Source organism: Tyto alba, unplaced genomic scaffold (assembly GCF_018691265.1).
Source record: "Tyto alba isolate M040663 unplaced genomic scaffold, T.alba_DEE_v4.0 Super-Scaffold_38, whole genome shotgun sequence".
Classification (NCBI taxonomy): Eukaryota; Metazoa; Chordata; class Aves; order Strigiformes; family Tytonidae; genus Tyto; species Tyto alba.
In genome coordinates this window covers 37556822-37845179 of record NW_024881313.1, presented here as the reverse complement: position 1 = coordinate 37845179, position 288358 = coordinate 37556822, and the positions used below count along the sequence as shown (strand labels likewise).

Genomic DNA, 288358 nt, shown 5'->3' with positions numbered 1-288358 from the left:
AGCAGAATATCTGTGGCTTTTTAGTGAGAGATATACCATTTTCAAGGACATTCAGGCATACCTACACCCATCTCAGCACTGTATTCTAACAGCTCTGGGTTAGGTTGTCTCCTTAAAATTGTCCATATAATGAGGAATTAACACAAATCCCTGCTCTTGACAAGGGAGAGAAACAGCTTCTTCTGAAGGACTTCAGAGTAGATGATCTGTATTGCTTTTGTCTTGCCCTTCCCTTCTTGTCCTAATTTTGAAAAGAAATTGAGTCAAAATCAAGTAGAATCAACATACTAAATAAATAATGCTTTGGCTTTATATAGCTTTTACATTACAACAGCTTCACAGAGTCCTTGCGATAGTGTTATTTCAGGCATTTTGCATCTTATGTAACATAGATATCCTACCACTGACTTTGAAATTGATTGTTTTTGATCTCCAAGTAATATACTAACAGTGTACACTGCAGATCCTCAACTGTTTCTTCCAGTAAGATTTAATGTTTACGTGCAGTCCAGTTTTAAATGTGTAAAGGAAAAGGTGCAGTCCTGTTTCTTACAGGTGAGTATTCAGCTGACAGATGCATTTTAACAGCAGAAAAAATTGGAAATACAGACCTTTCCCCCCACCCACATATTATCTTCCTCCCACATCATCGATTATAGTTGTGTGAAATATCCTGTGCAACATGAGGGAAAAGAAATTAAATTCACAGTTTTGTGCATATATAGGTTGTGATTTCTTCCTTAGGGGTTGGATTTAGAACACAGGTGTCTGAAATTAGCTATCCAACTTATCTAGTCACCTCAGCCACCCTTTATTGTTGAAGGAGACAATAAAGCACCTCCAGAGAATAATTTATATTACCTGAAAAGGGGCATCTAAGAGAGGTTGAGTGGAAAACCTTCTGGAGATGATTGTTTCTATAGGTAATATGCTGTGTCTATTGCATCTATCAAGTGAAACATTGTTAAGCTTAATTCTATGGACAAGAGCTTTCCTTCTGAATAAAAATTTTAAGTTTTAGACATAAAGATATTTCTCAGCCCAAATCTGATCCAAAAGGTGGCATTTTCCTGGTTCTCATTTGTGAAATCTTAAAAAACCCATGCATATTAACCTAAATATTTTTCTTTGATAATTTCAATTGTTTCAGAAATTGTATTTCAATTTCTTTTCTTTTTAAAATAAAAGAGCTCAGTTTAATTCTAAATATAAACCTGACCATAAGTAGTCCAGAAATCTTGAAAGTGCTTGCTTAAAGAGAAATTTGCTTTTACCGCTTAATTTTTTTACATTGCAGGGCCTTTTTACATGCCTCAGGAAAGAACATAATGTTCATCTGAAACCAGGATAGCCTGTGCCTGATTAAATCAAGATATTTAAATAGTAATTCTTATTATAGTGCAAAATATTGCATGCATTTATTCATTTTTTATTATTATTATTCCGAGCTGAGATAATCTACTGTACTTACTGACAATGTGCTATACATCATTCTGCTGTACATCCCAATATGTCAAAATAAAACATACTGAGTGATAATTAAAAAGCATCCATTTAGCTCAAGGACATTTTTACCGATGTTCTTCATAAATACTATATTGCAAATACATAATTATAAAGGATATCTATCCTGAAAAATAAAAAATTTTGCAAGGTCATTTAAAGAGATATCTCAAGACAATTTATTGTACTTGCAAACCCACAAGTGACCATTACAATCATATAGTCTAAACACTGGCTGAGACCAAACTGAAGTATTTCATATAGTAACTACTGGGATGGGCAGAATTAGCATTCTCTGTCATGTGAAAACAAGTATGTCTAAGAAATACAGCACAAAAACATTTGTGAGCTGGTATAGACTAATTAGGAAATCAACTATAAGTAACATGATTGATGGAGGCAAAACAAAAACATCTGTATGACATACTGGAAAAGATTGGTCTGACCATATTTTTACATGGACAGAATGGTGAACACTGATGGAAATTTATTTATTTACCATACTAATTCTAAACTGGCTAACTAAATGGGGCTAGGCTTTAGGGTTAGGCTTCAGGGTTAGCCTTGAGCATGGCCATATAATAGACAATGATATTAATTTCTTATCCCTCTTCCTGGGATGGTTGTCCTGTACAAACCAACTTACTTCCAGGCTATACCCGGTCATGACCTAAGGAGTAGCACAGTCCTGGAGCTGTTCCCAGCAGGCAGGATGGATGATCAACCACATTCATTTCAGGGGAAATACTTAATTCGGTTATCTATATGTGAGCTGTGATATGTTACTTATTTTCAAGGGCAGAGAAAAGTTCCTGGACTATTTTACTATTTACTTCTGTAGTTATAGTCTATGGATCCTTCTCTCACATCCAGCTGTGAGTGATTTTGTGTGTTATTGTAAGGTCGGTGTCATGGCATTGTTAACTAAATCTCACAAAATTTTAGTTGCGCTATTTCTACCCTTTCTTCTAAGTGCATTAATTTCAGTTTAAGCTATGGGGTGTTTGACATTTATAACTTTGCAGGCATTCTGGATATTTATTATGTCCCCAGGCTGTCCAAGAGGATATGTTCAAGAAGCCTGGCCCTGTCATTATACATGGACTAAAGACGTGGATTTGTATGACAGTGAATGGTGGAACAGCTTATTTACTGCAGACATCTGAGACCACAAACAGAAGTCAAAAAAAGTATAATCTCTCACAGTGTCCACAGCCATGATCTGTTGCTTTTGCCAGCATCATGAAGAGAATCTCATATAATCTCTAAAATAAGTGTGGCAAAATGAAGTAGTTGGCAATGAGAGTAGAAGCATCTTTGTGTTTGTGATTTTGTGTTTCTCAGTGAAAGCAAGCTCTTCTTCAAAAGCTCTCCCCAGTAAAACGACTTCCAGAAGCCCTGCTTAGAGAGGTGCTCCCTCTACATCGTTACGTCTTTTAAATACCTGAAAATGTGTTCACCATCCCTCAGGAGTTTTCCCCAGAGCAGCAACCTCTCTGATCACTCCTATAGCTACATCTCTGGCTGTAAGGTGCCAGTTAGGGGAAGAAAGGTCACATCTGCTTACGTGCTTTTAAAGTTTTTCAAAACTCTCACCACTGTGGGAGCCATCCAAGAAACATTTCATTCAGCTTGTCTGGCCTCTTACCATGCACCACTTCAGTCTCTCTCATTTCTTTGGTATATGTTATGTGTATCGAGTTAGATTACAACACTGACATTTTTTATGAATGCTTTATCAGTTCCTTGCATCCAGGATTCAGACTACCCCTCCCTGTCTTCCTCTGCTGCATGGAAAGCTGCATTTCCCTTCCTTTGCTGGATAGAGAAGATAAAGTAATTAAAAACTGGGCAGTGTTTGTTGGGGCTAACAAGATGTCCTGCAGAGAATCTAGCTCCTAAACATGGACAAATATATGGATTTGTCTGCTTTTCTCGTCTTTTAGTCATAGATTTAATGGAGAAGATAGTCACCTGGGAACAACCATGGTTCATTACTCCAACAGTGGATTTCAAAGTGTTATCATTATCTGTTGTGCAGCACACTTACATCCTTGAGTTGTAGTTGACTGCTCAATCCCTTTCCTCACCACTTCTCTTTTCTTTTCCAGGCCCAGTTCACTCCATGTCTTGAGAAGCATGTGGGCAAAGAGAGGGAGAAAAGGGAGAAATGGTGAGAATGGAGTTGGAGAAAGGCTGCAAGGCAAGGTGGTGCAAGTGATGTGCTTTGAATTCAAAACGAAAGGTGAAAGAAAGAAGCGTGAATGAAATCAAATCCATCACAGTGATGTTTGATCATCTCCATGGGTAGCTTGTCAAGCCAGAGGGTGAGAAACGATACTTCAGTGTTTTATTACAGGTAAAGCTCTCTGAAAGTGCTGTGAGACCTATGAAGTTAAAGAGCATTAAAGTTTGAAACAGTAGTGATGAGAGACAACAAACATCTTGTCCTGGTTTCAGTTGGGATAGAGTTAATTTTCTTCCTAATTGTTGGTATATTGTTGTGGTTTGGATTTAGTGTGAGAATAATGGTGATAACACACAGATGTTTTTTTATTTGTTGTTAAGTAGTGTTTATACTAGATCAAGGGTTTTTTAGTTTTTCATGGCCTGCTAACAGGAAGGCTAGAGGGGAACCAGAAGCTGGGAGGAGACACAACCAGGACAGCTGACCCAAACTGGCCAAAGGAATATTCCTTACCATATGATGTTATGCCCAGTATATAAACTGGAGAGAGTTGGCTAAGGGGGGTGGATTGCTGTTTGGCGACAGGTTGAGCATCAGTCAGCAGGTGGTGGGCAATTGCATTGTGCATCATTTGTCTTTTCTTGGGTTTTATTTCACTCTCTTTTTGTTATCTTCCTTTTCATTACTACTATTATTATTAATAATTATTGTAATTTATTTTTTATTTCGATTATTAAACTGTTCTTATCTCAACCCATGAGTTTTACTTGGTTTTGGTTCTCCTCCCCATCCTGCTGAGGGTAGTGGGGAGGAGTGAGTGAGTGACTGCATGGGACTTAGTTGCTGTCTAAGGTTAAACCATGACACATCCACATCTGAACTTAGTGGAGCTGTAGAGATGGATGGAATTTAGAAATTTTTGAGGTGAGGAAAAGCAACTGCATTTGGCAAGCAGCCCTGTGAAATGGCAGACCAATGGAGGAGAGGTTGATCTTGACAGAGTCTGTGTGACAAAGTCGAGGACAAAACCAGGAGGGATTAGACAAGATTATTTTTAACTGTGACAGTCATCCTAAACCATGAAGGAGTTCAGCTTGTCTCTGTTAGATGAATTGTGAATCCTGATAAACCCATGTGCATACTTCAAGCAGTTTGAAAACTAGTGTAACTAAAACTGCATTGGATTGCAAATTGATGCAAGGGTATTCTAGTTAAACGACAGAATTCAGAGGTGAAATACTAACGCATTAGCAAAATGAGTCAAAAACAAGAGAAGACATATTTTGCATTTGAAAAGCCTCCCATAGATGGGTATATTGCAAATGCCAAATCAGCCTCATGAAACTGTTGCCAGGAGGGTGAACACGGATTTTTCTGTTCAGATTGGAAAGCTGGAGCACAGAGAAGTCAAATCATTCTGTAAGAAAACACTGGCAGAAATCAGAAAGCCTAGTTGAACTATTTGTTCTTACTACTACACCATTTCTTCCTTATTCTCAAGAGTAAACTGAGATTTTAAAATATTTATGGTTTTATTTTTAATTTGTACATTGCATCTGTGTATAAGATACCTTTTTTTTCATTGTGGATGCATTGAAAGGGCCAACTGTTAGTATGTTTAATGATATGTTCCTCAGACCATTTAAGCACCTGTTTTTTTCACTCAAAAGTACTATTTATTCCCCCTTATAATGATCTTAGGGATATGGTAGCATATAAAATATTATTCTGATGCATTATGTCTCTCTGTGGTTCTTTTGAGAAGGTCGAGATGTTAATAGGGAAAAATATATAACTAACAAGAACGGTAAATGGAGAATATTTGCTTTGTTTCTTCCCCACTAGAAAGTTGTGCATAATTTCTTTCCTTAAATGGGAACAGAGATTGAGAACTCTGCCAAAAATCCAAGCTTAAAGCTAAATATTAGTGTCAGAGTACAAGTAAAGATAATACCTTTTAGTTTTATCGTACCTTTCATCCAAGTGTTTCAAAACAACTCATAGATATTGATCAAGGCTTTCAAATATATTTTTTATAGATAAACCATGTCAGTACAATTTTGCCATCATGATGTAAGTGGTGAAAAGCAGCTAGAATAAAAAGAATGTTTTCTGCATTTTGTTTCTAACTGCTGAAAAAAATAAATCAAAATAAAACATTTTAATAAGTATTTTTTGAAATAATACATTCTTTTATGTTTATGCATCTGTTTAAGGGGATATTTGGTTAGAGATACTTAAAGAAGAAGTACCTTGAATTAAAATTACCACGTTTTATGTCATCCATTTAAAATAAAATTGGTGGGTTTTCACTTGTATTAATTTACAGTCTATTTTATAGACCCTTGAATTAGCAGAAGATCAAATGATGCTAGAATCAGATATGATGAATCTCATTCATGTTCTTTTCCCGTCCTGATTCCAGGTGTTACTTGGCCCCTGTGGCCAAAAGTTTTTGTCCTTACCCTTGCTTGTACAAATTGTTCCTTAACCAGTTTTATTCACATTGATGTAATTAATATTAATGGTTTCTATAAGATGTCTTTTCCAACCTGATTTCTTTTGACTGTGGAGGGCTGAACATGATTATACAAACAGTTACTCTGATAGGTATGTAGGTACAGTACTCTCTGGAGTAAACTAGAAGTAGAATGGAGTTATGTTTGCAATTCAGTCAATCAAAACAAACCAGAAATTCACATGACCTAATACCATTTGTATATTCCTTGTAATTAGCTATACATTTTTATTTTGTTGTATGAGCTCAGTAGCCAAAGGGATTTTTCCAAGTTTTCATAAACAGAAGCCAGATTTAAGGAGAGCAGTATAAAAGCCAAGAGAGCTTTAAAGCAGAAAGATTTCTTTCTACTGCAAAACTTAAAACAAAACAAACCAAAGTGCAGGAAGGCAGAAAGAAATCTTTAGTATTCAAGAATGTATAACACTAGATAGTGTTATTACTCTGACAATTGGAAAGAGAGTTCCAATAAAGCTTTGTGAACTAAGGCATTTTCTTTCTGTATTTCAATTGAATTCTTGGAGAACAAACTTATGGGAATCATATGCAAATGAAACTTGAAAAGTTGTCCTCTTTTTTTCCCCAAAACCAGTTTCTAGAAAGCATCAAAAGTGACATAGATATTGTTTAGAAAAGCTAAGGTATAATTATCTGAGATCTGGAAGAGTTACTAATGATTCTCAGAGAAAATGAGAAGTAATTTTGTCGTGCTATGTTAATGTGTAAAATGATTTATAAGGGGAGCAGTAATGAATGTTGTCACTTCTAAACAAAACAAAGCACTTGAGAATATTGATCAGTTTTTTTTTTTTTTTTTTCATTTGTTTGTTTGGTTGGTTTTTTTCATTGTTGTTGTTTTGGTTTCATTTGGTTTGGGTTTTTTTTTGTTTTTCCCCGCCAGGACTTAGATGAAGATTGCAATATCAACAACTTCAACTAAGCTGACTTAACGCTCTGTGTTACAAACTCTTCTTCATAGATATTTTTCTGACTCCTACATAAACTAGCAATTCTCCTTTTTCCTTCATAATCTAAGTTTGATCTCCCCTCAGCCCCACAGGTAAGTGCACATCCAAATAAAGCAAAGGAAACTAGGAATTACCAACATTAATACCATCTTTCTCAAGGTGACAACTAGATGCTAATTTTGTTTTATTCCTTTTTGTTATAAAGAACACCATGCCTCTTGTCTATATGCAAATTAATAAAAGTTTATTCCTACAAGCCCTGCAATCTAAAACAAAGTATTCTGCAGTCATTTCTCTGTTACTTGTGGGTTAGTTATACAGTTGGTAGCTTAATATGGCAAAAACCTGCCCAGGAACTTCTGTAGTGCTTCTCTCAGTGTAATCCACTATTTATTTGTTGTTAATGTTTCTTTTTCATCAGAGTAGTTTGAATAATGGAAACAACAGTAATTTTAATAAATGTGGTATCCCTGACAAAAAAATGGTAGAATGAATTTTGGGGTATTGCAACAATAAGCAATGAACAAATGCTTTCCTGAGACAGGGAAGTTAAATTAATTTAGAAAATTAAATACATTATTGTATAAAATATATCTACAATTTTGTCTATTAGGGAATGTCAAACTTAATGACATTTGCATACTTTAATTTTTCAATTAAACACAGTCAAAATATACTAGACCAATATCCTACTTCCTATCTTGATCTCACAGAGAAAATAAGTTATTTGATTGCTACTAGAATCAAGGGAAAAAACAAACTTGACTTTATCAGGAAAATGATTCAGGTGTCTGGGAAGTCTGTGAGGATAAAGCAGCAGAGTTTGTCTGCAGGTTGCAGCTGAATATAATCAAGTATGTGTGGACACCTAGGCATTATTTTGTCTAAATATTCATCTCTCCTCCACCTCCCTGTGGTGAAATCCAACTACCATTTTGTCTTGGACATTGGTGGATGCAGAAGAAAAATCATCCCAAGGAATGTGGTAACATGTAAATGGTGTAAATTATGACACACTAGGTCTTGATCCCGTGGCATGGCTCAATTTGAATAGCTAGGAACTATTCCACTTCCAAAGAACTTCATATTTTTATCCAAGTAAAGAGTACAGAAACATTTTTCTAGAAAACTGAGTGTTATCCAGTGTAAAAGTGAACAAACGGCAGTAATTTCTCTAGCTGTTAAAAGGCACTTGACAGAATTAGCCAGAATTAGAGTGCACATGTCCAATTTTGAGTGAATGTGGCTTTAGTTCTTATTTTGCTTTCATAATTGGATCAAGACATGGTGAAATTATCTGGATGCCTCTGTGACAGAAATAAATTAGTTCCCCTTCATAGTCTCTTAAGAAGAGGGCCTTACTAAATCTTCATGCCATTCTCCAGTTCTATTTACTTACTGAGGGTCTGCAGTTATAACAAGGGAAATATGACTTGCTGAACAATAAAAATACAAAAGGTGATTGAAAACTATGTGCCCTTAGGCACATGTAATAATTCTGCTGCACCTGTCAATTTATATTTCATCAGGTTAAATCATTAGAGCTCTACCAGGACATAAATAAATACGGTTTGGACTGAAACTAGTGCTGCTGCCATGAGGTGACAGTTCCAGAGCCTCAGCTAGTAGAGAGCAGCGATCACTGGAGATGACCTAAATCTGCTCAAGGTCCTCCCCAGGGTGATGACAAGCCCTGGATTGGCAGAACTGCTCAGGAATTCTTCTCCAACCAAGGCTGAAAGAGGCCTCAGACTTGATGAAGATTGATCAATACAAAAGAAGTGATTGAAACATGGATGAGATGTAATAAGTAGTTCAGTGCTTCACAGCTGGCTCAAATCCAGATGCAGCAGACTGATCGTTAGCTCTTCAGGAACACATAAAAGATCCGGGAGCTTTAACCAACTCTACCTCCACCTGCTTCTCTCTATCTTAAAATCAAAACTCGTCATACCGGTCTTGTCATACGGTCTTTATGGAGACATCCTTCCCTCAGCAGATCCATCTTGCCTTACCCAGGTTTTCAAACCTTTTTCCTAAGGCTTCTTTTTCTCTTTTTCTTTCATATTTGTATCTTTCCCTCACCTCAAAATCTGAAGGATAATATATTATCTTCCAGTAGTTCCAATATTTTTTCCTCTCTCTCTCCCCTCAACCCCACTGACCTCTCATCTCACTTCACTAAGTCTGTGTTGGCCTATTTCTATGCAAATCCATTTCCCCTGCATCCCATTCCCCTATTTTTTTTTTTCTGCTTTTCTGGGTTTCCCATCCAATAGACACCAAAAAGATATGCAAAGTTTTACAAATTCCTACCAATATATCTAACACCACCATAACCTGAACTGATAATAAGAAATAAGTATTGTGACATCCAAAGGCATGAAATAAACTTTCTACTGAGGAGCTTTAATTAGAAGCTGACTATGCTCACCTTGGTTTCCTGAAATGCATCTTAATTTATGACCACAAGATTTACCACCCATTGTGAAATGGGTATAACACACAGCAAGATTTCCTTATGACTTCTCATACCCTTCACAGTCTTTTTTTTTTTTTTTTTTTTTTCCAAAAGAACCCAAGTTTTTATTTGTTTGTTTATTTGTTTTTTCCTTTGTTCATTTGTCTTGAAGGAAAGGAACAGATAATACTCCTTGCACTGTGAAGGTACAAACTGTTCCAGGCAGCCTCTTGAGTATTCATATTTTTCAGATACAAAAATAATTTTTCACATAGTTAATAAAAAAAAAGGAAATAAGAGGTCAACAGCCAGGTATCTATTGATGTTTTAACATTCTGTTTCTTTATTGCCTTTGTCTGCAGAGAGAGAACAAAATTACAATGACTGTTTTTTTTAATCCAATTTGATTACAGTGTTGGCAGATTGATGACTCCTGACACTCAAAGTCCTTGAACAAGCCCTCAAAAAAATAAATGCTAGGAGGAGATCCTCTTCTATTAAAGTAAAACAAAATTTTACTGATGAATTCACAAGTCCAGAATTTCAGTGAGTATTATTAGTGCTCTTCAAACAGACATGATAATGTACTTCAAGCCTTGACTTCTACAGAAAGAAAGAAGAGCCTATCATGTGCCCCTGTTTTCTCCATGACTCCGGAGTTTTTTATGGTGATGTGTTTTCCTTCTCACTTGTCTTCCCTCAAAATCTGCAGAGTCCAGTCCCAGAAACTCTGTCAAAGTTTTGATTTTCTTCCTCACTACCTTCCACCATCCTTACAATTCGTTCTTATAAGACAGTACTGGGGTTTCCACTGTGAAGGGGGAAGAAAGGGTAGCTTATTCCCTTCAAGACTTAATTACTTATCATCACCACTGGGAGAGACAAATATAGAAGATAACTACCATCATAATGTTGTTAAATTAACATGGACTCTTTCATTTCATAGGTCTTTTTCCCCAGTGTGTCATTGAACAGGTTCCCAATGACCTCATGGGTTCTCTCCACAGAATTCACCAAACTAAATCTTGGCTGCGGAGCTACATTATTCACAACAGTAGGTCAGATTTTAATTATTTCCTAGAACTTCATTCCTTATCAGTTCCCAGGGAGGCACAGTCATTCAGAGGAACATTCCTTTTCCAGGAAAAAACTTCTAGGACTTCCTTTTCAAAAATCCAACATCTCCAGTACAGCTCCAAAAGCATTTCCTGAGTCTATTCAGTGCTCTGCATTTCCAGGAAAGTCACTAAACAGGAAAGTTTTGTATAAGTTGCTAATAAATCTTGAGTTCTGCACTGCTGTGTCTTGTAAGTAAAATCAAAGAGAAATAAGGATCCTCTTGTCATGACTTAATATAGAACACTGTCACACTGCAGTAAATCATTTATATGTGCAGTGATTAGAACTGTGATTTAGATTCATTTCAGACATCTACAGTAAATAACAGGGCTCTTCAGTGGTTATTATGTCAGCATACATCCTACAGCCTTCCCATTCAATTCCCTTCCCAGGATTGTTTTTAGGGACCTACAGAAAATTATGTGGATTTGCTGACACTTCCCTTTTGCCTTGTTTCCTCTGGGTCTGAGTCACAGGCTGATCTACATGGCATACAGGCTCCTGGGCTTCCTGCCTGAATAAGCCAGCAAGTTCCCTTCAGGAAAACATCCAGAAGCTATTGGCAACATAAACCTGATTCCAGACAACTGATTCCAGATAGTTATGGATGTGAACCATGTCTAATTTTGCTCCCCTTCATCCGAAGTAGTCTTTCAACTCTATCTGAACAAGTTTTGTACATTCAAATGATTCTTTTCCCACCCACAAACATGCCTGCCATGAATCAAGGAATGAAATGTGGCCTCATCGCCATGCTATAAAACCAGAACTCTGATGAATTACAACACTATGATCTGACATCAGGGAAAGACCTACAAAGAAACCCAGTAATTCCAGTTCAGTGCCTCTCCAAACCATCTCTATCCCTGCCTCTCCCAACTTCATTTGTCCCTTAAACATCTGATAATGCCTTGCACAATCCCAAGTTACTCTTTCCCTGAATCCCATAACAAGCCCCATACCCACACCCCAGTTGCCCCTTCTCAGTCTGTGGGGTGCCCCAGGGAGCCTCCTGGGTGACTCATGGTGGTGGGGGTCACTCTGGACCACGGGCTGACTGTCACCCAACAGCCCCGGTACCAGCCAGGGCAGGGGGTCTCGGCTCTGGCTGGGTGATTGATGCTCCTCTGCCTGTTGTTTGCCTCTGTGCTCCTCTGTGATCAAGGGGATAAGCAATTATATCATCAGCTTGTCAGTCACAAAGAAAGAAGTGAGAAACTTTTAACCTAAAGATGATGTTTTTTTCTGAACACATACAAGTTCAGAGTTAACAAATTCCTTACTCTGCTACCACAAACTTCACAACTTCTGTGTAGAAAACCAAAAGTGACAAGAACAATTTGTCTGAGATTGATTCCCTGCTTTGTGGCAGCTATCCTAATAAAGCAAACTTGATGTATTTACCCTGGAAGTTGTAATCATGAAAATAAAAATCTAAACACAGGCTGTGTTTTTTAGAGACATTTTTCTCTTTGTTCTTCATCAACTGTTGAAAAAGTGCAGGTAGAACTGCTTAACTGCTTTTTTTTTTTTTTTTTTTTTTTTTTTTTTGTATTGCTGTATTGTGGAATGGAAACTATTTAAAAATTTATATTAAATAAGCAAGAGTTTCAGCTGCCAAAGTGGTAGCTGGTAGATAGGGGAAGGGAAAGGTAGGTGTTGAAATAATAACAGAAGAAATATTTTAGATCTCTTCTTTGGCTTTTTGGGGTTGAATAAGCATAAATCTCAAATCTCTCTACTTAGAATGCTATACTTTATGAGTGCTTATACCTCCATCCAACACTGCATGACTCTGCTTTGTCATCTGTGACAGCCCAAGTACACGAGCTGTCCCCTGGCCATGCTATGGTATGACAGAGCCTGTCACCCAGGGTCATTACATGATACCTGATGCTCTTCTTGACAAAACTGAAGGGAGACAGACTTTTTGTCCCAAACAAGGAAAAGAAAATAAGCAACTGAACAAGAGCAGATAAAAACAGGAATCAAAAATAAACATATTTTTTTTCAAACAGAAGTTTCTACATTTTGTTCGGCTCTGAAAAAAGTCCCTTCTTTTTCAGGGAGTAAAGGAAAGCAAGTATCTTAGAGAAACAAAGGTAAGACTGTGAGGTAACTAAATGTATTTTCAGGTTGAAATGTCTTCAGCCTGTCTTCTATCACAGCTGTTTTTAGTGCTAGCTAGGGATGTGGAAATGTCTCTGTGGCTGCTAAAAATAAAGACTACTCCGGCAGTAATGGAATGAAATGCCATGTAATCCATTTTTGTCTGTGTTTTAAAGTGCTCTGTACTTAGCACTCATAAGTCATAGTTGAGTTTTTACATAAGAACTAGGTGGAAACAGAAACCTCTTTTCTTTGGAATTTCTATGAGCAAAATGGTTTTTTTGAACAAGAAAAAGAAGACTATTTCAGATTTTAAATACAACAAAAATTCTGTAACATTTCCATCCAGAACTATTCTAATGTCCAAAACATTATTTATATTAATATAAGATGTTAAATAATATACAATGTGTATAAAATGTATACAGTATATAAGTTTATATTAAAAAAAAGAACCAAAAGGTAACAGTTAAAATATAAATATTTTGACATTGTAGAAACAGTTGTTACAAAATGATTGTCTTTACCATTTTCTCTTTGCATTCCACTTTTTGTCAAGCCTGTGTAGTTCCATGAAATGTTTGGATTTGAATCAGATTTTCTCCTTTGATGAAAAGTGTTTTATTGGATGCTTTCCAGGGATGTCAGACACTTCCTTTCGATGGAAAAAGTAAGGATTGTCCATTAATTGACTATTTATTTATTCAGGACTGTATCTGAAGAAAGTTCCACCTGGTCCCTGCTCAGAGATCCCAGTGTCCTTTGTGCCCCTCCTACCATCTGCTCTCTCTTCTCTCACATAATGTACTGCCCTGTAGATGGTCTGTACAGCAGATCACAGTTTTTCAGAAAATAACAGATTTGGTGCTTTTGTTATACTTCCCCAAATCCCTATGAATCCCAATTTTCTGAATTATTGATTAAAAATTTTGAATAACTACTAAAATGACTGAAAAAGTAACAGAAAATGTTTTGTCCCTGAAAATGGATTATCTTATCTTAGCAAGGGGTGTCTCTTTTCTCTGTTTACATAGGAAGAGTAGATGATTTAAAATGGCCAAGACATGCAATTTTCAGATGACTGAAGTAAGATGAAATCAATTTCATCCCTACAATTCAGTTCCTAAGTATTTCCATTGCTGCAAGGATGTTAAATTCAATTTTTTTTTTTTTTTTTTTTTTTTTTTAATGGGGGAAGTTATCTGTTTTGCGGGGGTTTTTGTTGTTTTGGGGTTTTTAATTTTTTTTTTTTTTTTTTTAAGGTGAGATGCAATTTTTCTTCACTTATGAAGATTCATTTTTTTCTGGAATGTAAATCTTCAAGAACAATACATTGCATGAAAAATGGTGTGGTAGTGTTGACAGACAGCCAAGGGAAATGCAGAGAGGAGTACTTTATTTCTTAACTTTCCAGTTTTATGTTAGATTGTTGAAGTTATCAGTATGATATATTTTAGTATTTCCTGTGTGTTTCTATGCTGAAAGAGTATATTGTGAGCTGCTGAGAGCAAAGGAAATAAAGTGAATGGCTTTCATCTTATACCTAATAGTGAAATTCAGTTTCAGTGGATGGGAAACAATACTTTGTTTTGATCTGAAGAACAGGAGTGACCAAGAGGTGTCTGCTGAGCTTTATAAGAGTTCTTTTAAAATTTTCCATTCCAATTTCTTACATGTCTTTTCCTAGAATGTATCTTTCCAGCATTTTTTTCCCAATGGCCTGAGATATAATAATGGTTATGTCAGCAGCCGTGGCTCTGCCCCTGAAGAATGAGGACAAAGTGACATGAGCCTACTCCTGTTTGAGGTGTCTGCAGGTCTGATGCTGAGGACTGGAGAGAGTCATCACACTCTAATCCAGATTATGTCAGACCTGTGAATCTACAGCAACTTCGGTTTGAACAAATTGTAAGATTTTTAAATAAATTTAGGTTGAAAGAACTTTGTTTCATTCTCCCCTGTTTACTTGAGTGGAAAGGGATCAAAAGTACTCCAGCAGTTTGAATTTTTAATAATCACATATAGCTCTTCAAAATTAGAGCAGAAAACTAAAGAAGTCAACTCTGTCAACAAGAATTTATCCTTATCGAAGGACAAATTCAGTAATTTTGCAAGATACTTTCTTGCATTTTAAGCTTGTCACAGACATTGTGGTTTACTTTTGAATACTTTATTGTCTGAAAATATTAAAGTGAATAACTGAGAACATTTTGAAACTTTTTCCTCCAGAGACGATTATACATTTTTGCAGTAATATAATATAAAAAAAGTATCTACTTATACATTTTTTACTTTAAAGAAAACTCTTATTCATTGTTGGATTACAGTCATAGGTAACCAAATAAATACGTAGAATACTTGAAAATTTAGCATATGATAAGCAGTGCTTTCCAAACTGGACATGTCATTCTCATTGTTAATTTTGTTTGTTAGTGTCCCCCCACTGTATTTTATTCTTTGTTTAGAAAACAAGTCCTGTTGGAGGGAATTCTTCTCATTATTGTTGAGTGGGATTCATCTCACTCAGCTATAGAGACCTTAAGGTCTGTGGATGTTGGAAAGTTGGGCTTTTCCAGAATGGTGATTCAAGTATAATTTTAAAGAGCATCACAGAGAACTGAAGGGTTTGACAGGGATCTCTGGAGATCATTTAGTCCTTGCCCCCTGGTCTGCTTTGTCCAGAGGATCAACTAGAGTAGACCCATGTCCAGTTTGGTTCTGAACAGCTCCAAGGATGGAGACTCCACAACATCCTTGGGCAACCTGTTCTACTGTTCAAACACTCTCACACTGCAGAAGATTTTTCTTATGATTAAACTGAATTTCCTGTATTTCAGTTTCTGCCCCTTAGTTTTCATGCTGTCACTAGGCACCGCTCAGAAGACACTCTGTCTTTACTCCACCCATCAGGTATTTATACACATTGTTAGAACACCCTGAGCCTTCTCTTCTCCAGACTGAACTGTTCCAGCTCTCTCAGCCTGTCCCTGTAGGTCAGATGTTCCCATCCCTTTATCATCTTTGTGCTCCTTCACTGGACTAACTGCAGTATGTCCCTGTCTTTCTTGTACTGGGTGTCCAGCACAGGACCCAGTACTCAGATGTGTCTCACCAGAGCTGAGCTGAGGGCAAAGATCACCTTCCTTGACCTGCTGGCCACACTTCTCCTAGTGCAACCCAAGATGTTTGGGGCTTTGTCTTGCCATGATGTTACAGTGCAGGCTCATGGTCAGCTCATCATTCACCAGGATTCCGAGGGACTTTTCTGCCAAGCTGCTTTCTAACCTGTTGGCCCCTGGCCCGTCCTTCTGTGTGGAGTTATTTCTTGTCAAGGATTAACAGGAAATATAAAATGCTCACTTAGATTTAATGCTGAAATTTTAAAACACTGTTAGAGGAATCACTCTCATGACAAAGTACCTGCATAGCACCTTAAAACTGGTGCCCTCAGTGACACAACTTAATGTTCAGGACAAAGTATTGATAGAAGTTGAATCGTCTTCAAAAGCCCTTGTTCTTTCTTTCTATTTTTTTTTTTTTTATTATTATTATTATTATTTTTTATTTTTTATTCCTCAGGAAAATGACATGTTTCTATTTGCAGGAAAAATTATGTTGGAGTGAAGTCACATCTATTATTTTGTGTCCTCTACAACTCAGTTTGACTCTGAGCCACGTGAAGTGTCTCTATAATACCTATGTTCCTTAAGATATGGCTCATCCTCACACAGGCAAATGGCATCAAATGGTAAAACATCTGAAATGTTCTTCCCCTTATTCTCTTGTGGGCGTGCCTGGGATTTAATTTATCAAGAATTATAAACTAGCCAGTAGGAGAATATACTGATTTTATTTTTTTTTTTAAAGAAAATAAGTGTGGGGAATGGGATGACACCTTCTCAAAAATTACACAAAAGCAGGAAAAAAAAACCAAACCAACTAATAAAACAAACCCAAACCAAAAATGTTCTCTAAAATTCAGAGAAATAGAATGTTGCAAAAGTAAACTTTCCTGAGGCAAAAACATGAATATATTCCACTGTTTTTAGAATTTAACCTATTCATCTGAAGAAAATGAATAGAATGAAAGGATTATGCAAGGCTGTGTTCATGCAGGTGTCATGACACAGTCCTGCTATAGACATCGCTTACTTTTAAGATCAAATTACTGAAATCAAGTTTGTGGAGGACAGCAACTTGAGAGGGTGCAGTCAAGATGCTTAAGAGCAAGGCTCTCCTTCAAAGGAATATGGCTAAGCTAGAGGAATTGATTGACAGGAACCTCATGAAATTCAAGAGGATGAAATGCATTCAAAAATACATACATTAAAACAGGAGAATTTCCAACGGGGTATAAGAAGGAACTTTTCCTCCTTGAGGACAGTCAAGAAGGAGAACAGTCTGCCCAGAGAGGTTTTTCAGTCTCCAGCCTTGAAGGTTTTCAGGACTGGACTGGACAAAGCCCTGAGAAGCCTGAACAGACCTTGTAGTTAATTCTACCTTGATCAGGAGTTTGGACTAGAGTCTTACAGAGGTCACTCCCTGCGAATTATTTTATGATTCTAAATATTGACATTCGTACAATTCTTAATGGTGAAATTACAGTATTTTAAATGTGTACAACCCAAATATGTAATATGTAAGAATAACTATAATTTATGAGCAAAGTGGTTTATATAACTGCATTCATATATATGAACACAAACATACACACACATAATATATGTAAAATTTATACACATATATATAGATAGATATACACACAGACACAAACAGACATATGTGTGAATATACAGACCTAATTTTCCTAGGCAACCTACATCTGTTTCCTCAAATCTTGACTTCTCTTTTCCAACAGCTCTGTTTCTGATTTACACCACCTCTATATTACTTTTGTAGATAATCATCTGAGGGTGCTGTATCTGAGTACTATGTAAGATGAGTACTATGTAAGAACTTTTATTAAAATAAGGGTGCTTTTAAACAATTGTGACTTATCTGAAGAGGAAGGTAACCCCTTTTGAAAAGGGTAGGCCCTCACTGTTGTCTCCAGGCAAAATCATGAAATAGAAAATACTGATTCCAAACACAGCCTGATGGGCATCCTATTATCCCTTGAACTTTGTTTTGTGGAATCCACATATCTTTCTGTAAGTCATTTGCCCATTGACCTAGTACTCTGTAAAATCTGACTTCCTACAAGACCCCAGAGTATCACAGTCTATGGCATGCCTCAGTGGGGTACAAATACAGGCTGGGTGATGAGTGGATTGAGAGCAGCTCTGCAGAGAAGGACTTGGGGGTATTAGTGGAGAGAAAACTTACTGTGAGCCAGAAATGTGTGCCTGCAGCCCAGAACCCACCCGTGCCCTGGGCTGCAGCCAGAGCAGGGGGGGCAGCAGGGTGAGGGAGGAGATTCTCCCCCTCTGCTTCGCTCTGGGGAGACCCCCCTGCAGTGCTGGGGCCAGCTCGGGGGCCCCCAACAGCAGAAGGACACGGAGCTGCTTGAGCAGGGTCAGAGGGGGCCATGAAGATGCTTGGGGGCTGGAGCAGCTCCCCTTGGAGGCCGGGCTGAGAGAGTTGGGGGGGTTCAGCCTGGAGAAGAGAAGGCTCCGGGGAGCCCTTAAAGCGGCCTCCCAGGGCTTAAAGGGGGAACAGGAGAGGTGGGGGGGGGACTCTTGATCAGGAGGGTGGGGATAGGAGGAGGGGTAAAGGTTTTAAACTGAAAGAGGGTAGATTTAGATTAGACATAAAGATGAATTTTTTTCCTGTGAAGATAGTGAGACACAGGAACATGTTTCCCAGAGAAGTTGTAGCTGTCCCCTACCTGGAAGGGTTTGAGGCCAGGTTGGATGGGTCTTTGAGAAACCTGGTCTAGTGGAAGGTGTCCCTGCCCATGGCAGGAGGGCTGCCAAATTATTCTATGATGATTTTATGATCTTTCTGTTCAGGGACAGAAAAGATTCAGGTCTTCAAGATAATTTCTGCATCTAATATCTTTTGGCTTTAATGTATTCCAACATGAAGAAAGTGTTTACACATGTTTCAGGGACTGGAACTAAGCCGTCTGCTATATATCAGAAAGAATATGTATGAAGGTAAGGAAATGGTCATTGATCCTCCCCACAGCAATTAGATTGTCCTTTTCCTCAGAATTACCTGAGCCTTAAGAGTATCCTGGTCCAGTCCATTTTACATTATACCAGACTCACTTTTGATACTACCATTTGCTTCAAGCTCTTTTAATCTTTGAAGAAAATTGTTCCTGTCTGAAAATTGAATGGAACATCACTGAATTGAAATCTAAGGAGGCACATGAAGCACTGGTGGACTGACTCCCCCTCCCACTGCCTTCATTTTTTAATGCAACTTTTAAAAATTAACTTAAACTTATAAGAGATTACAGGCCTCCTCAGTGCCTTAAATAGAAGGAGCTGTTCTGTTTCTAGGTTAGTTTTTTGATCAGAATTGTTCATTCTGTAAGAGCATGTGTGAGCTTAAGCCATTTTGTTTTTCAAAGTGCAGAGACACACCTCTTTATTTTATTCTACATGCCTGAATGGGTTTCAGCTTCAGCATGAACTTTCATGCCTTCTTTCACTTGATTCAAAGAAAAGCAGAGCACTGTTACTAGCATCACATAATGAACCAATGTTACATAAAAGTAGAAGGTATTGCAACAGACTGAGACAGAGACTGCCAGATAATGGTTCTCCTTGTTTTCAGGTGTTTTCTTTGTAGGGTCTGAGCCAGCATTTGACACTTTTGGCAAACTGAGTGACAACTTACTCCTTGAGTGATCCCACATAAACCAAAGGAACTCTCTGTGGAAAAGATTCTGATGAAAGAATGTAGAGGCAAAGGTATTCTGACCTGTGAAATTGTGTAAGAGTGTGTCCTAATGGACAGGATTTGGGTAGACAGATGGCTTAAGAAGATCATGGTAGACTGAGGAACAGATCCTTCATCTGCCACTGTTGGGGACTAGTTATCATCTTTGAGAGTTTACGTGTATTCCCATTCAGTGACCTCTAGATGTGACCATGAAATGCTGTATCTGATACGTGTTCACCCATGTGTGGAGGCGATGCCATTCCTCTCTTTCATGTATGATTGTGCATACCTCTCTGTGCCGCAGACAGGGAATTATTTTTCACATTTGAGGCTGGATTGCACCTTTGTCTTGTAGGTTAGTCTATTATTACTGTTTTGTCCAATTTTTTTGTAGGAAACCTTCATCCTGGGCTATACAAGGAACCGCACTGGGTCTTGGCTGGGTTTTGAGTGCAGTGCTGGACCAAATCATCTTCAGAGGTCCCTTTAAACCTAAATCAGTCTATATTTATGACTTGAAGCCAAGTCAGGAATATAAAAGATGTAAATCTAGACAATAATTTGTACCAGGAATTCCTATGATGGTGTTGTGTGGGTGCTAAGGTTTTAATATTTAGACCAAAGTAAGTAATGAGTCTATCCCCCAACATGTAGGACATGAATGCAGACATAATGGGAGGGCAAAGGGAAAAGAAGAGAGTGGTACAATCTCTGGATGCAAGTTTTCATACCTTCCCTAGTAAAGCATCCCTTAGATAAATTCATTTCTGTGAGACTGGGGCCTAAAGCTGGTGCTTGCCATCTGGAAATGCTGCTTATTTGTTGACCACATGTATGCTTTGCCATGGTTTTGATCACCACAAAACAACACAGATGGTTCAGACTCATTTGCCATTTTGCATCTATGGTCGGTTACCCCAGTAAGCTTTTTCATATTAAAACCAGCCTGATTTCTTTTGATGTGAGATCCAAACTAAAATAGATTTATATGATTATACCAGGCCTACCTGGCACTAATGAAATCAAAATAACAGTTAATACCAGAATAGACTCACTTTGTAAGGCCTTGTTAGCAATCATCAACAGAATGATGACCCTCAATATAGTCTTGAAAATATCAGAATATGTTCTACTATCCTTAGCGATTTGAAATACATCACCTGGCACCAACGTCTGTATGTCAGCATCTGTGCCTGTACTAGCAAAGGTGCACATAAGAGATAGAGGAAAGTTTTCTTACTACAGGCGATGAAGCAAACAAATATAGAAAACACCTTGTTGCTTCCCTTCTCAATATGTTTTGATCCAAGCTGCCCTACTTCATGTATTAAGCATCTTTTCCTGATCACTGTCAGAACAGGGTATTGTTTTAGGTGGACTCTCAGTTCTTATGCACAGAAGAGAATACAGAGATTTACTTTGCAAGATTTCTTGTCAATTCCTGACCCCATTAAACTCTACAAATCTAAAGTAACTCTAATTTCTGTGCAGTGGCACTGCTCTCATAGTGGCAAACAGTGTACAAAGATGGAAAATTATGTACTGTTTGGGTCTCAGATAGGACTCAAAATTGTGCTACCACAAATTCAATCTTCTTTATGCACCAATTCCTAAATTCTTACTATGAAAGGTAGGTGATATAGTGATATAAATGTGGAATAAAAAGGAAAAACCACAAAGAACTGTATTTGCTCTTCTGTGACCATTCTTCTTGCATCCCCTGATTTTCTGCTGGTTTTGTGTCTATTTTATCTTCTTATGAGAAGGGAGTAGAACTTGAGGCAATGATGGTGAGAATCAGTACACAAATTGTAAAAAAAGAATTCAGCCAGGGAAACTATAAACTCAGGAGATAGGATCTATTTTTGAGTTCATCAGCTTCAGGCACTGCCTCTGCAAAGAAAGATAAATTGTCTAATCTGGCTCTACCTCACTTTAGACACATTCAAAATAGGGAGTGGAATATTAATTTCTCAGGAATGTGTGAAGCCCTGATTAAAATGGGGAAAAAGTCAATCATAGAGTTAAAAAAAGGTGCTTAACACCAATATATTATTGACAATGACAAAAGGGATAATTCTCAGATTCTCTGTTTTATCTCTTCGTACATTATATGGTAAACTCACTTGAATCATGATCTTTGAAGTGTAGCCGTGAAAATGCGTGAGGAAGAATTGTGGGTGATGACCCTCGGAATAAAACCATGGCTCTGAATGTCCTTGGTGTGACACAGTACAACAGAGGATGATGCATTTTAGGTTTTAAATAAGGTGTTTAAGATTGACGAGGGGAACATAAGAAAAAACCCAGCATGTGTGTGTGCATGTGCCTGCTCTTATAACAAGCTGCAGCCACCTCAAAATAAAATGGAACCTTGATCTCCAGAGTTCATAGTAACTTCAGATGTTTAATATGCAGAAAACAAATGTTTGACAACTTCAAACCCTGTGGATCAGAGCTATAATGAATATTGTTTTACAGTGATATTTTTAGTCTAAACTAAAATAGCTGAAAGTCAGTGCTGGCAGCAGAATGTTTTCTTGCAAAAGTGATTGATATAGTAGGGATTGTTACTGTCTTTAATTAAAATAGATACTCCTATGCAACTCCCTCATCTCCCATCAAAACTCCTCTTGAAATTACAATATATTCATTCTTTTTAAATAGCCAGAGGTTTTTGTAGTTCATTCTTGGCCTGATCAACAGTAGATTTGACCTTTACTTTGAAGGAAGCAGGATTTAGTGCTAACAATTTTTATGATTTTCCATTCCATTTCTTCCCACACATAAGTTTAATGAGTTTTTCCTTTCTATTTTTCTTCAGTTGTCCATGCAATATCTTGTTTAATTTTGTTTTGTTCTATTTTCTTTTCTCCCCAATTTTTTTCAGCGTCTTCTTTCATTTAATATATGCTCTTTGTCAGTGTTTGCTCCATAGCTGAATATTTTACATTTATCTGAATTAGATCCCATTTCTACCTATAGCATTGATCTTGTATTTAAATTGTTCCTGTTTTTCTTCATTTGGATACTCCTAATTTCTGAAGCTTTCATCTATTAGTTTGTAATACACAATTTTCAATACTCTAGTCATATTTTTTTATAAAAATAGCAAAATCTTGCAGACAGAGAATAGATCTTTCCACAAATCAGTGACCCAGATTTGCTCTGAGCTGTTTTCAGTTGGAGTACATCTACTGTGACAACCTTTAATTTATATTGGGAAAGATGAAAATTTAACAAGAAATTATATTGGAAGAATTTATAATATTTAAACCTTTTTCCCTAGTGTTTAGAAGAGTCTTCCACACAGAACCAAAAAGAAAACTCATTTGTAGGACCATAAAAAAAAACCCTTCAACTGAAATTGTGCACGAGAAACAAAACTAGGACTTCTAATTAAATCAAAATCATAAATATCCATATTCTTAAAAATCACTCCTTCACACTCAATAAATTTGGAAAGCCTAGATCCATCACCTCAAGATTCCTTTCTCTACTAAAATTTATTATGTTCCTTAATTTTTTCTTCCCTTAATGCATCGTGACTGCCAAGATTTTCCCTGTATTATGGCATTTCCAAGACTAAGGACTTTAATGGGATAGTTTGGCCTATCAAGAAGAATGGGGATATGGCAATTCCCAGTCGATGCTGTTCTAAACTGAAATATTTCCATTTCCTGTAAACAGCAGGATGTTTCTAATAATTGTATTTTTACTGTAATTTGGCTACGGGAAACCAGCTCTCCCTATTTCATCTGTTGCTCATTTGTGAAGTATGAATTTGCAACCCTGTGGCATGTTCTGCTGGGCACAAACTCATGCTGGGTTTTTCATCAGTGAGATTTTAGCTGCTCAGAGGTTAAAGCTGGATTCAGTAACAGTGCTGTGGTTGATCTTGTCTCATTTTTGTGACTCAGTTCATATTTAAACAGTATGGACATACAGATGAAACCCCACATTTTAAGAACAGGACAGAAATATTTCCCCACCTAAGACACATGGTCAGTCTCAATTAATTGTCTATAAAAGTTCTTCAGTTGTTAGATGAGAAGTGTTATGTCAAAGTAACATACCACTGTTATCAAACATTATTTTGCAGTAGATAGCTAATATTGCTCTAGAAATTTCAAGCTGGAACGTGCCAAAGGATTATTAAAACATATATGTCTGAAGGTTTCTTGAGGGCTACATTTAGGACCTATCTTGCCTTAAAATCACCTTTTTTGTCTCTAATTCACCTCTGTTTTTATATATTCACAATTCAATGCCTATTATAGGTCCCAATGTTTTGCTTTAAATCTGAATAACAGGTCCTTAAAAATCTCCATAACAAAAATGTGGCCAATATCAGTACCCTTCTTCTGAGAAAATTTTGAAGAATTCTCATTGATTTAAATGCCCTTTGCTCTCTGACATCTTTCTATTTGATAGTTTGTGAATATGAACTGTATACTCATGTTCACTAAGAAGCACACATAATTCTTTGATATATGATATGGTTGAGTAACAGCTAACATTTCCACTGTGATTAGGGTAAATCTCTTTTTTTTTTTTTTTTTTTAAGACAAAACAAAACAAACCAACCAAGACATAAGTGAAGCACAGTAATATATATAAGTTTATCCACAAAGTCCAGTTGCTTATTCCCAATTAGATAATTCTGGGATGCCCTGATTTGAAGACTTGGAAAGACAAGAATAGGATATGTCAATAATCCAGTTCAAACTCTGTTTGTCAGAGCCTTGATATTATATAATTACCTTTAAAAACCTGTTGTGTTCTGTTTTGAATGTAGTTGGCCTTTGTTCCTTCTCCTCTTCTTGAGAGGCTATTACAAAACCTGGTTGCTCTCAAAACCGAAAACCTTGTAATTTCCATTTTACGTGAATTTATGTTCCGTTTCTACCTGGTTTATCCCACCCCTTGTTGACTTTTCATTTAAATCTCACTCCTGCTTTCACCCAGCCTGTTCCCTCTTAGTCTTCATTTTGCAAGGCTGAACAGACCGGCTGTTACACTCTCTCTCTTGAGTAGCTTCCCATTCCTCCAAACAACCTGGACGTCTCTGCTATTGGTTGTTCCAGCTTGGCTTGAATCTTCAGGCTCAGTTGAAAAGTCCAGAACAGCAAATAAATACCCCTGATTACTGGAATTTCATGGCAATGGTTCTATTTCACTATGCTTTTAGCTCCAAACTGTGAGTTTACTTTCCATTATCATGAGAATACTGGGCTAAGAATGCTGAGCTAGATTTAGGGATTGGGTCTGGATTGACCACTGATGTGTGACAAAGTTTAACAATTGTTAAAAAAGGACATTTAACATTGTTTTGTTATTTTCATTAAATTATTTGATGAAGTTATGCCAGCCCCATTCTCAATATTAAGGATTTTAAGGAGGTAAAAGACAGTAAATGCTGCCAAACCCAGAGATCTTTTACCATCATTTGTTCAGATCTTAGATCCAGGAACGTGAATTGGCATTCCCAGTTGCAGAGGCATTCAGAGGTACGGCAACTAAAATCTGTCCTGCTTGCTTTCTGGACACCTGTGTAATATTCATAATAATTACAAGAAACATGTTTACTTATTGCAAATATAATACTGGCATGTACTAAAATGTTTTTCTTATCTAGGCATTTGATTATTTTATACAAAAGAATCTTTCTACTATGATGATATTGGGGAAACATTTTTTTGTTGGCCTCTAGAACTGCACATAGAACCTGAAAAACACCTCCCTTAAAACCAAATCAATAATCAAGCAAATAAAACAAAAAACATTGAAAAGTCAACACCTAATGTACTGAAATAATTTCTTACTCTCAACAGGCTTGCATCTATATAACACGGTTTGTAATTCAGAGATTATAGACTAAAGGAGGCAGAGAAAAAGAGGGAGACAGAGAAATTCAGACAGAAAAGCTCCAAGAATCTCCCATGAACTGAAACAATTACCTGGGTGTAAGGAAAAAAGTATTATTATTTCAAGCCGAGATGTTAATGTTCAACTGATAAGCAACAAAGAATTTTCTACCCATGCTGAAGATGTAAAAATTATAGGATTTGTAAATCACAGGCAAATAATCATAGAATCATATACTCATTTAGGTTGGAAAAGACTCTTAAGATCATCAAGTCCAACCATTAACCCAACACTCGAAAGTCCACCAGTGTATATAAATAAAAAGTATAACATACTCTCTATCTTTTTTTATTTAATTATCTTCTTGTCTCTGTTGCTGTCATCCAGAATTGGAGAGTGTTAGTACGAGATGGGCAACAAATTGTTAAAAAGTAAGTGTTAAGATGTTAAATTTTGTATGTAACTGTTGTGGCCGCAGAAACTGCTATCTAGCAAGCCAGTCTGGGCACAGTTTGAATGTAGGTGGGGTTGCATGTTGAATTATTACATTATTAAATTGGGTGTGACTTTTTTTTCATCCAGTGCTAGACAATTCCAGTCTGCACACCTGGTTCCTCAGGTGTCCCTTTGTAATTAATGAACAAACCCAGTCTTCTGGATGCTTTCAGGAGAGTTTTATGTGTTGCTTTAGGACAAGATGAATTGGTCCGTATCCTTCACTATTGACTGAAAATAATGGGGACCAAAACTAACCAGTTTCATTTACATAATTCACATTTTTAATTTTTCTCCTTGAACTGAATTCCAATGATAAAAAAAAAAAAAAAAATACCTTCATTTAACTTTCTCAATTGATATTTGCCAAGATTTCTTGACAAGATTTCTTGTTCTGTATCTGTAGCATCCAAGATGTTGAAATAGTCTCCTCTCTGGGTGTTACCTGAGCCTAGATTAAGTAGTTTTGGAAAGGAGAATAAAAAGATGTGTGACATACACTATAGTACAAAAAATATACTTGTGCAGATTTCTAAAATTTATCTAAGGATATTTTCCCATGTTACAGGATACTACATACCACTTGAATTTATGACACCATAAAATGTTAGATCTGTGATCCAACTTTCATTTTGAATGTCTGCAGGGCAGAAACCATATTCATGGAGAGATTTTTTAAAAAAACTGTCTCTCTTCTAGTACAACACACCTCATGGAGATTACTGGTTGTCCTGGTTTGGGCTGGAATAGAGCTCCTGTTCTTTTTAGTAGCGGGAGGAGTGCTGCAGCACCCTGAGACCCCAGGGGCTCTCCAGGTCCGAGTGCCCTCACCTGTGTGCGGGGGCGGGGGGAGCACAGCTGGAGGGCTGGGCCCGGATTGGCCGATATTCCATGTCATGTGACATTGTGCTCACAATATAAAGGCAGGAGTGGGGCAGGAGGGGCTCTCACTTCTAGGATTGTGGCTGTGGTGCCTTTGTGTTTGGGATTGCCAACTGGGAGCAGGTGGGTGTCTGTTGGTGAGTGGTGAGCAGCTGTATTGTACATTACCCGTTGATACTGCTGTCAGTGTATTATTCTGTTACTGTTATTAAACTGTTTTTATCTCAACCTGTGAGTCTCCCTTTGCCCCTCCGATTCCCTCCCCATTCCCAAGTGGGGGGAGGGTGGGTGAGTGACTGTGTGGCATTTAGCTGCTGGGTAGGCTCAAATCACAACACTGGTCTTTGAATAACTTTTTTATTTCCCTTTTTTTTTCCCCCTAAACAAAGAATCTTAGCAAATGCTAGTTGTATCACATTAAGTAATACCATTATTTTTTAACAGCTTTATGATCCCATTCTGCTAATGCATTCACTAAAAGATCATCTTTTTCTAGTCAACAGTTAACTAATGTAAACCTTATCTGAATCACTGGTACATTTGGTAGCTCATCTCTAATGAAAGTGAATAGAGATTTACTGATAAGTATGACAAATGTATTAAAGAAAGAAAAATGAGCAAAATCAGGAGTTAATGTGAGTGACATTTTGCAGAGAGAAAACTAGTCTTTTACAACTGTGCAACGTCTCAGTCAAAACTTTTCTGAGGTTTGAACTTGAGCTGTAATTGCTCTTTTTAAAAGTTTGAAGGCATACATATTTTGGTGTAATAGTAAAAATATAGTTTGAAACACAGTTCTGAATAAATAAAATGAGCAACAAATAGCAAATAAAGACATGATTTTTTTCTGGTACAACAAAACATAGTAAGAACTTTTTAATTTGCTAAAATGCGGAGTATATAAATTTAATGCTAATGTAAGAGTCATGGCAAAGATGAGAGCACACCTTGACACCTGTAAAAGGAATAATATAAGCAGCAGGATGGCTGTGAAGTTTGATGAGAATCTGATAATGAAACGAAAACCGAGAACTACCAGTGTATTAGCAGAGGAAAAGGAAAGGGGCGGGGGGGAAGGGAAATTAATGCTGTTGTATTAGAATCAAATTATGATTAGGAGGAAGAAACCCAGTATAAAAATAATCACATAATTAATCTGCAGACATTGTGGATAAATTTGTTGGTGTTTTGCAAAATAATAAATTAATCAAAAATTGTCAATGCTTCTTTTCTTCTCAGACTCTAGGAACCACTGAAGATGAGAAATTGGCATGATCTTTACCTTCTCCCTTGCTCCTTTTTTTTTTTTTTTTTTTTTTTTTTTCATTTTTTTGGGACATGGTGAAGACTCATTTGATCAATTTGAGAATAATTTGAGTTCTCTTTCAAAAAGTTCTAACAAACAGTTAAAGTAAACACCTTCCAAAAGGCAACTTGCACAAAAGATGAAGTGAGCAGGCTAAATGTATCCTTGAGTCATCAGTGATGCTGTGTGTGGTTGTCTTTGTCATGGAAACAGCTCGTCAGAAATTTCCTTGGGAAAGAAATCACTGACTTCTTAATCAAATATTGAATTAAAATATTTTCCAAAAGCCAAAACATCATTTAAAGTAGCACTTCTAACGTGCTGCATTAAATAATTCTGCCTATTACATCTTCCGTGATTTTACCTTCTTACACAGTGGGGATGCAGAAAAACTGTTTCTGACCATGATGAATCAAAGGACTTGGAGTATCACCATAATGATATTATACATGCTGCTGAGAAACAGCAAATGTTAGTTCAGCTGAAGCCCAGATAATAAGACTACCTGGCTTTAGGACCAAAGATGAATCAGTTCAGGCTCCCTCAGAGTAAAACTAATTTCTATTTTGCTTTGCCCAGGAACTACCAAAACAATTTTTTTTCTTTTTGCAAGAAGTGTGAAGTGTTATTATTGAAGGCAGACATGTATTCCTTTTTCTTTTTTTTCGAGTGATACTGTTTCACTGAAAAAAACAATTTTCCACAGTACAATTTCAACAAAGGATTTTCAGCCAGCTCCAGTCACTTGATACCTCTGTTCCATGACTGGGTAAGTTTAATGTCCATAAAAAAGGGATGGGCATGATTGGAAGTAGTTTCATTTAACACTTTGAGGATCTTATTTTCCTATAGTATAACTTGCCTTTATTACATCACATTTGTGTTTGCACTAGAAGAGAAATTGTGAATGAGATACCAAGTATATGAGTTTTGTCACCCCATGGACTGCCAAATGAAAACCCACTCCACATGATGTACATTGTCTTTGCAGTCAAAGGGCAAGTTGTGTTATGGAGGAGGTTAAGTCTTACATCATTTCTTTCAGAGAAATAGCTCACTTCATGTTGTCTGCTTAAAATAAGTTTACTCAAATACACACAATGTAGTACAGAAGTAATACCCTGGAAAGTGGAAAGGTCCACCCTCCACATGAGCTGACACAGTGACATTATGACAGAGTAAAAAATTTTACTACAAAAGCAGAAAAAACATGCTGTGGCAATGCTTACCTTGATACTAGCATTAGAGATATTAACACTTCTCCTGATCTGCTCTTTTCACAAGCATTACTCATGATTCTGTAGGAATCATTATCCAGTGAAAGGCAATCCTCTCAAGCCTTTCTCTCTTTTCTTCCCTTTTTCAAAAATTGGGTGTTGAGGAAAAACAAACCCTGCAGATACTCTGAGTCAAAAGTTGTAGGAATACATGAAATACGTGCCCTACTTTTCTTGATTATGTCACTCTTCTTTGGAGGTTCAGAAAATTTTCTGGTAATTCATAGATACAAAATATCTCTTCTGCATTTCTTACAATCTGAATGTTGTTTGATGACTCTAGTTTATGGGTGGAACAAACTAAAGAAGAATAAATCCAAAAAAAAAAAAAAAAGAAACCAAACACACACATGAAGGCCACCTCATTCATACCTGAGTGACTTTTTTGTTAAAAACAAGAAAGAAAATCCAGGAATAGGGTTTATGTGAAGGTTGGTATCTGGATGGACTTCAGTGAGGACACTTATTCACCTTCAGATGCATTTCCTGTGGCCTTCTATAAGGGTCAGCTCTCTGCAAACCTTCCGTTTTCCTCATTTTCAAGCTTCTTTCATACCCTAATAAAAGTAAGCAAAGCCAAAACCTAGTGAAGGATTCTTCAGTGAGGTCTGAAAACATTGTACCAACAGTATGGAAGCCTGGACCCCAGTGGATTGCTACAGAACCAGTTAAAATGTTAATTTAGAGCTGATGAACTGCTTGGCAATAAGGATCTGTTTACTTTCAAATGTATTTGGGTTGGACTGGGAAGTAACTTTTCTCTCTTTGTCCAAGAGGAAAAAACATCACATTTAATGTCAGATAAAGAGTGTGTGCACCAAAATCAGCCTGCAGACAATGACATACTAAAAATCCATACCTAAAACCAGCATATTTAGCTGTCTGTCCTTTATGACATATATTTAATATTACATTTCACATTTTCAATGTGTTGCTCCTAAATTGACTTTGAGGAAGGTGACTGTTACCATAGTTGTGTTACTGATAGGTGCAAATTCTTCTCTGATACACTTGGAGAAGCTCTTGATGTCAGCGAACTTGTGACATTTTCCAGATAACAATCAATCTGCACCTGTCATTATTTTTGGATCCTTAGAGTTTCCAGTTATCCTCCTTTCTCAGTAGACTTTGGCCAACTATGTGTTATAAATGTTAAATTATATATTAAAATCTGTATTCATGCCTAATAAAGGACTTATAAAGGAAGAAAAATTTATTTCTTTTTAAAGATACAGTGAGAACCCTGAGAGTTCTTTACTGTGTCAACTAGAAATAGGTAACCTTAATTAATTAACTTTGTTAATGCTTTGAATTTTAGTGTCTTCCTTAAACCCGAGTCATGCAAATCTAGTGGATATGAAATACTTGCACATAATGTGGATCAAATATTCCTCTAATGCCTCCTGGATGAAACAAAGATTCATTGACTCTGTTACTCTCAGCAAGGTGTTGGCATTGTGGCTTAGCCAATTGGAGATCTGAACTGGCGAATCCAGGCATAATACATCTTAACATTTCTTCCCTTGACGTGAATTAAAATGATAAATGGAACCCCAGAGAGAATGAGATCATCTTAATATTTCATTGCCATCATCAAAGACTAAGACTGGACATTCTGTGATCAGTACTTTTATAATCCTTTGCCTTTATCAAACTTTTGATGCTCTTTAGTCTTCTATACTTCTGTTTTCCTGTTGGAACCCTAGGGCAAAACAATAAAAGTAAATTATTAAAAAAGAAACAAAACCCAATAATACAGTAGATCTTTCCTTGGATGTCATGTAACACATGAGTGACAAGGGAGAGAAAAAACAGAGTATGAGAAAGTGCTTTCCTTCCACTATATTGTAGAAGATTATTTATCATTGATCTCTCTAGGGGGTGGATGCCTGGACAGAGTCAGAGACAGCAAACATCCATCATGTTAAAACTGTTTTCTAATAACTGAGAACATATATATCAGAATGCTATGAAGACTTCTGATAAAACGTTACTTGTACAATAGAGAGTTTAAGGGGATAACTCAGGGGGTTTATCAGTCTAGGGATACTGAAGTTGTTCCAAATATTGAATTGTAATCTTTCAGTTCATGCCTCTGTCTTCTTTCTTGCTACCTGCTTCATCTCTGAGTATTCCAAATGCCTTTGTAATTCTACTTCTTGTAGTCAACTTCTGAACAACAATTAAGACTATTAGAGTTTTTATTTCCCTTTTTCTTCTTTCTCTTTTCCCAAGACTTCCCCAGTATGGTACTCCCTGAAGTATTTTGTCTTCTCAAGTGGAGATCTTATGAAAACATTATTTTCTTTTCCCATTACAGAATAAAATGAGCAAATTAAAACAAAATTAAGCATGTAATTAAATCAGAAATCTACCCTGGATCACTTTGAGACTCTTCAGAAGTTCAGATTTTAATGGATACTTTCAATTTCTGTAACAGAAGTCATGAAGTTAAAGAACAGGTTTTTGGTTTATATCAATGGAAAACTGGAAAGGACTAGCAGGGATGGATGAGTCTACACCAGTATGCTGCAAGTGCCTGACAAAAGTCCTTGGGTAGCAGGGTCACTTGGCACAGCACTGAGTGCATCTACACTGGGTGATTCCCTTGACTTCCAAACTAGAATGATTTCTTCCAAAATGCTTTTTGACAATAGTCACTGGAACTCTACAGATGGCTCTGGCATTTAGTTGAGAAGTGAATCTCTTGATCACCCCCATGGCTGTGCTTTGTTTTACACTGTGGAGTGGTCTTGAGAACTGTGAGCTGTGTTCCTTGATGATGAAACTAAACTGGAAGACTCTGAGAGCGCAACTAATGTGCTCCCATCACCCAAGGGCAATCCCCTGCATGGGACCAGACCAGACCTAATCTGATGTAATATGCCTTCTCCCCCTCACCTCCCCATGTAGAGTTTAGCTGTCAAATTCCCGTCACAACTATTTCTGTTCACATAGCCTCTTCTACTGAGCTCAACATCTTGCTAATACAGCTACAGACATTGATTCTTGATTCTTATGCCTGGGAACTGTTTGAGAGAGTGCTGTTTGGCCCAGGAGGAAGGCATGCCAAGACTCATTCTAGCAGTCTAGCAACACTGATAATCATGTCCCAGCACCTCAAAACACTTTTTGCTTGGAGTGATGTAATTATCACATTCAGACTCCCACTACACATGCAGCCATACCTTAAAAATGAATAAAAGTTCATCCCAGAATAAGAATGATAATTCAGTCATCTTTTTAGCTTGCACTGCTCTGATCAGAAAGCTGTTCCAGCAATTTTATTTTGTGTTTGTTCAAAACATTCACACTTTCATCTTAATTTCCAGTTGATGCTAACATATGGTTCAGAGTTGTCATAAGATAACAGAGTCATGCCTGAAAGTCACAGTGTCTGGGATTCAGACTACATAGAGACATACATAGTAGAAGTATCTGCAGCTAAGCAGTTATTCTGGACTCCCTAGAATAAGTGGTAAGAAAGGAGCCCTTTCTGGAAGCAATTCATCTGCCAGCATTTTGGTCATGTGGCAAGAGCTATGGGATTTCACTTATAAATAACTTGTAGGTGTGAAAATAAAATTTGTTCTTTAGTTACTGTTGTAGTGTAGTAGGGTATCAGAATTGTACCTGTTCTTGCACAGTGCATTTAAGGCATTAATTCCCTGGGTGTTTCAGGGACTGCCCAACTAGTTGTCTGCATAGATGAGATAGTGGACTGATGTGAGGCATTGGACAGAACTGAAACCAGTGCACTGACTGAATGATCAACCATTTAACTGAGTGTTACAGGAGGTCCCCTGGTGGGAACTTCATACAGTTCTGGAAATTCCCCCAGGCACATCCTGCTCAGCCCAGTCCAATCTGTATGCTTAAATATGTTGATTAACATCCTGCATAAAGTGACTCAATGTCTTGCTGCCGAAGTTATTGATATTTATAAACAAATAATACAGACTTTCCAGTAGATGTAGAAATAATCGTGTGGGACAGTCTTTTATAAGTGGCTAAGAGTTTTAGGAGATGTTTTGTATGTGGCTAATATTATTGATAAAGGTGGATTATAGATGAGATGGATTGTTCACACAGGACCACAGGCCAGCTAGATTGTAAGAAGTGAACAGAAGAGTGATTTGGGAAGCCTCATCAGACTCAAATGAAAGTACTGCTGCAAGGTTTCTTACAAGAGACACCTGTGACCATAGAACAGCAACCAATTGTCCAGTCTGAGTGATTTAATTTGACGTGCAAATATTTTCCTATGAGAAGATCCTAACAAATAATTTTTTTCCATTTTAATAGGCATTCAGCCTTTGAGCATCTGTGCAAAATACCTACTTTAGGATGAAGGGAGTTTCACTAAATATTCATTATAATGGTTTGATCTTGGTTGACCACAGAGAGTGAAGTGGGTAGAAAATACTACCATTACTATGACACACCAAGACACAGTACAAGCCACATGTGAGCAGATGAATTCCATCCATGTTAAAATTTTTTAAATTACCATTTCAAGAAACAGTGAAAGAGCTGATGGAGTTGTCCATATGGGCTTCATGGCCATGTAGGATACATAAGTTCATCCTTAACTTTTGAGTATGCTATATTTCACTTTTGCTATTTGCTTATCAAGCCTATTTTTGGTTCCTTACACCATGGCATATAAAACATAATTTAGCATGGCCTGGAGGGTTTCTATTAATGTCAATATGTAAGCTGAAAAATCACACTGCATTCAGTACTATTTAAAACCGAAAAGCCTTTATACAGTGATTGTAATTCTACTTGGTGGTATTGGTCTTGTTGATTAACTGATCTTATTAAATGAAAAAGTAGAGGTGCACCATAATTTTTCAAATACAAAACATTATATTTTAATATTTTTAGCTCACTGCATCATTTATCCAGTTATGAATTTCAATATAGTAGGATTAAATTGAATTTTAAAAACAATATACATTTATATCTTCAGTTCTGACATTTTTTATTCTATACCTAAAATAGTATAATTAATATGCACCAAGCTGCTTCTGGTGATGCAAATCTTTCTGTCAATGTTTTTCTGTGCTTTTTTCCAATGACAAATAGCAACAGTAAATGAGCATAAATACATCTCACATCATCCTAGGTCTGAAAATTTAGTTTGCTTCTCCAGGCTACATAAATACCTGATAAAGGAAGATACTGAATGCTTGGAAAATCAGCCCTGAACTGTCTGAAGGCCTAATGTGTCAGCAGTTATATTTCTTAAACATGTATAAAATTCCCTGTATGCATCTTTCCCCTCCACCTGCTCATTGAAACCATAAAGATCAATCTCCAAGTCAGCTAGATCTTGGCAATAATGTGCTTTAAAATTGTTCTAAATTTAAGACAGTGTAAGTTCCCTCAAGTGTATTATTATAAACTTAGATTTTTTGAAGGTTTGGGGAACTTTATGTAGTAAAGAAGCTTTCATGAAAATACACTCATGTTAGGTTTCAGGGTTTGCATCATTTAATTCTCTATTCTTTTAGTGGGATAACCTGTGGTACTGGAAAAAGTATTATGCAGAGGGCTAAGATCTTTCCTTGCAGTGATGTGAACATTTCCACAGCATTATGCTTTAACTTAGTGATTAATGAATTGTTGAAGTTGAAGTGGGAAAGAAATCACAGAACTGGATTTGTTGTATGGCTCCTCACTGGAAGATGAGATAAATTGGGAAGGGACTGTTGTTCTCTGTGAACACAAGCTGATACCATGGGGGGCCCACTGAAGCCAAGGATCAAGGGAAGTCCACAGGACATCCCTGAATCACTTCTCTGCTGCAAACCCATTCTGTGAACCATTGGACTAGGCTTTGCATCACTGACATCTGCCTCTCCCGTCATTAGGGGTCTTTGCTCATTTTCTGGGTGTTGTGAAGCAAAGTCTGCAATCTTGGTACCATGGAATTGAACACAGCACAAGAGATCAAGTAGAGCAGAGCATGACACACTTCTGCTTTTGTGATGAAATCAAAAGATTTCCTCAAGGCTTGAGAGCTATTGGTGTTTCTTGAAGCACTGGTTTCTGAAATCATAAAATAATGTGAAACAGTAACATTTCCATGGGAAAAATGAAAACAAACAAACAAACAAACAAAACTAAACAACAACACTTTCAACTTTTACTATTGTAGAGACAAGCTTGGTAAGTATTAGAGTGTAATAAAAACCTCAAGCGTTAACATGGGAGTATTAAGCACAAAACCTCCATGATTTATTTAAATATCTCCCCCAAAATCATTGTTCTTCAAACACGATACATTTTCAGTGGTTATCACTGACAAAATGGAAACTGTTGATAATGAAGTAATGTTTCTGAAGTTGATAGGGTGCTTCCTATAACTCTGTGCAAAGATGAGGAAACCCTAACAATTACAGTCACATTTGTTATAAGGACAAAATATCTCAGCACCGCATAAGGAATTAATCACTATTTAAAGTTGCAGATTCTGGTTTTAGAGTGAAAAGTCATATGAAAAGTAAGTTCCAAGGTTTGGCTATATGTTTGTTTGTTTGTTTGTTTGTTTGTTTTGTTTGTTTGGTTTTGAATGCGAGGAGATATTCTGCTCAGGGAACTTTCCTCCATAGGCAGATCTTCATGTGAAATCCATTGTCTCTGTATCCTTCCTAGGGAACCTGAAAAGCAGTCAAAAAGCAGGTATGGCAGAAGGTGACCAGTAGCAAACTGAGCTAAGACAACTTCTCGGCTTTAGGTCAGGAACTTCTGTGATGCTGTCCTGGCAAACAGCAGAACAGGGACTGTAAGAAGTGCAGGAGCTTAGAAAACACAAGGAAAATATTCACCTACTCTGTCACAATAGACCCTGATGATTCCTGCTACGGTCCATGAAGTCTGAAGAAGGATGCTTGATGAAGACTACTGTCAACTGACATGAGTAAGCTGGGACTTAAACTTTGTTGATAATTTCCATGAGTGCTACTAAAACGCAGTATTTACATGGGAATCCCCTACTGAATAGACTAGATTATGGGTAATTTTTAAAAAAAACATTTGCTGAATACACTGGTAGAAATACTGCTTTGGAAACTGTAGACTAGGTTTCTGTGTCTCAGTTCATCAGCTTATAACCACATTATTCACCTTATAGCAATATAATACTATCAAGGAGTGCATGTGTGAAGGAAAATTACTTCTGAAACACAGGGAATGAACCACATTTACTGTGCATAAGCCTGTAAATGTTTCCTCTAGCTCAAATTGTAAATGCCTGTGATCTTTTACCGCTAAAAAAAGTAATAATAATAACAGGGTTCTCATCATGGTTCCTGGTCCCTCGTTCCCATATGGCTTACAGATTTATTGCCTCTTGCTTTCTGCAGCATCTGAATTTTGCTACATTGTTCAAGAATACTCTCATCTAGGATTTTGTCACTTCTGCGGCTTTTCTTTCTCCTGTCTCAGTAAAGTGCAAATTAATGCAAAGCAGCACAACATGTTATAAAGGGATGGATTTGAGAACATGATTGAGAAGTGCTTCCCTGGACTGCCAGTTGTTTACCTTTGTTAGTACAACTTGCATTTACAATTATATTGAAGATCCAAATGGGATACATTGTCCCAAAACTGCTGATCACAACAGTATTCAAACCATACAAAATCTCTTCCAATATTAATTTTCATTCTGGATTTATATGAGTCTATTTAGCTTTTGGCAGAACTAATTTAGAAAAGGTAATTCATTTTGGAGCAATCACACCAGGGTTGTTTAGATGGGGGCAGTTTAATGAAACTTATCATTGTAATTATGAAATGACCTTTCACTATTTATTGGAACATGAATTTTATGAGTGTTTCCCCAAGAAAAAAAGTACCAGGTGGCACAGAAGAAAGATAAAAGAATATATTAAGAATTCATTTAAATTTCTATTTATTTCAGTATTCTTATTCTTCAAATTTAACATTCTGGTCCAGCTGAGGACTTGCTTCTGCTATGCCCCACTGTTATATATAATAGGCTACTGTGGACAATTCCAGAAATACAATTGACTGCAACTCTATTCCCTGTCAGGGAGCTGATAAATTTGGTGGTTTATAGAGGTAAAGCTGCTTCAGCCCCATACTCCCACGTCTGGACAGTAACAAGCCTGCATGTGTATTTCCACGAGGCATGCACATGTATAAACCATATGGAATCCATACAGATCAACATGGAGAGAAAACACAGCACTCATGCGAGCACAAACAGTACCAATAGCATCATCTTGTTCCGCTCTGGCTGACCAAGAGGAAGGCCAGTTAGCGGGAAATATATACTTACATAGACTGTGGATCCTTCCCATAACTGGCCTTAGATGTTCTGTCTATCAAACCCAAGCCCTGGACTCCTGGACTGCCCAACTGTTGGCACATGGGTGTACGAGCTCTCAAAGCCTAAAGACCCACTCCAGTTGCTGGAATCCCTTTGCACATACACACACACATACACTCACACTATGGATCCCTCCAGTTACTGGCCTTAGACAGTCTACCTAGTACCTGGCCCTGGATCCCCTAATCTCCTCACACAAATAGGTGGGCTCAGGTGATCTCCCAAACCCCATGGTCTCTCCAGTAGCTGGCTTGGACTCCCTCAACCCTCTAGCAACCAACTCACCATCCTCTCTTCTTTATTTGATTCAGACTTCTGTCCATCCCAATACTTGGCTACCAAGCCACGTATCTCCTTCACCAGCTAGACTGGCTTTATGGTCAGCAAGGTTCACACACAGAAACACCCTTGCACAACATGTACATGCTCCCATCTCTCCAGCTGCCAGCACCATAGACTCATGGGACCTTCAACTCATGGTGTGACTCTGGTTGCTGCACTCAGAGCTGAAAAGACAAATGTGCACATAGAATAGAGACCCCCTCACCTACAAAAATGATTATAAATGCAGTTTAATGAGGAGACAGGTCAGACTCCATTAATCAGACATAGCATGCTGACCATCCACTGTTTACGTGTCACTGGCTGCTTTTATCCCCTTATCTCTCTGATTTCCCATACTTTTTCCTCCCCCTAGCCACCTCAATCCCTACCTTTCCCTGCCTTTGGTCCTTCCCCTAGCCATAAGTTTTTTACCACCCCAGGATGGTTTTCCCTTACATCCCTTCCTGAGTCCCATACCCCAAAGCAATAAACCCCCTTTCAGTCTGTAAGGCAATCCAGGGCCCTCTCCCATTAACTCATTGTGATGGGTCTCACCCACGGTCCATGGATCCAAGGCTCTCCTTGGACAACTCTGGGAGCAGCTGAGGCTCATTTCTCTGATCAGATTACTGGGATTCCTCTGCCTGCTACTGTTTCTCTGCATTTGTGGAAATGAGCCTTTTTTCTCATAACTGAACACTACCTACTTTGCACAAAATCCTTCAACTATCAGCAGGTGATGCTGCCACATCGAAAAGTCTCCTTAGCCACTGCTAAGGTGTAGCATGACTGAGACACTGTCCCCAGAGGCAAAGAAAGCTCTGTCTTAAAAGTATCATAAGCATGGCCTAAATCTGTCTGTCTTGGAGCGAGATGAGACTTGAGCTTTTATCTTTCCCATTCTTAATAATTTTTGCTAGCCATCAAGCTGTAAGCACATATGCTAGCCTGAGTGCGTTTAAAAATAAATTTGCCATAAATTAGTCTGCAGGCAGTCCAATTCTGAAATATCTGGTTTAGATATGCTTTACTCATAACAAGAGGATTAGGATATTGCTTCAGTTGAGGCGCAGGGACAAGGAGATTTGGAACCCCTTTGTACTGAGGTAGAGGTGGTGCAAGCACTGGGATGTTCACCCAGAAGCTGAGTACTAGATATTTTAGAGTCAAACAAGGTGTCTAGTAGGTTTAGATCCCTCCAGTGTAATAAGTGGAATTCCTTTTGCATAACTGCCCTGGTATTTTCTTCTTCTCTTCCTATAGTTCTATGATGTTATGGTAGACCACTAATTTTTGTACAAACATTAGAAAGGTGACATTCTTTAATGATATTTGTGAAGTGCCATGGCCTGAAAAGACTCCCCAGAATAACTGTTGTCATTTCCCACAGTCCATGCAAACAGGGAAAGGGAAAAATAAAAGTGCATTGTCTACCAGTGAAAAGGATTACAGCAGTAACAAAAATTACAGCTGGGAATTCTGAAGAGGAATTAACAGAGCAAAACTGCAGCAGTTGTTTTAACAGCAACGATTCATATATGACAAGGTGACTTGGAAGCTTCTGTCCTCTGAGGAGGGAAAATAAACCATCCAGTGTAACAGCAACTGTGAAGAAGAGATAGGGATTTATATCTTTACTGAGGGTTGGAGAACATGTCTTGTAATCTAATAATGCACATTTTTCTCAACTTTATTCTTAAGATATTTTTAGTTGCTCACCATGAACATTTTTGTTTCACTATCTAATGTGAAACGAGATTGAGATCTCAGTGAGGAAGTGATTCAGTATGTGGGTGTGTGTGTGTGTGAAATTAAACATTGGAAAAAGAACCAACTTTTAACGTAGTATTTACCAATTAGCTGAATTCATCTGGTTTATTCTTGTGACTTAAGAATCCATTTCAGAAGCTGAGTGACAGTGGGGGTCAGATGTACTCTCAATACAATGCCACACAAAGTGTGCATATCTGGGAAGCTTAGATGCCAGCAACCACCATCATAAGAGGTCCTGAAGCTTCACACCTGCCTTGGAGTAGTGTATCCTGAACCAGCCAAACTTCAGGATGCTTACTCATCCTTTTGGGACCAGCTGAAGAGACACAGTCTGTCAGTAATTTTTACTGACTTCTATGACTTCCATATAGCTTGTCTGACAAAAGATTAGAAGCATATCAAGGCTGAAGAACAAAGTCTAAATGCAATTTCTTTTCTTGCTCTATATCATTCTAAATGCTTATTATTATTGTCTTAGAGCAGATGCCAAAAATGGGAGAACGAGTCTGAAAAGTTAATGCCAAGGAAGCTGAAACACGCAGTTTGAATTACTCAGGGCAGTGATGTAATTTTTAATCTTGTAAACTACAGAAAATGCAAAAATCTGAATAAAAGTAATTGCAGCAGATAAGGAATATGCAGAAATGTTGCAGAGTCCTTCAGTGCTGTAAGCACACAGTAAATAGCTTGCAGTCATTTTTATCTTGAAGAAATACAGAATTAATTAATGATGATCTATTTCTCTAAGTAAAATAATTCATATGAAAGTAGGTTACATTGATTACTGCATGTTAAAATAATTAATTAAAACTTTTATGAGTTTTCAGTTTGATTTTAGTGTCACAACATTATAAATTAGGCACAACCCCATTAACACTGATAGATTGGCATTGGTTTAAATTGGCATGATGAGGGGGTACAGAAATTTAAAGGCTTAGGGGAAAAGTAGTCACGTCTTTAACTGACACAAATCTGGAGACCTCTTTATTGGAGTGACTGTATTTATTTGCACCAGTAGGGAAATGCAATTCCAGTTTGGAAATATGACCCAATATGGAATTAAATGGTAGCCCAGGAAAAGGGCCACATTTTATCCGTCTTGAGACACAAAATATGGCTGCAGTTGTATTGCTGACTCTACAAGTAAAAAACATTTGCGTCAGCTGGGTGTAAAATTAAACCCTTGTCTAGGCTGGGGTTGTCAGAATAGGAGTCTCCATCTGAACCAGTCACCTTAGCCTATGTGCATAATATTGAATAAAACACTCTAGATAATCTTTAGTACCTGTAGAGAATCAAACTGAAGTTGTCGGATCAAATGTTAAAAATTAAAATTTTTCAACCTTTAGGGAGACTACTAAACTCAACATTATTAAAGTAATAGCCTATCTGTAATAATTCTTTCTCCACAATAATGTCCCAACAAGCTATTTTAAAATAACATTGCACTGGTGTCATTGCTGACATAAACCCCTCCCCATCTTTGCAGACCAATGCTAATAAATCTTAGAGGTTTTCTTCCTGCACACAGCCCTTGCTGGCTCCTAATAAACTCCCAACCATGCTCTTTCTCCATCTTTTATTCTCCAAGCCTTTCACCAGTTTTGAGGGCCAAGTGTTACAGCCAAGACATTTTTACAGATGAGGCATAAAAAGGATAAGACAGATTTTCCTGTGGCCTTCTTGTGTTGGAGGCTGACTCAACAATAGATCTAATATGTAGATCTATTATTTGGAGCAGATAGCCATCTGCTAAGCCCAATGCTTAAAGGTAAAGCAAACCTTAAGATCTACAAATGGGGAGCTTACAAGGAGTACTATTCTGTTATCTAGTGCAATAAGAGACAAGTAAGGGAAAAAAACAATGGCCAGATCTAAAATATATTTGTCTATATCTTCAGTGTTACTAGTTTTGAAAGGTATTTCCATTAAAATGAGCTAATTATTACACAATTACAATAACATTGAGAAGTTCAGAGCAGTTATCACCATATACATGTGAATGAGATGACGTTACTCATGCCTTATAAGGCATAGAGATGTTAAGGTTAGAGCCACAGTTTGTAAGATATGGAATGAAAACAGATGGGTTTGTGTAAGCAGCTTTTTCAAGATAAGTAGAAGGGAAAAAAAAAAAAAAAAAAAAAAAGAAAAAAAAAGCAGTTTAAGGATAAACTGTGACACGAGAAATGGTTTAATTATTTGTCTAATACCAGATATATTAATAGTTAGCAAAGTTTCTGAACCACAGAGAGAGGTCCATCTAAGGGATGTTGAGCAGAGAAAGGGAATGGCATGAAACAGCGTTAAGTGGGAGAAAGGGGTAATGTGAAGCATGGCCAACAGGAAGAGCTGGAGGAGTGTGAAAAGCTTATGGAAACAACACGAAAACATCTGTACCACTGAAGTTTTTAACATACAACAAGTTATAGAATCCTAAATTGTGAGTCCAGGCTGCTGCAAGAAGTAGAAAATAAATTTCTGAGGTCAGTGTGTGAGGGCTAACACCTGTATTTTAAATTGGGATCCAATCCCTGCTGCTGATTTCCTAAGAGAAAGGTCACATATGGGACCACTGGACAAGGACAATGCCTTTAGCTACAGCAAAGCCTGCCTTTGCAAATGCAGAAGGAAGCTGAAAACCCAACCTGGTTGTTTCACTAGGTCAGTGGGAGTTCTGTGGTGGGAAGCCTGGCAGCAGCCCAAGAGTTAATATAATCTCTTCAGGTCCTTGCTGGAGTGACAAGTCTATAATGCAGGCTCTAGCCAGCGGTGAAAGGGATAATAGTGTGTAGGCTGATAAAGTAAGAGCTCTGCAAGGATTAAATTGGCTACACAGCTTCATTCCCACATCCCGTAAGTGAGGGTGTTTCATTGTTTAGAAAATTATACTGTCTTTTCCCTGACAGCACTGACTTTAGCAATCTGGCTTTAATGTAAAGCAATTTTCAAGTTTGTTTCTATCATGGGGCAGCTGGGAGAAATCAGGAGGTAGCTTATCCCTAATGGACTTTTTTTCTCTACAGGTTGATTGTACAGCAGAATGGAAATGGTTCATTTGGCGCACTACAAGCACATGGCCAAAGGAGCCAAGAGTCCTGACATCCTCTCTAATGTGTTTTTAAACCACTTTCCCTCAAATGAGCAGGTGAGTTGAATAGCTATGGAGCAAACCTTCAATTATAAAGAAAAATGACCACTGTTTGGGATTCCCAGGTGTATTATTGCCTCACATTCTGAGGACTTCTGAGAGACAGTTAATTATAGCTTACAGCCATTTGGCCACATTGGCTTAGGGAGAGCTGTGGACCCCTTAAGCTGTCTCATGACATCCTATTTTCTTTTTGCTCTGGGCAGTACAGTGGCAGCAGTTATAGTCAGCTGCCTGCAAGGTTGAGCGTCGGGAGGTAAATATATAACTCTATCCTTTTTCATCCCAGTATGCATATATAGAAGCAGTGTGTGAAATGTAACACTCTCTGTGCTTATTCATTATGACACATCCTATAAGATGGGTAAGCATGATAACAGTATAGATTATGGCTCATTACACACAATTAGGGCACAGATATACTTTATAAGAAGTTGTGTTAAATTTTTGGCCAAGTTTCCAAAAACCTCAGTTCTATTCTTGATATTAACAATGATGCAAAAACCATATCAGATGGAACCATGCATATCTTCTTTAAGATTACTGTCATCATATCTTCTGGGAAAATTTCTAGTCCCAGGTACTCAGAAACTTGTCGCTCTTATGTTTCTAGTGTCTAGTACTCACTTAAGAGCAGAAACTGGAAACAGATGAATTGCCACACCTTACTCAGTTCAGTAAAATTAAGCTGTAAACTGGATAAGAAATAAGAAATGTCTTATACCTTCTGGCCCCTTGTCTTTCTGTTCTAAAACACTGAATTATTAATAATCAGGCTTGGTTAGATCATCCAAAAAGTCAACCTGTTACTAATTATATTACTTATTGGGATTAATTTTGGGTTACTTATAGGGATTTAAGTGAGGTTTCAGTTAGTTAATTGAGCAGTCATTGCCTGAGATCTAGGAAAGCAACATTTTCAAAGATGCTTAAGGAATAAACAGATTTCTTGAATCTCCATCTATAATATTTGTAAGAATTAATTTGGTTTTCCAAGGAAACACAGTCATATCTATTCTCCTGTGACAAACTTTTCTAAGACAGGTCTGGTGGATGAAATATGTGATGGAGAAGAGACTACATGAGGCTGTTTTTATTTCTTCAAATATGCCAAATATCACTATAAAAAAACATTGAAAAACTTCTGTTAAGCAAACATTCCAGATATAAATTAAACCTGGTTGCCTCAGTGGTGCTAAGAAAACATTAGTTTAAGCAGTAACTGATGCAGGAAAGAATTGATTAACACTAGACCAGATTCAGTCATCATGTCATTTTGCAAAGAGAAATGAGAATGAAATAGATATGCTAATTTGTACTTACTAAAGGTCTGGGTCTAAGTTTCCTACAGAGCAAATATCAGCTAAACAAATATCAACAGTTATTACTGGGGGTTTCTATCCATCATTTAGACTTTACTGGAATTTTCTATAGGTGAACTAGAATAAGATAATACAAAGTAATCTGGAAGAAAACTGCAAGCATGATAACAGAAACTGATAGGCTCGGATGAGCATATTTTTTCTTCACAAATATTCATTATTTCTGTGCTATAAAACAATAAACATCAAGCTTTCTAATAGCTCGTTGCCTGAGTCACTTCCAAGACTGAAGTAAAATGTAACTCTTGAATGGATCAACTACAGGATTTTTTTTGGCTATTGTTCCCAAATATATACAGTGTTAATGCATAGATAAATACTCAGAATATCTGTATTGGGAATTTTATAAAAGTGAGTACTGAGCAAGTCCCCCCTATCCACTTCACAGACATCTTTTTTGGTAAAGGTAGACTTAAATGGAACTAATTCTATGCCAAAGAATTTTTTTGTAAAGATAGTTTTTGAGATGTAGTTTGGCATTTTCTCTTCAAAAGTTCACCCTTAAGAATAGTTCTACAGCCTAGTAATCATAGCCTTCAACTGTAAGGCAAAACTGAAGTAAAATTCTGAGTGAAACAAGCTAAAATTGTGTCCCCTGAATTCAGAAGTGGTTGAACCATCATGCCCATGAATACTGAAACAGTAGCATCTTCCTTTCTCACGTATATGTTCTACTTTTTAATAGATACAAAGAATTAAAAGGTTAATTTTTGACCCTGGGCTGTCTTCAGGGGAGATCTAATTAACATCATCAATGAAGTCCATGGCACAATTCACCATACACATCTAAAAAGGCATGATCAATCTCTCTGGAAGTGTTTCTTTCTGCTGACTGTGAGTTTCCCAGGGGGAATAGCTGAGCTATCAACAGCAGATGTCTAAAGCTAAATCAGATGAATCTTACCCACAACATTTAAATCTCATAATTTACTTTACCAAAGAACTTTCCTCACTAGATCTATACATTATGGGCGTTTATATAGCACACTACAGCCTCCAACTAACATATCCTAAAATGACTAGAACTTGAACAAGAATAAGTTTACCAGCAGTAATTAAGCAGTTCATGAACATTTGCTGGGATTTACTGATGACAACATGTCTCAAGGAGAAGTGAGAACCTTAATTCTGACTTTGGGTAAGCTTGGAAAAAAGCATAGGTTTCCTCACTCATGTCTGGAACTAGCTTGCACTGGCATGGATCCTAGGAAGCAGATAGGGGGTTACTGTGATCCAGTTCCCAATACAGGTTTGTAGCATTACAGCCCATTTGAAGACACCTGCATGCTCTATGGTGGAGGTAACCATACAGTTTTTCTTGAAATGACCCATTTGGACCACTCAAGTCATATGCAGTTTGGTATCTTATAATAGTGACCATGCTATTTGAATCTTGGATTTGTAATCTACAAGATTGTCAGATTGCCAGATAAATTGGTATAATGAAATGATTTCTCTGCAGGGGCCAGTTTTCTATGAATGCAGATGGGTCACAATTATTGGACAACCCACATCTGTTTGCCTACTTTGCAATAAAAATGACTGTGGAAAACAATCCTTTGTTACTAGCTTAATTTTCAAGTTTTATCTTTATGTTAAACAAGCTGTTATCTGTGTCAGATGTCTTGATTGAAGCTCCATTGTTTGAAGTTACACTTGCACGTTATTTCTAAGTAACGTCCTCAGGCTAGACTTTGGAAAAGCCTTAGCAGGCAGGAGCAGAGGGATGTGAGCTCCTCTGCTTACACTTCTGGGCTGGTCAGACATGAACCAGATCTATTCTGGAAGCTGGAGAGCTGAAACATCATAGCCCAGTAACCAGATTGATATACTCTGTTGATCATGAAGTGTCACTAGCTTGGGCATATCAGCAAACCACCAAAGTTCAGAAGGTAAAGACAAAGCAAATTGCTGCCTAAGTTCAGAAAGTGTCAATAAAATGCTCAGGACCCTGTTACCAGTTTTACTTGTGGAAAGGCAAAATGAGGTGACTGCCATTGCCAAGATATATATTGGGGCAAATGCAGTGGCAGTATTTCCCAGCAGTCAGCCATCACTCTCAGCTGTCCCAGCTTTGGGACACACCATTTCAGCCAACCTAAGTGGCCACATTCAGTCCCTGCTGACTGGTTACCAAGAAGAGTTGTAAACCACCTGTGTTCGACAGCATGCTTCCTGCTTAAATCTTGCTTCCTTCCATATTGATAGAAAAATCTGCTCCAAGAAGAATCACTTTTCTTCTTACTCCCTCTTTGCAATATTAACTTGTGTTTCAGGATTCCTACAGATGCCTCTGTAAGAGCAACAGGAGAGACTATATGCATCACTACTTACAAGTTTTAGTGAACAATCCAGCCTGAATATCTTGCCTTTATGGGTACCTGCAGAGATCAGAAGTGCATAGATGATTAAAAACACAGGTTCTTCTGTCTTAATTAAACTTTCCCAACTGTTTATCCTGATCTACAGTTGGATGTGCAATGGGATGGAGACCTTTATGAAACTTTTTGATGCATTTATTATGAAGTTTGTATCCTTGTTAAGGTAAGAGGAACATAGAGGAACTGAAGTGGTCTTTGTGTTAAAAGACTTTCCTGATGAAGAAGGTATAAAAATAGAAGGAAAACTGTGAGTCAGGCTTACAAGGTTGGTAATATGTCAAGTGTCACAGGACATAAACTAAGATAAACTGGGAAAAATGAATGTGAAACTCCTTAAGTGTCCTGAACTATTAATTTAGGGAATTAAATTCCTTTCTCCACAGAAACAGGGCCAACAAATTTTGCTTTTTAGAAGCATCTGGCTTTTTATATGATTGACTGAATTTGAGATGAATGTGAGATTCAGAGTTTTTTTCACAGATTTGTCATGTTTTATCATTAATATACAATATTAATTGTAAGCAGAAACTCTACATTTTCATACTTTTTTCTTGGACCAAGGAGGGAAAAGTTCTACATATAAAATGATTATGACATTTGTTTACATTGGGGACCAGTATAATGTTACCAAATCAAAATCACAGCAGAATTATTATTCTTTTATACCTTTAATATTTTGAGAAGGGTTAAATGCCATCAAAGAAAGTGAAAAAGCAAATAGAAGAGATTATGTAGAGATGACAAATAGTACAATGAGAAGTGTCATGAGAAGTTGCAGAACTCTCATACCTTGTGGTTTTAAAAAAGATGCCAAGAAATTGATTGATACAACATTAGATATTGGATTTAAGGTTTTGGCATTTTGCAGGAATTTCAAAGGGAGCAACCTAAGGAAATTTTAAACAGGTGGTGAACATCTGAAAAGGACAGAGGAATAATGCAATTACCTATAAGTTATTACATGTAGAGATGACTAATAACCACAGTGTAAGTTTGAATCCAATATCAATGTATTCTGCAAGAATTTTTTTTTCCTTTCATGGGATTTGTTGATGAATTTCCTTCACTCTGGTGGTCTGGGATACAGTGTTGTGTATGTTTTATAACAGTGATAGCAGAGATCCAGAAGGAATAAAATATTTAAGCCTGTCTCTAAACTAAATGCACAGTCTCAGATATTCCTTTTTTAACAAAAGTGGGTGTCCTTACTTTTTCCAAATCCAAACCAAGGTATTTTTTGAATGAAGCAGCTAACCCATTACCTTTAAAGAAACACCTTCCTGAAAGTCTATGGATCCAATTCCAAAAAGAAAGCAGCGTGAGGGACAGTCATCCCACTTACTTCCCAAATAGTGTTGAGAAACAAATTTTTTGGGTGCAATCTGTGTCATTCAAACAACTACAGATCCTTGTTAGGGAGTTAAGTATACCACTACAGGATCTCTGGTGGGTCCCTTCCAACTCTGATGTCCAAGCTCTAAATCTGTGCACATGTGGTTTTTCTCATCCTAGGGTAGAAGTCTAAAATAACTCAAGCAAAGCATGGCCTAAAAATGCCCATTTCTCTTCATTGTCTATGAAGTCAACAAAGCTAGCCTTAGTGGAGATACCTATGATTGTCTAAAAGCAAGAGAAAGGAATCCTGTCCGTTAAGTACCTCAGTCCTAAAATTTCTCATCTTTCCTTGAGATCTGTTGAGACTGTGTTGAGCTACCGTATTTTAGATCACAAGGCTCCATCTGTACTGTACCTAAAATAGGGCAGGAGCTGTTGTCCTTCAACCTGCTGGCACAACATGGCTCACAGACATTCAGTTAAATCCTTTCCATCCCCTCAGGACACATGGCCTCATCCAAACTGCTTCTTGAAAATAACCAATGACTTGTGCTATTAAATATGAACAAATCTAGGAATTACTTCGAATGCATGGACAGAACCATGCCAGAAACCATAATAAATCAACTGCATGGGTAATCAAACCTGCCAGTGTTTGGACTCTACCCTGGCCCTGGATAGTTTACTAGGCAGAAATTGTGACATCTGATTTAGAAACTATTGGATGTTTCTGATCCTAGACCAAGTGAAAACCAGGCAGTTCAATAAAATCATCATTCATTGGATGAAGCCCTGTGCATTTATCTCAGCATAGTATCAATTACAGAAATCCAGACTGGAAATCACAAAAGGCTAGAGGGAAAAAAATTTAAAACAAAGCAAAAAACAAAAAAGCTTGGAAAAGCTTCAGGGTGGGAAAAGGACATTGCAAATTTCTGAATCTTTGTTTAGTGCAGCTACCCAATCAGTCATAGATGTTAAGAGGTGTGTTAAGAAGTATGTTAATTCAATTACCAGATTGCTTAACGAAAAATCTACAATGGTTCCAACCTGCAATTAAACACCTATCTTTGTCCAGAAAGAACAACTTTCTTTAGAAAGTGCTGCCTGAATGTAACCATTTCATCCATCATTACAAATGAAAACTCCTAGTGACATGTCAAAAAAAAAAAAAAAAAAGAAGAAAAAAACTAGGATGGATCCAGGCTCAGCTTGTTCTGTAACAACATAATTGACATAACCCCGAGGAAAAGTATTTGTCAGACATTGTCAGCTCCAGCAGCTGCGTAGTCTCATTTTTCTCAAAATTATAGGGTTGGGTTTAAGTACTTTTTGTAATAGAGTGAAAAAAGTAACATGTAGAAAACAAAGTTTCTTATCAGAAATAAATGTCCAGTAAAACCTCCACTTTTAACCCCACAATGATGATGATGTGCGGGAGGTGTCTGAACTTGATTTGAACACCACTGTGCAAGTACTGCAAACATGCAATAAGAAGTGTGTCTTAGAGCAAAAGTTTGCAACCTAAAGACACTAGTTGAGGCAAGATATTAGATAAAAAGTTGTACTGACCATGGTCAGGTCAACAGCAAACAGCTTTACATGGTTAATAGCTACTGTTTCAGTGAGACAGTCAGACATAGCTGTAAATCCTGTTCTTGTTTTATCAAAGGACTGAGCAGCCATTGTTGCATTGGGGTGTAGCATGGCAAAGAGAGTAAAGTTTGATGTCCATATCAAAAGAGAAGTAGTAATGAAGACTTCCTTCTGAGCCACGTTTGTTACTCTCTTCATTGATGTTTTCCACAAAATTACACAGCTTGGGAGAACAAGTCAAGACAGTGGCCTCTTTTTTTTTTTTTTTTTTTTTTTTTTTTATTTTTTTTATTTAAATAGTTTGTTTATTCAGGAGATGGAGTCCAATCTCTATATTTCAGGTGTTCTGATCATCTTGCTTAATCTTTATGAAACAAAAATTGAAGTTTCAGCAGAAGTTGTGAGAGAAAAGAAACCTACACTACTACCAGTATGGATTGTTTTAATTACTGTGGATGCCTGTGTACAATAATTGTCTCAATTTTTTGTTAGGACAGGGTTTGAGATGTCACCTAAAAGATAAAAGCTAAATCAGTTGTCTACAATGAAGGTAGGGAGACATTCTTAACTGGGATCAATCACCCTCTGAAGTTCTCCATCAAAATTGGAAGGGTCCTCAATAATCAGCTTAGATTAGAAACCCAGGTTCTAAATGACTACATGAGACATAAACTCTTGGTACATAGGCTACCTTTTGCCTTGATCCTGACAAAACTTTTCAATGGATGCTCAACGTAATTACTAGGTTTTTTAAGGAATACTTTTATATTTCTGTCCCCATGGCCTCACCAATTGCAAAGGATAATGGTCTTCAAAAGCCTGCGGTACTAACTTACTAACAGTACTCTCATGGAAGAGAACAGCTCCTGTCTTCTGTGTGAAAGGTGTTAGAAAAAATACAAGTTGAAGACCAAAAATGACTGGGAATACTCCATGTTCCCAAACTGCATCACTTCTTTGCATGAGAACCTAGATCTGGAGACAAAAGGACAGCAGTGAAAGTTTCTCCAGCCCACGCAACATTCTAAAGAAGGAAGTGAGTAGTTGTGACCAGAAGAACTCCTCCTGATGACATGAACTGGAAAATAGGAGAGCTTGATACATTTCGCCATGTTCTTTGTTTTTGAAGTGGGACAGCTGTACCATATTGGTGCAGTGTTTAGAACTGATCACCCAGGGCAATTTAATAAATGCATATGAGTAGAGGCTGGGACAGTGGTTAGTATGAAAGTTCAGATCCATTTATTTTTAATGGAATTACCAACAATAGTCTGTGCAAACCAGTTGGGACCAGGTTCTTAAAAGAATATGCAGTGCTTCCTCATACAGTATTGTAAGTGTTGAGTAATAGTCAATGCTAAATCTCATTTCTGAAATATACCTTACTTTTTCTTTTTTTTTTTTTTTTTTTTTTTTTTTAATGATCACTAGAGCATTATTTTCAATAGATTTCATATAAATATTTCACTATTATATCTTTTGTAAATCTACTTACCTTTAAGAATCTGCTTCTTAATTGTACTGTGGTCCCTACATGAGTGAATAGCTGAGTCAAAGAAACACAGTAAATTAAACGTTGCTTGAAATAAATTAATAAATACAGGCATTATTTTATGGATTTCAGACAACTGTAAAAGAGAGACTATATTATGACCCTATCTCTTAAGAGAGGTGCTAAGATAAAAAAAGCCTGAAATGCTCATATCGCTCAATAATGGGGTCGTGTAAGTGTTAAAATTAGATAAGAAGAACTGACAACATTGATAAACGATATAAAGATTGTATGGATAGTCCAGTATGTCTCTACAGATCCATCTAAGCTATACAAATGTTTCCCTAGTGTTACTCTCAGTAAATAGAAAAACCAAACTAGCAAAATCAAACTGAGTTTAGATTACATGGATAAATACCAATATCAGTAGCAATATTACAATGAAAGACAAAACAGAATAGAAAAAGGACATGCAACTTCTACTTCCTAACATTAAATAGTTCATAAAAGGTACAAAAACCTAAATTTTATATAAAAAGACTGGCCTGAAGATCTGACAACTTAAGTTTCCTTGCTTTTTGCAAAGCAAGGTGGATCTGAAACAGAAGTAACATATTTCAAGCCTAATAGATATTAAGAGTGCAATTGTGCAATCTGTGTGCAATTTAGCTATGATAGCTAGTTGCGTCAAAAGAAAAGGTGTTTGACACCTGTGGGGGTGTAGTAATATAAGACACTCTTGAGTTGGTAGCTGCGGTGGAGGGGGCAGGGAACAGCATAGTGATAGCAATAAACTAAGTTCTGCAAAAACAGGAACTGCACTCAGATTTTTGAGCCTTTTGTACTGTCAAGTTCGTTCAATTCATCTTTACTGACAGCAGCTTCACCTGGGACAGTCAGTATTTTGACATACATTATCAAAAAGATTCAACAATATGTAAATATTTCTGTCAAATTCTAGAAGGGAAAAAAAAAAAAAAAAAAGCCAACTGTGTTGTAGTAATGATAATAGTTGTACCAACTGTATGTGAGAGCCTCTGTTTATCAGCTAGACTGAAAACCCGGAATTCCTTACTGAAGTAGTAGTGGAAACCAGCAATACCTTTTCCAAAAACTCTTTTAGACCATATCAGCTTCTATACACCTCAACCAACATCCAAAAGGGGAATGTATAGATTAAATTATACATAAAATATAAAGGCTGGAGTACATCTTTTAGGCCAACAATTATTACAAACCACTTTCATAAACCTGAAATAATATACTGCCAGTTCTCAAGAACCACTAAATCCACTTAGTCAGTACTCATAAATCTTACCTTATTGTAGTCTTAGATATAAGGAAAAAGTCTAAGTAAAGAACAAAGATTCCATTGTTTAGGGAGAAAATTATTTTAGGCTAACGTGGAAAGTGTCTTGAAAGACAGGAGTCAAAAAGGTTATTAAAAGACAAAATAAATTTCTTATTCAGGATTTAGCCTCACGGCAAAAACAGGGGTATCCCTTCAAGTAAAAAGCAGAAGAGCTACAAGTTACAGGGCTATAGCCAAAGGTATTTCAGGGCTGAAACTTTTGGCATATATTAAGGCAGTTTAAAAACTTCACTGCAGGTTTACACAGACTAGCAGAGCCACACAGCAATACAGTACTGTCTTTAGTACTAGTGAAAAATGTGAGAGATATTTGCACAGCAAAATAACACAAGCTTCTTCAGCTCATATCCTCATGGCTGCAGTGTTTTCCACGGATATGAGAGAAAATTCACCAAGGCACAGGAGGGAACCAAACACAGTGTGCCTGTACGAACTCTTTCATAATCAGGGGAAAAAAGAGGACATTCGTCTAGTTATAGCCCTGTTAGAAGAACATGGAACTGACACACCATTTTACATGGAGGATAATCCAGGAAGCATCTGATGAGTATTTCCAGCAAGTGTTCATCAGATGAAGCTTGTCAGGAGGAAAAATGAGGCATAAGACAGGCACTATTCTCCTTAGCAAGACTGAGATGTTCAGAAACAGACAGCCCATAAATATAGGTGCCTGAGGCATTTCATCATTGCAAAGCAGATTAAGGTTAGGTGGCAGATGTGTAGGTGTTTTCAGGATGGCAGTTTTAAACCTAAGCACCCAGATGGTGCTCAGGTCCCATCTCGCAGCTGTCCCTTGGGTCTTAACTTTGTCAAAGGGCTAAAGCACATTAGTAGACCTTATGGATCACATCCGTGAAATTAATCATAGGTATCATCCACATGAGCACGAATGATTTATATTCCACTTTATTTCTGCAAGGACTTAACCCTCTATAGAATCATAGAATCATTTAGGTTGGAAAAGACCTTTAAGATCATTAAGTTCAACAATTAATCTAGCAAAGCCAAGTCCACCACTAAACCATACCACTAAGTGACACATCTACATATCTTTTAAACACCTCCAGGGATGGTGACCCCACCATTTCCCTGGGCAGACTGTTCCAGTACTTGATAACGTTTTCACTGAACAAATTATTCCTAATATCCAATCTAAACCTCCCCCGGCACAACTTGAGGCAGTTTCCTCTTGTCCTATCACTTGTTACTTGGGAGAAGAGACTGACCCCCGCCTCGCTACAACATCAGCCTCCTTCTCTCCAGGCTGAACCCCCCCAGTCCCCTCAGCTGCTCCTCACAGGACTTGTGCTCCAGACCCTTCACCACCTTCGTTGTCCTTCTCTGGACACACTCCAGCACCTCAATGTCTTTCTTGTAGTGAGGGGCCCAGAAATGAACCCAGTATTTGAGGTGTGGACTCACCAGTGCCCAGTACAGGGGGACAATCACCAACCACAAGGTTTCTGACACAAGCCACAATGCTCTGGGCCTCCTTGGCCACCTGGGCACACTGCTGGCTCATATTCAGCTGGATGTCAAACAGCACCCCCGGGTCTTTTTCCTCCAGGCAGCTTTCCAGCCACTCTGCCCCAAGCCTGTAACGTTGCGTGGGGTTGTTGTGACCCAAGTGCAGGACCCAGCCCTGAGCCTTGTTGAACCTCATACAATTGGCCTTGGCCCATTGATCCAGCCGGTCCAGATCCCCCTGCAGAGCCTTTCTACCCTCAACCAGATCAACACTCCCTCCCAACTTGGTGTCAAACTCACTGAGGGTACACTCGATTCCCTCATCCAGGTCACTGATAAAGATATTAAACAGAACCATCACCAGTACTGAGCCCTGGGGAACACCACTCGTGACTGGCTGCCAACTGGATTTAACTCCATTCACCGCAGCTCTTTTGGCCTGGCCATCCAGCCAGTTTTTTACCCAGCAGAGCATGCCCATTCAAGCCACTAGCAGCCAGTTTCTCCAGGAGAATTTTGTGGGAAATGGTGTCAAAAGCTTTACTAAAGGCTAAGTAGAAAACATCCACAGCCTTTCCCTCATCCGCTAAGCGGGTCACCCTGCCATGGAAGGAGATTGGGTTAGTCAAGCAGGACCTGCCTTTCACACACCCATGGTGAGTGGGCCTGATCACCTGGTTGCTCTGTATGTTCTCTGTGATTGCACTCAGGATGATCTGTCCTGTAACCTTTTCTGGTACTGAGTTTGGACTGACAGGCCTCTATGGAATTGACCTTTCTTACCTTTCATAGAAGAAAGTGCACAGCAATGTTTTTATGGAGATCACAATTATTTATCTGTCTCCTCTCTCTCTAAGTCTCCTTTGGGCAACATCCCGTCACCCCTCAGACATCAACCACTCTCTCCTTTCAAAATGTCTCATTGACCAACCTACTTGTTTTAAACTCAGAGCAACTGTCCTTAGTTTGAAGTTTGCTGCTCAGACCCAGAGAAAAGCAGAAGTGTCAAAAACCTCATCTGTACTCTCCATCTATCTCAGATGATCTGATAAAAACCTAATACATATCCATCTAAACCTTTCCTTGCATAAGATAGCATAATATTCCTCCTGTGAATGTGGCTGGAGTAGAAATACTGGATTTATTCAAGGCAGGCAGCTCAAGTTTCTGAAATGTCCTTTGATCTTTACAGTTACGTCTAGGAACACAATCAGTCCTGTTGTCTTTAATTTGCATCAGTGAGGGGTGATGTGGCTCTTTTACAGGCACGTTCATTTTTCTGCTGTGCTCCTTCTCTCAGGGGCAGGAAAACTGTACATATACACAAGGCTACTGATGTTTTCCAGGAAGCACTAATTAGCGATGGCTGACTAGATATAAATCACCAGAGGGAAGGAATATAATTGTTTTACAGATTCTGATGACTGCTTAGGGGCAAACAAATCAAAAGGCATGTTAATTGCTCATACCACAGATTCTTTCACACAAGTAAAGTTTCTTTTTTTCTGTTACCTTACCTTTCAGAGTTTTCTGACAGACCTACTATGCTTGGTTTAAATCCCATCTTTACATCTTCACCAATACAAGAAAGAAGATATTTAATAAATATTTCTAAACATAATAGAATCAGTAAGACTTGGGAACTTGGATCAAATTTAGAGCTGGTGTTCTTGCTGCATAACTCTTATACTTGGATGCAGTGGGAGAGGAGTCCCTATGTAAAATTACTGAGCACATGGAGATCCAAGTAAGTCTTCTGGGTCAGGGCACGTCAGTTTGTATTAAAAAATGAACCCTTGTGTCCCAGTTCCTGAGTTGATGCATAAAATACTTTTGCACCTGTAATTATGCAGAAGATGTCCTCTTCCAGTCTTTCTTTGATGGCATAAACCAGTTTGACATTGGATAATAAGAATAGAATAGAATAGAATAGAATAAAAAGAATAGAATAGAATAGAATAGAATAGAATAGAATAGAATAGAATAGAATAGAATAGAATAGAATAGAATAGAATAGAATAGAATAGAATAGAATAGAATAGAATAGAATAGAATAGAATAGAATAGAATAATAAAAAGCTTTTCATGATTATGTCAAGGAGGGAGAAACTATGACTTCTAATATAAGAAAAGTTTGTAGATAAAGCTAATATCTTCTTTTATTAGAGCAAAGCATACTGAAGTCCTGAAGAGTTTCTCTATTTTTCCTTATTATACTGTCCAATCTAATAAAAATTTACTACTACCCTTTGCCTACAACCCTATTGCTTCTCTCTGTAGAACACCATAGCTATAAGATGTTGCCACTATTACTTCTAGATATGTTTTTTATATTTTCTGATCATTAATGATGTGATTTTGAAGCTGGTCACTGAATACTATAGTTTCAAAAGCACTTATGTGCCTAATCATGCACATAAACATGTAGTGAGATCATCATTAAGTAGATCTCATCTTCCATACACACTTAAAGTTGGTCTCCCATTGATTCTCGGAGTACTTAGGCACCTAAATCCTTTATGCATCTCCCTGTATGTGGTTAATTCTTTGTATGAATTTGGTGGCTGGGAGGGTTTTATAAAAGTATCTTGTATTATTAAATATGTGTCTGATTTTAAATGTGATTCTGTGAAGATCAGCAGATAAAGATTAGTATTGTCACTATCCATTTTAGCACTCTTGTATGGATCACCCAAGACAGATCAGTTTCTAAACAAACAAGTAGATTATTAAATGTTTGATTATTAAAATGTTAAAAACCTGTAGATTTCACCATTAATGAAACATAGGGAATAGTTGTTTTCACTTCTCAAGTGGAAACCACTGGAGAAAGGCAAAGATGGAGTAAGCGTGGGTTATAATTGATTTTTAAGCACATTGTACACCACTCCACTGAACAACCTTTACCTCCTTTCTCCCTCCTTCCATGCAACACACAACAGATGAAGAACTCTGCTCTTCATCTTGATCAGAATTTGCTTGCATCTTGTTTGTGTTTGGACAAGGGTGAAAGAAGTCTGCTGGGACATTATCATAGAATATCAGGCGTTCAATTCTATTGTCATATGCATTGATATTTAATGGATTTTCTGTCAACATTTTCTTTCCAGTGTAATTAAACAGTCAATCAAGCTATAACTACATGTAACAATGATTTTCAACCTGTGGTCTACATATCTGTGAAAATCATAATTTATTTGTAAAGGCTGCACTAGAAGCCAAGCATATTGTAAGCTACCTCAAATTCATTAATGAATCTGAACACTAAGGGACATCAAATTAGAAGCAAACAAAAAACAAATGCTTAACATGGTCTTGCAGCCCATTCCCAAGCAGATCACCATCTCAGTAGAGAAACCAAAGTGTAGAATAGAATTCAGAAAGACAAAATAAAAGATAACAGAAATATAAAGAAACAAAATAAATAAAATTCAGAGGAGCTATTTTAGAGGCAAGCCACAAAGATTAGTAGACCAAGTGAGGCCTTCACTTAGAGGCCAAATTAGAGTGCAAGGAAAGTCATTTAATGTACCAGTGGGCAGGGAAATGTGCCTTTAATTCCAGTGAATTCAGTGCTAGCTCTCTATTCCTTACTAATTGGTGCTAGCTTCAGAAAAGCTTTCTTCAGTCTTATTTTTCTCTACAGAGGCTGACAGTACAACATCATTTGCTGAAAATAACACACTGCTCAGTCTTTCTTCTGTGTGCCCTATGACACTGGTTAGAACACTTTATCTGGAATAGTTTCCATTATCAACATTTAAATCCTGCAATTACTATCATTTTTATTCCAGAAAAGTAAGTGCTCTTCTCCAGGAGAACAAAAAAGTCTTGTATAAGGTAACTGAACATTGTGCTGTGAACTTACCAGGTACCTGGATCAAGAAAAGTCCTTTAAGAGGGATGGTAAAGTTAAGTCAAATCCATAGACTCTTTCCTCTTACTCTTACCTGGTCAAGGTCAGAGTCCTCTGTATCTTTAGGGATCTTCCTGAGAATCATGCAGGGTTTTAACCTCATACTCAGTATTCATAATAACAGATACTCCTGGGGGATGAAAGAAAAAAAAAAAAAAAAAAGCAGCAAACACAAAAATCTTGACTGCAGCAAATGTTTGCCTGTAAACAAGTACTTCGTATCTTTATATTATTTTTCAAGAATAAAGGAGGAAATACAATAATTAGCTCATTACTTTGCCTGAAATGTGCTAAGTAGCTTTGAAACATGTCCAAATCTGGAAAGAAACTAGTTCAACCTCTGGCTAGGGCAGAATATAAACTTTTGAGATCTGAAAGGAGAGCTGCAAGTGAAAGATTCCTGGGTCAGAGATGCAAATGTAACTTATAATTGAGAGGGAAAAAATTATAAAAAGCTGGAAATGGAACAAGTTAATGAAAAAAAAAGAAGAGCAGATATTAAATGTTATTAAGGTCCCCTGGACAGCAAAGATAACTTCATTGCCTAAAAAAGCCAGCTAAGGAACTCATGAGCATGACAATATGCAGCTGATGGGTCCTCCTCCTCTCCACTCCACCATAAAACCCTAAGGAAAGATTTTGTATGTTGATAGCCATAATTAGAGCTATCTCCTAGCTCTGCAAGTGCCTCCTCTTCCTAAAATATTGAATGCCTTAAACCAGTATGACCAAAATGCTGGAGACAATTCACTAAATAGAGCAGATCCTGTAGCAGAGGGAGCATCACTAAAAGAAGCCTAATGACCTGATAAATCAGCCTTTCTCTCCCCCCATAGCCAAAACTTCCATTAGCATATGCAAGTGGGTGGCCAGTAGGAGACAAGAAGAATGGTGGAGTTAGAGAAATATTGATGGCAGCACACAGCAGGAGCAGACTGGGATTTAAGTGCCAAAGATGGTTGTGGGGGGGCTGAATTTCAGCACGTAATAGAATAGTCTGCTTAAGTCTGCTTGTTTTGAAGCTATCTACTGAAATTAAAAAAAGAGTGTCCACATTGCAATGGTAGGGTGTAAATCATTACTGTCCCTCCCTCAGTCTCACTAGGAGATAAGCACAAACTATCAGGCCTAATCATTCCTTAATATCATTATTTTGATTATAAAACACTGTGAACATTAGTGCCAAACACTTTTCCTGCACTGGCAGACTACAAGGAGGCTCAATAAGTCCTGGTAAGCCTTCATTTCTCCTTTGAGTGGCTCCTCTACAGGATTCCTTGTTAATTTTGTCTCAGAAGCCATAAGGCTCTAAAAGTAGTCATAAGTTGACCACGCTACTTCTTTTCTTGTGTGTCTCTGACAGCTCCCAAGCGACGTGTGCTGGAGGGCTGGCTGTGCTAACCCATCCTTGAACCCAGGGATTCGGAGCCCCATGGCTATCCCCTTACAGTAACAGGTTTTTTCATGCTGGTGTATTTGAACCTGAGGGAGGTGTTTAGCTTTTAGAAAAGGTTCAGCCAGTGACCCAGCTGAGACAGATCCATGCAGTTTTTTTACAAAAGAACTGAATATAAATTAAGTGGTGGATGAGTGTAGAGTCTTCTTGCATCATTACATCCCTGATGGTTATTCCTCATTTTTACTACCCTGGTTAAATAGAAAGGATAATTCTGAAATAGGCTACTGGATTTAATCTGGGGAAAAAAAGTGTGTCTAGTCCTAGAAAGTTACTGCAACCCTCAGCAAAAACCTACTCTTTGTGTGTGGAAGAAGAGACAATGCCCTTAGCATAACCAGATATTTTAGGCAAGTGAGACAGAAGCAAGATAAGTCTGGGAGAAAGCCAGCTAATCTGGGTCACCAGATGGGATGCTGTAAAGCAAAAGGCACAGTAGCAGTAACTATATAAATGACAGCAAAACAAAAGTTCGTAGCTATTATCAGTAGCTCTAATGTTTTTTAACTAGCAGGGATAGCAACAGAAAAATCTGTAGTAGACTTGTGTGTGCTTATAAAGCAACAGACGTTTAAGAGAACAACATTGTACAAAACAGAAACAGTGTAGGCTATTTATTATCAAGGCAATAGTAACAAGACAGGAATATTTAGTTATTAGAAGTTGTATGCCAGAAAAAAACAAACAAACAAACAAACAAACAAAACAAACAACTCTACTTTTTAAAGGATCTTCTAATTTTCTCCACATGTGCTGTTTGGCACTCAGGCCAAGCTGACATATGTCCATCTCTGAAAATTTAGGGTTAGCCAGAAAAATCCCCACTGTGGATTTCTGTGCAGCCACGTAACATGAGGGCTCTAATGAATCTGCTGAATGTCCTTTTCAGCCCCAGAAGTTCTTATTCAACTGTCTTCAAAATGAGGGTTGAACACACACAATTAAACAATAAATTCTGCTCTTATCTTGTGAACAGGTAACGGGGCTTGGACCTTCTGACATCCTCCAGAGGCGCTTTAAATTTCATGCTCAATCTGAGCTTTTGGAAGCCTGTCTTTGAGGCTAACCAGGAAAATACCTCTGTAATGGCTGCCAAAGAGTCAAAGGATACATTTAGTTCTGGTGTGCTGAGTTACTGGTCTTGACTGGAGGAAGTGTGTTGTCTGGGCTAGAGCAAGAGGAAACCAGCACTCAGAAAGATTTTTTTGAGTGGATAAATAGATTTTATGGACATGGACCTCAACATCCTCCAGCAAAGACAGAATGACTGCTGCATCAATCGTCTCCAGACACTTGTACTTTGATTTTCCATGGCAATGAGAAGGTTCTCAACACTTTGGTTTCAAAAGGGATATATGTAAATGTGTTTAGCACATGACAGAACTTGAATTTATTTGAAACACAGTGGTCTAACTGGTTATTGTAGACATATACATTCTTTCAAGTATGCCTGGATTTGTCCATATATAAAATAAGTACAAGGAGGACCATAAGAATATAAATTCTCAGACCAAGAGTTCATTTAATACAGTACTCTGTTTCCAATACATAGGGAAAAGGACACAAGAATTAGACAAGATTCGTACCAGCATTCAGTATCTGCAGGTGAAACACATGGAAAAAATGGACAGCTGCCATCTATCTTCATCACAGCTGGGATGATAAATACTACTATTTTTCCCTAAAGACCTTGCATCCAGATATTATCCTTGCTACAAATCAGTTATTATCGTATAAAAGAAAAAGAGCTGAAATAAGTCCTTCAATATTCCTCATTCATTCCATTCATGGGAGAGGATGACATTAATGCCTGGTGATTTTTTATGGTAGATGTCTATTTTCTCCACAACTTTATTTTTCAAAAATGATATTTAAACATATCAATATCTTACAGAAATAATTAAAAAAAAAAAAAAAAAAAAAAAAGTCAATTGGGCCTGATTTCCCCCACTCAGTTTTACTGTGTGGGAAATATCTGTGTTATTTTAATAATAAATCTGATGCAGCTTTCTCTCTTTCTTTGACGGTCAATCCCCAGGACTGAAAGAATTCATATCTTGTTTTGGAACAGAAGCTAACAGCTACTTGATGGTCACTTCACATGATGGGCTCAAGGTCTGATAACATCTGAATCGTGTTAGGCTGGAGATATAATAACTGTCAACAACAGAGACAATACAGATGAAAGTAGCATCAAAGCACTGAGAAAGACAAATGTACTGCCTGGGGCTAAGGAGAAGATGAACCCCCATACCTGTCAGTAGGGGCTGCCATATACATTAATTCTGCTTTTCCATTCTACCACTCAAAATCCAAAAATATGTGGGCTTGTTTTGGAAAAAAAAAAAAGAAAAAAAATGCCCAGTTATGGGCTGGTTGGATAGATTTAGGTATCTTTGACTTCAGTTCAGTAAGAAATAAAGAGGTGGAAGACAAGTCTGGACTTGGGACTCTCCCTTCTATATCAATAGGAGCCTAAGGTCTGGCAGTATATAGGCAACACCTTGAAGGAGACTTTGCTAAGGAAGGAAATACACTGTGACAATCCACTTTTGCAGTATAATTCTATAGCTATGACTGCATTGGGATATGACAGAAAGACTTTTTTCCTTCTGTGTCAACATACACAGTAAAAAATGTTATGTCTCCATAAAAAGATCAACTTCCTGAAAACACAGGGCAGATGTGAAGGGAAAAAATAATCAGCAAGATTGTAAAATTGTTTAGACATAAAAAACCCTATAAAAAAAATAATGGCTGAATAGAAACATTTCATATCAAGTTCTACAAATTAAAAAAAAAAAATAAAAATCAAGGCCTCAGAGGTCTTGTTTTAATCAACTATGCTAGTTTATGAATTTAGCTCATCAGCCTGATCTCTTTCTTAGTCCCTTCTTCTGCCAAACTGCCTTTAATCACCAACAGGCTAGCTGAAAACGTAAATGATCTCTCAGAGACTTGCTTGCAAGTAAGATCAGTGTCTGCCACAGCATGAGATTCTTGTAATTAGGGCCTTAATTCCACTCCTTCTGCCATCAGTGGTCATCCTAGATTAAATCATAAATGACTTTTTAATGAAAGGAAAGACTCTTAAACCAAGATATTTTCCTACTTCACCAGCAAGCAGGTATATAAAAGACATTCAAAGCAATCAGACGGAGGCTTAAAAGAGGGAGTCAGTTCACACAGCACTCAGGGCAGAAATGCACCCACTAGTTATAACAAACCAAGACAGGTTCCCTGATGCATAACATCTCTGACGGACTCTTCTCCCCAAAGTGCCCAGCATCCTTTTGTTTTGAGTATATCCTGTGTAAACTTATTAAATTGTTCCTCTAATTAACTTGATAGTGTGAACTCACAGTTGGACTTACTGGTCAGAGATGCATTTTGTTGTTTAATGTTCAGACAGTTACAAGAAAAAAGCTGCTCACGGGGGAAACAGTTCCCTGATGTTTAAGGAACAACAGTCTCCAAATATTAGCCAAGCTTATTACGTAAAAGGCATAGGTGAAATATCCCGAAGACAAACAATGTCCCCATACACACACACACACAAAAAAATAAAACCTACGTCTTTGCTATCTGCTTAGCCCCAGAAGGGCAGGAGCTGGAAACACAGGATCAACCCTACTGCGGGGAGAGAACATGTTTCTGTAGCCCTCAGTACATCACCTCACAAGCACATTTCCTATTCTCCAGGAGCAATAGGAATACAGAAACTTGGTTTTCTGAATCTCCCCACCACCACTGTTTGATTCTTGGGTCTCTCATGCCACGTTCCATTTGAGGGAGTGATCAGGCTTCAGTACTTCACGAATGGGGCAAACCACCCAATTTTGGTTGTACGGCTGAGGTGCCTCCAGCAACACACGTGACTTTTTAACGATACAATGGAGCAGTAGAGAAGTGGAAGACTGTAAGCCAGCCTGATAGCTTGTTAGACTCCCTGATAAAAGGCATCTCCCTCTTTTCTTTTTCTTCTTTTCCCTTTCTCTAGAGGAACTTTGTTTCTATGACTCATTATTTCCTTGTCCAAAGGACTTTACATAATGGAAAGGTAAATATGATTTGGATTGGTACAAACCAGCCCTGCTGGCCTGGCCTGGGGACCAAAGTTGGGTTGATTTAAAAAGATTAATGACATCATCTTTTCCAAATAGACAACAGAAATGAACACACTTTAGGAAAAAACTTTCCAGGCACCTAATTTACCAGAGAGTGAATAAAGAAATGCTTAGAGATTTACACAGAGAATCATTATTTTCCCTTTTTTCCAGTGCCTGCTTCTGCTTACGTTAAAGCTCATTAGCACAACTAAGTTAAACATGGAACAATTGTCCCCAAGCTCTGTTTAGGCTGAACATTGTTGCTACTGCTGTTTCAGACTCGAAGAAAAGAGATCGTGCTCAAAACCTTTGCTTCTTCCCATTGTGTCTGCCATTCTAATGAAAGATATCACCTCTGTTTCCAGGCTTTGCTTCATTAAAACTGAAAACAATATTGTTGTTGAACAAGGTCAGATTTTTAATGTTGCCATCATACACAAGTCAGATAATGGACGTGTGAGTCAAAGTTACTCACAAACATGCCCTTTTCAAAGTGAAGCCTATTGGATCTCATTAAGGCAGAGACCTGTTGCATATGAAATCAGTGGAAATAAATGTCTTGAGTACTACAAAAGGAGGATCCCTACACATTATTCCAGAATTTAAATTGGAATCATATTACAAAAAAGAGCAAAAGGAAAAACAAGTCTTCCCCAACAGCTGTCATGTTTGCCTGGGTTTATTATGATAGACAGAGCAGTAAAGAGTCAATTAATTCTCTTCCACAAACATACCCTCTAATTAGTGACTGCTGTTTCTAGATGAATAAGCAGTAAACATGGCAGTTTATTTTCAGTTGAAGGTAAATAAGTACAATTGTGTATATACTTTGATAAAACACACACTTATATTTTATATAGCTTATATACTAGATAACTACACAATGTATATGGCTTACTAGAGTCACCTGGTATTAAGTCTTTCCATGGTGCTTTTGGGATCTGGTAAGGAGATAGTGCATCTGCCTACTTTACATTGGAGATGGGAAATAAACTTTAAACATTGCTGTAGAATTGCCATTTTGTGTATTATTAGCTTCACGCAGGATGTTATTAGGAAGGTACCTGGAAGTTTTGATCACCTTGTGGTCTCCTTGTTAAAGCTGCTCCATCTTTTATCACGTTCCCCTAACTACATGGTAGGAGGACTAGAAATAGAGCTGAGTGATAAGCAGCCGCAGTCAGGTAAATGTATTTCCTTTTGAAATGGGGAAGTTCTGGGATGGCTCAGTATTTGGCTGGGAGAGTACCTGTGATTTCTGGAGACCTTGTGCACAGGTGAAGGAGCTGAGCATGACTATTAGACCACATAGTTGCATGAGTCGGCTCTGTCGTTTGGTGAAAGGTGTGAAAGAAAAGAGAGAGGATGGAATATCAGAGGCATCAGGATGGCAGTTCAGGGCTGACCCCCAGCTGCGTTGGTGGTGAGAAACAAGGAGGAGGGATCCAGCTGTCTCCTGTGCTTCTGCGAAGGTGCAGCCTCTCAAAAGCCCTGTTTTACCAATCCCGTCTTTGCTTTCCCATCTTGCATTCTTAAGCTCGGGAAAGCATCTCAAAACTGTGCTTATCACAAATACATTGCACTCATGCACGCTTTTTGGTGCATCTCTTGATGGTGCCCATCTCCGCCTACTTCCAAAAATCCAGATTTCAGTTTGGAAAATTCCCCCCCGAGACCGCCGTCGTTCAGAGGGACTGATTAAAACTTGCTGCCTGTCGGACCTCTCCAAATCCCTGACTAATGCCTCACAGGATTGAATTAACCTTTTCTTGATTCCCCTTCGGACTGGATGACCGCACCTGCGAAGAGCTCGGTTGCCCTCTGCGGGCAGGAGGAGAGGAGGGAGCCCGGTGCCTTCAGCAGATCCGCAGCCCCATCTAGTGTCACCGAGCCAAACAGCGAGGGGGTGGCGAAGAGCCAGAAACGGAGGAAACACCCCAAGGGAACTATTTGGTGTGGGAAGCACTTCTTAGCAAGAATAGAAAGGGGTTTGCTCTTTCGGAAAGACTTGGATGGCAGCTACAGGTCTTTTTTTTTTTTTTTTTTTTTTTAATTTTATTTTATTTTTTTGTTTTGTTTGTTTTTTTGTTTTGTTTTGTTTTGATTTTGTTGTTGTTTTTCTTTTTGTTTTGTTTTGTTTTTTTTTTTTCCTCCGAGCTTTCCGAGGGATAATTGATGTCTCCAAGGAGTAGAGATACTGAGTGGTTCTCAGGAGCGCTTCACTGTTGAGCTGAGGGCAGAGTTTTGGTCCTTTAGTGGAAAGCACAACAGAGATGTTAATGGGAGCAAGGCCAAGTACTTGAGCTTTCCTCGTCAGAGTTGAGTATTTAGGTATGTTCCATAGCATTATGTTTCAAATAAAAGCCATTAAAATGTAAGTACCAAAGTCCAAATCATAGTTCTAAGAAATCTCTGCACAGAATGAGCCAGAACTCCATAAACACTTTTTTTTTTTTTTTTTTTTTTTCCCTGCTTTTAATTGTTACTTTGGTTCCTGGAAGCACTCAGCCGATGGTGAGGGATTTTAGCCTTCCACATGGTAATGTCCAAAGCTAACACTCCCTCCCCCTCCTCCAAACTTGACAGTTCTTTGACACTGGAATTTCTTTGCCATCTTCTTAAAGGCTTCTAGGGGGCTTGCAGAAGTTCTCTCAGGTCAATTAATGAAGCAGGATGCAGAGGGCTTGTAGGGGTGCTGTTCTCCTGTCAAAAAGATATATATTTAGAGCACTTACACATCTTGGGATATGACCCAGAGTAGCCATGTCCTCAGTCTGTCTGGACTCAAATTGACTTTTCCCAGTAAAGGAGGTTTGCCCCATGCTGTGTGCTGCCCTGTGTTGGGGGCACTTTCCCTTCATTCTCCTCTGAAGTAGTAACATGATGTAGAGAAGACCAAGCCACTGAGCTCAATGTGACCCAAATCATTCCCAAATCTGTGGTTACTTCAAGTGATAACAAGGATGTACAAGCATTTCTGTGTGAGATCCCTATAGGCAGGTGGAGGTCAGGTGTACTGTACTTAGGACTTGAGAAGAAAAATTGATTTTATGCCCAAAGGTATTTGTTCAGTGTGTGCAAATACAGCCACGTAAGTAACTGACTTTGTGTTTAATTTTCATTACTGAGAAATTAGGAAAAGTGTTGATTTTGAAGTCAAATGTGAAAGAACCTGATATTTTTTTCCACATTTGAAAGGTTGTATGATGTTTCATTTAGAGTTGAAACTCTTCTTGGTCTCTTCAGATCTAAAAGTTTGAAAGTCCTCAAAGATTATAAAAGATAAAGAGAAAAAAAATTTTTTTTGGAGTAATTACTCTAAAATAAAAAAAAATCTTTTTGATTTTAGAATGTTGAAGCCTACTATTCTTTACTCTTAATATGTATGTTTATTCAGATGAAAGAAAATTATTAAATCAACATTATTTCATCAAATTGTTCAGTTAATCCAAATCTCCATTTTTCAAAGAATAACCATTCAACTCAAAGAATACCACACCTTAGTATAAAGACAGTAATAACTTTTTTCTCCCCTAATTAATGGCTTAAAAATTACTCATTTTGTCTTTTTCCCTATTCTCCTCCCGACCACTCCCAACAAACTAGGTAGAGGAAACAACAGTGCCTCAGTGAAAACATAAATAAAATAATTTCCACCATTTTTGAGTAACCAAATATTTCATGAATAACAAGGTTGCCTTTGCAGACAAAGCTTTATTTGCTGACATATATGATACTGCTATGTGATCTTTTTTTTTGCCAGCAGCACTTCCTGGCCAAAACTAATCACCCTTTACTCAGTGTTTAGATATTTTAGAACATAAATAACACAGGTAGTTCTGTGATTAGTGGAAACAACAAAGGATTTTTAATTTTTTTAATGAAAATTAACTCGATAATTTGAACTCTCATGTGATTTCTGTGTTTTTTAAGTTTAGGTCTCATGCACTGTTCTTTCCCTCAATAAGGAGTGCTAAAGAAGTCATGCTCCAATATAAGATTCCTTATTTGCATTAAACTGGACAAAAAGCAATTCTATTCAGCCTCTGTTGTTTTGTCAAGAGTGGTTGGAACGGGACACTGGATTTAAAAATTTTTGGGGAAAACAGGTAAGAGCACGCAAGTAGACAGGGATCATGCATTTCATATTCCATGAAACCACTGAAGCATCCACAGAGCAATTTAATTTTAAGATGCTCTATACCAATAATTTCAGCACTACATTTTGCTGTCACCTCATGGATTTTGTTCCAGTGCCTGGGAGTTATTAGAAGGTCTGATTTCTACTTCCCCAAAGATTATGTTGTTGTTGTTGTTTTATTTTTTTTTTGTGTGTTTTTTGTTTGTTTGTTTGTTTTTTTATCTCGATTATAGTTAATCAAAACCATTTTTCTTGACTTTTTTTTCACAGTAAGGGAACAACTCAGGTGTGAAAAAATGGATATGGAATCTCACTGCCAATGTTCAGGGGTAACTCAGAGATCTCCACAAGGCAGAGGGATACAGCACCACAGTTAAGAGACATTCAGAATGATGGTGTTTGTCTTCCCAAGTCCACATTATGCATGATGGAGCCCTGCTGTCCTGGTGTTACATCCTGGACTGGGATCCCAGGGAGTTACAAAGCTTCTGTGATCCTCTCAGATTAAATTAAGGTGAAATGACACCAAACAAGCGGTTAAAATATTTTGCTTGTTGAAGAAACAACTTAGACCTGGAAAAGGATAGTAAGCAATGTGGTCTTTTATTGTTAAATCTATAAAAAAATAAAAGAAAGGAAAAAAAAGAAAAGGAAAGAAGAGCAGAAGCATCCACTTACCACCTGTGGCTCCAGCGATGACTCGGGTCTGGGAATCTTGAATGGTGGTTGCACACATAGTGATGTTTTCTGTCGACTTTTAAGTTCATCTTATGAACTGATCAGCATACTGGACAAAGAGAGGCAGGTATTCCACGAACTCATCTCCATGAGAGATGAGGTGGTTGTGCTCCCCCCTACCACCTTTACTTCTTCCTCAGTTTTTTTCTTCTTGGGTAATTGCCCAGCCTTTACCTTATCAGTCTTTTTGGACTGAACATATAATTTCCTTTGAGCCGTTCATCCTTCAATACACTCCACACTTCCCTGGTCAGCATTCCTTAGACTAATCACAAAGGCCACAACTTGTCCTTGAGGATTTCTGTGCTGAGAAATGTTTGAGGCATCAATTCCTTCAGTTCCTTACAACTAGGGATGGCTGAGCCCCTGCCTGCCCATGGGAAGTGGTGAATGAATTCCTTGGTTTGCTTTGCTTGCACAAGCAGCTTTTACTTTCCCTATTAAACAGTCTTTATCTCAACCCATGAGTTTTTTACACTTTCACCCTTCTGATTCTCTCCTCAGTCCCACCAGGGGTTGAGGGGAAGAGGTTAGTGAGCAGCTGTGTGGGGTTGAGCTCCTTACTGGGGTTCAACCTCAACAGAGATTCTGTGTCCTTCTGGAGCAACAGCTGGAGGCCAGGCAGAATGTCCTCAAGTGTAACAAATGGGGCCTGATGTCTACTTTTAGACGTTTGAATTACTCTTTATGTAGGTGCCTGGGGAAAAAAAAAAAATAAAAATTTTGTTTTGTTAGATTTGTTGTGGGAATATGTCCTTTTTGTTTTGACTTGGAGGGTTTCAATTAAATATTTAAACTTTTTCCTAAGAAAAAACCTCACATAACCCCCACACATGAAAAAGTTACAGTATTTTGGGGAGAAAAAAAAAAAAAAAAAAGAAAATATGCATCTAGTTGGAAAATTTATAATCTAATTTTAAAATTTTAAAACACAGTTCTTGGATTGGGGTTGTTTTGGAAGTGGGGTAAGGAAGAAGAGACACTAAATTTAGGTTATAGACTGCCTTCCTTTGGTGACATTCTTCTGAATTCAGTGAAAAAATAACTAATTTCTACTGCCTTCAGATCTAGCTTTGGATATTGCATTAGAATGGAGTTCATACTTGGAGGTACAGTTATGAGCAAGACACAGTCCAGAGGGTGTCTCCCCAAATATCACCTTGCTTGTCTGGTTGCAGATGTAGGATTCAAAGTATGAGTGAACACCTTCCATGCATGGGATGCCTATACCCTTTCTCAAAAGCTCAGACAACAATAAAATCTGAAGATTATTTTTTGTTATCAGGCTAATTGACCCTGCTCAAAAAAAAAACATTGTGTAAGATTCTTTTACCTATGACTTAATTTTGTCTGTTCTTTTTTCCTTTGTCACCAGTTTGTCATTGATATTTAGGCACCAGCAGATCTTTAGAGTTGGCCTTGTACAAACATTTACCAAGTTTATAAATGTGCATTACATAGATGTTTTTTGGTGTACCTAAATTTCTGTTCCACAATAAAGATGATTGATTATCAGTTTTAAAATTAGTCCATGTGATTTCTGCTAACAAGTGCATTCTAATAAACCATCTAACTATTTTCATGAACTTTTCTGAGCTCAGAAAAACCTTTCCAAGTGCTTGACTTGTCTCAGTTATACACATTAATGTAGCCTTTACATTCTAACACTTTGTAATATTGGGTCCCTACTTTCTTGTTCTAGCTTTGCATAGATATGAGGAGATAAACTAAGGTGATAAATATATCAAAGAGGATTTTTGCATGTTCTTCCATTTACAGTATGTTGATATTTATCATGCAACATTTGGCATGCTGTGATTTTCTATGAACTTAAAAAAACAGAGAATTAATAAAACAGAAGAAAACTATTCTTACTTTTTCTGAACTGGTTTGTTTGTTTGGTTGGTTGGTTTTTTTTTAGTTCACTGGTGTACTTGAAGAGCAAAACACAGTCAGGTCATAGTGAACATTTTTTCCTTTATAAGAATTAACAGCAAGCTGAAAAATCAGTTATTCCTGCGCCTTCAATTCAAAAATCTCAGTTCAATAGTGCCCTGATTTGCACACCCTTTTTCTTTTCCTTATTAATCAACAGCACTTGCTCACTTAGAGTATGAAATAAAGGTGTCAGCTCCCTGTCAGAGGTAAGTCCTTTGTCTCTGCACAGGCAGATGAGTGCAAAACATCACGAAGCTGTTAATGAGAGGTGATGCTAACCCAGCTGCCTGTCAGGGCTCATTGCAGAAGGCAAGTTATAGCGGAGAAAGTACCTTGAGTAGCATTAAGGGAATCTGTATAGGTTGTCTGCATTATCAGCATCTTTAAAGGTCTCTTCTTTTTCTCCGTAAATCCTTAAATTCTTTGCTGTGTAAATCTCCTTTTGTTTAATTCACCACTGCAGCCGGTACACCACCACAAACAACACTTGGGCACATACCACCAGCTCCTCAGACTCTCTAGGCCACTAAGTAGCTTCACATTTAAACAACACAGAAGAGGACAGTCTTCCTCTTGCTGCTTCGTGTTTCATGAAATGTCTTTTTAATTACGGTGATTCTATCTTGGTAGCTTTTCCACTATATTAAACCTGTCACTGTCAGGAGGAAAAACAATAATAACAACAAAACCCGCATTAGGAGAAAACGTTTAAGTCCTTGATACAAAGCTCACTGCCATCTATTAATTAACAGAGGCCACAGGAGCTGTTTTTGTTGTTCTCAGTAGAGAATTGTATTTACAACTGATAGTTATATCCCTGTAATAGGACGCTACAGAAATAACCTACTAATCATCCAATCATTTCAACCTAAATTAAGGTGGTGATGTTTCCAAGAAAAGATCTGAGGATGTGTACTCAGGCCAGACCTGTATTCAAGGATGTACTTATAGATCTTTTCCGGATTCATATGCCTGCCTTAAAAGCAATTCCAAGAACAGCCTAACAACACACAAAAGCCTGCATTACTTTATATATTCACCTCCACCTACCTTCTATTTAATTTTATTTGCTGGTTAGTATTTGCATCAAGAGTTGTAGATTTAGCAGCAAGTGTAAATGGGAGTGGTGGTGTTTTATTATTTCCTAAATAATATCTCAGAGAAAATTCAGGGCCTCTTAATGGTAAACATTATAATAAAACATTATTACTCAAAGACCTTTTATTAAAATAGTGGAATCAGTCCTGAAATATTCAAAATGGGAAAATACATTGGATTGTTTGTTGTTTGGTTGGGTTGTTTTTGTTTTGTTTTTTTTTTTTTTTAAAAAAAAGCTTAATAACATGATAAACAATGGTACAGTTCAGCACAAAGGCATTAATAGTTGATTCTTCTCTCAGTGGCTGTATCAGAAAGAGCAGTAAAGGTGTAAGAGCACAACAGCTATGCAGTGAATCTTCCAAGAATACCTGGCCAAATTCCAGCAATCTGCAGCTCAGCAACTTCTGAAAAATGTTCTGGGACAAATTAGTCAATGGCTTAATTATTTGTTAAAGAAATCAGTCACTTTAAGCACAATATATTAAGCTCAGCTGGTCACACTTGAATGCCTGTTGACACATTTGGCCCTAAAAATTGACAATTGGCTGTTATTAAAAGTAAATATTTGTTAAGGATTATGTGTGATTTCAGTTTTTTTCATCAGTTTGCATCACCTTCACCACCATCATCTCTGGTGTTTTATCTGGCCTGTGTGTAAATCTTGACTCTCCTTATGGATTAGAGCAATATTAGAGAATTTTTTCACCAACACTGTTGTAAGTATTTTGTGATGGGCTTGTTTTCTATTTTAATTTTTACTCAATTATTTTCCCTAGGGGAGAAAGAGAAAGTAGGGAAACAATCACCCTCATAATGTCTTCAGGTGAGTATTGTATATTACACACACAAATATATTTACCACTCCATCACCCTAAATTGAAATAAACACTGTAATTTCTGCTCCAGGAAACTAAGACCAGAAGCTTAGTCAGAGTGATCAGGGAATGTAAAGGTAGCATGAGCCTGAAACTTCCAGGCAAAGTTATTTTGTCAGTATGCAAGAATTATTCACCAGTTTTCAAAATTATTACTCTGGGAGAATTAAAACCTGTTTATAAAAAGTTAAGCAACAGGAAAAGGGGGTCAGTGAACATGTCTAAATGACAAAATGTTCACCATGTTCAGCACAAAAAAATAGCTATTATAAATATAAATGAAATTATCCTTGTTTAAGAGAAACAATATGGTTTTATGTCTCTGACCTGACACCTATAAATCCAGAGATTTTTTACTAGTTTTGAAATATTATTAGGGAAAGCAGAGGAAGGAAATCACAATTGTCTTTAAAGGAAAAGAAATTTTTGACAAATAAACAAGTTCATACAAGAGGATCTTTGAAAAGATAAAACCTCACAATCTCAAACTTACAGTTTGTCCAATTTCTGTGCTTCATGGCACACTTACATTGCTTATTCCTGCTCTCCTGGGTGTAAATAAATTGTAATGATGAGTTAGTTTTTCTGTAATTTCTATTAATGAGTTCCTGGGTTAGAGCAAACCTAATGTTGACTTGGTTTTCATGCAGCTGTTTTCCATGGGTATCTACATAAGAATTTTCTCATATTATTCATCTAATGCTGTAGGAAATAGAGTAATTGTCTTAATGTAATTGTGCACTAAACTCACTATTGTACAGTTCTCTCAAAAAAAAACAAAACAAAACAAAACAAGCAACCTTATAGTTGAATTACATTAAATTTTTAGTGAAGAGAAAATGGTTTCAATGCCTTTTCTCATCCAGCTTTATTTTTGTAATTTGTAATGGTCCCTAGAAAAATAAGGGTAACAATGGGAAAGTTCTATATAACTAAAGTTCTATATAACTAAATATAGGGAAATATAACTAAAACCCAACATCTTCCTCGTGTACTTGCATAATATGGTTAGATTCTGATAATCTCAAATTACTAAATCAAGTAACACTCCATTTGTTAGATAGGATGCAAATGTCACTTGAGTTGCAGAATTAGCTTACATGACATTCTGCTTCCACTACTACTTTCTTCTTAAAATATGGATGTTTGTGCAGCACTCAAAAGCACATCCAGTTACCCAGTTCCCAATCATATTATTAAGTTACTACAAAAAAAATTTAATGCCAAAAAAAGTAGCAGATACATCAATAAAATATACAATCTGTTCTTCTGAAATGTTAAATTTCCTTCAAAGAGAATCTCATTTATGCAATGACTACAGCCTTAATTTTGACCCCAGATGTTTTTTTGACTTACTGATTTGCCAAAAATTTAAACAATATTCTCACTGTTAGTCAAATCAAGATTTCTTTTTAATTCCATATAAATACCATGATAGTGGTGAATGTAATTTTTTTACAGTTTTCCTGCACATCAGTTAAACTGTTGCAAGTTCTAAAATCTTGCAGTTTTTGGATAAAAACTCTTCTTTGTTTCATTAGTCTGTTCCTTGGGGAGATCTATAGATTTTTCTACCTGTGCTTATGAATAAGAGGGTAAGGTGATAATTATCTGGTGTCACCACAGTTGTGATAAGATGAAATAAAAACCTAGATCTAAAAAAATATAAGAGTCCATATTGGTTTTGTCATGGACTTTTCATGAAGAGATGTTCTGCCACTAACAAGTGGACCTGCTCATTGTTTATTAGTTTAGAATGTGATTTAGCTAGATATGATATTTGAAATAGAGCTTTCATCAAATCTAAAAGCAGTCATTTGAAAACCCTTTGACAACCATAATATTATTTTTTTTATGTATTTAATCTCTTTTGGAGAGGGGAAATCTTTTCTATTAGAAACGGAAAGAGAAAGAAGAGTAGGGAGAGAAGTGGGAATAAAGAAGAGAAAAGGTCTCCTTGTAGTAGTTTTCATAGCCAAAGTTGATGGTATTTTTTTTAATATACTTTATGTTTTATATTTTATCCTTTCTTATTATTAACCTATCAAATACTATTTGTGAAACAGGAAACACTTCAGCTCCTGAGAGTCTGAAGGGACTGCTCTTTTTCAGATGTCTGGTAACTTAGATTGTGCAGTTACTTGCGCATGCTCCTCAGGGTAGCATTTAGGTAATACACTTTGCAGCATCCACTTTGTCAAACTTCAGGTATGTTACATAAGGGGATGGTCTCCATAGGTACCCCATAGTCAGTAGAAAAGGAGAGATGCTCTTCCACAAAGTAGTTCAGAGCAGAAGCCTAATTTAGGCATTCCTGGAAACTGAGTCTCTCTTATAAGGCTTTCATCCAAGATTAATTTAAATAGAAGCATTCTTCAATTCTCCTTACATAAGCCAAATATGTACGTTGAAGGGAGTAGTCTGGTGTAGATGTGTCTTACATAGATACCAAAAGATTTCTTTGTTTAATCGTAGAGATTGATGGCCCTCCTGTTTTACTGAGGTAGTTACTTTTTAGGGTAAATACTAGTGCTCTGATGACTACAACTTCAGCTGGAAGACCTGCAAAAAATTTCAACCCTATAAGACTGGATTCTGTCCCATTTGAGGGTTGTGACTCAGAAATTTTTAGCTACAGTATTTTGCACTCCCAGAAATTGAGTCAACTATTTGCCCCCTACGCATAGCTTGCAGTGTTTGGCCTTGAGCACACAATGTTTCCCTCACAGGAAAGATTTTGTTTCCTGTTATGATTTCATTCTTCTTTAGTTCTTTTCCAAAATGCCAGCACTCAGAATAATGGGCCTCCAGGAGGTAGATCACATAAAGAATTTATATGTTGGATTAATTTAATCAGTATAGATAATGGCATACAGGATCCAGTTGGCCTAATGTTAAAATAAAAATATAAGAAGAAAATTGGAAAAAAAGATGTTTAATCATGTCTGCCTTTCTTTCATTACTAATAAAGCTATGGCATGAGAAGTTCAGCTGTACACAACTACGGCATAAAAACCTAAAGAAGGTGAGAACTTCATACTTTCTAGGATCAGGGATTAATTCATCACCTAGGGATGGTATCTGAATATATATCAGAGTTGTGTCTTTGTATTTATTGCTACTTAGATATTTTTTATTATTTTTCTAATAACCAATCATCAAAAATAATCAATGTGTTTACATACTGCAATTTTGTTCTTTATGTAATTCTTAGCTAATCAAAAGGTAATCAATTATTAGCTAATCATCCTCCTAGATGGTTCTTCTTTACACTGTCCTATAACTATTAAGAAGTTGACCAACTCATGAAACTCATACATAACATGTTTGCGTCACATCCATGTATCATCTTCTGTACACTGTTTCTCCCAGAAGTAACGCTTCTTCTAGACAGTAAAAACTTCTGTGAATATATTTGCACCCTTACCATCTCCTGAAAACACATGGGTATGTTTGTCTGAGTTAATCGGCTGGGTAGTAGCAGCACACACATTTGTTGTAATGCTCACTGTGTTCCTCTGTCTTCATCCATGGGCTTTGAAGGATATAACAATTCTGCATTTGATTCAGATTCACTTTATTGACTCTTTTCCCTCATTTCTGCCAGTGTCAGACTGGGGAGGCATTTTCTTCAGCGCAGGGCTATCTGTGTGACATGAAAACAAGAAAATAAGGAGGGCCAGGCATAGACAGAATCATTCATATGTTTGTGGCATCTAAGTTGCTTCAGTGTTAGCATACTGTCTGGCATGGTTTGGCCTAACACTCTTTCAGTTCATGCCTGGGCACAACCCAAGTGATAGCACAGTCTCAAGACTGTTTCCAATGGACGGTAAGGGTGAGGCTGGGCTCTTTCTGAGGGAAAGAGAAGCCATATAGACAGGAACCATCAATACCATTTGCTCTTGCAGCCACAGAATGTGCCCTTGCCCATTTTGATTTGCTAGAGCAGATTTAAGCTTTGGACCTCATCCAACGCTCAGAAAGCCCTTCCCATGGGTTTGGGTTTTGGGTTGAACTGAGTGCAATACGATTTTTTCACAAAGCTAGGAAGAGATGTTAAGAAGATTGTGTTGAATGTCAGGAAGAACTGGGACACATCAAGAATATTTTGTTGTTTAGAAAAATTAGTGGTGGAAAGACAGTCTTCTATTAGTTTTTCAGAGTGAGGTTTGTCTCTTGAAGTATATCCATAACAGAGCTGACCACATTTCCTCTTGTTTAACACTGGAAGGCACGGCAGCAACTGTTCTACCATAATTTTTGACACCAGAGCACTCTGGCTTGCCACTGACAGAAACATTCTCTATATCCCACAGATCTGATACAGTTCTTGTGACATCTACCCTTCCAAAGCTTGTATCAAAGAGCCTCAATGCATTGTGTTAACACTGGGATCATTAGAAGTATGCAGTAATGTCTTCCATTGAAAGAACAGAAATGAATGATATCAATAATAGTTATTGAACTATTAGTGTTTGTATTAACATCCATACATCTTTAAAATCATCACAGAAGCTACATTCTGTTATAAGTGGGTATTTTACCACAACTAGGAAGCTGAAGAAGAAAATGAACTTTGAGACACTTTACATGTTCTCAGCTCTTTAGTATATATGAAGGGTCTAACAAAGTGCTTGTAAAATCATGGAATAAAGTCATCCCTTTTTTACTGGGACTCTAACTGTGAATTGTACAATATTTAGTTATGTGGTTCCTTGTAATATGCATAAATACAACAAGCAAGAAACAAAAATCTAATGACAGTTTTCCCTCAGCAAAAGACCAGATAAATATTTTTAGGTGAGATTAAAGAGGCTGCTTTAAATAAAGGAAGTGAAATCATTGATGAAGTGTCGTACAACCAGATGATACAATCACTCAAGAATCTTAACATCCTACAGACAAACAGTTTGTGATGGCATGAAAAACAGGATTAGGTTAAGGAGTGTAGCCAGGCATTGTTGTAATTCAAATAATCTTTGAGAAACCCATAACATGGGATTCATCTTACTGAGGATGAATGTTAAAAGTCAACCTAAATCAGATGTTGAGTTTGTCTGGGATTTATCTTATTTGATTTCAAGGCTTGATTCATTTGCCTACACAAAGGAATCTAGTTCTATTTACCCAGGTAGTTTCAACCTGCCATGCCGTCAATGCCTGTGTTTCATATCTTACAGCTTCTTGAGAATGTTAAATATACTAAGGCTTCTCAGCTGGCACTGGTCACCTACCATTAGGCAACTTAAAGGAGCCTTGAAGTGTATAAAATTATATGAGATCTTAATCAAAACAGTCAGTGGAGACTAAAGAACCATTCAACAGACTAAATGAAGGTGCCATTTTAGATGATTGTTAACCCCAAAGACTGTTGCATCCAGTTTGCATCTAGACATCTACAACTGATATCTAAATTTATCAATGTCTTTAAAAAACTCCACCTCTCATCTCCCTTTGAAATCTTTTAAATGAGACAGAATGACTTAGGACTCAGTACCTCCCACTAGAATATAGTACAAATGAGTTTGTAGAGGAACTTTTTATGTCGTTCCCATAACTGTAAAGGAAACCTAGCTAATTAGCTTAGACTGGCTATTAACCACAGCGGGAGCTCACTTTTCCATCTTACACATCCAGATAGATATGTAGATTAAATATTCATACCAGTGTGTGTAATTTCACCCCTAAAGTAAACATCTACATCTGAACAATCATCCTATCCTCCTTTTAGAGACAGTGGAGAGGAATACGCCCTAAGGAGCTGATTATCTTGTCCTCTGTAGACATCTAAATTACGTCAGGCAAATTGCATTCAATGGTATCTGTGACTGTAAAAATAATCTGGAAGTAATCAGTTCATATTTACACTCTTAATGTCTGAAATTAGACGAGACAAGTACTACTGTAGGGGTGTGAGATGAGCCAGCTGCCTGAGCTCCCTCTACAGTCGGTGGAGAAAGTGACATAATCATAGAGAAAAGTCTGGACAAAAGATTTCTCTTCTTTCTGTTAAACATAAAAGAAGCAGATACCAGTGTACACTAGTTACTGAACTTCTATATTGTTTTAAATAGGTTACTCATGTCTACTTCTCTTCTATTTTGTAGACTCAACCTATACAAAATGCAGATGGATCTTTTCTTGGCCCTTATGAGGGGAGCAAGTTTTGTCTTAAAATCAAATTTTAGTAAACAAAAATCAGTGTTGTTCTACTCATTGTGAAAAACAAACAGAAATGAATTTGAGTGGAAACGGCCAGAGGAAAACAAGAAAACAAATGAATAATATAATGCATAAAACTATTTCTGAGGACAGGAACAGCTGGTTTGTCAACTCTTTAGAGACTACTAATAGGAATGAAGATTTCATTGTGTGCCACTGGGAAAAGTAACTTCCCTTAGGTTTGAAAAAATTACTTTCTAATTCAACAAATAAGATACAATAGAAATAGAGAAGGGATCATTGACAGATTATTTTCTTTAAGGAGAAATACTGAAAAGATTAAAAGAGTTTATTTTTAGAAGAATCTAAATAGCAAATTTGTTGTAGATAACCACAGATAAGATATACTTTTCAAATTCAGAAAGCATCTTAGATGTTTGGGCGGATTTACAGATTAAAACATGTGGGACAGAATCCACATGAGCCAAGTGTCCATGATTGCTTGATGAAACTCTGCCTGTATGTCTGTGGTGTCCTTGAAGTCAGGCCATGTAACAGTAACAGAATATGGGTGCATATGGAGTCAGAGCCTCAGGATGCAGCAGGAGTCTATTTTACCCAAGAAAAATAGTAAGCAGATATCACAGCCAGTGTATACAAAGAAAATTAATTGGATAAACTATCATCATGAAGATAGAATTACTTGTTTTCTGATGTTAATAGTGCCTTATCTCTTTAGTATCTCAAAACCAATCCAGCTCTTCAGTTGTTTTCTCTTCCTGCTTTCACCCCACTCTCTCAAACATCACACAGAGATCACTTTCAGGAAAAAAAAAGGTTCTGCCCTTTCTTATATACCCTCCTTTTTTTAAAAACAGTGGAGTTTTAATTATAGTTGTAATATGTTTCTCAGTAATGTCATGTTCTATCTAACCACTGGACTGTGTGCTTTCAGTAATTGCAGCCTTCCCATAATCCCAGGGTTTTTGTTTTGCATCTTTAGTCAGATTTATCAAAAGATTGTTTAGAAATGTCAATAGATTCACACTTATTCTCTGGTTGATGGCTGCAATGTGGTGCTGGTGCACTATTCTTTTGTTGTCTAAGGAGGTGCTTGTATATGCACACAGAGGAAACAGTTGAATTTCGGAAAGATTTTTATAATGGAAAAGCCTTAATCAGGTAGCATATGCTATCGAAAAAACATTCTCCAGCTTTAACAAAGGTCCTAAGCAGTTCAGTAAATGTCAAGTCATTTTCATTAAATGGCAACAATTGATTCAGAATATCCATGATGAGGATTAGGAAGAATCTCAGGTCTATTGCTTCATTGATTAAGTTTCATACCATCATGATGGCTAGATTGCTTGTTGATGTTAACAAGAGGACATTTTTATGCACGAGAGTTATATTCTAAGCTCAGGTTGGTGTTGTAGATCAGTAGGAAAACAAAGCTGGTCCTTATCTTAGATTAGTTATCCTATAATTGCTGAAGAAAAATAAAAAATTGCTTATCTGTAGCCAGCTTATCAGGCAAGGAACTATTTTGTGATAAAAAGTAGCAAAATGCATCAGCGCATAGAAGAGAATATGGTTACTTTCCTGCATTAGTTCATTATTCTTTGGGTACATACAGAGAAATAACAAAGAGTAGAATGAATAAAGTAAATGAATATGATAAACAGAAATTAGATTTTAGCCTGAATAAGGTTTCAGCCTTCAAAAGGTCCTGTTTAAAGTAATAAAGGGATATCATAAACTAAGGGACTCAGAGACTTTAATGTATGAAACGTTTATAGCATTAACTACAGTGAGATGTTACAAAAACCCAACAAAAGCAGGCTTGGTTTTCTTTATTAGCATGGACAAAATCTCTTACAAGAGTTTCCAGGTAATAAAGTTAAAGCTCAAGGATTGGAATGTGGCCTGATTTTTTAGATCAGCTGGAGATCAGATAGGAAAAGCAGGTGGAGGAAAGAAAATATGTAAGGAGGGAAGCACTGAGAGATTACGTCAGCTAGAAGCAGCAATGTCTTCTCCTAAGGACCGCTTATGAACACCCATGTCAAGAAACTACACAAAAAACTATCCCAAAAAATGGTTTTTGCTTGGTTTTGCTCCAACCTGGGAGACTGGTTATGACGACTTAAAAGGCTTCATCAAAGTGACATGAGAGGCCTTAAATAATGGAATCCAATTGAAATACCATAGATTGGAATGTCATGATGATATTAATTTAACTACATTTTTGTGTTTACAGTGTGACTCCTGAGAGAAATGTTTTTTTGAAACACAGCAACAAAATCCCTGGGCAACACGACCTCACTTTGAAACTTGATTTATTCTGAGGGGAAGAGATGTTTGTGGCCAAATTTCTATAGGTCCTTTCCAACCTAAATTATTCTATGACCTTTTATACTCAAGTTGGTGGAATACTGTTCGGTAGGTGTTATAATGTGCTCCTATCTTGAGGGTTTTTGATAGGCATCTACTTTGCATTTTCCTTTGCATTAGAATTGGGAATGCCTGATACCATGCAGTGCCTGCCTTGTAGTGGGATCCTAAAAATTATTCCAGTGTGATGAGATCCACCTTATTGACTAGTGAGAGTTGGCCACAGCTTTAACTCATCCATTACATATGGAGAAAAACAGTCAAAATCAGACGTTTATGTTTTAATCTCTTTATTTTATAACAAACTTGATTTTTGAAGTAACATTTGAAGCTTATCTGTGCAGATAAGTGATCAGATGCCTTTATGCACTAATGAAAGACAAATATATAGAAAAGAAGTGATAAATGAGAGTTAGGTTACAAATGTTACCTCACAAACCTATGCCTTCATCCTCATTATTCAGCACAGTTTGTAGAACTGTCTCTGTATCACGAGACTGGGATAATATTTGATTTTAGACACAAATTCCTTTGGTTTACAAGACTAAGATGGGCTACATCCTGATACAAAACACCCACATTTCAGGATTTTAATATAGTTGTCCACACAGGTACAAATTGTCTATATTTCCGTTAAAACAGAGTGATTTGGTCAGGACTATCAGGGTGCAAAGAAAGAAATTAATAGATTCCACTGACATGACTCAGTTTCTTAAACAAATGTAAGGAATGTCACTCAAGGTGCCCTTGTATATCTGAAATAATCTAGGTAGAGCCAGTAAGCATGATATAGGACTTATAGGACATCTATACACTTGTAAAGACAGCTGCAGAAATTTATATTCTCTGTAATGGTGTTAGACATCTATTTTGAGGTAACTTAGGTAAACCATGAATCTTTTCTGACTATACAGAACTTTAACACCATTGGGAAATAATGAATGATAAACAGGATATGAAATAGCACTTAAATCTTATCAAGAAAACTGCTTTTGCCATGCCCACAATTCCAGCTCTCCCAGGCTCTGAAAATAGCTCGGTGTAATATTTACTGTGGCAAACCCCAGAACTGGTTTCTAGGTCCTATGAACCCTGATATTCAAAAGTGTAATATATAATTTTTTTTTTTCCTTTTTTTTTTTTTTTTAACCAACAAAATCCAAGCCACAGGCAAGAAGGACTTTAGCTTTTACTTATTGCACCAAGAATTAAAGCTACATTCAAGTCATCTTTGTAACATAAGAGCCAGAAAGACCTTATGTGGATTGCGGGGGAAATCCTCTGTCACTGCTCAAAATTTTCCCTTGAAGAGGAAGGGGGATGCCAAAACCCAGCAACTCCATTTCTGAGAGGCCCTAGGGAATACCACGCTGTCAGACCCACTGAACACCTTTGAAAACCACAAGCAGGGTCCCATTAGCAGAAGGAGGGGGTGAATCCAGCACCCCTTCTTGCACAGAGAACATCTGCTTCCAAGTAAACCCCAAAAGCCCAGGGGGTGCTCCAGCTGTGCAGGCGGGCGACCAGAGGACCGGTTCATAGAGGCGGGTCCAAACTCCCAGGGGGGGATGCTGGCAGATCTTCCCTCTGCTGCGAACCTGGTCCTTCGGGCTCGAAGGTGGCCGGGGGGAGGGGGGGGTCCCCCAGGAGGGACCCGGGGGGGCCGGGAAGGGAGGTGCAAGGCTCTCCGGGGCGGGTCTTGGTGGGGGCGGGCTGAGCATCGGCTTTTGGCAGCTTCACCACAGGCAGAGGGAGCGGGGAGGACCCGGCGGCTGCTGCCGAGGATGCGAAGTTTGTGCTGGTTGCTGCTCCCCTTGGTGAGTGCCCGGCCGTGGGCTTTCGGGGGTAGGGGGGGATGCGAGGGTGTGTGTGTGTGTGTGGGGGTGTGTGTGTGTGGAAGAGGTGGGACACCGCACAGCTGGCTCCCGAGGCTGTTGAGCACAGCTGGGTGGCTCTGCAGCTGCCCTGCAGGATCCAGGGGGGTGGGGGAGATGTTCGCAGAGGCAGGGTAACTTTTCTCGTAACAGGGAGCAGGTAGAAAGAAAGAAAAATAAGGAAAGGATTAAAAAAAGAAAAAAAAAATACAAAAAAAACAACCCACAATAACAACAACAACAAAAACAGGACAAGGATGTAGAAGGCAAGAAAATAAAAGGACATTCCTGAGTTAGAGGTTTGACCCGGCTCTTTTCTTTAAAATTTTATGGCCCTATTTACACCTAGTAATAAAAGTCTTTGAATTTCCATTCACTAGAATTACAGTTTCCAAAGAGCAGAAGAGCATCCCTAAATGAGAATAGCTGTAGCGTGGCTTTAGAGGGACAGAAGGGGACAGCTTGCTGTCCCACTTGTCCTGACAAAAGCAACTTTGTTGAAGAAGGAGAATAAATAAAAAGTAATAGTTCCTTTTGATGGATTTGGGACCTTTACTTCTTAGAGAGGGCACTGATGTTTTTACCGCTGAAGGTATCTGCTTTATAGTATCACCAAGAAGGAACATAAACTATCTTGTCTGCTGTGCACTGGATGCAGCGGGTGAGATTGTAACATTAAACATCAGGTAGGAGACACAATTTAGGGAGGTACACCCCTCCCTGTCCTGGTTCGGGCTGGAATAGAGTTCCTGTTCGTTTTAGTAGCTGGAGGAGTGCTGCAGCACATTGAGACCCCAGGAGCTCCCCAGGTGCTAGTGCCCTCACCTGTGTGCGGGGGCGGGGGGGGAGTGCTGGGCCCGGATTGGCCGATATTCCATGTCATGTGACATTGTGCTCACTATATAAAGGCAGGAGTGGGGCAGGAGGGGCTCTCACTTCTAGGATTGTGGCTGTGGTGCCTTTGTGTTTGGGATCACCAGCTGGGAGCAGGTGGGTGTTGGTGGGAGGTGAGCAGCTGTATTGTGCATTACCTGGTGATACTGCTGTCAGTGTATTGTTCTGTTACTGTTATTAAACTGTTTTTATCTCAACCCGTGAGTCTCCCTTTGCCCCTCTGATTCCCTCCTCATTCCCAAGTGGGGGGAGGGTGGGTGAGCGACTGTGTGGCATTTAGCTGCTGACCAGGCTCAAACCACAACACTCCCTAAGCCCCATGCTCTACTGCTGGCTTTGCCTGGGCTGGTTAGGAAGAGCTCACGTAAGTGCAAGTACAGTCATATATCCTCTTCCCCCTCAATCTTCAGCCTCAGAGAAGTGTTTGGAAATCTTCCTATGGGTGTGATTCCCAGGGACTCATTAGTTCTAACTTTAGCCATTTCACAGTTAAATGGTTAGTGTAGGCTGGGATTCCCACTGTAGTCAAGGGAGAGACAGTCATTTTACCGGGAGGCATTTCATCTTCTCCTGAGAAAGACAGATGGGTGAATGTTCCTCCAGGGCTTGGCTTCTTGCACTAATAATAGCGAGAGCCTAGGTGGTTACAGACTGGTCTTGACCATTCAGTTTTAAAAGGTGAAGTTGGGATGTAAATTTTCACACTTGCACCTCACATTCTCTGGAGCTTGTTTTTCCTCTGCATTTACACAGCTTTATGTACAAGTGATAGTATATAGGTCCTTGCTATGTAAACATTGTCATGTATAGTTATTATCATGTTTAATACCCTTCTTTCAGGGAAAACTAGTCAGCTGAAAGTGTTACAATGCTACAGGTGGAGTGACTTTGGTATCTGGACTAGTCTTTTTGCACGTAACAGAGGCACAACTTACTCTTGCAGCTGTCAGCAGAGTGGTGCTAACCTGAAGTGATGTATCATGCACATCTGTGGGCTGCCATGTATCATCTTAATGTTTTAGCATATTGCAGAATACTGTTCCCATAATAAAAGAAATTCTATAAACTACATGCTCTATGTATATTTTGGCCTCAAACTATTGCTCATATGTGAACTCCAGCTACATATCTGGTAAGAGGCAGTGCTCTAAATGTCAGATTTCATGTGTCAAACTAGCACTCATGCGAAGATTTGTACCCTAAGTTAGACAGAGAAAGCCAGAGACCCATAGGATGTCTTGAGTAAGCAGTCCTTTCATATTTCAAAGGATCATGTCAGAGGAGAGAAATAATTCTAGTGTGTATTCAGCAAATAATTCATCAGTCAGATATGAAAATAAACCAGAGAAGTAATCCTGAAAACTTCCTCTGTGAAACTAGGTACTTTTGCCTTCTATCAACTCCACAGGGAGCTGTATGTTGCAGGATATACTTTGTGCCTTGCAGAATAGAGTCCTTGACATTAAAAATTACCATTTGCTTCTAACTGACGAGGAACAGAGAGCAGTGGGTGCTGAAATGCATAAAAAGTACTTTTCCTGTCTTAAAGAGTTCAGAGTCTCAGGAAACAGAAGATGGGGAACAGAAAATACTCTGCATTCACCGCCCTTCCTGCTGAGCTAAACTTCTGTCTTCTTCAAACACGTAACAGCTTTTCACACCTCTGATGGGTTATCGTTGAGCTATACATTTACTTTAACAAAGAATTTCCTGTGGTAATAGGCATGCGGATACAAATCTGTGGCAAGATTCAGCATTCCCAATAAAAGTGACGGGTGCCGAAATTTCTCATATCACTACTATTGACTAATTTGTGTTGGAGCGACATACATGCTTCTTCTAGGGATCTGGTCCCTGCGGACCTTAAATTTCCCTCCACATGGAACTGGAGGTGTGGAAGAATCAGTCTGTTTAGGCATTTCGTTAGCCTGGAGGGAGTTAGTGGAGGGAGACAGGCTCCTGTGCAGTGAGTCACACTGTTCTCAAATAGGTGTCTGAGAGAGGTAGGAGGAATCCTTCCCTGGAACTGTTTGTCTGCCTTTATTGATCATTAAAGGAGGCTTGTGTGAGGAGTTTAGATTAATAATCTAAAATTTTCTATCTAAAATGAGGGATCTTGTCTAAAGCTACTCATTTAGCCTCCTTCAGTATTACTGGGAAGAGGTAGAAACTCCAAGAAGTTATGGTGGCTTTGATTGAGTGAATGTGCTGATGGACTTTGACATCTAGGTTTCAGTTCTTTGGGATTAGGTGACATGAACCCCACCTTTAGGCAAACATACTATACTTGCAGAAAGGGAGAAATTTCTCTTTAATTTGGAGGAATACTTGCAGTAGCACAAAACAAGGATCCTCAGTTATTAGTGTTCTGTAATTCTTTGTGTCAGTGATAATTAAATGCTCTACCAAATTTAGCATAGAGCTAATAAATTAGATTTCACTTTTCTCAAGATAATAATTACATAGTGCTTATAAAAAAAATTAATTAGTATGTATTGTCACATATCAAATAGCTATGAGTAAATACATACAGTGATATACATGGATATGTATGTATAGCAAGTACTGTTCTGTATAAGGCTATGCAGTTAAACACAGTCAGATAAATACAATCCAATACACAGAGGGGCATTCAAGCATTACTGCAATGTCTTAAAAACAATCTTGAAAAGATATTCCTCTAAATGACTGTGAGGCAATCAGTGTCTCAGCTTCTCTTGTTCCATAGGTAATCAAGTTAGAAAGAGAAAACAAACACTGAAAATGTCCTCTAGGTAGTCATTTTCAGCCAAAAAGACTCCTGACATAATCTATTTAACTGACTGAAGAGAAAGACTGGAAATAGGTCTTTACCTTTGGGGTTGAAAGCTTCTGGGATCAAGACAGTGTCAGTGCTTGCAAGTTGTGGGCAGGACTTTCTATGATAACTAAATACATTGCTGGTGACTGGAGTCATGTCACTCATGTCACTGCTGTGGTGACCTCACGCTTTACAGTCAGTCAAAATCGAGTGGTAAACATGGCTTGGGTATGATAGAAACAAACTGGATGCTCATCTATTTTTACAAGCACATTTGAGCAACAAACTTTTTTGCTGTGTAAGAAATACTTGGTTATTTTTTATTGTTTGTCGTAGCTTTCTGGCAGAACATAATACTACATATATTGCATTACTAATATCCCAGGATGACTTATAAGGCATAGTAGATAGGAAGACCCTTACTGTGGTGATTGTGACAGTAGTTGTACTGAAATGCACAAAAGCGTATGGAGCTCGAGGCTGGTCTCAGCTCCCGTCAAAGTACATGTGAAAATTGACACTGATTTTGGTGATCTGTGCTTCCCGGTCTCAAAGTTTTCTAATAGCATCTTGCTATTTGCAAAAGGAGTTAAGCAGATGTAAGAGTTTGATGACATATATTCAATGGTCTGAGAAGTTTATGAAAAAACATGAGGATTTCTTTGTCTTCTTCAGCTATTCAACCTGTATTCAACATTTTCCATAAGCCCCCTTCCATCCTGCAAGTCCTTCCTTTTCATCAGAATTTCAGCTGAAATAAAGTTACGTGTTTCAGAGCATATCCTTGTTCTCTGGACTGTGCCTTTGACTTCACTGGCCAACTTTCAGGACTGACTTAACACTTAATTCCACAGTTAAAAATGGGTGGGGGATGTAGGATTTTTTAATGCCTTTCCTGTGCCTTTCTGTATCCTAAAATACCAGGTGAGTTTTAATCCTCCAACCTGGGAGTCGGTGTGTTTTGAATGGCAGACAACTCTAGTTTTGTATAAGGCAGAGCTAAAATGTTCAGGCATCAGAGTCATATCAGAACAGGGGAAGCACAGACAGGGAGAACAGGGAGTACAGAGATGATTTCAGAGCAGATCTGAGATGAAATCTGAGACATGAATGCAAGCTGTAGAACAGAGACAAAAAGAATAGAGATTAATATTCTTAGTAAATTATTTATGCACTTGACACAAAAACTATTCATAAGGTTTTAAGATTACATAGCCTTGGAAACTAAACCAGATCACTGGAAGGACTCTTCAAGTTCTTGAAACATTCCCACCTTGCCAATGAATTCAGCTACTTCTTTGATTTTTGATTCATTTTCAAAAAGACTAAGTGTTACCAATTTACTTCTGGCTCTTTGATCCCCCTGAATTGCTTTTTCAAAAGTGACTAATATACTCAGTCCCCAGCTTTGAAGGACTTCCCTTGTTTTCAGAGCATAGAAAATGTCCCTACTTTTCCCCAAATGTGCTAATGGACTTCTTAATGAGTGAAGAACTTTCTTTTATGTGACATCTAAATTATAGTTTTTCTGCCACCCCAACATCCTAGGGGCACCATCTTTGTATGGACTCTCAGGAAAGATGGCTTTTAACGAAGTTGCACTAAGTATGGCATGAGGATGTTGCCAGAAAGGCTATTCCCAGTGCTTGTTAAGTCTGATGTCCAACATGAGCAAATCAAAGCCAAAAGTGCTATTATGTTGATTTTTTTTTTTCTGTTCAAATTTGGGCAAATAAATAAACTGTCATATAACAGAGGAAATACAAACCAATGTTATACTTACTAACAGTGAATATACCACTTAAGGTTTCAATGCAATGGCATTACAGATGTTAAGAAAGGAAGTCTAAAACTAAGCACAAGCACCAAATCTGGCTCTCTAAATTGTCTCATGTTTTTAGCATGCCAGTGCCGGTTTCAGGTAATTTTTTAATGTTCACTATGTGATTGCTTTGTTCCAGGCAAGATTGTTTTGGTGGTTAGGACTTAGAGTTAAAACGCCCGTCTGAATTTTGGCTGGTCACTAATGTCCAAGCCAGCAAAAAGATATTTGTGTTATGATGCTCAGAAATGCAAAGCTCCATTCCTTGAGAGCTGTCTACAACACTGCATGAAACCTTTATGTGTTCAGTATAAGCTTTAGGGTGAAGACACCCCACTGTGATTTTCAGTAACATTCATACTAGGTTACTGCATGTTGATCTGAGAAGTAGCATTTTAAATCAGCCTCTTACACTTACTACTGTGGCAGGGAAGACTCTGCCAGATTGGACATCCCAGCCTCAGGAATCTCTGCTTCATTTTCGTTCCTAAATTATTCTTTTCTAAGGTGAACAGGAACTACTCTTTCCCTAGAAGAGCTCAGTCATTACAGCAGATGTGTCCCAAATAGCAATACTATGTCCCTGCAACAACTGCAGAACCCCTGTTTTCTAGAAAGCCCCATCACCTAACCATCACAGGCAGATTAGAGCAACAACATCCACTTTTCTCTCAAGGCATTGTGAGATTAATAACAAAAAATAAGCAAGCCATATCCAACAAATCACAAGTAATGTTCTGCCCAGAAGGCTTTTCTTTAACTATAAAATGGTTTAATGTCTTCCTTTTTCTTAAAGCCTGAGGAAAACCAACAAATTGAAGCATCATCACTGTTCTCGATTTCTTGTATACATGTCATTTTTTCTTTCCTTTTTTTTCTTATTGTGTTGTAACAGTGAGATTGCTTTTAGTAAGACTGCATGACTGTAAGTTAACAACACCAGCCTCATTTTTGCTTCTTGCAGGATAGTCTGAAGGTTGCATCTGCAATGACACTTGATGTTGATTTTCAAACACTGAAGTGTCAATAATATTTAGCCTTTGCATTGGCCTATAACAAAAACTCTGTGATCTGGTGGCTGCAACCACACACCCCACACACAAATCCAGTAATCCAAAAGCAAACGAAATGTGAGCATAATTAATTATTTACCTGTCAGTGGTAATGGGGTTGCCTACAGTTTCACCACTGGTGAGTATCACCAACAGTTGGTCAGTATTTCTAGAAAAAATAAAATCATGGTTTCTGGTGACTCATCACAGCTTTCAGAGGCAGGAGGCTGGAATACATGTTCTAGGGATCTGTTCTGTTACAGCAATTCCTCTGTCCTGTGTAAAACCAATGCAGTACAACTTCCCTACGGGCAGGGTATGGGTTTCCCCAGCCACTGTAAATGAGCAGCACTCCACAGATTTCAGTACAACTCTGCTGAATTATGGTGACTGAAGGTCTGGTTCAGTAGATGTAGATTTACCAAAGGGAAGAATAAAGGCGATGCAACCTACTTGGAGCAGCAGGCAGTGTGGCGCATATCTTCAGTGTTTGATGTACTGTTTGAGAGAGCTCAACTGCTTAGTTCCTCATTTATGTTTCACCTGCAACAGCTACATATGTTGCTTAAGTTGACTTTTGGAGAAATATAACCCTTCCTCCTCTGAAACTTTTTCATGACTAATTATGTGTCTGTTTCCACCACTCCCAGCATCTCTGGCGTGAGGTGGGAGTTAAATTAACCCATCTCTACCAAGTGCTTGTTTCTCAAAGATATATCAAATCCGTTTTCATGATTTTGATTTTATTTTGAGTCATGACTGGCTGTTGCTTTCAAGTCTTTTACTAGAGGACTCAATATAGATGGTAAGTTGTATAGGATCATGTCAAGTTGTCATGACCATTAAACATTAAGTCTAAGAATATTCCAAATACAAAGATTCTCAGCAGTAAGAGTCCAGAAATTCCAAAAAGTAGAGAAATTACTTCATTCCTGTCCATCGTTATAAGCAGAAATAGTGAGATATTTATGTAGCAATCATTTTGTTATTACTACTCAAATCATTTATTTGTTATGTAGGCTGAATGCAAAGTGAAATGTATGTCAAAATATAAAGCAATGTGCAGGGATCCGATTAATACCTGAAAATTTTCATTTCAGAATTGTGTTACTATAGTTGAACAGCAAGAAGTACTATTTTAAGAGTCACACATGCTGATTTATAAAATGTGTTTCAAATTACCCACTGGAGGAATATTATGTATGAAAAAAGCCATGTCTTAATTTTCTTTTCAAACAGTGTCCTTAGTCCTCTCTCTGTTCTAATATTAGGATGTATGAACCATCTCTAGGGCCTCATAATTAAATAGTAGCCTGTCTATGCTACTTTAAAACCCAAATGTAAGCAGAATTTTTTAAGGTTTTTAAAGATAAAGTTGTGTTCTATTTTTTCCCTAAGCAGATATTATTGCTAAGATGTAATAGTCTACATGACTTCCAGTAAAGTTTCTGTAGAGGATAAAATAAGTCCTACTTGTACTACTGACTGAAAACATTCTGAAGGCCAATAAATCAACTTCCTGAGACTGAAAAGGCAGTCTAGCAGTGATGTTTTCATACGTACTGCATTTTCAAAGTCATTAGAAGTTTAGAATGGCCTATAGTCTTCCTCAGAAATGTCTCAGACAGCCTTCAATCCATATTTTCAAGGCCCTGGTTTTGTCTTGAATAGCATAACTTGCAGAGGAGCAAACCCTCTGTTCTATTCGATATAAGACTCCCTATGTCCTGAAAATCCCAATATGCCAGAGGAGGCTTTAGTGCAATATTCAGTCATCTGAATACAGTTCCAGTTGATTTCTAGACTGTTAACCCTATTGACACTATTGACTCTGGGTTTAATTCAGTTACCTAAACATGGGTGTATAGAAATATTTGAGACATCAAATAATGCATTTGAGAGTTCTATGTGGGGCTGGCAAAATTAATGCAGAATCTACACAAGAGGGCTGAGATACTCTATAGCATCCCAGACAGCACTAAACATTCCTGGGTGAGACATCCTTTGAATTTCCATGGACTACAAAAGAAGCTCAGATAAAAAGATCACATGCAGACACCGACATTGTAGATTCTTTCTCATACTTTAATTGCCTTTCCAGAGGCAAATATTTGGGTTGTTCTAAGGTATGAAGAACATCTTCACAATTACAGCAGATATGATGCAGGACTACAGGGGACATGAAACTTTCTGCAGTGGGAGATGGAGGCCAAGATAAATACATGAAAGCGCCTAAAAGACACTAAGTATCTCTATTTAAGAAGATTAATGTAGGCCCTATTCAACAACTAGTGTCTAGAAATCCGTTTAGCTGTTTAAATGTAGGTATCTTAATCTGTAAGATAAGTATCATTCTTTAAGTCCCTAAAACAATACATTATTTTTTTTTCTCTTTTCTCATCTCATGAAATGGAAACAGTGCCTCTGGAAGGAGTGTGTTGAAGCCTCAGATAATATGTTAATAAAATTTTATCATCACTCAGATTAAACTATGGCCAAAAATGCCATTTTCTATTTTCTCTAACTTCTTGAACTTTAATATTTCTTATTTAACCCCCAATGAACATAAAACTTATGCTCCTATTTAATGTTTTTATTTCTATAATTATAACAGCTGTGTTCAGAAGGCAAGATTTTACATCATGATCTCTTAGTAGAGTGATCTGTATGGCACTATAATCTCAAGGTTTCAAAGAACTCCAGGAGCCCGTTCTATTACTATCAACATCAAAGCAGAGTAGACATGCCTTCTTGAAGAGTAGTTAAGACTATTGTCACACTTAGGTGCTAATTTCTCCAATAAAGAAAACTTGATTCTTGGGAGCTCCTAAGAATGAAAATAAGAATGTTTTGCCAATAGGTAGTTCTGAACATCCAAAATAATTAACTAAAAAAACTTAACCCCAACATGTATATTTAAAGAAATTTATATATTTTTATTTGTTTTGTGGGGAAAGAATATATATGGTCAAAGTGCATGTATGTTTGGGGAACTCAGTGTGAATATTCCCATAGCTGATGCATTCATCTAATTTTGACCAGCTGACAAAGAGGTGGAAATCCAAAGGTTGTGAAATCCATTTAAGTTTTGTGAAAAACAGAGGTGTAAAGGAGAGGTGGTATAAATGTCCAGATTGGAGAAAAGGTGCTACATGAGTTTGACTATTAGCATACACTGAAAAATCCATATGAGTATGCATATCCAGACAAGTACACAAATCGATAAATGTATGACATTCCTGACTCCTTCTGCTGTTCACATGTCTTATTTGCAGCAAAATCCTCAGCTGGACCTTTCACATTTTCAACCACAAGGTACAAACTGGAGAGAAACCTGGCTCTTCTCATTTCAGTAATCACGGAACTTTTTTTTTGTTTGTTTTTCTCTCACCAAGGTTGTGGGAATACATCCAGAATGCAAGATATTCCAGCAGGTGGTCAAAGAGGAAGCTCTCTGTTTAGAAAAGAATGAATCTGTTTCATTTGATCTTAAAGGTAACAGTCCTGATTGTCAAGCTCTGATATGAATATCCCTTGTATATCATTTCAAGGGCACAATGTCAAGATATCTTTTGTTCTCCTAAGTCAAGATCTGATTCCTATTTTATGTGGTTTCTTAATAGTTTGAATTGCTTTTTCTATAGGCTGGGATTTTACCTCATCTCATTTTAGACATCTTTAAAAGCTCAATGTCTAAATCAGGAATTGTATTCTCAGATACTCTTAAAGTAACTGGAGAAAGATGGGTGTCCCTAGAGCATGTTTCATTGCCTCTGGTTTAAATGATTGCTTTGGAATAAGATGAATCATTCTCTAGAGTAGTATTTCTCTTTACTAACTACAGAATGAGACTAGGATGATTAATTCAGACCCTGACAAGTTTAGATGCTTAGTTAGGAAAAGAAAAAGCTACTTAGACTGTATTAAATTCCTAAAGTAGTTGGTGTGTCCTTATATCCAAAACTGCAAAGAAACTTACACACAAGACACTGAAAATCATGCTGAAATTATATTGTGTTGGGAATCATTCCAATCTTGTGAAAATCTTATTTGGAAAACAAATAAAACAAACCAACCAAACCAAACCAAAACACAAAACCCCCAACTTCTTCAAAATATTCTATTTCTACATTTTTTTGGAGGTTCTTTGTTTGAAAAGATTTATTGTAGCGGTGTTTTGAAATCTATTGCATGCTTAAATAAAAATTATGAAAATTAAAGCAAATGTTTCAGAGAGCCTGTAAGGTATTTTTTTAATGCCACATAGGGGGTTCTCTTTGCTGGGGTTTTGACATTGTGAAGACATGTTTTGAATTCATTCAAAGTGATCTTTCAAAATGTTCAAACTATTTCAAAAGTTTAGTTATATTTTTTCTGGCCAACTTTGTTTAGAAAAATATGAATCTGCCTCAGTGATACTTTTTCAGTTACATGAATTATCATATGTTCATTTTCTACAGAGACAAAGATGTCTCGCACACTTGATGTGAATAGAAATGTTGCAACCTCCTGGTAGTCTGCCTTTAGTAGCCTATTGAAATTTAGAGACTAACCCCCAGGATATTTCCTTTAACATCTTATTTATTCTTCTGCAGCACTTCTAATCAATCTGATGTCTGATATCCTTCTTGTACTTGTCTACTCTATTTTAGTGGTATTTTCCCCCACCTTTAATCAAGTCCAGAATACTGCCTGGACACATTTTGCACTTGGAACACCCAGTAACACACCGAAAAGATCAGACAAAAATCAAGTATTTTTGATAATGATTTCTTACTTTCATTACAGTATGACGTTTTTCTCTTTACCAGAAAAATAATGACATGATTTTGGGATCCTCTTTGTAGCAAAGGCTACTAATAAAAAATAAAAATCCCTTAAATTTCTGTTAAATTATTTAAAAATATTAAACCTTGTCAATTTTGATCTTCTCAAAGCTCTTCTTTCCATCTTTTATTCTCTGGAGATGGAAAGACTAATAAAAATCTATTTGGTTATTTCAGCCTTTCTCAATGTATTTTAAAATGAAACATTAGATCAAAAAAAAAACAACTAATCCCCAGTATTTTATCTGGAATATTTTAAAACTAGACTAAGATTGACAAAAGTCGCTAGCTTGCATTTCAATTTTTGGAACTGAATGAGACAAACAAGGATCACAATTTGTACAGTGGTACTTCTCAGTAGTCACAGAGAATCTGTGCTGGAACTAGTCTATGTTGCAGACTTTTTAATCTGAAGTAGTTCCACATTATTCTTGTACAGAGCAATATCTAATGAGTATCATCAATACAGTCCAGGGTACAATTCTTCTCATCTTGAAGTAGATGTATAAAATAGGTCAATTGAATCAAGCTCTAAAAATGCTTGGTTTTCTCCATTGTCTAAAAAAAAAGAAAAAAAAAACGAGCCCTGAATTATTGAAAAAGACTTAAATATCTATCATGTCAACATTACTTGATACAATTCCAACTGCAGTTGTCTTTACGGGGTCTCAGGTGACTTGAATGATCACTAGTGTCTTGAAAATCTTGGCATGTAGAATGTTCTTTCTGCCTCTGCACTCAGTGGTTTCTTTGATATAAACTGTAAAAGTCACTGGAAATGAAGCCATAGCTAAGACTTAAGACATAGAGGTTCCAGTCCTACATAAGGTCAACCGATTCTTGTTTTTAACTCCACATTGACAAATACAATAGATTTTTAGACCCAGCTTCTCAAAGGTACTATAGTCCCTCTAAGATGGATCCTTTAAGTCCTTAAGTCTAAGTGTGTGGGCTTCTGCATGTCTAAGTGGGACTCATTACCTGACTTTATTAATTTGAAAATTATCAGCCTAGTTTAGGCTATAATCATCAGAGAGACCTAGGTATTTGCAGAAGTGATTCATCCTGTCCTCAGAATGGAACCGCCAATATATGGGATGAATCATGCTCTGGAAGTCCCTGTCTCTTAGCTATTAGGAACATTAGCTAAGATTAGCTAACGTATTTTAGACAATTAAAATTAGAGATAATGAATCAGGCCTTCTATTTTCCCATCTGGCAAATTGGGGGTACCAGGACTTTCATTCTCCCAAGGGTGATGTGAGGATAATGCTGTGGGAGATTCTCAAGACTATCATTTTGGAAGCTGGAGAGTAACTTTGCTCTGCTACAAGCAAGTAATATTGCTTCCACATTTCAGCTCTTGACAATTTTAGATTTGCCTTGTCATCAGTCACAGAGGAAACAGAAAAGAATCAGTGAAAGAAAATAACACCTCCCAAATGAAACTTATGCACTGCTTTATATCCACCTTACGACTACCTAGAGATTGGTTTCAGTTACAGCACGGTGCTTTTTTTATTGGTCCATGCACCTTTGCATACTGATAATTTTTCTCTGCTGCACCCACACCTACTTGCCAACACATGCTGCATGACCACAGCTTGAGTCTCAATGTGATGTATACGTGACAAAAATGTGATTAAATATAAGTTCTGAATCCCTTTTTTATCGCGCTCCCAGGTATTAGCATGCCCTATGTGATCAGCTAGCAATCTCTGGTTTAGGGAACCTCGTGAATGATGATGATTATTTTATATGATATCGGGAGATACTGTTCTAGTTTGGGATGAATCTAATCCATATTGAAGTCCATTGAAAAAATTTGACTGATTGCCTAAGACCAGGACTTCAGCTCTTATTTCCTTTAAATCAGATGATATTGGTAGAGTTTAAGCATGGAATCAAGAGATTAAGGATGAATTTTCAGGTCTGGTGTTTTTCAGTTAAAGTCTGAAATCAGTAATGAGAAATCTCAAGTGATAATAATTAATCAATATTTTTATTTTGGTGACTTTTGTTTTGACAATAGAAAGACTTTCAGATTGTGTCTCCTTGAATTTCAGGTACATTCTTTCATGAGATAAGGTGGGGGAAGGACCAGCTGGAATTCCAAGTGCATATGTGATCAACGATACATTCAAGGAGAAGAGGAAAACAATGCAACCCTTCATTTGCAGAGCTGCATGTTCTGTTGTGGCTCTTGCATATGAATTAGTGGGAAAGCCACAGACAATCTCATTATGGAAAATCAGCAGTGTGATATTCTGTGTGTTTCTTTATTTAGAGTCACTTTTCTTTCAGGATGCTCCAGAGATTGGGATGGTTTAACCTGCTGGCCCAGAGCTACTTTTGGGGAAGTGGTTAAAGTTCCCTGTCCAAGATTTTTTGAAGAAATCACTAATATCCAAGGCAAGACTTTTTTCCTATTCTTTTTATCCCTATATATTTGTTTTAAATAAATTCTAATAGTTAAAGATTCAGTAACTTTCATATTTTCCTGATTCACAATGTTCTTATGCTAGTTGGCATACAGTAATTATCCAGATACACATCTTGGTTTATGGTCAATATTTGGCACTCTTGTGTTACGCTGTACTAAATTTTCTAATTTCTTTGGTGGTCTAAAAAATATGGGTAACCACACTATGTTGTTAAGTTTATAAAGGAATACAAGTATCTCATAGATTCACTGATTTATAAAGTCGTAGAATAATTAATGTTAGAAAGGACCTCTTGATGTTACTTAGGCCATTCCTCAAGTAGGAACAGGACAGAGTTCAAAAATTTTATCTAACTTCAAAGCTATATCAGGTGGCTCCAGGCTTTGTCCACAAGCACAAATTACGTTGTTAATGTAGGATAGGCTGCCTAATTTGATTACCTCTGTGTAAGGATTGAATTTAGAGAATGAATTTTCCATATGAAATGTAGAAATTCCACTGCATCTCAAAATGAATGGGAACATCTGTCTCAGCGTTTCAAACAATAGATATATAGAATATTACAACTCTATAGTTAATTTTGCTGAACATGACTAGACCTTTAAGTATCTAATTTAAGAATCAAATTAGGAATAAAACTTTGTTGTTTCTCATTGAAACTTAAAGACATCCCCTCTCCACCCTGATTCATTCTCTGATATATTTTACCATGAAAGGCTTTCTTCAGAGAAACTGTACACAGGATGCATATTGGTCAGAACCATTCCCACCATACACTGTTGCCTGTGGATTTGATGAAGGTTCCAGTAAAGGGCCTGAGGATCAGGTGAGTTTTTTATTTCTTGCATGCAGACATCTCCAGAGCACCCTCTTCTGTGTGCTGAGTAATTGGATATTCCCACACATGTGATCCCTGTCAGAATCCAGTAATTACCAGTCTTCAGTGACAAACTCAAATCTTTTAGGTATATTTGGAGCCTGTTTAACAAAGTAAGCTTAATATAAAGCAAGGGAGTAGCAGGTAGCACTTTCCTCTCCACCTAAATATCTCCTGTTGGTGTTAATAAGTAGACTCATGATTAGTTCATTTTTCCTACCTAATAAAGTCTTTGGCTCTCTGACAAAGTTGATTTGAGTCTTCATCATGCACCCAGCTCCCAGAGGAGCCTTACCAACCTGAGTGGAATTTTTCAGGGAAAATTCTTCTGGATCTCTTTTGTTGATTTTTTTCCAGTTGTTCTTTGAGTCAGAGGAAAAGATTCTATAACTTTATTGCACGGTGGTCAACTCAGGTCTTGAGGAGGGAACCCTTGGATGTCATTGAGTATTTTCACACTTTATTTTAGGTGTTCAGTGGAGTAGGAAGTGAACCTCTATTTTTCTTATCTGATGATCTTCATTGGTACCCAGTTAGGCTCCAGAAGCATTTATTTTTCACCCATATCTTCATATGATTTAAATTTCCATGTTCCTCATCATTGTACTTGGCCCCAGAATAGTAATGCCTCACACTTCATTGGTGGTGGTAGTGTCTCAGTGGTGAACTTTGCTTCGTGGCTGAAAGTTGTTGATTAACGGAGACATGCTCGCTGCCTCTGACTTTGAGTTCTGACCTTTGCTAAAATGGACAGTTCCAGCAAGAGAGAATAGGAGTGTCTCCATCCCCTCATCTCCGGTCTGTATTGGACAAGGCTCATACTTCTTGCACAAATGCAAGAAGGGGTATGTCAGTGCCTCCTCCTCCTATTGTGGTATCTTGATAGAAGCAATGGATTCCCTCCGACCTATGAAAGAAAAGACTAAATCATATAGCACGTTGTGAGTGTGCAGTCATGACTGAACAGTGGAAAATGTCATTTGTCACAGGCCAAAGCAAGACACAGAAAAGTGAAGAGGGTTGTCATCACTAACACTGAGTGATATCTGGAGTAAACCATTTGATTCTCCAGGCGTGCAAGCCCAAGCACAGAAGCACTAGCTTAGGTATCTGAATCTTTAGGAAGTGTAGACACAATTGGCTTCATCCATTTGGCTCCATGAAATCAGAAACTCAAGCACGGCTGTAACAGTCAGAATAGGTATGTGGAGCTCAATTCCCCACATGTAAACTAATAATATTTGTACTTCTTTACACTGTGGGGAAGCTAGAAAGATAAATGCCTAAAAAACTTCTGGAAAGGTGCTGAAAATCATGCAAACAGTTCACAAGGGATGTAAGTCGTAAAGTGGCATGTATTCTGGAGCACAGCTCTCCAGCCCTGGGGCCAGCTGCCATGGCATGGCTCTCACCCACAGAGCTAAACTCTCTTACTCTCCAGGGTGGCTTTCTCCAAGCAGTCCCTGGCTTGTATTAAACCAGGCATAGTTTGTAGCTGGCCTAGGCTGAAATCAAGCAAGGGACTATATTTACATTTTAATATTATGGAAGATTTCAGGGCAGAGCACATGTCTGTACTGCAACTGTGTTTAGTCTGCTATTCTAGTCAAACTCACAAGGTGTTTAAAAGGAAGATAAGATCAGTTAGCTCTACTACATTGTAAACATAGGGAAATAAGTAAGAAGAATCCCCCTCATATTCTAAAAGAACCACTTGTTTTGTATTTTGTATCTGCAGTGAGGACTTATCATGTCTTCTGCATATGGTGTTGCTTTTTTAGTTACCTTACAAAAACAGATAAAACACATCAAAGTACTTCATTTTCAATTGAAGAACTTATGTTCTGATTTTTAACTGTGTTTTGAAAACACTATATAAAAGATTACGACAATTTCAGAAACACCAGGATGATTCCTAAATTGTCAGGGTTACATGATTTATTTATGGATCTACTTAAAATTGCTAATTGGTTGTCTCAACCTAGAATTGTTGCCTTTTGGACAGAGTTTATATCAATTAGAGAACAAAGTGTCCACTGCATGTGCGAGGAGGAAATTTGCTTGGATTCAGAGAATTTGGTTTCTTGGGATTTTAAATAATTAGGTGATCTTGTAGTAAATCAGAATAAAATTTACATAGATAAAGCAACGTAAACATGTTTCATTTTTCTTAGGACACAGGGTGTTTAAGTGCAAAATAAATGAACAAATAAACTATAAAGAATTTATAGCATTACAGTATATGACAACTGAATGAATTGTTTGTCCAAAGAATTAGACTGTGAGGTTATTTTCTTGGCTTTAACTGTTTAACCTCCACAATACAATGTGGCTGTTTCACAGTGTTTCTGTTTCCTTACCTGCAAAATGCAAGTTTTATTTCTCTTTTAGCTGTAGCTGTTTATGAAAACCAATACTTATCAAATATGGTCCAGGTTTAAAGTGATGGATTCACAAATCACCCATCAGCAGGTTTCAGCCCCCTAGAATATTTAGGTACATACAGGAAAAAAATGTAATTACTTAACAATGTTAACATTTTCTTGCTGAACATGGAGATGAGCCTGTGGGCTGTGAAATTTATCTCATGTGTAAGGTTAAGTAGGGATCAAAAGAAAAAAAAAGTGTTTTAGCAATGGAGGGAAACACTGAAGCAGATCTCAAGTATGCAAAGCAGTGCATAACTGATGGGTCTGACAGGTAAGGAAATATGTATCTTGGAGAAATCAGCACACCAGCATGCATGCTGCATAACCATCAGCATTGGTCTATGTTCTTTTTTTCTCACAGAAATCATATTATTCTGCATTTTGGCGTGTCTACACTGCTGGCTATGCAGCATCAGTGACTTCACTCATTACAGCTCTAATTGTCTTTGCTGCTTTCAGGTAAAAACAAATGGTCTCTTTTTCAGGATGTCTTAAGACAGCCTCATCCTAATTCCTCTAAAACCCTCTGTGTTTTTGTTTTGTGGTATTCTTTTATTCTTTTTTTTTTAAAATCCTTCTCAAATATAACACCATTGATGGCAATGAGTCTTTCTCTATTCACGTTGTTGCATTTCCCTGCAGATGTTAAAACAACAAAGCTGGCTGGGCAGTATGTCTTACTCTTTTTAATGACACCACACAGTGGAAATGCTCCAACCTGTTATCACTATTAACATAACTATTCCTCCAGTGAATAACAGGATATACTTTGCAGAAATTGAGTGTCTCATGCCTCTGAACAAGCAGTAATTCTAAACTGTCTAATCCCTCTGTGAAACACCATTGATTCCATAACTGGGAGCTATAGAAAGAGATTTAAAGAAATTTAAATGTCATATTTGTTGATGTTGGTTATTAGGAAATGAATCCTGGTTTTGCTTGGTTCCAATGTACTTGGACAAAAGCCTTAAGCTTACTCTGCATACAGGAGTGCAGAGCACAGAAACAGCGTCCTTACTGGAGTGGATTTGCAGTCTGAAAGGTCATATCACTTCTAGAGATACCCAGACCCAAGATGTTGATATGTCCAAGCCTTGAAGGAGTTTCCTTCAGCTCAAGGTCAAATCGTGGACAGGGCAACGTAGGGAAATACAGTCCAGGGTAAGGTATCTACTTCTCTGGCAGCCATCCCACAACATGTGACTGACACCCACTCAATATTCTGTCTCCTCTGGCCAGAAAGGGGCTGAAGAGACTGTCTGCAAGCTTGTTCAGCAAAAAATGCTATTTAGAATAATTAAAAGGCATTACTGCAACACAGCCTAAGAGTCTCAGAGTTACTCTCTGATTCTAGCGTCTCCTTTAAGTGTGTGGAGATTCAAGAACAATTAAACTAGTACCTTCATTAGCTTAAACATGTAATAACTGTTATTCTACCTTGTGTCTAGTTCCCTCTCAGATAGTGACAGATCATTTATTTGCTTTGGAAGGTGTTTGAAGTCAGCCTGTATTCCTTTCTGAGTTTTGATGAGACCACGAGAAACTTCTCCTGAATAAGAATTTTTATTTTCTCTTTCCATGTCAGAAAATTCCACTGTACACGGAATTACATCCATATGCACCTGTTTGTCTCCTTTATCCTGAGAGCAATTGCTGTTTTCACCAAAGATGCTGTTTTGTTTGCAGATGAAACCATGGACCACTGCCTAATGTCAACGGTACTAAACTTCCCCTATTCCTTATCCTCGCTTTAACATTTAATTCTTAACCTGAAGAGAACATGGAGATTTCTTAATCCCATTTCTCTTTAATTTGCCAGAACTGAAATCTTAAAAGAAACAACACTACACAAACCAAAAGACCAAGTGCTATGTCTACATCCAACTTTGATATGTACAAGTCTGTTGACTCTAATGAAGCTGTAACAGTTTCTATCAGTAGAGAATTTCATCTGTAAGAAGGGGTCAATGTTTCCCTTTCCAAAAACTGAAGTAAAGTCAATTGAAACGATGGAATGACAAACCTACTGAAATCTTGTAATAATTTCTTCATTCCTCTGTGGTAATACTGAATTTTGCTTATAATTGTAGAGAAACCAGACACAATGGAGAGTAGACTTAATAGTGTTTTTGTTGTTTTGTTTTGTTTTGTTTTTTTTTTTTTTTTTCCCCTCTGCATTTCCAGGTTTCTTGTAAGGCTGCTGTGGCATTCTTCCAGTTCAGTATTTTAGCCAATTTCTTCTGGCTTCTTATAGAAGGGATATACCTCCAAACACTGCTTTTGCTGACTTTTGTTTCGGACAAGCAGTATGTATGGTGGTTCATATTTACTGGCTGGGGTTAGTACTCTTTTCCTTTTTGTGTTATCTAGTATTTACATTTACTTTCAGAACTAGATAAAATGTTTGTTCTGAGATAAAAGGTGCCTATCAAAGTTGCCACCTTTCTGTTGAAAGCTGACCATTCATGCAGTACTACTACATCAAAATCATACCACTATTTTTTTTTTCTTCTTTTGTTATATATTTAACTGTTCAAAAATTTGAAGGACAGGATAGGGTGGATTACTAGAAGCACTATGAATAGACTACTTGAGAGACAGCAGCACTCTTCTTTACGATTGAAATTAATTTTATGCAACTACAGTAATTTAAACGTTAGCCATCTAATCTAAACTATGTCACCAGATTTCTCCTTCAGTTGGTAGAATGAGGTATGCATGCCATAATGGTGATTAATCCTCAAGAAGTTGAGTAATGTGGCTGGTTAACATCCTGGAAATCTGTAGCCTTCCCTAACTAAAGAAGTTTGGGTGACTAACTAAATGGACATTTTTTTTTTAATAAACAGAATTAGAGAGATTTATCTTAAATCATGTGAGTTCATACCTAGGAATCAAACAATTCTATTTTTTTTTTTGACACATTACAGCTTTAAGGAATCTTTTGAGTTTATACAACAATTAAAATTGTCTCTGATTGTCAGAATGTGTGTACATAATGCATAAAATTACTTTCACTGCAGAGAATTTTTTATTGTGACTCTTAGATATTCTTGTACCTCATCTTTGCTATTCTAAAATAGAGACACCCAAATTGAGTGGCTACACTGACATTTTTGTCTTAAGAGTGAAAAGCAAATTCTCCTGAAGTAAATAGTATTTTATCCTTCATCTTAAGGTTCTCAGACATTTTTGTTATGTAATTAAGTTTTACAAGTCTGAATTTTAGAAAGTGGATCTTAATTTGTAGCTATTTCAGTTATGACTTTCTGAAACTAGATGCTTAGACCTTGACTAATCATAGCTAACTTGAGATAACAAAGGAAATACCTTTGTTAATAATGTAGCAATCCTCATCTCTTCCTATAATCAATGGAAAGTGAGAGACATCTCAGCGTCAACTCAGATGTTAGGTGATATGGATGTAAATATTTCTCTTCATTAATTAAAAAGACAACTGGAACTGAATATGGTCCCAGATTAAAGGCCTTGAATAAAGGTCTAAAATTAGGATGGACAACTTCTGGGCCTTTCCTACAAATTTCAAATGAGGCTTAAAAAGATATTACATATATTTCTATAGATTTATCAGTGAAAATGTCACCTGCTACAGATTAGAGTCCCTTTGTGGCAGCTTTGAAAGTCACTTAGTCTTTGGAAATTCAATTCCACAGAAGGAGAGCAAAAGCAATTGCTGGTTTATAGGCCTCCTTGGGAAAAAAAAAAAATATAAAGAAATAACCATTCAGTCATAAATGTAGAAGGATAAGCAATGATAAAGTGAAGCTAGAAATCACCAGTTCCAGGATTTAGATAAATTTTCAGGGAATGCTGATCAGCTGATGTGTCTAGAGTGATTAGCAGAGGCCTCTCAGGAGGCCTCTTCTAGCTAGTGTACAAGGATTTGTATGCTGGTCACAATTTACATGAGAAAAGAGCTCTAGCTAAATAAGTGATTCCTCTAGCTTCACAAGTGCTAGTAATTCATATCCACACCTTCAAGTAATTCTTAGCTGTTATTTTTGAAAGCAGTTTCACAACGTTCCTTATTCTCCTTTGTTTTGATTTCATTCTCCTGTCTTCTTTATATTGTCTTTTTTCTTTCCCTGAACTGCAAGTTAAGTTATTTCAGAAAGATATTTAAAATTGTCTGACCCATTGTTTGATCTTTAATGTACATCCAACCTACTACACTATGAACCTTCTTGGAATAAAGTTTCCATGGGACATAGTATTCAAAATAATTATATTGTTTTCCATATTGATTTGTCCAGGAGCTCCTGCTGCTGTGATGTTTGCTTGGGTTCTCACAAGAATCCATCAACAAAATACTGGGTAAGTCAGAGCTTGGATAAGGAAGCCAAGAGCATCCTATTTTGTATTATATTTTGTTTTTCTGGTGGGGAAAATTAGATATAAAAGACAGAACACCAAAAAAATTCTTCCAGAGTTGTGCCTCTAATCTTTACACTTCATATACAAGCAAGAGTTTTAAGTCTTCTGATGTGCATATATGGAGTAAGAAATCCTGGAAATATCACAGTAAGTTTTAAAATTTCATTTAGTTTCCTAATGCCCAGTCCTTGAAATAATTATATTTTAAGAAAATCACTGCTTCTGAATAAAATCACCCATAAATTACTAACCCTAATCTCTTCAAATAAGTACCTCCCAAACAAATGCATTATTTCCTGATAAGTAGTTTCTTTAATTTTAATTCAGTTGATTCTTTTATTTTTAATTTTTTTTTTTATTTATAGCTTCTAATATGAGAGCCAGGTATAAAGCAGATGATTGTTTATTAAAAGCTGCCCTGAAGACCTTCAGGACGTTTTACATGGATGATCCATTGGAAAAGATTATTTTACACTTAACTTCTCAGGACTCTGATTAATGATGTAGAAGCAGTAAGTTCTATTGTCCACCACATTTGGCACATCCTATTTTCTTTTCTTCAGATTACTGGAGAAAGTCTGCAGAAGTAGTTCTGCACTGTAATGTTTCATAAGTGGAAGTGGTCTCCTTTTCCACATCTTGTGCTTCCTTTTTGTAACGAGGAAAGATGCAAGGAAGATTTCATTTTTCCTTCATTCCCACTGCTCCTCATCCAAGGAATTTCTAGGTTTATCTGTTGCATCTGTAGCAAAAGAATCTGGCATAAAATACTCCAGTTACAAAGAGAGTTCAGAGAAAGGTGGAGAGCAGGAACAAGAGCTCTGACAAGTTCTCACAGGCTTAAAAAGGGGCTGAAAAGTGTCTGAACTGGTGCTCTTCCAGCAAAGTGCCTACCTGTTCAGTTCCCTTCTCTGTTGTATTTTAGATGTCCACTCTAAAATGAGATTGTATCTGCTTTACTGATCTCTTTTGACTGCAAAGGAAATGTAGTTGAATAAATCTGATGAAGACATCTACACAGTTAGATGTCTCATTGCAGATCCTCCATACATTTGGTTGCTCTTCTAATATTAGATATATAAACAAACTGAAGTAACAGAGCCACTCATCTTTTACCTGATAGTCTAGCAAACAGAAAACCCAAGTTCTTCAGATACAGCTGGTCTGAACTCACGTTGCTCACATTGCAAAGATACACCTTATGGTCAGATATGCTGGGATAAACCACCATCTGTAAGATTTATAGTTATGCAGCCAAACATCTTGTGTCACAGAACTGAAAGGGGAAATACAGGAAGAGGGGGACATGATATAACCTAGGATTCATGGCACTTGACTGGAGGGAGTTAAACTAGGGTGTTATTGGTGTAAAATATGTGAACAGCCTCAAAACATGGGCCAAAATCTCGTTCTTCTCTCTCCCTTCAGCACCTTTACTGGGGATCTAGGTTTTTCTTGCCTATTTCCTTATGACCCCAAATTCATTACATTCATGGTTGCACAGTATTCAGGTTCTGATCTGTACTCTGTAATACAGTCACTTTTTCAACAGAAGGGCAAGAAAGAAGCTTGAAAATCTAAGTGTCCATTTCCTGACTTTAATTTGGTTCTTCAACCCCTACCTCTTACTGAATAAAATTCCTTTAGATTGGGCTTCACAGGAACTTTTAGCGATGTATCAAGGTACCAGTACTGTCAGGGGCCTTTAAACAATGATTTAAAACTTAGTGCCGTTCACTTTACTATTCTGTGGCTGATATACTTTAATGTATTGTGGAAAGTTCACATGGGACAGATAAAATGACTGGTTTTGTTTGCTTTTTCAGATGTTGGGATGATGATGAAAATGGAGTGGTGTTATGGATCATCAAAGGCCCCATTCTGTTAACTGTATTAGTATGTTTTTTCATTTTGTCTTGAGTATCTTTTTAAATGTGAAAACTAAATTAGTGTTTCCTTCCAATAAGCTGGAAGAAAACCAATAGCACATGCTATAATACTGAATTTGAAATAGCTGGTAATTATTGTATAATGTGGTTTTGTTGTTATTTTTATTGGTTTTGTTGTGGTTTTCCCCCCAAAACACTCTAAATCACAACCAAAAGGGTAAGTCCTATATTATCTAGAGTCATTCTAGGACATAACGGAATCATCTTGATACCTGTATTCCACATATCCCAGTCACATCTGTGTCTTTGTAAGTCATTTCTGAAGAAAGGCAATACATACTGACCAGATTCTTAGATAAAAGGAAGCTGGTTTAATATAAGAAATGCACATAGATAATTTTATCTTGTATATTTTTAAAAGGGGTTTTTAGGATGTAAACTTAAGACAAAAAATCTCCCTTATGCACACATTTATTCCATCTAAAGTTAGGGAGGAAATGGTATGTCATTTAGGTCTTTATCTGTTATGATCCCTGTCATAAAGATTGAAGGGAACATGGGGGATTATTTAGACCATGTAAGATCTGCTAGATCCTGACAGCACATACAAGGAGTTAATATCAGACATAAAATAATATTGAGATACATAGGTCTATATTAATTCAACATAAATTCCAGCATATCTTTATGTATAACTATATATTGGTGGGAAAAATGAATAGTGTTTCTAATGCTGTTGATTTGATCTAAGACCAGATCTGTACTAGTTTATAGCAATGCAATTCCTATGACTGGGGATTTTTAGTTAATTTATATCAACTGAAGATACGCCCTGATTTATAGTAAGTTTACAGATTTTGTCTTGTCTTTTCAGATTAACTTTGTTATATTTATTAATGTGATCAGAATTCTAGTCCATAAATTGAAATCTCAAGAGGGAAGAGGGAGCCATTCAAGCCACTTTGTGTAAGTATTTCTGGGTCTCTTGGTATTGACCCATTTCAGCTGCTATAGGAAATGTTTTATGGACAGGTACAGAATATGTTCTACTCCTTACTAACAGAAGGAGAAATCACCAGAAGAAATAACCATGTAAACTTTCCTTTTCATCCCAAATGGCTGTTACTTATGGCACAGGACATAGTGTAGACCTGTGCCTTTCTGGAGTGAGCTGAAGGCCAAGCAGACAACCTTAGAACATCACCAGTGGCTCTCACACCACTGTTTAAACAACTAAATCAAGTCCTATGGACAGTGATGATTTGATCTCCATTCATAATTTTGAAAGTTGAGACACTTCTGTGGGAGATAGATACCTACATTTAATTGAAATTAGTCTCTGGAGAGTAGACCAGAGTACTTAGTTTGGTGCCCGTGTTTTTGCATGTATAGCAGGGAGAAGAACCCTTAAAGTCAATCCAGAAAACTTGCATGCTGATTTGTTCATCTTTGTTCACCAGGTGTTGATGATGAGAGTGGCAGAAAGTAATCTTTCCATAGCTTTGTTAGATGTGATTGCCTCCATTGTGGAGTTAGCCTCTGTATTAAAATTTGTTCCAATATATAATCGCTATCATTAGTTCCATATTTCTAACAGTGCACTGTTCTTTAATTCTTGGTTTCCCAGGAGACTTGCTAAATCCACATTACTCTTAATCCCCCTCTTTGGAGTGCACTACATTGTATTTGCATTTTTCCCAGAAAGTACTGGTCTGGAAGCTCGCCTTTATATTGAGCTGGGCTTGGGCTCTTTTCAGGTAAGCTGGACAAAATGGTTATCAGTTTTAAGAGGCTTTGTCTGAAACACCACATTCTCAGAATTTTTACATTTTAGGTTGGTTATTAGAGTAGGTGTCAATAATATGTCTTAATTCAACACACTTGTTCCATCCTACTCCTTCGCAACTCTGTTGTTTGTTCCATTACCTTATTATTTGAAATCTCACATTATTTTTGAGTTCTGACTCAGACTTCATTAATAAAAAATGAAAAAAAAATAAAATATCTACCTTTATTGAATAACAATGACAAAGTGCCATGAAGACCAGTTTATGGACTAAGGTGAACTGAATGAAACTAATTCCACATATAATAAAGGTGATGGTAAAAGGAATGAAAAAATAATTATAATAGAACAACCTCTTCTGCCCTTACTCCTTAACAATAGTGAATCTATCATGTCAATACTTCTTTGTTTCTTTTATTTTGCTATATCACTGTTCAGAACAGTATCTTGGATTTCAGAGTGCCAGGGCCTGGCTATGGTACAGTTTGTAATTAATAGCTGAGGTATTCTTCCTTACCCTTTCACCTGCACCCCACAACAGCTTGTCCATGTTGATATGTGATGAACATGATCCATCTTCCATACTTACCTCTCGACCATGACCAAACTCTGTGTGAAAACATTTGCTGGCCCAAGACAAAGCTGTGTCATGGGCTGTGTTGACATTTTAACAACACATAGAAGCAAAAGCCAGTATTCAGGCCTGTTCCTTGTTCACTTTACTTATACAGATGTAGTCCAGCCCTATCCAGTGTTTTCCTGTTAGCATGGCCTGTAAAATGGCTTTGCTCCTGGCTGACTAACACTCCCCCCAACAACACCTGACTGTAGTTCTAGGTGAATGTGAACCCAAGACCTTTCCCAATAGGTTGTTGACTGAACACAGCCATCTTCTTCTAACTGAAAGAAGACAGTTTAGCAGTAAAGATGCAAAACAAGAGCAGTTCCTCACCCAGTTTATTCACTATAGTAAATATAGACTAGATCAAGAGAGAGGTCCCTACTACCTTATCTGAGGGAGAACTTGTTTGTAGGATACAGTGAACAGTAAGTTAGTCCTTAGCATCTTCAAACAAGGAAAATAATATACATATAGTGTTGCCAGTTTATTAATATTTTTATGAAAATCCAATAAATAGGCACATCACTTAAATTTCAATAGAACAGTGGAAAATATGGGTTTTTTTACTGTCTTACTCAAATTTTGAATGAAACCTGGTGTCTTTCTCTGATTCTATACTTTAAATCCTGATGATTGGCTTTTTTCTCCCCACCTTCCTTGTCCTAGGGTTTTGTTGTCGCTCTTCTATATTGCTTCTCAAATGCAGAGGTGAGTAGCAAGTATATAAGATTATCAGAACCTTTTAAACTCATGGGATTCTCTTTTTTTTCATTTTTTTTTCTTATTTCCAGAACAGATCTGTGCTTTGATCTGCTCCTGAAAGCATGAAATACCCATATTTTGTTTTCCCTTCTTACCTTTGTTAACTTTATTTGTATTCATGTAGTTCTGACAGAAGGACACAAAATAAGTTTTGAAGCAACGACCCTTTACAAATGGTCAGTGATTTTACTGTCAGGGGACATTTTTTCTGCTTTATGTCTCATAGCTATCATGACGATGTCTCTATGGAAAGTTTGTAACATTCCTTACTTTCTTTAGGTTTATTTTCTCCTAGTGGGTTTCTTCGCTCTCCCCTTCCCTTTTCCATGGAAGCTTGTATATTTTCAGTAGTTTTGTTCAAACACATTCTTTCCTGGTTTTGTAACATTGTTAAAATTTAGATAAATTCCTTGTAGTGCATTTTAGAAAGTCTATCATTTTAAAAAATAACTAAATTTACTTGCATTTTCCCCAAAAGAGCAGAATGAGTAAAAAGCCATGAGAAAATGTAGAAACGCACCTCATTCTCAGAAAAATGTATAGGCTAGATGAGAAGAATGACCCACTACCAGTGCCTCAGTCTCCTCACTAGCTTAGGCTGGACATTTCTCATAGGGATAGCTAAACATAGGTGAAATTAATCCCACCCGAGGATTAACAATGCCTAAAATATGTTTGTTACTTAGGAAAACCATTTATAATGGCCATTCTAGTGCTGTTCTGAGAGAGTGCCTTCAAGACTAACTGTAAATACAGAATGCTCTACTTCCCACCTTCCTTCTGTTTGCATAGACTCCTTGCCAACAGCCTTTAAATAGTTTGCATATTGTATCTCACAACACACCAATCTATGAGGTGTTAAAAAAGGGACAGGCAGAAAGTGATCTCTGGCCCCAAAATTAAGTGGTATGTGTTGGCTTGTGTCCATGCTGCTTAGGGCTAACTGCTTCTGAAGCAGATTGGCCACTCATTACAACTTGTCAGTGCATCTGTTATGGTTCCCTGAAATCATAAAAATAATTATTTTCTATGTGTGTTTCTTCAGTTTTAAGTATTTACAACAATGTGAGAGACTGTGCTGCTGCCAAGCAACGTGGTATCTCTGTGAGGTGAAAGTAAGGGCTGATATTGTACACAGGATTGTTGAAGAGTCTTGAGCTTGATGAGATAGCACTGGAGTACTGGGTTGGTGGAGGAAGACCCTATTTTCTTTATTAGTCTTGAAAGATCCATAGGGTATGTTCTGTCCGTACTTGAATTTGCGCACAGGGGCTGACATACCTGTGTGGTTAACAGAGACAATAAGAGCAGAATAGATAATAAGCAATGATAAATATTGTCAGTGAATTTCAGGGAGCCCTGATGTCCAAGATGTACTTCTGCATGTCTCACCCTCTTTTCTGTATGTCGCTGTAGAGACCATACCTAATAGAGGATCAGATAACAGAATTACTAGATTAATTCCTAAATTCAGAGTACTTAAATCACATTTGTCCATACATGCATCGCCTGTAAGAATTAATCTTTTCACTTAACATTAACTACATTTAATTTGGAGTGGATTTGTGCTAATGGTGCTATAACTATAATGCTGTCATAGATTTTCAGCACTAATGACAGCCACAGAAAATGGCAGCTATATGGTTAGAAACATTTGACATATCTTCTCAGTTTATGTTGTCATTTATAAGTCACTTTATATACATTCAGGAGAGCCACCCCCCTTGTAGAAGAAGCAGATAGAGATGAAGCAGATTTCTCATGCGAATGGTAGCAAGAACTGTGCGTTTCTTGCACCTACTTGCACTCCCTCTGCTACAGCTTTGAGTGTGAGTTTCTTTCTGTAGGGCAACAGAGCCTGTTTTCCCCCTGTCTCCTCACCCCAGTCCCAGTAGTGTTAGCAGTAGGCTGTGAACCTCCAGGGTTGTTCAACCTACCTGTTAGTTGTGTGTCAGTTGATAGAAAAATCAGTTTTGCCTATGTTTTTGAGGATTCCTGAGACTTCTCTCAAATGTAGTATGTATTCACGTTGATTCACTATCTTTAAGATTCAGTAAGGGATCTTTAAGAGGGAATTCAATCTGGTTAAAGTGAAAGCCTGGAGAAGGACCCTTACTGTGCATATTAAGTCATAGCAAGGAGACTGTGTATGAGGAAAAATAGAAATTATACAAAAAGGTAGAAATATTTATGAATCAGACCTATAACAATAAACAAAGAAACTGCAGTCAAAAACTTCCCTGTCATCCTCTGAATTTTGGAAAATAAATCTGTTTATTTTCAAAAGTGAATAAGGACATAGCTTAAATTCTTCTAAAAATGTGCTAAGGCTTGATGCTGACTGATTTGGGTGTCTTTATGCATCTGGGCTAAGTAGTCAGGCTGACATTTTGGCATATTTTACCTTTAATGTTCACTAAGTCTTATTTTTCTGATTCTTGTTTTTAAATTCCTTTTCTATAGGTTCAAAGTGAACTGAAGAAACAACTGTGCAAATGGCAGTATCAAGAATACCTGAACTTCATACACAAACACGGGACTGTGTCCAGAGAAAACAGTCCAGTCAACTATGTCACTCAGTTATCACTGCTTGAAAAAATCAGTCCAAAAAGGAAAACATCTGTGTACCAGAATGGTGTAACTTCTGTCTGAGTTTTTCTAGCAGGATGGGTTGCTGTGATGTTGTAACAAACTACCTAGGAGATGGACAGCTTGGATCCTTTATGGCTTTCCATAGTGCCAAGAGCTTTCTGTGGATTTCTTGTCCTGAATATGAGCTGCTTTTACCACTGGTACAGATCAGTATCACAACACTGGTTCTCTATCTCTCTTTAAGAATATAAAATCCACTTGTTTTGTCATTAAATGCTTAAGCTAATGTGAATCAACAAGTTAACACCCCCCCACCCCCCCCAAAAAAAAAAGTAAATACATTAATTCCTTTCAGACCCAACATGTTTGTCATGTCTTAGTTAATGTTGCTGGAGTTTTCAATAGCACTATTCCTGATCTTCATCTGAAACAGTTATGTGGTGGCAAAGGTTTGCCATACTGATTAGTGATGTTTTACTAGCTCTTTTGAGACCAATTTAATGAGACCAACTTCAGCCAAATTAATAGAAATTACGTGCAGAAACTTGCTAAGGACCTACCTATGGATCAGCAATCTCCTTTAAAAGGAATCTCAAGGTGTCTCAAGAGTGACACAAAGAAAAGAATGAGTTATGATATCTGCTTGGGTTTTTTCTTTCATGCCTGTTTAACAGAGAGATTAAATTAGGCCAGAGGACCCCAAGCCCTTTCTTGACCATGGGAAAACATAGAGTAGCTGGACATTAGGTAGATTTTGTGCATACGAAGGAAGAACATAGAGCAAATCAAATGCAGTATGTCATTTGGGCTACCTTGAGCTCAGAATAACTTGCAGACCTAGTCTTAGTGCCTGGATGCTGGTGTCTGTGAATCTGGAACAGACCTTCTACCACCATAACCTTGACGATTGTCTGGATCCATCAATTAAATACACAATTAAACTGTGGTTTTGTGCATTTTTTGGGACCTCCCTTTGAGAACTAATCTGCTGTGATTGTTGTGATTCTCAGTCCTGCCTATCATTTCTCAGGTCACTATCACCCCACTTAATGATGCTTTCAGGAGTCAGAATTATCAACACAGCAGTGTGGTCTAGTGAAGCAAAGTATGGTCTAGTAAAACATAATGAGACAATGTTGTGCTTACATCACTTCTTTGGGTGACCTTCCTCTTTCTTCAGGGATGAGCTGGACTCTACCTCAGACTCTCCAAAAGTAAAGAAAGGGCATATAAAGCATACTAGACACAGCTATAGTTCCTTTCAAGATAGGACCATTCCCAGGAGAACCTGCATTCAGGCTTGAAAGCACTGCTAGAGACCATGGCCATTGAAGTACATGATGGGTTTCTGTGAAGAGCAATATCTGTTTAGCTTTAAAAAGCAGTGCTCCAGTACCTCATTTTGGTTTACTTTTGGTTAATTATTTAGGCCAGGAGATATTTGGCTTTGTGGAAACCTCTGTTGATTTTAAGTGCTTTATCTCTAGTTCCATTATCACAGCAGAGATGAATTTTCCAGATTTTTATAAATATGATTCAGATCAGTCCTTTATTAATTAGGCATTTAACCCATCTGTTCCAATGAATCAAATGTCCTCTAAAAGCTGTCATTTTGTCTATTCTGACCTCCTTAACAGTTTTCCTTGTAAAAGTAATCTTTGCTCCTGTGTTGTTTAAGTATGCTGCCTAGCATAGTGATGTGAACATATGTATATGATGTACATATATAAAATGCAAGTGATGATTACAGCTGTTGTGAGTTTGTAAATTTTAATGATGTCAATTTGGATATTTCATGTGAGATTTTATTAAAAAAAGACAGTCTTATAATTGTGTTGGATACAGATTTGAAGCCAATTAATATATACAATTTTGACCTTTTCAGCCAAGAAAAGACTCACATTACATGATCATGCAGCCTGAGTTAATACCTGTTGTGGTTTGAGCTCAGAAGGAAACTGTGCACTACACAGCCGCTCACTCCTCCCTTCCCTCCCAGCAATGAGAAGGGACAAATAAGCCAGGCTTGGTATTTGCGATAGGACCGGGAGGGGCAAATCAAACATTATGGTCACGGGCAAAAGGCAGACTCGTTAGGGGAAGAAAAAGAGAACACAGATTTATTACGGACACTAACAACAATACTTAACAGAGTAGGACAGTGAGAAGTATTTCCATATCTTGAGAACACTTTCCCCCACCCCTCCCTTCTTCCCGGGCTCAGCTCTGCTCCCGATATCTCTACCTCCTCCCTCAGCAGGGGGCAGGGAATGAGGGTTGCAGTCAGTGCTGCTGCTTCTTCCATCTTTGGTGGTGGGGAAGTTCTAGAACTTCTTCCCTCTGCTCCATCGTGGTCCCCCTCTCACAGGAGACAGTCCCCCACAAACTTTCTCCGATGTGAGTTCCTCCCACGGGCCGCAGCATTTCGCTACACTGCTCCAATGTGGGACACCAAATTTCTCCAACTAGAGTCCCTCTCATGGGCTGCAGCCCTTCCCGAGCTGCTCCAGCGTGGGACACTCCCGAATGCTGCAATCCTTCCAGTGTCGAACTAAAACAGCTCGCGTTGCTTCTTCCCACAGGATCCTGGTCTTCTTTGGGCACAGTCACTTTTGTCATTCATGTGAAACACCTCACAGGTCATAAATCAATGACTGCTCCACTGTAGATCTTCATGGGTGGCAGGGGGTGACGGCCATGCCGTCTCACCACAGGATACAGGGGGGTCTCTGCTCTGGCACACCTCCCCCCTCCTTTCTTCCTCCGTTCCTCCACTGACCTTGGTGTTCGCGCAGCTGTCACAACTCCGCCTCACAAGTCTGACTCCTCCTCACCACGTCCCTTCTTAAATATGCTATTGCAGAAGTGCAGCTGATTGGCTCAGTTTTAGTGCAGAGGTGGGGCTGACTTGCAGCCAAGGGAGCTTCGAGAAGCTTCTCACAGGGGGTAACTGCTGAAGCCCCCCTCCTCTGCTACCAAAACCAACCCCACCACAAACTCAAAACCAGGACAATACCCCACTCCCATCACTAAGACATAGGTCTGTTGTATCCTGCTTCTATCCATTTCTGAGATAATACTGTTAGTTCAAGTACCTGACTACTTCTGAATGTTTTCTTGAGGAAATAGTTGTGGTAAGCATTAATGAATTGTTTGTATGAAGGAATTGACCCATATCTCTTCATCTGCCTTTGGGAAGGCACAAAGTTGGAGTGAATTATGCTTCTGCTTTTAGCTGACGTGGGAACATTTTTTTTGGAAAAAAAATCTGGCCTGAGGCTTTATGTTATGGAGACTCGTCATCCCAATACAATCTCACCATACTTTCTCTCCCAACTTCATAATTTCTTTGGTGCATGTACCAGACATCTTGTGTCACACATCAATTCCCACTTCCAAGCTGAGCTCCCAGGATGGACTGCATTTGACTTTAAGACCACCTATCTCACTGTATGTCTTTTTCCTTTATTGCTAGGAAGCTTCTTTACTGGACCAGTGATCCAGAGGTAGAAGGAAAGATGGCAAAGAGAGGTGATAGGTCCCTGTACACCATGAAGGATCTTTCCATCAGTCATTCAGCATTCAGTCTCCTCATCAAAATTCAACAGCTTTAGCAATCCCACCATTCCTACCAGACCCCACAACCTAGTTTGTACCCATATACCATCACCACGCACATTCAGCTTGCATTTTCCTGAGTGAGATTTGAATGATTACCAAAGGACAGCTGCAATATACATTAAGTTATATCAACTGAGAAAAGCTGCTTTCTTTTCCTTTAATACCCTGACATATTTTACACATTTTAACTCTTCAAGTATTCTTTCAAAATTCCTTTCAAAACCACATGACAAACTGGAAAGATTAGAAACAAGTTTCAGATCTTCTTGGTGATGCAAATCCCCAGATATCTCCTCATGTCTCAATCGCTTTCCAGTCACCCTCACAGCTCATCTCAAAGATCCAACTCAATGACTCAAAAGTTCTCCAGCAAACTCACCAATTCACCAGCCTCCTGCTCTTCCCATCATTTGTCCAAAATGTCACTGCATCCCTCCCAATGCTATTAACATTTCCAAGCCTTTCACTTTTCAAACATTTTGGACCTGGATGTGTAAGCCATAAGCTAGTATCAAAGGCTATACTCGATTCTGTGTATATGTGGATATTCTGTGTATATACAAAGCCACTATTCACATAATTTGAATAAAGGGCACACCTGGAACACACTGGTGATGAGGGTAATAATCCAGGGGAGTGCAAAATTTTCTTGGAAAATGGTTTTATTTGGGCTGTGAAAAGGCTGCTGATCTCTTCTTGGTGTCGCATATGAGGACATGATGGTGTATGCAGGAGTAGGGAACACTTCAGGGATTCATTACTTTGCAGCAGGCCTTCAAATGGAACAAAGGGGTTATCACAAGCTGAGTCTAATGGTGAGGAGAATCACAGACTCCAGCAACTCTATAAGAATCAGAAATCTAAATCCCTTTATTGCTAATACAAGTGCATTTATAAATCTTCCTAGCAACTAATCACACATAAACAGAAGGCTTGATTGGTTACATGCATTCTTCACACACTGTTCACATGCCTAAGACTAACATTTGATTGGTTATTACCCCCTGTCCATAATACACCAGACAATTCATTGTCTGCAAGTTAGTTACTGCTATCCTAAAGCCTATTGGTTAATTAACTCTTACAAGCACAAACACAATGTTCTATACACTTTTAGCTCAAGATAGAAAACTTTTCACTGTTTAAGAAATGACCAGATGTTTCCCATCAACCATAGCCTGACATGTTTTCTTCAGGCAGAGCTCAGCATCCTTATCTTGTTTTTCTATATTCCTGTTTGCTACTTCCAAGGCTTCTGGCCAACAAACGTCTAGATGTTCTCATCATTTACCAGTTGTACAGCACTCTCAGTTCTTCTTCCTCTTTTCTCGTCCCTTTTGTGATGTAGCCAGTCTTGCTATTGTCAGACGGGGCCATTGTCCTCCAAAAATGATCCCACATAGTAGTGCTGTGCAGTCTGCGTGGAGGCACTGCCATCTCCTGGCGCACGCTGCTGGCCTGCCTGGATGTGTGCAGTCCACAAAACTGCACGGAAACGTTGACCCCTGCTCACAGCCAGTTCACCTAATGTGAACCTGAGATACACCTTCTCTTTAGAAAGATTTGAATGATTACCAAAGGACAGCTGCAATATACATTAAGTTATATCAACTAAGATCTACTTTCTTTTCCTTTAATACCCTGACATATTTTACACAGTTTAACTCTTCAAGTATTCTTCCAAAATCCTTTCCAAAACTACATGACAACCTGGAAAGATTAAAAACAACAGTTTCTGCTATTTTTCTTGGTGTTGCAGCACAGACAGGTTGTTAAGGTGACTGAAATTTCTCGATTTTTAACTCTTACACTGTCAACATTCTTTCTGCTAAAAGCTTAGTTGTGTGGAATCCAGATTAAAATAAATCCTTCCAGCAGGCAGATTTGCCAATGTGGAGCTTCCTCAAGGTTCCCTTATCTACCCAGAGATGGATTTTCAGTGCAGAGCAGAGGGATGGTAGAAGACATTGGAAAAAACAGGCCTGAAAAACATGAAGGATTTCAGTGCATCTCAAACTAAGGGAAGAAACAGTTAATCAATTTAAATAAAAGTGTATTTCATGACAGAGAATGATGCTCAGGAAGAATTAAATATTGTGATAAGAAATACCCAATGCAATACACTTTCTGTAAGGTGGTGTTCAGCTCAGTTTATGATAGTTAAATTTAGGCATCAGTATATTGCATCTTATATATGATTTGGATGTTGTGTTGGGTATGTGTGTGTGTGTGTGGTGGGTTGTTTTGGTAATAGAGGTGGGGGATACAGCTGTGGCCCCTGTGAGAAGCTTCTTGAAGTTCCTCTGGCTCCAAGTCAGACCCAATTCTGGCCAAGGACGAGCGAATTAGTGATCATGGCCATGCATCTGTGATAACATAGTTAAGAAGGGGAACCTGGGAAGAGGTGGGAGAGTTGTGAGGAGTTGCAAGGAGGACATCTACACAAATACTGAGGTCAGTGGAAGAAAGGAGGAGAAGGAGGTGAGCTGGAGCAGAGACTCCCCCACAGCACGTAGTGAGTGGGCAGGGCCACCCCACCCCTGTCACCCATGGATGTCACTGGTGGAGAAGATGCCCAGCTGCAGTTCATGGAGGACCACACACTGGAGCAGATGGCTGTGCCCAGAGAAGGCTGGGAATCTGAGGGAAACCTGCACTGTTGTAGTTCATCGCTGGGAGGACTACAACACACAGGAGGGACCCATGCTGGAACAGCTTGAGAAGATCTGTAGCTTGTGGGAAGGACTCATGTCGGAGGAATTTTGTGGATGACTCTCTCCTGTGAAAGGGACCCCATGCTAGAGCAGGGAAAGAGTGTGAGAAGTCTTCCCCCTGAAGAGAAAGGAGCAGCAGAAACAATGTGTGATGAAATGACCACAACCCCCTTTCCCTGCTCCCTACACTGGTGAGAGGGAGGAAGTAGAGAAATCTAAAACAAAGCTGAGCCCAGGAAGAAAGGAGGGGTGGGGAAGGTGTTTTTAATATGTGGTTGTATTTCTCACTGTCCTACTCTGTCTGTTAAGTGTTGGTGGTGTTTGAATTAAACAGATGTTCTTTTTCTTCCCCTAACAAGTCTGTATTTTTCCCATGACTGTAATTGGTGTGTCATCCCTCCCTGTCATTATCTCAATTCCAAGATTTTTCTTTTAATTTTTTTCCTTCCCATTCCTGAGTGGTTGTGTGGTGTTCAGTTGCCCTCTGGGCTCAAAATACAACAGATATCTAAGCCAGTAGAAGTATTAGCAATACAATTAGTGAAATCCATGAACCACTCAGCTTCTCCCTAAGGTAAGCACCTACATTTGGCCAACTGTATAGTTGTCTAGGCATCACTGATTATTCACCTGGAGTTGGATTTATTTGCATAAACATAGTTACTGAGTGCCATTTGAGATATCGTCCTGGGTTGAGTGAGTGGTGGAGACACAATACAGAAAATCCACCCATAGTCCCTTCACCACACCAGGAAAAAAAACTTCCCCACAGTTACAACTAGAGACATTGTAAAGATCATTCCACTAATAGAGTTCAGTCTGTATTTTGCTCGTTACCTCTCCCAATTAATATCCTTATCAAATCACAACCCTCTGCCCCACATTGGGTGCCAAAAAGGCTGTCGTGGTTTGGGCCTGGTCAGCAGCCAACCACCATGAAACAATTCTCTCTCCCTTCTCTTCTGGCAGTAAGAAGGGACAGACAGCCAGGCTTGGGGTTCAAGATAAGGACTGGGATGGGGAAAAAATCCCCCTTTATGGTCACGAGCAAAAGGCAGACTCATTAGGGGAAGGAAAAAAAGAATATACATTTATTACAGACACTAACAACACGTAACAGAGTAGGACAGTGAGAAGCATTGCCACATCTTGAGAACACCTTCCCCTGCACACCTCCCTTCTTCCCGGGCTCAGCTCTGCTCCCGATATCTCTACCTCCTCCCCCAGCAGCGCAGGGGCAGGGAATGGGGGGTGCAGTCAGTGCTGCCACTTACTCCATCTTCAGTGGGGGGAGCTTCTGGAACTTCTTCCCCCTGCTCCATTGTGGTCCCCCTCTCACAGGAGACAGTCCTCCACAAAATTCCTCCGACATGAGTTCCTCCCACAGGCCGCAGCATTCCCCACACTACTCTGTCGTGGGTCATGAATTTTCTCTGACTGGATTCCTTCCCACAGCTGTAGCCCTTCCCGAGCTGCTCCGGCGTGGGACTCCCCCGCATGCTGCAATCCTCCCAGTGATGAATTACAGCAGCGGGGCTGCCTTTTCCCATGAGACCCCGGCCTTCTTCGGGCACAGAACCTTGGTCATCCAGGGGGAAGCCACAGGCCATAAATCAATGTCTGTTCCACCGTAGATCTTCATGGGTGGCGGGGGGGGCCGCCCTGCCGTCTCACCACAGGATACAGGAGGGTCTCTGCTCCGGCACACCTCCCCCCTCCTTTCTTCCTCTGTTCCTCCACTGACCTTGGTGTTCATGCAGCTGCAGCAACTCCTCCTCACAAGTCCCATTGCTCATCACCACGTCCCTTCTTAAATACGTTATTGCAGAGGCGCAGCTGATTGGCTCAGTTTCCAAACAGAAGTGGAGCTGACTTGGAGCTGGGGGAGCTTTGAGAAGCTTCTCAGAGGGGGCTGCCTCTATAGACCCCTCCCCTGCCACCAAAAAACTCCACCACTCACTCAACCCAGGACAGATATCTTGGGGCATCCAGGACATCTGCGCTGTTCTGGAGAAGTGACTCAGATTTTTGGACACTTATACTTTTCTGAAAGAGTAGCTGAAGGCCAGACAGGACACCACACAGCTCCCAGATTCACACTAGCTACTTGTTTTTAAGCATCCAATTTCTGCTCTTGGTGTATATTATCTGTAATTAAAGCTTGGCCACCTAGTCCGTGTGTACGTGCCTTCCTGTTTCCTCAATCCTACGCCATGAGATAAACTCCACTCTCTATACAAAAGGTATTAAAGGAGGGTCATAGCTTGATTTATTTGTATTCAGGGGACCTGTGTGGTTATATCACAAGTACAGTATGACTTTCTTGTCCTCTACTAAACTGCTACGCAGAAACGACTCCAGCAAACTCAGTCTCAAGTCAAGTTGTGTGAGTGGGCAAAGTTGATAGAATCCACACCCAAGATTAAAAAATTACTTTATAGGAGCCACACCCGACCAATGGGTAAGTGACTAAATCCTGAAATGCAGAGAAGGGTCCAAATTTTTTGGAAATTCAGTGGTTACTAATTGATCAACTACTGGAACACATTACAGAACCTCCCAGGTACAGTTTGATGGCTGTGTTTCATTAGATAGTGTCCTGGTTCAGGCTGGAATAGAGTTCCTGTTTGTTTTAGTAGCTGGAGGAGTGCTGCAGCACACTGAGACCCCAGGGGCTCTCCAGCTCCATGTGCCCTCACCTGTGTGCGGGGGCAGGGGGAGCACAGCTGGAGGGCTGAGCCAGGATTGGCCGATAGTCCATGTCATGTGACATTATGCTCACTATATAAAGGCAGGAGTGGGTCAGGAGGGGCTGCCACTTCTGGGAGTGTGGCTGTGGTGCCTTTGTGTTTGGGATCACTGGCTGGGAGCAGGTGGGTGTCGGTCGGTCGGTCGATGGTGAGCAGCTGTATTGTACGTTACTTGTTGATACTGCTGTCAGTGTATTATTCTGTTACTGTTATTAAACTGTTTTTATCTCAACCCACGAGTCTCCCTTTGCCCCTCTGATTCCCTCCCCATTCCCAAGTGGGGGGAGGGTGGGTGAGCGACTGTGTGGCATTTAGCTGCTGAGTAGGCTCAAACCACAATAAATAGAGTTTGCTAGAAATACTCCTTTGGTAAAGTCAAAGATCTAACATATAAGTCTTGATGATGTGGTGTTAAAAAGTGGTTTAAAATTATTTTAAACTATAGATAGGGAGATTTTTTTTTTTTTTTTTTTTTAATATCTGAATAAGAATTTTTCAGTTTTAGAAAATACAGCTGGATCCAAGGCAGTACTCTCCTCGTTGTGTTGACAGATCTATTAAATGTGGTTTTCCTGGTGTCTGGTTCTTGGAGCAAACGTTCTACAGTGTGGTACTGTTTCTTGAAAATTGTGGATACTTATACAGGACTTTTAGAGTAGACCGAAACATTTTTGGAGGTTCCTTTTCTTTCTCTACCTCTTAACTATAAAAGGGGCCTAAAAAAAATCTCTTAGACTAGATGTAACCTTTGGAAATAAGGTCTTTTTCGGATTCCCTGTTCCAGATTTGCTTATCTCCCTGTTTATTAAAATAGTGACTGATGCAACTCTTCTGCATATGGTGGAAAGGGAGACACATCCTGTGCTGTGTCATCCAGCACTCAAAGAAGGGGCTGAGGCTGCCTCAAATCATCTAGTAAATCCATGTAAATGGATTACCATAGGGTATTTACAGTGGTTTGAAATATAGCAAAAATTAAAATCCATATATCTGCCCTGTCCCGCTCAACTTGTAACATCTTCATGGGCCAAAGACCTCATTTCAACCCCAGACCTACCTCAGCAACACTGTAGGATGCTGACCTCCTGCTTTGAAACAACCCTGCCCCACCAAGGGCTCCGCTGATTTGGGACAGATCCATAGGCTGATGTCTTGGACCTGTGTTGGACCTTCATTGCCATCATGAACTTGTCTGATGACCTGGAATCTTGGTTGAACGTGGTCCTTGTCTCCAAGCCTCTCTTGCTTTCTCATTGGGTCTGTGATTGGCCCTACTGCCCATGCAATGCCCCTTGACTCCCAGTCCCTGTCCCTCAGGATCAGCTGGCCCTGGCTGCTCCCTGACATCTCTCTAACCTCAGTTTCAGTAGATACATGTCCACTTCCCCATCAAAGGACAAGGCTCCAAATATTTGTACTTTGGCTAAACAATGAGGGAGAATGGTGATTGAAAGATGTAACCTTGTGAAGGATTCATAGATGCACGAGGGACAGACAAAGACTTATGGTAGTTGAAGTTCAGGAAAAAGATGGGAGAAATATCAGAAATAGGTCATCTGCTGAGGAATCCTCTGTTTCTGATCTTTTAAAAATTAACCTGATGATAAAACTCTTGAGGTTTGCTTTGATTATAAAAGAAATGAAGCCTTGAAGCATATCAGGGGTTTATAGAGACCAATCTTTTTCTACTTTTGCCAGCAGGCAGTGCCTTTGTTTGAGGACAACAGAGTTTCTATTCCTGTTTATACCCTTTAGAAATAATACGTAGGCCCAAAAGGACATGTGAATCAAAGATCAAAGCCACAGGAGCTATAAATTGCAATGGAGACTGTGTTGCATTTGTATTGGCAGTATTAGGCTGTAGTCATGCTTGATACTGATGCAGTGTGCTAAACACCTTCCTCATGTAACTCCACTGATTGATTGTGAAGAAAGAGGGTGCATGGCCAACTAATGGCAAAGAGTTCATGTCTGGTTGGTCCAGGACTAACTTTGCCCAACAGAACCCAGAGACTCCTTCCCATGAGGAAGGAAGCTAATCCTATTAGCCCCAAGAGCCTCCATCCTGCTGCTTCAGGAAGAAATACACTACCTTGTAACTTCACAGACAAGAAATTCTCTTTGGTGCAATTTTATATCAGAACAGACTTATACAAAATGATAATACATTTATTGTGTCATCTACAGCAGTATATATGTTAAAAACAATTTCTCAAAACACAAAAAAGGTTAGAAAGCAGCAATTGATATCTGTGTTTCCACCTCATAACAAAGCTGAATAACCCCAGATCCCATTACCAATTAAACCAATTTTGACCAAAAAAGGTCAATATTAGACCCAACAGGCCAATAAGTTTGTACCTTGACACAGTCAAAAGCCAAAATGCAGCATTCCATCCAATAACTTGGTACTTCTCTTCTCAGAGCTATAGCATGTTACATTGCCACTAAATTGACAAGAAGGGAAAGAGAATGAACACACCAGATATTTGTTTTTACAGATTGTACTGGTACACAAAGGCCTCTTGAAACTTCTCTACAAGCACAAAGTCCTTTGGAAAAGGCATATCCAGAAGCCTAAGTCATTTCAGACACTGAAGAGAGTGTCATATCACACAATGTCATATCACACAGTAATTCTTTACATGGATGAATTCCCCAAAAGAAAGCCCATGGGAAATTGCAATTTTAATCATAAGAAGGTGAAAGACCACGTGGTTCATAACATTGTTCAAGCTCTGCTGGTGTGTTTTCATACACAAAGTACAATGTGTATTTAGCTGAACTTAGCTCTTTAGTACAAATATGCACAGAGATTAACATCAGAGCATCATTAACTACTACTGCTTACTCCATATCTTCCTAACGTTACTCTTAAATGCAATTCTGAACTGGTTGCATGTGCCTGACTGCTAAAAGCAGAAGGTAAAATCCTAACTTTTTTTTCACTGCATGTACACTATATACCATGGTTTGTTTCTGGACACAGAAGTGCTGGTCATATGGACACAATCTGACTGAGAACAAGAATTCCTGAAAACTGCTCTTGGTGAGAGCTACTAAGTCTTTATCAGGCATGCACCTCTTCCTGATCTGGTTAGTAATACCCAACAGAAGACACCCCAAAGCTTTTAAAGACGACTATTTCTCAACATGCATGAAACAGAACAATAGTGACCAGGCAAAGTTACCAGGGGAAAAGTCACCTACATGTAGACTCCCACAGTGTCAACCTCTGATCTGGTCATCTAGAATTCTTGGTAGAAAGAAACAGATATTTGCAAAGTATGAATCATGTCACTGTTGATTAAGCATCAAAAATATGTTTGATTCTTGTACTCTAAAATTGCTCATTTCTCTCTTGTGACTACAAAGACAAAGTGGAGAAACTAGATCAAAGGAAAATATCTTCACTATTGATGTCTAAAGTTAAGTGATGTGGATATCTCCTCAGCTACCTGCTTAGTGACATAGGATATTTTTCAGGATGTCACCTATGAGCCTAATGCTCAAAGTGCTGGATGTTGAAAGGGGGACATATTTAGTATAGCCCTTAATATTTAACTTGTTAAGAAAGAAAATCAGGTAAAACCAGATATTTGATTGTATCTTTGCATTATGTACATTTCTACAGTTGTAGGCTCAGGAATCCAACAGACACTTCATTCACATAGATATCAAAGTCTAGATATCTGAGTTTGAAGCTGAATCCCACCCAGAGAGTTTATCTCAGTTTCCTAGATAGCCATGTAGAGCATATAGATATGACATAGGAACTATAGGATACACTAATTTTGTCTGGCAGCTGGAGATCAAAAAGGACGCAATGTGGTATCTCATATATCCTGCTCTATCTGTTCTTTTTTCCCTTTTTTTTTTGTTTTTTTTTTTTTTTTTTTTTTTCCCTTTAGACCTTCCATGCTGTAACAACTTTATTGTGATCATATTTATTGCTCTGCAGTGTCATGTAGCAGATGATTTTGAGCATTCTACATTTCTCTGGAAGCCTTGCTCAAATGAGAAAATCTCAGAACAAAAATGAAAATCTTGATATTATGAAATCACATAACCAAACCAAGGAGGAAAAGCTTAATTTGTTGAACTTTATAAGTATATCCATTGAGTGTGGAAACTATGAGGATTACCTTTGGCGTTTGGATCCTGTACTTTGTGATGTAAGAAGGTTTCATAGGACTTTACGACAGCTGTGAAATCACAGCGTGCATGTTTCTGTTGATGTTGAGGACACAAATGAGTAAGGACAGTAGCTTCATCCAGGGTCCAGCATCTGTTCTACCTGTATTTTCTCAAACCAATCATTCACTGTGAAAAGGCTACAAAGGGTCCTGGTTACATTGGTCTTTCATCCTGTCCCTCCTGTAATATTGGGATATAGATACTGGCTAACAGTGGTCATGCTTTCCTCACCGTCTCCTCTCTATCATTATTAGTGAAAGTGGATGTTGAGTGGGAGGCACTGAAAGGTTCATCAAAGGCTGGATGACACTATGCAGAAAAAGCTGAAAAAACAGTCATCTAGATTGCCCTGGGAAAATAACTGGTAGTAACTCATCCTCAGATGTTTTCAGCTGTACTTTTCAACCTTTTTTTTTGATCTGTAGAAAGCCTTCACATAATTAGAGGTAAGACAAAAACGTTCCAGGAGCCTTTCAAGCATATATTGCTATATGCAAAGAATGACCTTATTTTCCTTAATCATCTTCCATCGATGATTCAGAAATAGTTTATGGGCTCTGAAGTCTCTACAGAGCACAAGCTGAAAACCTCTGCCATAAGCAATTGTTTCTGAAACACTATTGAAAAACATTTTAAAATAACAAGGCAAAAAAAAAACAATCCCACATTTAAATGAATGTTTTTTACATTTCTTTTATTCCCACTGTTCACTAAAGTCACTCTGGACATCCTTTTTTTTTTCTATACTCTATAAAATTTTTGTATATAATTTCTGGCAGGGCTGGTCTGGAAAGATAATGTGAAGCTAGTTATCTGCATGGTTCACAGGACAGATTTAGTAGGGATTTAGTAGCAGTTTCAGACACATGAGCACTGAAACCTCACAAGCTGACACAATCAGATTATTTTTGCACATTTGAATGTTGATTTCCTCCACTATGTCAACTAAATGAGTGTCCTATCCCTTTGAATGGAAACAGTAGCAGTACAGATTCTCTTGCAAGTTTATAACTAAGAAAAGAAGATGATTGGGATAATTTCTGCCTTTAGATCTGAGTGAATGATGGCTGCTCAAAAATGAAATCTCGTTTACATGTTTTCAAGAACTGGAAAACTTTCTCTTAACTTTTATTGTTACTTTTTCTTTTTCTTTTTTTTTTTTTTTTTTTTTTTTTCCCTCAGGGTGTTTGGCATACTGCTTCCAGTTAATTTTCCTGCTGTTCCCACTGGATTTGCATATGTCTATATTTGCTTCTTTGCATTGTTTTTGATGCCTAAATTGAGATTAGAGATAAACCCAATGCATCTTAATAACATTATTTTTAGGCTTATCTTTCAGCTGCATAATCAAAGATAAACTGTAGCCTTTATCTGAAATAAAGCTGTTCGTATTTCAGGAAGGGAGAAAGGAGCTGAAGGCAAGATTAGTATGACTAGAAGCATAAGCAAGCCAGGAGTTATCTTGATTTGGAATTCAGAAAAAGGCTTCTAACTGCCAGAAGAGTGAAGCTTCACAGTAACTTTCTGGTCGGAAGAGAAGGTGAGAAAAAGAAAAGCCTTCTGAATTTTAAAAGGGGAGTTGATCTGTTTAGGAGCAGGAGTAATATGCAGTGAAAATAATGGAAATTACAGAGTTTTCTTCAGATTAAGTGCGTTTATGGCATTGTAATGCTCTGGAACACTGGAGGATCAGAGAGCAACAGCTCTAACTCTGCTAAATATGTTTTGTCATATTGATAATCTTGGCTTTGTATATTTTTATTTACTGTTTTATTTTCTCCATGGGATTTGTGAAAAAAACCCTGAATCTTTGAGCTAACCAGAGGTCTCACATAGCCCTTCATATGCGAGCACAGAAGCTATCATGCTATGTATAAGCAGAATTTCATCCATCATCGAGATGACAATATTATGAAAAGCCACAATTTTACAAAATTGCATGGACAAAGTAATTATGGCAACTAATCCTTTCATCACTGCTGAAGAGGATCAGATTCTCTCTAGTCAGGTTTTGAGCAAGAGTCTAACACTTTATTGCGTCCAGTTCTGGTCCCCACAATTCAAGACAGATGTGGCCAGATTGAAGATGTTCAAAAGCAGGGCCATGAAGATGATCAAAGGGATGGACAACCTGCTTGATGAGGAAAGACTGCAGGAGTTAGATCTTTTCTCCCTGGAGAGGAGAAGGCTCTGGGGGCATGTCATCACAGTATTCCAGTACTAAAAAAGTGGCTACAGAGGATGGAGGCTGTCTTTTCACAAGGACCCACACGGAGAAGACAAGGAGAACAGGTACAGGTTGAACCAGGAGATGTTTCATTCCAATATAAGAAAGAAATTTTTTACAGTGAGAACAATCATTCACTGGAACAACTTAACCAGGGACATGGTAGAATTCTCATCCTTGGAGGTTTTCAAGATGTGACTCAGCAAGGTAATAAATAATGTCATTTAGGCTCCCTTTTTCATGAAACGTTGAACCAGACGATTATTCAAGGTCCCTTCCAACCTGGGCTGTTGATTTTACCATTCTATAATTCTATGAACTACTCTGCATTCACATCTGGAAGGTATCTCACACTTGCCACTGATGATGGAGAAAGTCTAGAGGGAGACATCTTTGCAAACATAACCTCAAATTATCAGCACAGTCAGTTCCTGACCACTTCTCGTTGTTTTTTTTAGCCCTGTAGGTGCAAGACACAGTTCTTTAGTTGCAATGATGGACAGCTGCTGAAAAGGAGGAGCTAGACATCAAATAGAGTGTGTGAATTTAACTTCCAAACTGCACCTTTTTTGCATTTCACTCTGGACTCACCTGTCTTATTGCCTCTCCCTTCTCATACCATCTCATTTTAACACTTGATTTTCAAATACAAATACTTAAATGAGGCAGAAGAACTTAGGTATTTTTCCTCTATGAAATAAAAACTCCCACAACTAAGCATGTCATTATCTGGGCTCTGAGTTCCAGATGTACTAAATGTATGTGAAGGTAAAAGGAGGTGAGGTCACCATGCAGCAACGAAACAAGACATCTTCTTTGAATTATAGGTTGTAGTTTTCATTTTGGGATGATAATTGTCCTGTCGTACCCGCACTCCACATCAAAAAGACAATAATCAAACAGTGGTTAAATACACTAAATAGTCACAAAAGCTGAAGCACAGAAACTTTTTGTACATTTAAAAAAGCAAAATAATAAAATCAGACAAGAAATACAATATGGACATGGTAGAAAAAATGGCTCAAGGAGCCTTGCACACTTGCTTTTCTTTTAATTATGCATTGTCTTTAATAAGATAGGCTTTCTATCTCCAAAATAAATTTCACAGTGAAAAATCAAAGCACTGCTACACTCAATTGATATTTACACACACTTAGAAGCAAACCACCTGTTGGTTCCTTCCATCCTGAAACAAATAGAAATGACAGCCACTGTGAATGGTGGCCATGCATGTCTAACATCATCTTACATTCAACATAAAGATTTCTTGAGAGCGAATTTGTATGATGACATCAGAGTCTGGTTTAGATAACTATATAAACCTGAAGTATCATCTTTCCAGTAACACTGAGAAAGTTCAAGTGACTAAAGATAGCCACATTTGCAAGTGCATCAACACTATCAATAAAAAAATTTCAATAGAAGGGGGTTGCCTGTATAATACATTGTATATTAAATATGTCAAGAGATATAACTTCTTCTAGTAAATTCAGTGCTGGTGAAAGGTACTGGAGACTTCAATTTGTCCACTGAACAAGAAACACAGGAACTGCAACAGCAGAAATTTCCCTCCACTCTCCTTCAACTTCTCTTGCTTCTTAGTGTTGGCTCTAGGAATTTAAGGGACAAGTCTAAATTTTCATGAATATTCAGTCCTTGGCCACTCTTGCTGAGACTGACAAAAAATAATAGTAATGTACTGAGGCCAAATCCCACGGCAAAGTGAAGTGGCTTTTTTCTAACAATAACTTTTCTGTAGTGAGTTTAATATATATCTGAGGATCTAGTCTCCAGTGTGCGTGACTGGAGGTTAATTTTGGTGTTGTGGACATTTTCCCATGAGGCACTGGACTGAGATCCATCAAATCAAGTTGCTGAGCACTACAGAACAGCCAGGAGAACAACAGAATCCAAAAGTAAGCTCAGAAAAAACCTCAACAAACATCTTCTTGCTCTGGACTGAAAAAAGTCTCCAGCTAGAGGCAATTATTCAACACTTTTTTTCCAAAAGTTCTAATTGATTAATGGCTTGAAAATTGGCTACTAGCCATTCATGCAAAACATTCTTTTTGATTTTTTTAAGTAATATACTTACAGTATTTTCAATATAATACCTTGTGAAAACCCATACTACAGAAAATACAAAACTGAATGTTATCTGTTCATCTAACATTAGATAGTTTAATTTAAAAAATGTCTAAGTGTGCATTTACCTGATAGACCTGACTTTCCCCATCTCCCATGTCTTTCTGGACTGCAAAGTGCATGGTTCCTCAGGAAACTTTCTAGAATAGTTTTTAACAGTATATAATGAGAGAGGAAGCTCCAACCTATCAGTTAAAAATACTTCAGTGACTTTCGCAGAGAGTTTGGTAAAAGGGGACAAATTCTTCTCTTGGAGCAGCAAGCCAGTGCTGAAGACTTGAAAAAAAAAAGGTGCCTGGATCATTTAACTCCCACTTAAGATACGGGAATATACTGTAAGCGATTTAAGCCCATTTGCTTGCCTTCTGTGCAAGGGTAAATTTCCCCTGAAAGGGGTGTAAACATCTTATCAGAACATGATCTTGTACAACTCTGAAGTCAATCTGAACATTTCTGTCTGTTTCAAATTATTTTTACATTCACACTGCTACAACTGAGACCAAAATATCTCACATAAAGCACTATGTAAGTGTCAAGTATTATAATTAATACTTCTTTCACAACTTTGAGACCTTTTTTTTCTCCTTTTAAAATAAGGAAACTAGAATTATTTTAAAAAACTAACGTTTAAAATTACATTAAAACTTTTTTTTTTTTTTTTACCTAAACTAACAAAAACCAGTGAAATTAAAAGCTCATTCTCAGCTGACACTAAAATTCTTAGTCTTTCACTTTTCTTTAGTTCGTGATCATGTCAACTAACAGCAAAGAACAAGTCTGAATTTCGAATTTCCTGGTTACTATTAGTTTCAGTTCAAAACTTCACATTTAAAATGTCAGTTCCATTTTTGTTTTTAAATATATGAATATACTTACACACACACACACACATATATATATATATATAAATATTTTATATATATATATATATACACACATATCAGTTCATAAATCCAAAATTAAGTGAATACTAGGATGGTCCTCAAAGCTTTTATGCACTGTATTAAGACTTTTAAGAATTGACATCATCAACATTTGATTAAAGTAGACAGGTACCAGTCGTGGCTTTAATTAAAAGGCAAAAGTTGAAAGAACATTTCCGTTCTTCTCAAAGTAAAACAGTAAGACCATTGGTGGTTAAACAATAACTAAAAAGGGGGAAAACTGCCAGGTGTTGGAAGTCATCCAAAGTCCTTATCTTTTCCTTCTACATCATCTTATTGTTCAATTTAGTTTCTCACCAAATGAAGATGACTTCTACCTTCCAAGATGATCCTGCCAGATCCTTCTTGTGCCTATTGCTCTGGCAGGAGAGGGTCAACACAGAGAAGCCAACCAGGCTTCAAAGGCACCACACTCTGTTTGACAGAACTACCCAAAACCATGCCATGTTTGGACACAGATGCAGAGGGTTCAAGGTTATCTGGAGGGAAAGATCATCCTGGAACTGACTTTTTCTCTTAAGGTGTGAGGGAAGGGACAGTTATTTTTATTATTCAAAGAATCAAATCAATCAATCTACTAATCAATCAGTCAACGCCAAAAATATAAATATATCTCAACTACATGGCCCTTCTAGAAAATTCACAGCTTAGCTAGAACATAAAGCATCCTCGGAAGTGTCCCTGGGTATGGAAAAAGCCAGCTGATCCCACCTCTCTCGCCTGGAGTCCCTGCACTGATTGATGGTAGCTATGCAGTTTCACATTGGCACAGCAGTTTCTTTAAGTCTGCTGGGAACATCTGACTCAATCCAGCCATGAACATTTTCTGGAGTTCTTCCTGAATTGGCTAGTTTTATTAAATCAAGCATATTAGCTCCATCCTAAGACTCAAAAGAGAAACACTGCAGAAATTCACATGCCAGAAGACAGAGACAGGCTAAGATATGTTTGACTAGTAAGAAAAAAAAAAGGCAAACCAAACCAAAATGGAAACCAATTCTAAAAATAAAAATGGTCATCTCCATTCACAGATTAATATCAGTCTGGCAACCAAGGATCACAACTGCACAGCAATCACTTGTTACTTTTGACTGACAATGGATTACTTCAGATGCTCTGAAATGTAAATCATTGAGTGGGTGGGCTTGGCCTGTTGTTTATCTTTTAAACATTTTTCCATTAATGGCCTTGAGTACAGTTGGGTATTTACAGTGATTGTTAAAAAGATATATATACACATTTCCTTTGTTTTTTCACCTTTTTTTCTAAGGGGAAGGGAAGGGAAGGGAAGGGAAGGGAAGGGAAGGGAAGGGAAGGGAAGGGAAGGGAAGGGAAGGGAAGGGAAGGGAAGGGAAGGGAAGGGAAGGGAAGGGAAGGGAAGGGAAGGGAAGGGAAGGGAAGGGAAGGGAAGGGAAGGGAAGGGAAGGGAAGGGAAGGGAAGGGAAGGGAAGGGAAGGGAAGGGAAGGGAAGGGAAGGGAAGGGACCTACATCACCACCAAAACTACTATTTTTTTTTTCTTTTTAAAGAGATGGTTTTTGGTTTGTTTATTTATTGTTTTGTTTTCCTTAGCTGCTCATGTCGCTAGGTTCTCTGCATTTATGCTGGACATCCGAATCTGAGAGCTGCTCTTGCTCAGAATGGAGAGTTGTGTCCCCCCGTTCACTCCGCTGCTCGCTAGAGAAGGATGACGATGTTTGAAATCCACAGCAAAATACCGGTTGACTTTCCAGCTCCTCCATTTTCTCTTTATTTCTGATTGCACCTTTAGGGAGAAACTTCAAAAGGTCATTTTTTATGTACTTAGCCGCTCGAGGACATGCTGATAAATTATCAAGATTAGAAAAAAAACACCACAGTTTGACAGAACTAATTTTTAAGATTATTGTTAAATTCCTTGCTTCAGCAAAATCTGAAGTGACTTCTTCATGTCTGAAAGAGGTCCAGGCATGCAGTGGGAACAGCAGCCCAGGTTCTGTGTCTCCGACTTCAGATAGTTTATGATCAGTCCAGAGGTGCATAGAAGACCTATTCAACACTAACTCCAACAAAGTTCTGAGCTAACTTCTTGGAAAAGATATCATGTTTTCATCAGTGGCCAGTATCAAATACATAACAAGGATCCAAAGACACCAGCAATCAAAAAGTACTACACAGTAATGAAGTAACCTGTCTACACAGGCAACTTCTCTCTCATGTGTCATTAATGGATGCACGTCTACCGAAAACTTTGCCTCCTGTTTTCAGATCACCTCTAAGCTGACAACAGCTCTTGGATTAATATGTATCTGTGACACCCTCCTTTCCCTTGAGATTTTTTCATGGGCACCCACAGTAAATCACCAAGAGTAAAATGATCCATGGTCAGAAGTTCAATTAGAAAAGAAGCAAATAATTCTATACCTCTTCTACTTTTTATTCATCACTAATTTCCTGGCAATCTTGTTAGGTGTGCATGTGTGTACATATATACATAAGATTGTAAGGATTTAATACAAGAAATATCACACTAGTTCAGACCAACTTTTACTCAGTCCATTACTTATTCCTGACAGTAGCTTGTAGCATATTTCTGAATAAAATAGTGTAAGGACAAGGAAATATGTAGACATATTTTCCCAATATATTTTTCCATTCTCCAATGAGCTGCTCTGTCAAGGATGTTGTTCTTGTCCTTAACAGTCATTGTTAGACTTTCCTAGACTAATACAACTGTCAAAATTGATCAGCATATGCCAAAATGCTAAACAACTGCTTTAACTGTATGGACATGAATTATAGGGAGGAAAAATCCAACTGGAAAACCTACATTCTCCTTCTGTTACCTCTAAACTTGTATTTGGATTAATGTATAGATAAGTGTAGATTAGAGAGTATAGAGGTATATTACTGCTGTAAAAAGAAAATAGTGTTTGTATCTGTAACAATGTAATATCCCAGACATGAACCCTTTCTTACTCTAAGTAATTTAGTGAAGGCACAAGATATTCTCTAATGTCCTGAGAGGTAAAATCATTTTAGTTAATTTGGTTGTGTTAGTTTGTCTAAGAACCACCACCCCACTCCCTCCAAGGGATTACAGGAAATCTGGCACACTGTGCATGTTACTTGGGAAGGTGCTTATCTCCAGATAAGTTTTAGACAAGACCTTCTGGCTATTCTTTTAGCACTCATGGAAGATAATAGATGAAATAACAGTTGTAGGTGGGGGAGGTAGATATCCAGTAACGCCAGCTGGAGAAGAATGAATGCAGCCACTAATTCCAGCAAGGCATGATCCAGAACTCACCTTCTGAGCTACTTGGGACTGAGCTATGAATAAAGCCTTAACAGACCTGTGGGGCCTATAACAGTCACTTTGACTAAGCTCATGAGCAAAGGTGACCTGCAAGTTTGTTTGATGAAGTTGGAGATTGTTAAGGTTATCTGAGAAGGAATCACTTGGATCAATGAGTTAGAGACCTTTTGTATTAGACACAAACTATTGCATGTTATATGTGAACAACCATAGAAAACCTACTACACTAAAACTGGTAGAATTAAATGGATTTATCCTCCTTGAAAAGAAAAAAAGATTGTAATTTTAGGAGAATTTTTCTCCTGATGGACTGCACAATAGATGTATATCAGTGGAGGAGAGAACGGATGAACTGTAGACATTCCTCTTAAGGCAGCCTTGAGCAGGAAGCCTTTTTCCATTAATGCAGAAAATAATTATCTCAGATATTCAGTCTGATAAACAAAGTCAGGAAAAATTCAATTTGCAGACCAGAATGGGTAAATCAGGAAAAAAACAAATGTGGGAAGCTGACACTAGCAGCAGCAGCATCAGCAGTTGTCATGTGCTGAGAGGAGTGTGAGGCTCTCAAGGTACCTGTGGGTGTCTGAGGGGTTTTCTGAGCATCCAACACCCTTGGGCTCTGTGAGTGGCAGATGGCAGGTCTCACAAGAGGACTGGGCAACAGTTGGGTCATGCCTGGTGTCCCCATGGCCTGGTCAAACCATTGGAAGATGCATTTAACTAAGTCTTAGGGAGCACCAGCAATCAGGAGCACAAACGGGGCATGGTGTCTGTTGGGAGCAGCATCAGCAACAGGACATGGCATCTTCTTGGAGCAGCATCAGCAGTTTTTGAAGTATTTCATGTAGGAAGGGCTGCACACACTGCCAGTTGTTGGGCTGCTGCCTGCTCTGCTCACCTGCAGGCTTAGGCTGCAGTCTCAATGGTCACCTAAGCTAGCTGGTGGCTTTGCGAGACCACCAAGCAGCTTGAGATCTTCAGGGAAGTAGCAGGGTTTATCAGGAAGTGCTTTGAGGTTGTTGGAAGCACAGAATACTATCCCCTACTTCTCTTCCATGTGAGCACCAGTGACATGGTAAAGCAAAGCCTGGGCAAGATCGAGCAGGACTTCAGAGCCTTGGAAGCACAAGTGAAATGGACCAAGTAAGCTTTCCTTTGTCTTGCCAGTCAGGGATAGGGGTGCAGGTGGAAGTTGATGAATTGTGCAGATCTATACCTGGCTTCACGGCTGGTGTCATTACAAGGGCTTTGCTTTCTAAAATCACAGGACATTCTTCAACGAATACAAGTTATTGGGAAGAGATGGGATACACCTACCTAGAAGATTCAGGAGAATCTTCACTAGCATATAAGATGACTTAGAGAATTGTGATTTAAACTAATGAATTTGGGGGGTATTTCCCAAAGCTGTGACATCTGCATATTCATAAGCAGCAGGTTCGATGAGTTAATCTACCACAGTAGTGAGGAATACTCCCCCAGCCCTCTCCAAAGGCAAGAACCCTAGGTCCAGTCACCTTAAGTTTGTGTATGCCAATGCATGTAGCCTGAGCAGCAAACAGGAGAAACTGAAGTTCTGTGCCCCGACAGAGATTTATGATAGAAAAATATAGAAAATATAGAAAAAATAGAAAATATAGAAATTCAGTGAGAAAACTCATGTGACTAGAAGACCACAATGGATGGCTACAAATTCTTTTGTGAAGGTAGGAAGGGAAGAAGAAGAGGTAGAGTTGCACCTTATGTAAAGCAGAAATTTAAGCATATAGAATTAAGTTATAGAGACCACAAAAGTTCTAGTGAATACTTATGGATCAAGATTAGAGGAACTGTCAGCAAGAGGGATCTTTTGTTAGGCATCTGCTACCAACCTCCCAGTCAGGACGAGGATGACAAAACTTTACTTCAGGTGCTTAAGGAAGTCTCAGGTCAACAGAAACTGGTTCTCATGGGTGACTTAAGTTACCAAGACATTTCTTGGGAAAACAACACAGTGGTACACAAGTCCTCCATCATGTTTCTGGAGTGTATTGAAAATTGTTTCCTGCTACAGATGCTGGACATGCCGAGTAGGAACAGCTCATTGCTATTCACCTGAAAGGAGGTTGTAGCAAGGTGGATGTCAGTCAGTTCTCCCAAGCAGCAGGTGATAGGACAAGAGGAAATGACCTCCGGTTGCAGCAGGGGACTTTTAGATTGTATATTAGGAGAAATTTCTTCACTGAAATGGTTGTCAAACATTGGAACAGGCAAGTGCTTGAGTCATCATCCCAAGAGGTATTTAAAAGAGGTACTGACATGGTGCTTAGGGACATGGTTTAGTGGTGGATTTGGCAGTGTTAGGGTAATGGTTGGACTCAATGATCTTAAAGGTCTTTTTCAACCTAAATTATTCCACGGTTCTATGGCTGCTAGATTTACTGCTCACAAACCAAGAAGACTTACTTCACAACATAACTAACTACCAAAAGTAGCCTTGGATACAGTAATCATAACATTGTGGAGTTTAAGGTACTTCTGAGTACACTGAAGACCCTGGATTTTAGAAGAGCCAATGTGCTGAGACGAGCTGTGAGGGATTCCATGAGAAGCATCCATGGAAGGCAAAGAAGCTTGTGAGTGTTGGGAAGAATGTTGAAGAGGAACCTTCTGGAAGCACAAGAACAATCCATCCTCTACAAAGGGAAAGGAAGAAGGTAGAACAAAAGCCCAGCTGTCTTAACAGTAAGTTTTTTGATTAAAATAAAAAAAAAAAAAAAAAAAAAAAAGCAGCATACCAGCTATGGAATGACAGAAAAATACCCATAAAGGACTACAAGAACCTTGCTAGGGCATGTAGAGATGCAGTCAGGAAGATGAAGGCTCAGCTAGAATTTAAAATGGCAAAAGAAGTCAAGAACAACAAGAAAGGGTTCTTCAGATACAGTGAGCAGTAAGCAGAAGCACAGGGAAGACATAAGCCAATTGCTAAACAGAACAGGGAAACTAGTCACTAATAATGTTGACAAGGCAGAGGTTCTCAATATCTTCTTTGTCTCTGTCATTACTGGTGCAGCTAGATCCCAGGTCAAAGGATCAAGTAGCTACGACAACATCTTCTAGAAACTATCACAAATCAAATGAAGGAGGTGATTGGGAAAAGCTAGCAAAGATTTACAAACGCCAAATCATTCCCGATTAACCTGATCATCTTCTACAACAATGTAATGTTTTCTGTTGATGTGGGGAGAGCAGTGGTTGTTGTTTACCTGGACTCCAGCAAAACATTTGGCATTGTTTCCCACAGCCTGCTCCTAGGCAAGCTGTCAAGATAAGGATTGGGTGGGTGGTCTGCTAGAGGGTAAGAAATTGGCTAACAGGTCACACTCAGAGGGTGGTGAACAATGTTTTTTACTTAGGCTGGCAGCCTGTCACTAGTGGGGTCCTCCATGGATTGAAACAGGACCTCACACCATTCAATGTCTTCATAAATGATCTGGATGATGGGATTGAAAGAACCCTCACCAAGTTGGCTGACGACACCAATCTGGGTGGTAAGGTGGAAAAGTCAGAAGCTAAAGATATTTTGCAGACAGAATTGAGCAGGCTGGACGAGTGGGGTAGCAAGAATGGTATGAAGTTTAACAGAGACAAGTGCAAAGTTCTGCATCTGGGATGACATAACCAAAGAGACCAGTAGAGTCCCTACCTCTGTTAGGGCACACTGATCTGAGCCATCATCTCTGGCAAGGCCAATGCTTTGGTTTAATAGACATCACACATCCTCTTTCTTTTGCTGAGACTTTATGAGATTCGGCCTAATGTGTTAGGGAATATGGTAGATGATGAGTTATAGTGAAGGTTTAGAATAGCAGTTACTCCCACAAGGAAATAGGATGGGGATGGTTGGTGGGAGAGGTTAAATATTAAAAGTCTTACCTCCCCATTCAAGAAACAATAGAGAACAGCAACAACAAAACCCTAGGTAAATGGGAGAGAAGAAAAAAATGTAATTCATATCCTTCAAATAGCTGGACTTCAAACAAACAAAGTAAAACAAAATACTAGTATACGAAACATATACATAAGTGAACAAACACACAGTCTGAGAACTGTGCATGCAAAGTAGTTATAATGAATAGAGATTTCTTTTTAACAAAAGCAGAATTCACTGTATAATCACCTGGAAAGATCCCAGTCCCAATTCAAACACTAGTCTCTCCCGCTTACTGACATTTTCAGGAGAAAAAGCAAACACCGTGTAGTGAATTCCAAACAAGGGGATAAGCAGTAGTGTAGAGCGAGCCAGTCTCCTGTTATAACAGAGTGAAAAAACTTTTATGCAGCCTTGTAATAAACAACTTGTGCTTTAATTAAAGAAGAAAACACATAAAATATTTTGCTGCCTGCCTTTTGGGAAATACATACATTGCGTAATTTTACAAAATAAATATACAACATTCCCATTTGTTCCCAAACAGTGATTTCACACACACTGTAGTTTCCTCCCACTTTTTCACACTGCTATAATAATAGCACATTAATGATGCTTAATACCCTGTACTGTTATTTTAATTTGCATTATTATAAGCAGGGATTTTTTTCTACTGTGCCAAATATGAGGAAGGTAATCTTGCTAATGGATTCAGACTGCTACCATAACACAATAATAAACCTCTTGCCCAATTGCTTAATCCCAGTGGAGTGTTTGAAATCACTTTTTTTTTTTTTTTTTTTTTTTGATGCTGGAGGGGTGCATTTATTTATTCATAGCAAAAAAATCCAGAACAGCAAGGCAAATAGAGCTAAAAAACCCCTTGTATGTTCTTATACTCATGAGTATTCCTCAAGGTCTTGATTTTGGTCTCATTTGTATTGTTGGAAACCTAAGTATAATTCCGTGGTGTAACTAATTTCCATTATATCAAAATAAAGAGGTTTTAGAGGGAAATCAAACTCAGTAGGTTTAAACAAAAGGACTGGAAATGAATGTGTGTACCTGTAAGCACTTAACTGAGTATGGATGAAATGCCCCAAAAAGCAGGGTTCCAGCCAAGATTTATACACGTTTTGGTCAGTGTCATTTGCTGATTGAGCAGCAAAAAAGACCCAAGAGAAAGCAAATGTTGATCTGAAAATAAGGCAAGTGCTTTATTATAAACAAAGTGTCCTAAAGTACCCTCCAGTACATTTTCAAAGGGGAAGAAATATGATTGATTTCCTTCAAGCAAGTTAAGGAGATAGGTGGAGGACAAAGGAAGATAAAAAAACAAAGATTTTTGGAAGAGCTGCATACTTTTTAAAGTTCAAATGTTCACTCTGCTTATATCTATATGGTATATTGCAGACACGTTTGAACTTGCTAACACATGTTCAACAATATCCCAGAAATTATATGTTTGTCTTACTGAAAGTGAAGACTTAATTAATACATCTCCAAGAACCCTGTGAACATAAGCTCTTATATCCAATACTGAACTCGAAATGGGACATTAGTTCCTTGCTGGTGTCCCTCAGTCATACTCTGTACACTAATGGTGATAAATACATCACAATCCTTGCCTTGAGACTGTACTAAACGCACATGATTCATTAGTCCAATACACACCAAATCTCAAGTCCTGGTGAAAGACCCCACAAACCAGAGAACACAGTTCTTGTAAATTGTCAGGTTAGACATTGATCAAAAATTTTAATAAGAATGGAACAACCTTGGAACAGGTTGATGAAGAGCATACAGAGTCTCCAAAATGAGTGAGCATAAGTGTCTTAAACTAGACATGGAATTAAAAGAAATCAAATTAAGGTAGCAAACTGAACAAAGAGGTATCATCACTCAAAATCTGTTACACTTTATACTCAGAATTAATGACAACTACAACAAAAAGGTAAATGTTATTTTGATTTAAAAGTTAGAATAGAAGTATCTATTAATGTGTTGTATCTCATCACAGTCATAAGACATTAATTTTGTTAAAGATGTGGAAAAAGACTTTTCTTATTGTTGGGTTTCTGCCATTAATTATATCTGATTAATCATACAATTAGTTTATAAGATCTTGAAGTATAATGTCATCATCAACTTAATTGAGATGCTGACTTCAGCATTGTCATAAAAGTCAGGAAGAAAACACATGGAATGTAAGAAATAACACATTTTGAAGTTTATAGATTATTAAGATATATAAAGAGGAAAAAGAGATTTTAATTATAAGAAAAACTTGAGAAATTTTAATGACCGTGTGGATGATAATGAACTGTGTTTTTGCAAGAGCATTAGGAAGAAAGAAGACTTAAAGCAACACCTGTGGGACATGCAAGTTTATATTCAATGGTTGAATGAAGATGTTCAAGGATACAGAGAAATTCTCAGGAGTGTAACTGCCAAAGATATTCATCTTCTTTTCTTCCCACACTCTTTCAGACAAACAAGAAACTCGGGGGATGAATCCAACAGTTTTGAGGACAGTAATCACTCAGTTAGGCTTAAACTAGCTATTTAGAAGAGATATGTTCTCCAAATTTTCTAGCAAAAACCTTGTTTACATTCTAGAAGGTAAAGAAATGTCTTAAGGTTACTTTTTTAAAAAAAGCAAGTTGTATGTCAATTTTTGTTAAGGCTGACATTCTATTTTTCAGCTGTTATTTTCCTGAAAAACAGTTTAAATGTAAGATTTTCTCCAATAACATGTCTATGATTGTGTCCTTTCCATAGTGTTACTAAAAAAAGACACAGATAATGGTATCCTTTGTTTTTCCTCACTCTTCTATTGAATTATGGAAAAATACCTTCATAGTAAAAGGAATAGAAAGTAGAAAGGTTGTCTAACTTTGACCAGTATCTGAAGGAGCTATGTCTTTTTTTTCCATTGCACATCCACATTATTAAGTATACTGCTGAAGTATCTATAGATATTACATAGGACATAACTGGATTGGAAATGAAAATAAACATCACATTGCATTGTTAAATAGAATTTCCAGTGATTTTTACTGAATAGGCAAGAGTGTTCCTGTTTAAAACAGGTTTTTAGAAGATAAATTAATTCTGTGAGCGAAACAAACACAGTAACTGTACATTAGATGAAAAAAAAAAAAATATTTTGAGCAACTGTGCAATAGGGAACAAGGACCAATGGATTCTAAATGGTCTAAATAGATTCTTCCACCTTCTGTGAATGGGACATAACAAAGACATATCTCTAGATTCAGAGTCTGCTAATGCAATCATAAGAACTGCTGAGCTGGGTACGTGATGATGTCATTTAGAATGAATGAAAGAGGCCATCAGAAAACATGGATCTTCTACATTAGGGGACCTGAAGCTCCAGAAGCAACTGTGTAAGGAAATTTGTGGTTGTAATTCTTTCTTCTGTCTCTGAGAGAGAAGTGAAAATTGTAGCTTAGAGCTTACTCTCCCATAAGTTCCAGTATCTCCACTGCACTGAAGATGTGTTTTGTGTCATTTTTGCTGGGACTATAGTTGCTTCTATTGGCCTAATTGCAAAGTCATGTAGTTCAAAAAAGACATTGCTACTTACATGAGATTTTACAGATGACACTGTGTGCTATTCAGCTAAAGATAAAATACAGTATAACTTTTGCTCTGGCAGAGAGTTTGCTGCCTTGGTCTTAGAGGCTCTTACCGCCCAACTTTATTAAGACAAAATATCACAGACAAAAGAAGTAAAAGAGGCAAAGTGTCATAGAAAAAAGAAGCAAAAGATCCTCAAACAGTAGCCTTTTAAGAAAGACTATGTAGTTGTTGTTTTGATATTTAGTCCTTCTGCTTCAAAATAAGAGAATTGTTTAAGTTTAAATACTGAGTCATAAGTGAAATTAATTTGATTAAATATAAACTTTTGCAGTGAAGACATCAAGGTCTGTGGTAGTTATGTAGATCAACATTCATCTCACCAAAGTCTGGACATACATAATGTAGATATCTATTGAAATTATTACTTTATAGACAATGCAGAAAAAAATGCACTTTTCAGGTATAGTTCTAGCTTGCTATAGATGTCTCTTTAAGAATAGGTGACTCCTGTTGTAAACCCCATGGATATGTACTGAATGCATCCATTGATATATATATTGACTAGCTTAAACTTATGAGATATCTGCAATGCTGACATCTATTTTTAATTAAATTAATTCCACATATAAATTGCCTTTATTGTCAATGAAGATTAACGGGCACTTACGTGCAAGGATGAATAATTTGTCCCTAAGGAAGGCCTTACCACACCCTAAATCAACAAAGGGAAACTGGACTGGGTTTGTCATAAAAATGGCTGCACTGTAAGCTTGTAAAGTTTAGATTAGAGGAATCCCGTCTCTTCAGCCATAACTCAGTGATGAATATGTATGAAAAATAATCATGACAATAATTCAGATAGAAGGATAAAGAGCAAACCATGAGGATACAGGATGTCATTAGTAATTAAATGTTTAATATAGCTCATATTTAATGAAACAAAGTATTTTATCACAAAGATGCTAAACATGTGACTTTCAGGAACCTCAGTAATCTCCCTGACAAATATATGTCTTTCCTCAAAGCTTAATTAGGTCTGTAGGAACACTTTCAAAGACCTCATGTAACACCTAAACACAGTAATTGCTTACAGCTCTGTAATTTTCCCATGCATAAATCACATCTTCAGACTAAGGACTTGAAAACCAGTGGAAGCTTACTGAGACTTTCATATTTTAACACAAGGTTTAGTTTGGTTTATTGGAAGTATACGGAGTTTTTCTGGGTTCCTGTTTAGGGTGAACTCTTCTTGCCATTGACTAGGTATAGGATTTCACCTTAGAGAACTGTCAGTCTGCCATCATTCTGAAACTATACATTTAATGTGAAATTTCTCTGCAAAGGCCCAACACGAAGTTTATGTTGCATCAGGTTGTAGATTAAGTAGTGGACTTTATATTTCAAACTATCTGCTCCTAAATGTAGGTCCTAGTTTTACCTAACTGTGTTTAGACTTCAAGCTTCTCTCTATGTAGAATATGGATCTGCTGACTGTTCTTCTATTCTCTATTTCTTTTATCTGCTTTTGCACAGTGTCAGTCAGTTGACTGAATCTTTTGAGCATCTTCATTGGTCTATTTCTTAAATACCTTGAGGAGATGTAAAATCACAAAGAAAATTTTTTTTTTTTTTTTTTTTTTTCCCTAGCTAACACAAATAACAAAATAGGCAGCTACAAGTTACAAAACAACCTTTTCTCCTTAATGGTATCAAAGAAAACTCCTAAGCATTCTTCAGCAAAATGCTGGACTGTTGAATCTGTGTGGGAGGACATGTCTGAGAGTGTTGATTTGCACTCATAAGGCTGCTGTAAAATTCAGGGAAAATTTCATCAGGAAACATATTGTACAATAGATTTCTGAAAGGTACGCCTCATCTCAATGAATCCCTTGGGCTTCTTGTACAAGTAACAGAGAGTGAGGTGCACTATGAGAAAGTGATTAATTCAAATGTCTCTAGACTAAATGGCATTTATTCACTTTTCTAGATACCTCACTCTCCATAGGCAAATCTTTGACAATGACTTCTGACTAGACACAGAATATTTTGATATTAAGTTAACCTTAGCCTTTCCTCCCCCCTGGGGACTTACTAAGACTCACTTCAATGAATGTAAGATGTTTTACACCAGCTGAGAGTCTGATTCACTCAATCTTTCCCTATCCCTGTTGTTCTAGCAAAATTGCAGGTGAAACATTTACTCTCAGTATGACCAGTGCTCACCTCTTTGCTGTATAATGAAGAGCAACTATTAATAGTTTCTATACAGACACTACCCAAAATCATAAATAGCATCAGCCATAATTACAAAATTAAAAAAAAAAAAAAAACAACAAACTACCTTAAAATTCTTGATTGTTGTGCATCAGCAAAAGCACAGAACAACAACAAAAAATTCTACATGCAACAAGAACTAAATGAATGCTTGCTCTCTGGTTACTACCCCTCTGCTTATATTCATTCATTTACTTGCAACATGCGTCATACAATCACAGTAATGTCACAGGATTGCGTACACTTACAGGGTAATGGTTGATAGTTCTGACATCTTGCAAGAGTGCTGGTTAGCCCTCTTAGGCTTACAGTAGCATTTCTGAACGCAGCTGCTAAATATGACAAGATTAGCATTTTTTTCAGCATATTGTGAACAGGCCAAGGTAGGTCACTTTCAACACATTTCATGAGACACATCACAAAGATGGAAAGCAGACATGACAGAATGAAATTACAGCACAAACCAGATGCTTGACTGAAGCAAAAATAAACAAAAAAACTAAAATGCACCGCTGTCGCTGGCAATTGTGATGTGTTGATTCACAGACAAAGCAAAGATTAAACAACCTGGAGGCAGGCGAGCAGCATTATGCATCCAAAGTGCACACGACCTTTGCAGTCTGGTATTGTACAGAGGGTAACAGAACAATATATTAAATGGAAGTTGACTGCACACTTGTGGAGAACAATTAGATAGTAACATCAACTTGTAGGATGGAGATTAATCTAAGATAAATTTGGATCAGATGTTCCTCATTTTCAAGTGTAAGCACTCAAAGTAGTGTGGATCCCTTCTTTTTAGCGAAGAGTACTAGTAAAGACCCATAAGCACTTTTTTTCCCAGCTTCCTTGATGTCTGGGGAGGGGAGTTGAGTATGGAAACTGCATGTCTGACTGGCAATTCAGAGGTACCGCTTATTTTTTGTCACACACACTAAGACGAGTGTGGTCATAAAAACAGCAGGCACATATACTACGGACCAGGACCATGATCTCCACATGTTGTATTCTAGAAAGAGCTGCTATGGAGAATGAGATGTTCACATTTACGAGCCAGAGAGGCTAATTTAAATTAGTTGTCAGGAAGGGCAATTTAAACTAATGCGGGACGGCATTCTGAGGGATCTTGTAAGAGATTTTGTATCTGTTACAGTGGGCTGAAAAACATGAGAATTGAAAATATAATTTCTTGTCAACTTTTGAGGGGAAATTTTTTGTTTTGCTTTGTTTTCTACACATGGTTGTTTTGATGGGATTCACCTCAGGGAAGGTTGGATATTTACAGTATAGAAGTCTAAGTAAAATGGACATCCTTGGTCCCTTGAGAATCATCAGAGAGAATAAGTAGACAAGAGAGAAATACACACTTATTGGTCAGGGTATGTCTGACCTATTTTAGATGCCCACTTCCGGATGGGTTTAACAGCACACCAAACACCACTGACTACCATGACTGAATCTCCATCGACTATAAAGGATAATATGATGATTTTTTTTAAAGCAATTGCCTACAAGGTAAACATCTAACTTTATTCAAACAAATAAAAATCTGGTTTTGTTGCTCTGTTAATATTCAGGGTCAAAGATTTGTGTTCACAGAAGCATAGATAGAAAATGCAGTTTATAAACTCAATAGTAAAATAAGTTGTAAACAGATTAAATTTCTCCCTACTGTTAACTCCTTTAAGCCAATCTCATTTATTAGAGTTTAATTTTGATTTGTTTTGTTTCCTTTTCAGTAATCAAAACCTGACAACTGCATTGTTATTAAAGATGATAGCACAAGAGCTGGAAAGAATACAGTATCATAGCATTCACACATACAGAAAATAGAGTGATCATGTTTCAACTTGAAAAATGAATCTAATTTCTTGGAAGATGTTAAGGAAGTAAATATGAAAACGACTGTTCCTTTTACAGTATCACTTCTGTGACAAAATTTTACATGGCCTCTGTTTTTCACAGAGCTGAGTTGTGCATTAATTGTCAGCTAAGACTGATCAAAAAAAAAAGGAGGGGAGTTTTAGAGATAGTTCCTTTTTACTATGACTGAAGCTTTCAGAAGTGACTATGGATTCTGAGTGTCTCACTCATTTTTTTATCACCTGATCTGGAACATTTTATCAGACCAGTTTTTACCACAAGAGGGCTGCTCAGCATTTGTTGACAAGTAGTACTCATGAAGGCATTTTAAGGTAATCACTTTGAAAACTCTTAGTTGTGGGGTGTTGTGGGGATTGTGTTCATCAATGACATGCTTAACGTTACCATGGTAATCTGGAAAAAAAAAATCCCCACCCATGTTTCCTTTACTACTTATGCCCTGTTTTATTTGGCAGGGATTGATTTTCATTATAGGTTTTTCTAGTGAGTAGACCTAACATGACAGCACTTGATATTTGCTAGAATTATCAAAAAAGAGCAGACTTGATTTTGAAGATAGTATCTAAGAATTAACTGCTGTTCCCCATCCAATGTCAATTTTCTTTCCTCCGTCCCCAACTTTTTTTAAAAAATGTAATTTATTTATTATCGAAGTTGAATCATTGATGAAAGGGAGAGAGAGAAAGAGAGGAGACAGAGGAGGTAGGAACCAGAAAGAAATGAGAAGGAGGAAAAAATAGCCAAGTAAGAGAAAAGTAATATAAATGAGATTATGGATATCAAAACACTACATGAATTAGGACTGAATTCTCAAATCTCTGTAGGCACACACAGAATGGAATTGTTCACATCTAACTGTATGTATCTAAGATGAATTTAAAGTGAACTATCACCTTTAACTCACTCATGGAAAGAGACAGGCACTTCCAGAGGTTGAGCTGACCTGTGTGACAGAGGTGTCTAAGACATACGGGATGCATTGTTTTATGGAGGTGCCCTGGTCTCAGTTTGACTATAGACGATGACTAGACTGCTTAGATTAAATACGAGACTTTAGACAGCTAAAGGCAAACAATCTGAGTCTCACCGCATGTGTCCTGTGCATGGATTGCAGCTGCATCTGGAAGGAAGAGGGAGGGTGCTAGGGTGGAAGGGGAAAGAAAAAGTTAAACATTCCCAGGATTAAATGAGTTATGTATGATGTGGCTGAAGACCATCTTGTCAGACTGAACAGACTGAACAGAACTGTCAGACTTGATGTCTGTCAAGTTAATGCAAGTGAAAGACTACACAAATTTGAGGCAAAGGTAGTAGTTATTAAATTCTAAAGACTTTGTAGGTTTCTCAGAGGTTCTTAAGAGAAGTGAAATGAGCATGCTGATTCAGGAGAATGAAGACGTGGTCTATTACCAAGGCCATGTAGTCCATAATGAAAAAGATGAGGATTCTGTGTTTAGGTCACTAATAGCACACAGGGAATGACAGAGTTTGTGGGTTGTCTCTGAATATGCTGAAGGGAAATCCTTTGCAAAAAAAACACAATAAAGGTAGAATTTAATTCATACAATTTAAAACTATGCCTCATTAAGAATCTTTGTGCACCCTGCTCAAGTAATTCTATGTAACTTCACTACCAATAGGATCGGCAACCATGTAATAGTATGAAAAAGAATGTTGAAACAAACCAATGAAATAAAGTACTGAAAATACAGTAAAGTCAACCAAAGTGAAAGTAGAAATATTGTATAAGAGAAAGAGAAAAAAAAAAATCAAAATTGAGCCATACCCTCTACTATTTATGCTATATGCTTACTTACCTACAGCTGATATTGTTACAGGTTGGGGGACTTCTTTTCCTTGCTATTCAATAGCTAGGGATTTCCTGAAGCTAGCTTTGTTTCCTGGCCAAAACAACAACTACATTTACAAAAACCCTGGACTTACAGATCAGATGTAAACAATTTGGAAAACTGAACTTGTTCTGTGAGCAGAAAATATACTATACATCCTGCTGCAGCGACTGTGGGATGTGTAGATTCATTCACCATTCTCATCCAGCCACAGAATAAGCATGGCTGCTTCTCATCAAAACTGTTATTTAGTTCCATCTCATCTAATTTTTGAAGTCAAAAATATAACTATATGCCTTTTACCTTGTCACCCCATGCTAGTTTTGCAGTCAGTGGTGAGAAACAGACCATAAAGTGAGATTATTCTGACCTATTTTAAACATCTTGTTTAGAATGAAATAAGTTGTACCAAGGCTTTTATTCTCTGGACCAGGTAGATCTCTATTGACTGTGGAAGGATTCCAGAATGATTATCTTATTAAATCAGGTGGATCCCATGCTGTCTTGTTAAAAGTAAAACCATTGCTGTGCTTTTCATAAAAAAAAAGGCAACTCTGTTTCTCTACTCATCAACTGAAAACTAGTCCAAAAATCTTAGTCTAGTTACCTTTTGCTAAAGTCTTAGTCTTGTTACCTATAGCTCTACGTTTTACTACTAGTGTCATCAAACCAAAAAAACTTTCCCCTGACCTCTCTAAGGGGGTCTGAGGTATTCATTTTTTGACACATGAGAATAACATGAAAATAAATTTGAAAAAAAGAGAAGGTATGAGGTCTTACTTACAGTCCCTGTCCAAAACATGTTACAATCAGTTGACTTTAATGGGTGGCTTTTCTTTCCTCTGAGTTTTTGATCTCCACCTTTTAGGGCTCTTGCATGGGTTCAAAATGTGAGAGGTCAGATTTGTTTCTATTTGCTTTTTTGAGTAGATGTGTCTTACACAACTAAGTGGATTGCTTTTCTTTCCAGTGATTTGGAGGAACATAAAGATGATTTGCATTTTTTGTATCTATGTATTTGCTAAGTCAATGAACTTCAAGCTACAACTAAGACATATGCAGGAAAACTCATGAAGATTTCCTATGGATTTCAAAGTTCCCACATTATAGAGAACATTCATCGTCCTCTATGTACTTTACATGAGTGTACTTTTAGTTCTACCAAAGTTAGAGTTAATCTATTGTAACTTCAATCTAGCATGGTAATTACAACAGTAATTTGACACAGAAACATTACGTCTGTGAGGAAACCGCTATAACCTCTCTAGAGGCTGAAGATGAGTTACTGCTTGAAGACTATAGCTGTGGCTGAAAATGAATGTTTAACAAATACGAATTTGAACTGGAACTTTTTGAACTTTGTACAGAAATGAGCTTTGAAGATGAAACAGGATGGTCAAAGAGAGCCCAAAATCATCTCTACACTGTTCATTCATGGCTTTGCTAACTTCTATAGTGCGGACATAGGATGGAGAAAGCCATCAGAAATCAAATAATGAAGAGATAAAACTTGATATTTAGCTGTGTTCTAGAGAAGAAAGCTGGTAGTAGAGAGCAGAATACTTCCCTTAAAAACAATCTTTAAATGAACTGTAGCTTCAAGGCTACATGTCCTAATTGCTTCTCTGTATTAACTCTGGAGTTCTTATTGTAACAAGCTAGATTATTCTCACTGACTCCAGAGCATAGGCTAATGTCATGCATTATGGAATAATTCTGATGGAGGTGCAGTAACATAACTGCAGTGTAGAAGACAATAGCATGTGTAGTGAGAAAAATGTACCACACCAGATGAGATTCTTAAATGATTTTGAATATAGGTTTACTGTTTAAAATGAAGAATATGCATGTCCCAATCCAGACACAAAATATCTGAGAAAGTGATTAGCTCATTGTTCTTAAAAAAAAAAAAAAACAAATAAGGAAAACTCACAGAGTATTGTTGCAGTCTGCCACAAGAAGTAGATTTTCAAGCAATGTAGACAGGTCTTAGTCCTGTCATCTGGCGGAGCTCAGCGTCGGTATAGCTACACTGAGTTTGTATAATTTGAAGCTCTGAAGCTTCAGTTACACTGTTTTGCCTCACCTGCCTTACATGTTATAAGATATCCCTCCAGACAACAATACAAGTTTCAAGCCATTTCTATAACCCTCCTTAATGAAAAAAAGAGAATGCTGCCTTTGTTGAAAAGGTCTGGGCTTGCAGATATTTAATCAGCTGAACAACTCCAGTGTTTTCATTGGAAATATGTAGGGGGAGATACAGTTTGGAAATCTCTTAGTAACAATGCAGGCACACAGCAAATGAGGTACCAATACTTTGATGTGAACCATGTGCACAACTTTGGACCGGTCCAATCCTGAGGTAGTATACATTTGTTTAAACCTCGTTCATTGAGACTTAATTCAGTATTAAGTCATTGTAACCTGGTTGCCTTTGAGTGTATACTTGTATTGTCCAAGACAGGAAGAATTTGTTCCTGGGCAAATAACAAATTGCTTAGTTTGCACTACACAGTTCCTTTTTTTTTCATCGTGTTAGTTACAAAAGCCTTATGAGAAGTTCACTCTTCCAGATTAAAAAACCTTCTGCACTGTGACAGCACCATCTTTCTTCTCCCTTCCATACCTCAGGCTCTAAGGACTATGTACTTGCTTGGAGTACATCCTAATAGTTCTTAAGACAAAAAACTAAAACCACAGGATGTGAAGCATGCTATTTGCTGAAGTGAGACACGAGAAATCAATGGCAAGGAGAAGCAGAGACACTGAAGGGAAATTAAACTCCATTTGTTCTCATACGGTAAAGGTAAAAATGTGAATGGTAGCAAAAATTAAATGGAAGATCATGGATTCTGGTGTGTATCAAGCTTTGATGTAAATTGAAAGTACGTTCAAGATCAGAGATGTCAGAATTATTCCCCATTGTCTGCAGTCTCGCAAAAACTTCTGCATGACCAGTTGCTTCAACTCCTTGTTTATCTTTACACTAAGTAACTGAATCAAAGAAACAAAGGTGCATAATGATTTGGGGACAAATAAAATTCTAGATCTATCCCTTTCTGCCTAACAATGCTTTAAAGCAACAAATTTAGCTCTGAGCAATGTGGGAGAGAAAGGGAAAACAGCCAGAATAGTCATCTTTGGGTGCTCCTAAACTAGCTCTTAATATGAGATTTCTGAAAAATTATCTGAATCTCCAAAACCATTATCTTTCCCAGTAAGTAAGCTACCCTGATAAAAGATACAACAATGCACCCAAATCCATGGGTAATTCGTAAACATGCAAGGCCTTAGGCACTGGATGTTCTCTATCCTGATGATCTCCATGACAACTGAAGTTTATCAATACAGATCATAATTAAGTTATTCACTTTGATGAAGTGCAGTGACTTTAGAAACACATTTGAGGTCTTCACCCCATTTTATTTAGAAAGGCTACCTTGTTTTTGCTAATTGATAAAGTTGAATGTCTGACAAAAGTTATAATATAACAAAGAATTTAGTTAATCATAGTTTCACATTAAAGTAAGAATCTTTACATTTTGAACACTGCTGAAGTATTTGTGGTCTTTTAAAAAGCAATGCTGGAACAATTTTAGATATATATAGCATTTCAGATAGGACATGTAGGCAAAGACCTGTATTTACATAGGTACACATGCAGAGACACAAATCTTATATATAAATCACGCTGGCTTGAGCCTTCAGATGTTACAAATGCTGTTCTATACCAGTTATGGCAATCAAGCCACTGTTTTAGGTACTGGGTTTGAAAATCATTTTGGTCTGAAATGTCCAGATATATGCTACTGACATTTCAATGGGAATTCATAAGATACTATTTAGCCTTCTTATTGTTCCTAAACCTCCTCAGAAACAGGGGTGTTAGGGTTAATCCAACCCTTGATTAAACTGTTGGGAGTGTATCAAGCTTTGCATTACCATTTCTTCTTTAAAAAAATGGAAGGAATATTTCTATAAAGAGAACCACATTGTTGAACATAACATGGCATTGTTCTCTCTCATTAACCTTCACACCTCCTTGATCTTTCTAGAGAAGGACCATCTGTTAGCAGCTTCTCTTTTAGTGCAAACACTCTTTTCCAGTTCATGGCTTGCTCTTGTAACAGATGCGGAAAAAAGTCTGTGGTTTGCTCATTTAGGACACAATCTGTGGACAAAGAACTTTGTTCTCTAAGACTGCCACAGAGCATGGAGTCAAGTGGAAATTTTAAGTCACCGTTAGAGCATGAAGCTTAGGTAGATTTAAAAAAAAGTCAGCAAGTTCATCAACCACATAAAGCAGTGTTGTATCATTTCCTCTGTCCTTACATCCAGTGAAACCATAAAATTCCCCATAAAAATACCTTACAGCAACATGCACAAATAGTGTTTAAAGACAAAGTCACCCTATTTTTCATTACTACTTCAAAATAGAAAATAACAGGAGTCAGGGTTCATCATACAGGCATCACCTGTTCAGGTAAAGGCACAGTGGACTTGCACTCTAACCACCTTCTAAGGATTTCAAAATAACAGAAGCAGAGCACTTTTTAACATTGCATTCATCATAGATGATCTTGTAACCAAAAGAAATAAGTTTTGTAATTCATGATTTCAAAATCAGATCCTGTTAAATCTCCAGTAAAGCGCTTGTATATCATTGGAAATGGGTGGAATTTCCTTTAAAAATATTGATCTGCTCCTCTGGAATATCCCTCTGGCAAATGGCCCACAAAATAACAAAAACACTTTTAAGCTGGACATAATTTTAGGTCTGATCCCATCATCACTGTAAGAATGAAAAATATGCATACCAGATGAAAGGACAGCTTTTAGGTTAAGAAGCTAGATTTGACAACCAAAGATATATGTTCATGTTCCTCTACTTGCCACAGGCACTTTTGGGGGATTTTGTGTGGCCCACTTTGTGGATCATACCCTCAGCTGTTCAACATAAAAAACAGCTCACAAGAACATTACAAAACCACTAAATATTCTATGCTGTTTGGTTTTATGGTAGGTGAGACAACAGCAAATCTATAGATAGATAATCAAAACAGAATAGGCTTTTCAGTTACTTTATCTGAAAAAAAAAAAAAAAAAAAAGAAATCCCTGTGCAATTATAGCCTTGCTAATTATGGTGCATAGACTACATGATCTTATATTCCTAACAAGTACAGTCATTTTTTTTCCAGTCCCTACAGGAAAAGATTTGGTGAAAATTAAAATTCCCTTCACCCAAAAAAATTCAAAACAGAAACTAAAAAACTCTCCAACCAACACCCAAAATAATAATTTGTCTTGGGAAATGTAAATGAAAAGTATAGTAGTTTTGAATTAAAACATTTTATCTAGAGCATTAAATAGATCCATCAAGAATTAATGTCATTCAAAGTAGTAAATATCTACTGTCCAATCATTCTTTGGAAATGAGAAGTAGGTCCTTGCTGATCATGCACTGACACAACATGTTCAATGTTTACATTTTCCATTGTATTTTCTTGTGGTAGAAAAGGATTAGCTTCTTTTGTTGCTGGGTTAGTGGGCATTCCAGTACGCAACTGATAGTACCTGGGGTTAAGAAATTAAGGTGGCATACTAAAGAATATACTGTTCATCAAACATCTGCCATTTTCTTGTAAAAAATGAGACTTTTGTCATGAAGACCCTGTCAATAATTATTAATGTTGGCAGTCTGAGCACTTGCAGCAAGACAAAGCGGTAGCAGAATGAATCATTGAGTATCCAGTGACTTTGTAGGTGAACTGCAGAGGAGTGTTGTTTACCGAAACATTTGCGTTACAACATTGCTTCTCCTGCCCTAACCCTTTAGGTTGCACCATATGTAAAATCATACCTACCTATGATATACGCCATGTTTCTCCTTTCTTTCCAGCAAGATGCTGATTGGAGGAATGACGTAGACCTGAATTAGCTAGATATATGTGGGGTTTATTTTCTTTTCATTGAGTTTTCAACATGTGATACAAAATTTATGAAGAATCTGTTAAAGCAAAAGCAGAAACAAGCTTCCCCCTCCCAAATTATACTATTCATGATAAACTGGAAATTAATTAAAAAAAAAAAAAAAAAAAAAAGAAGATTTTTCAGTTAAATGTGTTTGATCCTCAAAAATTAATGAATAAACAAAGACTTGGTAGAAATATGTGGACCTTTTTAATCTTAAGGGTTATTCCAGCATGCATCTACAACATGCATACCTACTTAAATACTGTAGTAGGTTATGGTTATGATACTCTTAGATGATTTTCTGTCTATAATGACTTTTTCAGCAATGCAAAAATGCTCATGAAAATAGTAGCATGGATTTAAGCTTTGTGTAGGCATTTCTACAGGAATATGGCTTTTTTGAGGGGTGCATGTACTCTCTCTACAACTTGACCAAAACCAGGGTGCCTGAAAGCAGATTCTGATATACCACCTTAGACATTATTGGCTGGATTTCTCATGGGCAAAATAGTGAAGCCTTGCTGGATTGATTTACTATCTGTTTCCTAAAACTCTAGACAAGGGACTGATGTATGAAAATCCATGCAAATCATGTGAACCTGATGTGATGTACTGTGTGCTGAGCCAGCCATAGTAGGGTTGTGAATATGTGTTTCCAGTCCCCAGAACTGTGAGTGCATGTTGGATTCATGGACTTCTGATGTGATGCTACTTGGCTTTCAGTGTATGGTGTAACAGTGTCCCTAAATAATCTACTACTACTTCAAAATATTTACAAACTGTGCAATTGGAGATTACTAAAAACCAGGCAGTGTTTTCTGTTCAGAAGCACGTTAAGTAGAATTTAACTGGATGAAATATACAGGTACAAATACAAGATACTGTAATTTTTACTATAGGATTAAGGATGTCATGTCCACGACCATGGCACATTACAATTGTTTATGCAATTCATTCACCAGATGGGGCAAGAAACCTGTCTGAACTATGCTGATAGTTGTCTTGATCACACTAGGAATACAATCAATATCACTTTATGTTACCCAGAACCTGAGGATCTCAGAACTTCTCACTCAGATAAAAATCTACTGCATTTACATTACTGGTCTTGCTTTGGTTTGATGCTTAATTTGGTGGAATTATTCAGGATTGACAAAAGATTAACTGAAGTCAGAAAATCTGGTTCAAGAAACAAAGTTATGTCTTTTTTATGCCTTTAGCAGTTTAGTGAACACTAAAACACTAATATGTAAATAATCATTATGATTGTTGGGAGGAGCATGGAAGCTGGTTAAGGTTCTCAGAAAAATCAAAAACAAAACTAAAAAGAATCATGAATTTAAAATGAACATTAAAAAGAGTAGCTTATATTTCCTTTTTAATTAATATTTCAGCTGCTTAGATATTTTTGATTAATCTAGCCTCCAATTCTTTCAGCCATAAAGAGGAGTATGAATAGTTTTACTAGATGTTACTATCTAAAGCATCAGGAAAAGAACTACAGAGCTATTGTTCTCTCAGAATCTCACAGGTGTTGAGTGGTTCAGTCTTAAATGGGATAAGCAGCATGCAGGCAGCTTTGAGGGGGAACTAAATGTGTGAAGGACGATCAATTAGGCACGAGGCTGGTAATGAATGACTGAAAGTACAGGTTGATACAATGGAAGTTTACGGTCACTAAATTATTTGACTGCTGCAGAAAACTCTTAGGAATTAGCTACATGTTTCTAAGTTTTTGTCATCTTAAAGGTAAAGGCTATTGTATAAAATGATCAACAGGTTATTTAGAGAGAAAGTCTGATTTTTTTTATGGTAGTAAAGTACACATTATTGTGCTGCAAATTATTGTTTGATTTTTTTAAAGCAAGTCTTAAAATCACCAGCGGCTACACTATATTAATTAAGCATTAGTAACCCAGTAGTGCACTCTTCTGTTGTGTTCCTGTCATAGCTTGCAGCTAACATCAATAGTGGGAATTTTTAATAATGAATGCACAGTGGTAACAATATATATTTAGACTTTGAATTGAAGCACATCCCCAAGGCTGTTAAAGCCAAATACAGGCTTAAGTGATTTGCAGAACCATGACCATAGTGTCTATAAAATAGAATTGGAGATAGATTTTCTTAACAAAAATAATCATTAAAAGGGCCTGAACGTAAACATATGCCATACATATAAGAAGGAAATAAACCCTACTTAAGGTCAACAACCAAGTTTTTGTGGGGTCTTTTATTTTCTTTTTGGATGATGGAAGTCCTGCCTAAAAGGTTATTTCAAAGAGTGGAAGACTGATACTAGAATACGTCTCAATCACTGCTGCAGATACCATGTGGTATTACTTTCAGAAACAGGTTGAAAACCCTTCCTCGACCACAACTGATCTGTTTCATGTTCTGTGGGCAAATTATCTAAATATGTTTATTGAATAAAGATCTGGATGGAGAACTTGGTCTAATGGAATGACATTTAATAGTTTGCAACAGCAAAATAGGTCATGGAAAATGCTTAATATGGACCACAGTCTAAATGCCATAGAGATTTCAATATGGTGACATAACCATACTATGATCTATCTTTTTCCTGCATTAAAACAGCTCTCTTTCTACAGGATATGTGTGCACAAATATTGCGTATGTCTGGTGTATATCTGCATAGACTCATTAATTTAATTTCTTTTTATAATTTCTGTGTGACTTTTCTGTTGTCGAATCTGTTTGGATAAACAACACTCCACTTCATAACACATACATAAATGCAAGATCAATTTATACACACCCATTTATAAAGTTGCAAAAAAATATGAAAAATAATGGCAGCGAATGAAACAGAAAAGATGGATTTCTCTTGGGTTTGGTGGCTAACTATACACATAGGAAAAATATCAGTAAAGCCCAGTCACCATATTGATCAAAAATGATAAGGATGTTTTATAATCTAGTTAAATCATTGAAGTCTATGGCATGCTTTGCTTCATATGTGAGAAATGTGCAGCAGACACCAAACATGCACTTAGCAGGTCATAATCAGATCTCTGCACATCTTGGGTGCTAATTACAATCTAAGATTCAGTGGATGACTTCCCAGCAGCACATACAAGGGAAGTCTTCATGCAAGCCCTAGGCAAACCATACACCCGGTTAACTATTCACTCCACTTATCCTGAATTTTAATTCTGAGAAATATCCACCTGCAGAATTAATTTAAAGCATTATTTTTGTCTGCGGAAACACAGTTTAGAGCAAGCTTCAAGAGCAGTAGTTTCAGTAAGTGTATGCCTGACTACAGAGATGAAAAAGTGATGCATAAAATATTATAATTTCATGTAAGTGTAAACAAGATAATAGTGAAGAAGTGAAAAAAAATAGGCAGCTAGTGAACATATTTTTTCCTGAAAAATGTCATTTAGATGGATGACATCATTATACTACGAGTGTGGTTACTTAGGATGAAACTGATCACAGGATAATTTAAAAAAAATTACTACAAAATAAGGATATCCCACTTTACCCTGAAATTATTTGTTTTTATTTAAGGTTTGCATGACTTGCCTTTTTTTTTTTTTTTTTTTTTTTTTACCAGGAATTCAGTGCTAAATCAAATAGAGTTCAGAAAAAAATTACAAAGCAAATGTGCATGGTGTTTAGGCTGAAAAGCCAAGAAAAAAACTAAATGTGCTGTCACATATCCTAGTTATTCAAAATGGCTGCATATTTTTTATATAGAGAATGACTGAATGCACTCAAAATTGGAATGATGACCATCTCAAATGGCCAATCTCTGTCCTCTAATGAAGTGGAAACTAACAAAAAATATGTTGGCTTTAAAAAATGTAAATCACAAATGAAGTTTTAAAACTTCTAAAAGAAAATTTTAGAATTTGTGATTCATTTTTAAGAAAATCAAAGTGTGTGGGGGAATTGTTTGGCTTAAGTGGAATGCATTCAAGGTTACAAGAACATGAACATAACCAACTTTAGGAGCTCTTCCTAAATTAAAATTCAGTTCAAAGTTAATGAAATCCTTTCAACAAATCTCATCGCTTTCAATGAACTTTGGACCATGTCCCTGGAATGTATGAAGCACAGCAGACTGTCCCATAAGTGTAACAATATTTATGCCTGATCAGTATGTTAATTTCCATATAACTGACCTGCAAAGAAGTTTTGGTTTGCTTTTTTTAAAACTCTTGTATTTATGCTTTTTTTTTTTTTTTTTTTTTTTTTTCCCCAGGCATTTTAAACAAATGTGAAAGCTGGCATTAAAATGCACTTTAGTGTCTTTTGTATTGGAAATAAAAAAGTCAAAATCAACCAAAACAATTTAATAGATCCCGTGACTCTTTTTGAAAATCAGATTAGTTCATCTGAGGTATCTTTTTGACTTTGTCTTTTTTCCTATGTGTATATTAGAAATCTAAATTGAAAACTGCTTTATTTATACTTACAAGTAAATGCTGGATTCATTGCCCCCGATATCAGGTGACTGGAGTTTCTGCACAAGTATCACAATTATGCCAATAAAAAGCACAAAGTTTATCTAGGGGAAAAAGAAAGGAAAAAATGATGACAATGATATATTTTTTCAAGTATGATAATGAGACATTCGCAGTGACCTGCTATCTCCATTGCCTTATTGTTCACCAAAGTACAGTCTAGTAGTTTTATAGGGTTGGGAGCAATGGGTTAAGTTTACAAGTGTTTTATCATCCCTTTTCCTGGCAAAAATATCCCCCTTGAAGCAACTAAAGTAAGGCAAAATTTATTCAGTCTCAAACTCAGATAAGACACATTTAAACTGAAAGGTTTCAACATATGTCATTATCAGCCAGAAAAAAAAAAGAAAGATCTGTGCACATGAAAACCATATAGCAAAGATCTCAACAGTAGAAACATCATTAACTCCCATTCTCTGAACTAAGGCACTTCTCAGTTTAACAACATCCATCTACGTTTACTTCATTCTCAATTTAGTTTCTCTCCTTCCCTGAAAATCTCAAGTTCCGCTACTTTCCTCTGCTTGGCTGAATCTGTCCCAAGATGCGATATTTTTGTGAGCAGATAGGTGGGGGGTGGAGGGGTGGGGAGGGAGGGGAAAGTAAATGGTCATCTTAATGTCTTTTAGTTTTATGTCAACCTGGGCATCTTCTATTTCATAGAAAAATGTAATTACAGATAGAATTTTTAAAATTTGGACATCAATAAAACCAGTCTATTTTGGTGTTTTGGCTTCAGATTTGGCTGTCACCAACTCCATAGCTTCTTAATACCAGAAGAAAAAACAGTCGGAAATTTGTTGGTATCTTATGCAACCTTTTACTCCTGTAAAGAGACCAAGAACTTAATCTAGATGTAAGCATCTCTTTCAGAATAATTTTCTATCTGATCTGAGGACTACAAATGAATGGAGAAGACCAGTCATCCCTTGTTAGCTTTCTTGAATGCTTAATGCCATCAACAGAAGCCAGGTACAACTGATTCTCAAAAGCCAGAATACGATCCTTCATAGAGTATGTCTCTGAAGCATAGAAATTCACATACTTTGATATCACAAAACTCCCAGAACTTTGGACCTTCTTCATCTCAATATATTTCAGTGTTATTAGCTAAATTACCTTTAATGTGTCTGAAGGTTACTGTACTTTAGAGAGCTGCCCAAATACTTAAAATGACAAGCACTGAACCTGATGAAAACACCTACATGTAGATATATGTGAGCTGGAAGTCTAAACTCCCACAACAGTCACAGAAGACCTGGCCAATGCTCTCATTGGAGTATGGTGAATAACATAGCATTCCCAGAATTAGATCCCTACATGTGGCAAGCCAAACAGATTTGTAGGTGTCACTAATCATAATGTCTAGAGGATCAATTTAATTTCCTAAATGGAAGAGCCCAACACCATTTTTAAAATCCCATAATCTTTTGGGGCAGCAGCTGGAGGCTAAACAGCATACTTTTGAACCTCTCAGTTGTCCATACATAGGTGTCTAGTACCATCTGAGTGAAAACCAAGACCTCTACCAACTAAAGTGAGCTTAGATACCTTGTCAACAATTATGCATATTGCACTATGTCCACAATGCTATTGTAAAGCTAATATTAGCTAAAATAAATATAATTGTGAAATTAATTCCATCCAACAGACATAATTTAGTTTCCCAATCACTTTCAATTAGTATCATTTTAGATGCCCTAGGGTTTCTCTCTTGGCCTTCAGCTGCCATCCCAAATGGCACGATTCCCATACATCCTGTGTCATATATGCTAGCCTCAAGCAAAGGCTCCATATGGTATAGGGTCATACTTGTGCATTTCATATCTTTGATTAAGCAACTGAAATAGTCTTTGCTTGCAGGCAGTGTACCATCATATAACTTGTACTAAACATTCTTTATAACAATGGGATTAAGTGGGATCACGTAGCATTACTTAACATTGCAGATGGCAAATGGTGGACATTCAGACAAACTGTCCAGTGGCCCAGCACAGCTGATGCAGCACAGTTTGTAAAGTCATTTGAAGCTATTTGAATCAGTTAATTGCCCTCTGAAGTACTGAGGAAGAGCCAATGCCAAGTGCTACTTACCATGATTGATCCAACCACAGGACCTTTGATCACCCACCACAAGGCAGTGTTGTCATTCATGTCCCAGCAGCTTCAGTGGTTAATGAAAGAATGGGGTGGTGAAAAAGAAGGAAAGAGAAAGATATAACAAGGAAGTTCATAAATTTACAGTAATTTTTAAGGGAGAAGAAAGTGGAAGATTGCTCTTGTAGTTAAATTATTTTATTTGCCTTCAAAGGTACTAATTCTTCAGTCTGTCCCTGTCATAGCTTTCTTTTACATCATTTACCCAGCTTATCTGAAAGTAAAATAAATATTTTTGTGTCGATTTCAATGGTACCTCTTACAAAGAGTTTAGCCGTTTTGGAAAATGCCTTTGTGTGTGTTACTGTATCTATGCACCACTGTAAAATTGTCCCTTTAAGCTAACATCCCAGTATAAGGGAAAAAAGGACAGGGATACCTTGAAGGGTAAGAGTTGGTTGTTCAAAAGTTCATATCTCAGTTACTTTTCCAAGGTAAACAGACATGAGTGTCAGTTCCTGACCCTGACATGAAGATTCTTACACATATATAGTACATGAGGATGTAGTAGACACTGGTTGTATTCACATATAGGAATGATTTTCCAGTCACTGGGTTTCAAGTCTTACCAAGGAGCAAGGATTCATCTAAGAAGGCTGAAGTACTGCACAACAGTTGGGGTCAGATCTTTTTTAAGCTGTTGGGAGTGAGTGATCATAAATAAACTGACATTTCTACTTCAGCATTTAAAATATTCCTGCAGACTCACCAGACATTTCTGCTGAACTTTATTCCATATAGATGCATTTGGACATTCATTTGTAGAGAAAGCTAATTGGAGGACCCATATACATATGGGTTTTGAAGTTTAACATACATTTTTAACGCTAGAAAAATAATAAGAATAAAACCAATTTGTTTCCCCTGCCACACCACCCCCACTACACTACTTTAAGTCATTAAGAATTTGATTGTCAGTTAAAAAATATCTTTTATTTGCCTCCTCTTTCTTTCCCTCATGCGCCCCTTTGGAAAACATAAAATCACAGGAAAATGTCTACATTGTACCTGCAGTTCTGAGAAGGAGGGTTTCCCTCCCACTGGGACAACAGCCAAAAGTCCCAGCAGTGGTTGTCATGGTGCATTTGTTAGATGCCAAGAAACAATTTGAAAGAGCATACAGGAATAAAACTCTGCTGATCTTATGAGAGATTAACACAACTTCTGTGTCATTAAATGGTAGTTTGGTAACATCTAGGGGAAAAGTGAAAATCTTTACTTTAAACAAAACTATATGCATATGTAAGTGTGAGGAGGCAGAGCTAAAATTCTATCATGAACACACATGTGAGAGAAATCCCAAGCAGCTGAGTGATGTCAGGTTTAGAAATTTCAGTAAAATCTATATGTGCAATATTTTACTGGATTCCCATAAAACCAACAAGAAAGATTGTGGCAAAGCTGGTGAGAAGAGAGGAAATTTATTGCTGGGCTGTCAATTTTGCACAAAATCACATACTTTTGTTTTTATCTACAAAGCCTAGAAACTTAAAATCCCCCAAAATCTATGGGACTGATGGTTGAGATTTTCAAATGCAACGTAACATTTCTGAGTTACCTCATGTAGGATATCCAACTTAAAATGTTTGAAAGGATACAAATATTCAGGGGAAACTTCTCACTCACAGTCTGGAAATCAGGCTTTTTTCAGTTATCAACAGTTGTATGCCACAAAACAAAAGCACCTAAAATCACCAATTACTGGTCCAATTCTTTGTATGTATTTATAAATTAGGTGCCCTCTTCTAAAAATTACCCACTATTTGCAGAGCTCAACCTCTTTAAGATGTACATCAAATAAGCCCTGAAAGTCTTTAGTGAGTTGAGCAATGCTGGAAGAATCTGGGCAAATTCTAATATTAATCTGGCTGTACAGACAGGCATTGATGTTTGGCAATTTGTCTGTGTAGAAATGAGAAATTACAGGGGATGTAATCTACCTGCTCTAGTTCCAGTCCTCTATATTGAAGACATCTACAGCCCAGTTAGTTACCCTGGACTCTGGTTGGGACAAATAGACACTTGGAGGTTGTTGTGTGTTTTTTTCCTGCACTAATATATTTTAAATGTGTATTCTTGAGGCAGTACATCATCCCCTACAAATGTCTATTCTTTTTAAATCTATTCCTCTCCTTTCACAGGATGTGTCCCCAGCCATCTCAGTTGTCACCGTCTACCTTGTAGATGTCAACAATGAATCAGGTCAATCTCACACAAAGTTTTTTTCAAGGACTTTTGTGGTCCGATCCCTGTGACATCTATAGGATGGATGAGGTGGAAGAAACACCACCTTCTCCTCAGAAGAACATGACCAGAAGGGAAAAAAAGCAATACACAGCAGAACAGTCTGTAATATTGGCCAACAAGCTGTACTACATAAACAGGATCCCTAATTTCTTTCAAATGCCTTGCTACAGTGGAGGTCAGACACACAGGGCTCTTGTTCAAGATGGATGAAGGGAAAGGAGCCAGTGGGATGGGGGAGGGATGTGATTTCCATTTGAAAAGGCCAGAGTCTGATCTCTGTTACATCTCTGGTGTACATCTGGAATAACTCCATTTAATTCAGTAGCACAGCTCTGGATAAACAGACAGTTGCATTTATCTCCACAAACCTGTCACTGACAGTGATGTGAATCAGGAGCTGAACTCAAGGGAGCTCTGCCAGCTTTATAAGGAGCAAGCAGGAGGAGACTCAGGCTCAGAGTCTGTATTTTAGTCCATGCTTTTGCAACTGTGTTTTCTCAGTTCAGTAATTTTTGCAATGTTTTCAGGCTCATGCTGGCTTCTCCCCCACCCCCAGAACAATGCTTGCTGATTTTTAAAAGTAGCCACTGAGACTCAGCTAGAATCTGTTTAAACGTGTTGCATGCTAAACAGCTTCTCCAACTAAAAGAAAGGAAATGTTTTTTTTTAGTTTTGTTTTTTTTTTCTTCTTTTTCTTTCTGCAAGACATACCCCCTACCCACAAAATGCAAGGACTATTTTGGACTCCTAAGAGAAATTAATGCATTTAAGACCAGTGTTGTAATCATAATAATGACACAACAGGGGTTTCTGGCTTGTTTTGCATGGAACAAAATTATTTAATTTGTCTTAATGTCAAAATAGAACATTGGGTCAAAGCACTGACATCCCCAGTGGAGGAAGGGCTGTATGTGCTTTCCAAAAAGAGTATGAAAGTACAAGGATGAAGAAAACCTGACAGAACAGTGAGTCTTGTGCAAATTTTGAATCCAGGTATCTCTAGTATAAGTCAAAATTATAATATATAATTAAATCTCTCAGAAATGGAACTTCGGTGAATAATAACACCTTTCTGTCAGATCAAAGTTTTAAAACATTTTCACTCTGATCAGGGTTTTCACTGATGGATATTCCAAATTTTATTCAGTGTCCCTCATTCCCGTCATTTTCCTAACATTTCACTAATTTCAAACAGCTGTCATAAAAAAATATTTTCTAAGTTTGTATTTTCAGAGTGTACATACATGTCCATTCATATCAGCTATGTCTTCTTTATCAGACCACTCAATCTACTGACTACCAAGATGAGCAGGACCATCTCTGGGAGCAGCCTTTCCTTCTGGTCCTTTAGAAAAGGATACAGGGTATTTTCAGGATTTTTCCTTACTGAAAGAGACCATTTGGGTGGAATTTACCTTCTTCAATTCTTTCTGAAATTATTCTATTTCCTCGTTATTTTTTTTTTTTTTTTCACACAGAAGACAGGATGTCTCGCCCCTACTCATCTCCCTCACTAGATCTGTGGAAAAAACTCTTCAACAGGAAGCTAAACTAATTTCCTTTGTAAATCAAAGCTCATCAATGCCTTGTGCAGATTTCACTCATCACATCAGAGATATCTGCAATAATTTCTGCAGCTGAGCTCATCACCTTTGTCTTCCTTCCTAATCAGTTGGAAAGGAGCAATCACAGGTGTGATTCACCTAACAGCTCTTTTAAAATGAGATAATCCATACCCTGTACTCCACTGATTTAACTGAACAGAGAATGAAGGGCCACTGGGTCAGCTGCATGTTTACAGGGTCAATGCCCATGTCTTCTTTTATGAATTCACCAGTGCAATAGGGACATAAATATCAAGCTATGGTTATTTATGCAGATGACCAGGAAAGGTTGAACACTAGACCTAAACTTCTTGCATACACAAATCAATGTCAGAAATGGAAGGAGAAACGATATTTCTGTTTCACCCTTGACATGCTGAATGCACGTGAAATGCTTTCCCATGCAGTAATACCTACCCAGTATCATCAAAGTGAAGTCTCAGCACTGCCCAGACAGTGACACAAATTGTTGGGGTACCTACAGAGATAAGATGGTGATATCATTAGTAGTCCAGACACAATTACTACTCACAAATGAGCACTTTTTACAACCTCTCCAGTGAGGTTTTATTTCCTAATAGCACTCATGCACGAAACAGTGTAAGTCATTACATTAATTCAGAGCTCTAGAAACATCTGTCTCAGTCAGACGATGGGTTAGTCTTGGTGGGACTGCAGAAGCAAAACTGATAACAGAGACAAATGATGTAATTTTAGGTCATTATTTCTCAAAGTTGTACCGCGTCTTGTTGCATGATCAGTAAACCATAGTCTCTACAAAATAAAAGCAGGAACATCAGCTTCTGTGTCTAGAGCTACTGAAATTATGCAACAATTGCAGAGTGGCAGATGTTGAGCTGTAATGGCATTATTGTATTCTTTGTATTCTTATGTGATTTTGTTGTAAATTATTTGCATATATTACATTTTCTCTGTTATTGTATTTACTTATTCAGCCAAAACAGATAAATAGAGGATAGTTTTCCTTTACTCACAGGAATATTTCATTTTTTTTTTCATGAAAAAAAACCCAAACCAAACAACCTCCAAAAAGAGAATATGAGAAGCATGAATTTCATTTCTATTTCAGATATTTCTTTACTCTTTAAAAAATGCATGTAAAATACAAATTAAATCAAAACAGTAAGAATCCACCGAGAAGCCTGGCTTTATTTTCCTTTCTAAAAATACTACAAGTGCAGTCTTTCAGTGGAAATATTTTTATAAAATAATGCAGTCTTGCAAGACAACTCTGGATAAGTTGGATCTACATTTTAAGTCAAATGAAATCGTTGACTGGGAAACTGCTTACATCTATTTGGGAACCACTAGAAAGATAAAGTGCTAAAAAGCAAACAAAACAAGGACCTTGATAACCCCAGCTTGCAGCGGGGAACGAGATTGTCATAAGTTGACAGGAACAATTATGTTTCATACATTTTGCAAGGCTGTGTTGATGTCACATTAATTAGTCATTCGACTGATTCCACTTAAGTGAATCTCTGTCATATCTCATATTCCCACTATCAGAAATAAAAATATCCCCGTTAGACCTAGATAAATGATGAAGCCCTCCTCCTTTAAAAAAGCACACACAGAAATATTTGAAAGGAAAATGATAAAAAGAAAGAAAATGACAGGCTTTGGGGAGAAGAGTTCATGCATATTTAATTTAAATTGAAGTCTGCTTTACGTACATGAGAATAGCTAGAAAACATTGAGATCTTTGTGCACTTACCAGATGCACAATAATAAAAATAATCTCTAAATATAAAAAATGGGTCACACTTTCTATCTAGTTTGCACTGATTTACACTATAAATTTTGATGGTATGAATAGTGTTCAAAGTCTGAAACATGGGCAGGAAGGCAGAATTAGACTAAATGTGTCATAAAAACAGTTCAAAAAACATGTTTCACATCATCTTGGAGTTTGGAACCATCTGCTATGAATATACATATACTCACATTATTTTTCTTTACATCAAAACATATATGTATCTTCATCACCTTCTTTTCAGCTTCTAAGAAACATTAGAAAACAGACAAGCCCTAAAAGCTGAGAAAAGAGCTGTTGTTGCTGACTGTGTCTCTACCCTCTGTAAGGAGCAGGCATTAGGAGATCTCAGGAAGACAGCAGTGTATCTGGAGAGCCTGCCAGCATATTGCATATTTCAGATGAAAAAATTGTCTGGATCGACACAGCCATATGTAGTTCTCATTAATCAAATGAGGACACTGACGTGCTCAGCACATTTTAAGAAAAAGATAAGCATCCAGATGCTGTAAAATGCTGACCTCTTTTTATTGCTGCTTTAGTGCAACTCCATTCCCATCAGCTCTGAGCTGAGGGGCTGCTTTTGCTCTATATGACTTGCATCCAGAGTCTAGAAGTGCTTCTGTTCTTGCGAGGAGCTGATTGCTCCCACTAGGTCAGGGGAACTGCTATTCGAGTTGAAATATGCAGGAGCTGATAAAACATTGAGTTTAAAAAAAAAAAAAAAAAAAAAAAAAAAAAACAAAAAAAAAAAAAAAAAAAACGTCCACATTTGGAGATTCTCTTAGTGTTATTAATGAATATTATTGATACTGCTTTGAATATGAAGTGAACTGAACAGCTAGATATTATTTATGGTATTCAACTGAAGACCAAATATTCTGAGGTTACATTACAGAATTAATCCATCTGGCTAGTTCTTTCACTACAGAGACTGACTTTAAAAAGAAAAAAAATCAGTTAATATGCTGTGTTGCAATATTCTCACATTCAGACAAACATTCAGATATGAAATTTGTGCAAACTTAATTAAAGGAATCTAACCTCTGATTTATGTTCAGATTGCAAAGATTTACACATTGTTTTCCTGTAACTGTAATTCTATTTTTTTTTAATTATTACGTTTTCATGTACATAACCCCCAAAGTTCTATTTGAAAACAGCCTTATCTCTGAACTGTAATGTGATTATACCTATGTGGATAGTAGAAGGGAAAATTTGAATATCCTTTTCCAATAGTTTCATTTCCAATAACCTTTTCCAGTAGTTTTATTTCCAATAATATTTTCCAGTAGCCGTTATATGCTCTAGGTTATTTCTGATCACTTCTATATCTATACCTTTGCTCTTATTGTAGGGAGTTTTTGCCAGGACATGAGAATTTTTGTGTATACACAGCTGCCTAAGGATGCAAAAAACAAAACCAGCTGTCGATTATTTGAAAGTTCAGGTTACATGAGGATATTTTTTTCAAAAGAGAATAGTTTAAGGCATGTGGTTTCTATGTAGACTTTACACATAAATATACAGGATTATTTCCAGATTATTTCAGAAGTATGTTTGGTTTAAGCATAAAAATTGAGCTTAATCTTCTTAGGGTACATTTAAAACGAACATATTCTTCTGCATTCACCATCTGACTTCTGCACAAAAATGTCAGCAAAGAACTGTTTGAATTAACATGTTGCAGGAATCAATTTATATCCAGAAGGCCAGGATGAAAAATAATTACACTGATTATCATTGTACAACTGGTCTTTTTGAACTAAATCTTATTTCTTCCCATTGCAAGCTTCCATTTCCCATCCAGGTAGGATGAGCATATGTGAATACCCTTTGAATACGTTTTCAATTTAGCTATTATCTGGAAGAAAGGCACAAATGAAGTCATAGAAAATGGACTAGACTTAACATTGCAGATTTGATTAAGCTGAAGAACTTGGCATTAAGATCGTATCTTGTAGAAGGCAATTCTCAGTTGTGGACTACATCTCTGCAAGAGATGCAGTGTCCTCCAGATTTTAGATCAACTCTATTCAGACAAAAAAGCACAACACAGTTCGGTCTGCAGTGGTAATTCTATATAAAGACTAAAATTATACTTTGAAATGGTATGCAGAAATATTAGATGGTTTGTGGAGTCATCTTGCACACTGAGACACATTTTAGACAAGAAATGTCACATACCCCAGCCAATAATAGTGTACCAGTAGAAATATCTCCTTTCTGGGAAAAAGGTTTCTACCAATAAAGTGAAAAGGTACAACCCCTCAATGAAAAGCCAGAAGTAGTTGGACATGACACAGTAGTGAAAAAACACCATCACTGCTTTGCATTCCACCTGCAGAGAATCAAGAAAAACAAAGTTATTTCCATGTTGTTTCCGCCTAAGAGATAGAGAAAATGCTTTCAACCTCTACAAATCTCTTAGTGGAAAGGAACGCAGCTGGGACTAGTATTATACACTTTAAATAGTAAAGTTTTAAAAGCATGAGAAGAATGTGAGGTGCCACTTAGAGAGTGAAGCCTGAAAGGGCAGGTAGCCAATTTTACCAGTGGGAGGTGGTCAACGAGCGTCTGCAGACAGCTTGAGAACATCTTGCGTTGGTGGGAGTTCACATGACGTCAATGAACGTTAATTGCTAGATTTAAGCCCCCTTCCAAGGATTAAGTGCAGAGAAGAAAAGAATCCAGTTGCGTATTGAAAAACCTAAGGAAGGATGTGAAATGGCAGGATGATTGTGGAGAGCCCTGAGAGGGGGATCAGAAAGGATGCACCCTCCTGTGTGCAGCTGAGAATTGTACTTCCTTGCCATTTGCGGGTGTTGTCACTCAGGGACAGAAAATGAAAGTAAGCATAAGTGTAAAGAAAGCAGAGTGATTTACTGCAAAGCATGATGGAAGCTTTCATTAATTTACTGGGGAGAAAAGCATCAGACAAAATAATAAAAAAGACAAAAAAAGAAGGAACTGGGGTTGTTTAGCCTGGAGAAAAGGAGACCAAGGGGAGATCTTATCGTTTGCTACAACTACCTGAAAGGAGGTTCTATGGAGGTGGGGATCGGTCTTTTCTTTCAAGTAACAAGTGACAAGACAAGAGGAAATGGCCTCAAGTTGTGCCAGGGGAGGTTTAGATTAGGTATTAAGAAAAATTCCTTCACCAAAAGTGTTGTCAAACTTTGAAAGAGTCTAGCCAGGGAAGTGGTTGAGTCGCCATCCCTGGAGGTTTTTAGAAGATGTGTAGATGTGGCATTTAGGGACATAGTTTAGTGGGATTTGGTAGTGTTAGGTTAATGGTTGGACTTGATTATCTTTAAGGTTGTTTCCAATCTAAAAGATTCTCCGATTCTATGAATCTATGATAAAAGCCTTAGGTGGAAACCGAGCTCTACCTTGACTCTGTGAGAGTAGGACACACTTGTCTTTCCACTGTCCCATCCCAGAGACACATAATTAGTCCTAAAAAAGCAGGACTTTTAAACAAATCAGAGCAGAATCAGTCTATAAACTGGTGTCTCCTGCCTGAGGCAGTGGAAGACTCAGAATTTTGACTGTTTTCCATTTGCACTTCATCCTCTGTGCCAAATCTACGTCCAATATGTTTAAAGCATCAGATCTGGAGTTTCTTCCTGGACGCTCTACCAGGGCTGAAGGTCTGATCATTAAATGGCTGATTTAAATGTGTTTTATGCTTCAAGTGATTCGAAACAAAAAGGCAGATGCCACTATTAGAAGAGTGATGTGAACAAACTATAGATGTAATGTAGGGAAGAATTAAAAGCAAAAACTAGTTTCAATGACAAAGAAAAAGCTGACGAAGAAACTACACAGCTGTACTTTCCTTGTGGAAGTGACTCATATGGAATTTATCTGGATGGATAAAGGAGAACTCAGTTTGGGAACTCACTGTAATTCCATCATAATTACACCCAGTGAGCTGATTTATCAAATCAAATACTTGCCTCAAATGTGAAAATGATTGGGATTTACATGTAACAGATAACTAAGTGCATCTGTTCAAGAGACTGCTTTTCATGAAATCACACCCTTTATAGACAAAACTGTGGCTAATACTGATGGTTTTTTGAGAGTATGACCGTCAAGGCTATTTTCTGTGTGAATGATAAGCCTCTGTACACATGACTCTGCCTGACATCCAGATAAAGCTCTGGATTAAAAACAGACCTTCAGATGAGGGAAATTGCTTGTTTCTGCTCCGATCCTACCTATGCAGATCTGTGAAAGGGAGAAACAACCTGAATAGAGTCAGAAACCAAAACATGTAAATTTGTGCTGAAGGACAGACTGCTGGACACTAATGATACCATGAGATGATAACATCTACAGTTTTGTTGTGAACTGGGAGGGAAATTTACCACCAATTACCTTCTCTCCCAATAGCTTCTCAGCCTATGATACTCAACAGACTGCTGCCTGCCTCACTTTTTTGTTATCTTATGCTGAAATAAATAAAGAAAAAGGCCTTGGCTTTGGTTTTACTTACCGTTGAGATAAAACAGTGGTTGCCATCCTGTTCAGCATAAAGAACCCCATCCTTAATGAATACAGATATTGCGCGTAGGATGAATGAAACAAAGAGGTTCATGTGGATAAAATTTCGAGTGCAGTGAAGCTTCCTAAAGAGGAAAGAGCAAGAGAGAGGAAAAGAAAAGGAGAAAAAAGAAAATGCTTTTCTTTCGTGGAAATAGCATACTAGGCCTACCTGCACACATGGCCAGAGCACATTGGTGCTAAATAACAACATCTGAAAGCCAGGGGTGTGGATAGTGTTGTTCCTAAACCTAATAAAGAGGAGGATTTGGAGATTTTCCTGTAAAAGCATGCAGGGTAGCATAAAATAGACCCAGTCCAGTGCATAAAACAGACCCACAATTTCTGCAGTTACATTTACAGTCTGTCGAAATGTGACTACTGGAGTGTGTCCAAGCAGGGGGAAAAATTCTATTAAAAGGTTGTCTCCCTCTTATTCTATATCTGGGTGAGATAAAAGCATAAACATCATTTTGGGCAGATGAGCTCCAGTTTCTTTCCTCCAGTGACTGAACAGCTCATTGCTCGTGTCCCGACTCACCTGAAACGACACAGGATAACCATGGCAGTGGTGAGGGAAACAAGAGAAGTGCTGTATCCCACTGTATACAAAGCCTTCACAGATAGATAGTAGTAATCCTTGGGAGGCAAACAACACACGGTTAAATGGTTCACCTATGGTCATATTTTCTTCACCCTGTCAATGTGCAGGGAGAACCACAGGCAAGATTTGTTTCTTGAACAGCCTGGGTTTCTCCTCTTGCTTTCCCTCAGTTCTCACTGTATATTAGAGCATTGTTCACTGTCTAGCAGGCCCTTGGGTTTGCATATTATGAAGCTTATTTTTCAGTGAGATAGCAAAGGCTATCTATATATCTTTGACCACTGTGCATGTATCTGAAGAAAAAAAGTAGTTGACTAAGAGATTCTTTAGTCAATAGGGGAAGAAGCTGGGGATAACCCATGCTTCTAGAAGTTACAGGCTGCATCAACGGTAAACACTCATATTCTGGAAATATTCAGTATAGGGCTAGGAATGATTTAAATCACAGTTTTCACATTTTTATGCCCATAAATACCAGATTGTTTCATTCTAATCATCATAAAACCAGAACATGACCAGGGGATGGACAAAAAGCAGCCTGCCGCTCCCCCCCTTCATTTGTTTTTTAATTATAAGTTTCATTCCCACCTGGTTATCGGACTCTGTTTCATTTTCATCAAAGCCACAGGCATCATAATAATGAGGAAAAGGTTCAGACCAGCCATCTTCAGTGCAATTTCTGCTGATGTCCCCTATGCCAAGTACAGTTAGGAATGTGATGATGTTGAAGCAAACCCCACAACACTCCCTCCCCTCGATACATGACTAAAGAAAACCCCACAGTATCACTGGAGGTACTATTTATCTGGCTATCCATTGAAGACTTTAATGACATCTTGAAAGTTTAATGACATCTTTAATGACTCAGTACTACAATAGGCATCTGTGGATGTCTACTACTACAGCTGGTCACCAGAGAGCAAAAAAGATTTAACTAGTATAGTCAGTGCCTCCAGGCCACCAAAGATCTTATTCTCAAGTCAGGGGTCAGCTAAGTGTCCATTTCTCTCCATTGACTCTGAAAGTTATCTAGGTAATACAGCTTCGATGTAGATATCTACACTTCAGATGGCTAAAGAGTAAGTCCAGTGCTCAAATACAAGCACTTTGTGCTATTTAAGATAATCTATAACTGAGGCATATGCATGGGACTGGCAAGAAAACACAAAGCTAACAATTTTTTGGAGTGGCTGCCAGAAGCCAGGCAAGATACTGTAGGATATCTAAAATAGCCATAATGTCTATAATGAGGCAGCTGAATTGTTCCCCTATAGTCAGATAACATGTATCCCACTCGATCACCTCCGAGCCTAGGCTCTGATCTGAGAGTGACTGTGAGAAGGGTCTGTAAGAAAACAAGGGAAAGATGGAGTGGGAATCTCTTCCCTGTCTCTGTCTTTATATCAATATGTTCATTTACATCTCTGGATGCCCAGTGTGGCTTCAGTTGACAATTCCAAACCTGTTTCAGGGCTTCTCACATTCTTCTGCCTATTACTTGTTCCAAACCCAATTTATAACCTTACTCTAAAGCACGTGTTTTCAAGGAAGCTCAGAACTATCTTAGAAAAAACCTCATTCTCTTTTTCTTTCTTTTTATTTTTTTTATAATTGTTTGGTTAATCTCATATAAGGACTATCTCCTAAATGGCTTTCAGTGACACAGTCAAAAGGCTTAAAACTATATTGGGAATCAAGAGCTGGGGGTAGACGAAGAAAGACTCTTGACACTCACTTTGTTACTGAGGCTGCCTAAGGGGGGATGGCCCCTGTGGTGCTCTTTTTAAGCACCATTATTCTTGCCAGAGCTCGGTGACCTGGTTGAAAAATTAGAGCTGGGCTGCTGGCTGCACTTGTTTCTCCCCAACACAATAGAATAGTTTCCATTTATCGAACTATTACAGTTTTTGGAGTTTGAGCTGTACTTTGACCAAAATTGATGGAAATTTCTAAGGGTTTTTTTTATTTATTAAGGTTGTGCTGCTTCACATTCTTAGAGCAGTTTAGTCAAGTAGCTCATAACACTAAAAGTGACCTTATTTTTAGAGAATCTGTTTGCCATCCATGCAGAAGAATATATCTATTTAATCACAGCATTCATTAAGAACATTTCATTACTTGGCAAATTTTGGTAAATTACTTTTGCACATTCATCCCTACTTTTCTGTGGAAAATAACCACTGTATCATGGTGTTGACTTTCTTTAATACCATTTAGGAATTACGGTTAAGCAGGTAGATATAATTTATGACAAAATACTTGCTAGATTTCAAGGCTTAATAGTGGAGGAATAAATTTTCATAATACTGCTAAAAGTAACGTACCAGAAAATGTGTCACCATAATTAGAACTGATTAGAAAATAATACCTAAATGGCAGGAAAAAAAGCTTAGAGCTTCCTTTTTAACAGAGTTAAAATGAAAAGAGAAACATTCCATGGTTCTGTTTCTTACCTAGGGGAGACTGGGCTGTGCTTTCCAGCAGGTCATAATCACCTGTAAAAGTGGAAATTTAGTATGAAACTGTTTTGATTGTGTTTTCTATTAGAACCCAAACTGGTCTCTGCAGAAATCAGTGAATAGAATCTAACTGAATTTTATTGGCTTGGATCAGGCCCAAAGGCAATAAATGCTTGATTCTGTCTTTTTCAGAAAGCAAATACAATTTTACTTGTGAGTTTAAATCAAAGCTGAACCTATAAAATTAGAAACTGCTACTGCAGACAGGGAGCACATAGATACAAACACATATAATCAAACTAGGACAAATTTTATTGTAAAAATATATAAGTCAAATGTTGTATCTTTAGAAATTTACATTTATAATCCATAAATTTTTCAGTGTGCTCAGTTTTCAAAGAATTAATGAAAAATTATTTAATTCCATCAATGACAAAAAGTGATAATTAGTTGGTTTTATGTAAGGTAGTTTAATTTTGTGGTTTTAGGATAGATCACATTGATTTCTAGAAATGAATCAGATTTTTACTTTCACTTTTTATCAGAGTGTTACAATGAACTACATGTATTCATTATCATAACGGTTTTTACACAAACAACTTTTCAATAATCTAATATTATCATATACTCTACATACCATTTTTGAGAACAGAAGTACATAAGGGGTAGTAAGCACAACTGGTTCTTACCTGCATGGGTTTGCCCCAAGTTATCTACTTCCCAACCTGAAATTAGAAGAATAAAAACAATTAATTTAATCTTGATAGTAGCTTACTTCCTGTAAGAGGAGTAGATGTAGCAATGCCCAGATAAGAACTGAAAGAAAATTTATGTGCAAATCCTTTTTTTCAATATGAATACTGTATATTTATGTCTGGAAAGTGATTTTCAGAAGATGGTCAATTGCATTGTACTGTTAAGTCTCTGTTTATCATGGAGTTTCGTCAAACTTTAGGAAATATATGAAAAAGTGATGAGGGAGCTTTTTTTGTGGGTTGTTTTTTTTTCTTTTTTTCTTTTTTTTTTTTTTTTTAGGGGGTAGGATTCTGAAATAAGAAAGATCCACACAATTCCAAAATATTTTGCTGATCTCCATGCTGATTTCTATATTAAAAACACAAAATGAGAAATCATAGAAGTTTGAGTTTGCATTAAATTTTTCATTTCCCTTTCTTTTGTCCTCCCAAAATAAAATGGAAGTATTATCTCAAACCAATATCCCTAATTGCACTGAATTCAGACTTTCCCGAATCCTCAGGATTTTGGCTGAAACTGGATGTTTGGAGGTGCATAAAGAGGATCTGCCTTAAGCCACCGAGTGGTGCTGCTGCATCGTGCACAGGGACACCAAGGAGCATGACAAAGCTGTCTGCAAATTGCTTTGCCGGTGTCCCATCTATGAGTGAAAAAATGTTTCCAACGTTTCATTGACTGCTACATCTGGTTAAACGTTTTGATTAGTTTAGTTCTGTATCCCCTGGACTAACCAGAGGCCTTCAGGTGGTTCTTCTCTAAACCCTGAACATACGGTGAAATCTTAACTAGGAATTGGAAAAGCCATTCACCAATTTGTATGAGACGGTTTCTATTAAAAATAAAATCCAAACAAAAGTTGATTTTGATCCTATGGGAAAGGAGAAAGACAGCATCTGAGGAAATAAAATAGTAAAGAGAGTATTTTCAGCACAGCATAAAATGCACTTTATATTTTATACTTTTTCAAATTCCTTATCATGTAATAATTTTAAATTCATTGATTTCTCTCTTTCCTCTAAAGTAAATCAGATGTCTTTTTTGAACTTCTAAGGCAGAAAACAGAGGATTTAGTGTGAAGATGATAGTGGGCGTCTAGAAAACTAAGCTGAAGCATCAGGTAGGCTGTACTGTGTCTTTGCATGGATGCATTCAACATCAAACCCACACATTCAACCCACCAGCTACTCTGGAAGGTTAATCCTGAAAGCCATGATGAGAACACCCATGGTCTCCTGGCTTCTCTGTCCAACTCCAGTTGCTTTCAATATTTTACATATGAGAATTCTTGGATGTTTGCAAATATTGGGTAGGTGTACTAATTCTGAAGAGAAGCTACCAATACTCTGAGCAAATATTTTCCAGTGAAGATCATTCTACCTGCTACATCAGACTAAATTACCAGGTGCAACAGAAGTGCTATGGTTGTGCTCCAGATTCTTGGCAGAATAACAGGGATGCCTCTGCAGAATATTTTAGACAGACCTATTTCTCTCCTGAGCCTACCAAACCCCAGGTTTACTAACAGTGATATAGCTCAGATATGGATGCTTATGTTGCTAAAATCTGAATTCAGAATACCAATTTTAGGATATCCTGTGGGAATATTTACCTGTGGTTTAATTAGGCAGAGGACCAAAGAACAAACCATTGTTCCTTTATTGCTGTCTTTCATAGCCTGCTGAAACTCAAATGAGTAGTTTGTAATGGAATTTATTCCTTACATGAGGTCACCTCACACAATACCCTGACCCACAGAAGCAGGGTAAATAGAAGCTGCAAAAAAACTCAGATAAACTTTTTGACTCATAAAAATACTGTTTTAGTTTACTAGTTGTACAGTGTGGCTTCAATCCTGAAATGTGATATTAAAAACTTTCCAGAATTCTTGTGGGAGGAAGACAAGGACAATTTTAAGTAGATTGAAATCTGATGTTCCTGGCGTCCTGGCATATTATGTTGATGGCTCAGGAAAACGTATTTTTGAAAGTTAAATGTTTTAAATTTAGCTATTTTTTCCCCTATAATATAAAAATGAGGAAATAAAAATTACCATTTTTTCACTCTAAATATGGGTAGTAGTTAGTCACATTGATGTTAAAATATTAGATTTTAGTTTATTTTGAATTTCATGACATCTGTAATAACAATTAAACATATTAACGTAGTTTTGTGAAATTAAGAGGATTTTTATATATAAATCAAATTATTATTGCATTTTAACTGTGTTTAGACAGTATGAAGGAGTTCACATTTTCAATAATGTTAATTTTCTGATTGCTGTAGGAGTAAACTTGCCTTTTATTAACATATTTTTCTACATCTGAGTCCTTGCTAATGTACTGAAGAAAGTTCCAGTACAACCTTTTACTCTACAGGCTTTTAGGCTTGATCCATCAACCTAATTTTCACTAATAAGTTAAGCTACTGGAAAGTCAATTAGATTTACACTGAACATTATGCCCTGAATTACCACTAAAAGTCAAAGTTTGTCTCATGAGTGTTGGGATAATGTACACACATGTACAATTATATTTGTGTGTTTATGCATATATATATATTTATCTAAGCACACAATGTGGGAACATACAGCCAGCATCTGGCTTTAAAGTCCTGTGTGCTGCTGCCGCCCTTCTCTCTGACAGCATACCCTGTTTATGTACCTTGCACCAGAATATGGATGTTTATGTGACAAATGGCTATGTTTGCTCGCATGTATGAGAGAGCAGAGGAGTTCATTTGGATTATTTCTGTACTTAACATTTAGCATGTCTACATAGATAAGGACAAGGCCTAAGATTTCATTTGGGCTGGGGTTGTAAGAACTCTAGGCATAGGACAGTCCCTCTCATTTTTCAGACTATCACCCTGAAATTGTTTTGTTTTATTTTGTTGTGGTTTTGGGGTGTTTTTGTTTTGTTTTGTTTTGTTTTTTTTTTAACCTGAGTTTCTTTCTGACTCTAGAGAAACCTCAGAAAACTTACTCTGGTGTCAGTGATGTAATGGGCAAAATTGTAGGGCACCTCTCTGCATGGACTTTCACATGAGTCCTCTTGTTGTCTTTCTCTAAGGACATAAACAACGAAAAACTAGTGCATTAGACTTCACTGATGAAGCAGAGAAAGTCCATTGAGGTGATTATACAACAGGTTAAATAAAATATATTACTCTCCCAGAAATGACGAATAAATAAAATATGCTTTTCATCTACATTTTGATTGGAAACTCATTTTTCAGGGATTTAATTTGAGGAATGCATTCATGACTTATGTGAATGACACTTGTGTTCCTCACATACAGTTAAATAACAGCACAGCCCAAACTATGGAAAGATGGAGTGAATAGCAGCTAATAAACAGTATCTTAGAACTCCATTCATTAAATCAATAATTGCTCACATCTGTCAATAAACTCCTGAACAAGCTAATGTTATCCTCACAAAGTATGGTTTATTCAGTATATTGACAGATAGTATTATTCACTATTTGATCAGACTGAATAGCTAAGTGTCACTCTTTGGAAGTAAAGCAAATTTTCCATTAGTGCTTTAACTGGCATTATTAATTAGATGTTATTTGCAGTACTACTTAGAGACCCTAGAGAAGACCCATCAGAATGTTGAATTGTCAGTTCCAAAGAGCAAACAGAGAAATCAAATACAGAAAATATTACTTATTTCTATTTTCTACATGAAGAGGTGAAAGAGGAAAAAAAAAAAAAAAAAAAAAGTCAAAAGGACTTGCCAATGGCTTCCCATAGAGTTAGTGGCAGGGACCCAGATCTTTCATGTCCTCTCTTGCATGTTTATCAGACTTTCTCCCTCGGTTTTCATTTATTGAGTCCCAGAAAACATAACTACCTCCTCACAATCCTCCACCTGATGAGATATTTGATGCAAGCAATTGTTGCTTCTGGTTTTAAGTGAACAGGACTGGCAAAGCTAAAGCCAAAAAACAGACGGTATATGATGAGCCTCGGAGATCAGTGCAGCCTTTTAGATCTTCTCCTTCGTGCCAGATTTGTGCTGGCTGCTTTTGGTGTCAGCTGGCATGGCAACGGCTTTATCTCCCATAGGTTGGTTTATCTGAACACAACTTGCATTTAACCCTTTTGTTCCAGCATTTGTCCCTTATTAGTGGTAGGGTGGGGAATTAAAGGTTTCTAAAACCTGAAATCTCTCCTGAAATGACTGGCCCACACTTTTTTCTTATTCCTGTTGTTTCCTTCTCAGTATTATGGGTTGAAGGACCGGTCCACATAGGTGAACCTCCAAAAGGTTGGATTTCGACAGCATTGCAATCAATGTGCAAAACTCACACGGTTTTTACTGCATGTTAATTCTGTCCCTTCAGAAAGTGCAGAGACTGGGGCAGAGAGAGGTTATGGAAAACATTTCCTACAGTCACTTGTTATCGTGCTGTCCAGCTATGTGGATAATGAGCTGGTTAGGCAGGAATTCAATTTTTTTCCTGTTTTATGTAGCACTGATTAGAAGCTTAACATTTAATTTATAAATACTAAATAAATCAGTGAGATCTCCCGCCCAACTCTGCAATGTCCACCACACCGTGCCTTTTCGCTCCCTTCCCTATTGCTGCATGCTGCTTTTCTGCACCAGCAATCTGTTCAGCCGGCTGGCAAAGCCACGGTCAGGAACAGCAGCCTATTTAGCAGCTTTTCTGGGGCTTTCTGAGCTCCCCCACACAGATACTGCTTGCACACTCTGCCCTCTGCCCAGTCCTGTAACTGGGGACACATGATCCCACATGCGCACTATCCAACCATCCCAGTTCCTTTATTACAGTTCTTTTTTTGTGGGGGAAAAGTGATCCAGAATCATCTGCTGGGTGTTTACAATCTCATTAACGGGATCTGTAGAAAGCGGCAGCCAGGCAAAGTTGCAGAGTACGTGGTCTTACAGGTTCCCACACCTCTCCCTGTGCTACGTGCTTCCCTCCACTATTTCTGGGGGTTTTGGTCTCTCCAACCTCATGCTCCATAGGCAATACATTAAACTACAGGTTGAAAGTGATTAGTCATGTGGGATTTGTGAACATACTACTCACCCAGAGACAGTACAAAATTAAGTAATACTGTTCATTGTATTCAGAAAACAAGAAAACTGAGACAGGGGGAAATTAAGGTTAAGATTAGGAAGCCTCGTTCATATTTGTATGCTTGAATAAGAACTGGTGCCTAAAGGCATCTGAGAAGATGATTCTGTGGGGAAAATTAATCCTATACAATTTACCCTCTTGAAGATAAATTCATCTACTTTTTAAGTCTCTTCCCATAAAGGACAGACTGGTACTTCTGGAGGGTGATTTGTTGTAGACATCTACGATAGGATGAGATGAATTAGCTTCTGCAACTTCTTTGTTACCCAGTGTTTTGTGCAAAACATTGCAGAAAAGGAAGTGATGAAACTAATACACACGTCCTTTCTCTCCTATAACCCATTTTAATTTCAGGGCACATGGTTTCATGACATAGAGACAAGAAGATTCAGTGAATTATGCCCGGAAATCATGGGAGAATACCGGTGAGGTCCCATATGGAGAACTTAAAGGACATAGTACGTAGGGCTGGTTGAGTCAGAATTGATGTACAGATACGATCAATAACATGTAATGGAAATTATGACTTTCTTATTTTCTTCCTCTTTTCTATTAAAGGCTATGAAACTAGCAGTGGACTGAGGTCACCATAGCAACTGTTAGGCATCATTTAAACATTATGTGTATCTTTCCTATGAGGCTGACTGTCACGGGAACATCCATCAGAGTGTAAGATCAATACAAATACTGTTGAAGGGTCTCCTAGCTCCAAAGGGGGCAGGGGTCATACTTCAGAGAAAAGCAAATGTTTTTCAAACAAGAAACACAGAAAATAAGAAACATTGTTCAATGGAGATTATCAATTACAAAATACGACCCAGAGAAGAAAGCATATTAAATCACTTGCTTAAAGGCAAACATGAATGTGTGCCCACCACACCTAAAATCTTGCAGTCAACTGGAACTCCTTTCTCAGTTATTTGAGTCAAGAGGAAAAACAAGAATAGAGTGAAGACTGATAGCAAAGGTTGAAGCATCTGTCCATGTTGCACCTACAGTGATATTTCAATGTATTATCTTTTGCTGTCCAAGTGTTCTCCAAACTACTCAGCAGCTCTCAGCATGTTCCACCCTTGCATGCTTCCCAGAAGAGCATGATTTTTTTATTTTCCAAGGTCAAATTAGCTTTCAGAACATATTGATAAAGGTTTTGAACTGCGTTACAGCTTTCCCCTGGACACTGCAGGATGTCATCTTGCAAAGGACCAAGGACTTGATCTTTAGCTGAAATTCTCTTGGCCATGTTGTATGTTTGCTTATCAGAGATAGAGTCTTATGTCCCCATAATTTGTTGAGAAAGGACATAAAATGTCCTTTTCTTGTAAAAAGCAAATATGAGGCCCTAACTACTTGATTAGAAATTTAGATAGTCACTGTTCTTTGATGGCAATATTTTCCTCCCATTTCCCTCTGCATTGCAGATAGACTTTGTGGTGCTGTGACCGAGGAGGCATGCTTAATTATAGCTTGTCCTCCTAGCTTTACAAAGCTGAATTACTCCCATGGCTTTGCTGCCAGTGGAAAGCCTAGGAGTGAAAACCAGCAGGAAAGGACTCATTATCTACTAAGAACTATTATCTTGGTTACTGGCAAGACCTACTATTTTTAACATCAACACTTGGTAGGTCTCTTGTACCCGTTCTTTGTGTCACAATTCTTTCTAGGACTTGCTAAACACTAAGCAACAATAACACATAGGTAATCTGCAGACAGCTTTGAAAGCTGTCCAAAACCTTTAGGCGGTATATATATAAAAAAACAGATACCTTTCCATTGAACTTGCTTCTAAATGCTACATAGGATCTAATATATAAAGTTAAGGATGAAACTAAGGTATGCAAGAGTCCTGGTTGCTTCTAGGCAACTAGACAGTAATTAAGCTCTGATGGCTTATTATTATTCCCATGATGAAAATGATATGGGATGGATCATGTCTAGTTTTCAGAGACTACTCTTTGGTTCCAGTGTTTTTCTTCCCTCTTTTCATGCAGGTTGTTGAAATACCCAGAAGGGGTGAGATATACTTGAATAGAAATCTAGACCTTTGCACTGATCTTTTGTATTGTCTGTTTGACAAGCAAATGAGATTTCCAATTTCAGTCTGCTGCAACGCTGAGCTTAATTTCAACTAATAGCAAAGAAAACCTGCATCTTCTACTACGGTAGAAAACAAGTATCTGGTACAAACTTCCAGATACATTTTATTGCTTAAAAGGCCCCTGATCTTTAATAGTCACCTTTTCTTTCTGTCTATATAAAAAAATATCGATACATAACCCAAATTAATAGACACCGTAACTTGCAAATGTTTTCAACAACTTTCACCTTGGGAAGACAATGATTTCTATTGTCTTTTCACCCAGTTTGGGAGTTATGTACCAATTTCACTGTGGTACGTAGTCAGCACTTAAAGACTTTACCAGGACTATTTCCCCAGAAATGACACAGAAAGGCTTTCCACTTATGAACATGCAGTATCACTTCCACTCTCATTAACTCTTTTTTTGTCATCTTATTCTGTTTCATTAGGGACAACATCTAAACTCAAACAGGAGAAAAAAGCCACAGATGACTTCCAAAACCCAATTAACTCTGCATTCATAAATCCCATTGTCCACCCATGATATGTCTAGTGCAGAATATATAAGACTTGGTATTCTTATGACAAAGTATTTGAGTGTGTTTCAGTGTTTTTAAAGGGATCAGTATTAGACTATTTTCAATTTCTTGTTCTCATGAACAATAAAGGCTTTTCGATGAGCACTGAAGTCATATAACTTCCAGAGTAGCAGCAAGCCAAACACTTTGGTTCAAAATGTGAGCACAGGATAGAATTCCCTCTTAAACACTGTAACACCTCGATACACTCTTTATTCTATTGGATTTTCATTAGGATGTCTCAATCCTGGTGTCAGTATAGAATGCACTTTATATCTTTGGTAAGAATTATGTACGTTTTTCATCTTAGATAGTAAACCATGCTTTTTAGTAACGGTCTTTTGGGTGTATTAGGTAGTGTCCTAGACTGAGCACTAGATAAACATTCTGAATTTCTGGAAGATTCAGTAAGAACAAATCATATTTATTATTTGGATTTGTGAATGAAAGGATTTTCTCAGTGTGGAGCATATGGCAATGCTCAGAAACTGCCTATTATAATTTGTATTAGTTTTTACTGCAAATCAAAGATCTGAAAATATGCTTATTTCTGACCTGGCTACTGGGCTTCTTTCAATGGTCCATTTAAGTAATGTGGCTTTATAGGTTCCAGAATATCTCAGCTGTGCAGGACAAAAAAAGAAAAGCACAGACTTAGCTTCTGTAGATTTCCACTGCCAGGCAGTATCACCTCTGTCTCAGAAAAAAAGGGAAAAAGAACAAAACAGAGAAAATTTTCCAGCTGGGCGTGCAGATTACTATGCTGGGGCCATCTCTATGTTTTGCTATGTCACATTGAAATGCAACACCACAGCTTGACACACTTTAATTTTTTTATTTCCTTTGTAAAGATACCTTAGAATGCTTTAAATATACCCCATTCCAGAGTGGTTGTCTCTGGAGTCAGTACTGGGAAGGGACTGGAAAAAACATAATATACAACTTCAACATCATGGAAGTTATAGCTTCCAGTGAAAATAAAATTGTGAATTGATGGGTATTAGTCAAAGAAATTAATGTTGAAGAGGAAAATAAATTAATATTTAGGAACCCTCTAGAAGGAAAGTCACTGTAAATCTTTAGCCTACTAGTTTAGAAAAGACTTAGGAGCTAGTATGTTCTTTTCATGTGGAGAGATTTTGAGAACAATAGTTTTGTTCACAGTCTGCATCTGAAAGTAAATGAAAAAATCTGGTGATTTGGGAGGAGCAGAGAGGTGAAATAAAATTTTGCAGGGAAGGGTCAGCAACCACACAACCTGGGATTTAACATTAGACTTTCTGTATGGTGTCGACAGCAGTTCAAATGTTACTCAGTGCAATTGCAGTTAGGGTTAGAGCAGAGTATATTTTCAAATTAAAAACAGTAACAGCTGCTATTTTTAGATAAATCCATAGATAATTTTTCATCAAATCATCTCTGCAGATGACAGTTTAACTGGTAGATTTTTATTTTGTAGTGTCTTTTTAAATTATTTTATTTTTTAATTTTCCTACATATGGAAATCAGAAAACCGAGTCAACACAGACAAAATCCTTTCTGAAATTCATAAAACAATCCTGTCGAGTGACTTCATTCATCTCAAGATCTCACGATAAATGAGACAGGTCAGATGAAACATTTTCTGCAAGTACCCATTGCTTTCCACTTACTGAACCTGAAATCCATGTGGTCAGTTCAGACTTACACACATAACTTTTAGATATCCAAAGACAAGTGAGATAACTTCTACCCCCTCTTTAAGATTAATACAACATATGGTTTCCCTGTGTTATACAAGAAGCTGTACCTACGTGTGCTTCAGTGCTTCATAGATCAAATTTTTAAAAATTCAAAGTTATTGTTACTGCTAGTAAAAATGATTTGGGTCATATAAAAAGTTTGCTATATTAAGAATTAATATGTTATTAATGAATATTAGTGTCAGTGCCTAGCTTAGTTACATATTATAGAAACATAGCAGCAGCCACAGGATACCATAGCAATCTATAAAATGTGATTAGCTGTGTCTTAGAAACATTTTAGTTATCTAATAACCCTTTATTTAAGGAACAGTAACAAAAAAAGTTACTTTTTTCATCAAGCCCTCATTGAAACAAATATAACTGCCTAATTAACATTAGCAGCAATGATAGTAAAAACTCATGCTGATTCACCCAGGAGAGTGATTATGGATGTAGATATTTCAACCCTGTGGTCACAAGTGCAAATCCAAGCAGATCTGTAGAGATTTCAAACTACTCCAGATTAAATGTTTATTTGTTTATCTAATGAATTATGAATCTTGGTTTCGTTCCTACTGAACAGATGTCCAAAACCCCCTCATACCCAGCACTACAAGAGGTAACAGCTGTCACTTTTGTTAGAGATCCTGTAAGGAGATGAAAAAGCAGGACATACGTTTACACTGGACTGACTACTCCTCCCTTAGGGTCATACTATCACCCTACAAAAGGCCAAATGTGAAGTACAGTATGTGAGCAGTTCTCTAAATCCTAGGCAAATAATTTAAAAATATTATTTCAGCCCTTTATTTTACATACCTCTAGTTATGATACAACTTTTTATTTTTATATAAATATTTTTTATTTTTTTCTAAAACGTATATTACTTTATATTAAAAAAAAAATCTTTCCCTTTAACAGGTAATAGGTTAGTTAAGATCTAGAATAGATTATATTGAGCTAGTCCTGTCTTTGAAGAGGGAGATGGGTTAGATGACATTGTTGACATCAAGACTGGAGGCAGCGTGAGCTGCAGTGATCATGTACCAGTAGACCTCGCAGTCCTGAGAGATATAGGTCAGGCAAAGAGTAAAGTCAGGACCCTGAATTTTAGGAAAGCAAACTCCCAGCTGTTTGAGGAGTTAGTCAATAGGACCCCCTGAGAAACTGTCCTCAGGGACAAGGGAGCAGAACAGAGCTGGCAGATCTTTAAGGATGTTTTCCATAGAGTTCAAGAGCTCTCTATCCCCAGGTGTAAGACATTAGGAAAGGAAGGCAAGAGACGGGCATGGCTGAGTTGAGACCTGCTGGTCAAACTAAAGAGCAAGAAGGAAATGCACAGGAAGTGGCAGCTGAGCCAGGTTTCCTGGGAAGAGTATAGGGATGCTGCCTGGTTGTGTAGACATGGGGCTAGGAAGGGCAAGGTGCAGCTGGAGCTGAACTTGGCAAGGGATGCAAAGAATTCTACAGAAGCCAGAAAGGAAAGGTCAAAGAAAGCATGACAAAGACTGACAAACTGGTAACAACAGACAAGGAAAAGACTGAGGTACTCAACAATGTTTTTGCCTCAGTTTTCGCTGGCAACCTCTCTTCCCACACCTCTCAAGTGGATGGACTGCAAGATGGGGCCTGGAGGAGCAAAGTCCCTCCCACTGTAAGAGAAGATCAGGTTCATGAACACCTGGGGAACCTGAACATACATAAGTCTATGCGACCTGGCAAGATGCATCCCAAAGTCCTGAGGGAATTGGCTCATGTAGTTGCCAAGCCACTCTCCATGATATCTGAAAAGTCATGGCAGTCAAGTGAAGGCTCTGGTGACTGGGAAAAGGGAAACATTGCACCCATTTTTAAAAAAGGTAGAAAGGAGGACCTTGGGAGCTACAAAACTCTCAACCTCACCTCTGTGACTGGGGAGGTCATAGAACAGATCCTCCTAGAACCTATGCTAAGGCACATGGAGGACAGGGAGGTGATTCACAACAGTCAACATGGCTTCAGTAAGAGCAATCCCTGCCTGACCAACTTAGCGGCCTTCTATGATGCAGTGACTACATGAGTGGACAAGGGAAGAGCTATGGATGTTATCTATCTGGACTTCTGTAAGGCCTTTGACACAGTCCCCCATAACATTCCTCTCCAAATTGGAGAGAATTGGATTTGATGGAAGGACTGTTTGGTGGATGAGGAATTGGTTGGATGGTCACATCCAGAGGGTAGTGGTCAATGGTTCAATGTCCAGATGGAGATCTGTGACAAGTGTTGTCCCTCAGGGGTTTGTACTGGGACCAGTACTGTTTAATATCTTCATCAGTGACATGGACAGTGGGATCAAGTGCTGTCAGCCAGTTTGAAGATGACAGCCAGCTTAGTGGTGTAGTTGACATGTCTGAGGGAAGTTTGTGTGGAATACAAACAGAAGCAGAGACATCTCTTGAAGTAAATACCTAAAAAGTCCATGGAAGAGGTGTGTGGACAGATTATCAGCGAGAGAGACTTCCTGTGCTGTAGATTTACATGACACCACTCTCCATAGTATCAAACTAGCAGTATCTCTGAGCACTGCATCCAAAACAGGCAGGGAGAGAGAGAAAAATGTTAACACGTGTTAGCACACTGTAGCTTGAAGATATGTAGGGGGCATAGATTAAAAGCCACTGAAAAGGAGGGGACCTCATAGAAATTTAGACAGGTGCTGTCTTCAGCAACAGGTCTCCTACAGTTGCATCAGAGGATAGCAATATATCAGCCTTTTGCTGATGTGCAATATATAATATAAAAGTATTTTTTCTTCAGCCTGCGAGCGTCACTGATAACTAGATAGTGAAAACTTTTGGTTGAGAGTATATCCTGCACAAAGGCTGGCCAGAATTGGTTTGACAATCAGGCTGAATGACAAGTAGTCAACAAAGATTGATAATAAAGTCATGGAGAATTGGAATTAAAAAAAAAAAAAAAAAAAAAAAAAAACACACACACAAAAAAATCCCCAACCAACCGCAAAAAAAAAAAACAAAACAAAACAAAGCCCTGAAAGGGAGAAGAATATTTCCTTACCCATGCTAGATACAAACCCTGCTGGATGCTGATACGCTGTTTTTTCTATTATCACTAAACGTGGATGGCTCAGTTAGTGCCATTGTACCCACTGAGTCAATACTGAACCAATATTACAGCAGTAAAGATTACGTTTAATTATATTGGCTATAATTAAAGCACATAGAATTACAGTAGTAATTATATTTTTATACCTGATATTTTAAAGAGGGTCTTACCTTTCTCTGTTCAAAAATTAGGTGCCTAGTTTAAGTGAATTGCCCTTAGTACTTGCTGAATTAAGAGAAGTATCTCCAAGGTATGATTAGCCTCATGTCTTTTGGAATAACATAAATTGCCTTCTGTGGGTCTTTTTCTCTCCACTGACTACAGATGGAGTCTAGAGGACTCATATAGAGAAAAACCTTGAGTTTCACATGGGTAAATTTAGATGAGGTAATGATCACCCTTAAATTCCTTTCCATTTCTCAGAAGTATTGGCACTTGCTTCAGTGTCTGGATGAGCTCAAATGGATGTATTTAAAGGTGAGGATTTCAGCATTCCTGTAGTTGTGTATGAAATACTTCCTGTCTCCCACAAATTGCTCTCTGTATGTGGCAACTCAGAGAAAGTGGATTTTGGACTCATGACTGTAAATGAATTATCCATTGGTAAAATAATCTTTGGGAAATAGGATCCTGAGGGATAATGATGAACTTGTTCCTCAATGGACAGTGCTAATTAAGTAATCTGCAGTAACCTAGATGGGTGCTGGTAGGAGATGGAGAAAACTGTGATAATTATCAGCAAAGGCTTGTTGTTAGCTAGCATAGATGGGAGGACTTAGCCCCTCTCAGTCATTCATTTGGAAGATAATTTCATTGAATCATGAAAAAAATAAAAAAATAATTTCAAGAGAAAATCTAATCAATCTATATACCTGCTGTGAACAACTTAGTAATTATTTCCCCCTGTCCACACACTCCCATTTTCACCTGGCAAATTTTCATGCATTTCAAAGGCTAAAAAAATGATAAAGAACAAGGGGTTTTTGTTATTATGCAAACAGTAGCTTGAACAAAGTCTCCTCCTATTAAAAAGTACTAAGCAATATTAATAACTAGGTCCAGTAGTATTACCACTGCTAAGGTAGGTTCTCCTTTCAATAGCAACTCATCTGGGAGCAGCAGCTGAGTTGCATAAGGATTGAAACTGGGGTCTAATAATGTTTGGTTACCAAGCATGGTGAGGGCATGGGGCTTTTGGTCCAAGCTTGAAGTATTAGCAAAGAGAAAAGAGAACATGCACCAGCCTAGCTGTCAGTCTGCAGTGTTTTATGCAAGACAAGAGACAACTCTGTTATGCAGCAGTATGTGCTGGAAGCAGAAACAGCACAAATTTCCAATCTTTCATTTGCTTGCTTGGTTGGTGATGCCAGCTGCAAGGGGCAAGGATGGTTATGTCTCATTTCTACAGACCACAAAAAGCATGACGGGGCTTCTGCACCTCTCCAGGAAACCTTAATTTCCACTGACTCTTCCCTGGACTCCCCACATGTGAATTCATCACACTAGTCATCTCATGCCTATGTTCTCCCTAAGCATGAGCAGAACCTGCTCTGAGTTTTAGTTACTTTCTAAAATAGGTTTGAATTGTAATTATGAATTATCCAAGACCTAAACACAGTTTCAGGTCTCATTGATTTCAGTGGAGACCCAAGGGCAGAACATCCCCTTTTAGTCATTAGAGTTGATGATATTTTCCTGTTGTATAGTCTGTGAAGGCTTTTTATCACACATTCCCTCCCACTTCTGCACACGCACTCACACACACATACTTACACACAAACGTCCTGGTTTTCCACAGTATTTCTTTAAATTGAAGTACACCTCCAAACCACTGTAGAGTTTTTTATTTCCCTTTATAGTAACTATCTAAGAGAGGTTTTACAGTCATGCTGCCCATGTAGGTTTATCAGACAGAGGCAAAGAACAAAGGTAGATTACTTTACCATCTTCAGAGATGATAAATCTGAACAGTGCAGGACACTTGACAAAGACGATTTCACCCACACTTGCAGGTTTCCAGCATGTAATATTGTCCCACATTCCTGGGCAACCTATAGATGAGAAGGAGGGATAAAATACATTAGTGGTGGAAATCTATTAATTTCTTCACACTGTTATTGTGCTTTATAGTTATTTCTTTCTTCTATCCATAAAAATGTACTTGTTTAGAGTAATAGAGGGTATAATTTTCTAATAAGATTTCTGTGGAATAAAATAATTTTGATTCATAGGAACAGCATAAAATATGTAGTGGCATGGCACAATAATGGCCAGACTATCCTCACAGAAGATGACATTTCTTAGTCCCAGTTAAATCACTCCAACATATACCAGAAACTAATTTTCCCTTGAGTATGAAATCTGTTGCTATTTAGTTATCTTTCAATAGTGCTGGGTTAAATCTTTTTTACTTATGGATCACATCTTTTGTTTAAATTATATACATTTCTGTTGGCTCTAGTTGTTTTCAAAGGTTAGGTACTGACATGGTTTGTAATTTGATGTAAGGAGATGACTGGAAACTGAAAAACAGATTCTGCTTCAATCTACAGCCACTTTTGTGGATATGTGAGGGAAGCTTACTTCTTTCATGTTGTTTAGTTTCTTAAAATAATATCGGGAATATAAATGTTCTTGCTTAGTAAAGAACACTGTAATATCATTCACTATCTTTACTGCAGTCTTTGTTCTAGAGAATATAAACTCACAATGTCAAATCAGACCTTTAACAACAGTTCAGCAACCTGGCTTCAGGTAACAAGATTTGAACTAAAGATCTGAGTGGTGAAGAACCAACCTCCTCTTACATGCATGCAGAAAGAGGGGGTGATGAGACTGTGGATGGGGGTTGTCTTCTCTTAGAGTATGGGAAAAATTCAGGTCACGTGCTAATGTACATACTGTAAAGGAGCCCAACTCCTGCTTCTTTCTGATCACTATGTCAGAGACATGACAAACTATGACTGTCTTTCAAGAAGCATTATCCCTCCTGTAATTCTGTAAACCACCATCTTATTAGCTCATAAACCTAGAAGACATCCAATGTACAGAAAAACTCAGAGCAATCTCTCAATTTTCCTACTAATGTTTAAAAAAAAAAAAAAAACTTTGAGAACAAATCTAAAATGGGAATCATCTTCTAACTCAGCAAGAAAAGAAAGGAAAACTAAATATAAATATCTCCACTACTTTTTGTATTTTATGTTGAGATTAAGCACATAATCATATCAACTGTTAAAAACTGCAAGCTCCATGATTTTCTAAGTGGTTTTCTGTTAATATGCTCTCTCTTTGATTATGTGCCAAGGAAAATAAGATCTCCAGTAAAAGCAGATAATTCATCAAAGTGTCATACTTTCAGACTGGCAAAAGTACAATATAATGAGGTATGGGTGATCGACTTGTAAAAACAGTGTGGTCTTTATAGACTTTGGTGATAGTAGCAGATTTCCATCAGTGGAGAATGTATGCTCACAGGACTGGAACTGGAGTATTTTTTCCATCAGCTTCAGTAGCAGGGAATCAAGCCCTATGTTTTCTCAACAAAATATGAGCCAGATGCTACCGTGTGTGGTAGATAGGGCAGTTCTGAGCAATACAGTGTTTGAAGAATTCGGTCAGTGTTATGATTATACAATGATGGCATATGCTAAGCAGTTGATGATCATTCTTTCAAAATAAAGGATGCAATATCAGATTACATAATATAAATTAATAATCATATAAAATCCTGGCCCTATTAGATAAAAATCCCTCAGCTTTGCCAGACCCACCAAAATACAATATTACTGCAAAAATGCTCGTTAATTCATTGCAAGAGCTGGAAAAAAGGAATCCTTTACATTTCCTCCTCCTTCTCTCTTTTTTACACTCCTACCCCATGTTGTTGCCTTTTCCAGATGAGCATCTCATTGTATGAGTACTGTGATTCACTAAGAGCATCTCCAAAAGGCTCAAAGACTGGTGTTTGAAAAGTGTTGTGATACAATTAGCATACTAAAGATGGAAGTCAAGATCACATTGAGCACTACTAGATTTTATTGTCTTTCATAGCTAGTGTCTGTCCACACAGGAGAAACTGTTTTTACCATGTAAATCTGAAGACATGTAGTAATAGGTTTATAGTTCACTGATGTATGGCACTCTATACAAAAGTAAAGGATATGTAAATATCCACAGTAATGAGACATTTGCTTACAAGAGGCGTTAGAGGCAATCAAAGTGGCTAATGAGAACTGAGAACCACCTGCTAGCCATGCTCACTTAAATTAAATTACTTTACTAAGAGTAGGGAAAACTTTCTTATTTCTTATTTTTGCTTCAACATCAATTGTTTTCCAAACACTGGGATAGCAATAGATACTGCAAATCAACACAGAGAAATGCAAGGAAATCCTCATACTGCTGAAAAGAAAGCGTAGACATGGAATAAATATTTCATAGCACTGTGTATCAAATTCATTTATACCAGGTGGCTGTTTTTATGGTAATACCATGCAGAGCTGAAGAATAGCCCCATTTAAAAAGACATTGTAAATTCATTGTGCTAGAAAGCACTGATGTGATGCCACTGGAAGAGAGGGAGAGAGAAGCAGAGAGTCAAGTAATTTGCCTTAGTTACTAAAATAGGTGAATGATGGAGATTGGAAAGAATTCACTGTCAATGAGAATGTTGCCTGATCCTGCCTGGAAAAGTACATTGGAAACAAACAATTTAGAAGAGCAAAGAAAAGGATGACCAAAAAAATAATTAAATGGAATAAAGGCCAGCCTGCACAGTCCTCTTGTATTTGTAAACCATGATGCAGCCAGCAACTCCTGCTGGGTGAAATCTGCCTGTGGATATCAATGTGACTTGAGTGCGAAACTGCACAACGGGGTTCTCCTCTGGCACTGACGGTATGTCTCCATTGCCATGTGGTATAGGGATGCCCAACCTATCTTTGAAAGAGGTAGCTCAGATACTGCAAGCAGCAAGGTGCAGCTTCAAGTGGGCAAGTTTTCCTGGTTCTTAGCATGTTAGAAATCAGTAACAGCAAGAAATCATTTAAAAGATTTCATGTGGGCCAGAGTGCAGGGAAAAAAAAAAAAAAAAAAAAAAAAAAAGAGAGAGACAAAAAATGTTGGTTTTGCTAATGGATGGATGGTCTTGAAAACAAGGCACCTTGCAGAAAGCACAAATTCTGCCCTCTCTTCCCATGTCTGCATGGCAACCTGCAGAGTGAAATTGCTGTTTTGTAAACATTGTTGGATTCATCTCAGCTAGTGTAAGTGGTATAAAGCTTGGCATGTGGTCTTGAGTAAGTACTTATGCCCTCTTTATAGCATGGGCAGTAGAGTGTGCTTCCTCTTATTCAGCTAGTTACCTCTTCTTCAATGGGGTGGATGATCTTTTGGGAGCCACAGTTCATTGTCACTGACTTTTGAGGAAACATAAAGTGATCATTCAACTATAAGATTAGTCATGACTGTTTTAACTTCAGATGTCTATGGCTTGGCCTTTTACCCTATTCAGCTAAGCAAACTTTCTTCTAGTTCATGGAGAGACTTTCTAGTTAGAGATAATCCCATTTTAAGGCGGTAGTGGTGGTGAATCACCCTGTACAGTGTGCTTCCATCTCTCCACTGACTACACTCAGTAGAATGAGGCTAAGAACTAGCTTTTGCCTAGACAGCTGACTGTTAAATAGTTGAAGCTTACATTCTCAATAGGGTCTATATGTTTTTTTTTTCTGGAGTAGACATGAACCAACCCTGTCCTCTGGCCAGAGGGCTGACCAGTGGCTATGCAAGCTCCCTTAGCTCCTTTCCGATCCTGAGCAAGGGAGTCCAGCTGAGGGCTGGAACATGTTATTACAGGCTGTGAATGGTGCCAGCATAGCTGTGCAGGTCCTGAGCAATTCTAATTACAGGCCAACAACAGCGTTTATGAAAAGCCACATGATCAATCCCTATATTTCTGTCTCAAGCTTCTCCTTGTAAAAAGTGAGATAAAACTCATGTTTAGACTGTAAGCTCCCTGTGGCTGGATCCACCTTCTACCGTTCTTGCGAAATGTACTTCAAAAAACAAAGTCCTGATTTCAGCTGAAGCACAAATAGAGTTTATATGAATTTCATATGAAGCCCATGATACCTAAGTTTAAATTTAATATTGTTGAAGCTAAGGAGGGTGCCTCATATACCTAAGGATGGATCTGACTTGGCAGCCACTGAAAAAGAACAGCTCTTTCAGAGAAAGGCCAAATATCATAACAAGAAAGAAACTACACATATTTATCATTGAAGAATCTTATGATACATTTTTAAAATTTTACCTAGCACTAAAAACATTCTAGTCATCTTCTCTTCGTGGAGGTTTACACAAGACTTGTTCCTGTCCTTTGCTTCAAATTAAGCATATTGTAGCAAATCACTAACCTGCTACTCCCAGAAGCTAAAAGGCTCCCTTCTTACCTGAAATTTCTGGACAAGCACCAAGAGCAAAAAATTTCAAGAGCTCAAATTAAGCTGTGCTGGCAGAATAGTAGTGATAAAGATATATTCTGAAATTGCTTATGGTCCCTCATCTTTTTCTCCTCAATGTAGGTCTGCCTTGAGAGTCACCGTTTTGATAGTGGCTAGATATAAACCCAGATTTTAGACAGCCCCATAGCTGAAGTTCACCAAGTTCAAGGAATAGACCTCACTTTAAATCCACTGACAAAAGAGCCTGTTATCTTCCACCAACACAGTCACCAGGACTATATACAAACCATTGTTCTTCTCTAGATTTGTGTCCCATTTCCTCATGATGCCTCTACTGCAATACCCTCATTTACACTCTTTATATTTAAATCCTCTTAACAGCACCCACAACATCCTCCCTTGTCCTTATCCTGTCCCTAGGGCAACATGCTTCCTTCTTATCTCTGCTAACTTTTGGCAAGAGAAGGTGCAAAAACAGAGACATGGTTTGGGATGTCAAGACCCTGTGTACTAATTCACTGCTCTCTCATTCACTCCTCTTAATAAAGTGGGTAAGTCCTCCCTGTCCCCCTCTTCAATAAAAATAATTATTTTGACATCTTTCTTGTACTCAGGACATCATTTTTACAAAACATATAGGAATTTGCAGCTTTGAGACTAGTACACTTCTGTCAAATGTTGCTGACTTTATACAGTGGACTCAAAATTACTGGATAAAAGAAGGGAGTGAAAAAAAGAACAGGACAACAGGAAAAGGAATTTATGTTTTCATACACAGATAAAAGGGAATAGACAAGAATTTGCATAAAATTTGTTTCCTTGGGAAATCAAGAAAAAATGTAAATATGCAATTGTTAGACTCCTGTATTTTTCATGTATGGAAATAAAAGCTTGGGATGAAAATCCATCCTTTTGGTTTACAGCTTGCAGTTTGATTTTCAGTTCCTCTCCTCATTTATTAGTTTAAAATATCACCTTCAAGGTCATATTGCCTTCAGGAGAGTAATATCAAAGGAAATGTAATGTTACAAGCCCGCATATTAAACTGAGTTATGTGATGCACAATAACTTTTAAAGGGCATACTACATATAAAGCCTTTCAGAGAGAGGGGGAATATGCGATAGGTGCTCTCTCTTCTTTCATAAATCTAGGTAAATACCAAAATAAATAAAGGTTTAAGTGAGGCCTGAGTATGGGGCCTTGATTTTCAAAAGTAATTGACATTTCAAAGTAACTATATCTTATAGGAGCTCTTATTACAGAAATGGTGGTTCTGTAGGTGTTTTGAGTTAGGCAGCAAACTTGTAACACTGTCAGTCACTCACCTCTTTTGAAAGTCCTGGCCATAAGAGAGTAGAAGAGAAAAATTAACTGAGATTTCAGTTACAAGAGGGGAGAAGAAACACTAAAGGAAGACATACTATGTTGGAAAAGAGAATAGTTGATCATGCACAAGGAAAAAAGTCATTCCTTCCTTAAAATGTCTTATATAAGCAGGCATGACAGACCGAGTACAAGGGGAAGCTGAACAGAGAACAATGAAAGGTTTTTTCCTTCACAGTTCTGCTCCCAGTAGATTTTGGAATTATTTGAACACAGTCTATTTATTCAGCATATGTAATCTGGACCAGCTATTACACTAAGGATTTGTTCCTCTCTCCAAATTTTGCTACTGCTAAACTGAGATGCACCTTGCATTGTCTAACATGGTATTCATTCATTTTAGCAGTATAAACATTATATATGTAAACAGAGCTAAGTTATTTTACATTTCTTTTATGGTATATGAGGAAAAGCAGATACCTCTGGAGGGCACTTCTAGAGGCTTTCTAAGATAAATTATCCTCAGAAGATGAGTAATTTATTGCAATGATTAGAAAAGACACCAAGAGAAAGCCTAATCTTAGGCTAACAACAACAGAAATCAGAGCAGAAGCATTCCACATGTAGTCCAAGTGACTCAACTATGACTGTATGAGAAGAAAAATAAACTTAAACCAAATTTACAGGCAGTTGGCCCACCTTAATATTTTTCATTACATTTCTCTAGATAACTGCTGCCCCTGGTATAAAGTTATGCAACACTATATTGTAACTATTTAGAATCCATGGTTTATGCAATGATAATTATATAAACCATGATAACATTTTCTGCTGGTAAAGTAAGTAAGTAAAGTAAATTGTTTTATGGGTTGACATTTTCAGAGACCTAAGGTGTTCTAAGTCCAGTAATGTTTTCAAAGAACTATTAAAAGTATCAGCTTAATTTATAAAAGAGAACATTGGAAAAAATTATTTGAGATATTTCACTTCTTATCTAAATTAATCCTAGATTATATTAAAAACTAAAACTGAAAGAAACATCAGTTTTTCTTTGATTGGAATGATGGGGTTTATAGCATAACAATAGAAAAAGATGAGCTGAAGATAGCAGGTTTTAACTCTCAAAAGATTAAGTGCATATGCTTTATATTTGTCAAATGTAAATTTTCTATTTTAGAAGTTGGAGTTAGACTTTTTTATTCAAGTTCAGCAGAGAGGATTTCACTGGGTTTATATGTTCTGCACTGCTCAAGCACTTTGGTTCACCTTCCAACCATATTAGGAGAGAGCCACGTGAATTAGAACCCTAACCTTATTCTTAATATGTTGGTGAGGAAAAGCATGGATACAAATACACGGCATTCACTGTTTGACCATAATCTGTCTCAGAGGTGAAAAGAGAATGAATATCTTCTCATCTGTGAAAAAATTCAACCATTAGAACTACTCTCTGCAGGAGGGTGAATGGTTCTTCTCTACGTCTCATGTGAAAAACACCTCAAAAGGAAAGGCTAATACTAAATTTTTTTTTTTTCTTGAACATTTTATACATGGCAAAGATCAGCTTTTAAACGACAGGAGCTGTTATCTATAATTAGAGAGGCGTTAACCTTTTTCATTCTTTTAAAGTTGTTTAATTCTTTACAATCACAGAATATTTATTCTAAGATCACACTTATTGCTGTTCTTGCGTTATTACCTGCCAAGAAAACCTCATCCAAGAAAATCTCCAGAATCCTTTAAGTGCTGCCAACCAATTAGCCTTAGGTGAGATTTGGAGAGTTTTGAAGGGAAACTTCAGTTTGGCAAAATCCTTGGAACAATTCTTTGTCTAATTATACAGAGGAGTAAAAAGCCAACAATCTGGGAAATGGAGAGGTTTGTTTTGTTTGGCTTTTATTCTTATAACTTTCTTTAAATATAATAAAAAAGATTGGCTATTCATCTATGACAAAGTCACCACTTTGCTGTACTGGAAGCAGACAGACTCTATGGAATTACTCAAAAAATCAGGAGATTTTATTCCAACACTGCTGGAGGACAGAACGATACTCAGAAGCTGCCAGAACCTGAGCCAGTGCCAAACTCACCAGCTGTGCCTCATCTGGCATCACTCAGGACATGGGTTCTGTGAGATCATGGGGTACTGCTGGAGGCAGCCTTGCCTGGCAGCAGCTGGTACCCCTCACTTTTATTGCTGGTGGCAGCCAAAATGACTGTCATCTTCCTACATCACCACCACGTCATTCTGACTCACTTCCCTCCTTTCTTAGGTGAAGAAGAGATCACGCACTTCTCTTTATCAACTTTATCTTCCATTAATTCTCCAAGCTGAGAGCGATGGGAAAAGGGAAGCTATTCCACCAGTGCCTAGAAGGCTTTGCATACATCACAGAGCAACAAATCTTAATCCTTAAGTGACAGGGATCAAAGTAATTTCTGGAAAGAGCACAGTAAAAATACTGGCTGAAGTCTGCAGAGTTAAGACAGAGTATGAGAAGAAAGCAATGGTATAAGAACCAGAAAGATGTGTTCCTCTTCCACAAAGCCTTACCTTCCTCTGTCAAACACTGCCTGAATGGATCCTCCCTTTCACAGGCACATCCTGCCCACAAAAAGTGATTGACTAAGGACAACGGGGTGGAACACTATCAGCTGTGTCTTACCTTTTTAAATAGTTTCAATTAACAACAATTACTAAGCTTAAAACTGTTTGTAGTGATGGAGGAGCTGGATAGAAATAAATGCATATTATATATTTGCAAATATAATATATATAAAATATTATATATAATTTATTTTTTTTCCCACAAGTATTAATGTGACCCACAGTGAACACTGGCATTCAGCTAGGGATGTAGGTAAGGAATCTTTCCAAGCTATATAGCTGACCAGTTCATTGTTGCTTTTGCCACCTGTGGAGAGTAGTGATATTTGGCCCATTATGAGATTTATGGGCCTATGAAGAAAACATCTGTAAAGATCACTGGAATAACTAGTTGCCATGGATACAGAGAAAGTATAAATTTTTTCGGCATGTATTTTTGGTGTTTTGGAGTCTGCAATTTTTTGAAAATGGAGGAAAGATTTAGCTGCATGGAAGAAGATGAGAAAATTGAGTATCAGGTCTCTTGAGCATTGAGGTTTCCCAATATTAAATTCAGGGCTTTAAATCTGTTCTGTCACAAAAGAAAAAGATAGTATATTCTTTTGATTTATTGGTTTCTAATTAATCTCACAACAGCACTGAAGTGCTTGAAACAGTCTCTGGGAATGGGGTTATGTTTCAGTTTTAAAAAATCCCAATGCAGTGGAACAGGATTTTCAATAGGACTTATTCAGGTAAAGCCTGAGGTCAACAGTGGCCTGGCCAATAACATTTGTCAGGAATTGTGACTTGTTTCTTAAAGGATAAATAAACCGAAAAAAAAAAAAAAAAAAAAAAAAAAACAGACAGACACTGAACAACTGAAAATAGCAACTGGCCTCACTGATAATTTCAGAACTTATATTAAATTCTGTTACACATATATTATGTTCCTTCAAAGCAATTTACAAATTATCATTACTTTGGTTTCATGGTAGCTCTGGGGGTAAGAAGATTTTCTGCTCTTTTGCAGCTGGAAAACAAAACAAACCAAAACAATATAAATGGTGACACTGAAGGATAACTACTCTCCAGAGCAAGAGTTGTAACAGAGCTCAGAAGAAATCTGCCCCTTCATATTCACACTCCTGTCCTCCCCACTTTTTTGATTTTCTATTGTTTATAAATAGAGTTAGTTCAGTGGAAAAGGCACGTCTATAGTAGAATATAACTTATAATAGATCTTGGGCCAAATTCATTCCTGATGTAACCACGGTGACGCCAATGTGAATACTCTTGAGAGACATTTAGTCCTTGTTTACGCCTTCAAATCTTCTGAGAATAAGAAATGACTGAATTAAATAACTTAATTCCTTCCAGTGTGCAAATTCCATAATCTCTCCTGGAAATTGTTCTGGTGGTGAGTCAAGCAATTGCTTATTAGAGCCCATGGAACCTTATGATCTAGTGGAGGAAACAAAGGAAATAAATACATTATAAAAAGCCAGTTCATACTCTGTTAAGAGACATGTTAACACATTGCACTTCATACTCCTGAACAGCAAGATAGAAGCTGTATTTTGTTCAAGCTCTTGGAGTAACTGAAAAAGAAATCTTGAATCAAAGGTGTGACTCAATAACAATGTCACAGTTTAACAAAGCCTGTCTCCTGTTTCATATTGAACTCTGACTGCCCGCAATGTATTCAGAGAGAAAAGTAGCACTGAAATTTAAATGTAATCCAGCCTCGCAAGGATTTACATACACCTGGGAAATTTTGGTCAGTCTGAAAGAGTCTAAAAGAAATTATATTACTATTCAGTAAGTTCCCAGCTACTAAATGCCTTCCTGTCAAAAGTAGAGGTATAAAAGATATTTGCCTTGATCTGGGCAGTTTACAATCTGAAGTCAATGAACAGGAAGTGTGAGGGGTATCAGTAGTTGAAAAGGGAGGTAGATTGCCTAATGAGGAAGGACAAAGGAGATGCTAGTGAAACATGGAGAACTATCAGGATCATTCCCCTGGTATTGAACAGTGGATGTTTTTCTTTTTTTTTTTTTTTTTTTTCCCCAGAAAGATTTTTTTTTGGCAGAGAGAGAATGGGAAGAAATAGAATGCAGACTGAGAAGGAACTACCAGTGCCATCACAGCCAGACCAGCACTATCACCAGCAAGCAGAGGCCATATAAAATTAATCCAGAAAAAGTAAATGTGTACACACTGCTCACAACTCTACATTGTATAAGCTACAAAATACAAAATCTCCCAACAGCCTATAGTTAAGTACAAAAAACCAAAACCCATAAATGTCATAATGAGACATAGGAACAGGTCAGAAGTATTTCTGATGTTTAGATACATGAAATCATGCTAGGTGAAAATGCCCAGAAATCCATAGGTGGTGCACACAGGAAGGCTCAAAATTACAGTGGTGGTAAAGCAAAATCTGAACTGCTAGAGACAAGATAATTCCCCTTTGATTGCCTTTGCTCTGTCTTTGTCTAAAGGCTGAAAGGGTACAGGACAAAATGGGAAGTAGTCATTAGAGAGTGGTGAGGCTGCCATCACTACTTGATGATTTGTGGTAGAGGACCAGTAATATCAGTAATATACAGAGGTATTCATCAATCCTTCAGCACTGTTCGTTCAGTCACTACTTCCATAAAAGCCGTTACAATAGTCATTGCAGGAAATAGTATTTGGGGAAGAATGTGAATTTTAACCATATTTGGCAAAAAAGTGTCTGCAGATCCTGATTTTCCTTTTACTTACTCCTGTAAATGAAGAGTTAAATCCAACAAAAGCAGTGAGTTTCTTCATGTATAAAGCTGCTATAAGTCAGAGATTAATTAGTTTAGAGAATTGAAAGATGGGTTAAAAAAAATATGAAAATGTATTAAGTACTTTATTCCTTCTCCCTCTCTTCTTACCAGAAAATGTTAAAGATCTAGTAGGAATAGAAATTGTTCTGTGGTGTTGCTAACAAATATGTGTGGGCATGTAATTACACTCCCATCTGAAGTCATAAATAACTAAGAAAATTTGCATACATATGATCAATATTCTTTTACTAATGATATTTATTATAATGTGGAATAATTATGGAAAAAGAGAAAAAAAAAGGGACTTGTGGAGGTCGTAGAAATTATTTCTTGCACCCTGGCAAAATAAACCATAATTAAAATATCTAAAAGGAAGTTTGGGATTTATCATTGTCTGTAACATTCTTATTAGCTAGACAAAGGATGAGAGAAGTATGTTACAGGACACAATTCTTCACGATTGTGTTATACAGTAAATGTCTAGAAACTTCTTTATTTTTCAGTTATGTTATAGCTTTTGACTTGCAGGGACTGTGATAGCATCAGTGTCATATATAAAGATGGTAAATTTCTTCATGATATTCTGAGAGTGAACAGATGTCATATTACCTATCAGATATAAAATTAACCCCTACTATAAAACCCACTTAGATGTAGAAGTTATTTATAGATACAGGTATGTATTTATATAGGTATAGAGTATAGGTATATGTTTACATATGTCTTCAAATAGATTAATCTGTCCATAGACTAATTGTATATGTAGAAGAAAAATTAGAAAGTACACAAATTTGTAACCCAAGTGAGAAATCTTATTCATGTGAACAGGAATGACAAGCTGTTGTAATCATACCATTTGAACTTTTCTTTATCAGTTCTCAGTCCAGAAGAATAACAGAAAACAAATCAGTGGTTCTGTTATATCCTATATGAAGACAATTATGAACTAGTTCTACTGACTGTGACTACTCTATTTAATTTTGTTCTAGCTTATTTAATTATGAAAACAATAGGTTCTGTCTTAAGTAGTTTGCAGGTTAGCAGAGAAGGGTTACAATTATATTAGTCATTTGGCTGTATGACGAAAAACCTGGAGCAGACTCAGATACTTTCAAGTCTTGGGAATAAAGATGAAGCATGTTTTCAAAATATATACAACAGTCCTTCAGTACATTTTAATTAATTGTTTGTGATCATTATTTCAGTTTGGCTTTGCTCTTTTCACATTGTTTGGACATACCCTTGTTACACACTCTAATAATTGTTTTTCTCTTCTAAAGCATTTCATTGTGCATTGACTTCTATTTTCTGTATTTTTTTTTCACATAGGTTCTGGTTAGTCACTCAGTTATGGATTATTCTAACCTGACTTTTGTTTTTGTCATAATTTCTAGTTGCATTGTTTCATTGTGCTTCCTTTGATTTGTTCTTCTGTAAAGGAAACAAACCAATCGATTCTAGTAACTGTGTGAGCATTAGATGTATGGCTTGATTATCAAAAGTGCAAATTGCTATGGAAAAGCATTCGGAAAGTCTGAAACTGCTTTTTGGGTAATAAGAAAGGCAAGAAAAAGGATGAATAAGAAGAGCACCTCCAGGTGTTTGACCACAAGGCTCAACTATCTGCTCTTGAAGGGTGAAAACTGCACTATTTAACTTCAGATATGTGCCTTACCTGACAAAGCTAGTTGGGTGGGCTTCTCACTTGGTTTACTCAGGAAAAAAAAAAAAAAAAACAAAACAAAAAACAAAAAAAAACAAACACCACCAACAAAAAAAAACAACAAACAGAAATGGTATATGTGAATTATGGAAGAAGAAGAAATACAGGACTGGGAAGAGAAACAGGCAGCTAAACTCTTTGAGATTATGGATACATTTGAATGGGTCTCAGTTTGCATATTAAGATACCTTACTTTAGGTGGTTCAATATGCAAACTGAATGTAAATTTCAGTATCTATCAACTGTACAAGGAGTCTTGGGATACTAGACAGATAATTAGCCCATAAATTAGATGTTTAACATCCAGTGACGCAACTACTCCCCAAGGAGGCCATTTCCCCCTAAATACAGTGCCCAGTACAGTTCTCTTTTTACTGAAACACATTTCGAAAATGCTTGTTGAATTCAGTGGAAGTTGAGGTTGCAGATTGATAGCAGCAAAATTACACAGAGAGAAAGGTGAGAGGTGTTCCTGGTGCCGGCAGCATGACTTTCCTACAGCCACTTATTTTTGTTGTTCTTATTTTGGTAAAGGTGTGTTTAATTTAAGAATTATCAAAAAACTTAAAAGTATGATTTGTTAGTGATCTTTTCAGAACACAAGCTGGTGGTAGCTATAAACACATTATTAGCTAGGAGGTGTGTCTGGATATTTCTGTATAGCTTGAGGCTCAAAGCTACCCATGTTAAAAGCAAAAGTGCCTCTAAACTACATGTTTACAGTATGGTGCAAGAGGCAGGTAATTACTTTGATTCATCTGTAAGTCATTTATAAGACACTATATTCACTGAGCTGTCAAAATCTTGAGTCTTCATGGTATCCAGGAGCAAAACTCAGAAATGAAAAGAAGAAGAAAGAGCATTTATTTTAACTGAGATCAATCTGAATTCTGGATAGGAAGTTTTTAGAATTCTATTTGTTTCCAGCTATCTTGGATGAATAATGCATATATTGGAAAAAATAAGCAAAACCAAAAGCTGGTTTAGGATTGGACTCTAACGTGCTACGTTCCCGTAGATATGAAATGACAAAAAAGCAGACCATACATCAATAAGAGAGAAGGTATACTATCATACTTCTCAAGTATCTGAAATTAACAAATTTTCTTAAAATATATATCAAAGATAGGCTGATTGAATCACCTTTTTATTCTTTTTTCTTTTTTTTTTTTTTTTGCTATGGAGGAGCCTATATGTCCACTTTAAGCAAGCATTCTGCTCTCAGACAGCTAACATGAGATTAATTTCACTTTTAGACTTCTGCGTGGTATTGCTAAAGTATTCCTGCATCACAGAATAACCTATTTCTTTGATGAAATTCATATTAGAAAATCAAGTCTCAAGGTGGGATGCATAACAACAACACAGGCCAAGCTAATTTTTTTCTAGCATAGCATGCAAAATTATTTTCTCTAGAATGAAATACTTCAGCACATTAAGCTTTATGACCCCCCAAAACAAAACATGTGAGAAGAGTTCTTTGCTTCTTTTCTTCTACAGAAGGCTGGAAAACTGCATTAAATTGAGAGATCTTTTCCTTTTTTATTTCCCGTTCCTTCTGTTTCACAGTAGGAATTTGGGGAAGGAATTGCACATTTTCTTTTCCTCCCTTCTGTCAGGAGCAAATTACTATGCACATTCTGAGTCAGCAGTGCTGTCTAGCAGCTCATGCACAAGGCCAAGGATCTCCCTTCCCCCACCCCTATCCTCCCTTGCCCAGAAGCTAACAAAAAAATGCAATCAATATTGGACAGGCAGTTCCTGGTGCCTTGTTCTTCCAGTGATGGAAGAGGCCATGAAGTTCAGAGATAATGTAGGGCTGTTTCCACTTTCTAAATCTATTCAGCATCTTGCAGAGCAGATCAAGATGTGATCCACCGTAATTTCCAACAAAAGAAAGAACATAGCTTAAGCGTCTAATGAAGTAGAAATATGAAGAACTTTGCAGAAAAAAATAGGGTTTAGTAAAGGCTCAGGGAGTTGATATTTAAGGTATTATAATACACATAGGTTACTTTGCACTTCTGCTTTTGAAGGTAAGTGAAACTGAATTATCTCATTTTTGCCATGATGAGAGGACTACATACAGATATTTTTCTACTGCTTAGCAGACAGAGTATTTAATAACATTATAGTACTGTAACTTGCTCATATGTCTGAAGATGATTTAACTTACTGTTCTTCAGTTTTATTTTGCTGAGGAAAAATCAATATGCAAAACCTGTCAGGATTCCAAATTATTACACTTATTCAATTGCATGTATTATTGAGTAGGCAGTATCCTGTAATGAAATCCTTGGCTTAAGTTTGTAAGGTATATTAAGAAGTAGTGGATATACCCCAGAATAATCTGAAACAAGAAATTACATTTTACGGTTGGACAATTTTAGTCACTGGACACCTATGTGAGAATATCAGTGCTTGGTGAAGCCTCATAAGAAAAAAACATTTCATGGTAAAGAACAGACTAAGAAGACTTTCTTGACTATTTGGTCTAACAACACTTAGTCCATGACTAGAGCTTTCCAAGTGATCCTACAATACACACAGATATCAAAAAGAATGATTTTAAATACACAAAATCTGCTATGTCAGAATGTTCCTCCAGAAGCCCACACACTAATGAGAAGGAAATGATTCTTAAGAGCATACCTTAAGTTTGTTCTAACTCCTTCTTCCCATCACATTTATTGTTCTCCCACTAATGGTCTAAGTACAGGCAAACATTCCCATTAACAAGGTAATCAGTAACTGGAAAATGTGATTTCCAGACTGGGATTCAACTGAGCAGCTGCCAACATCTACATTTGAATAGCCCTCAAAGTTTCTGTAAGAATAGATAGAAATAGGCAATCCTAGAGAACAGCGTCTCTCATCTGAAAGTAGACATTTGAAATAGGTCTGATGAGTCATTCCTTCAAAAAGCCAACTTTTGTCATTGACTGTGAAGGCAGCTTTGGGTCAATAGCCAAGATAAAAAAACCTATGGCATGGAAATCTCAAGTTCCATGAGAAGAACTCCATGCTGTCTCACTGCAAAAAAACCCCACTGATATTTTTCTGATCTTCATATCAAGGTACAGAAGAATAAGCAAGGAAGTTCAAACAATACCACCTTCACAGCAGGCTCACAAAAGTCCCATTATATCCCAGAAAATAATGTCCAACTAGTTCGCTTGCTGGGCTGTGCCACTGCTAAGCCTGTTAAATCTACCTCTAATGAGAGACCAAATGAAGAATTGAATAGAAACAAGGCAGAAACAGCATGACACTGCTTGATGGCTGTCATTGTCACTTCATGCCAATGACAGACTGGGTGATCACGGTCCCCACAGGTGAGTAAAAGGGGAAGTCTGGTCATGCTTCTCTGCAGCAGGTCCCAGGCTGGAGCATTGCTTCCCACATGCTTCTCTTGGAAAAGCTTTGTGTGTTCCACAAGTGCATAACCCTGTGAGCTGATGAAAAAACAGTGTCACACACTGTGCCTCTGTGTCTCTATTCCCTTTTGTGCTTCTTTCCAACACAGAGCCACAAGAAGGAACAAGGATCCGGATTGTCATTACCAGCAACAGGAAACTTCATTACATAAGGGGAGCTACTGTGGGTTGGAATAGGAATTGACAGGTATATTACAGATCCGTCATCATACCAGGGTGATAGAACACTCTTGACACAGCCAAGAATCCTAGTTCCAGTCTGTATGGTTAGATTATATTATATTCCCTAGCCACACTTTATGAATTCATTAGCAACAGAAGCCCAAACCTAAGAAATTATAGAAAGGATCAACATTTGCATCTATTAACATTTAGCATATGTAGCAGTATCTTCTACATCCGTCTAGGCTTTTAAAAGCTCAAGCAGAGATCATAAATTGTTGATGTACTGTCTTTTCCTTGCCTTTGGGTAATTTGACCAATACAACCAAATTCTGTGGATGCATGTGTACAGTTATCCTGTAGTTTCTTTGTTAAAAACAATCAAATATGTCTGTTAGCCAGTGTTCAGAATACTTCACTTCAGTAATGCTTTTTTTTTTTTTTTTTTTTTCCTCTCTATGATCAGTGCAAAAATATAGGCATTTTTTCATAAGTTGATGAACATCCTTCACCAAACAAACTTTCCTTCATTTTTTTAGAGGACTCTCTTAGGAAACACGACTGGTTTTCTGGAAATGCCTATTTCTTTCCATCAAGATTTGTAGAATCATAGAACCATAGAATGGTTTGGGTTGGAAGGGACCTTTAAAAAACATATAATCTGACTCCCCTGCAATAAGCAGGGACATCTTCAACTAGATGAGGTTGTTCAGAGCCCCATCCAACCTGACCCTGAACGTTTGCAGGGATGGGCCATCTACCATCTCTCTGGGCAACCAGTTCCTGTGTTTCACCACTCCAAGTCAGTGAGTCCTATAGCTCTTTAGGTTCAGATTAAGAAACCTAAATATAGATGTTTGCATGCAAACCGAGGTGGGCTTTGGCTGACTCAGTGCATATCACTAGGGCCACCAGAGCTGTTAGCTGACCTTCTCCTTCTATTCCAATATTGTTACTGACATAAGTCTCTACCATTTCCTCCAGCACCATGCGGGTGTCTCAGACACCCAAAGCATCTCAAATGGCACTGGATATCTCTCTATATATAATAAAAACCCTTCTCCAGTGTCTCAGTTTCCACTACAGTCCATGAACTCAATGTATTTACTGAAGATGGGAAAGTAATTCCAGTGATAAAATGAAGTTGTCTATGGTTAATGATCATCTGTTTTTCATCACTGATTATTGAGGAAACCTGGGTGACTTAGACTGAACATTACATTTTTAGGTAACTACATTAGGTATTTCCAGTGTAAGAATTTAATTTACTTTCACAAAGATATGTTTTTAGTGCAATTTGAGATGTTTCAGGGGATCAAGTTGATAGTCCAGATAGACACAGATCTTCTGGAGGCCCCGTGTCAGAATGTCTTGATACCCTAAAAATATACAGACACTTGCTGTTTATGTGCACCTGTATCTGGTCCTAAAATTCTCCAAAGTAATTCCCTAATTATTTTCCTTTAGGAACTTATTGGACAATAGAATGCAATGTACAGATAAAGTCCAGGGTTCATTTAGGATTCCTCTGAAATTTAGTCACTGCCAGTGCAGAGAAATTCAAAGTCAATCAGTGCTGTCCTAATCCTTGTTCCATTACAAGAAATAAAGATAGTAGAAACCAGTCAACTGTGCCATTGATTCCAGCAAGAATTGAATTCACTCTCACTGCTGTGTTTTTGTCAGCAAGACTAACAATCTAAAGAAGCAATAAAGACTTACTTTTGTCAGAAAATACAGCAGACAGCCACAGAATATGCCATGGGAATAGGAACAAAACAACATTTTTCACAGAATTATCTTTTAAAAGAATAGCCCGTTGTCTGACACTTGACTCACTCATTTTTACAGAAATAGAATATGTTTTTAGGACATTTATGAAAACACAGTTTGCATGCAAAGAAACACTTTCATTCAGCACTGAAATGTATCTGCTTCTGCAGAAGACTGCAGCAGCTGCCTGATGGGCTAGAGCACAAGCACACGGTTTAGAAGGAGCTAAAGAGTTCTCATGAAAATCATACAAAAATCACAGATGGTCACTCAGTTATAATTCAGATGACATGTTAATAGTCTTTTGGGGATTTTTTCCTGCCACAGTACTACAGACATTAAAAAGTTAAATGACTGTAACATGTCACATCTTCCAGCTGTTCATGGCTCTGAAGATATTGACAGATCACAGTGAAACAAGAAAGACAATCACTCATTTCATTGCATAAATTTTACTGCTATTCATTGCTAATTTTTTAACTGCAGTGACCTGGTATATCATGCTTGCAATTGCATGTAATGCTTACAATTGCAGCTTGGGGCAACATGAAATAAAACCATCCCCCTGCCCCACAGGTAAAATCCATTGTAAATGCATCTACTATACATTTGAAAATGGTAATTTATAAACAAAACGGAACAAAACCAAAAAGCAAGTAAATCAGTATAAAGGGCAAACCTTCACTCCCTGATAGCTTCTGCATATACTATAAAGAATCTACCCCTGTTTACTCTAGGTCAGCTTCTCATTGCACATCCTGTATGTCATGTAGGGAAGGTAAGAATGGGGTTCTTGATACTATCTAACTCTGGACAAAAAAAGAGAGGTGGTGTGGTTTAATGAACTATCTGTCACCATAGAAACAAGGAACTCGCAAGTGGAACTGTGTAAATAATTGATATTGTGTTTCAATGGTTAAACAGAAAAAAAGGTAAGAAAAACCTATTCTGTTCAATTAAGTGAGACTTTTTCCTTTTTGGCTGACATGAAATACAGAGTTGGACAGGCAGATAGGAAATTTTATCTTTAGCTTTTTATTTTTATTTATAACATTTATTTATTTTTTAGCCCTAATTAAATTTAAGTAGCAATACTTCTGAAACAATTTTCTGTCATGAAGTATCAACACATTTTTATTTTCCAAATTTGTTAATGTTCATTATTTTTTGGCCTAACTTATTCAAAAATTTAACGTGAGCCTGCATTTTTCAATTATTAAACTTCCTGCAGGAAAATACTTTTATTCAGTCCTGCTCCCAAGAACTAATCTTATCTGAGTCAGTATCTTACCCAGTTGCCTGCGCAAATTCCATTCTATTTTTTATTTTCTTTTGACTTATGTTCCTCAGTTATTAAAGAAGGACTTCCTGGCAATTCTGGAGATTACAGAAGTAATAGCTTTGAAAGAACCAGGTAGGAATTATTACAATGAATATACTATGGGATGGGAATAGTAGCTCATACACACAATTTGCAGTTAATGGTGTTTTCAGAGATGTAGATGTTAAATTCCAGTACTTTTCCCTCCCTTCATATCCCATCTAAATGGAAGTTCAGCAAATGCTGAGAAGATGACTAAACTTAAATTTATTAACAAGGCTTGTAAAGGAGGCAGTCCTCATTTAAGCCACCAAAACGCTGCTGAATATGTTGGCAGAATGTATTCATGCTGCCAGGGAGATTATAGAAATTTCTGTTCCATTACAGCAATTTTTGCATTTTTTCTCTGAATCATGTTAACTGACTGTTCCCAAGTCCCAGACCAAGCCAGACAATGTGGAAGGCCCTTGTAGTCTCAACTAGGTGAGATACAAGCCCACCAAGAAGCAGAAGATGGATGTGAGATTCTCTTTGTCAGTGCAGGTTTGTGGCAAGTGTGAATATGCAGACTACTGAACACCTGCCTGCCTACATATCAAAGCATCAAGATTTTTTCAGGGAATCCAGACCTCTAGCACGACCTAGTTAATATAACGGAGCCAGATGCTAAAGGTAGGATTTATCTGATAAAATGTAGACATCTACACTGCAGAAATTTATAACTGAGATGCTCACCCTTACTTCCATATATCTGTAGAAAAAAAAGGCATCATCTAATATACTTTGAGAAGTAAATGTATTATGTCTCAGGCTGTGCTTATTAGATATCCAGAGCTACAAAATGAGCAAGGTGATTTGCTCATTTGTAGTGTAGATGCATTTGCAGTTATCAACATTTAATTAGATGAATCCCATGCTAAGTGTACATGACCAAGAAAACTGTCATTAAGCATCTGAGTAACTCCTGTGCAGTTCTTTCTTAGTCCCGGAGTTGGGAACAGGTCAGCAGAGCCTGAATAGGAAAAAATAGAATTAAAAAAGGGTACGTGTGGATCAGTAGTAAGCTTTGTCCATTCTTATCTGGCAGAAACTCCCTGGAGGACTGCTGACAGCTAGAAGAGGGTCCACCAGGAACTAGAGCCACTCTACACTAGAACATGGACAAAAACTCAACCAAGGGAGACTGGAAACACTGATGCAAGAAATAGCCTGGCTCCACTGCCTGGAGAAGTTGAGAATGACGTAAACATTCCACTCCTTCCTTTTCTGCCTTTGGCTTTCATAATTTCCCTTTGTAACTTTAATTCCCTCTCCAGAGTGAAGGAGTCAGATTTCAGGACCTGCTGAGCTTTTGTTTTCTTCAAATTCTCATTTTCATTCAGGTTGTAGGTGATGGCTGAATGGGGATGGACACACAGGGTCAACACATACCCCTCATTTCTTTTCATATAAAAGCTCCTAAAGAATTTAAAGCATATAAGAGGAAGAAGCCATCATAAAAATAATGGGAAAAAAAACAAACAAACAAACTAAAACCAAACAAACAAAAAATCTCAAGGCAATCATCTCTGGAGCATTATAGGCGTTACACAATAGCAGAAGGAGAAAAAACACTGCTGTGAAGAATAAAACAGTAATGAGCATAACATCTGATCATGAGAGGTAGAGCGGGAGGGAAAGGGGAAAACATGATAGCCCTGACAAGTCAGGGCTGGATGCTTCCCATAATACAATGCCATCCTTGCTCTTGAAGACCTGAGGTTGCAGTTGCAGCATCAACATTGTGCTCATGTTGGACCTCACCCAGAGGAGCTCTGGGGAACCATTTAACTTATGTCTGTGTTCACAAATGTTGAACATAACGAGTCAAAACGAAGGCAGGAGAGCTGAATTATTGCAAAATGTAGGAAACCATAACATGTTCTTCTTCTTTTGACTTCAAAGTGCATTGCTTTCCATGCTGTACTTTTGGGCAGGAGAAATATCAGTGCAGAAGACAAGGTCTTTTAACAGGAGCTTGGAACTGACTATTACCATTATTAGTTTTTGCACCATGTGGTCACTTTGGAGTAGGAATCATGACCTGTAACGCTATTCTTCTAGATACTGTAGAAATACAGATCACAAGGACTGTTCATGTCCCACATTCAGGTTTTATATGTGATCATATGACTTTGTGTCACCTGAAACAGAAGAATGTGGAGCTACCTTTTTTACAGAGATAACTGTAGTTCAGCTGATTTGGTGGATTTTTTTTCAAGACACAGTAACTTGAACATGTGCCTGAGTCTCTACAGACTCCCTAAAATCTCATAATCCCATTTCATTCCCTGCATCCCCTCTGAAGATAAATAAACCCTCAGAAAATATATATATTGAGTCTTTCCATGGAAATTTGCATGCAGAAGTAGTCAAAAGGGGGAAGAAGCAGAAGCAGTTTTGTTCTTCTCTTTACTATTGAATAAACAGAAGTTTATGTACCAGCCAGGAGGGATTTCTTCCTTCTTTCAGCTGTTTCTGACAAGCAAGGGAGTTATTTCCTATGCTTCTCTTTCTTTGAAGGAAACAAGCTAATAATATATTTCTCTACTACCTGCCATCATTAGGAAGTCTTACTGCTATGGATGAATAACAAAAAACAAATGTTGGGCAATATTCACTTCTCCCAAGTGAAAAATGGTTTGTCTGCAGCAGGTGAAAATTGAGAGGAATCAACGCAATGCACGTATGACTGCTTAATTTATGGGAAGTTATTTTCAGGGAGTTTCATAATGAAACTTCTCCAAACAATGCTTGATAATTTAACCTCAAATCCAGGTTCGTCTGTGGTGAACAGTGCTTCATTCCTGCAATAGACCAGGAGCAAAAATGGTTTTGGAGTAAACAGATACTGTGGTATTTTCCCAAATACTGTGGAATGTGAATCCATCATGAAATATACAGCTCTTGTTAACAGGGAACAAGGTGTCATTCAAAACAGAGTAAGTAGTATCTCAATGACTTGAGAAAATGGTAAGAAGGTGGTAGAGCTCTGTTGATGTTCCATCCTTTAACTATGGAGATAAGGCTTTGTTAAGAATGAGGGTGGCAGGATCTGGCTTGAAATAAGTATCATGTAATGAAATGTGAGCCAGGAAAGTCAGGACTTAAAAAGGATAGGTTGGAATGCTATAGTCCCAGAGGCAAAATTAAATATATGTAAAATATGTCTACAATAATTTAAAAAAAAAAGTAGAGGGAAAGACTGATGGAATTAAATGGTTTTCAACCAAGAAATATACCAGAATTCTTCACTGGAAAATCAATGTTGGGGGGATGTGGCTTCTTTACCCAAAGCCACATAAGCTGTGGAACTTGTTGCCACAGGATGTGGTAAACAACTGAAAGATGCACAATGAGCCTGGGAAAATCTTCTTCATGGTGATTCAGTCCAAAAAACATTGGGAGAACAGAATAAAGAGCAGCTGGATTCTGCTTCTGAGCTAGTACTTGAAAGGATTCAGTCCCTTCCTGCCTGAGTGGGTGATACATTTTAATCACATTGAGATGCAAAAGCCTTTCCAATGGCTCTGGACCTCCTCTATATTTGAGCTGTGCTCTGAATTTGGAACAAGCAGAGGGGAGGAGTTCAGTCTGAATACTCCTCAACTACCAGGGTTATTTTGGATTTGAGTGCTAAAGAACAAACTAGCTGGTGAAATGGTCTCTTTTAACCTGGGAAAATCTATGAATTCTTGAATACAAATAATAGTCATTGCATAATCATAAGAAGTAGTGCTTATGTCCAGCTTCTGACATCATTCTGGGGTAGGGGAAGAGTTTTTTTTTTTTTTTTTTTTTTCTTTCTGTCCTTGCTTATGGCACTTCTGGACCAGGGAATAAGTGGGAAGCTCTTCTGTAATGCACAAAGAGGGTGTCAAAAACACATCCCTGGGGCTGAAATGAACTGCCTGAAGTACATGCATTCCTCAATTTCACCAAACCACATAGTTCATTTGCCCAAAGCTGGGAAGCAGAACAAAAATGAGGTTGTGTATGAGATGAGTGGCAGCTCTGATGGAAATGCTCCTAGCAGCTAAAATGCAGGAATGGCTTGCTTCAGAGGACACTCTAGTAACACAGATATCTGCATCCTGCCCTCCCTTGCTTCTGAGCTACAATATGTGGCTAGGAAAAGGGGAAAGAAATCTCCCCTCTTTTATCACACACAGAGTATGTTCTATCTGCTTTTCTCTGCAGTTTTACCAATTCTAGTCACAGTAGACGCAGTTTGGACAAGACTCAGAAAATAGACCCTGATTTCCAATTAGGTTCTTTGTCATTCTTTGCCCTTCTCTCACTGGTACTGGCCATAGACAGCTCCTGCTGCAGTCTGTGGGAAATGAGACAGGATATTAAACTATTAATTTCTTCTTTGTTTGCTGCCTCAGTTTCTTATCTCACCAATAGCACAAGTATTCTTCATCAAGATTATGGTCATCACAATTTTAATCCCTGAAAAGGTCTTCAGATCATGTAAGAGAGAAGCACATCAGCTGTTACAGAACAAACCAACGATGTACTTCGTCTCATGTCCAGTCCCCAACAGCTGTTGCCACCCGCACCAGCAAAAGACATAAACACTATCAAGGCCTTTCCACGCATACTGTTTTGTGTGTGAGGGGTGTTTCTTGTTTTTAGATTAATGTTGTAGATATATATCACTGCATCACCTAAAGTACATAAGCAAATTCCTGACCTCTGATAATAACCAGCATTTGTTCTGGCACAGCCCCATTGATTGATTTTTTGTCCTTATAATATTTCTCTAAGCTCATTCAGTTACAGTGACTACACCTCTTACTGTAAGATGTTTGCATTGACATTGCTGAAAACCCCTGGAGACATGACAGAAAATTTTTAGAAACCATCAGTTCAATGTACATGGTCTATCCCAAGTTAAAGCTCACCTGGAGAAGAGTCATTGAGAGGGTTCAAGGCAGCTGCCCTCCGTATCTTCTCCAGACAAGTTTCTTGCTCCTTTTTAATGATGCAGTTGGAATGGGTTGCTGTAACCTGAAATGTGGGGCAAAAATGTGGAGAAAGAACAATTACAAATTTAAAATAGCTAGTGCGTTTATGATGAAACTTCAGTAAGTTTTGAGGTCTCATTTCAAAAAAGAAAAAAAAAAATAAAAACATCCCTAGAAGATGAGAGAAAACAGCAACAAATGTCTTTTTTTTTCTTTTCTTTTTTTTTTTTTCCCCTCCCAGAATTCTTAAGGCTACTCTATGGAATTATAGTGCCCATAAATTCTTTGAGGTTTTATGTTGCTCTTCCTGTCAAAGTATAATTTCTAATATGTTTGCTTTATTTTATTCCTTCCTCATAAGGCTGAAGCAAAGGTACCTCAAGAATCAAGAATCAATTGAAGTTCAGTTTGATCTTCCACTGGTTTCTTATGAGTCTTGCACAATCCATTAACCTCACTCAGGACTCAAAACTAAATTAAAAGCTCTTTCTCTCAGTCTTTCACCACTGTCCATTCCTTAATGTTTCATTTTTCCTTTATTTCTAGTGAATACAAGGCAACTTTTTTTCCAAAAGAGAATGTAATGCCAATTAAACCAAGATGACTTGATCCAAATCTTTTCTTTCTCCTCTTTTTTTTTTTTTTTTCCCCCCTATCTTTAAGGCTATAAGGCAGCCCACTAAGAAAAAGGATCTTTGCTTAAAAGAGGAAGATTGCAGCCAACAGAATATAGGCAATCCCAAAGCAGCAACAAAATAAGATTGTGACCCATTCCCAGAAATCAATACAAGATTTCATTCATATTGCAGACAGTGGCCAGAGGATACTAATTCAAGGGCAATACAATCTCAGGTTTCATTAAATCATTTTATAGGGGGTACTGCTAAAGTTCAAATCACACTCTGTGGAAAGAACCATGAAAATCACTGCACTGATTGAAGGTGGGACAGGTCACCCTGATTCACTGAAGCAATTTTGTTGTTTCATATTTCCCATCTCATTTCCTTCACCCGTGATGATGAAGAACTACAGAGGAAGTAGAGTGTACCTTTCACGGGGTCTGGTTTCCCTTACAAGCTAAGTAGAAAGAAGCAAACAGGAAAAGCAACACCAGAATTCAATCTACGTCAGTTTATTTTGGGGCCCCATCTGCACAGTGCGACTCTACTTCTCTCACATCCTAACAGAGGGAATGGAGCGAACAGTTTGGGTCATTAATGCATTGTACTGCCACCACACACTCAATACACACTTACAGTAAATCCCAAGGCACACGTAATCCTATCTTGGTGGTGCTTGTCTTGTGCTTTTGAGTGTGCTAGGAGTCATGGAGCCATTTGCACACTTTTGACCTTGTAACTGTTCCAAGACGCCACCCCTATTTCAAACACAGGCAGTTTCTAATGAACCTCTGCTGGAAAGCTCTATTCCCCATTTGTAGAAGCTGATAATGCTACACCGTTTCATCTCCAAGATCCCAATAATAAATTTCAGCCATTTTCCTCTTGGAATACACCAGGCATAACAATATGAGATTTGATTATCTTCAGAAAAAAAACTCTGTTCTGTTCTAAGGGCCTGGAAAATATACTTTGTCACAGATGTCTAGGATCTCCCAAGAACATAAGGGCTTTTGCTACATCATTCCTTAAACCTCACCAAAGATTGGGAAAGTCATTGGCTGACATTCACATTCTTAGGATATCTTTTAAAAAAGTAAGAGATAAATAGTAAGTAAATCAGGATTCTGCTGATAATACTGGTTCACTCCCCACAGTTGCCCTGGTCTGAAAGGAACATCCAGGAGTTGTCTCAGTACATGAACGCGGCAATTTCTATGCAACCCTATACAACATGTACAGATTAGAATCTCTTTTCAGCTTGATATTGTGGATGTTAAATGTTACAGGAGTTGAAAACATAGAGATATATGTATGTTTTTATGTAAAGTCCATCAGAGGATACTAAACACTGAGAAACCTACTATGCCCAGATTCTGATGTCCTGTGGGGTAATCATAGACCTTTTATGAAGAAGGTTTAGATTCAATCTATAGTGAAATGACAAAAGAGTGTGGTTTATCCTTCCTATTTTGTGGTGTCTTTGGTAGAAGTAAATCAAAGCCAGGTCTTGATTGTTTATAAAGGAAGCCTGATGTTAAAAGCTCAGATTTTATTTTTTTCCTTGCAGACAGGCACATCTAGTCAGATGTATCTGACTAAACTGACTAAATTTAGTCAATTGTTCTGAGTAAGTCTGGCTCAGGAGGTATTTGAAATACAGACTGCTGGGCAGAGAGAACACTAGAGTGATGTACTTAATCTGTCCCTGCAGCCTTCCTTAAGCTTTCATTATTGGCAGAATATTTTGATGTGACTTCCAATAACTATCTATATGCCATTTTATAGCATTCTTCAGCAACAGATTAAACACACAAAAAACAAAATATATATTGGGGAACACAGACATTGAGACAGAAAGCGAAGAAAGGGAGGAAATGTTAACCTCAGTGCCAGTGAGAATAGAAGCTGCCTTCCATCTCCGCTAATAATCAGTGCCATGTCTGAGAAAATAAAAGCAGATTTCAATTGTTAAAAACAAAAGGTTTCTCTGTTGAATGAAGAGATTCTTTAATGTTATGTTTTCCTGAAAGGATCCACGTTTCATGTTTCTTCATTAACTATGTAGAGTCTTTAATCTGTCGAGTCAGTCTTCAACAAGTAAACGGCAGAGCACAATTCAAATGGCAGTGTAAGCTTGAACTTCACGGCCTCCTGATTTCATTTCTTTTGCCTCAAGGACATTTGCAATTTCCTGAGTTCAGTAAAGATAGTCTGGTTAGAGTTTCCCAGAAGATATCACTGATACGTGCAGTTTGACACATACAAGAAAAATCAAGAAACAAGTCGATAGTGCATGAAATTCACTCTTTTTAAAAAATTATTGCTCTCAGTGGAGTTAAGGAGTTTGACTCACACCAGTTTTGAAAAGACATATATTTGCATAAATACAAATACAGTAAATACAATCAATATTTCTTTAGTCCTGAGAGAACACAAAAAGACAAAAGCAGCTAGCTATGCCACTACAGATGTACAATTAAGTTTTTATTTTTCTTCATTTGTTTTTAATAAAGTGGCCAGCACAAAAAGAAACTGGCATGTGCTGTATGGAACTTGTAGTACTTAACTCTTCATTGTTCCCTTGACATTATGGTAATACTAATAACAATCATGCTATTATGTTACAACTTAGATATATTCTCTTACACATATTCTCAAGGTGCTGTTTTATTGTGAACTGTTCCATTAAGAAGCCATTGTTAGTTCATAAACCTGAGCTGAGAACCAGGTGAACACATCTATGCTTTCAGACCTGCCCTAGATATATATATAAATCAGATCAGCAAATTTTAGAGTCACCCGTTTAAGCAAGGCATTGCTCAAATACACGGATGCTCCAGGGAAGGAACCACACGGGAGGAACTGGGCAGATCAGAAGAGTACCATACCCTTCCTTGCTCATCCCTGTTCTTACCAAGCAATGATTCAACTGGTCAAACCAGGGCCAAGACTTGCAAAACGTTGTGTTAAAAATAGAGGTGTTTGGGAAGGAGCTCTGATTATCTGGATTTTTTCAGAACTGATTTACATTGTTACTGGTACCCACAACACTGGTTTGGCAGTGGAACAAATTGTTGTCTCCAGGAAGGCCTTACATTGTTACTTGATTGCGTTTTTGTCTGCCTGTGTAAATGGCACCCAAACTACTGTAATTTCAAAACACTTCAGACTAAGTAAAAGGGTAAAGCGATTAGTAACTTATTCAAACCAAGGCACAATTGTGCAATCTTCAGCATAGTTCTGGCACCATGCTTTAAGCAAATTGTGCAGAAAAAGCCCCCACAAACAGAGAACACTGACAAAAAAAAAGGCACTGATCCCTTTCAAAGTAGCTTACATGAATTTAAGATATAGTTACCTTTTAACACTGATGACTCCTGGAGAGATGCATGTCTCACTGCAGATTAGAAAATAGCAACAGAATAATCAACAGTTCCCTCCACTCAGTGGATACCTTCTGAAGTGGTAACTCTGGACAAAAGATGTGTTATACAACATGGGGGTAAACCTATTTTTGAGTTTACCTTAACTGGCCTTTTATCTTGGAGATCAGTTGAAAAACCTCTTTTTGAGCACAGTGAGGCATTCTCAGTATATCTAATGACTTCAACAGGAACTGACATCTTGAGTTAAAAGTATATATATTTTTTTCCTATCTCTAATAGCAGGCAACACCAAGTGATGTTTCTTGAAGCCTTGTACTGGCAGGATGCAACCACTCATTGGAAAAGTATTTCAAAATCTTGCTAGATATAATGTGTTTGAGATGAAACTAAAGGTTCAATAGCCCTTTCTGATTGCTGACTTTATTAAGGAAAATGGCTTTCTCCAATTGTTCCTGAGACTTTCTCCTCCAAAGATAAAACTCTAGATGCACAACTCCAAATAACACATTACATGTCTTTCTCCTTCATTCCTCTGGGGTCAACCTAGAACCAAAAAGCTGACAGTCTTCTGCCGACATTGCAGTTCCCACCTATTTTCAAAAATATTCAAGAGAAATGGGATTTAAGTGTCCAAATGAGGGTCTACCCCCTTACAAATCTGACTGAAAATTCATGTGAATAGTCTCACCCTTCTGAGATCTTTTAGTATGGAGCAAAAGTGCATTGTGTGGCCTCACTGTAAGACATTAGTGGCATAGGCCTTGCAGACATCACCGACAATTGCTTCCAAGACATTGTCCAATTCTTGACACAGCCTGTGGCACAGCAGTCCTTGAACATGGGAGACCCAATGGCAATAGAACAACCCAGTGTCGATCCAATCTTTAGTCAAACCTCCATAAGTGACTGCCTCAGCAAACACAATTCACTGAACAGGGGTTGAATTTAAGTAATGCATATGTAAATTTGTGGAATTTGTTACTGGAAAAGGAGGCTAAATAATGAGAGTATTTTTTCCTCTGGGCTCTGTGGTCAGAATGCTCAAGCCTCAGGTAACTACTTTGTGCAGATTCGACACAACTGTTCAGGTTGATTAAGTAGAAATGGCTAGATTAGATGTTGGAGGGTAGGATCTATCTTTTTTAACACATTGTGTCTGGCTGAGAAATGGAGATGTATATTTACAGAAATCTGGGATATGGTGATCAGATTCAGCTGAACACCTGCAATGAGAGAACTGAAAGAGGAACTCTAATTTCTGACCAGTCTGGGACATCTAATCTGAGAAACATCTGATCCTGCGTAAACTTGTAAGTGACAATGATTTACTTGTCCAGCTCCCAGATTTTCTGTTAAATCAATCCCCTGTCTTGACAAAAAGACTGGTCTACTCTGAAGCCTAAAAGTTCCCACTGAAACTCTGAATAGGGGTTTACATTGCTTCCAGATGATCCCTAAGAAGGTTCCTGACCATTGTCCTTAGAGTTGGCTTTTCTGAGAGCAATACCAACAAACAGAAAGGTTTGTTCCCCTGTCTTCTTGTTTCTAGAGGATTTTTAGGAAAGGCACAACTTTTCTTCACTCTTCAGGCAGAAGTGGTAACACAGTAATGTCCCCTGTTTAAAGTAGCCCTGGGAAGCTGTATCAGGTGTCAGGGCAACTCAAAACCAGTAGGATATAAAAGATAGCCTAAAGCTGTATGAACCCTTTTTTCCCTGGTCTACAGGTTTAATATTTAAAGCTTTGGACCTTCATACACCTTTGCCTTCATCCAGACAGCCTTGTCTCTGGTGGCTGTGAGACCATGAGAACTATATATAACATATGTCTTCAAGACAAAATCATGGAATCAGAGGATAATTCAGGTTGGAAGGGACCTCCAGAAGATTTCAGCTCAACCTGCCCCACAATGCAGGGTCAGTAATGGGATCAGACTAGATTTCTCAGGGCTTTTTCTATCTGGGTTTTGGAAAACACTAAGAATGGAGACTGCGCAACCTCTGTGCAACTTACTCCAATGCTCACTTATCCTCAGTGTAAAAAAGCCTCTCTTTAGTATGAACATCCATTGTTTCAACTTCTGCCCACAGTCTATTTTAATCCTGCCATGCACCATGATGAAAAGTCTGGCTCCTTCTTAATGAACTCATAGATACTGCAAGGCTGCTATTAGGTTACCCCAAAAGCTTCTCTCCTTCCACCATGTAAACAAGCCCATTTTCCTCATCCTCTCCTCACAGACCATCTAGGTGTCCCTCCTCTGAACACACTACAGTTGATTTATATCTTCAATACACTGAGGAGCCTAAAACTGGTATAATATTCTAGAAGTGGTCCAGCAAGTGTTGAGCAGAGGGGGATAATCACTTTCCTGTATCTACTGGCCACTGTCTTGTTAATACAGCCCAGGACACTGCTGGCCTTAACCTATTTTCCTCAGGACCTATGTAAAGTGTACAGAGTCAAGGTTACCAAGTAGCCTTGAGTGTTTTATCACATTGAAAAAACCTCTTGATGAGTTTTTCTGAGTGAAGACTGAGGGAATCTGTGCTAAAATAAAAGAGTTCTCTCACTGTGGGGACATTGGGAAACAGAAGCTTTTAGGAGTTCTACACTTGTCATGCTGCCGGATGCCACTTTCATTTGCAAGGCAAGTTCTTGTTATTACTTGTTATTATTTGCCCATTTATACTTCATTACGTTTAAACAAAACCCTGAAGAGAAAGATCTTAGACAGGAAATTTGTTTTGTGCAGGCTCCCAGCAAGTTCAATAGAAACCCCATCTGAGTCACACTTGGAACAGAAATGCATGATGAACAGCTACAGGAGGTTGCAGAAACCCTTTCTCCACACACACATATACCCTACCCAAGGGAGAAAGCTTTAATTAATCTACTAATTAAATTAAAGCTATTTGCCCTCAACTATCACACACATTCCTCCCTTTCACTCTTCCCCACAGGCGGCTCCTGCAAGTGCGTTGTGCTACAGCACTCACTCTGATATTCCCCAAAGGGTGTTTGGGATTGGGCAGGATACTGAAGAATGGAGGCAAAGAGCTCATTAAAACAGTGGTAATGCTCAAGCTCATTCTCAATTTCCCTCCTTCTCCTTTCAGTGCTAAGAGACATTGGTTTAGATATTGTGCCAAAGTGGAGGGGAAAAAAATAAACCTACCAAAAACCCCTACTTAAATCCCATAAGGAATCAAGTCTTTGCACAAAAGAGTGTACTTAGAGTAGCTTTCTCAACAAACCCTTCTTTCTCCTTCCTGTCTCTGGAGAGTTTCACCACTATTTCACTGTAAAAATTCAAGGAGGAGAATAAAGTACGTATTAATGAAGGAAAGAAGGGAGCAGACTGAATGGTTCGTCAAAGCACCGACACAGTGCATGCCAGCATGGAGCTCAGCAGATGGATTAGAAACCAAAAAAGGCAATGTAGGAAAACTTCCTAATGATGATCAGTGAGGCCATACATAGAAAAATCACCACCAACAACAACAAATTACCAGAGAAATAGAAGAGTTGTTTTAACAGGCATTTAGGCCAGCTTTAAATATCCCTGGGCTATGGAGACTGTCTGGGAAAAAAATACATCAGTGGCTGTAAGGAGATTGCTGGAAGAACCATGGTGGGAGCTGCCTCGTTACTCTGACATCCCAATTTATGACTGTGAAGAGTATGATTTAGCTGTGCTTACCCGTGAATGGACCGTGTTCACAGCTATTTAACATTGCTACAAATACAAAATACAATCTAAGACGTTGCACTGATCAGTTGAGGAAATGAGGTGTCATTCAAGTAATACAGTGCAGGCATAAGGAAAGCTTTAACTCTGTTTAAAGATATCAGTGTGAAATACTTCATTATTTTTTAATCAAAATTTTAAAAGGTGATGCAATCTGCTCTGTGGAAAAAAAAAAGTTTTTTTAAAAAAATTCTAGATATATGAACATATTCCTTCAGGATGAAAAAAGATATTGAAACAACTAAGTTTTCCATATGACAGAAAACTCCAAAATTTTCCTGTATAGTTATTAAGCACTGTAATCCTTCAGTCTGGGTTTATACCACAAAGAATGATACTAATGTTACTTTTATTAGGTGATCTAATAAAATAGGATTCCTATTCTTATGATTGCCTAATGATGGGTACCTTATCTCGCTGGATTTAGGACTGCATCAATGTCATGCTGCTGAGACGCATCAGCAGACACTCCTCTCACAGCCAGTTAATGTTTCAGACATTCAGTGCTGGACAATATTTATGGTCTAAGTTATCTGGGTGAAAAACATGGTACGGAGAGATACTTGCAGTGTCAGTGTTTGTTTATTGCTAGTAACAAAAATGAGAGCCCAAGGTGACTCATACAGCTGTAGATATTGCACTTATGAACCCCATCCTCACCCTACTTCTTGGAAATGGCTATCTGCACATTGGTTTTCCACCTTGAGCACCTCAGATTTTATAGGTCAACAGAAGTATTGCACTGTCATTGGGCACATGATTTAATCACAGCTGATCACTGGTATTTAAATATCTGTCAAGAGCCGGTAACATTTAAATGTAATTCTCAGAAAACATAATCTCCTGTGATATACAGTTTTATCATGAATATGAATACCTAAGTTCTGGGTGCACAAATCATTGCCAAATGGGATGATCAGCTCCACCAACACTATTACCTCCACTGATGCAGGAGACAGTATTTGGTACATTTGTTATTCATAGTAATTTAGCCACATGCAACGTTTCTGTCTTGGGAATTTATAAGCTTAAAAATGATACCTGCTTAAAGATGCCCTAGACATCACTGAATGTAAGAAGCCACATTACATGTTGTATAGTATTTGTCTCATTAAAACAAAGGAGTCAAATTCACAACTAATGTAGATTGACAAATAATGACGTAAAATGGGAGATTTGGCCTTTGTCTTTAAGCCTATAACCTATGTTTTCAGAGCCCGAGAACATGCAGCACTGAACTAGAATTGTGCCTTGTGATTTGAATGAAGTTCAAACATGCCTCACTCAAGAACATACAGTGAACAGGTGATGGAGTGCAAATTTGGAGCTCAGTTCCCCATTCCTGATATTTAAAAGGAGCACTAAAACCATATTGCTATCATATATACCATAAAAGAGAAGCACATGCCCAGACTCGCTATCAGCAGGGACTCATGTATTAACCACAATAAAACCAGAAGAGGCCAACAGAAATAATTTACATTTTCACAGGAGCTTGAGAGATACAGAAACACAATCACACCCAATTCCTTTATTTAATCACAAAAGTTGAACTCTAGAACATCTTAGATAAGGTGTTACATGTAGTGAGATTTTCTTTTTTACACACTATAAAAGATCTAGGCCCACCAATCTAAATCCATGTTCTGAAAAGTTGAGAGCAGCAGCTATACAGAAGGAGAGCAGAGATAGAAACCAGCGATATGTGATGAAATCTCTGGTCCATATCATGCACTGGGACAGAATATTCAGCAATTTTACACACTAACAGTGGACCAGTTAGAGCCTTCTTACACTGCAGTAAGTCCTTCCTGTTAGAAACCAACCTTTAACACTACTGGTTTTTTTTGTTTGGTTGTGTTTTTTTTTTTTTTCCCCACACACTGCTATGTAGAAATGGTGTTTTAGAAGGGTAACCCACTGTATAAAAGGTTTGTGCTGGAATAGAACAATGTGTCTGAGACTAGTTCTAGATGCAGGTATGTTGGAAATACAAATACAGCTCCCTCTTTCTCCTTCCCAAAGTTTCCTTTTTTTTTTTTTCTCCTTTCCTAACATTTTATGTGGTAATACTGCTATTTCCTAGTTGCTGCATCAAGAATACTCTGACATTATATACTCTAACTCCAAGTTCTTATGAACCATGATGTAAGAATTCTACCATTTCCTGAAAAAAGTGGGATTCCTATCCCTCCATGACTCCTTATCCAAATGATTTGCTTCACGTGGTGTGAGGATAGATAAGCTGCACAGAGACTACCCATGAGACACACAATCATATGGGTAGGAGATAGGTGGGTCCCAGTCCCTGCTCTGCTCAGTGCTCTGTTAGCAGAATAAAATTCATGCATCAGTGAATTTATCACATATGCACTGCTCACAAGGCATTCTTAGAAAATCCTACCAGTGACTGCACTATATTTCATAAGCTGAACCTCAAGCAGTTTTCAAGAAATTTAGAAACACAATGTGTTATAAAATAACATTGCAAAATCACTAGAAAACAAAACAAGCCAACAAAACATGCTGCCAGATTGTATACCCTATCTCAAATTCCTATTTTACTCCTATATCACTGCAGGTCATGATTTGATTTAAGGAAGGACAACATGCAGTGATAGAGATGGTCTTCTAAGAACAGATCTCCCCCTTAAAGGGTGACTCAATTCCAAATAAACCAGCAGGACTTGGATGAATTTCAGACCCTGACAGATAAGCCACAGGTCTGACTTTCAGAGTCTTGTCATGACCTAGATTCTGCTCCAGCATTTTCTGCTCCACTGTTATACAGACATTTGCTCCGATAAGGGATATCTGACTAAATAAGGACAGATTCAGGACACATTTATTATCCTTATGGTAGATCTCCTGTTGTTCTCAGCTCCAACAAAATGCAGCAGGCATCTAAAGTGTTAAGTCAATCACCTCGGTTGGCAGGTACAAGGGCATTCTTGATGCAGAACTCAGTGGCACAGGGGCTCTCTCCAAGGGTAACAGATGCTTCAGCTGTGCTGTTTGCAGCTGACTGCAATGCGCAGACATTTAGGACCCAGAATCTTTTGCATATTTAAACAAGAGACAATTTTTCAGTGTCACAAAAAAAGAAAAAGATAAAAAAGGGCTTTAAAGCCCAAGCCTAAAGGTAACCTAAAGACCAAGCCTAGAGATAATTTAAAGCCCAAGTCTAAAGATAATTACTCCACATTAAAGATAATCAGTGTTGGCCGATATGCCCAAACTCATCTTCCTGATTAATTTGCTAAATGGGTGGAAGCATCAATAAATTGTTATCCTGAAGACACAGGTAAGGATTCTTCTGGGATGTTTATGCATTACATATTTAATAGGGTACTTGTATGTTGACTAAGAGAGCCTAATATTATGTATTTGGATTTGAAAATGATGGATCCTCTCAATCTGTGACAATGGCCACACCACAGCCTCACTGTTACCTGGTTCTGAAATCTTCAACCATCCTAGGTTCCCACATGTCTTGATGTAATATGCATCCCAGCATTACAAGTCAAATTTTTCCTCTGTAGTTAACAGTGGTGGCTGGCAAGAGTCATGCAATACATGCAACACAACCTCTGAAAACATGCCTTGCTTTGCCTGACAGCTATGAGCTCATGACTCTGTTTTTCACCCGATTGCTCTTTTTAATAAGCCAAAAGCTGCAGAAAAAAAGGTTGTTTCTCAAGTTCAGATGAATTTCCCCACATGAATGACTGCCCAGGACATGAAGTGGCCAGAATTTCTCAGTTATTAACCTTAACAGCTTCATTTTCAGCTCCCTACTCATATCCAGAAGTTAATTTCTCTTCTGTTAATGTACTTCCAGTTACAGAAAGAAAACTCGGTTCCACCATGTATACTATTTTTACTTCTCAGGGAGTTCAGATCCTTATTGCCCATCCTACAGACATATGTGCAATGGAATAAAGACATGTAAAGCATTTCCTCTCCACTTATTTCTGAACTGTAGTATGACAAAAAAACATATATATATATATAGCTCCGAAGCCCTTTAAATGTTAACATTAAATTACAGTAATCTTTTAATTTGCTTCAGATTGAAGCTAATAGAAAGAATAAGGTTTCACTTTCCGTGGAGAAAGGTAGGGTCACAAATGGGGACAGCTGTTTTGGACCACTTTGGTTTTACTGATATGAGAAGAAAACATTAATACATGTAAATACTCTTTGTTGAATATATACTGATGAGAGAAACTGCTGTCATATATAAGGTAAAGAAAGATCTGAAAGCAAAATTGATAAAACTTATTTTATATTGTCCTTCATGGATTATTCTGGGTATCTCCAATATGCACTAACTTTCGTTTTTTTGATCCTCAAGATTATCGTGATCAGAATTTCTACATTACACCTTTGACAACAGATATATATTTCACATTTTCGTATATCAAAAAAGCCCCTGAATAAAAACCACTGCCCCAAAATACAAACAATCAGTACTGAAAACAGAATTTTCTCTAGACCAATGTTATTCGTACACATCCTTGTCACTTTCCCTTTAATTTCTGTTATAGTACATTAAACAGTATTTAATTCCTCCACAGTTTTAACAGTGATATTTTGCAATGACTTCTGCCAGCTTCTGCAGCTGTTTGGTGTTTGTTTTTTTTCCTCAAAGCCATGAACACAGCTAGAAGATTGCCACTTCACTTTGCTTAATATCCATTTAGTGGGAGCTGACCTCAGTACAAGATAACCTGCCCCTCAAATATTGACATCCACAAGGTGTTATTTTAGATTTCTTTAACAGATATAAGAAAAAAACCCCATGGACATACAAGGGAAGAAAAGTTGAATTTCCATCTTTGTGTCCCATAATTAAATATCTGCAGAATTAACGTTGTAGCCAATAGGTTACAATGTGAAAACCACAACAAAATAAACCTTATAATTTCTGGTCCCCATTTACTCCTTTAATTCACAGAAAAATTCCTAAAAGCTTAAAAAACAGCTAGTAATAAATTGGATAAATAGAACAAATAACCTCCTGTGAAGTGGAGAAGGAATAAGTATGTCAATGTAAACATGAAGACATTAATCAAATGAAGACTTACATGGGACTTCAGACCAGTGCTGGAAAATCAGGAGACACTGCACCATGCTCTTGCCATCCCCATCTGTGTTTTTCCAGAGCACCCAGGGGTGTCCCCTGGCTGCTATGACATGTACTATTTATGCACATTGATTTTATGAGTGAGTGTAAGTCAGATACCAGGTCATGTACAAAGAAATGTGAGAGAAAAGGCAGAAAAGTAGGGATGCTTGATCATCAGGTCAGTATAATGAACTGATGAAATAAGGCCATGTTTCACTCAGATATGACTGATGATTTTATTATGATTTGAGCTGAAAAATGGATGGAATACTGAATCCAACATTATTTTCCAGGTTAACTGAAGATACCTATCTCAATGTCTGAAAGCATGTGCTTCACAGAGCTCCTTAACCCTGGGCAGATCTCCAGGCAGCTCACCAGCACATGCTTCTCCATAGTGCAGCACTGAGATTAACCAAACTTCTCATTCATCTGTCTTTGGCACCATCACTCTAACACTTAAGCATACTTTAAGTGTATATACTTTTTCCACACCTTTTACAGACAGGACAGTGCAGCTGGTCTTGTCTGACACAGAGACAACTGAGAAACAAGAAGCTGCAGTGTTGCTCAAATCAAGCACTAACCTAAGGCAATAAGGACATTTCATCTTCAAGCTCTTATGCCTCTTAGGCGATTGCTCTAATTGCCAGATACCTGAATAAGCTGTTAGATTTGTGAAAAAAGAAAACAAAACCAAAAAGCTGATGAGTTTTGTGAGCAGTAGCACAAGGCTTTAGTCACTGATTGCATGGAGTAGTGTTTCTTAAATGAGCTCCTGTTTGGATACTCTGCTGTCTAATGAGGCTTGAGCTTACATTGAAGTTCATTTTTCTGTAGGGAATTAAAAATCTCTGTCTTTGCCTAAACATTCATATGAAACTTCTAGAAAATTAATTTGTCTGAGAATGAGGTCCTTCTGTCAAATTTAGTTGAAAACACCCATAGTACTTAGGATCTGGGGGGAGATAGATGACCTGGCGGAATGGAAAAATAAATACCTGTGCGTAGATGTGATCATATTAGTCTGCTTTCCTTAGAGTATCAAAGGCCTTTCAGCATCTTACAGCCTATTCCCACTGATGTTGCCTGCCTATACAAAATTCCTGACTCTCCCACAGCTGCTCTGCATCTTAATTACTTTCAGTGTCAAAGCTTTTAGATTGAAAAGACATAGTAAGATTCAATAGTTATTTTGAATTTGCATACAATTTGTTCACCTAGTGTTTCTGCATTAGTTCAGACATAACAGACAACACACGATGGCCAAAAAGGTTTAGATTTTGCACTTCTACATTGCTGGAAGGGTACTAAAATGGAGTAGCTCAGCCTGAAAATGCATGAGAATTTAGTTTCTATTGCAATACAAACATGTCATGCATTTTGTTATGTTTTTAAGTAATGCAGTAAATTATCATAAATATGGCTAACAGAAATATATAAAGTAAAAACAGTTCATCCAGACAGTAGTAAGAAAAGAGAACACGTTAATATTTGTGAGGAAATAAACACAAATTTATACTCTTGAGTTTTAGCATATCTCTAATCTGCATTTCACATTATCAGTTATCTGGCAAGTCCTTAGCAAACAAGAAAGACAAAATAAAGGTCCAAACCAGTTTTATGCCAAAATATGTAACAGGCTCAGATGTCGCTATCAGGTAAGAATAACTAATTAATTACATAAATAAGTCTCTGTATTTTCCCTTCCTAAATCTCTAAATACCAGTAGCTCAAATTATTGACAAACCATTTTAGGAGTCTTCAAACAACCAAATCAACAGCTTGCATTTAGCCTAAATGACCCTGAATAACACATTTTAGCCACACATACTGAGTCAGAGAAAGATTGTGGGACTGAAAACGTTTGAAAAGGGTACACAGAAGCTAAAGTGTTTTCTTTCTCTGTCTAAGTCTCCTAGACAATTAGTAAGGATTTTACACTCCAAAAGAAGTCTACTGAGAAATGTTTGACAGAGAAAGACATCACATAAATGTGTTATCTGGAAGCCCAAGAACAGCAAAAAACTTTTATCACTTTGCAATCCTCAAAAGAATTTTTCAGCATATACATATCTGTTGTGGTTTGAGCCTACTCAGCAGCTAAATGCCACACAGCTGCTCACCCACCCTCCCCCCACTTGGGAATGGGGAGGGAATCAGAGGGGCAAAGGGAGACTCACGGGTTGAGATAAAAACAGTTTAATAACAGTAACAGAACAATACACTGACAGCAGTATCAACAGGTAACGTACAATACAGCTACTCACCACCTGCTGACCACCACCTGCCTGCTCCCAGCTGGTGATCCCAAACACAAAGGCACCACAGCCACACTCCCAGAAGTGGCAGCCCCTCCTGCCCCACTCCTGCCTTTATATAGTGAGCATAATGTCACATGACATGGAATATCAGCCAATCCTGGCCCAGCCCTCCAGCTGTGCTCCCCCCCCCCCCCGCCCCCTCACACAGGTGAGGGCACTAGGACTTGGAGAGCCCCTGGGGCCTCAGGGTGCTGCAGCACTCCTCCCGCTGCCAAACCAATAGGAACTCTATTCCAGCCCGAACCAAGACAGTATCCACCCCTTATTCCATATCATTTTACGTTATGCTCACGTTCCATATTTCTAATACATTCTTGTTATTTACAATCCTCTTCCTTGGTCAAAGACATACGCATACAGATGTCATTCCCTCAGTCCATGGTCCATCATTGCAGGATGTATCATGAGTTGACTTGGTCCATAGCTTCAGGTTCCATCTGTCATAACAGTCCCTTCAGGCAGGAGGAGCAATGCTCAGTCAGTAGGGCAGAGGTGTCCTTGGACCTGGCAGGAGGATGGCATGCAGTCTCTGTTGCAGTCGGAGCTGGTGGCTGATGCATCTAATGCTGTCTGTATTCACAGTCTGCGGCAGTCGCTGGGCATCAGTTGCTGGAACCAGTCCTATTTTCATCCAAGTTCATGTTTGCATAACAAAGCATCGGTAGGGTGGTGTGGTGACTAATCTAATACAGCTTATTGACTATTTTCACCTAACATTAAGTCCCCTTGAGGTACACATCGGACTTCCCTGTCCTTCTGCATTACCCACCAAGTGCACCCGGGTCCTTGGGCAAAGGTAATCCCACGTATGGGCTTACCTTTACCTGAAGTAGGAATAACCCAGACAGTCTTCCCCAGCATGTTTTTAGGGTGCACTACTGGGACTCTGTCTCTATTTACAATATGTAGAATGTTTGACTGCGCAGGGCCAGCCTGGTTGGCAGATCCTCTAGTATTGACTAACCAGGTGGCCTTTGCTAAATGTGTGTCCCAATGCTTAAAAGTTCTGCCTCCCATTGCTCTCAGCATGGTCTTTAGTAGCCCATTATACTGCTCGATTTTCCCGGAGGCCGGGGCATGATAGGGGGATATGATATATCCACTCAATGCCATGTTCTTTTGCCCAGGTGTTTACAAGATTATTTTGAAAATGAGTACCATTATCTGACTCAATTCTATCTGGGGTGCCGTGCCGCCACAGGACTTGTTTTTCAAGACCCATAATAGTGTTCCGGGCAGTGGCATGGGGCACAGCATGTGCTTCCAGCCATCCGGTAGTTGCTTCTACCATTGTGAGCACATAACGCTTACCATGCCGAGTTTGTGGGAGCGTAATGTAATCGATCTGCCAGGCTTCCCCATATCTATACTTTAACCATCTCCCTCCATACCAAAGAGTTTTTAACCGCTTGGCCTGCCTGATTGCAGCACATGTCTCATATTCATGGATAACCTGTGATATAAAGTCCATAGTTAAGTCCACCCCTCGGTCATGAGCCCATCTATATGTTGCGTCTTTTCCTTGATGGCCCGAGGAGTCATGGGCCCCGCGAGCCATAAATTTTTCACCCTTATGTTGCCAGTCCAGATCTACTTGGGCCACCTTAATCTTTGCAGCCTGGTCCACTTGGTGGTTGTTTTCATGTTCTTCCGTTGCTCGATTTTTGGGTATATAAACATCTACATGGCGTACTTTCACAACCCAGTTCTCTATTCGAACAGCAATATCTTGCCACAAACCAGCAGCCCAGATGGGTTTGCCTCTACGCTGCCAGCCACTCTGTTTCCACTGCCGCAAACCACCCCCACAGGGCATTTGCCACCATCCATGAATCAGTGTAGAGATAAAGGACTGGCCATTTTCTTGCTCGGTGATACTTAAGGCCAGCTGGATGGCTTTCACCTCTGCAAATTGACTGGATTCACCCTCTCCTTCAGCAGCTTCTGCGACCTGTTGTGTGGGGCTCCACACAGCTGCCTTCCACTTCCGATGTTTCCCTACAATGCGACAGGACCCATTGGTAAATAAGGCATATCACTTCTCATTATCCGATAGTTCATTATATGGCGGTGCCTCTTCAGCTCGGGTCACCTCTTCCTCTGGTGACATTCCAAAGTCTTTGTTCTCTGGCCAATTTGTAATTACTTCTAGTATTCCTGGGCGGTTGGCATTTCCTATTCGAGCCCGCTGTGTGATGAGCGCGACCCACTTACTCCACATAGCATCAGTTGCATGATGTGTTGAGGGGACCCTCCCTTTGAACATCCAGCCCAGTACTGGCAGTCAGGGTGCCAAGAGGAGCTGTGCTTCTGTACCAATTACTTCTGAAGCAGCTCGGACCCCTTCGTATGCTGCCAGTATCTCTTTTTCAGTTGGAGTATAACGGGCTTCGGATCCTCTATATCCTCGACTCCAGAATCCCAGGGGTCAACCCCAGGTCTCCCCTGGTGCCCTCTGCCAAAGACTCCAGGTAGGGCCATTCTCCCCGGCCGCAGTGTAAAGCACATTTTTAACATCATGTCCTGCCCGAACTGGCCCAAGGGCTACAGCATGAACAATTTATTGTTTAATTTGTTCAAAAGCTTGCTTTTGTTCAGGTCCCCATAAAAAGTCATTTTTCTTCCGGGTCACTTGATAAAGAGGGCTTACGATCTGACTGTAATTTGGAATATGCATTCTCCAGAAGCCTATCACACCTAAGAAAGCTTGTACTTCCTTTCTACTGGTTGGTGGAGACATCACCGTTATTTTATTAATCACATCCATCACAATCTGACGACGTCCATCTTGCCATTTGATTCCTAAAAACTGAATCTCCTGTGCGGGGCATTTGACTTTACCCTGTTTCATGGCGAAGCCAGCTCTCAAAAGAATTTTAACTATTTTCTCTCCTTTCTCAAAAACTTCTTCTGCTGTATTCCCTCATATCATGATGTCGTCAATGTATTGTAAATGTTCTGGAGCTTCACCCTGTTCCAGTGCAGTGTGGATCAGTCCATGGCAAATAGTGGGACTGTGTTTCCACCCCTGGGGCAGTCTGTTCCAGGTGTATTGGACACCCCTCCAGGTGAAAGCAAACTGTGGCTTGCACTCTGTTGCCAAAGGGATGGAGAAAAAGGCATTGGCGATATCAATGGTGGCGTACCACTTGGCTGCCTTTGACTCCAATTCATACTGAAGCTGCATCATGTCTGGCACAGCAGCACTTAATGGTGGTGTGACTTCATTCAGCCCCCGATAGTCCACTGTCAGTCTCCACTCTCCATTGGACTTCCACACTGGCCATATGGGGCTGTTAAAGGGTGAGCGAGTCTTGTTGATCACCCCTTGGCTCTAGAGTTGATGAATCAGTTGGTGGATGGGAACTACAGTTCAATAAAGTATATTGAAACAGTGAGTGCAGCCACAGAGCATGTACAAAGGCTGGGAAACCATTAAATCCACCAACGGACACAAATGAAATCTGGCTGAAAGATGTTCATTGAGACTATTTTCCCTCAGGAAACCACGTGTTGATTAAGTTTACAATTTAAACTGTATTAATGGCAAAAAAAAAAAAAAAAAAAAAAAAAAAAAAAAAGAAGAAAAAAAGCTGTCATTTGTTCCTTTTTAAGAAGGTGGAGGAGAGATATAAAGTGCTCCCTTTCCATATGGTAAGTCTTGTTTGAAGACAATATTTATTTAGAATTTTTATTTTGTACAAAAAAAAATAGTGGTTGAAATTGAGACTAAATTCTGTAAACTTTACCAGAAAAAATAAGACTATTAAAGTACTATAAAATATTTTATAAATGTTATTATGTGGGGTAAATATTCTACCTATTCCCTCTAAAATGGATCTTTCATTTTTTTAAAGATCCTGAGGCATTTAATGGTACACATTTTTTATTTTTTTTTTTTTTTTAGTAGACACAATGATCCATTGGCATCAACTTTCACATGTACAGGAACACATATTCAATACTCGATGTTAAATACATATCCCAGGAAAAGTAATAAACAGCATTTGTGATAATGTTACAAACCACCATAAGAAGGTGAGTCCCAAGATATTGATAATGCAAGACAATCAATTGGGGAACAGTGACTTACTGTCATCTTTTCATCATTCACATGATATTCATAAAATGTAACCTACTTGTGATAAATAACAGAAGAATTTTGCTTTCGCTAAAAGTAATTAAACGATTACTTTTATTGAGTTAGGCTATAGCTATTATTAGCACAAAGATCCAAATTTTAAGAAAAGTAAAAGATTTTACTACAGGGAAAAGAAAAGGGGGGAATTGATCTGTGGAAACACTAACCCGACAGCCCCTCCCCCCCCCCCCCCCCTTGGGACGCTCACCAGATGGTCCATATCAAAGGATGGTAACTCCTTTGTAATGGAATGAAAAAAAAAAGGATGGGCCATCTCTGGTATCTCTTGTCCTTGAGATAGAGAGGAACTGAAACCACTGAGCCATAAAGACAAAGGAGCTGCAAATTATCCCAGACTTGAAGGACAAGGTGTACGTGACCACAGGACTGAGTTTGCGCAGAAGTAAGGGTCAGCTAGCGAACACAGTGAAGAAGACTATGGGCCTTCATCAGAAGACCCCTGCCCATGACCACCAGGCAGCACTGCACAAGCACAACAGGAGGAATTTGGGGTGGGGGAATATGTTAATGATTTCTCGGAACTAATTGTAATATTCCCTCCCTATCCTTTGAGTAGTGATGCATATGTATTAGAGTAGATGAACATGTAGCCTTTTATACAATAAAAGGGAGCCCCTTTTGGCTCCAGAGCGTGCACCATTGCACCCAGCACTGTATTCTTTGCTCCACTGACTTTGTCCCCAGTAAAACCTTTTTAATATATATATACGTGGGCTTGTTTCTCACAATACTGGTCAATAAAGATGAGGTTTCTAAAAACTAAAGAAACCAAAGTGTAGTCTAAATTAATTTTTAATAACCCTGCAATAAGAAAAGGTTTAGGATAGGTTATGTCAATATCTAGAGGTATCTGTCCCTTGCCACTGACTGCAGAAATATCATTAGTATATATTAATATAGGTAAATATCTTAATCTAGACATCCATCATTTAGGTAGTTAAATATTGGTCTAAGTACAGTTCCTGACATCGGTTAGGTACACAAGTCAACTCTAACATGCACAGGAACATACAGAGGCAGGTTCCATTCATTAACAAGGTGATGTTCTCCATTTCGGGCACAACTACCATTATGTGGCATGGAATAAATATATCACAGAAATTACCATATTTTAGTCTAGAATGGGACCCATATCTCCAAAATCCTCACTTCCAAGCAGTTTCCACTTGGGGAAAAAAATCTGAAAGAAACCCAATTTTGTTTTAAGGAATGGAGCACCAGCTAGCCTGGAATGGGCTATTCACCCCTTGCCCAGAGAAACAAAGAGAGGTTTGTTGAATTGGGTTCTGTGCCCTTGGGGATTTCAGTATGGCTACACTTAGGCTTTATGGTTGGCAATGTTTTCCAACCGGCTTCATAGCTTTTAATTAAATAGCTTTGTCTCTACTGCTTTGAAAAAGAATCCCTGGAAGCAGTCTTAAACACTGTATGCTCTGCCTTGCATCTATTTCCTAATCCCATAGGTATTACATAGGCAACCTCTGGACAGTTCATCTGGGCAGCCTTGTGCAACCCTGGGGCAAGCAGCAATCCTGTATGCTCCCCCAGGCAGGTTTGCAGCATAGCTACTTGAGCCTCAGGAAGGCCCTAGTTCTTGCCGTAGGACATACATTCACTCTGTGAAGCAGCGAATTTTATTTCATAGATTAGGAACAAACTATTTATTACAAGCCATGGTGAGAGGGGCAGGAGGGTATATAAAAGACCAAATCCCTAAACTTTTCAGTGATGCAAATGTGGGTTTTTTAATATTCTTTCCCTCTCTTCCTGCGCTTTTGCTTCAGTTTCCCCCTTCTTTTTAACATAGCTTTAATTCTTTATCACAGCTATCTCTTCAAGCTGACTCCACAACAAATCTTCTCAGGCTGCTGGCTCAGCAAGCCCAGGGAAGAGCAGGCCAGCAACACACTTGCTAGAGACTCAAATAATATCCCTCCAGGTGTTGGATATTAATAGCTGAGCAACATGAAAAATCACTGATTCTGATTTTTTTTTTTTTTTTTTTTTTTTTTTACGGGCTCCTTTTCTAAGAGATCTTTTTTATTTCCCAATTTGTTATTTGACTGCTCATCCAACTCTCCTCCAAGCTCATGAATACAAAACCAGCAGGGAAAAGAATCATATTAATGTCCTTAAATCAGTGTTTTCATCATATTATTTGCCTGTCACAGAAGTTATTACTACTACCAGAGGGCAAAAAAGTGAACACATTAATATAGGGCAACCGTTTTCTTCTTTGTAACCTGCTGCCATGCATTTCTAAGACCTAGATATCTTGTCTGTCAAAATAAGGAAAGTTACATGTAGATATTTGTGTCTGTGCGTAGCGTTTTGAACCACATGTTGGTAGATTATGTGTATTTCTAGACTTTTTTTTTTGTTGCCATTCATTTTTTTTGTGCAAACAAGCTTAATAAGTTTAAGAACATTTTAACCAGGTGTGTCTTTCTTAAGCTTCTGTAATAACCGTAACTGACACCTGATGTGCCCAGTGTGAGATTACAAGTGCCAGTCTATTAGACAGAGCAACAACACAACATCAAGGTCTTCCACCAGCTTCAGGCATCCTTGACAGGAGTGTCAACATGTTAGGCTTTCTCAGAAAAACCCAGGGACTTATGGATATGTCAGATGGAGATATCACCCTGAGGTATCTATCTCTCTGTCTCTCTCTGTAAGCATCTATCCCATCTACCTGACAGGCTAAGGATCATCTGAAACCTAGGATCCTAATTTTTGTGCCTCTGAAACGTGCTTGAAGTTAGTATCAAAGGCACTGTTGTTGTTTTGCAACACTGATATTCTCAGATGCTTTTTGTGATACATCTTACTAGAAATTCTGAACCTTTTCTCTGAAACTACTTTACCCAATATTACACATCCAGAGACTTTTATTTTTCTTTTTTAAACAAGACATAGGTGTTTAAGAGGTTATATTCTGCTGATTGCCCCCAGCACCATCTCCTTATATTAAAATGGAAAAGATATAGCAGCAGTTGAGTTTTTTTCTCCAGAGAACATTCCCAGCAGTTTCCTAGCTATATTTGTACATATTTGTATTTGCATTACATAAGCAACAGGGAAGTCCCATTTAACTGTTCATTATGTTAGAGATGGTTGCAATCCTACAGAGAACTTGACTTCTCTAATAGGGTTATGAGGTGTTACAAATCATAAGGCAGAAAAACTCATTAAAAACTGTCTCATTAAGTCCTGCATGAAAAAAATACTTTGCTTAAAGAGCAGGGATCTACACAACCATCTATGTTTGTGCCTGAGGAACCTCACATTTGGGCTGCAGCAGAAGATGGATGCTTTAACAAACATAGCAGGGTTGGAGAGAAACTAGCAGAATGTGTGTCTGAATATACTGTCTCTCATCTTTAAAAAATGACAGTCTGAAATGTAGATGATCCAATTTGAACGAAGGCTGGCACTGGAAGTGACAGCTACGGATTAATAATGGAGGATACAGACATCTCTCTGCTCTGTAGACTATACACACCCTTAAAAGATTGAGAAATATTACCCCCTTCAGTAAACAGGGTCTGAGCAAACTGATCTAGTTTTTCCACCTCTTCATAAATTGCTTCAACATAATCAGATTGAGGTTTCATTCTACGATCTGTGAGATGCTGTCTGTGAATGCAAATCCATATTTGTCCATCTGACCCTCATACTGTAATCACACTTTAATGTTGGTATACAAGAGACATCACTTACACCCTTCTTTTTCATCTCTTTCTTTTTTTGTGAAAAAAAAAAAAAGTCAGTGGACATGTTTGTTAGCTAATGAAACACTACGAAGAATATCTTATCATTTGAAACACTTAAGCTTAACAATATTAAAAATGCATCCACAAGAAAATCCAAGTATTAGCTGAAGAAATACATCTGATTGAATTATTACAGACAGTTAGAACACCTGCATTGCAGTTACATTTAAAATTCAGTTCATATACTAAGCCAACTTTGTGAGTCATGAATTTCATTGTTTCTCAAGTACATTTGGAACCAGACAAAGGAACGACGGTTTGGGATCCTATCTCCTCAATTTTATGATTACTTTTGTTAATATTGCCAATAAAAAAACAAGCCCACTGTTATCACAGATGAATAGAATGAGAAATCAATCAAAATGGCAGTGAAAGTGAATTCAGAAGCAAAAAATAAGCAGGAGGAAGAAAAGTGATGTGCAAATTTATAGAGGAGATGTTCAGACAAAACAAAGAGAAGAATAAGAGTGACTGAAAAGAAATAGGCTAGCTAACAGAAAATTGGATTAAAACCAACTAAAATAGCAACATAATCATTAAAGTTAGGAAAGCATTTAAAAGGGGGAAAAGATAAAGCTCAATAATGTCTCTAAAAAATCTATCAGATATCATGCTTCTAAGTCCTGCTTTCAGTCCCAAGTGATTAATAAGAAGGTGGAATACCTTTGTGATAGGTAAATACAGAATAACCTTTTAAACACATGAAAAATCTAACTACCCTAGACTCTGAAAATTAGAATTGGTTTAACATGCCCATTTCTAAGTATATCTTAGCATATTATTTTCTTGTCATCTGGTCTGAGTCTATACTTGAAGCCATGTCGAATTTTCCATTAATACACTTTGTCCTCTTTTTGCCTTTTCTTGATCTGTTTATGAATGTGGACATTAGTCCAAGTGCTTTGGTTTTATGTGGGTACAATGAGTCTTTCTGTTGTTGAAGTCAAAAACTAAACCCCAAACAGGAGCTAATGCAGCCACACTGACTGCGAGGGATGGAGACGTGCCACAAAATGGGCATCAATCCCGGTTGCTGAGAACAGGAGCTCTGCCTGAGAGTAATTGGAGATTTCTTAAATAGTACCAGATGTGTTTAGAGGAAAGCAATGTAAAAGAAGAGTGTTTTCTGGAACTTTGTGAAGGCTAAGATGACATTCAAATTTACTGCAATTTTTTTAAAAAGACATGTCTACTCCCTTAGTAGAAAATGTGAAAATCTGCATTTTAGGAAAGTACACATTTGAGGACATCAGCACAACATGCTAGAGGTGGTTTGAAGAGAAAGTGTGTGTCCTGATGGAAAAAAGTGTGTTACCACAAGCATTACAAGAGACTCCCAGAAAGGGAAAAACCATAAATAACATTATATCATTCCTGAGCTTCAGTCTATGAGAAGAAACTTAGGGACATAATAAGAAATGAATACTACAGACAAATTAAGGTACAATCTCTGTCATAGGCATAAGTGTCTTCAGTGGCCAAAGAAGTGTGTGTGCAAATATACAAGTTCATGTGTGTAAAATCATTAACTTCAGTACCCGGGTTCCTGCCAGAGACTATAATAAAACCTCTCAGTTATCAACAAGGTCATAAACATTGCACAGCACATATAAAAACATATTTGTTCTTAGCTCTGGTTTGATTCATAGTACTTTATTAGAGAGATGTTCTTTCTGAAAACTGGAGATGATCACTAATTATCCAGCTCAGTGATCATGGTTATGTCCTGAAATGCTAGGAATTAGAAACTTGCTGTCCTTCTGTATTTGCCAAGAAGGTCATCCATCTGACAGCTCAAGAGATATGTTCAGTCACATTTATTCCCCTTAATTAAAAATTCTTCACCTCTAAATAACAAGACACCTTTTGGCTGTCTCAAGCTGAACACCAAAAATCTTAAAACATTGAAGATTACTGGTCATTAAAAAAAAAAAAAAAAAGCCTTTTGCCTTTCTATTCATATCATTATCTAATTAATTTTATATCAGTCTGAAAAATATGCTTGCAAAGCCAGGAATTCAGCAGCTCTACTAATCTGCTTTCCAGTTTTACCTGGTATAGGATGCATCTCACCAACACTTATAAATGAGGAAACATTGAGCTTATCCTAGGCTTAGCTGTAAGATGAGAGCTCCTAAGTGACCCAGAAGCAACAAGGTGTGTTTATACAATCTAATGTATGTCCTAAAAAACAGCATCTGAATTAGAGCTAACTTCGTTTTATAGTCAAGAAGACAAGAATCTCATGCTAACTTAATTATCTAAAGCAGGTTAAATGTGGGGTTTTTTTCCTCCCCCTCCCCAATAGCTTAGAGGAAGTATAGTGTAACTTTTTCAGAGATACAGTATAAAAATTAAACATATTAACTTTGTCAATAAGTAAAAATTTCTTCCTGACCATGAAAGCTAGGCAAAAGTCAGAGGAGTCATGCACTAATGTTGTGGTTTAAGCCCAGAGGGCAACTGAGCACCACGCAACTGCTCACTCACTCCTTCCCCCTCAGAGATGGGGAGGGGAAAATAAAACAAAAAGCTCAGAGATTGAGACAAAGACAAGGAGGGATGACTCACCAATTATGGTCATGGGCAAAAGACAGATTTGACTGGGAAAGGAAAAGAACATCAATCAATCAACTACCATCACCAATTAATTTAACAGAGTAGGACAGTGAGAAATACAAGCACATCTTGAAAAGACCTTCCCCTCACCCCTCCCTTATTCCTGGGTTCATCTTTGCTCCCAATTTCTCTACCTCCTCTCCGCCAGCAGCTCAAGGGGGCAGGGAATGGGGGTTGTGGTCAGTTCATCACCTGTTGTTTCTGCTGCTTTTTTCCTCCTCAGGGGGAGGACGCCTCACGCTCTTCCCCTGCTCCAGTGTGGCGTCCCTCTGATGGGAGACAGTCCTTCACAAACTTTCTCCAACATGAGTCCTTCTCACGGGCTGCAGCTCTTCATGAACTGCTCCAGTGTGGGTCCCTGTTGTGGGCTGCAGTTCTCCCAGCAAAGGACTGCTCCAGCACGGGCTTCAGTCAGAGTCTTGGCCTTCTTTGGGTGTAGACACCTGCTCTGGCGTGGCGTCCTCCAGAGGCTGCAGGTGGGCATCTGCTCCACTGTGGACCTTCATGGGCTTCAGGGGCACAGTCTGCCCTCTCACCATGGGCTGCGGGAGAGTGTCTGCTCTGGAGAGCTTCCCTCACTCCTTCTTCACTGACTTCAGTGTTTGCAGAGGTATTTCCCCCACAGCTCCTCCTTGCCTCAAGCTCCTCTTCTTAAATATGTTATTACAGAGGTGCAGCCACTATCACCGATTGGCTCAGCCATGGGCAGGGGTGGGTCTGACTTGGAGCCCAGGGAGTTTCTAGAAGTTTCTTACAGGAGCCACCTCTGTAGCTCTCTCCCCTATTACCAAAAATCCACCACACACAAACCCAACACAACTAGAAATAAAACCAAAGATCAGATATTTATACGGTAAGGGACTATATTATTTGGATTAACAGAAGTATACTACTAGTTGCAATCATTTTCTACAGAATTTAGCTGAATAATGTTACGTCTCAGATATGTAGCTAATTCAAGTGGTCTCTAAATAAGACCTAAGAGGAAAGAATGTGTATTTTTGTGTGCCAAAATAAAGACAAGCCCTGCACGCTGACTGCTATGCATTATAAAAGACAGGTCACACAATCAACACACATGAGCAAGAAACTCTGTGCAAACTGCTAAAAGATACTCTGGTCATGTCACTACTATATTGAATACTTCTTATTATAAAATAAAAACAAAATATATGTCAAGAATGTTTTTAAATACCTGGATATTAAAGTGCAGTAGCATGAGAATATTTATATATTAAGAAATTGTAAAGCATTTGCAATGAAGTTATAGAAGGCTCCTAATGAGATAGGAAATTTAAATACTAATGCTATTTGTCACAGTATCCCTTTGTGCAATGCCTCTTCAGAAGTGATGAAAAGCACAGTTATGATCAATGCTCTAGCAAAGAACTGAATTGAAATACAAGATGAGTTTATTACAGGGTTCCTCACATTTACAAAGTGAAAAAGCATGCTTTATTCAGCAGTTTTATGGCTGTTATGTTAGGTTAGATACAACCACAATGCATAGGGGACAATCATCAGGAATAGAGTTACAATCCCCAGGTGTGTTAACACTGAGTGATCCATGGGATTGACTGTCACTTAGCAAGTAAAGACTTTTAGTGAAAATAAATCCCTGTAATCTTCATAAAAGGTTGAAGATCTTCAGCAAAGTGATGAAAGAGTTTGAGTGCCTGTATCTTCAGGTGCCTATTTGTATAGTTTCTTAAAACTGGCCCTCTGAAAATGGAGGCATCCAAAAGCACTGACTGAAATATACTGAGGCTTAGTTTTCAAGGGCTGATGTGAATCTCTAATTTTATGCCCTCTGGCTGGAAAAAAAAAATCTTAAAACAATGGATTTGAAATAGGAGCCCCACTATTTTTTAAAAAATATTACTTTATGTTATTTTCTTCTTAATCCTTTATAGAAACAGTGAACAAATCCCCTCAAGGAACTGACTCGCCTTTCTACAAGATGAGCAGAGGTGACAGTTCTATTGCATCCACCTATTGGTGGTTGAAAAAGTCATAACCTATGGGGCCACACAGAAAAAGCCAGTATCAGTGTTAGTAACAGATCTTTCACTCTTAGCAAGGTCTGGCCCTGAGAACATCTATTTATATCAGTACAGTGTAAATAAAAACATCTTTCCTTACCATGGGAAGCAATATGAGAGTGAATAAGTAGATCTTCCAATTGATGGCCATCTTCTCTCTTAATTTTGAGCTTTAGTCGAGTTTTGCTTGTTCACACTATTATTAGGGCTGAAGTACAAGCTCTCTGCAGATCTTTTGGTTAAGGTCTTCACGTCAAGGCTCAGATCTCTGCAGTGAAAAATGAAAATTATTATAAATATGGAAAACATGAAGAGAATTCAACATAAATGGACAATAAGCAGAAAACTTAACTCTGGAACTGTGGGTTGTACATATTAGAGATCAACCATACTTGTCTAGGTTGCAGCTATTATAGATGGTCTTGGATACTTAATTTAAAGCCAAAGGACATGTCTGTATGATCAATAACTTGTATCACAGAAACTACTGAAACAGGTTATGTAGCTGCAAAGACCTAAATTGAACCCAAAGGAAAAGGTAGGATGGATTATTTTGAACCAGAAAAAGGACCTAACTGTCCACTTAATTTCTGAAGTCATGATTTGACCTTCATGATTTTCAGTATTGTCTCAAAAGCACAACTGTCTGGGGGCTTTTTAAGAGACTGTATGACACGATGATTTACTCTCAGATATCACTTGTCTAGATAACAAAATCCATGACCAGAGTTACTAATACTCTGAGAGATTTTTGAGAACTCAGCAACACAGGTGCAAAGAAATGAATCGTTCTCTCAGGTTAAAGATTCATCCATGACATAAGAAAAGATTGACTTATATGGACGACAGTGCCATGCATATCTGTGACTTCTATTGCTTGGTCTCTGCCAAGGAGTTAGACAGGTGGTCAGGACATCAACAGAATTGCATACGTGACATTAGTTCCATCCTAGCACCTCCTGCCGTAACCCAGTGTTTAAAAATTCCCACTCGCTCCAAATCATGATGATTCCTCAAACAGTTTTTCATTCAGTAGAACCTCTCTGTCTCAATCTCTAGCTGGACCCAATCCTCATTACCTTTTGAAATACAATATTGCCTCAGATCTTGATGTCTTGGTGTCATAAAGGTCTCATTTGATGCCCTAACCACAATCAGGTTTTTGGCATGGAGATATACTTTCATATTCATTAGTTTTCTTTCCCCAGTTGTCCCTCACCTGAGATAGATCCCCTTTCATTGGCTTTGAATGACAAGGTTTTGGTATCAGCAGTCTACAGAGGTGACTTCTGTGAGAATCTGCTAGAAGCTTCCCCTATGTCTGACAGAGCCAATGCCAGCAGGCTCCAAGATGAACTCACCACTGTCCAAAGGCAAGCTCATCAGCAACAGTGGTAGTGCCTCTGTGATAACATATTTAAGAAGGAGGGAAAACTACTGCACAACAACAGCCAGAAGAGAGACGTGAGAATATGGGAGAGAAACAGCTCTTCAGACATCCCGGTCAGTGAAGAAGCAGGGGGAATAGGTGCTTCAGGCAACCTAAAGATGCTGAGGATGCTGTAACCCCATGGGAAGCCTACACTGGAGCAGGCTCCTGGCAGGACCTGTGGAGCTGTGAAGAGATGAACCCACACTGAAGCAGGTTTTCTGGCAGAACTTGTGACCCTGTGGGGGACCCACACTGGAACAGTCTGTTCCTGAAGGACTGCACTCCATAGGAGGGACCCAAGATGGAGCGAATCAGAAAGAGCTGCAGCCTGTGGGAAGGACTCATGCTGGAGAAGTTTATGGCAAACTGTCTCCCATGGGAGGGATCCCACACTGGAACAGGGGAAGAGTGTGAGGAGTCCTCCCCTTGAGGACAGAGGAGCAGAAACAATAGGTGATGAACTCACCACAACCTTCATTCCCTGTCCCCCTGCACCTCTGGCAGGGAGGTGGTAAAGAAAATTAGGAATAAGCTTAGGCCCAGGAAGGAGGGAGGGGTGGTGGGGAAGGTGTTTTAAGATTTCATTTTATTTCTCATTATCCTGCTCTGATTTGATTGATAACAAATTAAAGTAATTTCCCCAAGTCAAATCTGTTTTGCCTGTGATGGTAATTGCTCAGTGTTCTCTCCCTGTCCTTCTCTTGACCCACGAGCCTTTTGTTATATTTTCTCTCCCCTGTCTGGTTGAGGAGGGGAGCGATAGACTGGCTTGGTGGGTACTTCACATCCAATCAAGGTTAACACACCCCATCCCTTCAGTATATGTCTATCCTATAGACCTAATTCCCCTAAAATAAACTCATCCATAGTTCCTCTGGCAATGTCTGTGGTAGTTTAGGTGCAACTTCTCTGCTTAAGAAAGTATGAGAGTTTAGCCCCATGGGCATGAGCTGTGCTATAGCAGTTTTTCAGAGCCAGACAACTGTTTCTCATCTGGTTTATTTCCAAATGTAAATTAAGTATTTGAATACTAAAACCTCTTTTAAAATCTTCTTGTCTGATGTACATTTCTTATCTACCACCCCCTATCACCTCTGTGGGCATAAATACAACTGACATACATCTTCACAACTAGAGATATGTTTAAACAGGTAAGTAAATGTTTGAGAGAAGAAAAGAAAGGGATCCTAGATAATAACAAATGAGGGATACAGGACATGCAAACAATTAGAGAAAGAACAAGGCAAGGGTATGCTGGAAAAATATTTAAAATAACAGAAGGAATGTGAAGAAATATAACAACAGGGAAAATACTAAAAAGAAAACAGACCAAAGTCAGAAAATAAATAAGGGAATAACAAAGGCAATTGTAAAAGAACTTTTACAATCAGGGGACACTCAAATTTTATACTAACTGAAACATGCTGGCAAGACATCAGCATTTAGAAAGGAGAGAGTCTTTCAATTAAAAAATAAAAAAGGAAAATTAAGCGCTCTCTAAATTTTTGTCTCTATTTAGATCCTGACTAAATGAAAAACAATGATTCATAAAACCCCCTTTAAACTGATCTGCTTTCTCCCATCCTCACTTGATCAGTCACTCTGCTCTGGTACTGAATTTAATTACGTAACTGTATTTCTGATGGTTTATCAAATAATGAAGGACTGATAAGATCTCAGCTGAGGAGGACAGTAAACATCCATGGTGACATTCAACAGTGAGGAGTTGGGAAAACAAAGTCACTCCATTAACAGAAACAACAGAAAACCAGACAGATGCATTAGAGGGTATTTGACTTGAAATTATTTTTTGATCATTTGCACTTGTGTGTGCAGGCCAGTCCAGAAAGGTCAGAGAGGGGTGTGGAGATTGAATTCTATCCTTGGATTCTGCCACCGTAATGCATCAGAAATATGAATTAAATACAATGGAAAGGTGGGAGCTGCTTGACTAAATGGCTGAACAAATACACTGTAGGAAAGTGGTAACCTTTAGAATACACTCTTTCCAATATTTGAAGACCCACTTTTACTTTAGCCTGGCATTCACTAGGTTTGAAAAGTGAAGGGTAGATGTTTTCTGTTTTATCTTAGTTTCAAAGGAACTTCTGAAGAGACAAGAACATCTGCAAGCCATTTCATTGCCTTTCTTTCACATTTTGTAGAGAAAGTAAAAGAATCGACTTAATTTTTGCCTTCAAGGTAGTCATGGAAACCTGCATCAAAAGCTGGGCTGTGGCCTTCATATCATCCACAGAGGCTGAAGTGTTTATTAGGTAATAACAACTACCAGTTCTATGAACTTATGCCCCATGCCTGTAGCAGAACTTGTATATATTGCTTAACAGCTACTATATGTATGATATACATAGGTGCAGAGTCCACCTATTACCAATAAAAGGCTAGTTATGACAAAACCAGGTACTATCAGCTATGTTTTACTAGAAAAATGAACTTTCAAAAAATACAGGCAATGTTTATGAAGCATTTCAATTTCCATTTAGTACTGGGAAAAGAAATAAATATATGAATATAGGCTTTGGAAGAGAAGCATGAATTGTCATGTCTTATGTCACTGGTCTTATTACACTGAAATCCTGTAATTTCATTAGTAAATTAGAGATACTGGTGCTTCACCTTGTTTTATTTGCATCTGCTACCATAATTAAAATTAGTGAAGTCAGAATAGCAAATAGCACAGGGGTTGTACCTTTCAGTTATGCATATACAGTTATGTAACAAAAAAAAAAGTTTCAATTATCACTGGTGAAACAGAAGGGTTGTTGAAGTGTCTGACAATCTGAAAATCAGTTGATAGTTACTAAAATGGAATGGGCTTCAGAGAATTGTTACAAGCATGGTTGAAATACAGGAAGAAACATAAAATATACAAAAAGAATTGTTCTGGTCAGCTAATGACTTAAAGTAATTAATCTTCTGTGAAGGTGGATTAATTTGTCCACTGTAGACACTTTCAGTGCCACGGCAGATTGTGTCACTTACTGGTGAATTGTTAATCATGGGTATTTCAAGGGCAGGTTGGAAAATCTCTGGAAAACACATTATTTTCTCTATTTAAAAAGGGACTCTAAAGTGTTTAGCTCATATGTGGACTATGCTACAGAAGCCTAAAGGCTAGTGAGCAGGACTGCACCATGAGAAGTCCACAAGTGTCAAGTGCACAATGTGATGCCAGTAATCAACAAAACCATATAGTCAGTCTGTTCTGAGTAGGATATGCCTACTCTAAGGAAGCATAAAAGGATCAAACTCCACCATATCAAGTAACGGGTGGAATTGTTATACAGCATCTCAGAGTGCACCCATGTAGGATGAATGAAAGGATTTTTAGTGACTTTATAAGGCTGTTATGGGCTGTTCTTGAGATCTCACCCAAAAGAAAGAAACAACTTGATCTGCTAGGCTCCTTGTTATGGTCCTCTGGGACGTGTGCCAGTGGTTTGAAAGGAAAATAATAAACTTCAAAGCTGATCCACAATGGTTTAGACCAGTGGCAAACAAATTTGAGTTCATTACTTAATTAATCTTAATTCAGTGTCTAGTCAGGACTGCCCACATCATCCTTCTCCTCTACCATGACCAAGCTACTATGTCAATGTGGAAATCTGAAAGTTTCTGCCAACACATGGGATCAACTGAGATTTTACAAACTGAATAGATTGCAGCAAAGTCACCCACTCCATGCACAGTTATCCCAGTACTTTCCAGAGACCTGAAGAATATTTCTTTATGCAGAATAAACATAGGTGGAGAATGATGGGGTGCAAAAGAAAGAAGCTGCCGAGGAGAATACTCCAACCATCACCAGTCAGTCTGGCTCACAGCCCACTCCCTTGGCATTTCCAAATTCTCCCCAGGGAAGGGAATTCCACAGCTGTTTATGGTACAAAGTTTGCTAGATAGATATTTTTGGTTTATATATATGAACAGGTAATTTTGTCACTGATTATCTATCTTCTTTTGGCTTTCAATATAAGGTGTGAAATCCAGTGCATTTTATTATGTCCCTCCTAAAACTTCCCAAATGTAGTATGCCAGCTTCATAATTTATATTAAAGGGCATGGTGAACCTTACTCGTGTCAACTGAGACAGTCGTTAGCAAGAAATAAGCAGTTGGGTAAGCAACCCTTTAGTGACCTAGGACATGTCACCTAATTTTAGAAACTTAGAAAACACATACTCACATATGAGTTCATTGTCAAATCTCTCTTTATATAGTCAACAGACAGAAGTAGACTTATGAGGAAAGACATTTGTCTGACCTATTTTAACTGTCTACATTAAACTTTCTACTTCCTTCCCATGAGTATAAAGGAATTCTTAACAGCTAGCTGATATGTTGACATCTACCTTGTAGATATCTAAATTTGGACAGAATAACCCCACTCCAGTCTCTTCTGAAGTATATGGATCAGCAATATGAAACCCAAAATAGCAAAGTTTGACCTACTACAAAGGCTTGATTAAAAATTAAGACAAATTAGTGTGTCGATAAGTCGATGCTGAAATATTTAAGGTAACAGAAAAACTAAAAGAAAACTTGACTGAATACCAGACAGAAAGAGCGCTGAGGTTTCCCATAGAAACTAGTCTGTAAAGAGCAATCCTATTAAGGCAAACAAAAAGAACAATGTCATGGCCTTTCTACTATCTTTAATATATCACTTATTATTTCTTGGAGTTTAAATACTTTGGGTTGTTTTCATCTACTTGCATTAATCTTTGCAAATTCACTGAAATTAAAGCATCTGCATGGATCAAAACAGTTGAGAATTTGGCTCTTTCTTTTAATAACCAAGAAGATATTCATTCACTTTTCTCCCTTTGCGTGCTTAAATGGAAAAGTCTGCAGTCTCCTTGTTTCCTTTCACCATGTCTGTTGTCAATGACAAACAGGATTTGAAGGATAATTACATCAGGAGGTCTAAGAGGCAGATTTTCATAAATCAGTTACTGCTACAAGGGACAAGTCAGCCTTTTTCAGCTATACATGAATGTCTTGAGGACCTCAGGCAGAAATGTCCCACCTTTGCCTGAAAGATCTGGCAACCAGCATCCTGGATTTTGTCAGAAGATTGCCTACAAGGAAGGATGCAGTCTGTAAGACATCCAGCCATCGTTCTAACACATGAATTTATGTGAGGGTCATGTGCTGCAAAATGTCCATTAATGACAGATGCAATCAGGTAGTCTCTTCTTTACACCCTCCCATCAGATATCTATACATATTGATAACATCTCCCCAGATTTTCTCTTCTCTAGGCTAAACAGCCCCAGCTCTCTCAGTCTCTCCTCTTAATTACTTAATCATCTTTGTGGCTCTTCACAGGACTCGCTGCAATGTGTTCATGTCTCTTTTGTACTCAGCAGCCCAGCACTGGACCCAGCACACCAGATGTGTCTCATCAGGGATGAGAGAGGAAGTGTCACCTCCCTCGACATGCTGTCAACACTATTCCTCGTTCATCTAATGATGCTTTTAGTCTTTACCACAAGGACACATTGCTGGCTCAGGATCCATTTCATGTCTACCAGGAGCCTTAGGTCTTTCTCAGTAAATCTGCTTTCCAGCCAGCTGATCCCCAGCCTGTCCTTGTGCATAAGATTATTCCTCTCCAGGTGTAGGACTTTGCATTTCTCTTTCTTGAACTTGATGAGGTTCCTCTCTGCCTATTCCTCCAGCCTGTCCAGTTCCCTCTGAATAGCAGAACAAACAAACACTTGGTCTGTCAAACACTCCTCCCAAATACGTATAATCTCCTAACTTTCTAAAGGTGCGCTCTGTCCCATCATCCTGGTCATTAATGAAAATACTAAACATCATCAGTCACATCCAAATATTAGACCTTCATAATTCATCCCAGTGTACTCAGGCTCTCTTTACAGTCAATAGAGAAGAGATAAATATCATCAGGAAGCAATTTCTATACCCTAATGCTAGGGTATAGATTTTGGACAAAGTGGGTAACTGCTTTCAAAAAGTCTATTTCTTTTTTCCTCTGTCTACTCAAGCTGATGAGAGTAAGCAAAGAAAACTTAATCTCCAAAGTTTAAGACACCAAAGCATTCATGGTAAGCAAAACAGAGCACTGACTTCCATCTATGTCACGGCCTTTTCTTACTTTCAATACTATCTTTATTCCTTTTATTAGCACAGCCTAATAATTTCAGTGCATGTTTTACTTCAGCTGTCCCTGATTATAATTTTGGTGGAGTGTTTTTTTTTTTTTTTTTTTTTTTTTTTCTTTTCATTTGAGTGGTTTCAATTAAATTGAAATTCCCTGAAGATGTAGGAGTATTATAATTTGTCCTGACAAAGCACACTCCTTATCACTTCTGTATAACCTGACAGCTCTTGTATTTCCTAGTCCTCTAGCTTTACAGAATTTTCCTAACATTTTAAAAAAACCTCTCAAAACTCTTCTAGAACAGATTTTGATGTGCCACTCAGCAAAATCAAGAAAGATATCCCAATTTACGCTTTCTGAAAACCTGATTAATTTCTTGATCATCTGTGAATTTTGCTAACATATTCTTCAATTTCAGAGCTAACATGAGATAAGGTTAACATAGCTACTTGTTGCACTCATTATTACTTTTGAAAAAGAATCTTACACTCCTGCTGCTTTGTTTTCTCTTTGTTTAGAGGTCAGACACACATTAAAATTTTTGCAGCTTACAAACATTATGTGGCAGCTGATACGCAGCAAATATATATGTCCCTCTTGGTTCACATCAAATTCAAGGCAGAATAATTTAGTTTTGGTTTAGTTTTGTCAGTAAGCTATGTTTCGTTGTGCTGCATTCACCATAGTCAAAGCACACACACAAGAGGTTATCGTAAACCAGCATAGGTGTGAAAACCTGTTAAATTAAAGTAAATTAGTCATGTTTGAGCCACTCAGCTCTTCTAATCCCAACTGATTCCTGCTTTCCTTCAAAGTAAAATCTTTCTTCAGTAAGGACATTATCAAAAACTTTGAGAATCTTGATCCACTATATTCCATCCACTCATATGTGTGGTCATAAGACCCAGCCTTTCTTGAGCTTTGGAAGTTTATGTCCTTCCAGAACATAGTTCATAAAACTAACGAACACTTGATTTTTAAAACAAAATCCTACTAAAATTCCTGGCTTTTATAAGTAATAACAATTTTCATTATTTAACAGTTCTTATCCTTGATATTAAGATGCTTGACCCATACAGGTATGATAAAATATTGAAAGTTACTGACATCTAAAGGATTGTTCTGAATATCTGAGTATTTTGACATTATAATGACTTTGGTAGTCTGTTTGTTGGAACTGCTGCTTCAGGGTTTCTGAAAATTCAGATGCACATGACTGGATCATTCATCTCAGGTTAAGATTTCCTATCTTATTTTTGCAGCTACAACAGCTATATGAAAGCAGAGAATATGGAATACAATTCATAATTCCCCATGCACAGGATTGTTATTCTTGGCAGATTTACCATATAACATCACCCATAAAATTAATCCAGCAATTCTTGCCTTGATTAGCATTATTTTACCTATTGTATATCTATCAGATTTATTGCGCCCTTACATTGTTGACGTCCCCAGAGACCCGGTGAACTGGCATGACTTCTTTAACTAAAGACCATGGATACTCAGTTGCAGGGAAATATTTATAAACTACCATGCATTTGAAAGGCATTAGTATGCAAAGTAAACAATTATATGTGAAGTTTTCATCTTCATAGGCAGGTCAATTACCTTTCTGAAGCATCTCTGATGTATGTGGTACTTCATAGCTAATACTCAACTAATATGCGATCAAAAGGTAACTATGTGCTGCTCCATTCCAGCAGAGCTTTAAGTGCTGCTTGGCAAGGTCCTCCTAAATCATTACTCCACAACTACTAAAATGTGTTTTCTATCTGGCATATCAAAGTTTTGCAAGAGTTACTTGATTAATTTGCTTTCCTTAACTGGTGGTTTGCATTTCCTGCCCTGGCTATAGGTGTAATTATTGTCTTTCAGTATTACGCAGGATCTTGTAAGGACTCTGTTACATCAATATTGCCATCGGTCTCTGCTTTGAATTTATCTGGCTGGATACATGTCTTTTCAACAGCACCACTGTTGAGCAGACATCTATCACAGCCAGAGGAAAGAGTAAGAGCAGAAAAATGTAACTCTGGACCAGACCTCTCTATTCCCATTGTGTCTGAACATCATCCCAAGTGCAGCACTTGTACATTTCCTTCAAACTATCATCTTAACTGAAAATAATATATTTACTGGAGTGTGATGCCACTCTTACCACCCTTAATTAGCTCTGTTGATGTGCTGAGCTGATTATTTTGAAATAAAGCTGTCATCATGAAGCTATTGTTTCTTCCCAGACCTAAGCTAGTCCCTGTGCAGGATGCTGCATGTTTTTGGCTGTGAGGAAATACCAAGTGTATCTTTAACAAGGCATTCCACTATTTAGTATAGGCATACTCCAGAGGAGTGGCCCTGTAGCTGGTGATGAACCCATGGGCAAGACACAGTCTCTGAACTGCAGAAACAGCACACGAACCTCATATTGTCTCTGGGAAACAAGTCTACCCTTCCCATCTGAAAGCAGAAACAAAGTAATAAAATAAGCAGTGAAACCTGTTGCAAAGTGTAGAAAAATTGCCAAGGTGTTCAGAGAGGATGACCAAATGATCTTTCTTTGTCTTACATGTACAATTCCTTGTCATTTTCCAATGCAAATGTCAGAGCCATTCTGAGTATAACAGCTTGTACTTTATTGAGCATTTTGATTTGGCAATCTATGGTGATATCCCAGACGAATATCCATTGGCCTCCTCTAAACTTCTAAACAACAACATAGAAAGCTTTCATGGGCGAAAGTTCAGCCCATCTTGATGAAAAAAAAAAAAAACAAAAAAACAACATTTCCTGATTCCTTGTTGGGTAGAGAAAATGAACTCCCCACTACTGTAATTCCTCAAGCACATTTTGTCCCATTCTTAGGGAAATGTATACTTGAACAGGTCGGGGACTACAACCCTGCCTCTTCTGTCCTTAGGGAGATTAAAATCCTTTTTTAATTTTTGAATAGTTTCATTCCTACACTGAAAGATAAGGTTAAGTCATTGAATAGGCACTAGCAAGTTGCATAATTCCTTTTTTTTTTCCACATTTCCTATTGTCCTCTTTTTCTATTGCACCTCGAACAGACTAAGTTCACCCAGCTGTATCCCATCTTGTGGTTAATGAACTCATTATATTTGGACAGTATTAGGACCTTCCACAGCACGCGTTCTTGCAACACCAGAGATGGCATTCATGTCACATAACTTTGTCTGTCTAAAAGTGAAACATCTATATCCAAGATAATTCTCCTCAGCTTCCCCCATAGTGAAAAAAAGATGAGCAATTCACCTCAGCAGCACATGGGTTTGCCTTGCTCTGGGACAACATGCTACACATCTTGGCAAAAAGAGAGCTAATAAAGCAGAAAACCAGTTTGATTAGCTCAGAAATTTCTGTGTTGAGTAGGGACAGCCCTGAGCATAATGGAAGTATAAAAAAAGAAGGAAGAAAAACAATTTAAATTAAAGTCAGTGTTGGGACAAGAAGATGTTAAACTAGGGATCAGAAGAAAGCTTTGGACCGTCAGCAGAAAGATGCCCTGGAAGTTTCTTCCATAAAGAAGAAGGTAGTCAAAAAAGGTTAGAACTTTGAGAGGACTCTACATAATGCAAATATTTTGTAAACCGATTTCTCTGACACATGGATTATTGCAGTGTTAGTAGACATAGGTTCCCAATCACATGCCTCTGACTCAGAGCTGGCTCCCATCCAGCCACCTTAAAACACGGAGTGAACTCATGTCTCAGAAGAAAACTTTAATGAGAAAACTACAATGTGTTCTTGACCTTTCCTGCTCCCAGTAATCTAGAGGCAGTGAGGGCTGCAGAGCTTTTCTCTGTAGTGGGTAATGAGGGTGACTGTAACTTAGACACATGGACAAACAGGAGGAGTTCAGGCATTGGTAGCAAAGCTCCTGCTCACACAAAAGGTGGTCCAAGTCTCCTTCCTTTGGTCTTCCATAGAACAAAAAGACTCTAGAGGAAATGTTGGATTCTGCTTTTCTTTATTTATTTCATCAGGTTACAAAGGCCTTTGCACTGTCTCATGAAAGGAATTATGCAACTTGCTAGTGCTTATGCAATGACTTAACCTTATCTTTCAGTGTAGGAATGAAACTCTTCAAAAATAAAAAAAGGATTTTAACCTCCCTAAGGACAGATCAGATGACACTATGGTGAGAATGTTGCCATGAGAAGGTAATTCCAACCCCTTCAGACCTTTCTCTTAGCTTATCTCTAGGTAGTCTGCCCTTTGAAAAAGCTAGAAATCCTAGTTACTTGGTTAACATTGCAGAATTATTCCACACTATAAAACTATTTCCTCAGTCATGATGCAGAACACTTACTATGTCTTAGGTGAGGTCACATCTCAGAATACCCAGTGCCTTAGAAAGGTGTGAATAACCATGACATAAAGCAGTATGGGAATTACTTTTTAAAAAATAAAATCTAGATCATGTGAATATCCAGCTTAATTAATATACCATTACTTCACTATTGTTCTGAATAAAGCAGCACTACCGCTTCTATAAAAAAATTAAATATAAATTAAAAGAAGTGATTAATTCCCTTGTAATCACCTTCTCGACTTGTGATTACAACTGAATATTTCTATATTTACCTTCATGATCTGTTTATGGATTTCCATATGACAATTTTAGAAGATATGTTGGCTCTATGGTGCCCCATAAGGTGGCAAAATATGGACCTAAGTGAATACCTGGGAAGGTTTAAACAATGCAGGATCAAACCAGTTTAATATAAACATACATGTACACACAAGCAGACAAAAACATGCAAAATTTGTTGGCCAAGATATGGTATGATCTCTTCTTTTATTAATTCAAGAGGTGTCAATAAACAAACAAAAGAAACCCTGCAAAACACAACTAGAAGAGATCAGTTGTATTCATTAGATCATTGGTTTTACTTCTGTGGAACTCCAATTTGATACAGCAGAATTCTTATATACAGAAGCTGTGTGAACAGGAGTCAATGGGATCTATAAAAAAGTGTGTTATTTTGCTATATTCAAAGTGGCTGTTGAGGTGAAAGCTGAAAACCTTAATTATGGATATTAAGATGTGGAATGATGAAGTTTATAAATTGACAGGATGGTCATCAGATCAGATGCAACTGAACTTGGTATGATTCACATTTTCTTTTCCTTTAGAAATCCTGTGGAATCGGAATATCTCACGTGGCCCAGAAGACAACCAAAATGTTAATCCTTTCCACTGGATAATTTTGATGTTTTATTGTCATGCATACCAGTAAAACCTAAGATATAAGGATGTAAATTCAATTAGGCTGAAGTCCACCCTTCTTCTCCACAATGCCCACTGCTCAGTTCTAAGTAGGTTGACTCATGTTTCAAGACAGTGAAAATGCCTCTTCCCCATGGGTGGTCTTTCAGGGCCTTGGATGAGAGTCATTTCATTAAAGTGTGTACCTCTAAAACTGACCTAATTTCCACAGATTCCTTGTATGGTCACTGAGACATAGCCAGCACAGCCAGTGTGGCTCAGAGTACAAGTTAGATCATCCTCAATTATGTATATCAAAACATCAGATGAATTGTGCTCTATTTCTATATATTTTCTGTCAGGAAGTAGGGAGTGAGCAAGGGAAAGGAAGAAGGAAATTTGAGACAGACAGCATAAAAAATTTCAGCCCAAACAGTAAAAGTTTGCCAAAGCTACATTCATTTGATTAGGAACATCTTATACTGGGAAGAAAATTAAAGTAAAATAATGTGAAGTGTTCAGTAACATAGGCTTTTTCTTCTTGTTCCAACCTCCTCCCTTTAGTTTCCTCAAGTCTAAATTCTGCTAAGGTCTTCATTTACACCCATCCTGAGTTTAGTATGTAATTTAAACCCAGCAGAAATAGCACCAAAGAAACAGTGTCTAGAAAAGCAGCTTGAGCATTCATACAAGACAAAAATTATTTAGGTTAGTTGCTCAAAGAGCAAACTAAATAAAATATATGGCCTTAAAGTGCTGGTATGGTTCTATCATGTTGATCATCACCACATGATTTTCAAGCACTTTGAGGATGAAATTTTGACCATTTGGAAACTCATTGGGTCAAAGGATTTTGGCTAGAGATTTCACAATTTCAACATAATATAATACAACAGTTCTCCATTATTCCCGAATTCCCCTATTTCCTTATATGCTCTGTGGAGAGGATTTCTTTTAATCTCTTAGAATAGCTACAATAACATTGCTGTAGGATGGTACAGCTTCACAGGTGGGTTTCTCACAGAAACACAGTACCTGACCATCCTAGCCAGTATCTGACAAAAATGTTTTAAAAAGAAAAGCAACCTAAGAAAGAGAAAGCATTATTGATCTTCAGCACTGGGAGATCCACTTCAGCAGCCTCCAAAGGATGCAATTTATTAAGATGAGAAATAAAGATGTCCCAAAGCCCTTGTTTCTGCAGGCTGCATTATTAATGACCCTCGTGCCTGCAGATGGCAGAGAGCTACATGAAAGTAGCCTTCTTGGGTTTTCTCATCCCCAGTAAGGTAGAGAATTAAAGGTGGACAAGGACAACAAAGAAAAGGACAGATCACCAGTGGTATGTGAGAGTCAGCAAGCAAACCACAGAGCAAAGTTTAATGGTTCATCTGTGCATTGGCTAACAGCCTGATAACCTCTGAGACTTCTTGCTTTTAAACATAAAAGCAAACTTAGGAACTAGGTACTGGTGGCACAAAATAATTCTGAGTTACCTTTACATTTATTTTCTGGCTCAGTCTAGTCTGGTGAACTGGCATCTTAGGGTCTTTTGTTGCTGTCCCCTGGGAATGTATTCTGCAGCAAAGACCAACATTTAATTTGTGGCACCAGGAAAAAAAAGCAACACTTACAAAAAAATCCTCCACATGCACTAGGAAAGGTGATTTTACATTTTATGATATTTCTTTTATCACATCCCAGAGTTCACTTCCATCCCTAGAGTTTGTTGCCAGCTGGAGTAAATGAAGCATGGGATGAGTGTTTGTTCTGAAATGTGTAACTCAACTGAGGAGACCAGGGTAGGGATGCGTAAGGGAAAGGAAGGGAATGATCCTCTCTCAGCAAATAAAATGAAATATCTGATAATGTATAGTCAGCACAGTGTGAGGTTGTTTTGGACAAGCAGAATAAATTTTGGGATGAAGTCTGGATGGAATGGCACACAGTCACTGTGAAATGAAGTAGAGGACTCTCCAGGGCACAGCTTGGCTGCCATTAGACACGCCCAAAGAATTGGATATTTTATTGAGAATTGCTTTATTCAGAAAAAGCCATGAAATAAGAACACAGTGTGAAGCAGAGAATAAATTTTCCAATAAAAATTTGCACATTTTTGGTGTGTGTATGTCTCCCATTTAGATGAAAACAAAATGTTGTGACATGAGTTTAGATAATCTTTGAATTGTTTAATTTCATCCAGCACTGCTTGGCCCTAATTGATCAAAAATTCTTCCTTGATGGGCAATCATCATAGGTATTACAAAAATAATTCTGGCTTATGTTCTGCACAGGAATGGTAGTATTCTGTTTTACTTTCAAGCCAGTAATTAAAATAATCATAATTTTCAAACAAAATAAAGCAGGATTACATTAAAACAACACTACCAAAAAAAAAAAAAAAAAAAAAAAAACATACCAAACCAGGACATTAGGACTTCTAAGTCATAATGGTGAATAAATCCCAAGTTGAGTAGTACATTATTCAGTGTCAGTCATCCAGCTCCAATCCAAAAGGCCATCATCCTCCTTGTCTTCTAAAACAGATCAGCATGTTTCTAAAATTCTAAAATTTCCATTTCTAAAATGGAAATCAATGTGGTTTTTTTTTTTTTTTTTTCTCTGCCTTTTTAATCTGTTTTCCAAAGCAATCCAAGTGACCCAGTTTGCTCACACATGTAAAGACATGCTGAAGGCAATCTTAGTCTTTTAGATAATTTTACCTACAACTAAATATATACTGTTGTTGAAGATATAATGCATATTTATGCTAGGGTTACCACTCCTATTTTACATATCAGTGAATCCATAAAGCAAATGAAAGATCCATATTTGTGAAGACAAAAGTAGCAACTTCTTCCCTGAGTGACTTGAGTGAGAAATGAGGACATTCAGTACTTCTTATCTAGACAGCTTCAGTATTACAGATATACACAGGACTAATTTTGCTCTGAGTACCAGCTGTATCTCCTCTGATCACCAATATAAGGAATAACACAAAATTCTCTTTATTATTTCTTCACAGTGTTTTGCTTCTTAACTGTTTTCCAGCAATTTAACAGAAATTGTTTACATTAGCTAGCAGGTAGTTGAGATTTTTTCATGAAAACACACAAATTCTTTCCTTCTGCTGATCCTCTGTAGAAATGAGATGCCCACCATTGTGTATAAATCCCATAAGAGTGTTTCCAACAGCTGCCTGTTCTTGACACCTGCATTAGGCTGTGGACATCTCTCTCTCCAGCTTTAGCCATGCTGAGAAAAACATTACTCCCAGTCATCTTAGATACATTAATCCATGCTGCATTGCCTCCAATCTATCTGCTGAGCTGATAACATGAGCATTGCCTAATCCAATTTACTCCAAAAAAAAAAAAAAATGTGTTTTTTTCTTTTAAATAATAAGGCTTTGTTAACCAAGGTCAATGTGATACCATCAGGTTGGGGAACACTCTTGCAAGCAGTATGGCTGGCAGATTCAAGAGCTGGTGGTGGCAAGATGGTGGAGGTGGCTGGAGGTGGTTGTATCTTCAGGCAGCTTCAGGACTTTGTAGTAGTTGCATAGACCTCAGACTACAGAACTCATAAACCCAAGTTCTTCCCATGACACAACTCTTTTGTCTGGTTTGGTTTTGTTTTGGTTTTCCTTTTTCTTGTATGTACTATTCCTCATTGTTGATGCCCATAAATTTAACTATCAACTGGTAGATTCATTCTGCCACTCTTGACAGAGCAGGTAAAAATGGGTCTTAGTAATGCATATATTCTAATTTTGTGATGAGAAACATTTTTTGAGTAAGAAAATACGCAGCAAATTCTTCTTCTATTTCATTTGCCATTTAATCAACGTATTCTTGTCATGCACATTAAATGGTGCATTGTGAGTTTAATTTGCTAAACTCTTACTGTGATTCTTTTTGCCATCCCCTTTACTTCCCCCTTCCTCAATACATAACCAACATATCATTTTGCAACCCACGTGGGATTTCTCTGATTTAACCTAGTAAATCTTTTAATTCCTAATTTGGTATTCTACTCTAATACATTCACCCACAAAAGAGCCCGGAAGGCTGAAGCTAAGAAAAATCACTTTCATTTTCTTCGATGCTACTGAGTCGTTTAATGTAAAATACACATGCAGTGCACAGTTTGTAATCTCAGATTTTATCATCCATGCATTTCATAGCTGAATCAAACCTGATCAGGTTTTTGATGAAAGGATAAAGATTCAGGTCTAGACTGGAACCACTTAACAATAGTGAGCTACTGAAAAAAATAGTTGCATAAAAGCAAGTAAGAGTTCACTAGAGAGATTGAAATTTGTCTCCAAACCACTGGTGTGAAATGTAGATATCAGTACAAGTAGTCAAAAGCAGGACTTTGAGTTTAATTAACCTTGCTGCTTACTTATCAGGGATTTTAATTTAAATCAATGGTTCAAATCAAGGTGTTAAAATACCAAACAGGAAATATATATTTTAATCATAAGTACTATTACTGTTTGTCATTTATATTTTCAGATTTTTTTTTTTTTCACAAAAGAAAGATTGATGATAACTGATTTGAGGGACACAGTTTAAAAATTCTTTCTGATAACTGAGGAAGGCATTTCAGGAAGATTTTAAATGGATATGTATTTTAATTACTATTTTTAAATTAATTTTGCTCTATTAGACCGTGACTTATGATGTATTCTGATTTACTTTATAACAATTCACAATTTAATGATGATTTACTGTGTTAGAATTGAACAGAAATTAAAAACACATTTGGAAATGCACACACACACGATGTTTTATACTCCACTGCCCTGACTAAGGAAAGAAAAATAAAGTTCCTTAGGACATTGAATTTTACTAATAATTACATGATTTCCTGAACAAAGAAAATATCATATGGTGTTAGTGAACTGACTGTAGTGGTCCTGGTCACTAGGGCCTGATTTCTCCCTTGTTAATTATTCTAATTTAAAATATAAACAGAGATATTTTAAACTCTTTCTACTGTTAATAAAAAGAGTCAGACACTTCCACTGCATGAATCGTATTTTGACTTCAGTCATTCTTTGCAGATTCCTAGCTTTCTTCTTTGGTTAAAGAGGAAGCCTATACTGGCTGTACTCCTAATTCAGGTGTGATAATAGAGTTTGTTCTTTCGTACAATCTTTATGGTTTCACTTCGTAAGACTTCATTCTGTCATAGCTCCTAAGTCCTTTCACTATTTTCCTTGTTATACCTCTGTTTCACTAGCACCTTCTGGGCTCTAAAAGTTCCCCCAGCTTCCAAACTGCACATATTTTGTGCTGATTTTAATCAGTCTTCTTTTCCTGGAAACCAAAGCTAAATTTCTCTGACTGTGATCAGGGTCCTTAATTGTCAGGGTGGGTGGTCATCCTACAGGGTTTCTTCAGCAAACACTGAAACAAAAAAGTAGTCTCATTGCTACAGCAGTCCCATTTTGCAGATAATTTCCTTTTTCGTACCACAGATTAGGTTCCAAAATTTGTATTCAAGATCTACTCTGTATAGTGGCAAATATGAAGGTTGCTGGTTTATGTCAAGATTTTTTTCTTAAACAAAATTTTCTATTTTTTTTTCTATTTCACTTTCCTATTCTTTCCTGTTACAAGTGTAGTTTTGAGAGCTGGTGATTACCTTCTCACTGATGTTGGGTAGGCTTGGAGGTGTGTCTACCCTACATGGTCCTCAGCACTCACATTGCAGAGATAGCTTCCCAACTTGCTACTTTTTACAAGTCACATTAAGAATCCTGAAAGATCTGTTCCTCCAGCTCCCACAGTGTCTCTGTGTTTAAAAATGCCAACAGTATTAAGACAAACAGATCTCTACTATAAACAAGAATTCCTATGTGTTAATGTGAGCTACAAAAGCAAAAAGAAACAGCCAAAAGAAAATCTTTTCTGCAGAGAAGTGCCAGTTGTACTCTTTGACTTCTGAACATATCTAAAACACTAAAAACAGATATGAAGAAAATACTCTAAATTTGTTCTTGTTGATATTGTCACTAAGGAAACGACTTCCTAGGAATCTGCAAGTTGAGTATACAGACTCTTTGATGTGCAGCCAACTCCCTCTTCCAACACACTTCACAACCTTCTGGAGAATCAGGTCTGCCCACCAAGGGAGATCTGTCCTGCTCTGTCTCAGCTGAATCCTTACTTCATGTGGAGGTTGAACTCTGATGCTCCAGAAGAGCCATAGTCCACACGTGACACAACATGAGATATCAAAGCGTGAGATATCAGTCATGACTAAGCCAAGGGATTTTGCCTTAAGATACTCCCCTCTGCAGTCCAGCAGTGCTGCCAGGAGACCTAGAATAGCACAGGAGCTAGGGAAAGTGGAAGGCACAAGTCAGAATTTTTTCTGTCTCTTCACTCAGTGTTGTTTTCATCCATACTTCACCTCTCCTGACCCCTGCAATAATTTAGAGGTATGTGGGTTTTGTTTTTTTTTTTTTTTTTTGCACCGAGGCCAGTAGGGTACATATAGGGTTTTTAACCTCTTCACCCCTTCAAATAGGGTGGCCATCTGCAAACTGCCCATTGGGAAGATGTATGAAATTTGATAACCTCTGAACTGTGCCCAGGCATTCTAAAGAAGAATCTTAGTTCACCTGTCTGCAAACCCATTTAACATGCCATGCAAATAATTTAACATTAATTTAATAATAATTTAATAACAATTTAGTGAACAAACTCCAGAGGTCCAGGATGTTCTCTAGTGGTCTTTAATTTCTCAGTACTGTCACAGCCAACGTATTCCCCAGTCACAGAGTCTCTTGTATCCCAAAGAACTCGATAAGCAACATATTCTGCTGAAATGCATTCAAACAGAACCATGCATGCAGATATCCCGTCACCAGTTCTGCTTCAGACTGAGAAGCAAAGAGTGGCTAATTGAAAAGAGGCATAGCTTATAACAGGCATCAACTAAGGAACAGAATTATTTGTTTTAATTACCAGGGCTCAGCCAAGACTCACAGACAATGGGCCAAATAGAATACATGGAAAGCCTTCATTAATATAAAATAACTTCAGAACATCTGAGCTTTGAAAATACTTTCTCGTTAACACTGACAGGTGTCCATGTCAGATCCTACTTCCTAAGGTTCCTTTCCAGCGTCAAGAAGGGTTTATGTACTGTTATGTTCATCCAAGAACCAGAACATCTCCCCATAGACAAGTTTACTTCTGATATATCCCTATCTCCTTGTAGTTTCCAGTCTTCTATTTCCCTTCCACTTGTGTAAAAATATAATCTGGCCCTCTGTAGATCTCCTTTCTGTGGCCTCTAGACCAAAAATGCTTAAAAGATCTAAAAGCAAAGCTCTTCTGTCCAAGTAAACAGCTGGACCACAGTGAATCCATCTGTCAATGGCAACAATTCAATAACCACTGAGTAATCCTCTACCAAGGTAAAAATCTATCTGTCCAGCCAGCCAGGAGCTCTCACTTTTATGTTAAATTCATGACCCACTTTTGTACCAGAAGTGTTTTGTCAGTTAATTGTGAATAAGGAGGAGCTCAAGGAAGCAAACTGAGTAGCCAACCACCACCAATGATGGCTTCATAGCAGGGACAAGGAAAAGGAATGGACTTTAATGTTACAGCTATATTTCCAAATACATCATGTCTGGGACTCTTCCTTGGCCTTGAGGTCAAGTAACACGTCACCACTTTTACACACCCTGCTAAACTACTTTACCACAAATTAGAATGGCCTCATCCAAACTGCCCAGGAGAACAGTCTCTGGGCCATGATTTTCCCTGAACATTGTTTGCTATTGTGATGTTGGCTTTTATTTGTTAAATATCTTATTTATTAAATGTTGCATAGAGAGCAACTCATTTGGATATCAGATTCTCCCAGGTTACTGCAGATTCTTCCTGTTTGTCTCCCATTAGAGCACTGTAAATGATTATCTGTTTTCCTAAACATGTCCAGTTTAATTGGTATTCATACCAGTACAGATTCAAGCAAATGCACCATTGCTGAACAGATCTTATTGAATGCGTTTTCTTCCACATCAAGGGAGATGTATTTTATCTTGAAAAGACAACAGAAATTTGTCATTGCATATCATAAAAATAAAGAGGCACATTGCAAAATCTAAACAATTGATAAACGTTTGATGATGAGTCTATTCTCTGAACACATGAGCTGTGAGGTTGTGAGTTTGCCACAGATCTTTCCTTATTAACTACCAATTTAGGATAATGACAGTGATACATTTAAGAAATCCATTGGGAGAAGAAGAGTAAGTATTCATCTTTAAATTATATAAACTTACAAAGGAAATTTTTTTTTTTTTTTTTACTTTAAATCTGTTAACCCTAGTGTTCCATCCTTGACACGGAAGGCTTTTTTTTTTCTAAAACCATTAGAAGAGTTAAGAAAGTGCTTTGATAACAACAGTATATGAAACAAACCTCAGAGAAATTGTACTCAACTGTTAATTTTATTTCAATTTTTCTATATATCTTCATGTAAATCAAAGTGGATTTCCCTCCAGTAACTTCAAACATATACTTTGTGGATGTTTATAGATAACCAGTCATCCCAGACTCCTTTAATGTGGGGAAAAAAAGGCCATGCTGGGGCAAAAGTAACCAGATTTATTTTAAATTATTGCTTCAGGAAAAAAAATCAATTGAACCCTATATTGTTGTGCTTCTTAGATGTATCTCAGATACAGATAGAAATCTATTTAAACTGTAAGCTCTCCAGGTGCCTCATGTTAAGCTGTTGTGTTTTTGCAATGGGGCTTCATTGCTATTGAAGCAACATGTTGAAGCAATTACCAAATGAACAAATAAGTTTCAATATAGAAACTGAATCATTTAAATTATTTATTTTAAAAGAATTCAAATAACATTGTTAGAATATTTGCTGAGAGACATATTAAGAAATGGGGGTAATCTCTCGTTGATTCAATGGTGTTGTAGTTAGGCCAAATTGCAACAAGTAAGAAGAATATATTTGACAAACATTTCAACATTCATGACATTAATAACAATGGTTCCTTAGCTCGTTGCAAAACATTCTGTAGGAGCTCCTCCAAAACTTCTTACAGGAAACTAAGAGAGGAAAACTCAAAACAACAGGTGGAACTATGTGCAAGTCACATCCCATTTTGTTTTGCATTGTTATTTATAGGTCACTACAGAGACCAGTCTACTGATACAGACAATAAGGAATAAAGTGTGGAATCATATAGAATATTTTGTAAAGCCAGGCATGCAAATATAGAGCTGCCATCCATGGATCTCATCTTCATGTTGGCTGAAATCATGGCATTGGTAAGAGCCTGAATCTCACTGAACAAAGAGGGCACATAGGAAAACCGACACTGAACAAGTGTGGGACATAGCGGAGCGGAAAGTACTTGGGAGAATGTTCATTACTTTACTCCTCTGCTCATTTTATTATTAAATGGGCTGGCAAATCAGCATAGTTCATTCTGCTGAGTATGGAAGACTTTAAATCTGTTTAGAGACTAGCGTTTTGTTGAAGCCTAAGGTCAGCTTCAGATGATGTCACTACTATCAATTCAATTTAAAACATTAGATATTTTTCTTTCTTCATGTTCCCTTCAATCAGTCATTTTTGTTAGCCTTCTTGATCTTAGAGGATAAAAAATTACCACAAAGGTTAATACAATGTTTAGGAGTGCTGAAAGTCAAGGCAGGAGGATGATGGGACTATCGAAGTTGCCAAGGAATCCAAGTCTTGACATGCATGTTGAGGAAAGACGGAGATTACTATATGTTGAGGGCAGTTGCAGAAATGTGAAACAGCAAGATAGGTTCAGTCATCTTCAAGTCTGACTTCATCTTTGTCATTCCTGATACAAATGCATATTGTTTCCTGTAGTACAGGTTATGATCTCTGGTCTGAACTTTTATCTGTTGCAGGCTAAATGTAAATACTGAGGCACTAAAGCTGGTGATTTTTCAGAGTCGCACAGAAGTAGTAGCACACTAGGGTGATGCATTTTAGAAATGGTAAGGACAGAGCAGAAAGTGTAGAAAAATTTTTCAGGTTGAAACCAGCCCATGAATCACAAGCTATAAAATTTTGTGTTAAAGCTCTTAAAGCTGACTTAAAAAATGCAAGTTTGAACATGATGCTAAAGAGAGGGATATGGATTAGCTTGGACAGGCAGACACACCTGCATATTCTTTCAGTCTGGTCAGTTTAGATGAAATGGGTAGATCTCATTTAACTTTTTTAGATCATCTTGTCTGGCTTACCTGGCTCTTCCACAGCACTCACTGCCCACTATACCACACAGTTAATGGAGGTAAAAAGGCTGTCCAATTCACATGAATTATTTTAGAAACCTACTTTGGGATCAAAAAAAAAATTGAAGTCTGGACTCCACTGCTTATAAAGACAGCATATAATAAACAGGCATTTAGTCCCACACAGAAATCTGCAAACACAAAAATGTTATGTGTTTGGAGCAAGTACTTATAAGAGAAGTAAAAGGGAAATTATGTAAAATTATAAACAATTGTCTGAAAATTCTGACAACCTCTGATTTAAATGAAGGGATTTTGAAATTTTAACATTTCAGTACATGACATGCAGTATGGAGTAGTCTGTCAGTTCATTAAACAGAATATCAGGTGAGAGTTTCGCCAGTCAGCAAAGAAATGAATGGCATGTTAAAGTTCAGGTGATCTTCCTTTTCACCTTTTAAGAAAATAGCCGTGTTACAAATTGTCTGTGTTGTTGAGCTACATACTTGCTTTCAAACCCATATTTTTTATGACATTTCACATACTAAACTTTCTGTATCTGTGAATAGATTTGACAACGGGTCACATCCACTGTATTGCATAATGCAGTAATGGTGTACATGAAACTACTACAAAATATACATAATCTACTTATTGAAGTTTGTCTCAGAAGCACTTTGGGAATGGTAGAGTAGCTAAATTATGCCCTTGTTCTAATTCAGTAGGGACAGCAAGAGGTCAATTTAATGAGCTATCAGAAGAAAAAAATAAAAATCAAGACAACTGAATCAAAATAGAGGCTCGTAATTTGGAGAATCCTTTACTGTTTCTTCCAGGAAGATGGGAGGCTTATTCTGCCAGATCGGGAAGCTACAGATAAAATGGATCTTGAAAAGTTAAAGAAATCTTTTTCATTCAGGGAGAGTTACATGAGAGGTTTCCCAAAATAATGCACACAAAACTCCCCAGAAGAGCTTGAGGAAGCCTGGCCTATCAGAATAATATTAAAGCCTGGTGTTTTGAAGTCTTCATTTAAATAGGTCATGTTTTGCTTTAATCACCTTGGACCCAGTTCCATGTTTTCTGGAGATAGAGAACATGCCAGAAAAAAGAAAGCAAAGAAAAGCAACACAAACCTTCACCGAAGTAGATGTGTAGCTGACATTCTTCACTCCAAATCAGAGAGTTTAGAGAAACTGAGACAATCAGGTAGTAAATTCAGCAGCACTAGGGAACTTGGATGGAAGTTAAAGATTCTTGCATTAAAGATGCAAAAACTTCAGGGAACCTACATCTCAAGGAAGCTGGGAAAAGAAATCACAAAGAAAAACTCCAGACTGAAGCTGGTGAATCATGAACATTCAAAGAACCTGGAAGTAACAGGGGACAAAAAGCTGGGCAACAAAAGAGCTGTGTCTTGGACACCCAGAAGTGTCAGGATAAAGTGAGAATATTCAGTCAGGCTGCCATAAGGAAAGTAAAGCAAGATCATAAGTATGATCCCAGCACATCTGCTGTGGATTGACCTTTTCCTCTGCTTCAGATTGAGACAGTGATGATGCACGGATGAAGGGAAAATGGCTAAGTTAACAGGACAGAGCCAGCATGGACTAGTGAGCTGTACAAGGCAACGAACTAAAAGATGAAGCACAGGCTGGAAATACTTCGGCTGTAAATTATATATGGAGAAAAACACCTTCTAGATTATTCAGTCATAGGATGACCATAAGCTGTTTGTGGTACTTGAACCTGAGAAAAGGTGAATGTAGTCTCAATATTGTCTAGGGGAAAACAATTCCAGGAATGATTTAGAGCTAAGTAGATACACCTGTAATGTAGTAATTCTTTCGTAGTACAGTATCTTAACTGTGATATCTCAAGACAGCAATACCAATTTCATATATTCTCACGCAGGGCTTGGAATATCAACTTAACTCTTTGCATGTGTGGTAAGAACACTGAGGCAGAGATTTGATCATTCACTCTAAAACATCAGGAGGGAGCAGAAACACAGGACATGATTCTGACTGCAGATTAAACCATCTCAGTGGCATTTTTTGAAGACTTTTCAGGTCGAAGAGCTACAGAGCTCACTCTATAGTAGATACCTATTTTTATCTGTATTGCCTGGGCATTGGCCTGGCACAAGAATCAGTAGCCTAAAGTCTGGTGTTTGGTGTCACCAATACCCCAGGGTAGTTTATCTGCCCTCTTACAGAGGGTAAAAGGTGTGGTGTAGATAAGCATCATACCTACAGATCCCTGGTGGATGTTAGATAACCCAGGGGATCTCAGATGACACTTAACACTTATGTTTAGGTGACTGAGCCATGTCCTAAATCTCATGACTATAACAGGAGTTTATGTACTTAGATACAGGTAGATGCTTCAAATCACACACCTATCTTTAGGTGTCTTGATCTGTGATCTGAATCCTATTTCTGGTCAGCGTGATAGAAACTATCTTAGCAAGAAAGACCTGCAAGTCTTCCATACAGCAGAGAGGAATAAGTTTGTCTTAGTTTGGGCTGGAATAGAGTTAATGTTTCTTTTTGGTAACTAGAATAGTAACTAGAATACCAGAGGTGAAAATTTGTCAGGGGGACACTTGCTGGGGGAACCAAAAGGGCCATAACATTAATTTCTTCTCCTCTTCTGTATAACATTCTGACTTTGGTAGTCTCTGAAGGCTCTTTTCCATGGCTATCATTACCACATCCAGCTGTGGTATGAAGAGCAAGTCAGAGAACAAAAAGCCAGAGAATATAGAGCAGTGTTCAGAGGCTTGAATGCTGCAGAGAAGCAACTTCAACATGGCTAATAACAGCTTTTCATGCTGCTCTCTCCTCTGCAGTCACCAAGTACTATTCTCTAATGAAGTTTGTTCCAGCTGTTAACCCACTGTACATAATCATCTTGGCTAACTAGCCCATTCACTAGCACAAAAACACCATCCAAGCTGTCAAACTTCATGCAACTTGAATGAATGAGTGTGGATTGTGGAATCCAAGGCTCCAGTGACAGCTGTGACACATTCACAGCCTTAGTCATGAAGAGTTTAAGCATCTGCGGTATTTCTGATGCTCTCTCATCTCCTCTGCATCTTAAGCTAGAGCACAAAACTTCTGGAAGGAATCCAAAGATCCAGCTCTCTAAAACACAGGAAATGAGTAACTTTACTAACTTTAACTTGGGTCTTTACATAATGCACTTGTGCTGGCTTCTTTATATAATTTGTTTCTAGGCCAACTCTACGAGAGAAAGTTCTGTTGTGTGTCCAACATCTTAGTACGTGCTAAGCCCAAGCTCATTTTTGGATTTTTGTACTAGTTACATCAATTTAAGAATTTAGATACATATATAAATATCACTGTTACAAAAATTGCTTTTTAAAAGGAAATGTTTTTTACATATGACCATGAATGTGCCATTTTATATTTTTGCTATAAATAAAAGAAATTCTATAAACTTACTTCAAAAACGTGACAGTAAAAGCAGAAACAGAAATGTTATGTCTTAATAAAGTCTTACCATTCCAGGAAAATAAATTAATAGTTAAATATATCTTAGCTATTTTAAACTCACTTTCCAAATAAATATAATTTCTTTCCACTGTGAAGAACTGTATCTCTTACTACTACAACCTTATTTCTAGTCTACATATCATTGTGTTCTGAGACGTTCACGTATTTATTTTTTTGCATTATGTGGATTTCAGTAAATATTTTTAAAGTCCATAGTGAAGAAAGAAGGTGTTAGTTAAATCCATTTATCAACTGACTGAGGGGTTTTGTTAGCTTTGGGCAGACGGTGGATGCACTATAGTAAGAAAGCATTGAGCTATTGATTTATGGTGAAAAACTGGCTTTTAGGTCACCTAATTCTCAGCATGGCAAGTGCTCCAAGCAGGTCAAAATGTATTTCACAAGGTGCCAACCCTAAGCTAATGAGGTCTGGTCAACATTCATTTCCATCTTCTTGGAACTTACAGTGTAGCTATTCACCACTAGAGTATATTCGATGAGGCTTGGAGCATTGCACAACTTCTGGCTGGCTCAGAGAACAGGCAGAGCAAGCTTGCATCTGCCTGCAGAAAATCTTGTAGCCATCATAGATGTGTCCCTGTGTTGATGTATCCCCACCTGTTCACAAAATTACATACAAGCCTCAGCTGGCAAATCCCTCTTAGTAACTGGACTTGCTCTGAAGACAGAAAGTGTAGATATGCTGAGGAAACCTCTGAAATTTGAAATAAACAATGAATAATAGTAATAATAAAAAACTAAGACAAATCGATAGTATGCTGCCTGGGACATATGCAATGAATTCTTCCTGCAAGGGACAGGCTGAGTCTTCTGCTGGTTTGATAAAGGGAAGATGGGAGCAGGGAGGAAACTGGGGGGATCACCACAGCAGTCTTGGGTTTTTCAGAAACCTTGATGTCTATCACAATTTTCTATTTATACGAGCTAACAAAAAATTATCAGTCTTCCCCCTGAGAAAAGATGGGAGCAAGAGAGATGTTGTGCTTCACAGGGATATCCATGAGAAATCATGGAAGGACTAATCTCACTGATTTTGAGTGTATATCTCTGAGCCAGCTGCTGCAAGGACCTCCACAGGGTGATTCATCTGATCTGCTTCAGGATGAGATGAACCACCCTCATCACTTATAATACAGTGAATTGAGATGATTACCTTAAACATGACCACCTAGATTTCAGATGCTTAAGTGAGAGCAGATGAACACCACCCAGGCTGCCAAACACTTCTCCTGAGTGAGAAAGCCTTCCTACTCATGAAATAAATGAGAGTTTTGCCAGGAGATCCTTTGGGGCCAAGTTTTCACCTTGAGAATGAGGCAATTTATAAATCCTCCACTCCTCAGAAATGGACCTAATGATGACTCCCTGCAAAACAACAACTCGATTCTGTCACGTTTCTCTTCAGTAAGACATTTTTCCTTAAGAATTCCCACCCAATCAGAAAGGACAAGATACTGTCCCTTGCAGGAAACAAAAAGTAGCAAAACTTACCTATTTCCGAGGAACTAAAAAATAAAAATCTAAAATTTAGGCTATTAACCCACCATATAGATTAAAAGGACTCTTCCTGCCCTAACCCTCAGCTCTATTTAGCAGGCCAAACAAATCATAGATAACAGACTATAATTATCCTTCCATTTGCAGCTCCTGAGCGATTGTGATCCAATCATTTCTAATGGAGTACAAGAGCCATTGTGATTGAGGTTTTTTGTGAAATACCTCAACGGTGGACGGACAAACCTTCAAACAGATGTGGCAGAAGTGTAATGTTTTTCTATGTTCAGTAAGAAGCTCTTAGACGTCAGAATTCCTAAGATGTTATAAACAGAAATTATTATTATTATTATTGCTATTGCCATAACCATTATTATTATTATGAAGAATAGACCATATAAATATTTATCCCCTTTTCTGTCAGTGTTAGTATCAACTATGAATTATGTAAACATAATTTAGAATTATTGATTTAATTTGTTTGGTTTGTTTGGTTGTTTTTTTTTGTTTGGTTTTTTTTTTTTTTTTTTAAATAAAAACACAGTGACATCAAACAGAGGTTTTCACACCTTTAAAATCTTTTTTATAAAAGAATCTCTCAAACAGATCAGAGCACTTTCCGAACACAGAACTACCTTAAGCTATCCAAGAGTAAAATTTCACACCTGAATGAGCAGGAATGAGACTGTCAGGATGTCTCCAGGGCAGATAAACTCTAATGTGAAATTTAAATCAGCTGATTTCATGGGACAGTTATAAGAATGTGGATTCAAAAGTAGCATAGAATCAGAACAGCAAATAAGAGTCCCTGAAACTCTGGTTATATATTTCTGCAGGAACCTTTCTAAGGGAATATTCCTCAGCACAACAGCCGTGTTAGATTTAAATGCTCTGTGTGGTGATGCTTCTACATTTTCTTTAGGAGATGGAATGATTTAGCACCTCCTAAGAAGTTCTACCCTGAATTTATGAATCCAACAACTCTACAGATCAGTGCATCAACTTGCACGAGGATACAATCAATGAACTGTAGTGAATTACATAAACACGACTTGAAAAATCTGGTTTGTTTTACATGAGTTCCTAGTTTGTCTTGTGGTGATAAAAGTTCAAGTCTAAAAAGACAGATCAATAAATTGAGAAAACAAAAGGTGGTCAAAGAATAAAACTCAAGCAAAGCAATGGGGTAAGGACCGAACATTCTGCCATAAAACCTTCTGCAAAAAAGTCTGTCTTTCTTCCCATATATTTGTGCCCACTCAATTACAATCCAAACAGTGTTTCAACAGCCACCACAGACACATGAATTCTGGTACTTGTTAGTGTTGTGGAAAACTACCAAATACCTTTCTGCATGCAAAGCATTTCTTAAGAACAAAGCAAGTTCAGCACCAAAGGAATTGGAAAAGTGTCTCATCAAGGGATGCTGTATCTATCTGGTAGCAGCAGTAGTCTGAAACAGAGTGATGTTACAGCTATCCTTGAAGATACATTATCAGCAAAGATGACTTTAAAGTTGTGAACAGGAAAAAAGAAGGAGTTCCTCACTGGTGCGTTTTCATCCCTTTCAGTAGAATTATTCCACTTCTGCAGTGGTGTGGAAAACTCACTCCAAAATACTGTTTACTGTGGTGTGTACCAAATCCTGCCCTCACAGTCTTCACAGGTGATATGGGATGTTTGGATGTGAAAGGAGAACACAGAATAGAAACAAAGGAACATGAGCCAACACAAAAATACACTTTGCTGACTTAAAGGTTGAAGCTGCACTCTCTGGGCCAAGTAGAGGGGTGAAGTAAAATTCAGTATTTCCACTGACTTCTATATCCTGGTATCAGTTTACCTCTCCTGAAAGCTGTGGCAAAGAAGTAACTACTCTATTAAATCAGGACTAGCTGTAAGACCTGGTATTTCTGCAGGTCTTTCTGCCAGATATGAGTTACAGCATGATCCTGTCCTGAGCTTAACTCATACACTCTGGTTTCATTAAAAGATAGTCTGAGCTAATTTAGGAATTTGACTGTTTGTACTAAGTGTGCTCAGAAGGAAGGAAAGGAAAACAAAATCTGCTACATCAAAATGAATCAGCTTGGGGACATGGGTCTCAACTTATCAAAGGCGTAGGCACATATGGAACGCAACCCCATAAAAAAATATCTCCAGGATGCCGGCTCACTCAGCCAAAAGAAGAGAGATGTGATGAACAAAGGTCTGAACGTGATCAACAGTGCAGCCCACAATCTCAGAAATCTCTGTTTTTCTCTCCGTGGTAGCATCCCACAACAAAGCTTCTGCCTTAGTGTTTATGAGCTTCACATATACACCGACAACAGCAGATATAGAGAGCTACGTGCGGCTGTGGCACCACCATGCAAACAGCAGACATCTTAAATCTACAGGGAGGAAGGAGCCCTCCTGTCTTCTTGCAGGGACTCCAACAAATGATGGAAGGCTAAAGCCAAGGAGCGATCACAAAGCTAGTTCCCTGCTTGAAGATGTGTATTTATCACACATAAAGCTCCCCATGACCTTGGAGCCTGCTCAGTGCCAATAGCTACCCTTCCAGTCACCGCACACAAGGCTTCGACTGGAGAAAACAAAACAACAGAAACCTTCCACTCCACAATATCCAGGATAGACTGACAGTACAATAACAGATCAATTGTAGCTGTCCTGAATGAACAACAAAGCAGCAACTATTGCCCTCAGCACATAGAAACAGGGGAAAAAAAGGCAGAAGACCATAACCCAGAACTGTAACTGAGACATAAGCAGAGACACTGAGACATAAGCAGAGACATCAACTTTAATCCAGCTCCCATTATTGCACTGAATAGCATTCCTTAATTATTCATCAAATTGGAGCTGTGTTGCCTAACCCATCCTATAGGACAACTTATTTCAAGACAGCTCCAGTGTGTTTTGCATTAGCCAAGTATAGATGCTTGTATAATGCCTTCTTTCTCTGCAGGTATACCAACACCACTTTAAGGAGTTTGCCTTCACACAGTGACAGTAACCTTAAGTAATCATAAAATCCCTTTGATTAGCATATGCTAGCCAAGGAAATGTTTCCTCACCATACCTGACCAGTGTTGCATAGGCTGAATAGAGAAGTGAGTTGGCTGTGTACCCAAATAACATCAAATGAAAATCCATTTGTTGTTTGTTGACTCCAAGAGATTAAGAAAAACACCCAAAAAGCTACTTCAGCTACGTTGCATATTGCCATATCAGTCCAACACTTGCACTGAAATTAATATACACAAGACAGATGGTAATCCATAATACCCTAGGAGAGAATCAGGTCACTTTGTTGCCTTATTCACTTTGGTTAATATTTTTTATGATTACAATTACCTCCAGTTCCACTCCAATATATTCTTCAAGCTAAAGCCAAATTCTGTTTACCAGCAGATTAGATGCAGGGGAAAGCCACTGACTTCCAGGGAGCTCTTTCAGACCTGTTTCTCTGTAAGTGGGATGATCGTCTAACCATAAACATCGGCATGTCACTAAACAAATCTATCGCTCTCTTTTTTCATGCATTTTCCAGTGCTGAACAGCATGCTGCATTATCTTTCCCTGGCTGTAAACTCTTCAGATTCCAATACATACCTGAAGTGTTCACATGTTAAATTCACAGCATAGCGGTAAAGAGTCTGTCCTGTATGCTATCCCTCTGACTTAAGATGTGCTTTGCATAAAGATGGTATTATTAGAACCAGCTGTTCAAATACTGATAAGGAGAAGTGCACAGAAGCATGCAAGCAGAGGTCAAAGACACGCTAACAGCAATTTTTACTACTACCCCACAGTAAAAATAGAGAAGTCCTGGTGCACTGCCTGAAGGGTGAATCAGAGTTTCTGCGGCAGGTGAAGATGCAGAACTGCAAAGGGAGCCTGGAGCTTAAAAAATGCCAACAGCAGCACTGGGTCTGTTAGCAATCAGGTTTTATTTACCAGCCATATTGTGTTAAAAACAGACGTGATTCCCATACCGAGCACGTTAACCTGTCACCGCTTGCAAAGGGAGATTTATTTGTTTGCAAAGAACCAAATCTATCTGGCAGACGCATCCTCGGAGTCTGCGGTTCTGGCTGAAGGCAGAAAGGCTGCATGCAATTCCACACCACCACCACCCCCCCCCCAAAAAAAAAAAAAAAAAAAAAGTATTCCCAGGACCTGAGGAAGAGGAAGAAGAGCTGGTAAATCAATGTCACTCTAAGACAAGCCGCCGGTGCCTTTTCCCTCGCCGAGTGCAGCAGTAGCTGCTCTCTGGCATCTCCAGGGTCTGGCTGAGCCCGGCTGCCCGCCCCCCCCCCCCCCCCCCCCCCAAGCCCCAGCCGGGAGCCCGAGCGGTGCCACCCCGGAGGAAAGGACTTACCATTGCAGGAAGGATCCGTCCCGGTGCCGGAGATGCTGCATCCCCGCCGTGCCGGGGCGGGGTGGGGTGGGGTGGGAGCCGGCGGCGGGGGGACACTGCCCGCTTCCCCGGGGGGAGGGAGCGGCCGGAGCCGGGCGGCCCCCGCCGCGCTCGCACCGGGCGGAGGAGGGGTCGGCGCCTCCGAAGGGAATCCAAATTCCTCCTCCCTCGCCTGCCGGTCATGTCCAGGCTGCCTTTGCTCAGGGTCTGGGCCAAGTCCTGGCCGTGAAGGAATTTGCCATCGCTAAATAAAAAAAAAAAAAAAAATCTAATAAAAAAAAAAAAAAAACAACCAAAAAAAACAACAAAAAAAAACACCACAAAACCAACCCCACGACCAAAACCTAAAAAAAAAAAAAAAAAAAAAAAAAGCCCAGAGGAGAGGCAGGAGATTTACAAACTTTTTTTTTTTCTTTCTTTTTTTTTTCTTTTTTTTTTCTTTTTTTTTTAAAGGGGGATTTTATTCGCGCTCAGGAAATAGGGAGTGAAGCGGGAGTAGGGTATTCAGACTGGATCAGATGCTCTGCCTGCGAGTCAAGGCTATGGTGTGATTTCTGCATGTGTGTGCCTGTGTGTGTGATTCTCATACCCAGACAATGCTCTGCAAAGCGAGCTGGTCCTGCGGAGAAAGGCAAACACCTCCTCCCCCGACTGCCTAAGGAAAGGAAAGGGGATATGGAACCAATAGCTTTTCCCTGGCTAGTCTCATTAATATGGAGGAAGAGAAGGAAACCAATGAGGACGAGTAGGAGGAGGGGTTTATTCAAATCAAGTTTAAATGAAGCACTTTTTTTTTTTTTTTTTTTTTTTTCCTCTTTTTCTTTCCTCCTCCTGCCTCCCTCAATTCCTCCTCTCTGACACCTAAACACCGTTGCTGCTGTCCCAGAGATTTTTTTTTTTTTTTTCTTTTTTAATTAGTGTGGCAGGGTCTGCAAAACACGGTGATGGGAGGATGGCATCGGTGCTGGAAGGAGGGAAGGGGGAGGGAGAGTGAAGGGAGGCAATTTCTCCCTGAGCTGCAGAAGAGTTGATTTCAAAGAGAAACTGGAGTTGTTAGGGTGGGAAACTGAGGCGAAACGGAGCAGGAATTTCACCTGGAAGCACCATTTTGCTGATGGCATTTGCGGGTGGGCAGGTGGCCCGTGTCCAGGGGGAGCCCTCTGAGCTTGTGGGAAGGATCTCCCCACCACCACCAGCAGACACACACTCACACATACCCAGGAAGGGAACTGGCTGCTCAGGAACAGCAGCATCTGCATTGCCTCAGAGCTAACGCAGCAACAGGATCCCTACAACAGCAGCACAGGACTGGTACCTGTTGCTGGAAAACCAGCGGGGTGGAGCTGTAGAGAGAGCTGAGATGGTTAGTGAGAATGAAAGGGATGGTTTCTTTGACTTGTATCTGGAAAAGAGCAGGATGGCACGTGTCCCTTTCAAGCTAAGTTCACAGAAGCATCCAGTCACTGTTCCCTTCTGCAGAGAGTAGCACTCAAACTCTCCAGACCTGGGAAATGATTGCTAAAACATTCTGAACATCTATAGCAGGCCTAGAGGAGCCCTCTGCCAGGGCAGCCCCTGGAGACACGTGACACAAGCTGCTTTTGCTGCTGCTCTCAGGCCCCACAGATCCACATCAAAAACTTGAGATGATGAATGCCCTACTCAAACTTTGAGACATGTGCTTTAAAAGCAGGTGCCTGCTGATGAGGTTCTTCTAATTACCCTAAAAATTCACAACACCTGGGGTACTGATACTGTTGCCCTTCCCATTGTGGAAGCCCTTTCATCTGCTCATCTTTTACCACTTCTCCTTAATTTTCTGCATCTCTTCCATTTCTCTTACCATGTAAATTTATTTAAATTCCTCTTTGCCTTTACTCTGCTCCCAGATTACACAAAGGCAGGAAAAGGCAATTTGGTCTTAAAAGCAACTAAATCCATTACCTGTCCAGTGTGAAATCCCTGACCCAATTACTTACTTGTATGTTATAGTCCCTGTGGCTCCCAGTCCAGGTGCAGGATCCTGAGGGGACATAGCTCCCCAACAGAGCCACCAGCCCAGACAGCCCTGCTCCCAGTCCCTTGGCACAGCAACAGCCCCGCAGCTGCATAAATGCCTTCTCTTGAGAAAAGCACGCACAGACACATTGTGAAAGCATTCAGCTCTGGTTTTATTCCAGCATCATGGAGCAGTCCAAAGAATCAACTAGACTTTTCAAAGCTTTATTTTGTCCGTTTTCCTCCAGTTATGCCATCTTCTCTAGCTACATCTCACAGATTTCAGTAACCTCACTAAATATGAGGGGAAAAAAGAAAACAAAAAAAAGATGTAGAAGTTTACATTGTACAGCTGAGGTAATCAGCCTGTGCACTCTATATAAACATTAATGGGAGAGAAGCACTGTTAGGATGTCATCCATTGCACCTACTTTATATGTCTACATAGTACAAAACACCTGACTAGATTTTCATAAAGTATAAAGGGAGCCAAAACTAACTAAATCAGATGTAGACACCTATTTGTTAGTCAGATATATCTCAGCAAACACTTTTTTTTGCCTCCTAAAGGGTAAGATACAGAACAATGAAACCTCCCCAGAAAAATGTTTGCTCTTCCCATGAAAAAGCATCTATGTTTGCTCTGCAGACTTACAGAACTTCATACCCTCCCCCAAAAAAACACCACACCAAACAAAACCCCAGCCTGTCCACTCAAATCTCCCAGAATTTATGGCAGTTCTACCTCCAAAACCAGAGGTCCCACTATGGAATATTGTCTTGGGATTCTAAGCATGGAAGAAGACTCCCAGTTATTTGATTATTATGTGTTTCTCTAACATCTGCTCCCTATCTTTCCCAAGAGAAGGGCAATGGGCCAAGAGAATCATCTAGTGGCCCATATCCAGCTGCAGTTGGACTGCCTTAGATGATCTCAGCTGATATTTGTATCAGGTTTCCTATTGGAGTAGTCAGGAGAGTCTATCTAAGAACTCTGTTCTCCAAAGGAAGACAATTTTCTTTAGGAGAAAACAATTAAGCCATTTTCAGGCAAATGATCCTTTATTGTTATCCTCATGCACAGTCTATTAAATAGTTCTTCATTACTTAAGTGTGTGCAAAGCATAATAGCCATTACCTTGGCTAAAATGAGAGACTGACAGGGGCAGGAGAAGGCTTCCTGAGAGAAAAGTGTGAGTTACTGCTAAATGACCTACATGGCCATCCACCTGTGAGCCTACACGGGCAAGACACTGGCAAGCTGGCTTCAAGAGTCTTTGCTGAGACTTTTTTAAAAGTATTTTGTTGGAAGGTCCCTGTCCTTTTATTTTGACACCTCAGGTGTAATTTAGTTGCACAAACAGCTAGGTCTGAGCTGGCCAACCATCTCTCCCTTCATATTAAGGTCAGATTTTTCAGTGCAGTCATTAGAATATAAGGCGTGATCCATCTCAGTCCAAGGAGATATTGAAAACAACTCAGAGGAACTGTGTCCTAAATGTGCTTGTTTCTCTCCACTGATGTTAGACACACTGGGAACACTAGCCCAGCTTGTCAACACCCACAAAGTGGATCTCTAAGGTTTAATGAGATGCATCCTTCTTTCACTATCAGATTTGACAAGACTGAAATATTGAGACTCACCCAGTTGGCTTGTTCTCATTCGACAGGACAAGAGCTACTCCAGATAGTAATGCTATATCTTCCCACCCACACTGAGGTCCCACCTGCCAGGCCCTATTGGCCTGCAGATCCTATGATCTGATGATCACCTTTGCCAGGGATCAAAAAGAGACCCAGAGGAAAGGAAAGCTCTCATGCTGCAGCTGAGATGAGAGGTTATATTGGGTTTGCATGGCAAGATTTTGGTAGCAGGGGGGCAAAAGGGGTGCCTTTTGTGAGAAGCTGACAGAAGATTCCCCTGTGTCCAACAGAGCCGATGCCAGATGGCTCATTGTTGGCCAAGGCTGAGCTCTTCAGAGGTGGTGGTAGCACCTATGGGATACCATATTTTGGGAAGGAGGAAAAAACCTGTGCAATACCATCATCAGTCAGAGGAGAGGAGTGATAATATGTGAGAGAAACAACTCTGCAGATGCCACGGTCAGTGAAGAAGGAGGGGGAGGAGGGCCTCCAGGCACCAGAGCAGAAATTCCCCTGCAGCCCGTGGTGAAGTCCATGGTGAGGCAGGCTGTCCTCCTGACGCCCATGGAGGTTAGTGGTGGAGCAGATTCCACCTGAAGCCCAGGGAGGACCCCACACAGGAGCAGGTGCGTGCCTGAAGGAGGCTGTGATCCTGTGGCAAGCCCACACTGTCGCAGGTTCCTGGCAGGACCTGTGGCCCAGTGGAGGGAGAAGCCCATGCTGAAGCAGGTTTGCTGGCAGGACTTGTGACCCTGATGAGGATCCACACTGGAGCAGTCTTTTCCTGCACCCCGTGGGAGGGACCCACACTGGAAGAGTTTGGGAAGAGCTGCAGCCTGTGGGAAGGACTCACATTGGAGAAGTTTGTGGAAGACTGACTCCCATGGGAGAGACTCCATGTTAAAGCAAGGGAAGCATGTGAGGAGTCCTCCCCCTGAGGAGGAAGAAGCAGCAGAAACAGTGTGTGATGAACTGACCACAGCCCCCATTCCTGTGCACCACTGGCAGGGAGGAGGTAGAGAATTTGGAATAAAATTAAGCCTGGGAAGACAGGAGGGCTGGAGGGAAGGTGGTTTTAAGATTTGGTTTTATTTCTTATTCTACTCTGATTTGACTGGTAATAAACATTTTTTTTTCCCCCAAGCCAAATCTCTTTTGCCTGAGACAGTAATTGCTGAGTGATCTCCCTGTCCTTATCTTGCCCCATGAGCCTTTCGTTATTTTTTTCTCCCCGCTGTCCAGCTGAGGAAGGGAGTGATTGAGTGGCTCTGGTGGGGAGCTGGTATCCATCCAGGGTCAACCAATCACAGAAGCTGAGAAGTACCTCATGCCAGGTGGGACCCTCTGCTCTGCATATTCCTCAGTCACTTCCTACCAACCAGTAGATTTCCAACAGTCTGAAAGAGATATCTCCTGGTTCCTGAGGACAAGAGCTGGTGGAGGTAGAGAGTGGGAGAAAACACTTACTTATGCAGACAACAACAGCCTTTCTTCCATTTCTATCTATGTAAATGAGCTGTACTGTTTTAAGACATTTCTACTAGTAAAATTGTGTCCACAGCCAGGGAGAATGCAGTATGCTAAATACCCCACCTCCTATGATTATCTGGGACATACTTGGTGTGTAGGCAAAGATCAGTATGTTAAAAGACAGTAACTCAAAGTGTGAACTTAAAGAGCAGTAGGTATCCTGTTGTGTGCCTACTCTTAACTTTTAGTAAATATAAGGTAGCTTTGCCCACAGAGATGTGTACCTCAGGACGCTGGAAGGTGGCATAGCAGTCATCAGTGAGAAGCTGAGGTGCTGTAAATTCACTCCCAGCTGACTGGACAGGAGGCTGTTGATCTGGTAATCCTCAAAGGGAATTTGATTGAATCAACCCCCTTGATTCCTGTATCCAGCCTGCCTTTGCCTCCCGCAACACTGTAATTAGTTTTATTGGAGAACAACTGCACCTTCCCTCACCAACTCCCCTCTCCTCCCTCACACATGTTCTGCTACAGAAGATGCTGTAGTTGACTACTTAGAAAAATGAAGGGAGGACACACATTAAGCTTGGTTTTCAGCATATACAGATAAGGCTAACCTGCCTTTGACTCACTTTTTGCAAATGCAGAAATGACCCACCAGAAGTTGGACATGACAGAAAGTTATGCTCTGCTCGACAGCTTGCAGGCCAGCTATGAAGAAGGGCATGCTTATCCAAGTGGTGGTAGCCATACCTTACCTTGATCAGCCTTCACAGACTGCCACATAACAAGGTATATCTTCCCAGGGACAAAGGATGGGAGTCAGTTTTCAGATTGACAAGTGAATGTAGGTATCTGTATGTGAGCTAGGTGGTATGCGCCAACTACAGTCAACAGAGATCTAGTCATTATAGTCAGTGAAGACTAGGGATATGCTGAGCTCACCCTACCATAGATACATGCATAAAAGCATAAAATCATAGAATGTTTTCAGTTGGACCTTAGAGATCATCCAGTTCCAACACCCCTGCCATGGGTAGGGACATCTTTCACCAGCCCAGGGTGCTCAAAGCCCTGGACAACCTGGCCTTGAACCCTTCCAGGGATGGGGCGGCCACAGCTTCATTGGGCAACCTGTTCCAGTGCCTCAACACCCTCTCAGGAAATAATTTCTTCCTTATATCTAATCTAAAACTACCCTCTTTCAGTTTAAAATCATTACCTCTCATCCTGTCACTACATTCCCTGACAGAGTCCCTCCCCACCTTTCCTGTAGCCACCTTTAAGTACTGGGAGGCCACTATAAGGTCTCCCTGGAGCCTTCTCTAGCACATCGCCAACTCTCTCAACCTGTCCGCATAGGGGAGCTGCTCCAGCCCCCTGATCACCTTCATGGTCTCCTCTGGCCCCACTCGAGCAGGTCCGTGTCCTCCTGCTATTGGGGGCCCCCGAGCTGGACCCAGCACTTCAGGGGGGTCTCCCCAGAGCAGAGAAGAGAGGGAGAATACCCTCACTCAACCCGCTGGCCACACTGCTCTGGATGCAGCGCAGGATACAGTTGGCTTTCTGGGCTTTGAGTGCACATTGCTGGGTCACAGTCAGTATTTCACCCACCAATACCCCCAGGTCTTTCTCTATATGGCTGCATGTGACCAACTGAACAGCTCCTTGGACTCTGTTGACTCTTTTAACATCTGTAGCTTAAGTGACACTTAGGTAACATTCAATTGCCTAGAGAGAGGTGTCCAGTGCCTTTTGAGAAGCCCTAGAGGACCTTTTCTTGTACCAGCTGCTGCTCCACAAGACCATGGGTCTCCTGCAGCTCCTCTATTGTATCTGTCAGTCTCAAGGGAATGTTTTAGATACATATTATGTATATGATACATGTACATATATGGTCTACTAACAAAGTATACAGTTCAAGTGACCAGCACAAGGCACTGGTATCCTACCTTTCTTGAAATCGTGTGTACAGTTACCAATAAATTCAGAGTTATTTTCACTATCTGACCTACCTCCTCTTTCTGGGGCCCCAGCCCCACTTCACATAAGGGCAGAACCTGTTCTTTCTTATTCTCAGGTAAATAAGTTAAAGATGTCCTCTGACAAACTCTTATGATTCATGATCAGCTGTTTAAAAAAATTACATTCTGTGAATCATCCTTCCAGTGAAAGTTACATCCCCACTAAAGGGAGTCAACAGGAGGGAATGCATGTGAGCTTCTCTGATAGAGAGAATATGGGCAAAGTAGTGATGAACAAGACACAACAGGAGCACAGCAAGGGGATTAATGTATGGAATGAGTTACCTATGAGAACTCTCTAGATTAGAATTCTTCACCTTTCAGCAGAGACTACTGAAAGGGAGAATGGTGGAGATTTATAAAAAATGGTATTGAGAAGGTGAATAAGGGAAAAATGTCCACTGTCTTTCCTAATGCAAGAATGAAAAGATGTCAAAAATGAGTCATGGAGGCCTGGTTCAAAACAACACAAAATCCTAACCTAAAATATTATATGAGCTGGTGGATACTAGAAGCTTCCAAGGGTTCAAATAAAATCCATGGAGGAAAAGTCCATAAAAACAATTAAATACCATGAGACTATTTCTGGATCAGAAAGTCGCTGAAATACTTTTCAATAGATGCTGGGGAAAAAAAAAAAAAAAAATAGGACACTTATACCATAATGCTTGCCTTTTGATTTTATTCTTTCTAGGGACTTGCAAAGTTACATGCTATTTTCTGGTGTAAGTTAGTACAGACATTCCTACATTTTCTGTTGTTGCACCTTGTCACCCAATATATTAGCCAAAATTGCCTTATATACATTTTTTTTCAGTCTGGTCACTAGACTGTGATATATACAGCTCACACAGCTACACTGGCATATGGGAAGCTGATGCATACTTGTTTCTGCCAACTCTGTTTGGTGAACAGTTACTTCTAACAGAAGGTTCAGGTACACATTCTCATGGTAGTAATATTTTACCAATCCTGAGTATGAATAGCTGGAAACTACCAAGCAACGATTTAGGGATTAGATACCTCTGACTTTATAGGTTTAGATAACTAAAGCAAAGGTTTCATTTGACATGTTTCAGAAATATGTAATGTTATTGATGTCTTCACTTCAGTGTACCTCAACATTCAACTTTTCAGCCCTGTCTGTAATCAAGACAAAAAACAGCTGGGACAAATTAGGATAAAAATATAATTTTATAAAAAAATGCAGTTTTAAGGAACTAAATTATGGTGTGATCAGGACGTGCTTGATGAAAAAGAAAAAAAAAAAAAGGATGGACAGCTTTCATCCATTTTGACATGTTTAGCAAAATGCTTGAATTGATCTGGAAAGAAATTTTGTAGGTTTTTTTCAGACTGTGTGGGGAAAAAGTGGCTTTGGACTGATATGAAAAGATAAATATCATAGAATCATAGAATTGTTTGGGTTGGAAGGGACATTTAAAGGTCATCTAGTCCAACTCCCCTGCAATAAGCAGGGACATCTTCAACTAGATCAGGTTGCTCAGAGCTCTGTCCAACTTGGCCTTGAACACTTCCAGGGATGGGACATCTACCACCTCTCTGGGCAACCTGTTTCAGTGTCTCACCACCCTCATAGTAAAGAATTTCTTCCTTATATCTAATCTAAATCTACTCTCATTCAGTATAAAACCATTACTCCTTCTCCTATCACTGCACACCTTGATAAAGAGTCCCTCCCCAGCTTTCCTGTAGCCCATTTAAGTACTGGAAGGCTGCTAGAAGGTTTCCAGAGCCTTCTCTTCTTCAGGCTGAACAACTCCAACTCTCTCATCCTTTCTTCATAGGAGAGGCATTCCATCCTTCTGATCATTTTTGTGGCCTCCTCTGGACCCGCTCCAACAGGACCATATCTTTCTTATTCTGAGGACCCCAGACCTGGATGCAGTATTCCAGGTGGGGCCTCAGAAGACAGAAGTAGAGGGGGAGAATAATCTCCCTCAACCTGCTGGCCATGCTGTTTTTGATACAGTCCAGGATATGGTTGGTCTTCTGGGTTGCGAGTGCACATTGCCAGCTCATGTGCAGCTTTTTATCCACTTTTATCCCCAAATCCTTCTCTGCAGGGCTGCTTTCAAACCCTTCATCCCGCAGCCTGTACTGATACTGATGGTTGCCCTGATCCAGATGCAGGACCACGCACATGACTGATGAACTTCATGAAGTTCACACAGGCCCACTTCTTGTGCTTGTCCACGTCCCTCTGGATGGCATCATGTCCCTCAGGCATGTCAACTACACCGCTCAGCTTAGTGTCATCTGTAAACTTGTTGAGGGTGCACTTGATCCCACTGCCTATGTCATTGATAAAGATATTAAACAGTACTTGTCCCAACATGGACCCCTGAGGGACATTACTTGTCACAGATCTCCATCTGGACATTGAGCCACTGACCACTACCCTCTGGATGTGACCATCCAACCAATTCCTCATCCACCAAACAGTCCACCCACCAAATCCACATCTCTCCAATTTAGAGAGAAGGATGTTGTGGGGGACTGTGTCAAAGGCCTTTGAATAGCATAAATAAAAACAACCAGATATGAATGCTTTTTTTTTTTTTTTTTTTTTTTTTTTTTTTTTTTTTTTTAAGACAGTAAGAGCTGTCTAGTCTTGCAGATGTAACCACAGTATGTCAATGTGAGAAAGAACACTGCATCAGACTGTGTTAATAACTGAGGGTAACAAATGTTAAAATGAACAAGTTCAGGAGATAATGTCCACCTTCTACCATCCAGCTCTATGCTGATGTCCAGGAGGAAGTTTTCTCATGTCCTTGATGAAACATCTGGAAGTTTCTCTCCTTCCCACACCTGCATAAAATTGGAGTTGGAAGAGAGACCAACAATGGTTACACTGTGTCTCCATACTCATCACTCACGAAAGGAAACATATATTATCTTCTGAGAACATGATTTTCTTTATCAGAAGGCAGGGGGAATAGATATGCCATGCCTCAAAGAGCACAGGGAACAAAAAGATGCATTACTTCTTACAGAAAACAAAGCTGATGATGAGAACTACTAATACAACAAGAGTATAAAAAGAGTCTGTTGTTCAAGCTGCACTTTAAGCCCAGACTGGGGCTCTGGATTTTGTCATTATGAACCTATGAAGCCTGCTGTTGTCATATCCAAAGTCATACACAAGTTTCACATGGAAGACAACAGCCAATATTACCACTGTTCTCTTGAGATGAGAGGCAGTTTACCAATTAATCTTAATTTTCTTTGTTTCTGAAGTCTGACTCTCAGACCATTTGCATCCAAGAACAAATAATCACAGATGAATTGAGTTTTCTGCCTTCTAGGAAGGCGGGAAAGAAGATGCACTGGGTATTGCTAGGTCTGGTCAGAAATGGAAAGCATCAATAAAGTTCTTAGAAGCTCTTAGGGACATCTTATGAGCTATGACTTCTGTCTTGTTCAAGCACATCACAGAGCAAATAAAGCAGGTAGGGTTCCACTAAGAAAAGGTCTATGTGGAGACAGGGAAGGGATCACCATGTATATCAAGGTTTTTGTTAGGGTTACAGTCTTCAGAACACTTTCTCATGTCCTTCACTCTGCTATCATGAGCCTTCCCACTGATTTAGTGAGTTTGCTCAGAGCTAAGCACAATCCATAAGTATGAACAGGAGATTTGGAAGAGAAACTTGCAATTTTCAGTGAAATATTCTTATATTCTTGGCTTGATTTTTTTTGTTTGTCTTTTTTTTTTTTTTTTTTTTTTTTGTTGGGGAGGTGGTTGTGGTTGCAGAAGTGGCAGAATAGTATGATGAGAGAGTTTTCTTTAAGTAGCACCAGTAGTCAATGATTTGATCAGGTTTCTTCAATTTCCAAAACAGATATAAGCAAAAATGTAACAATGTATTTGTTATTTCTCAAAACAGAAATTAAAAACCATTTCTCACTAAAATATTTACGACATCACATTTATTTCTCAATCAAAGATTTTGACTATCTGTAAAACGAATTGGAAAAAGCAGCATTAATATAGCGAGGCATATACATCTGTACCTTCTTTTGTAATTCAGATATCAGTAGCTAGTGGTCTACAGAAAGATTAATTGATAACTTTCTCTGAATTTCAGAGGAATATTTATAAATATAAAGAAGCTCAGTATACACAAAGGTTTTATGACTAGTATTTTCATAAGAATTTGTGTTTATTTCAAAATAAATTACGCCACCATAAATAAATATAGATGTAAGTAATATTCCTTATCAGTATTTATCTTAGAATAACAGGTATTGTAGTGAGATAAAGAACCAAAGCCAAAAATGTTAGAAGAAATAGGTGTTCTCTGAAGGCTGAAAGCTTTTTCTAGTTCCTGCTACCAACAAGTATGGAAAGAACTCCCCAAAAGCATACAAACCTTCATAGATATTTATCAGAATGTGACCGATAAGCAGAAGTCTCCTTTCAGAGTATTTTATTCTATCTGAAGAGTGTGGATACCCATCAGAATTTATTAAATATTTTCTTAAAATCAAAACCACCAGAGAAAATTTTCACTTTGACCTTCAAACCTAGAAGGTGATTGAAGGTGAATCCACATGAGAATTTTTGCACTGCAGATTGATGGCTTGAGGGTTTATGGCCTAGTCCCTGACCCAGAAAACTTCTTAGTTCAAGCATAATAAAGACACTAGTGAAGAAGATTTGAGAAAGAAGTCACCAATCTATCCAGCTTCCATCTCCTCCAACAGGCAGACATCTTCCTTCATCTTTCAGGCAGTCTTTTGCAGCAGCTGAAAGATGCTTTACATCCTCCTTAGACAGTTCTTACTATAGTTATTAATGACCAACTTGTGGCTAAATTCAAAGGTCACAGATCCCATCTGAACTTTCTTGATTTATAAGCTGATTTTGTCTCTTTGCATGTTTCTGCCTTCTTTCATCTCTAGGCATAGACAGATGGCTCTCCTAACCCTGCAGTCAAATAATTTTCTCTCATTGCTCTGACAGTATGTCTTGAGTTAAATTCCTTGCTGCACTCTTTTTGTGAGGTGGGGATCATCCAACTGTGGTCATTGTCTTTGATTCTGGCACTCAAAATTACTTAATTCTAATATCTGGCGTTCTCTTCTTGTGTGAAGTAGTTTTGGAGGGAGATTCATCTCAACTGCTGAATGAGGACAACTGGAAAAATTTTCAGCTATAGAAAAAGATCAGAAAATCTCTTTTCCTTCAAAAGAGCAGAGGATGGAAGCAAATAGTACTCTAGTGCGGGCTGCAGAAAGTGTATGATTATCCTGAATATCAGATCTGTGATAGCCACGTCAAAAGGAAAAGGTTTTAATGAAAGGAGCTTATTTCTACCTCTGCAAATGCCACTCATGGAGTTTTCTCATGTGGGACTGATGTCTTCCAGCTGTTTTACCTGATGCAATTTTTTGTGTGAATTAAGAAATTATCTTTTAACTAGATAATGAAATTTGTTTCATATTTCTTTCAGAACTTCTTCACCACCTCAATTTCTTACTAATTTAATTATATATATTTGTTTTTCTTAGTACACTGTCTTGTGTCCTAGGTGATACATAGCATTTATTATGTGGAAAAGTACCTTCCAATATGAGTCATTAGCAGTGAACAAAGATGAGACTTTAACCACTACAAAATATCTCCTACTTGCACTCACATCAAAGGAATAGATGTGATTGTTGCTAGTAGTAGTTTGTCATCATTTAGTAAGCCAGACTGCAATAATGAATATGCTTTGTCACTGGAACATAACTAGTAATTGCATTCAGATATGTTCTTTTCTTTTCCTGCTTTTCCCCTGTTTATGTATTTTTTTCTTTTCTATTTAAATTATCTTTCTCTACTTTTGTTTGAAAGCCAATTGTCTTAAATCAAATATGACAAAGATAAAAATCTTTTTCCTTGCCTTCTAGTAGATATGTCTTCTGCTGTTCCCATGCTTCATGGCACTCTTTGCAGTCTAGAGTACATTGGTATGAAATCTGATCTCCTACAGGAGACTACCGTTCCTGACAATCCACTTCCCTTCTCTGAGCATGAAAATACTATGCAAAAAATCAAAGGCAGGTTTATACAAAATTTCTGTCTTCATCTCCTCTAACATGAACATTTGAAAACATGAAATCAGATTAAATATTCACAACAAGAGTACACTGGCTCCTTGGGCCCTGGCAAACCTAGAAGAGAAAATAAAAAGAAAACCTAGTGATTGGAAGCAAAAGCTAGACAAATGCATTTCAAAAACAAAAAAAAAATACTTTCTTAACTAAGTAAGAAAAGTAACCACTGGAATAATGTACTAGAGGAAGGAGGAGGTTCTTAATCTCTAAGGGATTCATCTGATCAAAGTTTAGATGTACCTGCAATGTAGATGCCTGCAGCTGAACTAATCCTTGTTTCCCTTTCTAGTCAAAAGAACTCTAGTTCATACAGTCACCAGAAATCAGTGCATGAATCACCTCAACCTAAGGGAGGCATGAGAAATGAGAAAAATCACATCCTAAAAATGTTATTTCTCTCCACTAACTCTAAAGGAACCTTGGGTCAGAAAAAGGTACCTATGTTGTCAACATCTAAAGATGGGTGAGATGAATTCTACTCTAGCTGTTTTCAAGACAAGACCATTTGTCACTTTAAGGAGATGATTTATCCAAACATAAATAATTGACTTCAATAACTGAATAAAATGTAGTGGCTTATGATGGCCAGATGAATGAAAAAGTGGGAAACTCAACCCTGATAAAAGGCAATGCTTTTTAAGACAAGCTTTCAGTGGTGGAACAGATTTCCATAAAAAAAAATAAAATATAGAGACCAAGAGAACAACTCAGAATGAAAGGAACTGTAAAATAAGAAAAATACCAATATTATCCAGAGGAAACATTAATAGCGATGAAATTTAGCAGGATATATTAAAGCTCAAAAAGTTTAATCATTACGTAATTACTAAAGGCTAGGGAAAAAGTAACACAAAAAACATATTACCCTAGACATTAGATCCCTACACTTTCATCTAATATATCTTGTCTTGGACAAAGTGAAGAATGAATTAAACAGGAAAAGGATCTGATGGAAACAAGAGATCCCTATATTCTCAGAAATTCCTGGAAAAGAAATCTTGGATGTAGACAATAGTAACCAACCAATCAAATAAATAAACAAAAAACCTACCCTCTGTTCTCATTTGTATCTGGATTTCTATTCTATGCTGGGTTTTATCACTTTGCTTTTTGAAGTTCTTATGATTTCTTTAAATAGATTATGGGTTTCTTGACTTTGTCAGTTCTCTTTCAACAGTAACAAGGATTGTTATTAGAGTTACAAAGAGAAATATGTGTTGTAGAAAGCAAAACAGAAAGTGAGTTAATTACTAAAATCACAGTCATGCAGAACAAAAGACCTCATACTTCATACCCTAGCATGGCAGAAACAAGACATGGCAGAGTGTCACTTCAGAGAAAAGCTCCCAAAAATTATTATTTGGCACTCTTTTTTATCTTTGCACTGT

General features: G+C 38.1%; 2 protein-coding genes across 11 annotated transcripts; one reads left to right on the top strand and one right to left on the bottom strand.

Moving 5' to 3' along the window:
• Positions 1–82759: 82759 nt before the first annotated feature.
• Positions 82760–113755, top strand: LOC104368920 (vasoactive intestinal polypeptide receptor 1). Its single transcript, XM_033002863.2, has 13 exons — positions 82760–82813; positions 92834–92933; positions 96569–96676; positions 97425–97534; positions 100376–100473; positions 101600–101732; positions 102199–102352; positions 104289–104349; positions 106236–106305; positions 107173–107264; positions 107926–108055; positions 109373–109414; positions 111932–113755. The coding sequence occupies exons 1-13, from the start codon at positions 82781–82783 to the stop codon at positions 112118–112120; spliced, it is 1320 nt and encodes a 439-aa protein (XP_032858754.1). The 5' UTR covers positions 82760–82780; the 3' UTR covers positions 112121–113755.
• An 18422-nt stretch (positions 113756–132177) lies between these two features.
• On the bottom strand, positions 132178–274360 carry ADCYAP1R1 (ADCYAP receptor type I). 10 transcript variants are annotated; one of them, XM_042801754.1, is made up of 19 exons: positions 274292–274360; positions 273664–273946; positions 241255–241422; positions 213278–213383; positions 188655–188762; positions 174044–174079; positions 173349–173390; positions 171484–171587; positions 170833–170930; positions 170245–170377; positions 167928–168081; positions 164381–164441; positions 160050–160119; positions 157908–157999; positions 146720–146773; positions 143997–144080; positions 138121–138250; positions 137877–137918; positions 132178–132435 (listed from the first exon to the last, which is right to left on the bottom strand). In XM_042801754.1, exons 3-19 carry the CDS (start codon positions 241303–241305, stop codon positions 132226–132228), a joined length of 1575 nt encoding a protein of 524 aa, XP_042657688.1. In that variant the 5' UTR covers positions 241306–241422; positions 273664–273946; positions 274292–274360; the 3' UTR covers positions 132178–132225. The 10 variants fall into 10 exon arrangements, with proteins under 10 accessions (XP_042657688.1, XP_042657689.1, XP_032858763.1 ...); XM_042801755.1 differs by lacking the exon at positions 274292–274360 and adding an exon at positions 274104–274285; XM_033002872.2 differs by lacking the exon at positions 274292–274360 and having other exon boundaries at positions 132178–132422; positions 273664–274001.
• Between the last annotated feature and the right edge of the window lie 13998 nt (positions 274361–288358).

Coding starts and splice junctions, on each gene's coding strand:
- LOC104368920 (XM_033002863.2), top strand. CDS start 82,781: ATGCGAAGTTTGTGCTGGTTGCTGCTCCCCTTG. Junction 96,677..97,424: donor AGAAATCACTAATATCCAAG/GCAAGACTTTTT, acceptor TTACCATGAAAG/GCTTTCTTCAGAGAAACTGT. Junction 108,056..109,372: donor TGGGCTTGGGCTCTTTTCAG/GTAAGCTGGACA, acceptor TCCTTGTCCTAG/GGTTTTGTTGTCGCTCTTCT.
- ADCYAP1R1 (XM_042801754.1), bottom strand. CDS start 241,305: ATGGCCATCAATTGGAAGATCTACTTATTCACTCTCATATTGCTTCCC. Junction 164,442..167,927: donor GTACACTATTATTGGCTGGG/GTATGTGACATT, acceptor TTATCTCTGTAG/GTACCCCAACAATTTGTGTC. Junction 132,436..137,876: donor ATTGTTTCTTGAATGGGGAG/GTAAGACTTTTA, acceptor GACCTTTTGAAG/TTTCTCCCTAAAGGTGCAAT.